The 266,287-nt window shown below is 45.6% G+C and overlaps 1 protein-coding gene and 2 pseudogenes across 1 annotated transcript; 1 reads left to right on the forward strand and 2 right to left on the reverse strand.

Moving 5' to 3' along the window:
• Positions 1-1,819: 1,819 nt before the first annotated feature.
• On the reverse strand, positions 1,820-2,694 carry LOC125124143 (39S ribosomal protein L15, mitochondrial-like; annotated as a pseudogene).
• Positions 2,695-16,649: 13,955 nt separating this feature from the next.
• OBSCN (obscurin, cytoskeletal calmodulin and titin-interacting RhoGEF) lies at positions 16,650-215,158 on the forward strand. The gene is given in 121 exon segments (XM_047776349.1): positions 16,650-16,768; positions 19,960-20,966; positions 22,081-22,350; positions 22,613-22,873; positions 23,645-23,953; positions 24,404-24,670; positions 25,279-25,563; positions 44,819-45,094; positions 49,581-49,856; positions 53,651-53,926; positions 61,594-61,869; positions 68,434-68,709; positions 73,354-73,629; positions 83,263-83,538; positions 86,912-87,187; positions 97,050-97,325; positions 101,118-101,393; positions 106,784-107,059; positions 110,890-111,165; positions 116,250-116,525; positions 120,388-120,663; positions 121,972-122,256; positions 122,408-122,674; positions 122,818-123,087; positions 124,022-124,288; positions 124,587-124,853; positions 125,059-125,171; positions 125,285-125,438; positions 125,639-125,800; positions 125,885-125,989; positions 126,765-127,031; positions 127,269-127,538; positions 127,667-127,933; positions 128,024-128,290; positions 128,397-128,663; positions 129,628-129,900; positions 130,584-130,850; positions 131,118-131,384; positions 132,842-133,114; positions 133,534-133,800; positions 134,726-134,992; positions 135,106-135,369; positions 135,691-135,954; positions 144,226-144,489; positions 145,044-145,307; positions 145,644-145,907; positions 146,462-146,725; positions 147,061-147,324; positions 147,883-148,146; positions 148,484-148,527; positions 148,529-148,748; positions 149,303-149,566; positions 149,903-150,138; positions 150,140-150,167; positions 150,722-150,985; positions 151,508-151,771; positions 152,103-152,366; positions 152,709-152,972; positions 153,650-153,913; positions 154,135-154,401; positions 154,504-154,776; positions 155,406-155,678; positions 155,990-156,186; positions 156,361-156,436; positions 162,501-162,773; positions 163,773-164,048; positions 164,366-164,653; positions 164,785-165,060; positions 165,620-165,993; positions 166,514-167,444; positions 168,119-168,397; positions 176,368-176,446; positions 176,698-176,822; positions 176,967-177,164; positions 177,549-177,581; positions 177,720-177,818; positions 177,991-178,209; positions 178,615-178,687; positions 178,990-179,057; positions 180,350-180,469; positions 180,624-180,763; positions 181,200-181,400; positions 181,529-181,611; positions 181,882-182,055; positions 182,819-182,975; positions 183,332-183,448; positions 183,533-183,697; positions 183,805-183,963; positions 184,116-184,293; positions 184,882-184,995; positions 190,356-190,523; positions 190,947-191,049; positions 191,383-191,512; positions 192,194-192,302; positions 192,991-192,993; positions 201,587-201,763; positions 202,504-202,600; positions 202,937-203,058; positions 203,593-203,705; positions 203,863-204,031; positions 204,213-204,279; positions 204,762-204,962; positions 205,626-205,686; positions 206,040-206,117; positions 206,465-206,637; positions 206,739-206,765; positions 207,519-207,671; positions 207,769-207,814; positions 207,949-208,026; positions 208,342-210,376; positions 210,956-211,036; positions 211,331-211,441; positions 211,617-211,784; positions 212,506-212,628; positions 212,806-212,976; positions 213,220-213,304; positions 213,568-213,807; positions 214,051-214,274; positions 214,414-214,489; positions 214,647-214,796; positions 214,896-215,158. Coding segments are annotated over 120 exon segments (27,306 nt in total). The 5' UTR covers positions 16,650-16,768; positions 19,960-19,984; the 3' UTR covers positions 215,074-215,158.
• On the reverse strand, positions 34,863-35,579 carry LOC125125398 (dnaJ homolog subfamily B member 6-like; annotated as a pseudogene).
• Positions 215,159-266,287: the final 51,129 nt, after the last annotated feature.

A 266,287-nucleotide genomic window follows, 5' to 3' on the forward strand; every position in this document is an offset into this window, starting at 1 on the left:
ATTAATTATTCTAATTCAGGAACATGGAATATCTTTGTTTCTTTAATTAATCCTTTTTAATTTCCTTGATTAATGTTTTATAGTTCTCAGCATATAAGTCTTTCACCTTCTTGGTCAGGTTTATTCTGAGGTATTTAATTTTTGGGGTGTGATTTTATTTTTAAAATTAAAAAAAAATTTTGGTATTTTTTGTCTCTTTAGGGCCACCCTGTGGCATATGGAGGTTCCCAGGCTAGGGGTCTAATCGGAGCTGTTGCTGCCGGCCCATGCCAGAGCCACAGCAATGCCAGATCTGAGCTGCATCTGTGACCTACACCACAGCTCACAGCAATGCCAGATCCTTAACCTATTGAGTGAGGACAGGGATTGAACCTGAAACCTCATAGTTCCTAGTTGATTCGTTTCTGCTGCACCACGACTGGAAAACCTGGGGCAAGATTTTTAAAGGTATTGTATTTTTATATTTCTTTTCTAATATTTCATTGTTAGTATACAGAAATGCCACCCAATTTCTGAATGTTAAACTTGTATCTTGCTAGTTGGCTGAATTCGTTGATCAGTTTGAGTAGTTTTTGTGTGGAGTCCTTAGGGTTTTCCCTAAGAAATGTCTATTTTTGATTGGGTTGTTTGTTTTTATGATATTGAGCTGCAGGAGGTGTTTGTATATTTTGGAGATTAATCCCTTGTCAGTCGCTTCATTTGCAAATATTTTCTCCCATTCTATGGATTGTCTTGTCACTTTGTTTATGGTTTCCTTTGCTGTGCACAAACTTATGTTTAACTAGATCCCATATGTTTATTTTTGTTTTTATTTTCATTACTATAGGAGGTAGATCTGAGGAGATTTTGCTGTGGTTTATGTAAGAGAGTGTTTTGCCTGCGTTTTCCTCTAAGAGTTTTATAGTATCTAGTCTTATATTTGGGTCTTTAATCCATTTTGAGTTTATTTTTGTGTGTGGTGTTAGAGAATGTTTTTTTTACAATGCCAGGTCTGAGGTGTGAATGCGACCTACACCACAGCTCACAGCAACACTGGATCCTTAACCCACTGAGAAATGCCAGAGATCGTACCTGCATCCTCATGGATACTAGTTAGCTTCGTCACTGCTGAGCTACAATGGGAACTCATTAGAGAGTGTTCTAATTTCTTTTGCATGTAGCTGTCCAGTTTTCCAGCACCACTTATTGAAGAGACTGTCTTTTCTCCACTGTATATTCTTACCTCCATTATGGTAGATTAGTTGATCATGGGTGTGTGGGTTTATTGCTGGGCATTCTATTCTGTTCCACTGATCTGTGTTTCTGTTTTTGTGCCAGTACCATACTGTTTTGATGACTGTAACTTTGTAGTAGAGTCTAAACTCAGGGAGTCTGATTCCTCCAGCTCCATTTTTTAGTTTCTCAGGATTGCTTTGACTTGTATTTTATTTTATGTGGAAATTCCCAGGTCAGGGGTCAAATTGGAGCTACAGCTGCTGGCTTACACCACAGCCACAGCAATATGCGATCCAAGTCACGTCTACAACTTACACCACAGCTCACGGCAATGCCGGATCCTTAACCCACTGAGTGAGGCCAGGGATGGAATCCGCATCCTCATGGATCCTAGTCTGGTTTGTTAACCACTGAGCCATGAAGGGAACGCCCTTTATATATATATATATATATTTTTTTTTTAAATTTTAGTTTAGGTTAAAAAAAGATATTACACAAAACATTTCGTCATCTCTAGAATTACAGATTAAGCAAATGAAACAGGAATTAATGTATGTTTCAGCCTCTTTCTTGTGCTCTTACAGTCTGCTCTTCTGGATGGAACTCATGAGCTGTAGTACTTGAGGAGATTCTCATCTGCATGTTTTAGGAATTTCTTATCTGCTATCTTCACCTCCCATCCAGGTGCAAGATCAAAGAAAATCTGCCTTGGGTCCTTTTAAGTACTGAGCATTTCGAAGAGTTCATCTTTAGTGATATCAGGTAAAATAGAACCATGGTTCTTGGTGAGCTCAGGAAATTTGGCAGGATCTGACAAATACCCATGATTCTTTGCATCAGTGTAATATGGTTCCATTGCCTTGGGGGAAAACATTCACTTTGGGATGGGTTGTCCACGGAGAAAGAATGGAATAGGTTTGCACAGAATTTCCAGGCTTCTCGGATCATAGAAGACCATTGTGACAATACCCCCATTCTTCCTGATCGCAGCAATGGCCAGCTCTGAAGCCAGCTGTACTTCAATATTATCTTTAGCCTCAAAGGTGTTAGTACCCTCCTCTACCAGCTGGATTCCATAATTGCTTTTAAATGACTGAATGGTCACACCTCTCCCATTGGCAAGCTGGGTCGATAGGTTGTGAAGGATCAGTTCAACAAAAGTCAATAAGCTAACTGCAAACTACTGAGACTCAAAGGCTGATACTGGTGTTGGAAGCTATCTCTTTCATTAAACCCGTATGTTGGGATTCGAAGGTAAAATGGAGTCTTGCCTCCCTCAAAGCCCAATCGGGGCTGGGTTCCTCTCTGCCGGTCTCCTTTGTGGCCTCTGCCACATTTTCTACCTCTTCTCTTGACCTCTTGGTTGTCTTTCTGGTTCTCCTGAGCCTGGGTTGGCTTCAGGTTGGCTGGGCTGACACAGGGCAGGGCCTTCAGCAGGTCCAGAGCCTGGGGCTCAGTGCCCTGCACTGGGCTGGTCATGGCCCCCAAGATGAGAAGCAACCAGTGCTGTTTCTTTAGATTCCTTGGGAGCTTTTTGTCCTCAGAATTACTTCAACTCCTAAAAACTTTCCCACAGACTCCGAAGAGCTTTAGTTCCTGTGTGATAAAACCATTGATATAAAAACAGAAAGTTTTAACTGTTTATTATTATTATTTTTTTTGGGGGGGGGGTCTTTTTTGGTCTTTTTCTAGGGCCACACCTGTGGCATATGGAGGTTCCCAGGCTAGGGGTCCAATTGGAGCTGTAGCCGCCAGCCTATGCCAGAGCCATAGCAACGTGGGATCCAAGCCATGTCTGCGACCTACACCACAGCTCACAGCAATGTAGGAGCCTTAACCCGCTGATCGAGGCCAGGGATCTAATCTGCAACCTCCTGATTCCTAGTCGGATTCGTTAACCACTGAGCCATGACAGGAACTCCTTAACAGTTTATTATTAATTCATTTAAAATAATAACACACCCATTATATGTTAATATAAGTAACATTTCGTTAATGAAAAAAATAGCATTTCTAAAGTCAACAACAAACAAAACATAGGGACAAGAGTGGCATTTGTTAGTGTGCAAATCTCTTTAACATCCAGCTTCATGTAGGATAGCTGAGTTCTCTGCCCTGGGACAATGCCATGCCTGTGAGAGAGTACGAATAAAAGAGGCAAAAGGCATCTCAACATCAGCATGGAACATGCCCATATTGCTAGGTCTGTGGGTCTCAGGGACCCAGAGAGTGGTGGGACCACACTTTGAGAACCATGGAATTGAAACATTTCTGCCTTGATCACTTTGTTATATTTGAGCTTTTATTAAGACTTCATTGAAAGAACAACTCTGAAGACAGGTTGAAAATTGCAGGATGACAGGGTAAGCATGAACTCCAGGCTTGGCACTCACTGCTGCAATGAGGCTACTAGTGTGCTCAGCCCAGATGGGCCGCCCAGGCTTGGCCTCCTGCACAGCACCCTTTGGGGACTCTTTCTCCTGTTGTTACAGACTTTCTTTGTTCTTGTGAGCCAGGCTGCAAGCCATCCTCAGCTGCTCAGAGTTGGGACACAAAACATCAATTTAGGCACCTCTGGGCCTTCTCCTCTCTTTGAGCCTACTAGCGTCTCTGGCTGACTGAGTTCTCCAGGTTTCTGCTGGCATATGTGCCTGCTGGGTCCCCTTGCTTTGTCATGCCTGGCTCCCTCTACCCGGGCTGCATAGCCTGCAAGCTCTCCTTGGTGGAGTCCAATGTTGAGGTCAACCTCATTGGCTTTGCTTTCTTCTTTTAAAATGTATATTATTATTTTTTTAACTGCAAAGGGGGGGTGTGCCTGTTTAATACAATTTAATTGGCACAGAAGCACACAGAGTGTAAAGCCTGTGTCCTCCTTTCCACTCTCCTGAAAATCACCCCAATCAGCTGTCTGTGCTCACTTCAGACAGGTCTATCCTCTTACAGACATAAACATATTTATAGGTTTGTGTGCACAGGTAGTGTTTTGTGTTGTGTGCTTTTCCAAGCTTAAATGGGATTGTGTCCTCCATGGTCTGCAACTCACATTTCTACATTGGGTCCATGATGGTTAATTTTATGTGTCAACTCGATTAGGCCAATTAATTAGGGAGTCCAAACATTTGGCCCAACATGATTCTGGGAGTGTCTGTAAGGGTGTTTCTGGATGAGGTTAACATTGATTTGGTAGACTGTATAAAGCAAATGTCCCTTTCCGGTGTGGGTTGGCCTCGTCCAATCGGTTGAAGACCTGAATCAAACAAACAGGTATAAGAAGAAGGGACTCTTCTTATCTGACCATTTGACCTGGGAAATCTACTCTCCTGGGTCTCCAGTTTGATGACTCAGATGCATATATATATGTGCGTGTTGGTTTGTCTTTCGAGAGAACCCTAATACTGGTGTCTTCCTATGTTAAAGGATAAGGACATTTTGCATTCTTTCTGTGACTGCACCTTGCCTTCATCAGGTGGGTCCTACAATTTATTGATTCTCCTCCTGGAGATTGAGTTTGTTGCTGCCATGTACCACCTTGAAATCCTTGTATCAGTATTTTACCACATATGTGTAAGAATTCCTGAAATCACACATGTGGCAGGTATCATTTCTGAAGTTTGTTTTTGGTATACTTTTTGGTGACCTTTGTGAATTTTAATGTGGTCAAAATAACTATTTTCCTTTTAGGATTCTATTGTCTTGTGTCTTTCTTTTTTCTTTCTTTCTTTCTTTTTTTTTTTTTTTTGGTCTTTTGTCTTTTTAGGGCTGCATCCACAGCATATGGAGTTTCAGGCTAGGGGTTGAATTGGAGCTGTAACTGCTGACCTGTGCCACAGCCACAGCAACTCGGGATCCAAGCCACATCTGTGACCTACACAACAGCTCATGGCAACGTCAGATCCTTAACCCACTGAGCAAGGCCAGGGATTGAACTTCCATCTTCATGGATACTAGTCGGGTTCATAAACCCCTGAGCCATGATGGGAACTCCTGTCTTGTGTCTTGTTTAAGAAACTTTTGCATATATATGTTCTCAATTTTTTTCTGAAAGATTTTATGTTGGTTTTTTTTGTTTTTTTTGGGGGGGGGGTGGCGCAGGGATCATGCCCATGGCATGTGCAAATTCCTAGGTCAGGAATCAAACCCATGCCACAGCAGTGACCTAAGCCATTGCAGTGACAATGTCAGACCCTTAACACACTGTACCACAAAGGAACTCCCTTTTAGTTAAGTTTTAAAATCATCTCAGCTTGATTATTTATTTATTTATTTATTTATTTGGTCTTTTTGCCATTTTTGGGCCACTCCCGCGGCATATGGAGGTTCCCAGGCTAGGGGTCTAATTGGAGCTGTAGCTGCCAGCCTACGCCAGAGCCACTGAAACGCGGGATCCAAGCCGCGTCTGCGACCTACACCACAGCTCACGGCAATGCCGGATTGTTAACCCACTGAACAAGGCCAGGGATTGAACCCGCAACCTCATGGTTCCTAGTCGAATTCGTTAACCACTGCGCCACGACGAGAACTCCTGATTATTTTTTAAATTGAAGAATCATATATCAGAATTAGCTATTTTTATTTTTATTTATTTACTTTCTTTTTAGGGCTGCATCTGTGGCATATGGAAGTTCCCAGGCTACAGGTCGAATTGGAGCTGCAGCTCTTGGCTTACACCACAGGCACAGCAATGCTGGATCTGAGCCATGTCTGTGACCTACACCACAGCTCATGGCAACGCCTGATCTTTAACCCACTTAGCAACGCCAGGGATCGAACCTGCATCCGCATGGAGACTAGTTGGGTCCTTAACCCACTGAGCCACAATGGGAACACCACATAATTAGCTATTTTAAATCATACCTTTTAGTGGCATTTAATACATTCATAATGTTGTACAACCATCACCTTTGTGTAGTTTCAAAACATTTCCATCACCTCAAAAGGAAACCCTGTACCCATTAAGCAATCAATTCTCATTCTCCCCCTTCCCCAGACCCTGGTAACCATTAATCCAATTTTTTTTTTTGCCTTTTCTAGGGCCGCTCCTGTGGCATATGGAGGTTCCCAGGCTAGGGGTCGAATTGGAGCTGTAGCCACCGGCCTACGCCAGAGCCATAGCAACGTGGGATCCGAGCTGCGTCTGAGACCTACACCACAGCTCATGGCAACTCTGGATCCTTCACCCACTGAGCAAGGCCATGGATCGAACCCGCAACTTCATGGTTCCTAGTCGGATTCGTTAACCACTGTGCCGTGACGGGAACTCCCATTAATCCACTTTTTGTTTTTGGATTTGTCTGCTCTGGACATTTCATGTGAAAGAATCATCTATATATTGCCTTTTGTGTCTCCCTTCTCTAACTGAACATAATATTTTCAAAATTCAACCATTTCGTAGCAGGTGTTAGTATTTTTTTTTTGTTCTTTTTGGCTGCACCCATGGCATATGGAAGTTCCCAGCCCAGGGATTGAGTTCAAGAGGTAGCAACACTGAATCCTTTAACCTACTGTGCTAGGCCGGGGATTTAACATGTGCCTATGCAGCAACCCAAGCCTCTGTAGTCAGATTCTTAACCCACTGCACCACAGTGGGAACTCCTATGTGTCAGTATTTTATTTTTCTTTTTATGACTGAATATGTCACTTATAAAGATAGCGTACATTTTGTTTATGCATTCATCAGTTAATGGACATTTGGATTTTTTTCCCCTTTTTGACTGTTGTGAATAGTGCTGCTGTGAAAGTTTTTGTGTAGCCATGTTTCAAATCTCTTGAGTATATCCTAGGTGTGGAATTGATGGGAGATATGGTAATTCCATGTTTAATCAGCTTGAATTTTTTGTATGACATTGTTTTAGTTTCCTAGGGCTGCTGTAATAAATGACCACTAATTGGTCATTTATTAGCTTTAAACAGGAGAAACATATTTTCCCACAGAAGGACAAAATCAAAGTGTCTGCAGGCCAAGCTCCCTCCAGAAGCCCTAGGGGGAGATTCTTCCTGCCTCCTCTGTTTGCCTAGAGCTCCAGGAGGTCCTAACTTGTGGCTGAATCCCTCCATTCTCTGCCTTCATCTTCACATGGGCTTCTTCCTTTGCATGTCATCTTCTCTCTGTGCACATCTGCATATGTGTCTACATTTCGCCTTATAAGGACACCAGTTATTGGATGGGGGCCTATCCTAACGACCTCATCTTAACCTGATTGCATCTGCAAAGACTCTCCCTCAAATTAAGGTCCCACGTTGGAGTTCCTGTTGTGGCTTCATGGTTAACGAACCCGACTAGTATCCCTGAGGACTTGGGTTGGATCCCTGGCCTTGCTCAGTGGGTTAAGGATCCTGCATTGCTGTGGCTGTGGTGTAGGGTGGCAGCTACAGCTCTGATTTGACTCCTAGCCTGGGAACCTCCATGTGCCACAGGTGCAGCCCTAAAAAGACAAAAATAAATAAATAAATAAATAAATAAATAAGGTCCTGTGCACAGATGCTGGGAGTGAGGACTTAAACATGTCTTTTTCTGGAGATTCCATTCATCTCATGACAGGTGCAGAGTAGTGATCTGGTTTTCATTTTTTCAGAGGAAAGCTGTTTGTCTAGAAAATTCTTCATACTCCTCTGTAGGAACATCTCAGTGTCTGAATGTGTGCAGGCCAGTTTCCAAGCCCTCTATTCTTCTCTTCTATTCCTGGGCTGCTCTTTTAATTACTGCAGCTTCTTAAGTGAGTTCAGCACATATAAGAGTCAGTGGCCAGAAAAATATAGTCTCTTTCTTGCTTGGATAGCTTTCTTTGTCCTTGTGACTTTTTACAAGTGCTAACTCTGGCTCTAGCCATTGAAGATCCAGCATTGGCCACCTAGAGGCCCTGGGGTAGCTCTGTCGTGTGTCCTATAAAGGATTTTGTCCAGAGCATCTTCAGCACAGCCCTGGGACAAGATGCCAAGGACAGAATGTTGCATGAACCAATGCCCAGGAGAAAAGGAGCTGGGGCTTGAAGCTGTTCAGAAAGGCCAAAGATGCAGGGGTTGAGCTGAAGCAACTGAGTTACTTTAGCAAAGCCATAGCCATGAGAAGGGCCAGTTTCTAACCATGGTAAAAGAGCAAGATCTCCAAGTTAAATCACCTGGTTAATTGTGGCCCTTAAATTCTACTCTAGGAATTTGTACAGCCCTAATATTAGCATTTCCAGGGAGGGAAGGCAGCTGTTGGAGGCAGGAGGTAGCTCCATGTTCCATGGTGACTCCCAGGCCCCATGGGCTCTAATTATAAACCATGAGAAGGGGAGGGAGGGCTCACGACTGTACTGACACCAGTACAAGGGCACCCAGAAGTTCATTTTCCTTGGACACGTCAAAAAGATTTGCCTCAAGCCTTTTCAAAGGTTTGGCAAATACTTTTGGGCAAAAACAAAACAAAACAAAACAAAACCAAAAAAACCACACTGCCATTTTTCATATGCATTCCCTGACATTTATTTTGGTGGATGCAGGATATATTATTAAAATTCTTGTGTTTACTTTAGTTGTTTAAATTCTTATATCATTGTTGCTTCCTGAAATATTCTATCAAATTACAGGATCATTTTAGGATTTTCACCTGAGTTAGTCATCACACTTGAATACATCTTGAACAGTTGAGAAGACCTCAAGGACTGAATAGAGAATTTCTAGAATTTAACCAATAGCTTTTCAGTCCCCACTAGCGGGTGGTTTAAAGCATTGCCCAAATTTTAAATTAGTTTTAATGATAGTTATTAATTTGAATAATAGTAATACAATTTCAAACATGTTGAATTTATTTCAGTTTTCTGGGATTTAGCATTTTTCAAGATGCTGTTTTGTTTGATATGCTGTTTTGTTTGATATGCTGGTGGCAGAAGATGGGGTGCAGCCTCCACTCAGATGGTAGGCACTACATAGAGGAAAGGTGCCCCCAGACTCTTGGCCATACTCAACAGGAGCGTAACTGCCTCAGCTTGGAGTTGGAGGGGATGAGAAATGGTGGCCTGCTGCTTTGGTAAGATGCCAAACTGCTTGACTGGGAGCTGAAGGATGAGGGAGCCCCATCCCTTGGCCATACCCATCTCAGGTGGAATTCTGTCAAGTAAAACTAGGGGGCAGTTGGCTAAATCACCTCAGATTCTTACCATTATTACCGAGTTTTAGTAGATTTTCTTGAATCAACATCTCTTCATTTGCTATGTGCACTGAGGACAATTTCTAGAGATTATAAAATGTTTGTATTATTAGTGTTCACTAGGAGTAGAGTGGGTCTGCAGAGCTCCTCATGGTGCTGTCCCAGAAGTGGACCCATTCAACTTTGTTTCTGAACTAAAGCTGATGCCCTCTCAAAACTGAAGGTGATAGAGGGGCCGTAACATTAACCCTGCTGCCTAATAATTGGATTGTGTTTGCATTGATGTGAATAGCATAAAATAAGAAATGAGAGAAGACAAGGGAGCCTTCTCTCTATGAAGCACCACAAGGTTTGGAGACTTGTTCTGGAGAAACACCAGCCTCATTCCAACATCTGTTGGACATTTGACACAGCTGTGGATGCCAGAGCACCTTCCAGCATTATTTGCAGAAATATGTGATGGTTCTTTAGTCTTGGTTACAAAATCTTTTTTTTTTTTTAATTTTATGGCCACACCCAAGACATATGGAAGTTCCCCGGACCAGGGATTGAGTCCAAGCTGCATCTACCAACAGCGCAACAGCTGTCACAATGCAGGATCCTTTAACCCACTGTGTGGAGCTGGGAATTGAACCTGCACCTTCACAGGGACCTGAGCCAATGCAGTCAGCATCTTCTTCTTTTTTTTTTTTTTTGAGTTTTATTGAAGTATAATTGATTTACAAGGTTGTGATAATTTTTGCTCTACAACAGAGTGATTCAGTTATACATATATACATAGCATTCTCAGATTCTTTTCCCACACAGATTATCACAGAATATTGAGTAAAGTTCTCTGTGCTATAGCAGGTCTCCATTAACCTATTATTACATATACCAATCCCCAAAATAGTTTATTAAGTTAATTAATTAGTTTATTTATGGCCTCACCTGAGGCATGTGTAAGTTCCTGGGCTAGGGATCGAACCCGTGGCAAAGCAATGACCCAAGCTGAGTCCTTAACCTGCTGAGCCACAGAGGAGCAGTCGGATTAACCTGCTGCTCCATGACGGGAACTCTTTGGTTACAAAATCTTTTAAAGGGCATAGAATAATTCTTCCGGAGAAACTAGAGCCCAGGGGCAGTTGGAACCTTTTTGCTCCAGGTAATTTCTGCAGGTGACTAATATTTTGCAAAGCAAAAAAAAAAAAAAAAAATTTATGTATATATAAAATTTGCTTTTTAGGTCCACACCTGCAGCATATGAAAATTCCCAGGCTAGGAGTTGAATTGGAGCTATAGCTGCTGGCCTACACCACAGCCACAGCCGTGTGGGATCCAAGTTGAGTCTGCAGCCTGCACCACAGCTCACAGCAACGCCAGATCCTTAATCCACTGAGCGAGGCCAGGGATCGAACCCGCAACCTTGGATTTGTTTTCACTGCATCACAATGGGAACTCCTTTCCAGCATTTGTTAGCAGAATTTTATTTTCTTTTTCTTTTTATGGCTGCACTTGCAGTACATGGAAGTTCCCCAGCCAGGAATTGACTTAGAGCTGCAGCTGCTGGCCTATGCCACAGTCACGGCAACACTGGATCTGAGCCTTCTGGCAATGCTGGATCCTTAACCCACTGAGTAAGGCCAGGGGTCAAGCCCACATCCTCATAGAGTTGGGTCCTCAACCTACTGAGTTACAGCAGGAACTCCTGTTTGTAGACTTTTTGATGATGGCCATTCTGATTGGTGTGAGGTGATACCTCATTGTAGTTTTGGTTTGCAGTATGCCTGATTTTAAAAGGCCATCATTGATGCCCTCAGCTAAGCCAGTATCCAGCTGGTATTACAAAGGAATGTGTGTGCATCGCCTTGGAGAGGCAGAAGAGCTTACAGTCTTCATCTGAGATGCAGACACAAAACTGAGGCACACTTCCTTAAGGAGGGTCTGTCCTGAGGCATCAGGGTCCCCAGTGCCTCTGCCCTCAGTTATCTGTACCACATCTGTTCCCTGTATTTTCTTTCATATAAAAGCTTTGCAGAATTCTGACCACAGAATAACCTCTGTGAAGGTAATGCCATTCTAACCTCAGCCAGAAGCACATAGACCCAGATGTAAGCATGTGACTGGCATGGCCCCTGTATTGCCTGACAGGCACGGAGCTCCCATTGTTACAAACACCTTTAATTCAATTCTAACAGTGACAGAACTGAGCTTGTATTTCATTTAGTAATTTTCCTCTGCACAATTTACCTTGAGAAAGTAGCATTTCCTTTAGATTTCTCATTTCTGGCATGAATTGGCCTAGTTTTGTCATGAATGGTTTTTTTTTTTTTAAAGTGCCCCCTCCCCAAATAAAAATGAGGGGCCTCCATACTTCAGTCTTGAAATGGAAACAAAAAGGATAACCCCGTTTTGAATCACCTTTAGAAGAATGAGAGTATTGGAATCAGAGATCTTTTTCTCCGTAAAAACATTTTATTGTCATTAGATGAACATTATGAAATAGCCTGATATGTATTACTGCAGAGAGGTGCAGTCAGAAAAAGACAGAGCTCTTATCTTTATAGTGCAACGTAATACACATTAATAACATTGTGAATAAGATTCTATTTTGAAAACTGAGTTAGGTTGTTTACTTCTGTAAGGGAAATGATTTTTATTTTTATTTTTTTTGTTATCTGTTGTCAATACTTTACTGTCTCTCAGTACTACTAAGTGTAGTGTCTATTGTCAGTACTTTACTGGGGTAGAATCAAATAGGTTTTATTTTGCTCCTGAAACATTGCTGGAGAACGTATCATTTGAAATGAGATATATTTATTAAATCCAATTGAAATGAGAGCAGGTGTTTCCTTTAAAACACCACAGCGTCACTTTATAGAAGCATTTATTTAGAATCTGAATTTCCCATTTCTCTGGGACAGCTGGCCTTTGTCTCTTACATGGTCTTGATGGACTTTCCACTCTGTTCCACTCTTGGTGACCTTTGTGGGGAGTTGTCAGTAAGGGTCAGGTGGTGGGACCCATAGCCCAGGGAACTCCCACAGCCATTCTATTTCCCTGAAACTAATGTTGTCTTTCACTTCTTTTTCTTGCAAAGAAATACGTGCTCAGTGTTCAAAACTTAAATAATATACAAGTATGTTAAGTTAAAATACCCCCACTTCTAATGATAACAACAGTTAGCAGTTTACCAAGAGTTTTCTGGTTTCTGATCTTGACAGGCAGTGGTGGGCTTTGTTTCTGCTCTGGGCAGGTATTTACTCCCTGGTGATTCTCCAGGCTTCTCCACTAAAAGCCAGTGTTAGCTACACAGACCATCATAGTAACCGATGTCGATGGTCCATTTTATTTTTTTCTCTACCATCAATTCTCCTAATATCTCATGAGGCTATCACTGAGACAGCCTTTTGTGGCTGTGGCTCTGGAAATAAATGCTTCATCTTCCAAATAACTCTGGTTTCCTATGTGGCATTTTCTCAAAGCCAAGTTTGGGCTTCACTATTTATTGCACGGCATATGGTACAATTTTGCAGGAAACTTCCAGTAGCATTTGTCTTGTTCCTTGGATTTTTCAGCTACCTTGTGGTGGGCCTGGCCCCTGGGGAGTTGGGGTCTTTGGACCGAAGAAAGCAGTCCCCCATCTTTAGCCTCACTGTGGTCCTGGAGGGGATACTGAGCTCATGCCTGGAGGTGACTGGCATACATCCTGGAACAAGGTCCCAAGGAGGGGACCAGGACAAGTCAGGCCTTGATGTGGGGCATACACTCAGATCCAAAATCAGACAGCCCACCACGTGGATGGGAAGACAAACAGGGTGCTGGGAAGCCCCTCACCCCTTCAGTCTCTCTCCTCTGGATTGGGTGCCCCTGAGACTCTGGCTTTCCTTTTGAAGTGCCAGCTCTCTTTGGAAGGACATCTTCTCCCAGAGGCCTGTCCAGCTCAGTATGCCCAGACTAGCTCCCCTTCCACGGTGCCTGCACCTGATGAATGAGGCTGTCACCTGCGTAGAGCCAGGCCAGGTCACTAGCCTTTCCCACTGATGGTCCACAGTCAGCCCAAGTTATCCCTTTTGTCCCTGTCTTTCTCCTGGCTCCCCACCCCTGGGCTCCCTTCTAGTCCTGCCATGGGGAGGACATTCTAGAGTTGTTTCTGGGGCCTGCACTTCTGAGGAGGGGGTCCTGAAGGCCCTGTGGGTGGTTGAAGGCTTCAGGGGACCTCTGCAGGTCTTGCCGCCTCACATGGGCTGTCCTGCCTGGCAGGGGCCTCCTTCCCTTGTCTTTCTGGCACATTCTTCTACCTTGCTTAGCTCAGGCCTCAGCTCCTCTCTGACCCATTGCTGCCCCTCCTCACCCTCCCTCAGCTTCCAGTTATAGGTTTAGCTTTTTGTGGCCAAGGGGATATGGTGGGCACCTCAGGAACCAACCAGAGGTGCAGGGGAATGGGAGCCCCCTGCTTTGGGCTGGGTTTTTTTTTTATTTGATTATTTATTAACATTATGTTTTCTAGCTCAGTGGATACAATTCTGGTTCACTTTTTAAATGGATGTGTAGCACTACTGTTCAATGACACAATAATTTCTTTATGCATTATAATATAAGCGGGTATTATATTCCAAAGTTTCTCTATTACAAGCAATAATATGATATAAAAATCCTTATCTACTTATATACATGCAGGGTTTTCACTGGTCAACTGTCTTCAAACTTTTTGCCTTTGTGTCCCCCTGAGGAATTTTTAACCCCTTACAAGTTTTTTTCAAAACGAATCTCCAGACTTTATTTGGATTTCACTAGTTTTCCCATTAATGTCCCCCTTTTGTTCCAGGATGTCATGCAGGCTGTGAAGATGCACTGAGTTGTTATATCGCCCTGGTCTTATAGGCTGTTTGTCATTTATTTTCATGAAAAACTCTTTTAAGCACTGTCAGTTGTATAAACTTAAGCAAATCATTCTAACTTCTCTGAGCCTCAGGTATCTCTGCTATAAAATGAAAAAAAAAACCCCATAATTTTGGAGAAGATCCAATAAAATGTTAATATAAAACACTAGAAAGTGTTACGTGTCTTTGTTTTTCCATATGGTAACTCACATTTGCTTCATCTGTGTCATTCACAAGTTGGTCAAGCATCAGAAGGGAATTAAAAGCCTCTTTCCAGAGTTCCTGTTGTGCTTCAGCAGTAGTAAATGCAAGTAGTATCCATGAGGACACAGGTTCGATTCCTGGCCTCGCTCAGTGGGGTAAAGGATCTGGCATTGCCCTGAGCTGTGGTGTAGTTTGCAGGTGCAACTCAGATCTGGTATTGCTGTGGCTGAGGGTATAGGCTGGTGGCTATATCTCTGATTCGACCCCTACCCTGGGAACATCCATATGCTGTGGTTGCCACCCTGAAAAGACTAAAAAATAAAAAAAAAACAACACTTCCCCCTGACCAGAATATGCGACTTCATCTTCACAACTGCACTGAAAACAGACTTTTGACATGATCATATGGGACTTGTACATGATCACATTTGAGACATCCTGGGGGGCCCAGCTGATTAAGCATCTATTCCTTTGGTCACGGCAACATTAGTCCAAGAATCACAGGCCGGGTGGAGAAGACAGGGCCTAGGACCCTTGAGGCATACAGTCCACCCCAGATTGACAAGTGGTGATTCATTGTCCAAGAGTACCTGGTGGGTGATAATGACAACTACCCTGCCAAAGATGATGAAGGGAGATAATGCAGCAAGTATGTGGATTGTTGAAAATACATTGGTCAAGCACTAGGCACCTTCCCTGCAGGGATGGAGAAGACCCAGGAAAGCTGGCATTTTTCAAGTGCCCAGTGATAACATGGGTCCATTGACTGTAGCTGGTGACCAAGGATCTGTCTGCAAGCAGAGTGGAGTTGGACTGGTCCTAAGAGCAGCTAAGGCACAGAGGAGGATCACAAGACAGTGAAGGAATAGAGAGAGGGAGGGAGGTGAGCTATGGAGGATCGCAGGCAGGGAGGAAGGACAGAGAGGGAGGATGCATTAGATGAGGTTTGGGTAGGCTCCCAAGGTAAGATTTTTGCCCTTATGAGACAAAGATAAGACATTCTCTCCACCAAAGTAGGACCATCTAACTTGGTGGAGAGAATGCACCATCTGTTTATCAGAGAAAGAGGCTCTAAGTTAACATGGAATCTGCCAACACTTTCCTGTCAAACTTGCAGCCTCCAATACTGTCAGATAAATGTCTGTGTTTAAGCTCCCCATCTGTGGTATTTGAGCTGATTGAGATTTTAGGTAACTCTGGTGACTGGTCTATACTCAAAAGAGTTTCGATTTTCCCACAGGATATAGGTCTGGGCACAAAGGGCATAGATAGGTTGAGGGCATGGCTCAGACCACAGGATGGGGTGCTGGCCAAGAACTTAGTGCCCTGGTGTGGGATCAGGCGCGACACTGATAATGGGACACAGGGCAACACCACTACCCTTTACCCCTGGTGGGTCAGCCTCTTTCCAGGAGAGGCCCCAGGACTCATACCAGATGGCCTTCTCTGGCTCCCTGATAGGTCCCTACTAAGAAAGACCCACCTTCTCCCCTGAGTGGGCCCAGAATCCTGCCCACCCTTGTCCCTGAATTGGGGCCAGGGGGCTAGTGGGCAGCCATCCTGAGGTGTGAAGCAGCACCCATATCACCTGCCCCTGTCTTGTCTGCCCATCCCTGTGGCTAGGTCCCTAGACCCTGGGAAGTACAGACCTCAGGTTGAGATACCTGGGCCCCTCACTCCCGTGTAAAGATGGACATCCAGCCAGGCCAGGTGCTGCCAGGAGCGACCAGGGATAAAGGGTGCACCCCAGTCACCTATGTGGTCAGGGTGGTGGGGGGCTGACCTTGGGCACCTGGCTAGTCTCCTGGCTGCTCACCACCATCAAGAGGCTGCAGGACTCTCAGGAGGTGACTGGTGGTCTTAGGGTGGTTATGTTCTCTTGGGGGATGGTCCTGAGTGCTCCTGTGGGTGGTACTGGATTCCCCCTTCTCCTTCCTGCCCTGCACTCCAGGATGCTGGTCTAAGCACGAGGCCCACCAGTTGGGGCTCCTGCCCCACTTGCACCATCACTGGAACACACAGGCCTCCTCCTCTCTCAGCCACCCAAGCCTCTGCCCTTTGCCTCCTTGGGGCCAGGGGTGAAAACAAATCTGGGGCAGTGACACCCGGGCTATTTTGGAGCTGGGCTGGGCGGGCTGGCGGTGGTGGGGGTGGGGTGGGGGCGGGCCCAGCCTTCTTCAGCTGATAGCATCCGCCTGTCCTTTCGTCCCTGTCCAGTCTGAGGACCGGCAGGAGTGCGGGCTGCTGGGTGGGAGCCTTGTCGGTCCTGGACCCGTGGAGGGAGGTGAGACCCAGCAGCCCCTGCCCCACCATCTGAGCCCCTCGCCTGGGTGCTGCCCAGTGCCCTCGGTAGAGACAGGTGAGGAGGCATAGAGCAGGTAGGGGTGGGGGGCTACCCAGTGCCTCTGAGGACGGCTCTGCTGAAGGTCATAGCTCTGGGGGATGGAGGGACCTGGGATAGGGTTTCAGCCAGGCTGTGCTGCTCCTGGGGTTGGGGCTATGGATTCTAGCCCCTGCCCCATTGTGACCTGAGCCAGACCCTCATGTGGGGAGAGAGCAGCTGGGGCAGGAGGTGGGGGTGGGGGGGGCGTCCTCCTTTGCCCACTGCCCTGAGGGTCTAGCTTTCCCTGCCCCCAACTCTGTTGAGATGGATGCCCGCTGACAGCTGGGGCTATTTTGGGCCTGTTGGCTCAGCGGAGGGGACAGCCAGAGGGGCAGTGACACCTGACTCCAGGAAAGAATTTCCCTTGGAGTTCGGGAAGCTGGAAGGCCCAGGGGTCTAGGGGAAGGTACAGACGGCAGGAGCTGCCCTTGGAAGTATTTTCTGAAAGGGCATGGGGGCAACAGGTTTGGGGGGGAGAGGGAGCAAGTTGGGGAGACAGGGCTTCTGGGAGGGAGCTAGCCAAGGCTCTGCTATGAGGCTGCTAGCCACTTCCCACTCTGGGCTCATCTGAAAAATGGCCCAAGCCCCACAAGGACCAATAATAATAATAATAAGTGGCCAAGTTCAATAAAAACAAGGGTAGAGGGGTTGTGGGTGTGGCTCAGGTCAGCCACAAGGCTCCCTGGCAGGCTTGCAAAGGGGCAGGGTCTTGGCTTCAGAGTGAAGATTCTGCCAGGGCCAAGCTGGAGCCACCCAGGGCTGAGAAGCTCCAGTAGGGGGTCCACAAGGTACTGCCCTCCCAGGTGGGCATCTGAAAGAGGAGGGACTTCCCTGAGAATTAGGGTTCAGGTCCTGGCTTCGTCTCTGCTCCTGAAGCTCTTGTTTCTGCCCTTGTGGCTGTAGCTCTAGCAGCTCCAGCCTCTAACATGGCAGGGGGAGGAGGAGACACTGCAGGTGACCGTGTGGCCAGAGGGGCCTTGTGGTCCCTGCCCCGACTCAACCTGAAGGAGGGCAGCTCCAGAGTCCTCGGACACACTCATGACCAGTTGGGATGACTGTCTGGCAGGACTGCCATGGGGTGTCTTGGTGAGCCCCTTTAGACCTCTATGAATCTGCTGCCTTGAGGGTGTGGCATGAAGGCCCTAGACAGGGAGCACATCCTCGGTGACTTTAGAGGATCCTGGGGTCTCTGCCCACCCTTGTACATCTGCTGAGAGCTGGCTCTCTCTAAACATGTGTAGAGATAAGACCTCCTTCCCCATCTCTGTCCTCCTGGCCCCCAGAGACTGCCAGATGTGGAATTGACCCCCTGACCTCCGCTCATATTTGCTGATAAACTCAGAGCAGCTGTCTCCAATACCTGCTCTGGGTGTGGCCAGGGGAGAATGCATTTCCTGCCTTGGGGAACCCACAGATCAACTGTATGATTCAGAAAGTTGTGCTAGGAAGAACTCAGAACTCAGAACACAGGCCCCCAGGGAACTTGTGTCAAAATAATCCTTCCACAGAGGGACGCTGAGGGCCAGGAGGGTGTCCATGCAGGCAGGTGGCTGCTGGCCCAGGTCTTTCCCAGGCCAAGAGCCCAGCCAGGCCATGGGGGAGCTGGTGGCAGGGCGGGGTGTGCTGGGAGACAGAGGTGCTGACTGCACAGTGAGTCAGCAGGCTGGTTCCAGCTTACCTTCTTGAGGGAGATTAAGAGGATTAGGTTCTGAATCATAGGACAAGGAGCTGAAGGGCCCGAGAACATTACCCTGTTCATCCCATGGTGGGCAGCCCATGTTGAAGGCCCAGATCCTGGGGTGAATAGAGTTAAGGCACTTGGGGACAGTCAGGGCCCAGTGGAGTCCATTTTTGCTGGCTGTCCTTACAGAAGCCCTTGTGTAGACAAGGCCCAGTTTCACCTCACCCACCTGTGCTGGGGGCCAGCAGGGTCCAACTTGAAGTGGGCAGAGGCCAGAGTCAGCCTGGGGCCTTTAGGATTGACGGTGTTAGCCCCATCCCTGCAAAGAGCCCAGTCAACAGAGCCAGAGCCAAAAGCTGCAGGGTGACTAGGCTGCCTGCTAGCCCCTCAGTTGGGCCTGGCCATTCCCATCCCGGAGGTCCTTGTTCTTTCTGGGGGATTCTCTGATTGTCTTCCACTGACACACCATCCATTGCACTACCCCAACCCTCCCCATTCTGATCTCTGAGGGAAGGAGGCAGGCACTCACAGAGAGGGGGTGTGGGCAGCCCTGTGTGCTGGAGGAGCCTCCACTCCACCAGCTGCAGGGTTTTCATTCTTTGTTCATTTATGAGCATACCTCCTCGGGGGTCAAGGGGAGGTGGTGGGATCCAAGGAGAGGTGAGAAGTGACCTGGTCCCAGGCAGCTGCAGGCAGGACAGGCCTGTGTACAGGGCCTTCTGCTGTGGAATACCCAGTGAGAATACCCAGCTGTGCACATGGTTAGCAGTGGAGTCCAAATACTTGAGTATGGGAAGTCACAAAGTGGGGGATGATGAGGGGCAAAGGGGGCACCTGAGCAGAGCATGGAGGAAAGCCTGCTGGGGTGGAGAACTGGTGGCCTCTGGTGTATCTTAGAGAGAGGGGGCAGGCCGGCAGTGGGCACTTATTGTGAGCCTCCATGGCCAGGCTCTGGCAGGATGCAGAGATGCCTCTCTGACTGGGGGAGACTAGGTAGATTGGAGTTTTGGAGCCCGGGAAGTAAAAGTGTGTGGGGAAGGGACAGGACACCTGATGGCAGTTGGAGTGGGTCAGGAGGGACAGGGAAGGCCTTTGTGGTGAGGTATAGTGTGGCAGATGCCCCACAGGGAGGAGGGCAAGTTTGGTGTGGTGTTTCGGGACAGGTGCTTAGCTGGACCTCAAGTTGGGGTAGCAGGCCCAGAGCTGGGCTGGGAGGGAGGAGATGCTCCTGTCAGCTAGAAAGAGCCCATTTCAGGGTGGGGGCAAACCCTAAATGCCAAGCAAGAGGCAAACCTGCACTTCAAGACCACTGTACCATCTGGTGATCCTACTTGCTGGGATGGAGTGTGTGTTCGGGGATGAGACCCAGATGAGGCATTCCCCCGGGTTAGGCTGGGTTTTCCAGGTGGCACTGGATGAGCGAGGTGGTCATGCGAGGCACCTGGATCTCACTTACACTATGCTCTTCCCCCCACCCAACCTACAGGTTCCCTCCACCTCCCCCCACAATCATGGATCACTCCTTCAGTGGTGCCCCCCGCTTCCTAACTCGGCCCAAGGCCTTCATGGTGTCGGTGGGGAAGGATGCCACGCTGAGCTGCCAGATCATAGGCAACCCCACGCCACAAGTCAGCTGGGAGAAGGACCGGCAGCCAGTGAAGGCGGGCGCTCGCTTCCGCCTGGCCCAGGACGGGGACCTGTACCGCCTCACCATCCTGGACCTGGCGCTGGGCGATAGCGGGCAGTATGTATGCCGTGCGCGCAATGCCATCGGCGAGGCCTTCGCGGCAGTGGGCCTGCAGGTGGACGCTGAGGCAGCGTGCGCCGAACAAGCACCCCACTTCCTGCTGCGGCCCACATCCATCCGCGTGCGCGAGGGCGCTGAAGCCACTTTCCACTGCCGAGTGCGCGGTTCGCCACCTATGTCGGTGAGCTGGGCCAAGGATGGGAGGCGCCTGGGCTCGCCAGACGCCCCTCGAGTGCGCGTGGAGGCGAGCGGCGAGGAGGCCGCGCTGCGCATCCAGGACGCGAGACCGCGCGACAGTGGCACCTACATAGTGCACGCAGAGAACCCGCTGGGCGCAGCTAGCGCCGCGGCGGGTCTCACAGTAGACGCGGATGCAGACGCGGCAAGCCCACCCGGGGCCTCCACAGCCATGCTCTTGGCGCACTTGCAGCGGCGGCGCGAGGCTATGCGCGCGGAGGGTGCCCCGGGCTCTCCTCCCAGCATCGGCACACGCACCTGTACGGTGACTGAGGGCAAGCACGCACGCCTCAGCTGCTTCGTGACAGGAGAGCCCAAGCCTGAGATAGCGTGGAAGAAGGATGGGCAGCTGGTGGCCGAGGGCCGGCGACATTTAGTGTACGAGGACGCGCAGGAGAACTTCGTGCTCAAGATCCTCTTCTGCAAGCAGTCAGACTGCGGCCTCTATACTTGCACTGCGTCCAACCTCGTGGGCCAGACCTACAGTTCCGTGTTGGTTGTTGTGCGAGGTGAGCTCCTGGCTGCGGGCCGCAAGGTCTCCGCGCAGTGAACACAGGCAAAGGCTCCTCCCCAAGCCTCCTATCCTTTCCTTCCAGTGCCTGCTGTGGCTCCTGCCGCCATCTGCCCTCCCAGTGTCTGTCTGGTAGAAGAATCTGCGGGTGGAGATCTTGGCGACTTTCACTGTTCTGTCCCATTGTCTTTGTAAGACTAACATGAGTATACAACAAGCTTTGTCACAAACACCCCCTCCATCTGGGAGACAGTCAGGGTGCCCAGTGGCTGAGCTTGCTCTGTCCAGGCTGAGGGTGACCGAGGATCTCCACCCCTCCTACAGGATGCTAAGGTGGTCTCCCTGGCAGAGCTGGAAGGCCGGCAGGAGCAAATCTTGTGTTGTTGGAGGCCTCAGGCTGGGGCTACAACAGGGTGCAGCCTGCAGATGGTTCTGGGTCAGTTTGCAGGCTCCCCCATGGCACCAGGGTGACGCCATCTCTCTGTAGGCAACACCACCAAAATTTGCTGGGGAGCTGTTTATTCTTGCTTCCTAAGACCAGCCTCGAAGTAGTTGGAGTCCCACCTTCCCTTTTTACCAGCTGTAGGATCTCAGCAGTGTGCTTCAACCTTCTTGTGCTTGCCTCAGTTTCCTTGTTTTTGCAGGGAAGTGTGCTCCTGGATTTGAGTGATTTCACAGGCCAATACTGGTCACCGCTGTGTGCGCCCACCCTCATCCTGCTTGCCCAGGATCAGCTTAAGGGCCTGCTCAGTGGGGCTGCTTGCTGTGGCTTCACCTAACTCATTTCTCCTTTTCTCTTCCAGACTTCTCCTTATATTTGGGGGAGGGGCTTTTTCCTTTAAGTTCTGCTCCCTCTCCCCTGTACCCCTTCCTCCCTCTGTTCCCCTCCCTGCAGCTCCTCTGCCCTCCCACCCACCCTTTTCCCTCAAAGCCCATCCAACCCCTGTCCTGGCTCCCTGCCCCCATCCCAGCCTTACACTTCCATGACCCTTCCTCCTCCTTCTCCTCGCCCTTCTCCTTGCCCCTCCCACTCTCCCCTTCCGGCCCCACCCCCCGCTCTAGATCACCCCTCCTCACTTTTCCTAACCCACTCCCCTGTGCTTTTTCCGCAGAGCCTGCGGTGCCTTTCAAGAAGCGGTTGCAGGACCTGGAAGTGCCAGAGAAAGCGTCCGCCACGTTCCAGTGTGAGGTGCTGCTGCCGGCCACCGAGTCTGCGTGGTACAAGGAGGAGACGCGGCTGTGGGCCAGCGACAAGTATCGCATCGAGGAAGCAGGCACCGAACGCCGGCTGACTGTGCTCAACGTCTCTTCCGACGACGATGCCGTGTACATCTGTGAGACAGCGGAGGGCAGTCGCACGGTGGCTGAGCTGGCGGTGCAAGGTGGGCGGGCAGGGGAGAGCCGGGTGCGGGAGGGGGTTTGAGTCCGGGCCTCCTGGGAGCTGGGGAAGCAGCTGCATAGGTACTGGGCAGATGGGGCAGGCAGTGTCTGGAGACAAGAAGAGGGTCAGGAAGGGGCGGCATAGGCGCGCAGGGCACAGGGTGAGGAAGGAGGTGGGAGGTGGGGGTGGGGCAGGTCTGCAGGGTCTGCTCTGACCAGCTCCCCCCAAACCCCTACCCTTCACTGTGGCTTTGTCCACTCTAGGCAACCTTCTCCGAAAGCTCCCAAGGAAGACAGCTGTGCGAGTGGGAGACACAGCCATGTTCTGTGTGGAGCTGGCCAGGCCAGAAGGCCCCATCCACTGGCTGCGGAACCAGAAGGAGGTGGTGGCTGGGGGCCGAGTGGCCATCACTGCTGAAGGCACATGCCACACGCTCATCATCTCCCAGTGCAGCCTGGAGGATGTGGGTGAGGTGGCCTTTGTGGCTGGGGACTGCCGGACGTCCACCCAGTTCTGTGTGTCGGGTAAGGGCCTAGGGAGTGCCTATCAGATGAGGGTGTCCCTTCCCTGGCCACAGCCCATTGGGAGGGGAGCTTTTAGCTTGCTGTAGGGAGTGCCATGAGGGGCAGGGACCACCTAGGTTGTAGCTTTGGTTCTCCGGGGCCCATGGTTTCTTTGATGCCCTCCTTCACTGTGGTCATACTAGGCATCTGAAAAATGGGAGTCTTGGTGGCCCCAACCCTGAAACCAAATTAGAAAGTGCAGGTTGTTCTAGAAGCACAGCATATAATGGGTGACGCTGTGTGAGTATGTTCTTTGGCTTTTGGTGTTGAGATCGGCCCCCATAGGGTCAGCCTTTTGCTGGGAACAGAGATGTACCCCCACACATGGGTTTCAGCACCCTTGGAAGGGTTATTGCTCCCTGGCTCAACCATTGTCCCACCCAAGACCCCAGTTGCAGGTGAGAACTGGAAAGTGTTTGTTTCCAGATCATGTGGACATTTCATGGTGGCCCTGGGCCAAGTGTGGCTCCTGAGGTCTTGGGTGGTTTTTCTGCTGCAAACAGAAAAATGAACACAGAACCAGTATTGGAGTTATGGGCCCACAGCCTTCTTTTGGGCTTGTGGTCCCTTTGGGCTGTGGCCATTACAGACCACCAGGGCATTGACCCTACCCTCTCCCCCCGGGGGGAAGGCTAGGAATTCTGTGACAGTCCTCCTCCCCTTCTGTGATCTTGGACTGAGGGTTTGGGGAGGGGGCTCCCAGTTGGTGACATGGTCCCATACTCTGCTCAGGCCCCAGAAGGCCGCCTCTGCATGCTCCTGAGGCCCCAGTGGTGAAGGCCAGGACGGAGAGCTCTGTGACCCTTGGCTGGTCCCCACCGGCCCATGGGGACCGCCCTGTGGCTATCAATGGCTACCTGGTAGAGAAGAGGCGACTGGGTGCCTACACCTGGACCCGGTGCCATGAAGACGAGTGGGTGGCCATGCCTGAGCTGACTGTGGCTGGTGTGGCTGAAGAGGGTGAATTCCAGTTCCGGGTGTCAGCTGTGAACAGCTTTGGCCAGAGCCCCTACCTCGAGTTCCCAGGGACTGTACACCTGGGTAAGTGTGGAAGGTTCTGTTCTCCACGGCACCCTGGTAACAGCCTGGTAACAGGGCCATTTGCCCCTGAATCACTCAGACCCAGAGTCTGGCCAAGCTTTGAAGAGGCCAGAGTGATTCATGGGTCCTCTTTATGGCGGGGGGCAGGACCAGGGTCTGATGCTATTGAAGACAACTCTGTGGGGAGGCTAGGGGACCCCTGGGGACTTTAGCCCCCAGGAACTTATCTGTGTTCACCATCCCCATGGCGCTGGGCTGCATAGCTGGCCCACCCCACTGGGTTTGTTGGATCTAAAGGGGATCTCATCTTATCCATCTTGGGTCTGACTTTCACACATCGTCTCCATGCACTTGTCCAATGGACTTCCTAGAGGAAGGGTCATTTGGGTTCAGACATTGGAGGAGAGGAAGGCAGGGGTCCAGCTCCTCCCTGAAGCCCCCATCCCACAGTTCCCCAGCTGGCTGTGAAGACACCTCTGAAGGCAGTGGAGGCGGTAGAAGGCGGCGAGGTGACCTTTTCTGTGGACCTCACTGTGGCCTCAGCAGGGGAGTGGTTCCTGGATGGGCAGGCCCTGAAGGCCAGCAATATGTATGTGATCCACTGTGATGGCACCCGGCACACTCTCACCATCCGCTCAGTGCCTGTCAGCCTGCACGGTGTTGAACTCAAGTTCGTGGCCAATGGCATTGAGAGCAGCATCCGCATGGAGGTCCGAGGTAGGGGACCCTGTTCTCTGAATCCAGGGCCTCTCTGAGCCTTGTTTCATCAGAGGGTGGGGGCATGATAAGGGTCTCTGGGGTCTCAGGGCTCTTGGGAGAGCTATTGTTGCTCCTAGGGCAGGCGGGCCACTGGATGAAGGTGGGGTGTGTAAAGCCATCAGGTGTGAGTGGAAGAGGGGCTAAAGATTTCCTAATAGCGCCAAGCCTCAACTCTTCCTTTGAATGCCTCCTTCCCCTTTTCCTTATTTCCTCTTTCTTTGTCCATTCCTTCTTCTTCTCCACTCCTTGTTCTTTTTTTCCCTTCCTTGCCTCTCTGACTCCCTTCCACCATATCTGGCTCTTTCCCCTCTGTCCTCTTTACCCTCTGTCTCCACCTCCCCAATCTACACCCTTTTGTCCACACCCCCTTGTCCACACCTTTTCTGTCCCTTCCCTTCTATCTATGCACCCTCTGTCCTGTCTTCCTTTTGTCCACACCTCTCTTTGTCCACTTCACCTTTCCCATTTGTTCATGCCTCCCTCTATCTACCCTCCTTTGACCACCCTCCCTCTTTCCACTTTCCCCTGCATCCATACCCCTTTGTCTACCTGACTGTGACTTGCAGCAGCCCTTGGGCTGACAACCAAGCATCCAGCTGTGGCAGTGGCAGCACGGGAGGTGTTGGCTCGGCTGCATGAGGAGGCCCAGCTCCTGGCCGAGCTCTCAGACCAGGCTGCAGCCGTGACATGGCTCAAGGATGGACATGCACTACCCCCAGGCCCCAAGTATGAGGTGCAGGCATCAGCCGGGCAGCGGGCACTGCTGGTGCGGGACGTGAAGAGAGAAGATGCAGGCCTGTACGAGTGCATCAGCCATGGAGACCGCATCGCCTACCAGTTGTTGGTGCAAGGTGACGCTGGTGTCTATGTGTATGTATGTATGTGTGTGTGTATGTGTGTATCCGTGTTCTCCCTGGGCCACCATGTCCAGGGATGCTCATTCTGTCCCCCAGCTCTGGGTGTGCTCTGGTGGGTCTGGGCAGTAGGAGCTGCTGTTCTCCATCCCCCCTGAGGAGGGTGGGGAACCAGGGGCTCCGCTGAGTCCCTGGGAAGGGTGGGGAATAAATGGTCTCTGATGACCCTATGGAAGGGGCAGGCGTGTATGTGTGGGGGCTCTGCCTACTCCATGGAGACAGTGGGGGAATGAGGTGGGGGCTCTGTCTACTCCATGGAGATAGTGGGGGAATGACCCTGTGGGGAGGTGAGGGAACTGGGCAGCTCTGCTGACGTTGTGAGGAGGGTAGAGATTCAGAGCAGGCTCAGGTGACCCCTGAGAGTAGGGTGGGGAACCAGGGGCCCTGCCAACTGTTGGGAGGGTGGAGGTCAGGGACTCTGCTCTGTAGGAGAAGAGTTTCCTATGAGTGTGTAGTTTTTGTGTAGTTGGAAGTAAGCAGCTGAGGCTGGCCCTGTCTCTAAAGGGGCCGTGATCTTGGGTAAGGGCCAGGGTCTCACATAATCCTGAAGCACTGAGCACCTTTCTCTGCTAGCTGCATGAGCATGTGCCTGGTTAGGGCTCTTTTGGCCCATTGACCTGCCCACATGCCCTTGTAGGCCTCACACCTTTTTTTGCACAAGGACATGGCTGATGGCCATGTGGATGCTGTGGCAGGAGATCCAGCTTGCTTTGAGTTTGAGACCTCAGAGGCCCACATGCATGTGCACTGGTATAAGGATTATGTGAAGCTCAGTTGCTCCTGCCAGCACTTCTCCCAGGAGAACGTGGCACACGGCACCAGCTGGTGGCTGCCTTGGTCACCATGCAGGACGCAGGCACCTACTCATGCCGAATGGGTGAGGACTCTGTGACCTTCTGGCTGCATGTCTGTGGTTAGTACACTACCTTCCAGGCTTGGCAGGTAGGGAGCTGGTCTGGCTGCATCCAGCACTTGCAAGGTCATGCTGTCTCTCCCTTCACTTTTTTTTTTTTTTTTCTGAGAATACTTGGGAGTGGGGGAAGTTGCTTTTGGATTTGGCTAAATAAACTGCTCACAAAACTAGTATATATATATGTATGGATGAAGACCACAGGTCTGGAGAAAAGAAGATAAAGAAATTTGAAGTTCTTGTCCTCTTTTTAAAGATGAGAAAAAGAGGCAGAGCAGACCAAGAAAGTGCTAGAAGTTTTCTTGGAAGGTTAGATTTAGATCTTGGTGAATCTGAGGCCTTGGCTCTTTCTAGAAGCTCCTTGGGTCTTTTGGCATATTCTCTAAGTCCAGTTCTGCCCCATCTTGGCCTTCAGGAGGGTGTCTACCATGACTCTCATATCTTCTTCCATCTGAGCATGAGCACTGGGGCCAGGACTGCCCATTCTGGAGCTGTGAGGCTGCTTCCCACCATACCCAGGAGGGGTTGGGGCATTTGACCCACTGGTGTCCATGGAGGGTTCCATGTGTAGCACCTGATCACAAAGAATCCCCAAGATGGGACTTGAGGCTGCCTGAGGTCTAGAGCATAGCTCTATCATGGCACCAGGACTCAGGGAACCTCACCTTGGCAGGCCTCTGACCACATATCCCTCCCTGTCCCCAGAGCCCTCAGAGGTGTTCGCCAGGGAGCAGCCAGCACGCAGTGAAGTGCAGGCCATAGTAGGGGCCAGTGCCACACTGAACTGTGAGGTGGCCCAGGCCCAGACAGAGGTGACATGGTACAAGGATGGGAAGAAGTTTAGTGCAAACGCAAAAGTGTTCATGGAGGCCAAAGGCTGTTCCCAGAGGCTGGTTGTGCAGCACGCGGGCAAGGCAGATGCTGGGGAGTACAGCTGCGAGGCCAGGGACCAGAGGATCTCCTTCTGCCTGAGCATCACAGGTCAGTTGATAAAGCAGACATTTGACCATTTCATAGGAACAGGCCTGTAGGAACCAATTCAGTGTAGGTGATGGCTGTGCTCAGCAGACTCGCAGTTAATACAGATAGCCCCAGAACTTAATGGTCTGACAGAATGATCCATGGGTAGGAACTCAAGCAGTGCTAATCTCTGCTCCACATGATGTTGGCTGGGATGGGAAGATCCAGCCTGGCCTCATTTGTGTGTCTGATGGCCCAGTCAGGGGGCTGGCTAAGATTGCAGACCTCTCTCTTCTGATGAGATGATGTTGGCTGGACTCATTCCTCCATCTGGGACCATGTTGTTCTCACTTCTGGGGACATGCTCTCCTTATGACATCTCTTTCTTAGGGACCCTTTCTCCTTGTAGGTAGCCTGAGCTCCTTAATTTGGTGACTGGATTCTTTTCAGGGAATAGTAGATTCCACAGAATTTGTTAAGGTTTGTTTTCATCAGTCCCAGAATGTTACTTTCCAGATGTTCTATTGCACAAATCAGGCACAAGGCCAGTCTAGTTCTAGGGGGTTAAGAAATAGATCCCACTGTTGTTGAGGGAACCCCTGGATCATTGGGGACAATTTCTAACAATACGTCATGGGAACATAGGCTCTATCTCTCTAATTCTTTGCTGTCCTGAGCATGAAAAACCTTTCTAATGCTTATTGCCTCATGGTTACAAGATGGCTTCCACAACTCCAGCCATCATGGAAAGGATATTTAAGGATTGTGTGATTGTTCTTTCTTTTTCACTGCTCTGTAGCAAAATATCACAAACTCAGAGGCTTAAACCAATGCTCCTTTATTAGTTTGTAGTTCTGTAGGTCAGAATTTAGGAAGCGGTATGGCTAGATTCTCTTCTCAGGGTCTCAAGGGATGAATCCATGTGCTGTATAGTTGAGTTATGTCAGGGGCCTCTTTCCAGCTTATCTAAATTACTAGAAGAATTTATTTCCTTGTGGTTCTGGGACTAAGGCTGTTGCCTGGCTGGCTGGCAGCCAGGGGCTACTCTCAGGTCCTTTATCACTGGCCCCTCATGTCTGTTCACTGTTATGTTTTAAATCTCTTTGGCCAGGAAAAGTCCCCTCCCTTTTGCGGTCTCACCTGCTTAGGTCAAGTCCACGCAGGATAATCTCCTTGTTAATTAACTCAGAGTCAACTGATCTGAGACTTAAATTCCTTCTGCAGAATTCCTTCACAAAAGTACCTGGATTAGTGTTCGGCAAAGTAGTCTGGGGAAGGTACATGCACACTGTGGGGCAGGGATCTTGAGGCAGTCCTCCCTAGCAGAGAGTGTCACCAGCTCTTCTATTCAGAGAACTGATGCTTTCTGAGGAGCCCACAGTAGATTTCCCCTCATGTGTCTCAGCATTGTGTGGGTCTAATGGCCATGCCTTGCTCAGGCAGCCTGGGAAAGTGAGCCTCTAACCTTCAAACCTCAGTGGTGGGACGTTGAGGGTTGTGGGGGTAGGCCTGTGGTGATATGGCTGGCCTGGCTCTGTTGAGGGACCTGTCCTATAGGACTGGCCAATACCCACACCAGTGTGGCTTTGCCCTAATTTTGGGCACCCACTTCGAGGCAGGCTGTAGAGGGATCAGAGTGTGGAGAGGGTCAGACCTCACTCCTGCCTCTTAGCCAGGTTGTTGAAGTCATGTCCCCCTGAAATTCCTGTCTGTTTGGGAACTCAGAATGTGGCCTGAACTAGAAATGGGGTCTTTGCAGATGACATCAAAGTGAGGGTCATAGGGATCATGACCCTGGAGTAGGGTGGGCCTGGAAGCTAAAGACAGGGGTCCTTTTAGAGAACAGAGAGGGATATATGAGATACAGAGACATAGGGAGATGACCAGTGACAATGGGGGCAGAGACTAGGGTGTTGTAGTTATAAGCCCAGAGCTGCCTGGAGCCACCAGGAGCTGGAAGAAGCCGGAAGGGTCTGCCCTCACAGCCCCCAGAGTGAGCTCTGTCTGCCCATACCTTGATCTCAGACTTCTGGTGGCCAGACTGGAGAGAACAGATTCCTGTTGTCTTAGGGTTCCTGTTTGTGGTCATATGTTATGGCTGCCCCAGGACCTCATACAGTCGCCCCCCGCCCACTTTCCTCATAGGAGCAGTGGGCAATAATAGAGTTGCTAGGGCTGTGTTGAGGACTCTGTCCCCCAAACCCATCCCTGCCACTCCAGGAGTGATGGGGGCTGTCTCCTCTCAAAGCACTGTATGTTTTGGCTGCTGGACTGAGATTCTGGGAGAAAGCTAGGTCAAGGGAAAAGGGAAGAGCTTGCTTGGTGGGCCAGAGGCCCAGGCAGCCTTGAATCCATTATTGGTCACTCCCATTTTGCCTCTCCCTAGTCCTTGGCAACCACACATCCACTTTCTGTCTCTGTGGACTTGACTGTTCTAAACATTTCATTTAACATTTCATTTCATCAACATCTATGTTTTCTTAGAGTTTTCTAGTTTTAGCTCTTATATTTAGATCTTTGATCCATGGACTCATGGGATATGTGACTGTTTGTATCTGCTTTTTTTCACTGAGTGTAATGTTTATGAGGTTCATCCTTGCTGAGCGTATGTGTTAGTATTTCATTCCTTTTTATAACCAAATAATATTCCATTGTATGGATAGATCACATTTTGTCTATTTATTTGTTAGTTCATGGACAAAAGTTGTTTGCACTTTTTGACTCTTGTGAATAGTACTACTATGAATATTCTTATATAAGGTTTTGTGTGAATATGTATTTTCCCTTCTCTTGGGATTGTTGGTTCATGCAATGATTCCATGTTAACTTCATGAGGAGCCGCCAAACTGTTCCAGAGTGGCTGCACCATTTTGCATTCCCAAGAACAATGTTTAAAGGTTCCATTTTCACCACATTCTTGCCAACACTTGTTACTCTCAGTTTATTTATTTATTTTGATTATAGCCATCCTGGGGGATGTTTCTTATTGTGGTTTTGATTTGCATTTTCTTGATGACTAATGATGTTGAGCATCTTTTCATGCGCATTTGGCTCTTTGTTTATATTCTTTGAAGAAGTGTCTGTTCAAACCCTTTGCCTGCTTTTTAATTGTTATTTATCTTTTTATTATTGAGTTGTAAGAGTTCTTCATATATTATGGGTGCTAGAGCCTTATCAGGTTTATGATTTGCAAATATTTTCTCCCATTTATTTTCTTAATAGTGTCTTTTGATGCACAAAAGTTTTAAAATTGTGATGAAGTCCAGTTTATCCTCTTTGTTTGCTTGTGTGTTAGGTGTCACATCTAAGAAACCATTGCCTAATCCAAGGTCAAATAGATTGACATCTATGTTTTCTTCTAAGAGTTTTCTAGTTTTAGCTCTTATATTTAGATCTTTGATCCATTTGGTGTTAATTTTGTATATGGTCCAACTTCATCCTTTTCCTATGGATATCCACTTGTCCCAGAACCATATGTTGAAAAGATTTTTTTCTTCATTGAATTTATTTTCTTGGCATCTTCATTGAAATTCAATGAACAATTAATTAAAAATTTATTTCTGTACTCTCAATTTTATTCCATTGATGTGTATGTCTACCTGTCTGTCCTTATGCCAGTACCATGCAGTCTTGATTACTGTAGATTTGTGGTAAGATTTGAAATTGGAAAGTGTGAATCTTTTAAGTTTCTTTTCAACATTGATTTAGGTATTTGAGATCCCTTACATTTCCACATGAATTTTAGGATCATCTTTTCAAATTTTGCAAAAAAGGCAGCTAGTATTTTGATTAGGATTCCATTGAATGTGTAGATGACTTTGGGGAGTATTGTCATTCTTAGCAGTATTGGTCTTCTTATCCACAAATATGAGATGACTTTCTATTTTATTTGTCTTTTAAATTTCTTTCAATATTTTATAATTTTCAGTGTACAGGACTGGTGCTCACTTTAAGTTTGTTGCTAAGTATTTTATTCTTTTTGATGCTACTATGAATAGAATTGTTTTCTTAATTTCTTTTTTTAAATTAGTTCATTCCTAGAGTACAAAATATAATTGATTTTTGTATATTGGCTTAGTATCCTGCAACTCTTCTAGATTCATTTGTTCACTCTATTAGTTCTTTTGTGGATGTCTTAGAATTTTCTAGAAACAAATGCTGTCACTGGCAGATATTTTACTTCATTTCTAATCTGGATCTTCTCATTTTGTTTTTGATTACTGATTATTCTCTTTACTTGTTATAGATCTGTTCAGCTTTTCTATTTATGCTTGTTTTGTTTGTTTATTTATTTATTAGGCCTAGCCCCTGCAGCATATGGAGGTTCCCAGACTAGGGGTTGAATCAGAGCTGCAGCTGTTGGCCTACACCAGGGCCACAGCAATAGGGGATCTGAGATGCATCTGCAAGCTGCACCTTACAGCTCATGGCAATGCCAGATCCTTAACCCAATGAGCGAGGCCGGGGATCAGACCTGCAACCTCATGGTTCCTAGTGGGATTCATTTCCGCTGTGCCACAAGGAAAACTCCTATAATTGTTCTAGTTTTGATAGTTTGTATGTTGCTAGGCATTTCTCCATTTCATCTAGGTTATCTAGTTTGTTGGGAGGCAGTTGTTAATAGTAGTCTCATAATCCTTTTAATTTTCATAAGGTCTGTATTGATATCCCCATTTAAAATTTTTTAAAATAATTTGAGTCATAGCTTTTTTCTTTGTTAGTTGGTCAGTGGTTTGTCAATTTTGTTAATCTTTTCAAAGAACCACGTTTTTGTTTCCTTGGTTCTTTCTATTGTTTTCTATTCTTTATTTCATTTCTCTCTTCTCATCCTTATTTTCTTCATTCTTCTAAATTTGGGTTTAACTAAATATTTTTTTCTTGTTTCTTAAGGTATGAAGTTAGATTATTGACTTATGATCTTCTTTTTATAGGCCTATGTAGGCCTGTAATTTATAGCTATGGATTTCTCTCTGAACACTGCTTTCACTCCACCTCATAAGTTTTGGTGTGTTGTATTTTCACTTTTCATTTATCTTAAAATATTTTCTCATTTTCTTTGTAAGTCTCCTTTTTTTTTTTTTTGGTGGGGGATGCGCTTGCAGCATACAGAAGTTCCCAGGCCAGATGCTGAACCTGCAGCACAGCAGTGGCAAAACTGGAGCAGATCCCACTGAGCGAGGCCAGGGATCAAACTCACAACCTTATGGTTCCTAGTCGGATTTGTGTCCTCTGTGCCACAATGGGAATTCCCCTGCTCTTTGTTTTTTATATGTCATATCTTTTGCCATCAGTTTCCCCATTGCTTTCACTTATGATTGATTTTTTTCTAGCATACCATTTTTGTTCCCTTCTTTTGTTTAAGTATATATACATTTATTTTTTTTCTTAGTGTTTACCCTGGAGGTAACCATTAACATCTTAACTTTGTAATAATCAAATCTGAAGTTATACCAATTAATTTCAATAAAACTCTGCTCTTTTATAGCTTATGCCCATCCCTTTATGTTGTTATTGGTACAAGCTATGTCTTTATACATTGTGTGTCCATTAAGTTTATATTTTTATGATTGTTGTTTAGGCATTTTCATTGAAAGTTATATAGAAACAAAGAGGAGTTACAAAATAAAAATCCTGTAATACTGGCTTTTATATTTACATGTGCAGCTACATTTACTGTTGTTCTTCATTTTTACATGTGGCTTCAAGTTATTGTCTTGTGTCTTTTCATTTTGTCTTGAAGAACTCCTTCAGCATTTTTGTGTGGGACAATTCCAATAGCAACAAACTCCTCAGTATTTGTTTATATGGGAATGTACTAAGTTTCCCTTAGTTTTTTTAAAAAAATTTATGGCCTCACCCATGCCATATGGAAGTTTCCTGGCCAGGGATTGAATCTGAGCTGCAGATGTGACCTCTGCTGCAGGTGCAGCAATGCAGGATCCTTTAACTTACGGCATCCAGTTGAGGATTGAACCTGTGCCTCTGCAGTGACTCAAGCTGCTGCAGTTGGAATCTTAACCCACTGTGCCACAGCGGAAATTCCAAGTTCTCCTTAATTTTTCTTGTATTTCTTTTCTTCACTTTTTTTTTTTCTTTTTTTTTGCCATTTCTTGGGCTGCTCCCGCGGCATGTGGAGGTTTCCAGGCTAGGGGTCTAATTGGAGCTATAGCTGCCGGCCTATGCCAGAGCCACAGCAACGCGGGATCCAAGCCGCGTCTGCAACCTTCACCACAGCTCACGGCAACACTGGATCGGTAACCCACTGAGCAAGGGCAGGGATCGAACCCGCAACCTCATGGTTCCTAGTCGGATTCATTAACCACTGTGCCATGATGGGAACTCCCTTTTCTTCATTTTTTTAAGCAAATGACAAAGACCAGTTTACCAGCTTTATTTTTTTAAACCTAAGCTTAACATATGTATTTAAACAATTGTGAAAACTTACGAAATTGCCAGCAGCATCCATGCACAATAGCAACAAGCTCCTCAACTAGAAAGCATCTTCAATTTATATTAAATTGGAAATGTATTACCATTTATGCATTAATGTCTTTCACTACTTAATACTGAAAAAAATTGAAATTACATGTGTGAAAGATTCATCTGGCAATGTTAACTTCACAGCAGGTTGACACTACTTGGCTCTTCTTTCTTTCTTTCTTTCTTTCTTTCTTTCTTTCTTTCTTTCTTTCTTTCTTTCTTCTTTCTTTACCTTTCCGTCCTCCTTCCTCCTTCCTCTTCCCTTCCTTCCTTCCTTCCTTCCTTCCTTCCTTCCTTCCTTCCTTCCTTCTTTCTTTCTTTCTTTCTTTCTTTTGCTTTTTAGGGCCACACCCACAGCATATCAAAGTTCCTAGGCTAGGGGTCAAATCAGAGCTGCAGCCACTGGCTTACACCACAGCCTCAGCAGCACTGGATCCAAGCTGCGTCTTAGATCTACACAGCAACGCCTGATTCTTAACCCACTGAGTGAGGCCAGGGACTGAACCTGCATCCTCATGGATTGTATTCAGATTTGTTCCTGCTGAGCCATGACAGGAACTCCCTTGGCTCATGTTTCAAATGCAGTGGAAAAGCAGGTCTGTGCTGGTGTTAGTGTAGGAAAGAGTCATGTCCACCCTGGATTATGTTTAATAAAAAACAAAGTGCCTAAAGAGATTTAAAACAATTTTAAAGACAAAAAGTGGTCCTTTTTTTGTGGTCCAACAATAAACTCAAATGTCTATGACAAATAGGTGTCCAATGAGCTGTATATAAATTCTTTAGGTGCAGTTATACTGAAAGTCCAGTTTGTCTGAAATCTTCAAACTATGTTCCTTAAATGGTGTGTGCTAGAGTTAACATTTCTGTTACACAAGTGTGCATTGAGCTACTTGTTATCCAAGTGCAGCAGCTGCTTCTTAACCATTTATTGTCAAGGACTTTAACTGGCTGTCTTCTTCAACTTCCATTCTTTTTTGACCATTCTTGACAAACCTCTTTATAGTGGTTTTTCTGCCATTAAACATTTTAGTAGAAGCTAATAGAGGTTTGTAGTTGCCCATCCCTCTGCCACCAAATCTTGTGGAAGAGAAAGAAATGAGGCGCCTGGGACCTAGTGAACCAAAGGAAGCGAATCCTGTATCAAAATGAGAAAATCTCCCTCCAAAAAGGGAAATCCACTGAAATCAGAAAAAAACCACCCTGTGCCTTGCATCTGGCTTTTGTGAGGACCTCTTCCCAAAGAAATCCTTAAATGGGTAGAAGTTGAAAGAAAATGAGTGCCTTCCACCAAAAAATTCCCTTAAGATGTCATCTGGGTTTTGGAATGTGAAGCCAAACTCAAACAGACTGTCAAAATGACTTTCACCTCCACTGTCACAGTTTAATCCTTCTTTGCCATATTTGTCATAGACGTCCCATTTTTTAGCATCTGATAATACCTCATATGCCTCAGCAACTTGCTTGAATTTTCTCTCCACTTATTCTTTCTTCTTGGGATGATTTTTATCTGGATGCCACTTCAGTGCCAGTTTCTGATATGCCTTTTAATATAGTTGGCTGAGGCATGTCTCTGCACAGCTAGAACTTCATAGTAATCTACCATGTTTTAACAGCCTGTTGGAATGAGTCTGAGGACACAGGAGCTGGTGGCAGAGGTGTGGCAGGGCAGTGGCCAGGTCTCCTCCGGTCCTGCACAGCAGTGCTTGTGGTGGCAGCGACCTCTCCTTAATTTTTGAAGAACAGTTTTGCCAGATCTAAAATTCTTGGTCGATGGTTTTTTCTTTTAGCAGTTTGAATACATCATCCCATTGCCTTATGGCCTCTGTGGTTTCTGAAGAGAAATCAGCTTATTGATGAGCTCTTGAATGTGGCCTCACTTCTCATTTGCTCCTTTCAAGATTCTCTCTCCCTCTCTCTCCACTTTTGATAATTTGACACATATTGTCACAGTGTGGATCTCTTTTAGTTTATCTTGCTTGGAGTTTGTTGAGCTTCTTGGATGTGTAGATTCATGTTTTTCATACAATTTTGGAAGTTTTTGACCATTATTTCTTCAAATAGTCTCTGTGCACCTTTTTCTCCTCTCCCATAGACTCCCATTATGTATATATTGGTACAATCCATGTGGTCCAATAGGTATTTGAGGCTATGTTCATTTTCTTCTTTCTTTTTTCTTCCTGCTTCTCAGATTGGCTAATTTTAAGAGACCCGTTTTTAAGTTTATTGATTCTTTTACCTGCTTAAATTGACTGTTGAATACCTCTAGTGAAGGCCTCATTTCAGTTATTATACTTCTTAAATCTAGAATTTTTATGTTAAAAATCTATCTTTTTAATGGGTATTCTTTATTTGATGAGACTTTGTCCTCATGTATTCCTTTGTTTCATTATAAATAGTTTCCTTTAGTTTTTTGAACATATTAAAAATAGCTAATGTAAAGACTTTTCCTGGAGTTCCTGTCATGGCTCAGTGGTTAACGAATCCAACAAGGAACCATGAGGTTTTAGGTTTGATCCCTGGCCTTGCTCAGGTTAAGGATCCGGTGTTGCCGTGAGCTGTGGTGTAGGTTGCAGACATGGCTCAGATCCCTCATTGCTGTGGCTCTGGTGTAGGCTGGCAGCTACAGCTCCGATTAGACCCCTAGCCTGGGAACCTCCATGTGCCACAGGAGCGGCCCAAGAAATGGCAAAAAGACAAAAAAAAAAAAACAAAAAAAACAGACTTTTCCTAGGAAGTTTAATAGCTGAGCTTTCTCAAATACATTTTATGTTGCTGCTTCTTCTGCTTGTGAGTGGACCATGCTTTCTTGTTTTCTTTATTTTTATGCTTCACATGGCTGTGATTATTTTCAACAAGTGCATGTTGGGAATAGCCGCTTGTACTTGGCGAGCTTCTGTTTAGGCCTGAATAATGAATAAATAAAGACAGCCTTGTGAGTAGGGTTTTCCAGGGAACCAGCAGTCAGCTTAAAAAATGACAGTTCTCTTGGATGGGATTTTGAAAGAGCTCTTATTCCATTCTTCCCCTCCCAAGTGGCTTCCAGGTTGCTGGTTTTCACTGTGGTAATAGACTGTTGGTTTTGAGGTTACCTCAGAACCAAGCAGGAGGGTATGAAAATTGGGCAAGTTAAAACACCACTGATCTTATTGTTCTTACCAAGATTTGGCTGTTTTTCTTGAATATATGCTCCCTAGATTGCTATAAGCCTTTGATTAATTTCCAGAGCTCTGAGAAAGTCGATTACAACAATTTTTGTTTTAATTGGTTTTATGGAAGAACAATTTTTAAAAAGTTTTTTTTTGCCATTTTTGCTGATATCTCTTTGAGTGATTTAAAAATATTGAACCAGCTTTGCATTTCTTGGATTAAGCCCATTTGACTGTGGTGTGTTATTCTTTTTATATGTTACTGGATTCAGTTTGACAATATTTCGCTATTTATGTATTTATGTTCATATGTGGGGAATTTTGGTTTGTATCTGTCTTATACTGTCTTTGTATGGCTTTGGTATCAGGATAATACTGGCCCCACAAAATGGGTTGAAAAAAATATTCCCTTTACCTCTGTTTATTGTAAGAGATCATGTAGAATCTATATTATTCTATTCCTTCTTTAATTTCTCTTTTAGTTATTTCACTGACTAAACCAATGAAGTCATCCTGGCCCAGAAACTCCTCTTGGAAAGTCTAAATGATAAAAACATTTTATTTATAGTTATGAAAGTATATAGGTTATTTGTTTCCTCTGGGAAATTTTTGGTAGTTTTTAGATTCTGAGGAAGAACTGGTTTGCTTCATCATATTTGTTTCATTCTTGTTCATAGAGTTTTTTGTAGTATTCCTTTATTACACCATTTAATGTCTGCAGGATATGTGGCATTATCCCTTGTTTCATTCTTGATATTGTTAATGTCTTCTCTCTTTTTCTTGCTAGAAGTTTATCAATTTAATTGATCTTTTCAAAGAACCAGATACAGGTTTCATTGATTTTATTTATTTGTAAAAAACCTAATTGATTTCTGTTCTTATCTTTAGTATTTCCTTTTTTCTCCTTGCTCTAGGCTTATTTTACTCTTCTTTTTCAAATTTCTTAAGGTGGGACTTTAAATTTCTGATTGAGATTTTTTTTCTTTTTTTTTTTTTCTTTTCTAATATAAATACTTAATACCATAAATTTAAGTGCTACTTTAACTTTTTCCTAGATATTTTGATATGTTGTATTTTCACTGTTGTTCAGTTTAAAAGTTCTACTAATTTCCCTTGAGACGTTTTCAACTTCTGTATTGTTCAGAGGTGTGTTAATTTCCAGGTATTTAGAGACCTTACCATTAGCCCTCTGTTATTGATTTCTGGTCCAATTCCATTTTGGTCAGAGAACATTTTTTGTATTTTTTTTCAAGTTTTAGAAATTTTTAGAAGTTTATTTCTAACCACAATATGGTGTATGTTGGTGAATGTTACCTGTACACTTAAAAGGAAGTGTAGTTTGCTGTTATTGGGTGGAATGTCTTAGAAATGTTAGGTCATGCTGGTTATTGGTTCAGCCCCTGATGATTTTCCTGCTACTTTTATCAATCATTGAGTAAAGAGTATTGAAGTTTCCAGCTATAATTATGGACTTCCTGGTTTTACTTTCAGTTCTGTCAGTTTCTTCTTCATGTCTTTTGAAGCTCTGTTAGTAGGTATTCATTTAGAATTATTATGTTTTCTTTGTAACTTAACCCATTTATCTTTATGTGATACCCCTCTTTATCCTTGGTAAATTTCTTTGCTCAGAAGTATACTTTATTTGATATTAATATAGGTATTCTGGGTTTATCTTGATTACTGTTTGCATTGTGTGTATTTTTCATCCTTTTACATTTACTTACATGTATGTGAAGTGAGTTTCTTGTAGGCATCATAAAGTTGTGTTATTTTTTACCCTTTCTGACAATCTCTTTTATAATCAATATGTTTAGACTGTATTCATTATTAATGCAATAGTAGGTTTGTTTTAATTCTGGTCAACCATCTTATTATTTATTTCTGTTTTTTCTTTTTTTACCTTTCCTGTCTTTTGGGTTATTTATGATGTTTTTAGTATTCTGTTTAATCTGTTGTGACTTCGTATATACTTTTGTGTAGTCACTCTACGGATTGCACTAAACATATTCAATTCCTCAACATCAACTTAGAATCCAGTATTTCATTGCTTTTGTTGGCATGTGGAACTTAGGTCCTTTTACCCTCCCACCTTCATGTTATTGGTTATGTTATGTGTTATCTCTGTGTACATTGAAAACCTCATTAGACAATATGATGATTTTTGCTTTTTTTTCTTTTTTGTCTTTTTAGGGCCACACCCATGGCATATGGAGATTCCCAGGCTAGGGGTCAAATTGGAGCTGTAGCTGCTAGTCTATGCCACAGCCACAGAAATGTAGGATCTAAGCCATGTCTTTGACCTATACCACGGCTTACTGCAATGCCAGATCCTTAACCCAATGAGTAAGGCCAGGGATTGAACCTGCATCCTCATGGATACTAGTCAGGTTCATTAACCACTGAGCCATGATGGAAACTCCTGATTCTTGTTTTTAACTAACAAACATATTTTAAAGAATTCAAAAGGAGAGGTAAAGTTTATTTTATTTACCCCCTGTATTAGTCTGCTTAGGCTGTATAACAAAATACCACAGACTGTGTGGCTGGAACAATGGAAATTTATTTTCTTGCAGTTCTGGAGACTGAAAGTCCAAAATCAAGGTGCAGGCATGGTCAGTTTCTTGTGAGGGCTCTCTTCTTGGCTTGTTGATGGCTGTATCGTCACATGGCCTTGCCTCTGTGGGCAGAATGTAACAAAGTCAAGTTAATATACGAACTGGCAAGGGGAAAAAAGGGAAATTACCAGGTGCTGGAAGTGAATATGGACTGGAAGACTAATTCAGTGAGTGATAAGTTGGTGTACAGATTCTATAGCAGGTTTTTGGTTTTAGGGATCTGGGTGGGTCTGATTTGCAAATAGGCAGTAGGAGCTTAGGTTCAAGTAGGAGCCCCAGTTTAAAAGCTGGAGGCTTTTTAAATATAATCTCCTTCTTGGTTTTTGGCCTTCTTCTATTCACTATGTTGTGTCTTTCTGTGATATTTTTCATTTCCCATTATTTATTAAAAATCTCGAAGCTTAGGATTCATGTCTTTTACCATTTCTAAAATTTCTCCACTGGATTTCTTTAATTATTTCATCCTTTTCACTATTTATAGTTTCTCCTAGAAATCCTTTTAGACCCTTGTGTGAGCTTCTGCTTCTCTTGTCTGTCATTATTTCTTACTTCTTTGTAATTCATCCTGAGTAATTTCCTCAGATCTATCTTCCAATTCAGTAATTTTCTTCAGTTATGTCTAAGTTGCTGTTTATTCTTCCACTAAATTGTTTATTACAATGTTTTGTTCCCTATTCAAGAAATTTCATTTGGCTATTTAAATCTACCTGTTCTTTTTTCTTGTTTTCATGTCTTCCATACATTTCTTTAATCATTTTAAGTAGACTAATCTTGAACACTCTTTTGGATTGTTTTTCTTTCATTTGAAGTTCCTGGATGGTCTAATCTCACTTTTGTTCACAAATTTCAACTCTCATTTGTATTGAATTGCTCCTCTGGTGCTTATATTTTTAATCATAAGAATATCTTTATCAGGGCTTCTTTAAACAATGATAATTAAGTATGGCATGGGTGGTGAGAATATCCCTACTGAGTGTTTTACATTTATTTCTTCTAGGTACTCCAGGAATATCAGTGGCCTGGAACCCCTTTTTTAGGTTGACTTAATCTGGGGGTCCCAGATATCATACATTCAAACTTAAATCCCAAGTGAGAAACAGGTTTCCATTTTTCTTTTCATATCTGAGCCAAAGCAGAGACAAATACCTTATCACCCCCATGGACTGTGAGTAGGTTACTTTTCTGGTCCATCTTTTCCTTAATGTTCTACAAGGTCCCCAGATTTGTGCAGTTGTCTCACTTCCACTTGCATCATGCAAGGAAGTGTAGGCTGAGGTGAGGGCCAGTGGCATGCTAAGCTGTGAGGTAGCCCAGGTCCAGACAGAGGTGACATGGTTCAAGAAAGGAAAGAAGCTGAGTTAAAGCTAAAAAGTGTATGTGTAGGCCACAGGCTGTGGGTGGAGGCTGGTGGTGCAGCAGGTGGGCAAAACAGATGCTGGGGACTACAGCTGTGAGGCCTGGGGCCTGAAGGTCTCCTTTTCACTTGTGTAAACTTCACAGCCACCTTGAGAAGAAGAATTCTGATTATTTCCAATTTAAGATAAGGCACAAGGAAATTCCATAACTTGCCAAGGTTCACATAGCCAGAGAATTACAGAGCCAGCACCTGGGCCCCATATTCCAGGATTAACTTTTCTTGCTTGAAGAACTCTGTCATTAATATTTATTTTAGCATATCTGCTTGTGCTCTATTTTTTTTTTTTTGCTTGTATGAAAACATATATTTTGCCTTTAATTCTGAGGGCTATTTTCTCTGGGTATTGAATTACAGTTTAGCAATTCCCCCTTCCTATATTAAGCAATTTTTTTTAAAAAGGACCATTCCATTGTCTTCTGGATTGCATGTATTTTTGGAACATTGACTGTCATATTTATTATGGTCCTTCAAGGGTAATTTTTTATTTTCCTATTGTTTTTAAGATATTATTTTCAATTTAGATTTTTAGCAATTTACATTGATGAACCTAAGTGTGATTTTCTCTATATTTATACTGGTTAGGGTTACAGAGCATTTTGAGTTCGTGGATTTTTTTTCTTCAACTATAGAGTATGGTTTCTTACATTTATCTCTCTTTCTACCTCTTAATTCTTCTGCTTTCTGTGCTTTAGTCTGGATATTTTCTCTTGGCCCATCTTCCTATTCAATAATCTTCTATTCTTCTACATCTGTGGGTTTGACAACTGATTGTGTGTTTACTTTGTTATTGTGTTTTCAGTTTTACAATTTCCATTTGTTTAATTTCTTATATATTCTATAGATTTTAGACTCTGTAGTAAAATTTTTATATTTGATCTATTTTCTTTAATATTAAAAAGTATTATTATGGTTATATCTGAATGCCATAAAACCAATCATATGATATTGCCCTTTTTTTGGATTTCTCTTTTCTTTTGTCCTTGGCATGCCAGAGAATTCTCAGGTGACTGTCAGACATTGTGTGAGAAAAGTTTGAATATGAGTGATGTTATATTACTTCAGAAAGAGTATCAGTATATCCTTTGCTGGGGAGAGAGAGAACAACTAAGAAATTTAGCCTGTTCCACAACTACACTGACTCAAGCTGCATTGCAGTTTTTTTTTTTTTTTTGTCTTTTTGCCATTTCTTGGGCCGTTCCCACAGCATATGGAGGTTCCCAGGCTAGGGGTCGAATTGGAGCTGTAGCTGCCAGCCTACGCCAGAGCCACAGCAACGCAGGATCCGAGCCGCGTCTGTGACCTACACCACAGCTCACGGCAACGCCGGATGGTTAACCCACTGAGCGAGGCCAGGGATCGAACCCGCAACCTCATGGTTCCTAGTCGGATTCGTTAATCACTGCGCCACAACGGGAATTCCTGCAGTTCAGTTTTGATCAGGGTCATCTGTCTCTGGTTTGTGCTCAATCCTGGGCATCATCCTCCAAGGATTCATCAGAGACTTGGGGTATGGATGAGAGTCTCTTTTCAGGTAGACACTCAACTCTAATCTTTGTTTCTCTGATAATGCAAGATGCTAAAAATACTGTTCTAGTTTTCAGAGGTTTCTTCTTGGCTTCTTAATCTCCTGCCCCATGCAGCTTTGGAACTCATTAAACATCTTGAAGGGAATATAGCTGAGTGTGGGGCTCAATTCTGCAAGTTCTCTTTTCCTTACAGATTTGGTTCCTCAATTTCTAAACTCATCCCTCTGTCCACATAAGGGGTCCCCAGCATGACCAATTTTCCTGTTTCATCATAGCAGCCCTATACCCAGATTTTTATTGTCATGTCATACCAAGGAGCAACAGTGTACAGTGGGGAAAAACCAAATGCCAAGTGTGGTTCCACACCTTGGAGCGATTCCCCTTTATCTTCCTCACTCACTTCACATCTATCCCTTTAGGAGAGCCCTGGCCTTAGCTCTCATCTTAGAATAATTCCCCTCAGCTTTCATCAAAACTGCCTTCCTTTTATCATTTAGCGCTTCACCTAAACGTCACCCCTTAACAAGTTTTTCTCTGACTACCAAATCTAAGATATTCATTGGTCCCTTCTCCCTAGCACATCATTCCATCTTATTACATCACAGCACTCACCATAGCATTACATCATTGTTGTCATGTTTATATGTTGTCTGTCTGTCTTTCCTCAATAGAAGGTAAGATATATGAGAACAGAGGTTTTGTTAGTCACATTTCAAGCTATGATGTAGCATGCTAAGCTATCACCATAGTGCTTTCACATAGTGGGCCCTCCACTGACATTAGCTGCATCAACATTTGAATGAATGAATGAATGACTGCATTTGCAACACGGAGCCTCTGAGATTTGAATTTAATTACATTTGTACAATTATTAAAAATTGATAGTTACAAATGTTGGTAAGGGGGCGGAGAACTGGAACTTAAGCACACTGCTGGTGGGTGTGTAATTTGGTACAAGGACAATGGTAAACTGGAAATATATGCTAAAGCCAAAAGCAGATGTTCTCTGTTTCAGCAGTTCTATGTGCCTTAAAAGATGTGTTAAAAAATGTTCATAGCAACTTTACACTTCATATATCCAACTTGGAAACAACCTAAATGAACCACAAGAAAAAAAAGGAAAAATAAATTGTGGTGCTCATACAACAGAATCCTGTATAGCAATATGAAGGAACTGACTGCTGCTACATACAGCAACATGGGTAGCTCTTACAGATGTTATGTTGAGCGAAAGAAAACAGATCCAAAGAACACATAATGTATAATAACATTTATGTGAAATCAAGGAAGAGGCAAAAGCAATTGATGGTGGAGTTCTCCTGGTTGTGCAGCAGGTTAATGTTACAGCACTGTCACTGCTGTGGCTTGGGTTGCTGATGTGGCACAGGTTTGGTCCCTAAGAACCTGACTAGTATCCATGAGAATGCGGGTTCCATCCCTGGCCTCCCTCACTGGGTTAAGGATCTGGTATTGCCACAAGCTGTGGCAAAGGTCACAGATGTGGCTCAGATCCTGCATTGCTTTGGCTGTGCTGTAGGCTGATAATTGTAGCTCTGATTAGACCCCTTGCCCTGGAACTTCCATATGCCACAGATGCATTCCTAAAAGAAAAAAAAAAAATAAAAGAAAAAAGCAAATTGATGGTGATAGAGGTCAGAATAGTGGTTATTTTGGGAGCGTGGTCAGTAATGAATGGGGAGCTGGAAATGTTCTGTATATTGATGTGTTTTGGTTACATAGGGATATGTACATAAACTTCATTGAGCTGTGTAAACGAGTTAGTGCACTTTACATGTGAATTGTAATGAGAAAAATGTAGAATAGTTTGTGGAGGACATACCATATGCCTGGCTCTGGGGATATAATAGCAAACAATCCAACCTGCCCACAAGAGGTGACTGTCACAGGGGACAAACTGTGAAGTACCTGTGACAGATGAGAGAATGGCCTTGGCCACCTTCCTTCAGCCTTAGGAATTGCTCTTGAGTCAGAACATCACCAAAAGGTAAATAACTCTACACTCTTCTGGGCACATGACATCACCGGCTCCAAGGAAAAAATTTACTGAACTCTGAAGTTTTAGTCTCATAAGCTTATTCTAGTTTTGTGTCTCACACTATATTCCTTTCTGTGCCCAGAGCCCTCTGCAGTATTTATCAAGGGGCAGCCAGCGCATAAGGAGGTGCAGGCTGTGGCAGGGGCCAGCACCACACTGAGCTGCGAGGTGACCCAGGCCCAGACGGAGGTCACATGGTACAAGAATAAGAAGAAGCTGAGTTCGAGCTCAAATGTGCGTGTGGAGGCCAAGGGCTGCACCCGGAGGCTGGTGGTGCAGCAGGCGGGCAAGGCAGATGCCGGGGAGTACAGCTGCGAGGCCGGGGGCCAGAAGGTGTCCTTCCACCTGAATGTCACAGGTCAGTTCTTAGAGGTAGTAGCTTAGCCTTGTGTGGAAGTGATGGGACTGGCTTGCACCTCCAACAGACCCAGTGCTCTTTCTGCTAGACTTCATCTCTTCTAGCTTTCCATCTTCCTACTTCCTGTTTTCATACTCATGACTGGGCCAAGGGAGGCTGGACGGGCAGAGTGTGAACAGAAGGGAGAAAGGTGGTCCTGTAAACCCTGAGTGGTGTTTCCACACAGTAATGAAGTCTTTTTTTTTTTTTTTGTCTTTTTAGAGCTGTACCTGCGGCGTATGGAGGTTCCCAGACCAGAGGTCAAATCGGAGCTGTAGTCGCTGGCCTGTGCCACAGCCACAGCAATGCCAGATCTGAGCCGCATCTGCACCCTACACTACAGCTCATGGCAATGCCAGATCCTTAACCCACTAAGCAAGGCCAGGGATCAAACCTGCGTCCTCATGGATGCTAATCAGGTTCGTTAACTGCTGGGCCATGACGGGAACTCCCTAATGCACAATCTTAAGTTCTCAACATCTGCTCAGAACTTTCTGGGTATTCCTTGGTATCTGTGACTCTGTTTCTGTCTTGCACTTGGATTCTGAGGTAGACCAGATGTCTTTCCACTATGGGTGTGTGAATTTGCTCCTACTGGTTGTCCTGGCAGTTCCCAGATGTCCTCATCTAGCAACTCATGTGGATTTACACTAGGGAGAGATGTTTGAATTTTGCTAAACTAGGATAAGGGAAAATTTCTGCCACATAGTCGTACTTGCATTTATCTCAAGACCGAACTATTGATTATTAAAGTTTTAGATATTCTGAATATTCTTTCCTCCTTGCACATGGATGTAGAAGTTATCTGTGCATCTACATATAGCAAAATCTAGATCTATTTTTCTTGCAATGTGTGTGTAAAGTAAACAGATCTTTACTTTATCGAAGACTTGTCAATATATGCCTGAGATATGCACATGTGAGGTCTGGACCTCTCTTTTTAAAGTGAATATGAATTGCCTTTTGTCTTCTGTTAGAACAGTTTATGTCAGACTTTCTCTTGAAGTCTGATTTATAGATTTAGACATCTTCATAAAAAAAGATGAGAAATAAATGTATTTCTTTTTGTTAGGAGAGTCTTGATATCAAATGTGGGTTATGGTCCCTCATTGATTTCTAGATGCCACCACGTGACAGTTTGGTATTGTATCTGTGTTCAGTGGTTTGTGGATGTACATAGATACTAAAAATATACTATATATATTTAGAAATGGTATTTTAGGAGGTTATGACAAATTTTTTCATGGCAATAAATATGAAAACTTTGACAAATTGATCACATTCTTAGAAAACAATATAAAAGGTGACACAAGAAACACTTGAAAGCTCAGATAGTCCCATAACCTTTTAAGTAATTGGAACAATAATAATAAATCTTCTGATAGAGAAAGATCTAAGCCCATAGGCTCTACTGGTAATTGTATGAGATACTTCGGAAAGAAAATCCATGTTCATGGAGATTCTTCTAGAGAATAGAAAAAAGAGATACATACTCTGATTTGTTTCATGTAGATAGTGTAACATTGACACTAATATCTGACAAGGAAAATAGTAAGAATCAAAATTTACAGGTGAATCCATTATGGATTTATTACAGGCCAGAATCTGAAACAAAATATTATCAAAATAAATTTAGCAATGTATTAAGAGGTAAATTAGTAATACATTGTGATGAAAGTCATAGTCCAAAAATGCAAGGCTGTTTAAACACTAGGAACATTAGCAAAGCAGTATAACACATGGTATAGACAGACTGAAAGAAAAAACAAAGCAATTACCTTAGTAAGTGCAGAATAAAGTTCGATAAAATTTGGGATTATAAATACAGAAAAATGTTCAATAAAGTTAACATCAATTCGTGCCATAAATTAAAAAAAAATAATAATTATTTTTTTTTAGCCTGGGAACCCTGGAAGTTCCCAGGCTAAGGGATGAATCGGAGCTATGATTGCTTAGCCTACGCCACGACCACAGCAACGCGGGATCTGATCTGTGTCCGTGACCTACACCACAGCTCGAGGCAACGCCAGATCCTTAACCCACTGAGTGAGGCCAGGGATTGAACCTGCATCCTCATGGAAACTAGTCGTATTTGTTTCTGTTGTGCCACAATGGTAATTCCCATGCCGTAATTTTTTTTTTTTTTGCTTTTGTTTTTGTCTTTTCTAGGGCCGCATCTGCAGCATATGGAGGTTCCCAGGCTAGGGGTCTAATCAGAGCTGTAACCGCCGGCCTACACCAGAGCCACAGCAACGCCAGATCCAAGCCGTGTCTGCGACCTACACCACAGCTCATGGCAACACCAGATCCTTAACCTACTGAGCGAGGCCAGGGATTGAACCCACAACCTTATGGTTCCTAGTTGGATTTGTTAACCACTGAGCCATGATGGGAACTCCGCATGCCATAAATTTTTTAAAACAAATTATTAATAAAACAGTTCTTTATTAGTTTGATAAAAGATGCTGCAGACAAACCAGCTAATTGCACACAAAAAGTGAAAGCTTTCTTGAAAGCTTTGCCTGTGAGATAGGGAACCAGACAAGAGGCCAACTGTTACTGCCTTTAGCCAACATTGTACAGCATAGTTAGGAAGAAAATAAAGATATGAAAATGTGAAAAAAGGTGGAATTCACAGATAATATGATTTATTCAAAATATAAATTATGAGACTTAATAAGACAGTTGAGAAAAATTATGATGTAAAAAGTCGATATGAAGAAAACATCTCTATGTCTACATAGTAGCAACAAACATCTGGAAAATGAAAATTTAAAAGAGGTACATTAGTGTCAAAATAGTAATTTTCTAATTCAAAGTCTAATAAACAGTGATTAGAGGCTCTTTGTGAAAAATTATTAAAAAGTTTTGAGAGACAGTCAAGAAGTTCTAAATTGTTGGGTAGGAATCCATGAAAGAATCAAAAATGTTTAATAGCAATTACAAACAAATGTTTCTTTGGTGGGGATTTTGAAACTTGACAAGCAAATTGCAAAGATCACAGTCAGTACACTCTTGAAGAAGAGCAAAGGGTGAGTTATTTGCTGTACTACATATCAATACTGTTATGAAGCTTCTGTAATGGGTACAATGGTGAGCATCTGCAAGGATAGACACACAGACCAAGGATCAGAATAGAGAGCTCTGACAGAGACTTGCACCTGAATGGATGACCAAATCCCCTCCTTTTTTTTTTTTATGACGTGAATTTCTGCAAGGAATGGGAACAACGTGGTTTTAGTAAATACTGCTTGGACCATTTACCCATGTAGAAAAAAAGATTGGACCAGTCACTCATACCACACACAGTCAACTTCTATTGGGTTAGAGACCTCAGTGGAAGGGAAGACCATAAAACTCTTAGATGATAACAGTGTTTTTAATTACCTCAGGATAAAGAATGGTATTTCTTTTTTTTTTGTCTTTTGTCTTTTTTTGTTGTTGTTGTTGCTATTTCTTGGGCCGCTCCCGCGGCATATGGAGGTTCCCAGGCTAGGGGTTGAATCGGAGCTGTAGCCACCGGCCTACGCCAGAGCCACAGCAACGCGGGATCCGAGACGCATCTGCAACCTACACCACAGCCCACGGCAACGCCGGATCGTTAACCCACTGAGCAAGGGCAGGGACTGAACCCGCAACCTCATGGTTCCTAGTCAGATTCATTAACCACTGCGCCACGACGGGAACTCCCAAGAATGGTATTTCTTAGAATACAAGTGCACTAACCATAATGAAACAAATTTGACATATTTGACTGCATTAAAACTGAAAATGTAGATTCCTCCAAAGATAGCATAAGCAAAGCATATACATGTGAAAGATATTTAGAAGACACCTAATTGTCAGTGCTCTGGCATTTAGATATATCGAAAGATCCTGAAAATGAACAAATAAATGGCAGACAATGTTATTGAAATTTGGGCAAAAATACTGAATGGTGACACTGCAGGAGAGCAAACACTGATAACCAAAACCATCAGAAAGGGTCCTTTACTTTGTGAGTCATTAGAAAAATGTAAAAGACAGCCATGGGAGGTACAACTTCACTCCTACCAGATTGTCAACAGTGAGAGTAAACCAGGGTGTGGAGCCTCAGCAACTCTCATTCACTGCAGATGAGAAGGTGTCCTGCCAAGTCGTGTGGGAAGGTTCTGGCCTCATCTAGGAAGGTTGAGGAATGCACCCATACTTGACTCCACAGTTCCTCTCCGAGAGGATTTGTGCACAGAGGAAGTTTTTTAGAGTTCCCACTTTAAATAGGCAGTGGTAGAATGCATAGATACATTGCGTAAGATACATTGCTGTAAAGGCACTGTCACTTTTCTAGGCCACACTTCTAGTACATAAGCTGGAGAGATGTTTCTTGACCTCCCATTTTTATGTCCCAAGCTTTCTTTTCCTACCTGAGATGTTGTCTTTGACCTTGAATATCTCTCCCTATCCCCAGAGCCCTCAGTGGTGTTCACCAAGGAGCAGCCAGCTCGCAGTGAAGTGCAGGCTGTGGCAGGGGCCAGTGCCATGCTGAGCTGTGAGGTGGCCCAGGCCCAGACGGAGGTGACTTGGTACAAGGATGGGAAGAAGCTGAGTTCAAGCTCAAAAGTGCGTGTAGAGGCCAAAGGCTGCAACCGGAGGCTGGTGGTGCAGCAGGCAGGCAAGGCAGATGCCGGGGAATATAGCTGTGAGGCTGGGGGCCAGAAGGTCTCCTTCCATCTGGATGTCACAGGTCAGTTCTTGGGGAGGATACTAAGTCCACACATTTGGAGCTAATAATGGGACTGGCTTCTGCCGGCAACATGTTCCTGTGCACTTGCCTTCATCTCTTCATGTTCTCAGCTCCTATGTCCCATCTTGATACCATTTTGGGACCAGGGGAGGATGAATGGGGGGTTTACATGGAAGGGAAGGGGGCCATTTCTGTCCACCTGTTTCAACAGTAAGGCTCAGTCCTAATCTCTTAGCCTCTGCCCAGAACCTCCCTGTTGCTCCATGGCGTCAGGACCCTGGCTGTACGCAATACATGGGATGTGAAGTAGCTGGGCACATGTGACTTTCTTGCCATTATATGTCCTTATATCTACCACATGCCCTCATCCAGCACCTCCTGGTGGTTCTTGGTTGGCAAGAGATGTTTAAATTTCATTGATCCTAAATTAGAGGAAATATTGGGTGTATAATTGTCCTTGTGTTTATCTCAGCTGTGAAATTTGGATGATCAAGTTTGAAGTTTCTGGGATTCCCTTCCTTCCTTTCCATGGACATAGAAGCTCTCTGATAGCTCTATATAGCGAAATATAGGACTTTCTTTCTTCCCTTGTAAGGGAAAGAGAAGGGATGGTTGTTAGCAATTCACCTGTGATATTTAGGGTGATCATTTTAAAGAAACTATGATTTGCCTTTGTCTTCAGTTTGGATGTTCTATGCCAGAATTCCCCTTGGATTTACGTTTATGAATTTAGGAATGGAAAGGAAAAAACCAGTTTTGTTCCATCAGTATGATTTGCTTTCAAGGAGTTACTGTCCCAGCAGCCTGTGACTAGCAAAGCAAAGTTTATTTCCTTGCATCTTCCTCTTGGTTAGTGAGTGTTTCTGTCTTATGGCTGGAACATAGAGAAATCTAAGAAATGAGGTTATTCTCCTTCTATGAAGAGAGTCTTAATGCCAAATGGGGTGGATTAGGTGCTAACACATAAGAGTTTGAGACTGTGCCAGTAGAGAATGATTTGTGGGTGTGTATAGATACCCCAGATCCACCATATATCTTTGTAAAATGTAGTTTTAGGAGAATACTACATAATAGTTTCAGTGAAAAAATTGAGAATTTGTGAATTTGGCAAGATCCTGGTAAACTATATGAAAACTGACACATGAAGATAGAGCATTCAAGTTTTTCTATGGGTTTTCAATCAGTAGGACCAATAATGAAAAGTCTTCTCAGCCTGGTAATTCTGTGGTACACTATAAAAAATATCCTGGAAAAGTTTTTTGTTTGTTTGTTTGCTTTTTAGGGCTGCATATTCGGCACATGGAATTTCTCAGGCTAAGGGTCAAATCGGAGCTGTAGCTGCCAGCCTATGCCACAGCTATAGCAAAGTGGGATCCAAGCCGCATCTGTGGCCTATGGCAATGGCTTAAGGAAACACCGGATCCTTAACCCATTGAGTAAGGCCAGGGATCAAACCTGCATCCTCAGGGATAATAGTCAGGTTTGTAACCTGCTGAGGTACAACAGGAACTGCATATCCTGGAAAACTATTAATCCATGCTTCTGGAGATGTCCTAGAAACAGAAAAAAGGGAAACACTCTGTAACTCTCTTCCTGCACAGCACATAGTGTGGATACCAGAATCAGACAAGAATGGCAGGAAGGTTAAAATTACAGACCAAGCCATTGTGGATATCAAGGCCAAAATTATAAATACAATGTTATTAACATGAGTTCAGCAATCTGTCAAGAGGATCAAATGCCTAGATGAAAGTTATAGTCCAGGGTTGCATGTATGTTTTAACATGGCAACATTAATCAATGGAAAACTTGACATGAAGGGGCAAAACGATGTGATTATCTGGATGAGTACAGACTAAAATGTTTGATTAAAATTAAACAGCATAAATTGAGACGCAAGTTTGATAAAATAGAGCATCGATTTCTGCCGTAAAATCCTTAACACACTGGATAAAAGTGTTCTTCCTTAACTTTATAGATTTTTTTTTTTTGCTTTGTAGGACTGCACTCACAGCCTATGGAGGTTCCCAGGCTAGGGGTCGAATTGGAGCTACAGCTGCCAGCCTGCACCACAGCCACAGCACCGCAGTATCTGAGCCACGTCTGTGACCTTCCTTAACTTTAAAAAAGGTCCTGCAGGAAAAAACCCAAAAATATCACACAAAGTTTATCATGAAAGCTTTGATATTAGGGATAATGCACATAGGCCACTCTAACCACTGTGACAAGTAAGGAGGAAAAAGTATAACAGACTATTTCATTAAAAACTAAAGGTGGAATATGCTGATGATGTGATTATCAACTCAGAAAATCCCAGAGATAAATTATTAGACTGAGGAAAATTCTTGAGAAGGATTACCAAGTTAAAAAAAAATCTGTTTGCAGAAATCATTTCTGTATCTATATCCTAGCAAGAAAGGCTTGGCCACTAAAATTATAAAAGAGTTACAATAGCATCAGAAGTATCATATTTCTTATTCCAAGTCTGGTGAAAGGCTAGGAGGCTGTGTGTGGGGGAAGTTATTAAACATTCAAGAGTTTGTAATAGATGGATAAAAATCCATGGAAAAATAAATGATGTTTATTAACAAAATCCAAATCAAAAATTTTTGCAAGATGTGGCACATTTGAAGAATAGATTCCAAAGGCAAAGTAGAGGCAATATATTTTTTATGAAGAAAGCAAAGTGGTGAGGGCCTTTGCTGTGACCAGATATCAAGAATTATGGCAAAGCTACAGTAATTAAGACAGGGAATCTCCCTGCAAGGATAGTTAGTATCAGATCAAAGGAACAGAAGACCGAGCTCATAATAGATCCTTGAATAGTGGACTCCTGCGACCCCTCCATCCCCCATGTTTTACCCTTGATGTCCACAGGAGAAGAGAAGGAAGAATGTTGTTTTCATAAATAATGCTTGGGCCAGTCAGTCATATGGAAAAATTAAATAGTTATAGTTATTCACACCAGACAAAAGTCAACTCCTGCTGGATTAGAAACCTCAGTGCTTAAATCCATAAAACCCTCAGCTGATAATGTGAATTTTCCAAAGATTTAAGGTAAGGAAATGTATCTTAAATAGAACATAAATGCCCCAACACAATTTATATACACATTTGAGTGTGTTAAAAAATAAAAACATTGATTCATCAGAAGTCTCCCTAAAAGAGCGAAATATGTGAGTCACACAGCTGAGAATATATGTAAAACCTACATAGCAGCCTTTCTCTAATATTTAAATATGTGAGAGTGCCTTAAAGTGAATCCAGAAGAGAGAGAGAATAGTGAGTGGGACTTGAATAGTGTCATCAAGAAGAACTAACAGTAGTGGTGAACACAATAATACTGGGAAAGGTGCTCAGATAATGAAACAGAAAGCCAGGGGGGAGGTAGAAGCTCACCCACCAGACTGACAGAAGTTGACAGCACAAAGAATAGGCAAGGGCACCAAGCCTCAGTGATTCCCATGGAGGCAGGTGAAAAGTTCCCTGCATCACATCATGGAAGAGATGGTGGCATCATCTAGGCAGTTGAGGAACACAGGCCTCAGGATCCTACAGATTCCATGAGCACAGAAGTCTTTCCAGTATCCTCACACCAGAACAACCCACATGGATCTGAGAGGGAGTGTAAAAATTCTGTTACTTGTTGCTGAGAAGGGCAGGGTCTTCTGCAGGCCTACAGCTGGTGCAGAGCCTGGAGAGGTTTCCAGCCCCAACCCCTTCCCCCCCCATCCAGGTCTTCTTTCCCTGATGAGAGTGTGTCTTTGACTCTGTGTATCCCTTTCTGTTCTCAGAGCCCTCAGTGGTATTTGCCAAGGAGCAGCCAGCACGCACTGAAGTGCAAGCCATGGCCGGAGCCAGTGCCACGCTGAGCTGTGAAGTGGTCCAGGCCCAGACAGAGGTGACATGGTACAAGGATGGGAAGAAGCTGAGTTCGAGCTCAAAAGTGCATGTGGAGGCCAAGGGCTGCACCCGGAGGCTGGTGGTGCAGCAGGCGGGCAAGGCAGATGCTGGGGAGTACAGCTGTGAGGCCGGGGGCAAGAAGGTCTCTTTCCACCTGGATGTCACAGGTCAGTTCTTGGGGAGGATACTAAGCTCTTCCATTTGGAGCTGATGATGGGACTGGCTTCTGCCGGCAACATGTTCCTGTTCACTTGTCTTCATCCTTCATCTCTTCATGCTCCAAATCTTCATATTCACTCTGGGGCCAGGAGAGGATGAATGGGGAAGGTGCACATGGAAGAGAGGGGTCATTTCTGTCCACCTGTTCCAACAGTAAGCCTCAGTCCCAATCTTTTAGCACTAGCCCAGAACTTTCCATTTGCTGCATGGTGTCAGGACCCTGGCTCTTCCTGATACTTGGAGTGTGAAGTAAACCTGGGCATTTGTGACTCTCCTGCCATTGTATGTCCTTACACTTACTGCATGTTCTCATCCAGCACCTCCTGCTGGTTCTTGGTCAGCAAGAGATGTTTCAGTTTCATTGACCCCAACTTAGAAGAAATATTCTAATCATACCGAAGTTCTCTCAAGAGGTAACTTTGGGAGTTCCCTTTGTGTCTTAGTGGTTAACGTACCCGACTAGCATCCATGAGGATGCAGGTTCAATCCCTGGCCTCACTCAGTGGGTTAAGGATCTGGCGTTGCCATGAGCTGTGGTGTAGGTTGCAGACATGGCTTGGATCCTGAGTTGCTGTGGCTGTGGCATAGGCCAGTGGCTACGGCTCCTATTCAACCCCTAGCCTGGGAACCTCCATGTGCTGCAGGTGAGGCCCTGAAAAGACAAAAGGACAGAGAAAAAAGTTAAGTTTGGATGGTTAGATGTGGGGTTTATGGTGTGCCCATTCTTTCTTTTCAATGGACATAGAAGCTCTCTGATATCTGTATGTAGCAAAAAATAGGCCCACATTTTGTTTTCATGTCCTTTCAAAAGGAAGAGAGTAAGGATGATTGGTAGTGATTTGCCTGAGATATTTAGGATGATCATTTTAGAGCTAATCTTATTTTGCTTTGTCTTTAGTTTGGATGTTCCATGTCAGATTTCCCCTTGGATTTTCATTTATGAATTTAGGAATGGGAGGGCAAAAGCTGACTGTGTCACATTAATATGATCTTATCAGGAGTAGTTACTCTTCTAGCAGCCTCTGACTAGCAAAGCAAGATTTATTTTTTTTTAACTTTTAAAAGAATTTTATTACATTTATAGTTGTACAATGATCATCACAACCCAATTTTACAGCATTTCCATCCCAAACACCCAGCCCACTCCCTACCCTGCAACCTGTCTCATTTGGAAACCAAAAGTTTTTCAAAGTCCGTGAGTCAGTATCTGTCTGTTCTGCAAAGAAGTTTATTTCGTCCATTTTTTTAGACTCCACATGTAAGTGATAGCATTTGATGTTGGTATCTCACTGTCTGACTTCACTTAGCATGATAATTTCTAGGCCCATCCATGTTGCTAAAAATGCCGTTATTTCTTTCCTTTTAATGGTGTATATGTACCACCTCTTCTTCATCTACTCCTCTGTTGATGGACATTTAGGTTGTTTCCATGTATTGGCTATTGTTTGTAGTACTTCAGTGAACATTGGAATACATGTATCTTTGCGAGTCTTGGTTTTCTCTGGATGGATGCCCAGGAGTGGGATTGCTGCATCAAATGGTAGTTCTATGTTTAGTTTTCTGAGGAATCTCCATACTGTTTTCCACAGTGGTTGCACCAACTTACATTCCCACCAAAAGTGTAATAGGGTTCCCTTTTCTACACACCTTCCCCAGTGCTTATTTGTAGACTTTTTTAATCTGTCTTTTTGCCATTTCTTGGGCTGCTCCCATGACATATGGAGGTTCCCAGGCTAGGGGTCCAATTGGAGCTGTAGCCACCGGCCTACACCACAGCCACAGCAACGTGAGGATCTGAGCCGCTTCTGCAGCCTACACCACAGCTCATGGCAACTCCAGATCCTTAACCCACTGAGCAAGGCCAGGGATCGAACCCGCAACCTCATGGTTCCTAGTCGGATTCGTTAACCACTGAGCCATGATGGGAACTCCTATTTGTGGACTTTTTGATGCTGGCCATTGTGGCTGGTGTAAGGTGGTACCTCATAGTGGTTTTGATTGGCATTTCTCTACTAATGAGTGATGTTGAACATCTTTTCGTGTGTTTTTTGGCCATGTGTATGTAGTCTTTGGAGAATTGTCTGTTTAGATCTTCTGCCCATTTTGTGATGGGGTCGTTTGTTTTTTTGGTATTGAGCTGTAGGAGGGTGTTCATAATTTTGGAGATGAATCCCTTGTCAGTTGATTCACTTGCAAAGATTTTCTCCCATTCTGTGGGTTGTCTTTTTGTTTTGTTTAGGGTTTCCTTGCTGTGCAGAAACTTATAAGTTTAATTAGGTCCCATTTGTTTATTTTTGTTTTTACTGTCATTACTCTAAGAGGTGGATCTGAGAAGATGTTGCTGTCATTTATGTTGGAGAGTGTTTGGCCTATGTTTTCCTCTAAGAGTTTTATGGTGTCTGGTCTTATATCTAGGTCTTTAATCCATTTGGAGTTGATTTTTGTGTATGGTGTTAGGGAGTGTTCTAATTTCCTTCTTTTCCATGTGGCTGTCCAGTTTTCCCAGCACCACTTATTGAACAGACTGTCTTTTCTCCATTTGAGATTCTTGCCTCCTTTGTCATAGATTAGTTGGCTGTAGGTACGTGGGTTTAATTCTGGGCGTTCTATCCTGTCCCACTGATCTATGTTTCTCTCTTTGTGCCAGTACCATACAGTTTTGATGATTGTTGCTTTGTAGAATAGACTGAAGTCAGGGATCCTGATTCCTCTAGCTCCATTTTTCTATCTCAGGATGTCTTTGGCTATTCTGGGTCTTTTGTGCTTCCAAACAAACTTTAAAATCTTTTGTTTGAGTTCTGTGAAAAATGTCCTTGGTAATTTGATAGGGATGGCACTGAATCTGTAGATTGCCTTGGACAGTCTAGTCATTTTGATAATATTAACTCTTGCAGTCCAAGAGCGTGGTCTTTCCATCTGTTTGATGGTCTTTCCATCTGTTCTTGTCATCTTTGATTTCTTTTATCAGTGTTTTAGAGTTTTCAAAGTACAGGTCTTTTGTCTCTTTGGATAGGTTTACTCCTAGGTATTTTATTCTTTTGGATGCAGTGGTAAATGGGATTGCTTCCCTGATTTCTCTTTCTGATCTTTCATTGTTAGTATATAGAAATGCAGTCAATTTCTGTGTGTTAATTTTGTATCCTGTGACTTCGCCAAATTCATTGATAAGCTCTAAGTTTTCTGGTAGAATCTTTAGGATTCTCTAGGTATAGTATCTTGTCATCTGCAAGTAATGATAGTTTTACTTCTTCTTTTCCCTTTTGGATTGCTTTTATTTCTCTAACTTCTCTGATTGCTGTGGCTAGGACTTCCAAAACTAACGTTGAATAGTAGTGGTGAGAGTGGACATCCTTGTCTTGTTCCTGATCTCAGCTGGAATTCTTTCAGCTTTTCACCATTGAGAATGATGTTCGCTGTGGGTTTGTCATATATGGCCTTTATTGTGTTGAGGTAGGTTCCCTCTATGCCCACTTTCTCAAGGGTTTTTTTTTTTTTTTTAATCAGAAATGGGTGTTGGATTTTGTCAAAGGCTTTTTCTGCCTCTATTGAAAGGATCATATCGCTTCTATTCTTCAGTTTGTTAATGTGGTGTATCACACTGATGGATTTGTGGACATTGAAGGACCCTTGCATCCCTGGGATAAATCCCCCTTGATCATGGTATACAGTCCTTTTAATGTATTGTTGGATGTGGTTTGCTAGTATTTTGTTGAGGATTTTTGCATCTATGTTCATCAGTGAAATTGGCCTGTCGTTTTCTTTTTTCATGGTATCTTTATCTGGTTTTGGTATCAGGGTGATGGTGGCCTCATAGAATGAGTTTGGGAGTACTCCTTCCTCTGTAATTTTTTGGAGTAGTTTCAGAAGGATAGGTGTTTGCTCTCCTCTAAAAGTTTGATAGAATTCTCCTGTGACGCCCTCTGGTCCTGGACTCTTGTTTGTTGGAAGTATTTTAATCACAGTTTCAATTTCAGTTCTTGTGATTGGTCAGTTCATCTTTTCTATTTCATCTTGGTTTAGTCTTGGAAGATTGTAGTTTTCCAAGAATTTGTCCATTCCTTCTAGGTTTTCCATTTTATTGGTGTATAGTTGCATATAGTAGTCTCTTATGATCCTTTGTATTTCTGTGATGTCCGTTGTTACTTCTCCTTTTTCATTTCTAATTTTACTGATTTGAGTCCTCTCTCTTTTTTTCTTGATAAGTCTGGCTAAGGGTTTATCAATTTTGTTCATCTTTTCAAAGAACCAGCTTTTTGTTTCATTGATCTTTTCTATGGTTTTCTTCATTTCTATTTCATTTATTTCTGCTCTGATCTTTATGATTTCTTTCCTTCTACTAACTTTATGTTTTTTCTGTTCTTCTCTCTCAAGCTGCTTTAGATGTAAAGTTAGCTTATTTATTTGAGCTTTCTTGATTCCTGAGGTGGGCTTGTACTGCTATAAACTTCCCTCTTAGAACTGCTTTTGGAGTGTTGTATCTTTGTTGTCATTTGCTTCTAGGAAATTTTTTTTTAATGTTATCTTTTTTTATTATTTTTCTATTTTTTTGTCTTTTCGCCTTTTCTTGGGCTGCTCCGGCAGCATGTGGAGGTTCCCAGGCTAGGGGTCTAATCGGAGCTGTAGCTGCCAGCCTATGCCAGAGCCACAGCAACGCGGGATCCGAGCTGCGTCTGCAACCTACACCACAACTCATGGCAACGCTGGATCGTTAACCCACTGAGCAAGGGCAGGGATCGAACCCGCAACCTCATGGTTCCTAGTCGGATTTGTTAACCACTGCACCACGATGGGAACTCCTGCTTCTAGATATTTTAAATTTCCTCTTTGAACTCTGCAGTGATACATTGGTTGTTTATTAGCATGTTGTTTAGTCTCCATGTGTTTGTGTTTTTTACAGTTTTTTTTTCTTGTTGTTGTTTTCCAGCCGTATAGCATTGTGGTTGGAAAAGATGCTTGATATGATTTCAATTTTCTTAAAGTTACTGAGGCTTGATTTGTAGCCCAGGATGTGATCTATCTTAGAGAATGTTCCATGTGCACTTGAGAGGAATGTGTATTCTGTTGCTTTTGGATGGAATGTCCTATAAATATCTATTAAGTCCATCTGGTCTAATGCATCATTTAGGGCCTGTGTTTCCTTGTTGATTTTCTGTCTGGATGATCTGTCCATTGCTGTAAGCGGTGTGTTAAAGTCCCCCACTATTATTGTGTTATCGTCAATTTCCCTGACAATAACAAAGTTGACTCTGTCACATTAATATAATTTCATCAGGAGTATTTCCTCTTCTAGCAGCCTCTGACTGGCAAAGTAGGATTTATTTCATTTTATTTTCCTAATGGTTAGTGAGTGTCTCTGTCTCATGGCTGGAACATAGAGGAATCTAAGAAATCAGGTTATTCTCCTTCTCTGAGATAGTCTTAATATTGAATGAGCTGCCTTCACCCATTGAGTCCTAGGTGTCAATGTGTAATAGTTTGGGAGTGTGCCAGTATAGAATGATTTGTGGGTGTGTATAGATTCTCCAGGTCCCACTGCTTATGTCTGTCAAGTGTGGTTTTAGGAGGATATTACAGAATTTTTTAAGATTAAAAAGAAAGGAGAAGTGGAGTTCCTGTTGTGATGCAGCAGAAACGAATCCAACTAGGAACCATGAGGTTGTGGGTTCGACCCCTGGCCTTGCTCAGTGGGTTAAGGATCTGGCATTGCCATGAGCTGTGGTATAAGTCACAGACGCAGTTCAAATCCTGTGTTGCTGTGGCTGTAGTGTAGGCTGGCATGTGTAGCTCTGATTTGACCCCTAGGCTGGGAACCTCCACATGCCGCAGGTGTGGCCCTAAAACGCCAAAAAAAAAAAAAGACAAGTTATGAAATTTGGCTAAGCCCTAGTAAACTATAGTAAGAGCTGAGACAAGAAGATAGGGAAAACTCAAATAGTTCTGAGTTTTCAATGAGTAGGATCAATAATAAACAATTTCCTCAGCCCAGTGTTCTCTGGTACACTGTAAAAGTATCTTGGAAAACTATTATTCCTTGCCTGTGCAGATGGTCCTAGAAACAGATAAAGGAGAAATACTCCATAACTCTTTTCGTGTATAGTACATAACATCAATACCAAAATTGCACAAGAAAGGCAGCGAGAATGAAATTACAGACTAATCCATTGTGGATGCCAAGGCCAAAATCATAAATATCAATGTTACCAACATGAGTTCAGCAATATGGCAAGAGGATCAAATACCTAGATGAAAGTCATAGTGTAGGATTACACCTTGGGTTTGACATTGACAATGCTAGTTAATAGAAAGCTTTACTTTAAGATATTGAATGCAAAAAGATGTGATTATCTGGATGAGTACAGACTTAAATGTCTGATTTTTTTTTTTTGTCTTTTTGCCTTTTCTAGGGCTGCTCCCGCGGCACATGGAGGTTCCCGGGCTAGAGGTTGAATTGGAGCTGAAGCCGCCAGGCTATGCCAGAGCCACAGCAACGTGGGATCTGAGCCGCACCTGCGACTTATACCACAGCCACAGCAACGCTGGATCCTTAACCCACTGAACAAGGCCAGGGATGGAACCCACAACCTCATGGTTCCTAGTCGGATTCATTAACCACTGAGCCACAACGGGAACTCCCCCATTTTTTTTTTTTAACTATTGTGTGTATAGGAATTATAGGAAGGATGTTGTTTTCATAAATAGTGCTTGGATTGCTTAAGCTGTGGAAAAAATTAAATTGTCATAGAAATTCACACCAGACAAAAGTCAATTCCTGTTGGGTTAGAAACCTCAGTGTTAAAGCTTAAACCCATAAAACCCTCAGCTGATAATCTGTATTTTCTAAAGATTTAATGGTAAGGAAAGACTTCTTAAAGAACACAATGCCCTGAACAATAGACATATTTGAATATGTTAAAATTAAAAATTTTGATTCATAATGCTCTTTAGGAGAGTGAAAAATATTAGTCACACAGGTGAGAATATACAAAAAACTGAGAATATTGGCCTTTCTCTAATATTTGAATATATAAAGAGTGCCTTAAAACAAATCAAGAGGAGAGAGAGCCTATTATTAGTGAGTGGGGAAGACTTGACTAGTGTCATCAAGAAGAACTAACAGCAATGGAGAACCCAATGACACTGGGAAAGGTGCTTAGCTTCATTATTCCTCAAACAATGAAAAAGAAAGCCAGTGGGAGGTATAAGCCCTCCCACCAGACTGACAGAAGTTGACAGTATAAAGAGCAGGCAAGGGCACTGAGCCTCCATGCTTCCCATGGAGACAGGTGAAAAGTTCCCTGCATCACCTCATGGAAAAGATGGAAGCATCATCTAGGCAGGTTGAGGAACACAGGCCTCAGTAGGCTGCAGATCCCATGAGCAGGGGAGGTCTTTCCCAAAGGCCCCAACCTGGAACAGCCCACATGTATCTGAGGGAAAATGTTTAAATTTTTTTAGTTTTTGATGAGAAAGGGAAGGGGATTTCTGAGGCCACACAGCTGGTGCAGAACCTGTAGAGGTCTCCATTCCTAACTCCTGCCTGTCCACATTCAGGCCTTCTTTCCCCTTCCTGCCTGAGATGGTGTGTTTGACCCTGTGTATCCCTCTCTGTCCCCAGAGCCCTCAGTGGTGTTTGCCAAGGAGCAGCCGGCACGCACTGAAGTGCAGGCTGTGGCGGGGGCCAGTGCCACGCTGAGCTGTGAGGTGGCCCAGGCCCAGACGGAGGTGACATGGTACAAGGATGGGAAGAAGCTGAGTTCGAGCTCAAAAGTGCGTGTGGAGGCCAAGGGCTGCACCCGGAGGCTGGTGGTGCAGCAGGCGGGCAAGGCAGATGCCGGGGAGTACAGCTGCGAGTCTGGGGGTCAGAAGGTCTCCTTCCACCTGGATGTCACAGGTCAGTTCCTTGGAGTGATCAGTTTGTCTTGCTTGGATTTGATGGCACTGATGCAGAGCCCATGTTGCCCATAGTGTTCTCTTCATCACACACATCCCCCTATCCTCCCACCTTCCTATTTTTCCTCCTATGGCTGGGCCAAGTGTGACTGTATTAGATAAGTGTGTAGGAAGGAGAGGGGCTGTCTATCCACCCTGAGTGATTTTTTTTTATACAGTGATCCTCAGTTATATGTTGCCTGCACCCCTGGTTTCTGAATTTACTTGGGTTTTGCCTCTGAAGTAGATGAGGGAAATCTCATCTGGAGATATGTAAGTTGATGTTCTGGTAACTGCCAGAGATTCACTCATGCAGAACCATATGTAGTGAGATATTTGGGTCCTATTGACCAATAGTAAGGAGAAATTTTGGCTGCTTCAGAATATTTGTAGATAGCTTTTAAGACTGAACTTCGGTCTTCTTAAAACAAATCTTTTTTCTTTTTTTAACTTTTGTTTTCAGTTAGGACATTCTTTGTGAATATTTCCCTGGAGGCTGATGTATAAATTTAGAAATGATAAGGAATAAAGGAAGTTCCCATTGTGGCACAGCAGAAACGTGTCTGACTAGTATCCATGAGGATTCGGGCTCGATCCTGGCCTTGCTTAGTGGGTTGGGGATCTGGCATTACCGTGAGCTGTGATGTAGGTTGCAGACATGGCTTGGATCCCATGTTGTTGTGGCTGGCAGCTGCAGCTCCGATTTGACCCCTAGCCTGGGAACTTCCATATGCCACAGGTGTGGCCCTAAAAAGTCAAAGCCAAAGCAAAAAAAAAAAAAAAAAAGAAAGAAAGAAAGAAATGATGAGGATAAGGAGCTTATAGTATATCAGCATGCCTTGTTTAAGCTGATTTAACATAATTGCTGTCTGACTGGTATACTAACATTTATTTCAAGCAGTTACTAATGATTAGTGTGTGTCTGTGCCTCTGAGACCAGTTCATAGAGAAGGATGAGAAATAAATGTGTTTTCTTTTGTCAAAAGAGTCTTGATGTGAGTTAGGGGTTATCTGCTGCAGTCCCCCAATTACTCCTAGGTGCTACCCCAAACAGTGTGGCATTGTATCTGTATTCAGTGTGTATAGATACCAAAAACCAGCTATGTTTATTTGTGATACATTATTTGAGGAAATCATGACAAATGATCTCATGGTAAAAAATTAAAAAGCTGGAGTTCCTGTGTTGGTGCAGCAGAAACAAATCCAACTAGGAACCATTAGGGTGCAGTTTCGATCCCTGGCCTCGCTCACTGGGTTAAGGATCTGGTGTTGCCATGAGCTGTGGTGTAGGTTGCAGATGAGGCTCAGATCTGGCATTATTGTGGCTCTGGCAAAGGCCAGCAGCAATAGCTCTGATTCAACCCCTAGCCCGGGAACCTCCATATGCCGTGGGTGCAGCCCTAAAAAGACAAAAGACAAAAAAAGAAATTAAAAAGCTGTAACAATTTCTTGAGTTCCTAGAAAACTATATCAAAACAGACACAAAGAAGAAATAGAAAACTCAAACAGTCCTATAACCATTGAGGAAATGGAAACAGTAATTTAAAAAAATATTTTCATAGAGAAAGGCATAAACCAAGTGTCTGTGGATAAATTATACCAAATATTTTGGGAAGAAAATTTTCCATGTTCATGGAGATTCTTTTACAGAATAGAAAAAGGAAATATACCCCAACTCACTTTATGGAGGTAGCATAAAATTGATAATGAAATGTTACTAAGAAAATATGCAGAATTAAAGTTATATACAATCTCATATGACTGTCAAAGCCAATAGCTTAAACAACGTATTAATCAACAGTGCAACCTATGAAGAGACCAGTACACTATGATGGAAGTCATAGACCAAGAATGTATGATTGAACATTAGACATTAGAATATCTACATAAATGGAGTTCCCATCATGGCTCAGTGGTAACAAACCCAACTAATGTCCATGAGGACGCTGGTTAGATCCCTGGCCTTGCTCAGTGGGTTGAGGACCTGGTGTTGCCATGAGCTGTGGTGTAGGTCACAGATGCAGCTTGGATCCTGTGTTGTTGTGGTTGTGGTGTATGCTGGCAGCTGCAGCTCCAGTTCGACCCCTAGCTTGGGAACTCCAAATGCTGTGGGTGCAGCCCTATAAAAAAAAGAAAGTCTACATAATGAATAATATTAACAGAAGGAAAGACAGAAATGTTTTGATTATTTCAATAAATGCAGAATTAAAATGTGTAATAAAATTTAATGTCATATAACCTGAGAAAATATTTGATGAAATTTGCCATTGTTTCATGATATGAAACCACAACAAGCTATAAGTAAAATGGTGCTTCTTTTTTTTTTTTTGGAAAAATGGTACTACAGATAACACCAGCTAATATCACACTCAAAGTGAAAGATTTAGGTTGGAAATGAAATAAGATAAGAAGGCCTTTCTATCACCACTTTTAATATTGGAAAACATAGTAAGGAGGAAAATAAGACAAAAGTATAAGATGGAAAATAACAAAAGTTCCTTTAAATAGATAGTATTTTTATCATTCCAGGAAATTCAATATATTAATGATTAGATTTATAAAAGGACTTGTAACTTAAAACATAAGACATGACACCATAAAACTCCTAGAAGAGATTGTAGGCAAAACATTCTCTGATATAAACCATACAAATGTTTTACTAGATCAGTCTCCCAAGGCAATAAAAATAAAAACAAAATAAACAAATTGGACCTAATCAAACTTACAAGCTTTCTCACAGCAAAGGAAACCATAAAAATAAGGAAAAGACAGCCTATAGAATGGAGGAAAATATTTGTAAATGATGCAACTGTCAAGGACTTAATCTCCACAATATAAACAACTCATATGACTCAACAACAACAAAAAACAACCCAATTGAAAAATGGGCAGAAGACCTAAATAGACATTTCTCCATAGAAAACATAACAGATGGCCAGTAGGCACATGAAAAGATGTTCAGCATCACTAATTATTAGAGAAATGCAAATCAGAACAATGAGGTACCACCTCACACTGGTAGAATGGCCATAATTAATAAGTCTACAAATAGCAAATGCTGGAGAGGGTGTGGAGAAAATGGAACCCTCCTAAGTGTTGGTGGGAATGTAAATTGATACAACCACTATGGAAAACAGTATGGAGGTTCCTCTGAAAACTAAAAATAGAACTACCATATGATTCAGCAATCTCACTCCTGGGTCTATATATGGACAAAACTCTAAGTCAAAAAGATACTTGTACCTGTATGTTCCTAGCAGCACTATTCACAATAGCCAAGGCATGGAAACAACCCAAATGTCCATTGACAGATGAATGGATTAAGATGTGGTACAGTATATGATGGAATACTACTCAGCCATAAAAAATAATGAAATAATGGCACTTGAAGCAACATGGGTGCAACTAGAGATTCTAATACTAAGTGAATTAAATCAGAAAGAGAAAAACAAATACCATATGATATCACATGTGGAATCTAAAATGTGGCACAACTAAACCCATGTACAAAACAGGAAGAGACTCACAGACTTGTGGTTGTCAAGGGGAAGGAGGAGGGAGGGATGGACTGGGAGTTTGGGGTTAGTAGATGTAAACTATTACATTTAGAATGGATAGACAATAAGGTCCTATTGTGTAGGTCCTACTGTATAGCACAGGGAACTGTATCCGATCTCTTGGGAGAGACCATGATGGAAAGTAATATTAAAAAAGAATGTGCGTGTGTGCATGCGTGCGCGCGCACACACGCACACACATGCACATACATGAATGAATGTGTATATATGTATATATACACATATATGAATGTGTGTATATACATATACACATACATATATATATACACATGTATTTATATATATGACTGGGTCACTTTGCTGTATAGCAGAAATTGGCACAACAATGTAAATCAATTAGACTTTAATAAAAGTATATTAAAAATTAAAAAAGGAAAGGGACTTATAAGGATTACTAAACAAAAATCAATGTACACAAAACACTATCTCTATGCTAGCAACAAACACTTGGAATATGAAGTTTTAAAAGAATCAACAATGGCTTTAAAAGCATTAATTTTTAATTAAAAGTCTAATAAATGATGTTTAAGTTTAATGATGTTAAGTGGGTAAAATTATAAGTCATCGTGAGAGATAAAAGAATATCTAAAAAAATAGAAAGCACGAAGGACTAAAAGATGTTTATTCTTTTATTTATTTTTTTTTGCTATTTCTTGGGCCACTCCCACTGCATATGGAGGTTCCCAGGCTAGGGGTCTAATCGGAGCTGTAGCCGCCAGCCTATGCCAGAGCCACAGCAATGCAGGATCCGAGCCGCATCTGCAACCTACACCACAGCTCACGGCAACGCCAGATCGTTAACCCACTGAGCAAGGGCAGGGACCGAACCCACAACCTCATGGTTCCTAGTCGGATTCATTAACCACTGCGCCACGACAGGAACTCCCAAGATGTTTATTCAGTGGGATGAAAATTGACAGGTTGGTTACAAAGGCCAAAGACTCTTAAAAAGAACAAAGATAATAAGGCCCTACTGTATAGTGCAGGAAATCATAGCATTTTCTATAACAGATTTCAACCCCCCTTTTTTTTATTACTCAATGAATTTATTACATTTGTAGTTGTACAATGATCCTCACAATCCAATTTTTTAGGATTTCCATCCCACACCCCCAGCGCATTCCCCTACCCCCTGAACTGTCTCCCTTGGAAACCATAAGTTTTTCAAAGTCTGTGAGTCAGTATCTGTTCTGCAAAGAAGTTCATTGCGTCCTTTTTTCAGATTCCACATGTCAGTGATAGCATTTGTTGTTGGTGTCTCATTGTCTGACTGACTTCACTTAGCATGATAGTTTGTAGGTCCATCCATGTTGCTAAAAATGCCGGTATTTTGTTCCTTTTAATGGCTGAGTAATATTCCTTTGTGTATATGTACCACATCTTCTTGATCCGCTCCTCTGTCAATGGACATTTAGGTTGTTTCCACGTCTTGGCTGTTGCACAGAGTGCTGCCATGAACATTGGAGTACATGTGTCTTTGCGAGTCTTGGTTTTCTCTGGATGGATGCCCAGGAGTGGGATGGCTGGATCAAATGGTAGTTCTATGTTTAGTTTTCTGAGGAATCTCCATACTGTTTTCCACAGTGGTTGCACCAATTTACAATCCCACCACCAGTGTACTAGTGTTCCTTTTTCTCCACAGCCTCTCCAGCACTTATTGTTTGTGGACTTTTTGATGCTGGCCATTGTGGCCGGTGTAAGGTGGTACCTCATAGTGGTTTTGATTGGCATTTCTCTACTAATGAGTGATGTTGAACATCTTTTCGTGTGTTTTTTGGCCATGTGTATGTAGTCTTTGGAGAATTGTCTGTTTAGATCTTCTGCCCATTTTGTGATGGGGTCGTTTGTTTTTTTGGTATTGAGCTGTAGGAGGTGTTCATAAATTTTGGAGATGAATCCCTTGTCAGTCGATTCATTTGCAAGACCTCTTATAGAACTTCAGTAATTAAGACAACACAATCTAAGTGCATAGATAGATAAATTCTGCCTAACTGGGCTAGAACCTACCTAGCCTTTTTTTTTTTTTTCACCATGTTGCCAATGTGAACTATAGAGAAAGGATAGTCTTTAGGATGCTGAAATCATTAACCAAAGAGAAAAAAAAAAGAAATAAAATTGGCTGTCTCTTTCATATCACATACAAAGATCAACTGCACATAGTTTAGAGACATTAATGTGAAATGTAAAACATGCTCTAAGCAGACAGTGCAGTGTAGTGACCTCCATGTGTGAAATATATTGTAAACAGAATAAAAATGCACTAATCACAAAGGACATTGGTTATAATGTCTGTATGAACATTAATGACTTTTTTCGGATAAGAAGACACCATAAAAGTGAAAAGGCAAGGCACATAAATGAGGAAGAATTTTGCACACAGCCGTCAGTGTTTTAACATTTATTAAAGAGTTTCTAAAAATGTTTATGAAAAAGACAATTCTGTTGAAAATAGAGTTAATGTTGAAAACGATATCACAAACACAGAATCTTAAAGACCAAAAAACATCAGATGTGCATCAGTTTGTCAGTCACTGGAAAAACAGAAAGAGCCAAAGGCGATAGAACTTTAGTTCCACCAAACTGAGAACAGTTGATAACACTGAAGTAGGTGAGAGGAACTCTCATGCACTGGGGGTATAAAACACTGGATTAATCTAGCAAAGTGGAGGTGTGCATGCATCATAACCTTTGCTTTCCATCGTGCATGGAAGACTTTCACGATATGCCCAACTTGAGCAGTCTCCATTGCCTGTGGGAGACGGTAAATTGGGTTACTTGTTGAAAAAGGCAGAGGGGCTTCTGCAGGCCCCACAGCTGGTGCAGAGCATGGAGAAGTCTCCAGTCATCTCTTCGGTCACCCCTGCCTCCCATCCAGGTTTTCTTTTCCTGGTGCTGGCTTCCTGCATGAGATGGTGTCTTTGACCTTGTGTATCCCTCTCTGTCTCCAGAGCCCTCAGTGGTGTTTGCCAAGGAGCAGCCTTCACACAGTGAAATGCAGGCTGTGGTGGGGGCCAGTGCTGCACTGAGCTGTGAGGTGGCCCAGGCCCAGACAGAGGTGACTTGGTACAAGGATGGGAAGAAGCTGACTTCAAGCTCAAAAGTGCGTGTGGAGGCCAAGGACTGCACTCGGAAGCTGGTGGTACAGAAGGCGGGCAAGGCAGATACCGGGGAGTACAGCTGCGAGGCTGGGGGCCAAAAGGTCTCCTTCTACCTGGATGTCACAGGTCAGTTCTTAGGGAGGGTACTATGCTCGCCCATTTGGAGCTGATGGTTGAACTAGCCGCTGGCCTCAACACACTCTTGTGCATTTGCTTTTAGACTTCATCTCCCTGCCTTCTAGTCTTCCATGTTCTATCTTTATACCCATGTTGGCCCTGGGCAGGATGGATAGGAAAGGTGGGCATGGAAAGGAGAGAGGTCATTTCTGTCCACCTGTTTCTAACAATAAAGCTCAGTCCCGGTGTCTTAGCACTTGCCCAGAACCTTCCTGTTGCTCCTTGGTGTTGGGCCCCTGTCTCTTGTGGTGATGCTTGGGGTGTGAAATAGACTGCAGCACATGTGACTCTCCTCTTATTGCTTGTCCTGACAGCCCTTGTTCAACACCTATTGCCAGTATTTGGTTGGTAACAGGTTTCATTGATTCCTGATTAGTGGAAATATTGTCCGCACAATATTTGAATGATCAGATGTGGGGTTTCTTGGGTGCCCTTCCTTCTTTTCCATGGATGTAGAAGCTCTTTGTTACCTGTATGTAGCAAAAAATTGGCCATATATTTTTTATGTCTTTGCAAAGGGAAGAGAGAAGGGGTGATTGTTAACAATTCACTTGTGATATTTAGGGTGATCATTTTATTATTTATTTATTTATTTATTTATTTTTGTCTTTTAGCCTTTTCTAGGGCCGCTCCCGCGGCATAAGGAGGTTCCCAGGCTAGGGGTCTAATCGGAGCTGTAGCTGCCAGCCTACACCAGAGCCACAGCAACGCAGGATCCAAGCTGCGTCTGCGACCTACACCACAGCTCATGGCAACGCCGGATCGTTAAACCACTGAGCAAGGGCAGGGACCGAACCCGCAACCTCATGGTTCCTAGTCGGATTCATTAACCACTGTACCACGACGGGAACTCCTAGGGTGATCATTTTAAAGCAAATATGATTTTGCTTTTGTTTTCAGTTTGGAGGTTCTGTGTCAGAATTCCCCTTGGATTTACATTTATGAAGTTAGGATTGGAAGGAAAAAAGTAGGTTCTGTCCCATAGGTATGATATGCTCAACAGGGGTTACTATACCAGCAGCCTCTGACTAGCAAAGAAGTATATTTATTGCATTTTCTTAATGGTTAGTGAGTGTTTTTGCCTCTTGGCTGAAATTTAGAGAAGTCTAAGAAATAGGTTACTTTCCTTTTTGAGATCTTTTTTTATTACAAAAATTCCTTTATTTTCCTTAAAAATTTTAATTGGTAAACTATTCAATTGGGCGAGCCAATTCAGTAGATATTTTATGTCTGGAAAGAGTTCAGTGAGAAAATTTTGTCTTTTTATTTTTTAAATGTGATTTTTATTTTTCCATTATAGTTGATTTACACTGTACTGTCAATTTCTACTGTACATCAAAATGACCCAGTCATACCCATATAACCCACATTATCCTCCATCATGTTCGATCACAAGTGACTAGATATAGTTCCCTGTGCTATAGAGCAGAATCTCATTGCTTATCTACTCCAGATGCAGTAGTTTGCATATCATAATCCCAAGCTCCCCGTCCATCCCGAACCCTCCCGCTTGGCAACCACAACTCTGTTCAAGTCCATGAGTTTGTTTCTTTTCCGTAAAAAAGTTCATTTGTGCCATACATTAGATTCCAGATACATGGTATCATGTAGTGTTTGTCTTTGTCTTTCTGACTTACTTCACTTAGTATAAGAGTCCCTAGTTCTATCCATGTTATTGCAAATGGTATTATTTTGTTCTTTTTTATGGCTGGGTTGTGTTCCATTATATATGTATATACCACATCTTCATAATCCATTCATCTGTTGATGGACATGTGGGTTTGTTTCCATGTCTTGGCTATTGTGAATAGTGATGAAATTATACATATAGGGGCGTGTATCTTTTTGGCTGAAAGTTTTGTCTGGCTATGTGCCCAAGAGTGGAATTGCCGGGTCATATGGTAGTTCTATACCTAATGTTCTGAGGTACCTCCATACTGCTTTCCATAGTTGTTATACCAATTTACATTCCCACTAATAGTGTAGGAGGGTACCCTTTTCTCCACACCCTCTCCAGCATTTGTTATCTGTTGACTTGTTAATGATGGCCATTCTAACTGGTGTGAGGTGGTACCTCATTGTAGTTTTGATTTGCATTTCTCTAATAATTAGTGATGTGCATTTTTTCATATGCGTGTTGGCCATCTGTATATCTTCCTAGAGAAATGTCTATTCAGGTCTTTTGCCCATTTTTCAATTGGGTTGTTGGTTTTTTTGCTGTTGAGTTGTTTAAGTTGTTTGTATATTTTGGAGATTAAGCCCTTGTCAGTTGCATCATTTGAAACTATTTTCTCCCATTCGTTAGGGTTTTTTTTTTTTTTTTTATGGTTTCCTTTGCTATGCAAAAGTTTTTCAGCTTGATTAGGTCCCATTGCTTTATTTTTGCTTTTATTTCTGTTGCCTTGGGAGACTGACCTGAAAAAACATTTGTAAGGTTGACGTCAGGGAATGTTTTGCTTATGTTCTCTTCTAGGAGTTTTATGGTGTCTTGTTTTATGTTTAGGTCTTCAAGCCATTTTGAATTTATTTTTGTGCACATTGTGTGAGGGTGTGTTCTAGTTTCATTGATTTACATGCAGCTGTACAGTTTTCCCAGCACCACATGCTGAAAAGACTGTCTTTTCCCCATTTTATATTCTTGCCTCCTTTGTCAAAGATTAATTGACCATAGGTGTCTGGATTTATTTCTGGGTTCTCTATTCTGTTCCATTGGTCTGTCTGTCTGTTTTGGTACCAGTACCACATTGTCTTGATTAGTGTAGCTTTGTAATATTGTCTGAAGTCTGGGAGAGTTATGCCTCATGGTTTATTTTTCCTCAAGATTGCTTTGGCAATTCTAGGTCTTTTATGGTTCCATATAAATTTTTGGATTGTTTGTTCTAGTTCTGTGAAAAATATTGTGGGTTATTTGATACAGATCACATTAAATCTGTGGATCGTTTTGAGTAGTTGGACCATTTTTACAATATAATTATTCCAATCCAAGAGCATGGGCTTTCTTTCCCTTTCTTTGAATCCCTACTGAGTCAGATTCTTGAGTAGGATAACCATGAAAAAAAGAAAGTAGAAAGTAGGCTGACAAGAAAAACTTGGCCAATGAAATTGTAAAAGAGTTACAGTAGCATCAGAAGTATCATGTTTCTAATTTGTTTTTTTTTTCTTAATAAAAGTTGCTAGGAGGCTGTGTGTGTAGGAAATTATTAAATCTTGAGAGTCAAGAAGTTGAAATAGATGGATAGAAATACATGAAAAAAATCTGAGATATTTATTAATAATCAAAACTGAAGAGAATTTTTTTTGAGTTGTCAGTGGAATTTAAAACCAACAAGCAGATTCCACAAGCAAGGGAGAACCAACATGCTTTTTTCTTGATGAAAAGCCAAGTGGGAGCATTTGTTATACCAGATATTAAAAATTATGTTAAATCTAGAGTAATTAAGACAAGGAAATGTCAATGTAGGGATAGTTAGTTATGAGATCAGAGGAATAGAATAAGGATCTCAGAAGCAGATACTTGCATAAAAGGACTGTTGTTCACACCCCCCCATTACCATGTGTTTCCATGGTGTCTCTGTGAGAAGTGGAGGGAGGATGTTCTTATAAAGAGTGCTTGGATCACTTAACCTTATGGAAAAAATCAAATTATCCTAGTAATTCTGACCAAATGGGAAAGTCCACTCCCAATGTCTCTGAAACCATGGTGTGAAAGCTAAAACCACAAAATCCTCAGCTAATGACATAGATCTTTTGAAGACTTAAAGTAAGGAAAGATTTTTTACATAGGACACATTCCCTAGACACAATTTATAAACATATTTGTGTAAGTTAAAAAAATAAAAATGTTGATTCATCAGATGACTCCCTGAGAGTGAAAATGTGAGTCTCACCTGTGAGAATGTACATAAAAGGTCCATAGATGTCTTTCTCTAGTGTTTGAATATATATACAGAGAACCTTAAAATGAATAGAGGGAAAAAAAGACCCAATTATTAGTAAGTCAGTAAGAGTTGACTAAGTTCACTAGGTTGAACAAACAATAATGGCCATCTCAATAATATTGGGAAAGATGCTCAGCTTCATGATTCCTCAGACAATGAAGCAGAAAGGTGAAAATTTCCCTGCATCACCTCATGGAAGAGACAGTGGCATCACCTCTGGGGGTCGAGGAACACAGGCCTCAGGATCCTGCAGATTCCATGAGCATTGCAGAAGTCCTTTCCAAAGTCCCCTCTTGGAACCTCCCACATGGATCTGAGAGAGAATGTATAAATTGTGTTACTTGTTGCCGAGAAATGCAGGGGAGCTTCTGCAGGCCCCACAGCTAGTCCAGAATCTGTAGAGTCTCCAGTACCGACCCCCACTTCCCCATCCAGGTCTTCTTTCCCTAGTGCTAACTTATTGCCTGAAATAGTATCATTTTCTTTTTTTGGCTGCACATATGGCATGTGAAAGTTTCTGGGCTAGGGATGGAATCTGAGATTCAGCTGGGATCTACATCAGAGCTGTGACAATGCTGGGTCTTTAACCCACTGTGGCACAGTGGGAACTCCTGAGATGGTGTCTTTGACCCCTTGTATCCCTCTCTATCCCCAGAGCCCTCAGTGGTGTTTGCCAAGCAGCAGCTGGCCTGCAGTGAAGTGCAAGCCATGGCAGGGGCCAGTGCCACGCTGAGCTGTGAGGTGGCCCAGGCCCAGACGGAGGTGACGTGGTACAAGGATGGGAAGAAGCTGAGTTCGAGCTCAAAAGTGCGTGTGGAGGCCAAGGGCTGCACCCGGAGGCTGGTGGTGCAGCAGGCGGGCAAGGCAGATGCCGGGGAGTACAGCTGCGAGTCTGGGGGCCAGAAGGTCTCCTTCCACCTGGATGTCACAGGTCAGTTCTTGGGGACGATACTAAGTTCTCCCATTAGGAGTTGATAATGGGGCTGGCTTCTGACCTCAACACACTCTTTTATACTTAACTTTAGACTTTTTCTCTTCATGCTCCCAATCTTCCATATCCTATCTCGATACTCATTTTGGGGCCTGGGGTGTGGGGTGGATGGGCAGTGTGTGCCTGGAAAGGTGAGGAGTCATTTCTGTCCATCTGTTTCAAACAGTAAGGCTATGTTCCTCTCTCTTAGCACCTGCCCAGAACTTTCTATATATATATATATCGACTGTACAGCATGGTGACCCAGTTACACATACATGTATACATTCTTTTTTTTCACACTATGTGTTCCATCATAAGTGACTAGACAGAGTTCCCCATTTCTTTTTTTTTAATTTATTTTTTCCCCCTATACAGCATGGGGACCAAGTTACACGTACATGTATACATATTTTTTCCTCCCATTGTGGTGTTGTGATGTACGTATCTAGATAGCTCTCAATGCTACACAGCAGGATCTCCTTGTAAATCCATTCCAAGATCAATACTTTGCATCTGTTAACCCCAAGCTCCCAATCCCTCCCACTCCCTCCCTCTCCCCCTGGAAGCCACAAGTCCATTCTCCAAGTCCATGATTTTATCTTCTGTGGAAAAGTTCATTTGTGCTGTATAAGAGATTCCAGTTATAAGTGATATCATATAGTATTTGTCTTTCTTTTTCTGACTGATTTCACTCAGTATGAGAGTCTCTAGTTCCATCCATGTTGCTGCAAATGGCATTATGCTGTTCTTTTTTTATGGCTGAGTAGTATTCCACTGTGTATACATACCACATCTTCATAATCCAATCATCTGTCAGTGGACATTTGGGTTGTTTCCATGTCTTGGCTATTGTGAATAGTGCTTCCATGAACATGCGGGTGAATGTGTCTTTTTCAAGGAAAGTTTTGCCCGGATATATGCCCAAGAGTGGGATTGCTGGGTCATATGGTAGTTCTATATATAGATTCCTAAGGTACCACCATACTGTTCTCCATAGTGGCTGTACCAGCTTACATTCCCACCAACAGTGCAGGAGGGGTCCCTTTTCTCCACACCCCCTCCAGCACTTGTTATTTGTGGACTTATTAATGATGGCCATTCTGACTGGCGTGAGGTGGTAGCTCACAGTAGTTTTGATTTGCATTTCTCTAATCATCAGGGATGTTGAGCATTTTTTCATGAGCTTGTTGGCCATCTGTATATCTTCCTTGGAGAACAGTCTATTCAGGTCTTTTGCCCATTTTCCCATTGGGTTGTTGGCTTTTTTGCTGTTGAGTTGTATAAATTGTTTGTATATTTTAGAGATTAAGCCCTTGTCTGTTGCATTGTTTGAAAATATTTTCTCCCATTCTGTAAGCCATCTTTTTGTTTTCTTTTTGGTTTCCTTTGTTGTGCAAAAGCTTTTCAGTTTGATTAGGTCCCATGGGTTTATTTTTTCTCTTATTTCTGTTGCCTTGGGAAAATGACCTAAGATATTCATGAGGATGACGTCAGAGAATGTTTTACCTATGTTCTCTTCCAGGAGTTTGATGGTGTCTTGTCTTATATTTAAGTCTTTCAGTCATTTTGAGTTTATTTTTGTGCATGGTGTGAGGGTGTGTTCTAGTTTCATTGCTTTGCATGCAGCTGTCCAGGTTTCCCAGCAATGCTTGCTGAATAGACTTTCTTTTTCCCATTTGATGTTCTTGCCTCCCGTGTCAAAGATTAATTGACCATAGGTGTCAGGGTTTATGTCCGGATTCTCTATTCTGTTCCATTGGTCTGTCTGTCTGTTTTGGTACCAGTACCACACTGTTTTGATGACTGTGGCTTTGTAGTATTTCTTGAAGTCTGGGAGACTTATGCCTCCAGCTTGGTTTTTGTTTCTCAGGATTGCTTTGGCAATTCTGGGTCTTTTGTGGTTCCATATAAATTTTTGGATTGTTTGTTCTAGTTCTGTGAAAAATGTCTTGGGTAATTTGATAGGGATTGCATTGAATCTGTAGATTGCTTTGGGTAGTATGGCCATTTTTTCAATATTAATTTTTCCAACCTAGGAACATGGGATATCTTTCCATTTCTTTACATCTTTAATTTCCTTGATTAATGGCCTTTCCTTGATTATTCCTTGATTAATAGTTCTCAGTATATAAGTACTTTACCTCCTTGGTCAGGTGTAGTCCCAGTTTTTGATTTTTCAGGATGCAATTTTAAAATGTATTGTATTTTTGTATTCCTTTTCTAATATTTCATTGTTAGTAAACAGAAATGTGACATTTATGAATGTTAATCTTATATCCTGCTACTTTGCTGAATTCGTTGATCAGTTCAGGTAGCTTTTGGGTTGAGTCCTTAGGGTTTTCTATGTATAGTATCATGTCATCTGCATACATTGACAGTTTTTACCTCTTCTCTTCCTATTTGGATGCCTTTTATTTCTTTTGTTTGTCTGATTGCTGTGGCTAGGACTTCCAAAACTATGTTGAAGAGCAGTGGTGAGAGTGGGCATCTCTGTCTTGTTCCTGATTTGAGTGAGACGGCTTTCATTTTTTCTCCATTGAGTATTATATTTGCTGTGGGTTTGTCATAAATGGCTTTGATTATGTTAAGGAATATTCCCTCTAGACCCACTTTGGTGAGAATTTTTATCATGAACGGATGTTGTCTGCATCTATTGAGATGATCATGTGGTTTTTGACTTTTCTTTTGTTAATGTTGATTGATTTGCATGTGTTGAACCATCCTTATGAACCTGGGATGAACCCCACCTGGTCGTGGTGTAGGATCTTTTTGATAAGTCATTGGATTCGGTTGGCTAAAATTTTGTTGCCAATTTTTGTGTCTATATTCATCAAAGATATTGGCCGATAGTTTTCTTTTTTGGTGGTGTCTTTGATTTTGGAATTAGGGTGATGGTGGCATCATAGAATGTCTTTGGGAGTGTTCCTTCTTCTTCAACCTTTTGAAAAAGTTTAAGGAAGATGGGCACCAGATCCTGTTTGTATGTTTGGTAGAATTCACATGTGAAGCCATCTGGTCCTGGGCTTTTGTTTGTAGAGAGTATTTTTTTATGACGTATTCAATTTCATTTCTAGTGATCGGTCTGTTCAGTTGGTCTATTTCTTCTTGATTAAGTTTTGGGAGGCTGTAAGTCTCTAGAATGTTGTCCATTTCTTCCAGATTGTCAAATTTGTTGGCATATAGTTGTTCATAGTATTTCTCTTACGGTTTTTTTTTTTTGTATTTCTTCAGTGCCTCTTGTTATTTCTCCTTTTTCATTTCTACTTGGATTCTTTCTCTCATCTTCTTAGTGAGTCTAGCCAGGGATTTGTCAATTTTGTTTAGCTTTTCAAAGAAACAGCTCTTGGTTTTATTAATTTTCTCTATTATTTTTTGAATCTCTATTTTATTGATTTCCTCTTTGATTTTTATAATTTCCTTCCTTCTGCTGACTTTAGGTCTTTTTTGTTCTTCTTTTTCTAATTCATTTATGTGTTGGGTTAAGTTGTCAATTTGAGATTTTTCTTCTTTTTTGAGGAAGGCCTGTATCCCTATGAAGTTTCCTCTGAGCACTGCTTTCATGGCATCCCATAGATTTTGAGTGGTTGTGTCTTCATTATCATTTGTCTCGAGGTATTTTTTAATTTCCTTCTTGATTTCCTCATTGACCCATTGGTTTTTTAGTAGCATATTGTTTAGTCTCCATGTAGTAGGTTTTTTTCTCATTTCTTTGCCTCTGGTTGATTTCTAGTTTCATACCATTGTGGTCAGAGAAGATACTTGAAATAATTTCTATGCTCCTAAATTTGTTAAGGTTAGCTTTGTGCCCCAGTATGTGATCAATTCTTGAGAATTTTCCATGCACACTTGAGAAGAGTATGTATTCTGATTTTTTTTGTATGTAGTGTCCTGAAGATGTCAATTAAGTCTAACTTTTATATTGTTTCCTTTAGGATCTCTGTTGCTTTATTGGTTTTCTGTCTAGAGGATCTGTCCATTGATATGAGTGGGGTGTTAAAGTCTCCTACTATGATTGTATTCCCGTCAATTTCTCCCTTTATGTCTGTTAATATTTGTTGTATGTATCTGAGTGCTTTTATATTTGGGGCATATATGTTGACAATAGTAATAACATCTTCTTGAATGGATCCTTTAATCATTAAATAGTGTCCTTCTTTGTCTTTCTTTATGGTCTTCATTTTAAAGTCTATTTTGCCTGATATGAGTATTCCAACTCCTAATTTCTTGTCATGTCCACTGGAATGAAATATTTTTTCTGACCCCCTCACTTTCAATCTATATGTGTCATTTGTCCTAAGGTGAGTTTCTTGTAGGCAGCAGATTGAAGGTTTTTGCTTTTTTACCCTAACCCTAACCCTAAACCTGATTTTATCCAATCAGCCACTCTGTCACCTGCCCAGAACTTTCATGTTGCTCCTTGGTTTGGGACCCTGGCTCTACCTGAGGCTTGGGGTATGAGATAAACCTGAGCATGTGTGATGTTCCTCCCATTATGTGCCCTCACAGCTACCACGTGCCCTCATTCAGCACCTCCTGCTGGTTCTAGGTCAGCAAGAGATATTTCAATTTCATTGAATCTGTATTAGAGGAAAAGTTGGATGCACAGTTGTTCTTGGATTTATCTCAACGTTGAACTTTGGAGGATCAAATGTGAGGTCTTTTTGTCTTTCTTCTCTAGGGCCGCACCCATGGCATATGGAGCTTCCCAGGCTAGAGGTCTAATCAGAGCTGTAGCCACTGGCCTGTAGCAGAGCCACAGCAATGCCAGATCTGAGCTGCGTCTGCAACCTACACCACAGCTCACAGCAACACTGGATCCTTAACCTACTGATTGAGGCCAGGCATTGAACCCGCATCCTCATGGTTCCTAGTTGGATTCGCTAACCACTGAGCTACAAAGGGAACTCCAAGTCTTTAAGCCATTTTGAATTTATTTTTGTGCAAGTTGTGTGAGAATGTGTTCTAGTTTCATTGATTTACATGCAATTCTTCAGTTTTCCCAGCATTACTTACTGAAAAGACTGTATTTTTCCCATTTTATATTCTTGCCTCCTTTGTCAAAGATTAATTGACCGTAGGTGTCTGGGTTTATTTCTGTGTTCTCTATTTTGTTCCGTTGGTCTATATGTCTGTTTTGGTACCAGTGCCACACTGTCTTGATTAGTGTAGCTTTCTTTGTAAGATTGTCTGAAGTCTGGGAGAGTTATGCCTCATGCTTGGTTTCTGGGAGGCCCTTACTTTTCATGGATGTAGAAGCTCTCTGATATCTGTATGTAGCAAAAAGTAGGGCCATATTTTGTTGTCGTGCCCTTATAAAGGGAGGAGAGAAAGCATGCCTTGTAGATATTCAGCTGTGATATTTAGGGTGATCATTTAAAGCAAATATGATTTTGCATTTGACTAGTTTTGAAGTTCAGTGTCAGAATTCCCCTTGGGTTTAAATTTGTGAATTTAGGAATGGAAAGGAAAATTCGATTCTGTCCCATAAGTATGAATTGCTCACTGGGGGTTACTATAGCAGCAGTCTCTTACCAGCAAAGCAGGATTTATTTATTGTATTTTAAAAATTGTTATTGAGTGTCTTTGCCTCATGGCTGGGATACAGAGAGTCTAGAAATGAGGTTATTTTTCTTTTTGTGAAGAAAGTCTTAATGCCATGTAAGAGAGGGCTGCCATCCCACATTAACTTCCAGGTGGGAACAAATAACTGGGAGTGTGCTATAGCATTATTTGTGTGTATGTATAGATACCCCAGTTGTTTACACATATTATTTTAAAATGTGGTTTTCAGAGAATATTACAGAATACTTTAAGATAATAAAACTGAGAAGTTGTTAAATTTGGCTATATCAGTTAACTGTATGAAAACTGACAGAAGAAGTAATAGAAACTAAAATAATTCTATGACTTTTCTTTTTTTTGGAATTTTTTATTAGAGTATAGTTGATTTACAGTTGTCAATTTCTGCTGTATAGCATAGTTACCCAGTCATATATATATGTATGTGTGCATATATATACATATATATATATATATATATATATACATACATACATTCTTTTTCATCTTCCATCATGTTCTGTATCACATACATGTGGAATCTAAAATATGGCACAAATGAACCTATCTACAAAACAGAAACAGACTCTCAAATAATTCTATGGCTTTTAAATCAATAGAAGCAATATGAATAGTCTTCTCAGCCATGTAGTTCCCTGGTGTACAATAAAAAATATCCTGGACAGCTATTATTCTTTGCTCATGAGTAAAGGAAGATACACTTCATAATGCTTTTCATGTACAGAATATAACATCAATACCAAAATTGCACAAAAAAGGCAAGGAGAATGAAATTATGGGCCCATCTATTATGGATTTTAAGGCCCAAATAATAAAATGTTAGCATTTATGTTAAATTCAGCAATCCATCAAGAGTATAAACAGGATTGCATGCATAGTTTAAATGGTGATATTAATCAATATAAAACTTATATTAAGAGATTGAATGCTGGCCAACAAGCACATGAAAAAATGCTCAACATCACTGATCATTAAAGAAATGCAAATCAAAACTACTGTGAGCTACCACCTCACGCCAGTCAGAATGGCCATCATTAATAAGTCCACAAATAACAAGTGCTGGAGAGGGTGTGGGGGAAAGGGAACCCTCCTGCACTGTTGGTGGGAGTGTAAATTGGTACAACCACTATGGGAAACAACATGGAGGTACCTTAGAAAACTATGCATAGAACTACCATATGACCCAGCAATCCCACTCTTGGGCATATATCCGGGCAAAACTTTCCTTGAAAAAGACACATTCACCCGCATGTTCATGGAAGCACTATTCACAATAGCCAAGACATGGAAACAACCCAAATGTCCACTGACAGATGATTGGATTATGAAGATGTGGTATGTATACACAGTGGAATACTACTCAGCCATAAAAAAAGAACAGCATAATGCCATTTGCAGCAACATGGATGGAACTAGAGACTCTCATACTGAGTGAAATCAGTCAGAAAAAGAAAGACAAATACCATATGATTTCAATTACATCTGGAATCTAATATATGGCACACATGAACCTTTCCACAGAAAAGAAAATCATGGACATGGAGAACAGACTTGTGGTTGCCAAGGGGGAAGGGGAGGGGGAGGGAATGGGATGCAAACTACTGTCTTTGGAACGGATAAGCACCGAGATCCTGCTGTATAGCTCTGGGAACTATATCTAGTCACTTATGATGGAGCATGATAATGTGAGGAAAAAGAAGGTATACATGTATATATAACTGGGTCACATTGCTGTACAGCAGAAAATTGACAGAACACTGTAAACCAAGTATAATGGAATAAATAAACATCATTATAAAATAAAAAATAGATTGAAAGAGCTAAAAAAAGAGATTGAGTGCAAAAAAGATGATTATCTAAATGAGTACACACTAAAATGGTTCAATTCAATGAACTTTGTAAATCTGGAAAAAATTTTGATAACATTGAGCATCAATTTATGCCATAAACTTCTAACAATAATATATAAAAGTGTTCTTGCTTAACTTAATAAAGGGTGTTTTAGAAAAATAACTCTCACTTAAAATGTATCTCAAAAGCTTTGACAGTAGGGGCAATACTACTACAAAGCAGAGTAAGAAGGAAAATAAAATAAGCCACAAAGAATTTTGAAAAACTAAAGATGGAATTTGCTGATGATATGAATATCCAATCAGAAAATTGCAGAGATAAATTATTAGACTGAGTAAGATTCTTGAATAGGATAACTGTGAAAAAGAATCAATACAAAAACAATAAATTCTGTATCTATAGGGTGGCAAGAAAAGCTTAGCCAATGAAATTATAAAAGTGTTATGATGGCATCAGAAGTATCATGTTTCTAATTCTGTTTCTGATGCAACTTGCTAGGAGGCTGTGTGTGTGGAAAATCATCAAGTATTCTTGACAGACAGTCAAGAGTTGGAAATTGTTGGATAGAAATCTGTGAAAAAATCAAAAATGTTTATAAGCAATCAAATTGGAAGGGAATGTTTTTTGGGGGTAACAGTGGAATTGAAAAATAGCAAACAGATTCCAAAAGCAAGATACCGCCAATATGCTTTTTTCTTGAAGAAAAGCCAAGTGTGAGCATTTGCTGTACCAGATACCAAAAATTATGACAAAGCTAGAGTAATAAGACAAGGGGATGTCAATGGACTGATGGTTAGTTATGAAACCAAAAGAACAGAAGAAGGAGCTCAGAAACAGAGAATTGTAAATAAGGACTTCTGCTGCCCCCCACTCCCTGCGTTTTCCTGTGTGGTAGAGACGTGGAGGGAGGGTGTTATTCTCATAAAGTGTGCTTGGATCACTTAACCTTATGGAAAAAATTAAATTGTCCTAATAATGCTGACCAAATTGTAGAGTAAACTTCTGGATCTTGGAAACCTCAGTGTGAAAGCTAAAAGTGTAAAATCCTCAGCTGATAAGCTTGGATTATATAAAGACTTAAAGTAAGGAAAGATTTCTTAAATAGAACACATGCTCGAGAGAAAATATAGACCTAGTTGAGTACCTTAACACTAAAAAGGTTGATTCATCAGACTTTCTGAGAGAGTGAAAATGTGAGTCACACAGGAGGGAATTTATATAAAAGATCCATAGTTTTCTTTCTTGAGTATTTGAGTATATAAAGAGTGCCTTAAAATGAGTACATCTCCTTAGAAAAGAAAATCATGGACTTGGAGAAGAGACTTGTGGCTGCCTGATGGGAGGGGGAGGGAGTGGGAGGGATCGGGAGCTTGGGCTTATCAGACACAACTTAGAATAGATTTACAAGGAGATCCTGCTGAATAGCATTGAGAACTTTGTCTAGATACTCATGTTGCAACAGAAGAAAGGGTGGGGGAAAAATGTAATTGTAATGTATACATGTAAGGATAACCTGACCCCCTTGCTGTACAGTGGGAAAATAAAAAAAATAATAATAATAAAAAAATAATAATATAAAAAAATGAGTACAGGAAAAAAGAGACCCTTTTATTATTAATTTGATAAACAAATTGATTAAGTTCACTGGGTAGAACAAACAGTAATGGCCATCCCAATAATATTGGGAAAGGTGCTGTTTCATTACTTATCAAACAATGAAAATGAGAGCCCCAGGGAGGAATAAGCCCTCCTACCAGACTGCCAGAAGTTGACAGTACTAAGAGCAAGCAGACACTGAGCCTCCATGATTCCCATAGAGGAAGGTGAAAAATTCCCTGCATCATATCATGGAAGAGATGGTAGCTTCATGTAGGCAGTGCAGGAACACAGGCCTCAGGACCCAGTAGATTCCATGAGCAAAGGAGAAATCTTTTCCATTGTCCTCACCCAGAACAGCCCACATGGAACTGAGAGAGAATGTATAAATTGTGTTACTTGTTGCTGAGAAAGGCAGGGGGCCTTCTGCAGGCTCACAGCTTGTGCAAAGCCTAAAGAGGCTTCCAGCTCAACTCCTGCCTCCACATCTAGGTCTTCTTTCCCTGGTGCTGGCTTTCTGCATGAGATGGTATCTTTGACCCTGTGTATCCCTTCTGTCTGCAGAGCCCTCAGTGGTGTTTGCCAAGGAGCAGCCAGCACGCACTGAAGTGCAAGCCATGGCCGGAGCCAGTGCCACACTGAGCTGTGAGGTGGCCCAGGCCCAGACAGGGGTGACATGGTACAAGGATGGGAAGAAGCTGAGTTCGAGCTCAAAAGTGCATGTGGAGGCCAAGGGCTGCACCCGGAGGCTGGTGGTGCAGCAGGCGGGCAAGGCAGATGCCGGGGAGTACAGCTGCGAGGCTGGGGACCAGAAGGTCTCCTTCCACCTGGACATCACAGGTCAGTTCTTGGGGAGGATACTAAGCTCTTCCATTCAGAGCTGATGATGGGACTGGCTTTTGGCATCAAGTCTCTTATGCACTTGACTTTGGACTTCATCTCTTTATGCTTCCCAGTCTTCCACGTCCCATCTCAATACTCATTTTGGGGCCAGGGAAGGATGAATGGGGAGAGTGAGAGGTGTCATTTCTGTCCACCTGTTCCAACAGTTAGGCTCAGTCCCAATATCTTAGCACCTGCCCAGATCCTTCTACTTGCTCCTTGGTGTTGGGATCCTGGCTCTACCTGATACTTGGAGTTGGAGATAGACCTGGGCATATGTGACTTTCCTTCCATTATATGTCCTGATAGCCACCAACTGCCCTCTTCCAGCACTTCCTACTGGTTCTTGGTGTTGGAATGAGGTGTTTCCTTTCACTGATCCCAAATTAGAGGAAATATTCCAGTCACACTTGGAATTCTGCAAGAGTGAATTTTGGATGATCAGATGTGAGGTTTCTTTGATCCCCTTCCTTCCTTTATATGGGCATAGAAACTCTCTGATTCCTGGGTGTAAAAATAGGCTAATATTTTGTGGACCTATCCTTGAAGGAGAGAAGGGATGATTGGTGGAGATTCTCCTGTGATGTTTAAGGAGATCATTTAAAGAAAATATCATTTTGCTTCTGTCTTTAGTTTGGATATTCATGGTCAGAATTCCCCTTAGATTTACATTTATGAATTTAAGAATGGAAAGGAAAAAGTCAGTTCTGTACCATCAGTATGAAATGCTCATCAGGGGTTACTGTACCAGCAGCCTCTGACTAGCAAAGTGTTTTTTTTTTTTGCATTTTCTTAGTGGTTAGTGTGTGCCTTTGCCTCGTTGCTGGAATATAGAGAAGTCTAAGAACTGAGGTTATTTTCCCATTGTGAAGAGGGTCTTAATGTGGAATAAGCATGGGCTGTCATCCCACCTTGACTCCTAGGTGTCAACACATAACATTTTGGGAATGTGCTAACCATTCAATATGATTATTGGGTGTGTATAGATAGCCCAGATCCAACAATATGTATTTGTAAAGCCTGAATTAACAGAATATTGCTTGATAATGTAAGGTGAAAAAAATTAAAAAGTTGTGAGATTTTACTAAGTTGTAGTAAACTATATGAAAACTGAGAAAGGGAGATAGGGAAAATTCAATATTTTTGTGAGCATTCAACCAGTAGGCCCAATAAAGAAAAATTTCCTCAGCCCAGTGGTGCTCTGGTATGCTATAAAAATATCCTGGAAAACTCTTATCTGATAATTCTGGAGATGGTCCCAGAGATAGAAGAAGGAGATACACTCCATAATTCTCTGTGGGTACAGAACATGATACCAAAATCACACAGGAGAGGAAGGAAGAATGAAATTAGAGACCAACCTCTTGTGGATGTTAAGGCCAAAAAAAAAAAAAAAGTTAGCAAAAGGAATTCAGGGATATATGAAGAGGAAAAAACATTGTGATGAAAGTTATAGTCCAGGATAACAGATGTGTTTAAAATTGAGAGTGTTAACTGACAGAAAGCTTGACATTAAGAGACAGTGTAAAAAGATGTGATTATATGGAAGAGTACAGAATCAAAGTCAGATAAAAATTGAACAGCATAATTTGAGAAATGAGTTTGATAAAATTGAGCATCTGTTCATGCCACACAATTCTTTACATACTGAGCAAAAGTGTCCTTAACTTTTATAAATGGTCCTGAGGAACAAACCATTGCACTTAAAGTATACCTTGAATGGTGTAACATCAGGGGCAATACATGTAAGCCACTCTAACCACTGAGTTAAATAAGGAGGAAAATAGTATCACCAGACAACAATGTAAAAGCTAAAGGTGGAATTTTCTGATAATGAGATTATCAACTCAGAAAATCTCAAAGATAAATTATCAGGCCAAGTGGTATTCTTGAGAAGAAATGCCATGTAAAAAAAAATTAGTCTGCAGAAAACATTTCTTTATCTATAAGCTAGCAAGAAAAGCTTGGCCCATGAATTTGTAAAATGGTAATAACAGTGCTAGAAGTACCGTGTTTCTAATTCCGACTCTGGTAAAAGGTGCTACGAAGCTGGTTGTGTGAAGAGATTATTACATTTTATGAGACAGTAAGAGTTTGAAATAGATGGATAGAAATCTGTAGAAAAATCAGAGATGTTGATGAATGATCAGAATTGAAGGGTTTTTTTTTTTTTTAGGATGTGGGGGGCAGATTGAAGAATAACAGGCAGATTACAAAGGCAAGTTAGAACCAAGATGCTTTTTCTTGAATAAAAGCAAAGTGGCGAGAGTGTTTTCTATGATTGATGTCAGGATTATCACAAACTACAATAATTAAAGCAAGGGTTCTCAAGGCAGGGATAGTTATTTATCTGCTCCAAAGAACAGAAAGAGCACAGAAACAGATCTCGCATACATGGATTCCTGCTACTTCTCCATCTCGTTTTTACTGTGGTGACTATAGGAGAAGTGGAGGAAAGCCGTTGCATTCATGAATAGTGATGGGACCACGTAAATGTGTGGAAAAAATTAAATAGTCATATTAGACAAAAGCCAACTCCTGCTGTGTTAGACTCCTCAGTGTAAAAGCTAAAATTCATAAAACCCTCATCTGATACTATGGATTATTTAAAGACTTAAGGTAAGGCTTTCCTTACCTTTGATAGAACACAAATGCCCTAACATGATTTATAGACACATTTGAGTATGTTAAAATTAAACACTGATTTCATCAGAAGACTCCCTAAGAGAGTGAAAATGTGAGTCACACAGGTGGGAATATCCTTATGACATGTAGAGTGTCCTTGCTCTAATATTTAAATGTATGAAGAATGCCTTCAATTTAATTGAGAAAAGAGAGCCTACCTTTAGTGAATGGGCAACAAACTTGGATAGTGAATCAAGAAGCACCTACAATAATGGCAAGCCCAGGAACATTGGAAAAGGCTTTATTATTCTCAGACAAGGAAACAGAAAACCAGGTGGAGGTACAAGCCTGACACATGTTGACAGTTTTAAATGCACACAAGGGCACTGAGTCTCAGTTCTTCCTGTGGAGACAGGTGAAAAGTTTCCTGCATAACCTCCTGGAAGAGACATAGGTAGGTTGAGGAACAGAGCCCTCAGGATGCCACAAACACAGAAGTCTTTTGCAGCATCTCCACCTTGAACAGCCTGCATGAATTGAGGGCGAGTGCATAAGTTGCATTGCTTGTTGCTGAGAAAGGCAGCGGGCCTGTGATGCAGAGGCTGGAGAAGTTACCAGTTCCGCACCTCCCCATTTAGGTCTTCTTTCCCTGGTGCTGGCTTTGCTGCTTGACCTGGTGTCTTTGTGTTTCCCTCTCTGTCCCCAGAGCCCTCAGTGGTGTTTGCCAAGGAGCAGCCATCAAGCAGTGCAGTGCAGGCTGTGATGGGGGCCAGTGCCACACTGAACTGTGAGGTGGCCCAGGCCCAGACGGAGGTGACGTGGTACAAGGATGGGAAGAAGCTGAGTTCGAGCTCAAAAGTGCGTGTGGAGGCCAAGGGCTGCACCCGGAGGCTGGTGGTGCAGCAGGCGGGCAAGGCAGATGCCGGGGAGTACAGCTGCGAGTCTGGGGGTCAGAAGGTCTCCTTCCACCTGGATGTCACAGGTCAGTTCCTTGGAGTGGTCAGTTTGCCTTGCTTGGATTTGATGGGACCGATGTTGAGCCAATGTTGCCTCTAGTGTTCTCCTCATTGCACAGCTCTCCCATCCTCCCATCTTCCTGTTTTTCCTCCTATGACTGAGCCAAGGTTGGCTGGATTAGATGGGCATGTAGGAAGGAGAGGGCCTTCTGTCCATCTTGAGTGATGTTTCCATGCAGTGGTCCTTGCTTATGTGTTCCCAGCACCTGCCTGGTGCTGGGAACTGAAGTAGATCTCGTGCTTAATCTGAATTAGATCAGGGAACTCTCACTTGGGCATGTGAAAACTTCCTCCTACCTGATGTTCTGTCAGCTACCAGATTTGCTCGTGCAGGGCAACATGTAGCTTCTCACTAGTGAGATATTTGGATACCAAATTTTGGCTACCCAGTCACACTAGTAGGTATCTCAGACTGAATTTTTGATTATCAAAGCTTTAGTTCTGTGAATCTTGCTTCCTTGCATCTGGATAGAGAAGCTATAGAGAGATGCTATATATAGAGAGATGCTGTATATAGCAGCATCCTGATCAATGCCTGGTTGCACTGTCTGCAAAGTATAGGGAGAGCAGGGGTTGGATGTGTGCCTGTGTCATGCACCTCTGAGGTCGGTAGTCTTCTTCTTAAATCAAATCTCGATTTCCTTTTGTCTTCAGTTAGGACATTCTTTGTCAGAATTTCTCTGGAGGCTGATAGATAAATTTAAAAATGGGGAAGAATGAGGAACTTATGGTACATCAGCATTATTAAAGTTGCAGCATAATTACTGTCTGACTGGTATTTACCACATTTATCTGAAGCATTTCCTAATGATTAGTGTGTGCTGTGTGCCTCCCAGGCTGGTGAAAAATAAATGTATATTCTTTTGCTAAGAGTGCCCCCCCTTTTTTTGGTCTTTTTAGGACCACACTCATGGCATATGGAAGTTCCCAGGCTCAGGTTTGAATCAGAGTTGTAGCTGCCGTCCTGCCCCACAGCCACAGCAACGTGGGATCTGAACCGCGTCTGTGACCTACACCACAGCTCATGTCAACGCTGGATCCTTAACCCACTGAGCAAGGCCATGGATTCAACCCGTGTCCTCATGGATACTGGTCGTGTTCATTAACCACTGAGCCATGATGGGAACTCCTGCTAAGAGTGTCTTGATGTGAGTTAGGGGTGGGCTGCTGCAGTTCCACATTTGACCCCTAGGTGCCACCACAGGAGCGTGGTGTGATATCGGGTTTGTATTCAATGGCTTGTGGGTGTGTATGGGTACCAAAATCCTGCTCTGTTTATTTGTGAAATGTTATTTGAGGCAATCATGAGAAATGATTTCATGGTAAAAATTTTAACTATTGTTGAGCACCTAGAAAACTATATAAAAACTGACAGAAGAACAGAGTTCCTGTTGTGGTGTGATAGGTAAAGAATCTGACTGCAGCAGCCCGAGTTACTGTAAGGTGTAGAATCAGTGCCCAGCCTGGTGCAGTGGGTTAAAGGATCTGGGTGTAGGTTGCAGCTGTGGCTCAGATTCAGTTTCTGGCCCAGGAATTTCCATATGCTGCGGGTGCACACGTTAAAAAAAAAAAAAGACACATGAAGAAATAGAAAACTCAAAAAGTCTTATGACCATTCAAGAAATTTAAAAAATCTTTTCGTTAAAGAAAGACCTCAATCAAGTGGCTGTACTGATAAATTATACTGAATGTTTTGGGAAGAAGAAATTTCCATGTTCATGGAGATTCTTTTACAGAATAGAAAAAGGGGAAATATACCCTCCAGCTCATTTTATGGAAATAGCGTAATACGGATACTGAAATCTTTAAAGGAAAATATGCAGAATTAAAATTATAAGCAACATCCTATGAATATCAAAGCCAACAGCTTAAAAAAGATATTAACCAACTGTGCAACCTATGAAGGGGTCAGTACACTATGACGGAAGTCATAGTCCGAGAATGTATGATAGTTTAACATTAGAATGTCAATATAATGGGTAATATTAACAGTTGAAAAACAAAACGGTTTTGATTATCTCAATAAATGCAGAAAAGTGTGATAAAATTTAACATCATATATCTTGTAATAATATTTGATAAAATTTGCCATCATTTCATGATATAAAATTTGTAACAAATGGTTCTTATTCTGGAAAATGGTAGATAACACCAGCTAGTATCACACTTAAAGTGAAGACTTGACTTGGAGATGAGACAAGAGAAGGAGGCCTTTCTGTCATCAGTCTTAATATTTAGAGCACAGTAAGGAGGAAAATAAGACAAAGGTATAAAATGAGAAAAAAAGTGTTTTTAAAATAGGTAAGACTTTCATAAATTCAGAAAATTCAACATATTAGTGATTAGACATAGGAAGAGACTTGGGAAAATTACTGCATTAAAAAAATCAATTTACAGAAAACACTTCTGTATCTCTACACTAAGAAGGAACACTTGGAATATGAAATTTTAAGAGTTACAATAGCTTTAAAATTATTATTTTCTATTTCCAAGTCTAATGAATGGTGTTTGTTTGATGATACTAAGTGTGTAAAATTATTAAACATTTTGAGAGATAAAAGAAGATCTAAAAGAAATAGAAACTGTGGAAGACTCAAAGATGTTCATTCCTGGTTAAAATCCAAACATATAATTCTTTGTATGGGATGAAAATTGACACATTGATTATAAAAGCCAAATACTCTTGAAAAAGAACAAAGTGAGAAGTTTCTATAGTGGCTCAGAGCTAACAAACCTGATTGGTATCTACGAGGACGTGGGTTCAATCCCTGGCCCTGGTCACTGGGTTAAGGATCCAGTGTTGCCGTGAGCTGTGGTGTAGGTCTTAGATTTGGCTCGGATCCTGTGTAGCTGTGGCTGTGGCAGAGGCCAGCAGCTGCAGCCAATTAGACCCCTAGCCTGGGAACTTCTATATGCCACAGGTGCTGCCCCACAAAGACAAGAAAGAAGAAAAAGAAAGAAAGAAAGAAAGATTAAAAAAAAAAGAAAACCCAAAAAGAACAAAGTAGAGAGGATTTTCTATACCAGATGTCAAGACCTCTTATGGAGCTACAGTAATTAAGATAACATGGCCTCTTTCTTTCTCATGCATAGATAGAATGAACAGATCAAAGGAGTGGAATATTGCCTTAGAAACAACTCAACGTTACTGGACTACACCTTTGCCTTTTGTTTTTTTCCATGTTGCTACTTGTGGTGGAGAATGGATGGTCTTTCCATGAAGGATGCTAAAATCATTAACCATATGGAAAAAGTAAAATGAAATTGGCCATCTCTCTCACATAGCTTAAGGACCTTACTGTGAAAGATAAAAGAAACTCAAATCAGGCAGTGCAGCTTATTACCGATCTCCACTGTTAAGTATTTGTAAAAGAAATAGAAATGCACTAACTACCAAGGACAAATTAATAAAATGTCCATATGAAGATTAGTGACTTTATTGGATGGGAAGATACTATAAAAATGTGAAAAGAAAAGGCAAGGCACATCAATGGGGAAGAATTATACAGCATATAAACTATCAACACTTTAGCACTTATTTTAATTTATCAATTAATTTTATTTTTTATTTTAATTTTTTTATTTATTATTTTCATAACAATCTTATTGGGATATAATTGACATAACAAAAATTAGCTACTTATTTGTTTATTAATTATTTTGTCTTTTGAGGGCTGTCCCTGCAGCATATGGAGGTGCCCAGGCTAGGGGTGGAATCAGAGCTGTAGCTGTTAGCCTATGACACAACCACAGTAACGCAGACTCCGAGCCACATCTGCGACCTACACCACAGCTCACAGCAATGCTGGATCCTTAACCCACCTAGGGAGGCCAGGGATCGGACCTGAGTCCTTACGGATACTAGTTGGATTCGATTCCACTGCTGAGCCATGATGGAAACTCCCCAAAGTAGCTATTTTACTGTGTGCAATTAACTAGGTTTTAGTAGATTCACAGAGTTGTGCAACCATGACTGCTATTTAAATTCAGAACACTTTTATCACTCCATAGAGCAACCAGGTACCTATTATGAGTCATGTTCCATTCGACCTTCCCCCAGCTGCTAGCAACCTAACCTACTTTCTCCTTCTATAGATTTGCCTATTCTGAGTTTCGTATAACAATTTTCTTTTTTTCCCTTTTTAAAATTACTCAATGAATTTATTACATTTGTAGTTGTACAATGATCCTCACAATCCAATTTTTTAGGATTTCCATCCCACACCCCCAGCGCATTCCCCTACCCCCTGAACTGTCTCCCTTGGAAACCATAAGTTTTTCAAAGTCTGTGAGTCAGTATCTGTTCTGCAAAGAAGTTCATTGCATCCTTTTTTCAGATTCCACATGTCAGTGATAGCATTTGTTGTTGGTGTCTCATTGTCTGACTGACTTCACTTAGCATGATAGTTTGTAGGTCCATCCATGTTGCTAAAAATGCCGGTATTTTGTTCCTTTTAATGGCTGAGTAATATTCCTTTGTGTATATGTACCACATCTTCTTGATCCGCTCCTCTGTCGATGGACATTTAGGTTGTTTCCACGTCTTGGCTGTTGCACAGAGTGCTGCCATGAACATTGGAGTACATGTGTCTTTGCGAGTCTTGGTTTTCTCTGGATGGATGCCCAGGAGTGGGATGGCTGGATCAAATGGTAGTTCTATGTTTAGTTTTCTGAGGAATCTCCATACTGTTTTCCACAGTGGTTGCACCAATTTACGATCCCACCACCAGTGTACTAGTGTTCCTTTTTCCCCACAGCCTCTCCAGCACTTATTGTTTGTGGACTTTTTGATGCTGGCCATTGTGGCCGGTGTAAGGTGGTACCTCATAGTGGTTTTGATTGGCATTTCTCTACTAATGAGTGATGTTGAACATCTTTTCGTGTGTTTTTTGGCCATCTGTATGTAGTCTTTGGAGAATTGTCTGTTTAGATCTTCTGCCCATTTTGTGATGGGGTCGTTTGTTTTTTTGGTATTGAGCTGTAGGAGGTGTTCATAAATTTTGGAGATGAATCCCTTGTCAGTTGATTCACTTGCAAAGATTTTCTCCCATTCTGTGGGTTGTCTTTTTGTTTTGTTTAGGGTTTCCTTGCTGTGCAGAAACTTATAAGTTTAATTAGGTCCCATTTGTTTATTTTTGTTTTTACTGTCATTACTCTAAGAGGTGGATCTGAGAAGATGTTGCTGTCATTTATGTTGGAGAGTGTTTGGCCTATGTTTTCCTCTAAGAGTTTTATGGTGTCTGGTCTTATATCTAGGTCTTTAATCCATTTGGAGTTGATTTTTGTGTATGGTGTTAGGGAGTGTTCTAATTTCCTTCTTTTCCATGTGGCTGTCCAGTTTTCCCAGCACCACTTATTGAACAGACTGTCTTTTCTCCATTTGAGATTCTTGCCTCCTTTGTCATAGATTAGTTGGCTGTAGGTACGTGGGTTTAATTCTGGGCGTTCTATCCTGTCCCACTGATCTATGTTTCTCTCTTTGTGCCAGTACCATACAGTTTTGATGATTGTTGCTTTGTAGAATAGACTGAAGTCAGGGATCCTGATTCCTCTAGCTCCATTTTTCTATCTCAGGATGTCTTTGGCTATTCTGGGTCTTTTGTGCTTCCAAACAAACTTTAAAATCTTTTGTTTGAGTTCTGTGAAAAATGTCCTTGGTAATTTGATAGGGATGGCACTGAATCTGTAGATTGCCTTGGACAGTCTAGTCATTTTGATAATATTAACTCTTGCAGTCCAAGAGCGTGGTCTTTCCATCTGTTTGATGGTCTTTCCATCTGTTCTTGTCATCTTTGATTTCTTTTATCAGTGTTTTAGAGTTTTCAAAGTACAGGTCTTTTGTCTCTTTGGATAGGTTTACTCCTAGGTATTTTATTCTTTTGGATGCAGTGGTAAATGGGATTGCTTCCCTGATTTCTCTTTCTGATCTTTCATTGTTAGTATATAGAAATGCAGTCAATTTCTGTGTGTTAATTTTGTATCCTGTGACTTCGCCAAATTCATTGATAAGCTCTAAGTTTTCTGGTAGAATCTTTAGGATTCTCTAGGTATAGTATCTTGTCATCTGCAAGTAATGATAGTTTTACTTCTTCTTTTCCCTTTTGGATTGCTTTTATTTCTCTAACTTCTCTGATTGCTGTGGCTAGGACTTCCAAAACTAACGTTGAATAGTAGTGGTGAGAGTGGACATCCTTGTCTTGTTCCTGATCTCAGCTGGAATTCTTTCAGCTTTTCACCATTGAGAATGATGTTTGCTGTGGGTTTGTCATATATGGCCTTTATTGTGTTGAGGTAGGTTCCCTCTATGCCCACTTTCTCAAGGGTTTTTTTTTTTTTTTTTAATCAGAAATGGGTGTTGGATTTTGTCAAAGGCTTTTTCTGCCTCTATTGAAAGGATCATATCGCTTCTATTCTTCAGTTTGTTAATGTGGTGTATCACACTGATGGATTTGTGGACATTGAAGGACCCTTGCATCCCTGGGATAAATCCCCCTTGATCATGGTATACAGTCCTTTTAATGTATTGTTGGATGTGGTTTGCTAGTATTTTGTTGAGGATTTTTGCATCTATGTTCATCAGTGAAATTGGCCTGTCGTTTTCTTTTTTCATGGTATCTTTATCTGGTTTTGGTATCAGGGTGATGGTGGCCTCATAGAATGAGTTTGGGAGTACTCCTTCCTCTGTAATTTTTTGGAGTAGTTTCAGAAGGATAGGTGTTTGCTCTCCTCTAAAAGTTTGATAGAATTCTCCTGTGACGCCCTCTGGTCCTGGACTCTTGTTTGTTGGAAGTATTTTAATCACAGTTTCAATTTCAGTTCTTGTGATTGGTCAGTTCATCTTTTCTATTTCATCTTGGTTTAGTCTTGGAAGATTGTAGTTTTCCAAGAATTTGTCCATTCCTTCTAGGTTTTCCATTTTATTGGTGTATAGTTGCATATAGTAGTCTCTTATGATCCTTTGTATTTCTGTGATGTCCGTTGTTACTTCTCCTTTTTCATTTCTAATTTTACTGATTTGAGTCCTCTCTCTTTTTTTCTTGATAAGTCTGGCTAAGGGTTTATCAATTTTGTTCATCTTTTCAAAGAACCAGCTTTTTGTTTCATTGATCTTTTCTATGGTTTTCTTCATTTCTATTTCATTTATTTCTGCTCTGATCTTTATGATTTCTTTCCTTCTACTAACTTTATGTTTTTTCTGTTCTTCTCTCTCAAGCTGCTTTAGATGTAAAGTTAGCTTATTTATTTGAGCTTTCTTGATTCCTGAGGTGGGCTTGTGCTGCTATAAACTTTCCTCTTAGGACTACTTTTGCTGCACCCCACAGGTTTTGGAATGTCATATCTCTGTTTTCATTTGCTTCTGGGTATTTTTAAATTTCCTCTTTGATTTCTTCAGTGACCCATTGGTTGTTTAGTAACATGTTGTTTAGTCTCCACGTGTTTGTGTTTTTTGCAGTTTTTTTCTTGTTGTTGATTTCTAGTTTTATAGCATTGTGGTCAGAAAAGATGCTTGATATGATTTCAATTGTCTTGAAGTTACTGAGGCTTGATTTGTTGCCCGGGATGTGATCCATCTTAGAGAATGTTCCATGTGCACTGGAGAATAATATGTATTCTATTGCTTTTGGATGGAATGTCCTATAAATATCTATTAAATCCATCTGGTCTAATGCTTCATTAAGGGCCTGGTGCCTGCCCACTGGTAGGTGGAAATGATTCCTATTCCTCTGTTTGGTGGGGCTTTGTCTCTGGGTGAGATTAGAGGTGGATGTGTGCCTGGGGGGTCTTTAGGCAGACTGTTTACTGATGGATGGGGCTGTGATCCCACCTGGATTGTTGTTTGTCCTGGGGCTTCTCAGCACTGATGGGTAGGGCCAGATTTTCCCAAAATGGCCACCTCTAGAGAAATGCATGCTGCTGAATATTCCCAAGATCTTTGCTTCCAATGTCCTTCCCCCACAGCAAGCCACATTCACCCCTGTTTTCCCAGGAGGTCTTCCAAGAACTCCAGTCAGGTCTGACCCAGATACCTATGGAGACTTTGCTTTACCCTAGGACGCAGTGCATGTGAAAGTCTGTGTGCACCTTTTAAGAATGGGGTCTCCATTTCCCCCAGTCCCATGGAGCTCCTGTACAGAAGCCCCGCTGGCCTTCAATGCCAGATGCTCCAGGGGCTCTTTCTCTCAGTGCCAGATGCTGACATTTGGGAGTTTGACGTGGGGCTCAGAACTCTCACTCCTGTAGGTGAGTCTCTGTGTATCCGTTACTTTGCAGTCTGTGGGACTTCCCACCTGGGAGGTATGGGATTGCTTATATCACATAATCTCCCCTCCGACCTGTTAATGTGGCCTCTTCTTTGTCTTCTGGAGTAGGATATCTTTTTGAAAGTTTCTGGTCCATTTGGTTGAAGATTGCTCAGTATTTGGTTGTAAATTTTGTTGTTTGTAGGAGAGAAGTTGAGCTCCAGTCCCTCTATTACTCCATCTTAATCCCATCTCTCATATAACTTTAATAGTACAATATGTGTCCTTTGTGGCTGGATTGTTTTTCTTAATGTTTTCAAGGTTTATCCATGTTGCAGCATATAATAGTATTTTATTCTTTTTTTTAAGTTAATATTCATTTTATATATATGCCACATTTTAGCTGTCCATTCACATCACTTGAGAGACATCTGAGCTGTTTCCACTGTTTGACTATTAAGAATAATGCTGCCGTGAACATTTGTGTACAAGTTTTTGTTTGGACACACATTTTCAGCCTTAAGTATATAGGCATCGAATTGCTAGATTATATAGAAACCCTAGGTTAAAATTTTGAGGAACTGCCAAAGTATTTTCCAAAGTGCCTGAGGCATTTTATTTTATTTTATTTTTCAAGCAGGAAGAATAATACTTTTATTTGTTCCACAAATTTATATTCACAATCCCATAAAAGAATAAAATTTTTTTCATAATACATTAATTTTTTTCCTGCCTTTGCCACGTAAAGTGTTATAGTTCATAGTACCTTATATTTGCATAGCACTTTAAATTTCAAATAATTTTGTATATTTTTTTTTATTAGAGTTGATTTACAATGTTGTGCCAATTTCTGCTATACAGCAAAGTGACCCAGTCATGCATACATACATACACAAACACACACATACACACACACACATATGCATTCTTTTTCTCATATTATCTTCCATCATGGTCTATCCCAAGAGATTGGATAGCACATAGTTTCTGTGCTATACAGTAGGGAATCATTGCTTATCCATTATAAATGTAATAGTTTGCATCAATTAATTGTAATTAAAGAGCTGCTAAAATGAATATGAAAAGGTCAACTAATTCTACTGAAAATGAAGCAACTTCTGAAAAGTGATGTCACAAATACAAAATGTTAAAGAACTAAAACATCCGATTGCATCAGCTTGTCAGTCACTGATAAACAAAAATGGAGCCACAGGCAGAAGAACTTCAGTCTCACCAAATTTCAAACAGTTGACAACACTGGGAGTAGGGTAAAAAAATCCAGGATTCATCAAGGAATGTTGAGTTGTCATGCATCATGACCCCTGTTTTCCACCTTGCAGAGAACCTCTTAGCCTACACCCCCAGCTGGAACCGCCCACCTGGAAGGCGAGGGTTGGGGGTGGAATTGTTGTGATTTGCTTATGAGAAAGGCAGGGGGACTTCTGCAGGCCTCACAGCTGGTGCAGAACTAGGAGAAGTCCCCAGCCGCCCCACACCCCCTGCCTTTCCTTATATGCCTTTTTTGCCTGGTACTGCCTTCCTGACTGAGATGGTGTCTTTAACCGTCTGTATCCCTCTCTGTTCCCAGAGCCCTCAGTGGTGTTTGCCAAGGAGCAGCCAGCATGCACTGAAGTGCAGGCCATGGCGGGGGCCAGTGCCACACTCAACTGTGAGGTGGCCCAGGCCCAGACAGAGGTGACATGGTACAAGGATGGGAAGAAGCTGAGTTCGAGCTCAAAAGTGCGTGTGGAGGCCAAGGGCTGTACCCGGAGGCTGGTGGTACAGAAGGCGGGCAAGGCAGATGCTGGGGAGTACAGCTGCGAGGCTGGGGATCAGAAGGTCTCCTTCCACCTGGATGTCACAGGTCAGTTCTTAGGGAGGATACTAAGATCTCCCATTCAGAGCTGATGGTGGACTGGCTTTTGGCCTCAATGGAATTTTGCATGCTTGCCTTTAGACCTTATTTCTTCATGCCTCCTAGTCTTTAAGGTCCCGCCCTGATACCCATTTGGGCCATTGGAGGATGGAGGGTGAGGATGTACATGGAAAGGAGAGGGACTATTTCTGTCCATCTGTATCTAACAGTAAGGCTCAATCACCTTCACCTTCTCTTAATATCTGCCCAGAACTTACTTTTTGCTCCTTGGTGTTGGTTACTTGGCTATACCTGATGCTTGGGGTCTGAGGTAGGCCTTGGCATGTGTGACACCATTATATGTCTTGACACCTACCACATTGCCATCATCCAGCACCTCTTGGTCAGCAAGAGATGTTTCATTTTCTTTGATCCTGAATTAGGAGAAATTTTGACCACATAATCTTACTTGTAATTCTCCCAAGAGTGATTTAGGATGTGGGTTTTCTGGGGTGCCCTTCCTTCCTTTTCTCTGATACCTGTGCAGCAAAAGATAGGCATAACCTATCTTTGTTGTCATAGCCGTGTGAAAGGAGGAGAGAAGGGATGATTGGTAAAGATTCACCGTGATATTTAGGATGATCATTTTAAAGTTGATATGAATTTGCCTTTGCCTTCAGTTTGGATGTTTGGTGTCAGAATTTGACTTGGATTTATAATTATGAATTTAGGAAAGGAAAAAGTTGATTCTGTATGATTTTCTCACCAGGGTTTACTGTACCAGCAACCTCTGACTGGCAAAGAAGTATTTATTTATTGTATTTTCTTAATGGTAGGTGAGTGTCTTTGCCTTGTGGCTGGAATATAGAGAAGTCTAAGAAGTCAGGTATTTTCCTTCTCAAAGAGAGTCTTAATGCCATGCAAGAGTGGGCTGCCATCCCACACTGACTTCTAGGTGCCAGCAAGGAACAGTTTTGGAGTGTGCTATAGCATGATTTGTGGGTATGTATAGATACCCCAGATCTCTCACTTTTTCCTTTAAAATGTGGTTTAAGAGACTGACAGAATGCTGTAAGATAATGAAACTGAGAAGTTTTGAATTTGGCCATACCAGTTAACCTATATGAAAACTGACGCAAGAATTATAGAAACTCAAATAATTCTGACTTTTAAGTCAATAGACACAATAACGAGAAGTCTCTTCAGCTCATTAGTTCTCTGGTACACAATAAAAAATATCCTGGAAAACCGATTCCTTGCTCATAGAAATGGCCCAAGAAAAGGTAAAAGGAGATACACTTCATAACTCTCCTCATGTACAGAACATAACATTGTACCAAATTGTACAAAAAAAAAAAATCAGAAAGAATGAAATTACAGAGCAATCTATTGTGGAGGTTAAGGCCCAAACCATAAAATGTTAGCCACATGTATTCAACAGTATATCAAGAGTATAGGAGTTCCGGTCCTAGCTCAATGGAAAGGAATCTGACTTTTATCCATGAGGATGCAGGTTCGATCCCCAGCCTCACTAAGTGGGTTAAGGATCTGGTGTTGACGTGAGCTGTGGTGTAGGTCATAGATGCGGCTCAAATCTGATGTTGCTGTGGCTGTGGCACAGGCCAGCAACTACAGTTCTGATTCGACCCCTATCCTGGGAACTTCCACATGCCACAGGTGTGGCCCTAAAAAGAAAAAAGAGTGTAAAAGACTGTGATGAAAGTCGTAGTCCAGGATTGCATGTGTGGTTTAAATGGCAATAGTAATCAATTAAAACTTGTATTAAAGATTGAATGCAAAAAGATGTGATTATCTCAATGAGTACAGACTAAAATAGTGGAATTGATTGAACATCATAAATATAGGAAAACACTTTATAAAATTGAGTATCAATTCATGCCATCAAATTCTTGCAATAATGTATAAAAGTGTTCTTGCTTAACTTAATAAAAGGCGTTGCAGAAAAATAAATCATACCTAAGATATACCTTGAAAGCTTTGATGGTAGGGATAAGACAGGTAGGCCACTCTAACAACCAAGTAGAGTAAGAAGGAAAATAAAGTAAGCCAGAAAGAATTTTTAAAAACTAAAGGTGGGATTTGCTGATGATGTAAAAATCCAAGAGATCAATTATTAGACTAAGTAAGAGTCTCGACTAGGATAATCATGAAAAAAAAACAATCAATATGTAGAAAATAGTTCTATCTATAGACCAGCAAGAAAAGCTTAGCCAACGAAATTATAAAAGAGTTAAATAGCATCAGAAGTATCATGTTTCTAATAATGTTTCTTATAAAATTTGCTAGGAGGCTGTGTGTGTAGGAAATTATCAGATATTCTTTTTTTAAGGAATTTTATTACATTTATAATTGTACAGCAATCACCACAACCCAATTTTAATAATGGAAATTATTAGATATTCTTGGGAGACTATAAAAAAATTGAAATAGATGGATAGAAATCCATGAAAAAAATCAGAGATATTTAATAATAATCAAAACCTAAGACAATTTTTTAAGCTGTCAGTGGGATTGAAAAATGATAGGCAGATTCCAAAAGGAAGGTAAAGCTAATATGCTTTTTTCTTGAAGAAAAGCCAAGTGTGAGCATTTGATATAAAGAATAATGACAAAGCTAGAGGAATTAAGACAAAGGGATGTCAATGCAGTGATGGGTAGTTATGACACCAAAGGAACAGAAAAAGGAGCTCAGAAACAGAGAATAAGGACTTCTGCTGCTCCCCTCCTCCCCATGTTTTTCTGTGTTGCATAGGAGAAGTGGAGGGAGGATGTTGTTCTCATAAAGAGTGCTTGGATCACTTAACTTATGGAAAAAGTTAAATTGGCCTAATAATTCTGACCAAATGGGAAGGTCTACTCCTGGTGTCTTGGACACCCCTTTGTGAATGCTAAAGCTATAGAACCCTCAATTGATAATTTGGATTATTTAAAGTCTTAAAGTTAGGAAAGATTTCTTAAATAGAACTAAATTCCCTGGACACAATTTATAGGCATATTTGTGTATGTTAAAACTAAAAACGTTGATTCCTCAGTTAACTCCCTGAGGGAGTGAAAATGTGAGTCACACATGTGGGAATGTATGTAAAATGTTCTTAGTTGTCTTCCTCTAGTATTTGAACATACTGCTATTATATATATGTAGTATTTTATGTATGCAGTATTTTATGTATTATGTTGTATATGTAGTATTTTATGTAGTATTTTAATATGTTAGTGCCTTAAAATTTTTAGAGGAAAAAAGAGACTCAATTGTTATTCAGTTGGTAAAAGATTGGATTAATGTCACCAGGTAGAAAAAAGAATGATGGCCAACTCAATAATATTGGGAAAGGTGATCCGTTTATTACTCATCAGACAATGAAAAAGAAAGCCATGGGAAGGTAGGGGCACTCCAACCAGATTGCTACAAGTTGACCATACTAAAAGCAGGCGAACTTTAGCAATTCCCATGGAGGCAGGTGAAAGTCCCTGCATAACCTCATTGAAGAGACGTGGCATCATCTAGGCAGGTTGAGGAACACAGGCCTCAGGACCCTCCAGATCCCATGAGCAGAGGAGAAGTCCTTTCCAGCGTCCTCACTTGAACAATCTGAGGGTGAGTGTATAATTTGCATTACTTGCTGGGAAAAGCAGGGAGCTTTCTGCAGGTCATAGGGTTAACGCAGAGCCTGGATAGGTTTCCAGCCCTGGCCCCTGCCTCCCCATCCAGGTCTTCTTTCCCTGGTGCTGGCTTCCTGCCTAATGATGTCTGTGACCCTCTGTATCCATCCCTGTCCACAGAGCCCTCAGTGGTGTTTGCCAAGGAGCAGAAGTCATACAGTGAAGTGCAGGCTGTCACAGGGGCCAGTGCCACACTGAGCTGTGAGGTGGCCCAGGCCCAGACAGAGGTGACATGGTACAAGGATGGGAAGAAGCTGAGTTCGAGCTCAAAAGTGCGTGTGGAGGCCAAGGGCTGCACCCGGAGGCTGGTGGTGCAGCAGGCGGGCAAGGCAGATGCCGGGGAGTACAGCTGCGAGTCTGGGGGTCAGAAGGTCTCCTTCCACCTGGATGTCACAGGTCAGTTCCTTGGAGTGGTCAGTTTGCCTTGCTTGGATTTGATGGCACTGATATAGAGCCCATGTTGTCCATAGGGCTCTCTTTATCATACGCATCCCCTATCCTCCCACCTTCCTATTTTTCTCCCTGGCTGGGCCAAGTGTGGCATATTAGATGAGTATGTAGGAAGGAGAGGGGCCATCTATCCACCTTGAATAGTGTTTCTATGCAGTGGTCTTTGCTTATGTGTTCTCAGCACCTGCCTGGCTTTCTTTGTTGTTTGAGACTCTGAGTCTACTTGGCTTTTGGATCTGAAGTAGATCAGAGAACTCTCACTTGGACATGTGTAAATTTCCTCCTATATGTTATTTTGTCAGATATCTGATTTGCTCATGAAAGACAATGTGTAACTTCTCACTAGTGCGATACTTTGATTCCATTGATCAACAGTAAGGAGAAATTTTGGCTACCCAACCATACTTGCAGATATCTCAGACTGATCATTGGATTATCAAAGCCCTAGATGTTCTGTGAATCTTCCTTCCTTGCATCTGGATAGAGAAGCTCTCTCTGCAGCTGTATGTAATAGCATCCTGATCAATGCCTTGTTGCATTGTCTGTGCAAAGTACAGAGAGAGCAAGGGTTAGTAGGTGTGTGCCTATGACATGCACCTCTGAAGTATGGAATCCTCTTCTTCAAGAAGAATATGGTCATCAGCCTGGAGCCTGATATAGAAATTTAGAGGTGGGGAGGTACAAGGAGCTTATGGTACATCAGCATGCCTTGTTAAAGTTGACTTGCTTTAACAGCAAGCAAACCATATAGTAACATTTATTTCAAGCATTTTCTAATGATTGGTGTGCCTCCTAGACTGGTTCATAGAGAAGGATGAGAAATAAATATATTTTCTCATGTTAGGAAAGTCTTGATGTGTTAGGAGTCAGTACTGCAATCCCACATTTGACTCCTATGTGTCACCACAAAACAGTGTGATATTGTATCTGTATTCAGTGGTTTGTGGGTGTGTATAGATACCAAAACCATGCTATGTTTATTTGTGAAATATTATTTGAGGAAATCATGAGAAATGATTTCATGGTAAAAAATTTTAAAGTTGTAACTACTTATTGAGCTCTTAGAAATCTATATCAAAACTGATACAATAACAGAGTTCCCACTGTAGCACAGTGGATAAAGAATCTGACTCTAGTGGGTTGGGTTGCTGAGAAGACAGTGGGTTAACGGATCTGGTGTTGAGCACCTGCGGTGTAGGTCACAGCTGTGGCTCAGATTCCATTTTTGACCCAGGAATTTCCATGTGCCAAAGGTGCATCCATTAAAAAAAAATGACACAAGAGGAAATATTTTCTGTTTCTCAAACATCCCTATAACTGTTAATGAAACGGTATCAGTAATTTAAAAAAATCTTTTCATTAGATAAAGGCCTAAATCAAGTGGCTGTACTGACAAATTATACCAAGTAATTTGGGAAGAAAACTTTCCGTGTTCATGGAGATTCTTTTACAGAATAGAAAAAGAAAATATACCCTCCAGCTCACATTGTGAAGATAGCATAATATTGGTACTGAAATCTCTATGTTTTTATTTTTATTTTTATTTTGTCTTTTTAGGGTTGCACCCATGGCATATGGAGGCTCCCAGGCTAGGGGTCCAATCGGAGCTGTAGCCACCGGCCTACACCATAGCCACAGCAACACCACATCCGAGCCACGTCTGTGACCTACATCACAGCTCATGGCAATGCCGGATCCTTAACCCACTGAGCAAGGCCAGGGATCAAACCCACAACTTCATGGTTCCTAGTCAGATTTGTTTCTGCTGTGCCATGACAGGAACTCCTGATACTGAAATCTTTAGTGGAAAATATGCAGAATTAAAATTACAGGCAATATCATATGGATACCGAAGCCAACAGCTTAAAGAAGAAATTAGTCAACTGTGCAATCTATAAATAGGACAGTACACTATAATGAAAGCCATAGTCCAAGAATGTATGATTGGTTGAACATTAAAAACATTAGAAAATAAACATGATGGTTAATATTAACAGATGGAAAGACCAAAATATTTTTGTCATCTCAATAAATGTAGAATTAAAGTGTGTGATAAAATTTAACATCATATAACTTGAGAAAATATTTGATGAAACTTGGCATTGTTTTCATGTTATTAAATTCACAACAAACTATAAATAAAAGCATCCTTCCTTTTTTTGGAAAATAGTGCTACAGATAACCCCAGTTAGTGTCACACTTAAAGTGAAAGATTTAGCTTGAGGATGAGGCAAGATAAAGAGGCCTTTCTGTCACCACTTCTAACATAGGAAAGCACAATAAAGAGGAAAATAAGAAAAAGTTGTAAAATGGAAAAAGAAAAAGAAGTTTTTTTTTAACAGATAATATTGTTGTCAATTCAGAAAAGTCAGCATATAAATGATTAGACTTAAAAAAGAATTTAAAGTTAAACAGAAGATACCATAAAACTCCTAGAAGAGTTCATAGGGAAAATATTTTCTGACATAAAAAACATATGTCTTCCAAAGCAATAGAAATAAAAACAAAAATAAACTAATGGGACCTAATTAAACTTACAAGTTTTTGGACAGAAAAGGAAAGCCTTAAAAAACTGAAAAGAGAGCCTACAGAATGGAAGAGAATATTTGCAAGTAATGCAACTGACAAGGGCTTAATCTCCAGAATATACAAATTCATACAACTAAACAACAACAAAAAAACCAAATAATACAATAGAAAAATGGGCAGAAGATGTAAATAGATTTTTTTCTCCATGGAGGACATACAGATGGCCAGTAAGCACATGAAAAAATGCTCAACATCACTGATTATTAGAGAAATGCAAATCAAAAGTACAATAAAAAGTACACCTCACACTGGTCAGAATGGCCTTCATTAATATGTCTAAAAATAACAAATGCTGTTGAAGGTATGGATAAAAGGGAACGTTACTACACTGTTGGCGGGATTGTAAATTGGTACACCAACTGTGGAAAACAGTATAGAGGTTCCTCAGAAAACTAAATATAGAACTACCATATGATCCAGGAATCTCACTCCTGGGTATCTATCCAGACAAAACTATAATTCAAAAAGATATAGGCACTCCTATGTTCATAGCACCAGTATTCACAATAGTTAAGACTTGGAAATAACCTAAATGTCATTGATAGATGAATGGATTAAGAATATGTACATATGTGGAATACTACTCAGCCACAAAAAAGAGTGAATTAATTCCATTTACAGCAACATGGATGCAACTACAGATTCCCAAACTAAGTGCAGTTAAGTTGGAAAGACAAAAACAAATATCATATGATATCACCTATATGTGGATTCTAAAATATGGTACAAATGCCCCTATCTACAAAACAGACACAGACTCACAGCCATAGAGAATAGACTTGTGGTTGCCAAGGGGGAGGGAGAGGAAGTGGGTTGGACAGGAAGATTTGGGTTGGTAGATGCAAACTATTAGATTTAGAATGGATAAGCAATGAGGTCCTACTGTACAGCACAGGAAACCACATCCAGTCTCTTGGGATAGAACATGATGAAAGATACTATGAGAAAAAGAAAGTATATATATATATATATGTATGACTGGGTCACTGTGCTGTACAGAAGAAATTGATACAACAATGTAAATCAACTATACCTTAATAAAAATAAATTTAAATTAAAAAATCAATATACAGAAAATACTTCTGTATCTCTGTGCTAGCAAGAAACACTTGGAATATGAAATTTTAAGAGCTACAGTAGCTTCAAATAATTAGTATTATTTTCTAATTCCAAGTCTAATAAATGGAGTTTAAGTTTGCTATTAGGTGTATAAAATTTTTAAACATTTTGAGAGAGAAGATCTGAAAGAATTGGAAAGCATGAAAGACTCAAAGATATTCATTCCTAGTCAAAATCCAGATGTATATGTTTTTGACTGGGATGAAAATTGCCAAGTTGAATACAAAGGCCAAAGGCTCTTAAAAAGAATGAAGTGAGAGCATTTTCTATACCAGATATCAAAACCTCTTACAGAGCTTCAGTAATTAAGGCAACATGGTCTAAGTGCATAGATAAACTCTGTATAACTGGGCTAGAACCTACCCTAGCCTTTTTTTTTAAAACTATGTTGCCAATGTGAGGTGTAGAGAAAGGATAGTCTTTGGGGTGCTAAAATCATTAACCATAGATAAAAAAATGAAATAAAATTGTCTCTCACACCACATACAAAGATCAACTGCACATAGTTTAGAGACCTTAATGTGAAATGTAAAACAAGCTCTAAGAGCAGGCAGTGCATATAATTTAGTGACCTCCATGTATGAAATATATTGTAAATGGAATAGAAATGCACTAATCACAAAGGACAGATTGATTATAATGTCCATATGAAGATTAATGACTTTATTGGATGGGAAGACACCATAAAGGTGAAAGGAAAAGGCAAGGCAAATACACAGGGAGGAATTTTACAACACACAAACAACTATCAATGGTTTAACATTTAATAAAGAGTTTCTAAAAATGAATATGAAAAAGACAGTTCTATTGAAAATGGAACTAATGTTGACAATGATATCACAAAAACAGAACATTAAAGACCAAAAATATCAGGAGTTCTCGTCATGGCGCATTGGTTAACGAATCTGACTGGGAACCATGAGGTTATGGGTTTGGTCCCTGGCCTTGCTCAGTGGGTTAAGGATCCGGCGTTGCCGTGAGCTGTGGTGTAGGTTGCAGACGCAGCTTGGATCCCATGTTGCTGTGGCTCTGGCATAGGCTGGTGGCTACAGCTCCAATTAGACCCCTAGCCTGGGAAACTCCATATGCTGTGGGAGCAACCCAAGAAATGGCAAAAAGACAAAAACAAAACAAAACAAAACAAAACATAAAACCCCCACAAAAATATCAGATGTGCATCAGTTTGTCAGTCACTGGAAAAAAAGAAAGAGCCAAAGAAGGCAGAACTTCATTCAGTTCCACCAGACTGAGAACAATTTCTAACACTGAGAGTAGGTGAGAGGAACTCTCATGCACTGAGGGTAAAAATCACTGGATTAATCTAGGAAAGTGGAGGTGTGCATGCATCATAACCTCTGCTTTCCATTGTTCATGGAAGACTTTCACAGTACCCCCAACTGGAACAGCCTCCATTGCCTGTGGGAGAAGGTAAATTGGATTACTTGTTGAAAAAGGCCAGTGGTGATGGTGGTGGTGCTCTTGCAGGCCCCACAGCTGGTGCAGAGCATGGAGAAGTCTCCAGCCACCTCCTCAATCACACTTCCTCCCCATCCAGGTCTTCTTTCCCTGGTGCTGGCTTCCTGCCTGAGATGATGTCTTTGACCCTCTGTATCCTTCCCTGTCCTCAGAGCCCTCAGTGGTGTTCGCCAAGGAGCAGCCGGCATGCAGTGAGGTGCAGGCTGTGATAGGGGCCAGTGCCACACTGAACTGTGAGGTGGCCCAGGCCCAGACAGAGGTGACATGGTACAAGGATGGGAAGAAGCTGACTTCAAGCTCAAAAGTGCGTGTGGAGGCCAAGGGCTGTACCCGGAGGCTGGTGGTGCAGCAGGCGGGCAAGGCAGATGCTGGGGAGTACAGCTGCGAGTCTGGGGGTCAGAAGGTCTCCTTCCACCTGGATGTCACAGGTCAGTTCTTGGGGAGGATTCTAAACCTACCCATTTGGAGCTTATGATGGGACTGGCTTCTGGCCTCAACACATTCTTGTGCACTTGCCTTTCGACTTCATATCTCATGCCTTCTAATCTTCCATGTCCTGTCTTGATACCCATGTTAGCCCTGGACAGGATGGATGGGGAAGGTGTGCATGGAAAGGAGAGGGGTCATTTCTATCCACCTGTTTGTAACAGTAAGGCTCAATCCTAATCTCTTAGCACTTGCCCAAAACCTTCCTGTTGCTCCTTGGTGTTGGGGCCTTGGCCCTGCCTGATGCTTCGTGTGTGAGATAGACCTTGGCATGTGTGACTTTCCTGCTTTTATATGTCCTGAAGCCTACCACATGCCCTCATCCAGCATCTCATGCTGGTTCTTGGTTTACAAGAAATGTTTCGATTACATCGTTCCCTGATTAGTGGAAATATTGTCCATACAGCCTTACTTGGATTTATCTTAAGAGTGAATTTTGAATGATCCAATGTAAGGTTTCTGGGATTTCCTTCCTTTCTTTTCATGGGCATAAAAGCTCTCTGTTACCTGTATGTAGCAAAAAATAGGCATATTTTGTTATCACCTGTAATGTTTAGGGTGATCATTTCAAAGCATTATGATTTTGCTTTGTCTCAGTTTAGATGTGCACTATCAGAATTCTCCTTGGATTTACCTTTATAAATTTAGGAATGGAAAGGAAAAAGCAATTCTGTCCCATCAGTATAATTTTCTCACCATGGGTTACTGTACCAGCAGCCTCTGACTAGCAAAGAAGTGTTTATTTATGGCATTTTCATAACGGTTAGTGTGTGTCTTTGCCTTTTAGCTGGACTATAGAAAATTCTAAGAAGTCAGGTATTTTTCTTCTTGAAGACAATCTTTTTTTTTTTTTTTTTTTTTTTTAGGGCCACACCCGTGGCATATGGAGGTTCCCAGTCTAGGGGTCTAATTGGAGCTGTTGCTGCCAGCCTACACCACAGCCTCAGCAACACCAGATTTGAGCCACATCTGCGACCTATACGACAGCTCACAGCAATGCTGGATCCTTAACCCACTGCGAGGCCAAGGACCGAACCCGCAGCCTCATGGTTCCTAATCAGATTCGTTTCCCCTGCGCCACGATGGGAATTCCTTGATGCCATATAAGGGTGGGCTTCCATCCCACGTTCTAGGTGCCAGCAAAGAACAGTTTGGGAGTGTGCTATGGCATGATTTGTGGCTGTGTGTAGCTGTCCCCCCATCTCTTCATGTATTCCTTTAAATGTGGTTTAAATGTGGTTCCTTTAAATGTGGTTCTGTAATATTCATTACAGAACACTTTAAATAATAAAATTGAAAAATTGTTCAATTTGACTCTATCAGGTAAACTATATGAAAACTGACACAAGAAATTATAGAAACTCAAATAATTCTGACTTTTAAATTATAGAAGCAATAATGAAAAGTCTTCTCAGCCCATTATTTCTGTGGTACACAATAAAAAATAGCCTGGAAAAATATGATTCCTTGCTCATGGGAATAGCCCTAGGAATGGTAAAAGGAGATACACTTCATAACTCTCTTTATGTATAAAGTATAACATAGATACCAAAATCACAGAAAACTGCAAGGAGAATGAAATTACAGACCAATCTATTATGGATTTTAAGGCCAAAATCATAAAATGAATTCATGAATTCATCAGTATATCAAGAGTAAGAGACCATGATGCAAGTCATATTCCAGGACTGCACATGTGGTTTAAATGGCAATATTAATCAGCATAAAGCTTGTATTAATAGACTGAATGCAAAAAGATGTGATTAGTTCAATGAGTACAGATTAAAATGGTTGAATTAATTGAATATCATAAATTTAGAAAAAAAGTGATAACCTTGAGCTTCAATTTATGCCATAAAATTCTTATAATAATATAAGTGTGTTTTTCCTTAATTTAATAAAAGGTGTTGGAGAAAAGCAATTGTCACTTAAGTTGTACCTTGAAAGCTTTGGCAGTAGGAATAATATATGTAGCCCACTCTAACCACCTAGTAGAGTAAGAAGGGAAGTAAAATAAACCACAAAGAATTTTGAAAAACTAAAGGTGGAATTTGCTGATGATATGACTACCCACTCAGAAAATCCCAGAGGTAAATTATTAGACTGAGTTAAGATTCTTGAGTAGGATAACCATTAGAAAAAGAATCAATATCAAAAATTCTACGTCTATAGTGTGGCAAATGTAAAAGAGTTACAATAGCATCAAAAATACCATGTTTCTAATTCTATTTCTGATAAAAGTTGCTAGGAGGCTGTGTGTGAGAAAAATTATTAAATATTCTCGACAGACAGTCAAGAGTTTGAAATAGATGGAGAGAAATCCATAAAAACACAGAGATGTAGATTAACAAAAAAAAAAAAAAAAAAATGGAGGTGGGGGGGATTTCCTGAGGACACGGATTTGATCCCTGGCCTTGCTCAGTGGATTAAGGATCCCTTGTTGCTGTGGCTGTGGTGTAGGCCAGCAGCTGTAGTTCTGAGTTGACCCCTAGCCTGGGAACCTCCATATGCTGTGAGTGCAGCCCTGAAAAGACAAACAAACAAACAAACAAAAACGGAAGGGGACTTTTGTGGCGGGAAAGGAGGGCAAGGCAGTGGAACTGAAAACTTGCAGATTCTAAAAGAGCCAATATGTTTTTTTTTTTTTTTAATTTAAAGGAAAGCCAAGTGTGAGCTTTTGCTGTACCAGTTATCAAGAATTATGACAAAGCTAGAGTAATAAGACAAGGGATGTCAATGCAGTGGAAGATAGTTATGAGACCAAAGCAATAGAATAAGGATCTCAGAAGCAGATACTTGCATAAAAGGACTGTTGTTACCCCCCACACCCACCCATGTGTTCCTGTGGTATCTAGGAGAAGTGGAGGGAGCGTGTAGGTCACATAAAGAGTGCTTGGATCGCTTAACCTTATGGAAAAAATCAAATTATCCTAGTAATTCTGATCAAATGGGAAAGTCCATTCCCAATGTCTCTGAAACCATGGTGTGAAAGCTAAAACTACAAAATCCTCAGCTAATACTTAAAGCTAGAAAAGATTTTTTACATAGGACACATGCCCTAGACACAATTTATAAACATAGTTGTGTATGTTAAAACTAAAAACATTGATTCATGACTCCCTGAGAGAGTGAAAATGTGAGTCTCACCTGTGAGAATGTACATAAAAGGTCCATAGTTGTCTTTCTCTAGTATTTGAGTATATACAGAGTGCCTTAAAATGAATAGAGGGAAAAAAAGACCCTATTATTAGTAAGTCAGTAAGAGTTGACTAAGTTCACTAGGTAGAACGAACAGTAATGGCCATCTCAATAATATTGGGAAAGATGCTCAGCTTCATGATTCCTCAGACAATGAATCAGAAGGCTACAGGGAGGTAGAGGCACTCATACCAAACTGGCAGAAGTTGACAGTACTAAGAGCAGGGAAGGCACCAAGCCTCAGCGATTCCCATGGATGTAGGTGAAAAGTTCCTTGTATCACCTCATGGAAGAGACAGTGGCATCATCTGTGGGGGTCGAGGAACACAGGCCTCAGGATCCTGCAGATTCCATGAGCATTGGCGAAGTCCTTTCCAAAGTCCCTTCTTGGAACCTCCCACATGGATCTGAGGGAGAATGTATAAATTGTTACTTGTTGCTGAGAAAGACAGAGTACTTCTGCAGGCCCCAGGGCTGTTCCAGTGTCTCTCTCTCATGCAGGTCTTCTTTCCCTGGTGCTGGCTTCCTGCCTGAGATGATGTCTTTGATTCTGTTTATCCTTCTCTGTCCCCAGAGCCCTTGGTGGCATTTGCCAAGGAGCAGCCAGCATGCACTGAAGTGCAGGCTGTGACGGGGGCCAGTGCCACGCTGACCTGTGATGTGGCCCAGGCCCAGACAGAGGTTACATGGTACAAGGATGGGAAGAAGCTGACTTCAAGCTCAAAAGTGCGTGTAGAGGCCAAGGGCTGCACCCGGAGGCTGGTGGTGCATCAGGCGGGCAAGGCAGATGCCGGGGAGTACAGCTGTGAGGCTGGGGGTCAGAAGGTCTCCTTCCACCTGGATGTCACAGGTCAGTTCTTTGTGGTACTAACTTAGTCTTTTTTTTTTTTTTGTCTTTTTAGGGCCGCACTAGCGGCACATAGGGATTCCCAGGCTAGGGGTCAAATCGGAGCTGTAGCTGCCGGCCTACGCCAGAACCACAGCAACTCGGGATCCGAGCCGTGTCTGCGACCTACAGCACAGCTCATGGCAACGCTGGATCCTTAACCCACTGAACGAGGCCAGGGATCGAACCTGCGTCCTCATGGATGCTAGTAAGATTAGTTTCCGCTGAGCCACGAGGGGAACTCCTGGTACTAACTTAGTCTTGTTTGGATTTAATGGGTGAATTCCATTATAGATGTCATAGACCCTGGTGCTTTCTCATTATACTTCATCTCTTCAGGCCTCCCATCCTCCCACCTCTTATTTTCATACCTGTGACTGGGCCAGGGGAGACAGGATGGGATCGATGTGTATGAAAGGGAGAGGATATTCTTGTACACCTTGAGTGGTGTGTCCACATATTAGTGCTTAGTTATGCATTCTGAGCACCTACCAAGAATCCTTGTCAGGTTCCTTGGCATCAAGGACCGTGGCTCTGTTGGGTGCTTGAGTTCTGAAGTAGACTAAATATCTTGCTCCTGTGTTATGTTACTGTGCTTTTTTGGATGTCCTGGTAGCTCCCAGACGCCCTCTCTCAGCACCATGTTGTGGGTCTCACTAGGTGAGAGACATTTGAATTTCTTTGAATTAGTATATTATTGGCTCTGTTGATAAGTTTTATCAGATATTCTGGAAAGTAGTCCATGTTCATGGAAATTCTTCTAGAGCATAAAAGAAGATACTCTCTCTGATTTGATTTATAGATAGCATAACATAGATAACAAAATCTGACAAGAAAAGTAGGGAGAATTAAAATTATAGGCCAATAAGAGTTCCCGTTGTGGCTCAGTGGGTTAAGGACCCGGCATAGTGTCCATGAGGATGCAGGTTCGAGCTCTGGCCTCATGGGTTAAGTATCGGGCGTTGCTGCAAGCTGTGACATAGGTGGCAGATGTGGCTCAGATCCCAATTGCTGTGGCTGTGGCGTAGACTGGCAGCTAAAGCTCTGATTTGCTGCCTAGCCTGGGAACTTCCGGCCTTAAAAAGAAAAAAAAAAAAAAATTACAGGCCAATCTCTTATAGATATCAAAGCCAGTATCTTCAACAAATATTAGCAGAGTCATCTGAGAATACAAGTCTAGATGAGAATACACTACGATGAAAATCATAGTCCAGGAATGCAATATTGGTTCAATGTTCAAAACATTAGAAAATCAGTATAATACATGACATTCACTGATTGAAAGAGAGAAATGATGTAGTAACACTTAATCATATGTCCCAATAGCTGCACAGAATCTTCTGTAGTATTGAGGACTCTGGATTCCGTCTGGTACTTGGGGTTTAAGGTAGACTGGACATCTCTTTCCTGGGACTATATGAATATCCTTCTGTTGTATATTTTGGCTATTCCCACATCCCTCACCTAATACTGTATTTGGGTTCTTTCTAATGAGATCTGTTTAAATCTCATTGAACAAAAATAAGGGGAAATTTTGGCCACCTAATCATACTTGGACTTAACCGTGAAACCAAAATTTGGTTTGTAATAGTTTTAGGTGTTCTGGGAGACTCTTTTACTTCATGTACCAAAATCTAGATCCCTGATTTGTTACAGTGTATGTAGGTAGTCAAAATCAAGAGCCAGGTATTGGTAAGTATGTACCTATGATATACACTTGAGATTTAGAATGTTCTTTTCAAACAAAATCTTTTTTCCCTTTGTCTTCAGTTAGAAACTGCCCAGGGGGAGGGGGAGGGAGTGGGAGGGTTTGGGAGCTTGGGGTTTATGGATGCAAACTATAGCTTTTGGAATGGATTAATAATGAGATCCTGCTGAGCAGCACTGAGAACTACGTCTAGATACTTACAACAGAGCGCGACAATGGGAGAAAAAATTATTTATATATGTATGTGTAACTGGGTCCCCATGCTGTACAGTGGAAAAAAAAGTGTGTTGGGGAAAATAACAATAAAAAATAAATTAATTAATTTTAAAAAATGAGGAGAAAAAAAGAACATTTTGTTTAAGTATTCTTTTTGGAGTTTGATTTGTAAACTTAGAAATGGAAATGAATAAGTAGCTTATACTATACCACCACACTTTGTTAAAGATGAGTTCCTGTAGTAGCTTTAGCCATGGTCTCATAAAACAGTATTTATTTTATAGAATTAAAAATAGTGCATTTGTGCCTCCTTGGCTGGTTCATAGAGAAGTCTGAGAACTAAATTTCTTTTCCTTTCATTAAGAGTGTGTTATTGTGAAATAACAATGGCTGCAATCCTACACTGACCTGTAGGTGCCAACACATAATAGTGTGGTATATTGTACCTGTATATACACACAGTTTGTGGATACGTGTAGATACCAAAAACCTCACTATCTTTGTCAAATGTTATTTAAGAGAATATGACAAGTTATTTTATGGTTGTCAATTTGAAGTTTTTGACAATTTTACCAGTTCCTAGAGAACTATATCAAAACTGTCCCAAGAAGATTTAGACAATTTCAACAGTCCTAAACTTTTAAAATAATTTTCTCAGAGACAAAGATCTGAGCCCAGCAGCTCTGCTGGTAAATTATATGAAATATTCTAAAAGAGATTCTTCTGGAGAATAGAAGGATCATGGAGATTCTTCTAGAAAATAGAAGGAGATACATTCTGCAAATGGTTTTCTGTAGATAGCATAATTGGACACCAAAATCGGACCAGAAAGATAATAAGAATTAAAATTACATTTCGGGAGTTTCTTTTGTGGCTCAGCGGTTAACAAACACGACTAGGATCCATGAGGATGCAGGTTCGATCCCTGGCCTTGCTCAGTTGGGTTAAGGATCCAGCATTTCTGTGAGCTGTGGCGTAGGTTGCAAACATGACTTGGATCCTGCGTGGCTGTGACGTAGGCCAGCAGCTATAGTTCTGATTTGACCCCTAGCCTGGGAACTTTCATATGCTGTGGGTGTGGCCCTAAAAAGCAAAAAAAAAAAAAAAAAAATTATAGGTCAATAGATATCAGCGCAAAAACCTTAGACAAAATATTAAAAAACTGAATTCAGCAGTATATCAAGAAGATAATACACTATCATGAAGGTTGTAGTCCCAGAATGCAAGGCTGGTTTAGTTTTAGAAACATAAGCAGATCAATATAAAGCATGAAATTAACAGATTGAATGAAAAAATGATGTGATTATTTCAATAAATGGAGAATAAAAGTTTTATAAAATGTGATGGTGTAAATCCAGAGTAAGGTTTGATAAAATTTAGCATTAATTCATGCCATAAAATTCTTAACAAACTGTAAATAAAAGTATGCTTCTTTAATTCAATAAACTGTACAATAGGAAGTACCAGGTAACTGCACACTTAATGAGAAGTTTGAAAGCTTTGCTTTTAAGAGTGAGAACAACACAAAAAGTCACTATTACCACTTCTATCCACCTATTTTCACAGCAGAGTAAGGAGGAAAATAAAAGTTGTAAAACTTGGGAAAACTTAAGTGGAAATCACGTATATGAATGTTAATTAAGAAAATCTAAAAGATTAGACTTAGTGCAAGAGTTGAGAAAGATTACCATGTAAAAAGAGTTAATATGCAGAAAGCATTTTTATCTTCTTACAGTAGCAGCATAGTTGGAAAATGAAATTCAAAAGATTTACAATAGTGTGAAAAGTGTCATGTTTCCAAGTGTAATAAAGATGTTTAAGACCTCTGTGGAGGAAAATTATTAAACATTTTTGAGAGAGAGTAAAAAAATACCTAAATAAATGGATGGAAATCTATGGAAGACTCAAATATATTCACATCCAACCAAAATCCAACAAATGTTCTTTGGAAGTTTGAAAATTGAGTAGCAGATTCTAAAGGCCAAGTAGAACCAACATATTCTTGAAGAAGAGAATTATTATATAGCTATAGTAGTAAAAATAATGGAGTCACAATACAGGGACAGTTATCAGATCAAAGGAACAGAACAATGAGGATCAGACCAATGAATAAATTAACTTCCCACTCCCCTGCCTTTTTTTTTTTTTTTAAACCATTGAGCCTGTGTAGGCAATGGAGAAAGGATGGACTTTTTAATATGGTGTTTTCAACATTTAATCATATAAAAAATTGCATAGGTAACTCGAACAACATTTAAAAAGGAGCTCCAGGTGAGTTGGAGACCACATCTATCTGTGAAGATAAAACCACAAAACCTCCGATGATCTCATAGATTATTTAATGACTTTAGGGTAAGGACAAATTTCTTAAACAGAACAATGGAACATGATCCCAGATTTGGCTTTATTAAAACTAAAACTTTGATTCACCCATAGGTGATACTACATGAGTGAAAAGGCAAGTTATACAGATGGATACAATATTTACAGATTATGTAATTGTCACATCTCTGGTACTTAAGCATATAAAGAGATCCTAAAAATGAACAAGGAGGAGACAGATAGTTCTATTGAAAACTGAGCAAAACACTTGAAGTGTGACACCACAGAAGGGCAAACAGTAATGGCCAAAAGATTGAAAAAGTTGCTCAACTTTGTGAGTCGTAAGGACCACACAAGAGATAGCTACAGGTGTACAACTTCATTCTCACCGAATTACTAGCAGTTGACAACACCGAGAGTAGGTGAGAGCATGGAGTCTCAAGATCTCTCCTGCACCGTGGGTTGAGAATCCTCTCTGCACAGTCCTGTGGAAAAACACTGCATCACCTAGGAAGGTTGAAGAACTCATGTCTTACGACCCTGAAATGCCTCTTGCAGAGTGATGTGTGCACAGAAGTCTTTTGCAGTGTCCTCACCTGTAACAACACACATGGATCTGTGATAGAACGTATAGATAAATTATGGTTACTTGCTGAGGAGGTGGCTTTTTCCAAGCCAGACAAGTAGCCAGGGTCTAGAGAAATTTCCAGTCCTCTGCTTCATCATTTAATCTTTCTTCCCCAGTGCTTCATCTTAGACTTATTTAGTATCTTTGACCCTGTGTATCCCTGCTTGTCCCCAGAGCCCATGGCGGTGTTTGCCAAGGAGCAGCCGGCATGCAGTGAAGTGCAGGCCATGGCAGGGGCCAGTGCCACTCTGAGCTGTGAGGTGGCCCAGGCCCAGACAGAGGTGACATGGTACAAGGATGGGAAGAAGCTAACTTCGAGCTCAAAAGTGCATGTGGAGGCCAAGGGCTGCACCCGGAGGCTGATGGTGCATCAGGCGGGCAAGGCAGATGCTGGGGAATATACCTGCAAAGCTGGGGGCCAGAAGGTCTCCTTCCACCTGGATGTCACAGGTCAGTTATTTGGGTGAGATGCTAAATTAGCCCTGTTTGGAGATGATGTGACTAGCTTATAGCCATGGCAGACCAAGTAGTCTTTCCATTTCATTTTATCTCTTCACATCTCCTATCTTCCCAGCTCCCACTTTAATGCCTGTGCCTAATCCAAGGTAGACTGGATGGGAAGGTTGTGTATGGAAAGAAGAGGGCACCATGAGTGGTGTTTCCATGTTGTAATGCTCCAGGTGATCTTTGTGTCCAGGACCCTGGCTCCATTTGGCTCTTGGAGCCTCAAGTAGACCAAATGTCTCTAACTTAGGGATATGAGAATAAACCTTTGGATGTTCCAGCAGCATCTAAATTCCCTCATCTAGCACCGTATGAGGATTCTCTATAATCATAGATGTTTGTATTTCTTTAAACCTGATAAACTGCAACCATATAATCATACTTGGCATTACCTCAAGTCTGAATTTTGTGAAGTTTTAGTTGTTTTGAGGTACTTTTCCTTCCTTCCACGTGGCTGTAGAAGTTACCTGTGTCCCTAAATTTCACAAAACCTAGGTTCATGTTCTGTTGTATTGTCTGTGTAAAGTAAACCAAGAGAAGAGGGTTGGTAGGTATGTGCCTTTAATGTGCACCTCTGAGATATGGGATATTCTTTTAAAAGCAAATTTTGGTTTCTTTTTGTCTTTGATTATTACAGTCTGTGTCAGAATTTCTGTTGGAGTTTAATTTATAGATTTAGAAGTAGAGAGTAATAAGAAGCTTTCCCTATACCAGCATGCTTTATTAAAGATGAGGTACTATAGTAGCAACCACTGACTGGTAAAGCAGTATTCATTTCATAGCTTTTCCTAAGGACTCCTGTGTGGTCTGTACTTCTCAGGCTGGTTCACAGAGAGTGAACTAACTTCAGTTTCCGTTTTTAAAGAGAGGTTAACCTCAAACAGAGATGGGCTGTGTCTCACATTGACTCCTAAGTGCCGCCAAACAATTTGATACTATTATCAGTATATAATGATTCATAGGTGTTTATAAATACCAAGAAACCCACTAGGAATCATTTCGATATTATTATAATATAATATGATATTATTTCACACAAGTACATTAGAAAAGTTTTGAAATATCGGCCAACTCCTAGAAAACTTACGCAAGAAGAAATAAACAACTTGAATATGAAACCATACATGGAACCATAATAAAAAATTTTCTCATAAACAAGATTAAGCTCAGTGCCTCTGCTGGTAAATTATTCTGGAAATATTATGGAAATAAATTATTCCACATTTATGGAGATTCTTTAAGAAAATAGAAAAGGGGTGTATATATATTCTTTAATTCATTTTATATAGCTAGCATAGCATTGATACCAAAATCTGACAAAAAAAGTATAAAGAACTGAAATAAGCCAATCTTTTATGGATGTCCGTATCAAAATCCTATACTAAATATTGGCAAAATGAGTGGAGCAGTATATGAATAGCATAACACAGTCAAATCTTAATCCAGGAATGCAAGGTTGGTTCAACATCAGAACATTAGAAAATCAATACAATCTATAACATTAAGGAGCTAAAAGAGAAGAAGGATGTTTTTACCTAAAAATGTTGAATGAAAGTGCTTAGTAAAATTTTTACATCATATCCAGAATCAGGGTTTTATAAAATGTAGCATATGGTTGTGTTAATAAAATTCTTAGTAAACTAGTAATAATAGGATAGTTCCTTAATTTGATTTTTTTTTTGTCTTTTTGCCATTTCTTGGGCTGCTTCCACGGTATATGGAGGTTCCCAGGCTAGGGGTCCAATCGGAGTTGTAGCCGCCGGCCTACACCAGAGCCACAGCAATGCAGGATCCGAGCTGCGTCTGCAGCCTACACCACAGCTCAAGGCAACGCCGGATCTTCAACCCACTGAGCAAGGCCAGGGATGAAACCTGCAACCTCATGGTTCTTAGTCGGATTCGTTAACCACTGAGCCATGACGGGAACTCCAGTTCCTTAATTTGATACAGGGTACTAAAAAAAACCAACAACAGCAACAATCAAAACAAGGTTTATAGGGAAAGCTGGAAAGCTTTTCCTTTTAATTGGAGCATTTTAAGTGACTCAACATCAGAACTTGTGTCCACATTATGCAGCCTGTAAGGAGGAATATAAAATAAAGTCATGATATTTAGATAAAGAAAAGTGGATCTCACAAATGATAAAATTATTAATGCATAAAGTAGGAAAGGTAAATTTTTAGAGTTAGTGAGAAAGTTGAGAAAGATCACTATATGAAAAATACACAGAAAACACTTCTGTGTTGAAGTACTAGCAACAGAGAGTCAGAAATTGATATTTTATTGCAGTTAAAGACAATACAATAGCATCAAAAGTATTATTCTCCTAATTTCATGTCTAATAAAATATGTTTAAGGTTTCTGAGGGAGGATATTATTAAATATTTGAGGGAGACAGTGGAGAAGATCTAAATGAATGGTGAGATATACATGGAAGGCACAAAGATATCCATTCTCCTAATCAAAATCCAAAGAAAAGTTCTTTGTGGGTGTGTCAAAATTGACAAGTTGATTCCAAGGGTGAAGTGGAACCAAACCACTTGTAAAGAACAAAGTAGAGCATTTGATCTGTAAGATATCAAACTTTTTTTAAAGATTTTTATTTTTTCTATTATAGTTGACCTACAATATTCTGTCAATTTCTGCTGTACAGCAAAGTGGCCTACTCATATATATATATTTTTTCTTTTTTTTCACATTATCCTCCATCATTTCCATCACAAGTGACTAGATCTGGTTTCCTGTGCTATACAGCAGATCTCATTGCTTATCCATTCCAAATGCATATCAAACTTATTATAAAGCTACATTTGTGAAGACAGCTGGGTTTCAATGCAGGGAAAAATACGCAGAACAAAGGAATAGAATAGTGAGCTTTGAAGCAGACCTACACGTAACCAGACTCCCCCATCCCTTTTCTGTTTTTTACCGTGTAGTGGTCTCTCTCACAGAACACAAAAACACCAACTCCAAGTGGGTTAATGACTCTAATGTGAAAGATAAAAGCAGGCTCTGAGCAGATAATATTGATTATTTAATGACCTCAGGGTAATAAAAGATTTCTTAAATGATATAAATGGATATAAATACATTAACTGTAAAGGACAAACTGCCATGCTTGCCTGTATTGAAATTAAGAATTTTATAGCAACACAATACACATAAAAGGTGAAAAAGCAAGTGACAAAGATAGAGAAAATATTTATACACCCATAATTGTCAAAGCTCTGATATAAATATAAAAGAGGTCCCCAAAATGAATAAGGAAAAGACAGACAATTCTACTGATAATTGGGCAAAAGCCTTGCAATAACACTACAGGAGAGCAAAGACCAAAAGCCAAAAAAAAAAAAAAAAATCAGAAATGGTGCTCTACTTTCTAAGTCATCATGACCATGCAAAAGAAAGCCTAGGAAATACAACTACACTTCCACCAGGTTGCCAACAATTGACAGTGCTGAGAGTAGTCAAGAGCATGGAACCTTAGGAACTCATTCACGGTGGGTGGGAATGTTCTCTGCACAACCATGTGGGAAAGACTGCAACTCTAGGAAGGTTGAGGTGTGCATGCCTCATGATCCCACAGTTCTTTTCCTAAAGAAACCTTTCACAAAATCCCCATTAGGAACAAAATACATGGATCAGTGGTAGAATGTATAAATAAATTGTGGGTACTTGTTGTATAACTAGAGCAAAGCCTGGAGAAGTTTCCAGTCTCCCTTCCCATCTGTCCAGGTCTTCTTTCCCTAGTGCTACCTTCCTGACTTAGATGGTGTCTTTGACCCTGTGCATTCCTCCTTGTCCCCAGAGCCTATGGTGGTGTTTGCCAAGGAGCAGTTAATGTGCAGGGAGGTACAGGCCAAGGCAGGAGCCAGCACCACACTGAGCTGCGAGGTGGCCCAGGCCCAGACGGAGGTGACATGGTACAAGGACGGGAAGAAGTTGAGTGCAAGCTCGAAGGTGCACGTGGAGGCCAAGGGCTGCACCCGGAGGCTGGTGGTGCAGCAGGTGGGCAAGGCAGATGCTGGGGAGTACAGCTGCGAAGCCGGTGGCCAGAAGGTCTCTTTCCACCTAGATGTCACAGGTGGGTGCCAGGGTTGAGTTGGGGGGGGAATGAGTGCCTGAAAAATTGGGGGAAATTAGCACATCTCCAGTAGGGTGGGGGTCATATGTCTGTGTGTTGGGCCTGTGCTGGGTTCTCCTCTGATGCAGTAAGCGGTAGGACTCTGTCCACTCAGAAGGTGCTTGAATTGTAGGATGCTTGCCACTGTCCTTGGTCCAGGACATCCTTGGCATCTGTGTCCCCAGGTTCCTAACCTCTCCACCACATCCCTACCTTTCTCAGCATGAAACCCACCACGGAAGCTTTCTCAGTCATCTGCAGGCAGCTATGGCCTATAGTCTGTAGAAATGGCCATTCTCTGTCTATGGCTGGCAAGGGGTGGGGAGGACACCATACCCATTTTAGTTCTTTCTGGGTATCTCGAGAGCCCAGCTCTGCTCTATGGAGCTTCTGGCCTTGGAATACTGTTGGGTCTGGAGTCCCTGTTTCTGTCCTTGGGGTCCTTACCATTCAGCTATCTTTAGGTCAGCCTGTTGTGTTGGCCTCTGCTTAGATGCCTGTCCCAGCCTGGTCAGTGTGTTGCCTGCTCCTGTCCCTCCCATCCCTCCTGGCTGCTGCTGACATCACTGGGTTTCAGTGTCCTGAGCTTGCTGACACTGTCCCTTGCCTCCCTGTCCCCAATCCTGCAGCTAGTATGGTCTTTCCAGGTGTCTCTTGGGTCAACTCTCTCAGGGACCCTCTTGGACCCCCTCCAAGACTTTCCTCTCCCCCTTCTCTGCCTTGGCTTTGCCCCCCATGCTTGAATGCTGGAAGTACTCAAGCTGTTTCACACCAGTCAGCTTTGAGAGTCTACCCCCCGCAAGGGTTCCTCTGCCCAGACTGTCCTCCTCCCCCTCCCTTCCTGGCCTTGTTCCCCACTGCTCTTCTGGAATGCTGACCTAGTCTCCCGGCTGCAGCAGGCTCACTGTGTCCACCGCTTTCCCTGCATTATATGCTCAGGGTGTCCATCTTCCCTTGGGGCATGGACATGGATCCCAGATTCTCAGCTCTTGGTCAGACAGAGCTTGTGGCCCCCAGGACTACGGTCCAGGTGGCTTCTCCTAGCCACCCTACACAGGCCCTGTGAGCCTGAATGGTGGCTGGCAGGTGGAGTGTGGCCCTGCTGCATTTACTCTCTGGTTTGTTCAGTGGAGAGCAGTGGTGGAGAGCTGGACAACCCTGGGCAGTTTCATTTAAGTCTTCTCCCACCCATGGCCCAGAGAGGGGACAGGGCCCAGGCCAGGGATTTGAGTTTCCCCTCTCTAATGCCTATTGATCACCATCCGCCAGAGCCTGAGCTTGAGCTCGCAGCCCTGGAAAGGCCAAGACGTAGGGAACCTCTGGTGGTCAAGGAACATGAGGACATCGTCCTGACAGCCACACTGGCCACACCCTCTGTGGCTGCGGTGACATGGCTCAAGGATGGCGTGGAGATTCGCCGCAGCAAGCGGCATGAGATGGCCAGCCTGGGGGAAACCCACACCTTGACTGTGCATGGTGCGCAGACCCTGGACAGTGCAGTCTACAGCTGCCGCGTTGGCGCCGAGGGGCAGGACTTTCCGGTGCAGGTGGAAGGTGAATGGGGTCATGGGGTGGTCCTCTGGGAATCCCTTGTTTGTGGCATCCTAGAGTGGAGCCCACATAGACTCAGGGCGCAAGACCCAGCGGTTCAAAGCTGGTGCTGCGGTCCAAGCCCTGCAGACTGACGTCCCCTCCCCTCCCTCAGAGGTGGCTGCCAAGTTCTGTCGTCCTTTGGAGTCTATGAGCGGGGAGCTAGGCGGCACGGTGACGCTGACCTGCGAGCTGAGCCCTGCTCAGGCCGAAGCGGTGTGGCGCTGCGGGAACACGCAACTCCGGGCTGGCAAACGTTTCCAGATGGCGGCTGCGGGACTTCAGCGCTCTCTCACTGTGACCGGCCTGCGAGCGGAGGATGCTGGGGAGTACGTGTGCCAGAGTCGCGACGACCGCACCAGCGCCACACTCACCGTTAGAGGTATGCCTCCGCCTGAGTGCTGGGTGAGCGGCTGGGCGGAGCATTCCTGGGAGGCTTCCTGGAAGAGGTTTTCTTCCGCGGTGTGCAAGGTCGCGGGCTATTGCCCCTCCTGCCCACCTCTCAAGTGGAGCTCCTGTCTGCAGTGCCTCGCATGGTCAAGTTCACGTCCCCGCTGAGCGCAGTGGTTGCAGAGGAGGGCTGCGAGGCTAACTTCCAGTGCGTGGTGACCCCCAGTGATGTGGCAGTCACGTGGTTCCGGGATGGCCTTCAGCTACAGCTCAGCGAGAAGTTTCTCATATCGCAGAGGGGTGCCAGCCACAGCCTGACCATCTTGAGCCTGGCCTTGGAGGACTCCGGCCAGATCACCGCGGAGGCTGAGGGTGTCAAGTCTACAGCTGCGCTCAGGGTCCGAGGTGAGGGTGTGGGGCACAGGGAGGGTGCACACTGGCTCTTTGCAGCAGGCTTCTCCTAGTGCACTGCTTCCAATGCGGCATCCTGCTGCTGCATATGTCCATCTCATCTGCTTTAGAGAACACAGGGTTTGTCAGCTGCAAAGAGAAGAGGAGGGTGGTGCAGAGGGCAGACACCTGCTTCTAAGGGAAGGTGGTAAACTCCAGCAGCATAGCTTGGTCCAGGTGTGGGTGGAGGTTCAGATGCTCCAGGGAGTCTTCCTAGGAGAAATGACCCTTGCTGAGCCCAAAGGAGAGCAAGGGGGAAGAGAGTGAAGTTGGCAGCCAGGGCAAGCAGATGCAGAAAGTGAGGATGCACTTGGCTCGCTGAGGCTAGATTGTGGGTGGGGAGGGAGAGCCAGAACTTTATCTAGGTAAGTGGGAACTGAGCCAGCGCAGGTTCTTGAGTAAGGGAGTGATGTGGGCAGAGTCACTTCTGGGGAGATCGTGGCACAGCATGAGACTGGGGGGCCCACTCGATCATTTCTCTTTCTTAACGTGGTGCATCCAGGGCCTAGTTAAAGAAAAAACTCGGGTGCAGCTGGTCTGGGGGCTCAGAGTCTGCCTGCCTCAACAGCTCCCTGTGTCCCCATGCTGTTGGTCACCTGTCACGCTTAGGAATTCCAGGCGGCCTAGCAGGACGTTGTTCAGAGAAGGGGAGCAGGGGGTGGGAGGGGCACGGGAAAAGAGAAAACCCCTGAGGCACAATTTTCTGCTATCAAATCGTACCTGTGCACGTGTGCAGCTTGGCCCTGACTATGGACAAAGCCTTGCCTTGCTTGGAGTAGGAACGTGGTGGAGGGCAGCTCTGCTGGTTAGGGGTTGGGGCAGGGTCCCTCTGCTTTGTTTTCCTAAGAGTGTCAGTGGCTGTGATGACCTCCCTCTCCTGTGACTCCAGAGGCTCCAGTGCTGTTCAAAAAGAAGCTTGAGCCACAGACCGTGGAGGAGCGGAGCTCGGTGACCATGGCAGTAGAGCTGACACGGCAGTGGCCAGAGGTCAAGTGGACACGCAATGCTGCGGCCCTGGTACCTGGCGAGAATGTGGAGATCCACGCAGAGGGCGAGAGTCACCGCTTGGTTCTCCACAATGTGGGTTTTGCTGACCGTGGTTTCTATGGCTGTGAGACACCAGATGACAAGACACAGGCCAAACTGACAGTGGAAAGTGAGCGGCTTATGCCTAGGGGTTGGGCATAGAGGAGGTGGGGAGGGGAGGAAGGGAGTGGATCTCCTCCTGGTAAAGGGGGAAAGACCCAGCTGAAAAAAGAGAAAGAGGAGGAAGGGGGGAGGGGTCGGATCACCATTTGCAGGGGCCAGGGAGGTGGAGAAGGGATTGAGGGGGAGGCCTCCTCCTGGAAGGGCAGGCCTCCCCCTCCAGGGCACCTAGAGGCTCCTTGTGGAAGTGAATGGGGTTAGCCAGGGTCTTGTTGCAATAGCTCATCCTCTCTCTCTCTGTCTCATAGTGCGCCAGGTCCGGCTTGTGCGGGGCTTGCAAGCAGTGGAGGCACAGGAGCAGGGTGTCGCCACAATGGAAGTAGAACTGTCTCATGCCGATGTGGAGGGCAGCTGGACTCGAGACGGTCTTCGACTCCAGCCAGGACCCACGTGCCAGCTGGCAGTGCATGGCCCCACCCATAGCCTCACACTGTCACAGCTGCAGCGGCAGGATGGAGGCCTTGTCACCTTCAGGGCAGAGGGCGTGCACACATCAGCGCAACTGGTGGTCACTGGTGGGTGTGCATAGGTGGGGTGGGACTCACTCCAGAGCACCTGTCCCTATCGCCAAGGTGGCCCAGGGAGGCAGGTGTGCGTAGGATGTAGAATCCAAGGGGAGGTGGGGCTCATTCCTAGAACCAGCTGAATCATCTCAATTAGCTCAGACCTTGTCTCCTTCAAGAGGCCCTGCTTCTCACCATTCCCCTCCTGTCTCCCCAGAGCTGCCTGTGAAGTTCACCCGTCCTCTGCAGGATGTGGTGGCTACAGAAAAGGACAAAGTCGTCCTGGACTGTGAGCTCTCACGCCCCAATGTGGATGTGCGCTGGTTGAAGGTGCCTCTGAACCCGGACTCCTCTGTTCCCTCTTGTCTCACACCATGGGTGGGCAGGAGTGGGACCAGTCTGCTTGGCAGTCCCAGCACTCACCTGGCTTCATTCCTCCGCAGGATGGTGTGGAGCTGCGGCTGAGCAAGACGGTGGGCATGGTGGCCCAAGGATCTTGCAGGAGTCTCATCATTTACCGGTGTGAACTTGGGGACCAGGGTGTATATATGTGTGATGCCCATGATGCTCAGACCTCAGCCTCTCTGAAGGTGCAAGGTGAGGGCTGGGTAGGTGGGTGCAAGAGTCTCTTGGCCCCCCTGAGTTCCCCAGCAAGTGCTTGGCCCTCCAGCTCTGCCCTTGCCTTCTGGCTCTGCCTACGCCACCCGTTCTGCACCCTCTCAGCGAGCTGGGGGCGGGGGGTAAATGTCAGACGGCTCTGTGTGTCAGGGTATGGCAGGGCCTGCTTGTTGCCACAGGCCGAAATATCCAGATCGTGAGGCCCCTGGAAGACGTGGAAGTGATGGAGAAGGAGGGTGCCACCTTCTCCTGTGAGGTCTCCCATGATGAGGTGCCTGCCCACTGGTTCCGGGAGGGCATTAAGCTTCGACCCACTGATAATGTGCGCATCCGCCAGGAAGGTGAGATGGGCTTTAGGAGGACTTCTCCCCCTTCCCACTCCCAGGCCACCTCTCCCTTTACTGCCAAGTGGTTTCTTTTCCCAGGAAGGACATACACTCTCATCTATCGGAGGGTCCTGGTGGGTGATGCAGGGGAAATCAAATTTGTAGCTGAAAATGCAGAATCACGAGCCCAGCTTCGAGTCAAAGGTAATGGCAGCTTGGGGCAGGGCATGGGCTGGACAATGTGTGTGTGTGAACAGGCCCATATACTGGGCCTTATAGGGCTGAAAGGCCAGCCGTCCCTGTTCTGGGGTCCCTCCAGGGAGACCCAGCAGGAGGGAAAGGGGGCATTCCCTCTTCGGCAGGAAGAAAGTGGTCTCAGAGAGGTAGGCTTGGGGTCTCCTTCGTTGTTTAAAATGGAGGTGCCAGTGAATTCTTCCTCCTGTGACTGTGGCAAGGGCTGAAGAGAAAGGGTTTGAGGCCTGGGCAGGAGGTGAGCCCACAAAGCTTTTCACCTGGTGGCCTTGATGACAGGCAAAGTGGCAGTGAGGCATGAGGGAGAAAGGGTCTGGGAACCTATGGGGCCAGGGAGGGCAGCGCATGTGGATGCATAGGGCAAGGGCAGGGTGCAAGGGACTGCAGGGTGTGCGGGGTGAGGGTGTGTGGCGAGAGGATGGGCACGGTTGGGGGACAGGGCAGGCATGTGCGTGGCAAGGGCCCACTGGATGATAGCTGGCATGTGGATGCGCCCACTTTCCTCATGGTCAGATGTGCACTTGCTGCTCAGCAAGTCCTAGAGCAACCCGAGGGCAACACCTCAACCTAGCTAACTGTTGGCTCTGGTGGACAGGCTGGCGCAGGTTGTAGAGCCTGAGCATGATAGCCTTGGCTGGCTGGTGGGAAGCTGCACAGCCAAAGCGCCCAGCCCCAGGGACTTGGGATTGTTGTGTGCCTGCCCTGACTCTGCTATGTGTGCCCACAGAGCTGCCCGTGGCCATCCTACGCCCACTGAGGGATAAGATCGCAATGGAGAAGCACCGAGGTGTGCTCGAGTGCCAGATGTCGAGGGCCAGCGCCCAGGTGCGGTGGTTCAAGGGCAGTGTGGAACTGCAGCCGGGAGCCAAATATGAGATGATCAGTGATGGCCTTTACCGCAAGCTAGTCATCAATGCTGTCCAGCCTGAGGATGAGGACACGTATACCTGTGATGCTGGCGATGTTAAGACCAGTGCCCAGTTCTTTGTGGAAGGTTCGGGCAGGGCTGAGTGGGCAGCTGTTCCTTTTTCCCCCAGGGGAGGGGCTAAAGCCTTTGGCACTTGGAGGCGGCCAGGTCTGAGAAGAACCTGATTGGGGGCGTCGGGGTGCCCTAGGGAGAATGTGAGCATGCCTGAGAGGGTTTATGCCTAGGAAGGAATGCCGAGCCTGCAGAGGGGTGGCTGGTGATCTTCCTGCGGGATCCTCCCAGTAACTGGCCCCTCACCTACAGAGCAATCCATCACTATCGTGCGGGGCCTGCAGGATGTGACGGTGATGGAGCCTGCCCCTGCCTGGTTCGAGTGTGAGCTCTCCATCCCCTCAGTGCGGCCTCCTAAGTGGCTCCTGGGGAAGACGGTTCTGCAGGCAGGGGCTGATGTGGGAATAGAGCAGGAGGGCACAGTGCACCGACTGACTCTGCGGCGGACCTTCTCCACCATGACGGGGCCAGTGCACTTCACCATTGGCAAATCACGCTCCACGGCCTCCCTGGTTGTCTCAGGTGAACGTGCGCTCCCCGACGGGTCGGCTGCCATGGAGAGGGTGCAGGGCAGGGCAGGGCGGGAGCAGGTGTTTCAGCCCTGTGGCTGGCCCACTTTATGCAGTGCCTCCTCTTTCCTCTCACTGCAGACATTCCCATGGTGCTCACGCGGCCACTGGAGCCCAAGGTGGGACGTGAGCTGCAGTCGGTAGTTCTGTCTTGTGACTTCAAGCCGCCCCCCAAGGCAGTGCAGTGGTACAAGGAGGAGACACCCTTGGCGCCATCTGGCAAGTTCAAGATGAGGCTGGAGGGTCACATGGCAGAGCTGCGAGTCCTGAGGCTCACACCCGCAGATGCTGGTGTTTACCGGTGCCAGGCTGGCAGCGCCCAGAGCAGCGCTGAGGTCACCGTGGAAGGTACTGAGCAAGGCGGCACAGGGTCACCAGAGGGTCTCTAGGGGAGTTGGCAATGATAGTCTCCTGAGCTGCCTGCTGTGCTTCTGGCAGTGCGGGAGGTGATGGTGACACAGCCACTGCAAGATTTGGAGGTCACAGAGGAGGGCTCTGCCTGCTTCTCCTGCGAGCTTTCCCACGAGGATGAGGAGGTGGAATGGTCACTCAATGGGACGCCACTGTATAACGACAGCTTCCATGAGATTACCCACGAGGGCCGCCGCCACACGCTGGTGCTGAAGCGGGTCCGGCAGGCTGATAGGGGCACTGTGTGTGCCTCCTCCCCTAAGGTTACAGCCTCAGCCCACCTGGAGGTCAAAGGTGAGGTGCCTTGTGGAGTCTGTGGGGACCTCTGAGATGTGCAACTGGCTCCCCTTGGACCAGAGCTGGCAGCTGGACCCCTTAGTCACTCACACCTTCTCTGCAGGGAAGCCGGTGGTGTTCCTGAAGGCGCTGGATGATATGTCTGTGGAGGAGCGGGGCACACTGGCCTTGCAGTGTGAGGTCTCTGACCACCAGGCCCATGTGGTGTGGCGAAAGGATGGTGTGGAGCTGGGCCCCAGTGACAAGTATGACTTCCTGCATACAGCGGGCACTCGGGGACTTGTGGTGCATGACCTGAGCCGGGACGATGCTGGCCTGTACACCTGCGACGTGGGCACTGATGAGACCCATGCCCGTGTCAGCGTGCACGGTGCGTGCTCCAGCTGGCTCCAGATATTGGGGCCAGGGCGCTGGGAGTGTGGTGCTTCCGCCTAAGGGACCTACCCACTGTCTGAGGCCAGGGGCTGCTCTGCTGAGCCTGGAGAGCTCAGGGCAGGCTCCTTCAGGAGTGGGCTTGATAGGGTCTTAGGAGGCACAGGTACAGTCAGGTAGGTCAGGATGATGGGCAACAGAGCAAGCTTGGGAGAAGGGACTGGCCCTGCTTGATAGAGTCCCAGAGTATGAGAGATTCAACAGAGGCTGGAGACATCCACTCTGCAGCTGGGGATGTGTACGTCCAGGTACAAGGTCCACAGAAGGGGCAGTCAGGAGAGCCTCCTGGAGTTGGTGAGTGGGAGAGGGCTGAGATGTCAGGAAGAGGGTGGCCCAGAAGGGTTTCCAGGCTATGACACAGCCACATTCCTTTCACACGGGCCTGGTTCCCCAACTATAGGACAGATGCCTGACATCTTGTATGCATCACTATCTCCTGTTCTCTCCCATGTGCATGGCAGGCCTGCTCCCCGGGAATCCCATCGTTGGTCTCTGATGATCTGGCCAGTTTGTGATAAGACGGGATAGGGGAGGTGGGGTGCTGAGTTTGTCTTAGAGCTGGATTGCCCCTTCATTTTGGGTACCTGTTTTTCTTCTGGAGCATGTGACCTGGCAACAACTGTGTAGTACCTCTTCTTTCCACATTGCTCTATAGCCAATATGAAGACAGCTGCCCTGGTCACAACTCATAGCTATCAGCCATCCAAACATCAGAGTGTGGACAGCTGGAGGGCAAAGGGGACATTTGCTGAAAAGGACACCAGGCCCTCTGGAAATGGGGCTGGGGAGGGTATGCTCTGTGGATGGTCTGGCCTGGGGCTGCTACAGGCTTGATGGCGCCTGTCTCAGGGCAGGCTTCCATGGGCCTGGCTGGCATGATAGCTGTCTCCCATGGCCCACAGATCTGCATGTGGGCATCACCAAAAGGCTGAAGACAGTGGAGGTGCTGGTGGGTGAGAGCTGCAGCTTCGAATGTGTCCTGTCCCACGAGAACACTGGCGATGTGGCTGTGTGGACAGTTGGTGGGAAAACGGTGGCTGGCTCTGACCGTTTCCAGGCCACTCGCCAGGGCCGCAAGTACACTCTGGTTGTCCGAGACGCTGTGCCAAGTGACGCTGGGGAGGTGGTCTTCTCTGTGCGGGACCTTACCTCCAAGGCCTCGCTCATCGTCAGAGGTGGGTGATGGCGGTAGTGGGAACTGACAGGTCAGGGGTCTGTCTCCAGGGGCTGGGTTGGGAGCTGCTGAGCCTGCACCCTCTCCAGGCAGCCTGGAGCAGGGGCCTTGGGCTTGGCAGCTGCAAGGGGGTGCTTTTGGGGAATGTCTCCCCAGCCCCTGGTTGGGGCCTGAGACATCTGTTGGGGTGCTGGGGGTTCTGGTTATTCATGGGGCTTACTCTCTAGGGTGAGGTTTTGGAGTCTCTGGGCAGGAGCAAGCCTTCTGCTTTCTGATCCATGGTTCAACTGCTGTGCTAGTTGCATGGCTCATGGCGCCAGTGAAATTGCCATTGGAATTTTGGACTTTCACTTCCAGCATAAATACTTGGTGCCGATGGTCAAAGTTCAACCCAGTCCTGGTCTCTGTCCATGCTTTGGGTTACAGGGCTCTGAAAAATTCTGAGAACGTAAGATTTTGTGGTCTAATATCTCTCCCTCCTAGGGTCCTCCCCTGACATTCCAGGCCTCTGAGGCTCCAGAGTTCAAATTCTTGGAGTTATAGGCTGTAGTCTTGTTCTCCAGAGCTAAAGTTTCTTGAGTGCCTTTCCTGGCATCTCCGCAGGCATGGCTAGGGCAGTGGCCATGGGTAGAGCTGTAGTCCTACCTCATGGACTTCCATCTCTGTGCTTTTTTTATTTTTCAGAGAGGCTGGTAGACATCGTGAAGCCACTGGAAGACCAGCAGGCCATGCTGGGTGAGGATGTGGTGCTGAGGTGTGAGCTTTCCCGGGAGGGAATCCCAGTGCACTGGCTGAAGGATGGGAAGGCCATTCGCAAGAGTAAGAAGTATGAGGTGCTCACTGAAGGCACCTGGGCCATGCTAGTTGTCCATGCAGCCTCTCTCAAAGATTGTGGCGAGTACACGTGTGAGACAGAGTCTTCCAAAAGCACAGCCAGCCTCCACTTGGAAGGTAATCCCCATGAGAGCCCCTGGGGCCCTGTGGCTTCTCTTCCTCAGTGTGGCTTGGGGCTGCCCAAGCTGTTCTGTCCCAGGCAGGAACTGAGGGGTGCCTGGTAGAGGAGGGGCTCACCCAGGTCCCTGAGGCTCTGTGGGTGGGCCAGGAAACTCCCTGTCATGGGGAGTGATTTCCTCTTTCCAGGGGCCTGCATGGGGTCTGCCCAGGGGCCTCACCCTCCCACCCATTCTCACCCTCCCACCCATTCTCACCCCATCCCAGAAAAGCCAAATCGATTCACAGAGGAGCTGGCTGACCTGCAGGTGGAGGAGAAGGGCACAGCTGTGTTTGCCTGCAAGACGGAGCGCCCTGCTGCCTCAGTGACCTGGTGCAAGGGCCTCACAGAGCTGCGAGCTTCAGGGAAGCACATTCCCAGCCAGGAGGGCCTGACCTTGAGGCTCACCATCAGTGCCCTGGAGAAGGCAGACAGTGACACCTACACCTGTAACATTGGCCAGGCCCAGTCCCAGGCCCGGCTTCTGGTACAAGGTAAGGCCTGGGCACTGTGCTGTGCCTCTCATTTGCATACCAGATGTTGCAGCTGTAGTGTGCTCAGGTGTAAGCTTATATAAATTAAAAAAAGAGAAATAAATAAATAAATAAATAAAATAAAATAGACTCAGAGGTGGGCAGAGATCAGAGCTTTGCTTGGCCCTGTACAAACCTAGCCTTGGTTTTCCCATCTCCAAGGAGGGCTTGGCCTGGGTGGTCTTGTCTCTGGCTCAGCCAGCTGGGCCTTGTGTAAATGAGTCAGCAGCCTTCATTCATTTGTGCATTCATTTGCTTGGTGAGTATTTCTGGAGCCCTTCTAGCATGTGCCCATGCATGAGCTCTGCACATACTTACACATGAATGTACCACCTCTGCCACTGTGGAAGGAGACTGGCTCAGGGAAGTCTCCAGGTTTGTACCTGGGAGGAAGGGTGAGGGTTATCATTCTCTCATTTCACAGATAAGGAAACTGGCTTTACTTGGGGTTGTTACCTGGCCCAGAGTTGTAGGGCAGGTAGGCATCATGGCAGGGTTGAACTCAGTGCTCCTGATGCCAGGGGTGGTGTCCAGGATGAAGTCAGCTGGCAGTCCTTCCTGGAGTTTGTCCACAGGAGAAAACCGAAAGAATAACAAGAAAGCCTGACTCCTGATTTTTTTCTCTTTTTCAGTAAAATACAGTGAATCCACTGAGCTCAATGAAAACATTTTTTGGTGCAGTGGAGGCACCACTATCTAGTAAAGTGGATATTAATACTTTCAGAAAATCAGTTAAAGCAAGCATCACACATTGACAAAACATGCTCTTTAAAAAATTTAAAACACATGGACTTGTGGCAGTCTAATGGTGTTGACTAGAGCTTTTTTTCTTTTTGCCTCAGTTCATGAACCAGAATTCCTTTCCTCCCTTTGCATACACTGCCCTTCTAATGTGCCATCTCTGCTTTCTAGTGTGCAGTATCTTCAAGATACCTGTAAATGCAGAAGGAATCTGGAGGCAATCCATCTCTGTATTTATGACTTCATTCTAAGCTTTCACAGCAGGAAAATTTTTTTCATCTAGTAATTCGTATTGTCAGTCCTCTGAAGCATTCAATTTAAATTTTAGCACATTTTTTTTTCGCATTCCTATTTCTTCTGTTAATACAAAATTTAATTGCATTGAGTGATTTCTGTGACATGAAGAATTGGCATAGACAGGTTAGGGATGGGGTTGCTGTTGTGGGTCACCTGTGTGTGCTCTGCAGAGGGACCCCAGAGGTGGACTGGGAACTTTATGATGGACCTAAAACAAATACCTTTGGACAGCTCAGACCCCCTTACTGTTTTCTCTTTTGTCATCCTGTGTCTGTTCAAGTCATTTGCTTGCAGACTGCTGTGGGCTGACCCCAGGTCTTGAGGAGCACACTGTTTCCATTGGGAGCTCTCCAGAGGGTCCCTGACATGTGTCTCTGCAGGCCAGAAAGTGTTCATTATGGAGGACCTGGAGGACGCGGAGGTGCAAGAGGGCTCCTCGGCTACCTTCTGCTGCCGCATCTCCCCTGCCGACTATAAGCCCGTCCACTGGTTCTTGGACAAAACCCCCCTGTATGCCAACGAACTCAATGAAATTGAGGCCCAGCCTGGTGGCTACCATGTACTGACCCTGCGGCAGCTGGCACTCAAGGATTCAGGCACTGTCCACTTTGAGGCAGGCGACCAGCGGGCCTCGGCTGCCTTGAGGGTCACAGGTAGGCTGCATGGCCAGTGCCCAGTGCCATGGTGGGGGTCAGTCCATGTGGCTAAAGGTGCACCCTTAAGACAGTGGCTTGGCTACACCCAAAGTGTGGCCCTGGGACTCACAGAGAAGGCACCATAGGTTTCCCGTGGACTGGGGCCTTGGATCCCAGGGAGTGGGAGGCCGAGTGGCACTGTTTCAGGATGTGTTGTTTCACATGGTCTGCAGAGGTAAACTTAGGGTCAGTGTACCTTGAGCTGGGCCAAGCCCCTCTGGTGGGTGGAGTCTCATAGAGCCTGTCCTCTTCCTCCAGCAGCTCAGACTGAAGGGGCAGATGGGCAGTGACCAGGAGTGCAGGCTGGTCTGTAGCGAGACCTGGGGCTCCTCCTGTAGGAGTCCTCAAGCATCTTATGCATTCCTCTCTGTCTCCAGAGAAGCCAAGTGTTTTCTCCCAGGAGCTTACAGATGTCACAGTCACAGAGGGGGAGGATCTGACCCTGGTCTGTGAGACTGCTGCCTTAGACAACCCTGTGTGCTGGACCAAGGACGGGAAGGCCCTGCGGCCATCGGCCCGGTGCCGGCAGACCTATGAGGGCCGCCGGGCCCAGTTGGTCATCACTGACACCACCCTGCAGGACAGTGGGCGCTACAAATGTGAGACTGGGGGCGCCTGGAGCAGCTCCATTGTCAGGGTCCATGGTGAGCCCCTGGGGGGGATCTGGGCAGCCTCCAACCATGCTCTGGCACCTCCAGAACTCTGTCCCACTCTTTCTGTCTCCATCTCTGCCCTCTTTATGTGTGTTATGTGTGTGTGTGTGGGGGGGGGGCTTTGTTCTGAGGCTCCCTCTGACCACCTGTGTCTTTTCAGCAGTACATCCACCTCACTCTGCTCGCTAATGCCCATTTCTGGGTCTCTGTGCTCCTCATAGCCTCCCTCACCCTCTCTTGGTCTCCTGACCTGCTGTCTCTTTTCCACTTCGTTCCCGACCTTGTCTTGTGTTCTGACATCTCTGTGTCTCCCTTCTCCTGGCTTGGCTTATCTCTGTCTGAGTCAGCTTTGCCTGGGTAACAAATACCACAGACCGAGGGGCTTAAACAACAGACATTTATCATCTCCCAGTCCTGGAGACTAGAAATCTCAGATCACCGTGCTGTAAGCCCTGGTTTCTCATGAGGCCTCTCCACTTGGTGTGCAAATGGCCATCTTCTTCCTATGTCCTCACATGATCATCACTTCATGTCTGTCTGTGTCCTGATCTCCTTTTCTTGAAAGGACACCAATACTATGGCATTAAGACCCACCTTAGTGACCTAATTTTACTTTGACCATCTCTTTAAAGACCCCCATCTCCAAATATGGCTCCATCCTGAGGTCCTGAGGAGTCATCCTCCAAGAGATGAATTTGAGGGACACAGTGTAGCCCATAACATTCCACCATTCTCTGTTTCCTGCTGTTTGGCTCTCCCTCCTGGAGAGGCAGAGGACTTGGGGTACTTGTCACTAGTCTTCTATGTAGACAGTGATGTGGGCCTGTCTGCACCCTCAGCCATCCTCAACTGTAGGAGGGCCCCTGCAGGAGGCAGTGTGGTGTGAGGGCTGAGCTGAGCCCCTGCCTTTCCACAGCTCGGCCAGTGTGGTTCCGAGAGGGGCTGAAGGACATGGAGGTACTGGAGGGTGGAGCTGCCACACTGCGCTGCATGCTGTCATCAGTGGCCATGCCTGTGGAGTGGCGTTGTGGAGATGAGGTTCTGAAGCCTGGGGGCAAGTACAGTCTGAGACAGGAAGGTACCATGCTGGAGCTGGTGGTCCGAGACCTGCGGCCTCAGGACACTGGGCAGTACTGTTGTTGCTTTGGGGACCAGATGACATCAGCCAAACTCACCGTGAAGGGTGAGTATCCTCACCCACACTGCTGAGGTGACCCCAAGTGGTCCTCTGCAGCCCCTTTCATCCTTAGTGGGAGGATGAAGATGATGTTCTGTGTCCATTGGACTTTGTTACAGCCCTGCCTGCTGAGTTCATAGGAAGACTGAGAAGCAAGGAGGCCAAAGAAGGGGTCACAGCCACGCTGCGCTGTGAGCTGAGTAAAGAGGCCCCAGTGGAGTGGAAGAAGGGGCCTGAGACCCTCAGAGCTGGTGGCAGAGTGAGTCTGAAGCAGGAAGGAGCTGTGTGTGAACTGGAGATTCAGGACCTGACCGTGGCAGATGCCGGGGAGTACTCATGCGTGTGTGGGCAGGAGAGAACCTCGGCCACACTCACCGTCATGGGTAAAGACCACATGTAGCCAAGCAGAGCTGTGTTTTGGTGTCCAGTTAATGACTTCATGGCGTCTTCCTGTACTCATCCCACCTTTCTGCCCCATCTCAGTGTCACCCTCTTGCCATAACTCCATGGAATTTCTTCCTCATTCCTGGGCTATTGTATGAACTGTGAGAAACCAGCATCTGAGCCACTTCCCACCCCTCATTGTGTCACTGTAGGTTCTGTCCTCTTGTCCTGTTGGAGTCTCTTTTCTCCTGTCCTGTCATGTCCTGTCTCCACATTTCTCCTGTGACTCTGATGTTCTGTGTCTGTGTGTCCCTCCCTAGCCCTGCCTGCTGAGTTCATAAGAAGACTGAGAAGCAAGGAGTTCATGGAAGGGACCACAGCCACGCTGCACTGTGAGCTGAGCAAGGAGGCCCCCGTGGAGTGGAGGAAGGGACCCGAGACCCTGAGAGCTGGGGACAGAGTGAGCCTGAGGCAGGATGGAGTCATGTGTGAGCTGGAGATCCGTGGCCTGATGGTGGCAGATGCTGGAGAGTACTCATGCGTATGTGGGCAGGAGAGAACATCGGCCACACTGACCGTCCAGGGTAAAGACTGTGTGCAGCCATACAGAGCGGAAGCTTCATGTCTGAGGGATTGCTCATGTCCTCTAGTCTTCCCTTTCTGTGTACAGTTCAATCTTTTGCTTCTCTGTGCATCTCCTGCAGTCCTACAGCACAGGTCTCCCAGCACCTGCTTCTGTGAGGTGCATCTCAGATGAAGAGCAGAGAATAAGGTCCTCCCTGCCCTCAGGGGCTCACATCTGGGGGAGCGGAGGAGGGCAACTGCACAATATAAACGATGGAATTATGGTCCTCTTGAGGGGCCATGCCAGGAGAGACATTGGGAAGTAGTTAAAAGCCTGGCCCTTGAGGGTAGGATGTTGGAAGGGGTGTCAAAGGAGGGAGGCTGGGACATACATGCTGGGCCATGGGAGAGATATGGCAGTAGGTCCTAGGGTCTGCGGTCCAGTATCAGGGTGTTGAGGGAGGTAGGGTCTGGGTGTGGGGATGAGGTGAAGGTGGGGTAGGAGATAAGGTGGGTGTGGAGGGTGAAGTGGGTATGAACAGTTGTTGACTGTGGAAGGAGAGAAGGGACAGGAAGAGCTGCATTTAGGAGCAGAGCCAGAGCCTGGAGGGGCACATGGGCACTCATGCTGGGGGTGGGGGTTTCATGTCTGGTGTCTCTGGCAGGTGCGCTGGCTCTTGGTAGCAACCATAGAAGGGGGTCTATAGGCATAGCAGGGTGGCCTGTGGCTAAGACACAGGATGGGAGGACACAGTCTGAGGGTAGTGGGTGCAGTTAGCTGAAGCAGAAGGGCTAGCTACAGGGTTAGGGGCTGACAAGGCTACTTCCTGTGTGGGGTGGATGATGGCCAGGTGGGTAGGTTGCCCTGAAGGGGAGGAGTGGGGGTCCTCTTTCATCAGAACAGCCTATTGTGAGCATCTTGCCTGATGTCCCCGGGGGTCCACTTCCAGCGGGTGCTTGTGTTTCCAGCATGGTGTCTGTGGCACCTGCACACTCCAGAGTAGAATGGTCTGTGTGAACATCTGATCCCTCCCAGCTCTGACCACCAATTCACAAAAGTTATGAGTCCTGAGCAGGCCATGAGAGGGGCTGCATCCATGTTCATGCTGTGCTGTGAGCTGAGCAAGGCATCCCTGTGTGGGGTGGAAGGAGCCTGAGGCCCTCAGATATGGGGACTCAGGATCAGGCCTGGCCATAGTGTGGCTTATGGCTTGGAAGTAGGTCATCTCCCTGTGCCAGGAGTCCAGGTCCTCAGAAGCCCTAGTGATGGCCTGGTCACTTCCTGCAGAGATAGAGTATGGGACAGAGGACGAGCCACCCACTCGGTCCTGACAGGGTCCTGGGAGCAACACTGATGAAGGGGCACAGGAGCATCTCAGGGCAGAAGGAAGCACAGCTCTGCAGGTATGATGGGGCCTCACATCCTAGGCCATATTGGGCCCCACTCACAAGACAAAGTGGATGGTGAAGAAGAGGATTCTGGAAGCTGGGCAGGGTTGTTCTGTGCACAAATATTCAGAGCTTTAAAGAGGAAGCCAGGCCACCATGCCACCTTGAACTGCATGAATGGAGCACAGCATCTCCAGCACAGAGACTCTGAGCACTCACACTGCTGAGACCCACCAAGAGATGGCAGGGTGTGTGTGGTTGGAGACCTGTCATGCACTTGAGAGCAACCTCAACCCTAGGAGGCACCACTAATGACCAAGGGGCAGAGGACCCGAGTTGACCAACTGTTTCTAGGAGTATGTGGGTCTCAAGGACACCTGCTTCAGGATGACAGGCCAGGAGGAGGGTGGCTTCTGCTTCTCTTCTGGCTGTGATGTTTCTTGCCCTGTCAGTCCTGTTCAGGCCCAGTCAGTCCTGGCTCTGGCTCCAGGAACAGCAGGAGGTGACAGGGAGTGCTGGTGCAGACTTGTAGGAGAGTTTAGGTAGCTTTTTTTGTGTCTCTGTCTACAACTGTATCCCATGGGATTATAAAATTGCTATGAAATAGGCAGCCTGGAGAGGGCCATGCCCATGGTGCGGTGTAAGCTGGGCAGCCTGGCATGTAGAGTTGGGGAAGGGGTCTGGGCCCTCATATCTTCCTTTTGCTCTGAGGCAGGATGGGCCATAGAAGATGCTGGGAGGACATCCCTCCTGGTTACTATCTCTTTCATGAGGATTCCAGATCCTCCATTTCTTGCTGGTCTGTACTTGGATGGGCTCAGCCTAGTCTGTTCTCTGTCTGCACAGCACTGCTGCTTACCATGTGTCCATGAATCTGTGTTATAATTCCTTATTTACTCCGAAGTGTGAGCCTTTCATTGTCAAGTGTCCACACCCTGATTCTCTCAAATTCTCCAGAGAGTTTGATGTTTTCTGTGTCACTCTGACCCTGTGCAGCTTTGCCCACCAAGTTCGTAAAGGGCCTGAGGAAGGAAGAGGCCACAGAAGGGACCACGGTCACACTGCACTGTGAGCTGAGCAGGGCGGCCCCTGTGGAGTGGAGGAAAGGGTCTGAGACCCTCAGATCTGGGAACAGAGTGGGCCTGAGGCAGGATGGAGCCCTGTGTGAGCTGGAGATCCGTGGCCTGACCATGGCAGACACCGGAGAGTACTCATGCGTGTGCGGGCACGAGAGGACCTCAGCCATGCTCATTGTCAGGGGTAAAGACCCATGAGGCCACATGGACCTGTGGCTTCATGTCTGCATGTTGTCTCTATGTCACCTCCTCCCCTGTAGGATTCCGTGGCTACCTGTGTCTTTTCACAGATAGGTTTCCCCATGTGTCTCATAGCACCTGTCCTCTCATTCAGTAGATGCCATGTTCAGTCCTGTGTCCTCTGTTCTCTCTGGGGTATTTGCCTCCATTGCTCTCATTGCATTTGTGCACTTGTTCGTATTGTGGCCTTATGCAGTTTGTGTGGTTTTTGTGGTGTTCCCATTCTGGACAGAGTCCCTCTTTCAGCCTGATGTTCTCAGCAACTTCTTAGCCCTCCTCAGCCCTGACTGCCAAGGTCACAAAGGGTCTGAGGAATGAAGAGGCCACAGGAGGGGCCATGGCCATACTGTGCTGTGAGCAGAGCAGGACAGGCCCTGTGGAGTTGAAGAAGGGGCCTGAGACCCTCTGGGATGGAAGCAGAGTGAGCCTGAGGCAGGAAGGGGCTGTGGTGGATGCCAGGGAGTACTTGTGCATGTGCGGGCAGGAGAGGACCTTGGGGCCATGCTTGCTGTTGAGGTAACAACCATGTATGGACAAGCAGAGCCATGTTTTTGTGTCCACTTATTGACTTTATGACATCTGTATGCATTCATTCCACACTGTCTCTTTGTTTCAGTGTCATCCTCTTTCCATAACTCCATGGAATCCCTTCCACCTTCCTGAGCTGTTTTATGAGCCAGAAGAAATCAATAATTAAGCAACTTCCCATTTCTTGTGACATCATCAATATTGTCCTGTTGTCCTATTGGAGTCTGTGTCTTATGTTCTGCCTCCAAAGTTCTCCAGATTATCTGATGGGCTTGTATTCTTCTGACCCTTCCCAGCCCTGCCTGCCAGATTCATACAAAGTATGAGGCCTGAGGAGTTCACAGATGGGGGCTGGGCTGAGGGAAGCCATCATCTACATTATGTCTTTGGCATGCCCAGCACATGGCCCATGGCCACTTGAGTTTTGCGTTCCCTCTGTGCTGTTCACAACCTGTTTCTTATACGTGCACATAGAAGATGATTGTGCATGTGTCTTTCTGACCTCCTAGCCCTGCCCACTAATTTCACAAAGGGCCTGAGGAATGAAGAAGCCATGGAAAGGGCCACAGCCACCTTGTGTTGTGATCTGAGAAAGGTGGCCCCTGTGATGTGGAGGAAGGGGCCTGAGATCCTCATATCTGGGGACAGAGTGAGCCTGGGACAGTATGGGGCCACATATGAGCTGGATATCCATGGTTTGGTTGTGGTGGATGCTGGACATGTGTGTCTGGCCAGGAGAGGACACTGGCCAAGCTGGCCATCAGGCCTAAAGACTGCATGTGGCCACCTGAGTGACTTCTCTCTGCCACCTGTTCTGTGCTTTCCCAATGTCAATGGTCACTGTCATCTCAGACTATAATCACATCTGTCTGGTCCATTCCACAGTCACATTGGCCAACTCTGTCTAGACTCTGTACATACAAAATGCACCTCCTGTGAGGCACCAGTAGACAGGCATCATGGTCCAGGAGAGCTTCCCTGGCATCTGGAATGGCTGGGGCTGTGGATAAGCCTGGGATCTGGACCCCAGTTGTAAAGTTGGGAGCATTCATGTTATTGACAGATGTGCATGAGATGACCGAAGTGTAGCATCAGAGGGGGTTCAGAGAGGTGGTGGCTAGACAGGCTTTCCTGTGTGTGGTGACAGCATTTTATTGACCCTGGAGATTGTGTGGAGTCTCTGAAGAGCTAGGCCTCAGAGAGCTTGGGCTGCATACCAAATACCAGACAGGTGACTTACAAACACACACTTATTGTTTCATAGTCCTGGAGTCTGGTAGTCCAAGATCAAGGTATCTGCAGGGTTGGTTTCTTTTGAAGTCTTTCCTTGGCTTGTGGACAGGCATCTTCTCCCTTTGTCCTCACCTCATAATCCTTCTGTGTATGTGTTCTAATCTCATCTTCTTAATAAGGACATTTATAAATCAGATTGGATTAAGGCCCACTTTCCAGTGACCTCATTTTACCTTAATTACCTCCATAAAGACCTTATTTCCAAATAAGTTCACATTCTGAATTCCTGGTGGGTAAAACTATAGAGTGTGAATTTGAGGAGAGACGTGATTCAATCTATAATACTCTGTCCTCCACGTCCCCCCTCCAAATGCATATTCTTTTCACATGCTGAGTACATTTACCTCGTCACCTGAACCCAAAAGTCTCACCTCACTTCACTGTCAAGCTAAGTCCAAAGTCTAATCTATATCTCAGCTATATCAGGTGTGGGTGAGACTGGAGGTATGATTCATCCTGAGGCAAAATTCCTATAAAATTTGACAAGTTATTTACTTCCAGAATACTTAAGTGGGACAGGCATGGTGGAGATATTCCCATTCCAAATGAAAGAAATAGGGAAGAAGAAGAAGGCTGCTGGCCCCATGGAAACCCAGTACCTGTAGAACAAATTCTGTAGGCTGGAGAATGACCTTCTGGCTGAGTGCTCTGTCTTCTGGCCTGACCAGAGTGGTGACCTTACCCCTTTGATTGTGGGTAGAGGTGGCCTGTCCCTCTGGGACCGTGGATACAATGGCACCCTTGATGACCTCTGAACTTCCTTTGAGGTTATTCTTCCTAACTTTGAAGGATGGCACATGTTCCCAGCTGGATAGCTCTATTGGCCCTTCCTAAAGAAATCCCAGAGTCTGAAAGCATCCATCATTTTGTCCTTTCTATGTTTGATTAAGTCATGGCTGGCAGTGTTTCTGCTGGTATAAAATTCTCAAAATGCTTATTGGTCCCCCATACAATTCACAGGGGTCCAAACCTTCAGACTAGAGGGCCTATCACACATCCTACCTGGATGATTCCAGATATATTCATGGCTTTGCTGAGATGGTTGATTGGATCCAGGACTCACTCAAAATCTCTTTACCACATGATTTTCCAGTATGCCCATGGTATTCCTTCCAGAACAGGCTTTTTCCTTGTTTGTAATTTTGATGGGCTGAAGAATTTCTTTTTTTTTTCTTTTTTTTTTATCACTGATATTTTTTTTTTCCCACTGTACAGCAAGGGGGTCAGGTTATCCTTACATGTATACATTACAATTACATTTTTTCCCCCAGCCTTTCTTCTGTTGCAACATGAGTATCTAGACAAAGTTCTCAATGCTATTCAGCAGGATCTCCTTGTAAATCTATTCTAAGTTGTGTCTGATAAGCCCAAGCTCCCAATCCCTTCCACTCCCTCTCCCTCCCATCAGGCAGCCACAAGTCTCTTCTCCAAGTCCATGATTTCCTTTTCTAAGGAGATGTTCATTTGTGCTGGATATTAGATTCCAGTTATAAGTGATATCATATGGTATTTGTCTTTGCCTTTCTGGCTCATTTCACTCAGGATGAGATTCTCTAGTTCCATCCATGTTGTTGCAAATGGCATTATGTCATTCTTTTTTATGGCTGAGTAGTATTCCATTGTGTATATATACCACCTCTTCCGAATCCAATCATCTGTCGATGGACATTTGGGAATTTCTTAATCTTGAACTTTTGGTTTCCCTTTCCTTAAATACTTCCTTGGTTGAAATAACTTTTCTCTCACATTCTACCATAAGCATCAAAGAGCGTTTAGTCTGTGCTTTCAGTCCTTGGCTTAGGAATGGCCTCAGCTAAGTATCCAAGATCACCTCTAGTTCTATCTTCCGCAAAATTCTGGGACACAATTCAGCCAAATTCTTTGCTGCTTTATAAAAGGGTTGCTTTTCTTCCAGTTTCCAACAACACATTCCTCATTTTCATCAAGGCCTCACCAGAGGCTCCTCTAGCACCCACAGTTCTACCAATAATCTCTTTAAGGCAGTCTACAGTTATCTAACATGAACTTTAGAGCTCTTCCAGTTTCCACCATCACCCAGTTCCAAAGCCAGTTTAATAACTTTATGTGTTTTTTACAGTAGCAATCCATTCCTGCTACCAAAATCTGAATGGCTTAACAACGTAATAGTGACTTTAAATGTCAGAAATTCTTTTCCTCCTGGTCCTGGAAGCTGAAAGTTTGAGATAAAGGCATGGGCAGGGCTGGTTTCTCCTGAGGCCTCTCTCCTTGGCTTGTGTATGGCCATCTTCTCCACATGTCCTCACGTGGTTATCTGTCTGTGTATGTCTGTGTATGTCTGTGTCCTCATATCCTCATTTTATATGGATACCAGTCATTTTGAGTTAGGTTCTGTTCATCCCAGTGATCTCATTTTATCTCAATCACCTCTTTAAAGATCACATCTCCAAATACATTTCTATTCTGTGGTCCTAGGGGCTAGGACTCAAGCATATGAATCTTGAGGGACATGATTCAGCCCACAACAGGATGTAACTGTGGTCATCTGTAACTTGAGAAGCTCATACTCTGCCTGGAGTTGGGGTGGAGAAGAAGACAGCAGCTTGAAGGGCCAGGGGCATGTTTAGGAGGCCACATATGGAACCTGTTGGGGTCTAAGAGGTCTGAGCCAGAATAGGGGTCAGTAGGGTCAGGGAAGGAATGTGTGAGGTGGATGAGGTGGTACCTGGGGTGGGTGGAGAGGGCATGCAGTGAGCCCAGGTGTAGGCAGTGCTGCACTGGTGCCCTATCTGGAATGAGGTGCACAAGTGAAGGATGTAATTTTGGCACTGGGTATCATGATTGGAGCCTCCTGGGGGTTTTCTCAGAAAAGATGTCTGTTGTAATGTTGCATGTGTGAGTTGTGAGCTGGATGGAGGAGCCTGGCTTGGATCTTCATTGTAGATGTGGTTAGGACTTAGATGGTATGGAAGGATATACGTAGGACAGATGCCTTCTGAGAAGACAAGAAGCCTGGATGGAGCCAATTCCCTGCCACCCTGCACCTCAGTGGCAAGAGGCAGGAAGTTCTCACTGTCACACATATATTGGTCTGCCTCTTCTATGTCCTCCACCCTTCCTGCTTCTATTCCCATCCTGAGTGTTTAGGTTATACACCTAATCCTTTAGAGGGGTTGATGGGCTCCTTGCATCTAACATTTGGCAGCCCTGCCTGCTCAATTCACCCAAGATCTGAAGACAAAGGAGGCCACAGAAGGGGCCATGGCCATGCTGCACTGGGAGCTGAGCAAGGAGGCCCCTGTGGAGTGGAACAAGGGAACTGAGACCCTCAGAGCCGGGGACAGAGGAAGCATGAGGCAGGGTGGAGCCACGTGTGAGATGGAGATCCATGGCCTGACTGTGGCAGACACTAGAGAGTACTCATGTGTCTGTGGGCAGGAGAAAACGTCAGCCACACACACCATCAGGGGGGAAGACCACATGTGGCCACGTGGACGGGAATTTGGTGGCCTCCAATCACCTCTCTGCTCTCAGTTTCCTTATCTCATGCTCTCTCACTGTCCTTGTCCTTTCCCTTCCATAATTATTTCATTGTCTTTGTTCACAGTCTGTATTGTGGCACATGTACAGATTGGAACATTTAAAGCCATGGTGCAACGTGTACAGAAAACACCCAAAAAGTGACCCATACCAGTTGGGTTTTCTGTCTTCTCTGTACTGTCCATGTACGGATGCGCTGTGTGTTCAGAGGGCGTGATGGTAATTGTGTTTTTCTGAACTTCCCAGCCCTACCCACCAAGTTCACAAAGGGTCTGAGGAAGGAAGAGGCCACAGAGGGGGCCTCAGCCACGCTGCACTGTGAGCTGAGCAAGGCGGCCCCCGTGGAGTGGAGGAAAGGTTCTGAGGCCCTGAGAGCTGGGGACAGAGTGAGCCTGAGGCAGGATGGAGCCACGTGTGAGCTGGAGATCCGTGGCCTGACCGTGGCGGACGCTGGAGAGTACTCGTGCGTGTGTGGGCAGGAGAGAACATCGGCCACACTCACCGTCAGGGGTAAAGACTGTGTGCAGACTGGCAGAGTTGTGTTTTGGAGTCCAATTATCAACTTCATGGTGTCTTCCTACACCCGTCCTACCTTCCCTGGTCATCTCAGTATCACCCTCTTGCCAGATCTCCCTGGAACTTCATCCTCCTTCCTGGGCTATTGTGTGCACCATGAGAAAGCAGCATCTCAGCCACTTCGCACCCCTCTTTGTGTCGCTGTGGGTTCTGTCCTCTTGTCCTGTTGGGGTCTATGTCTTTTCCTCTGTCTTGTCATTTCCGTCCCCGATGATCTCTGGAGATTCGGATGTTTCCTATGCCTTCTAACGCTTTCCAGCCCTGCTCCTAGATTAATACCCATACGAGGCCTGAGGAGTCTGTGGGAGGTGCCTAACCCCACTTTGTAAGACTGGGCCGAGGGAAGCCACAGTCCACAGTGTGTGCATGGCACACCCAGCATGTGGCCCATGTCCAGTTGGGTTTGGTGTCTTCTCTGTGCAGTGCGTGTGCTGTTTCTCCCGTGTTCAGAAGGTGTGATGGATTTTTATGTTTCTGACGATCTCCAGCCCTGCCCGCCAAGTTCACAAAGGGTCTGAGGAAGGAAGAGGCCGCAGAGGGGGCCTCAGCCACGCTGCACTGTGAGCTGAGCAAGGCGGCCCCCGTGGAGTGGAGGAAAGGTTCTGAGGCCCTGAGAGCTGGGGACAGAGTGAGCCTGAGGCAGGATGGAGCCACGTGTGAGCTGGAGATCCGTGGCCTGACCGTGGCGGACGCTGGAGAGTACTCGTGCGTGTGTGGGCAGGAGAGAACATCGGCCACACTCACCGTCAGGGGTAAAGACCGCATGTGGCCACGTGGACTGGCACTGGGTGGCTTCCCGTCGCCTCTCTGCCCTCAGTTCCCTTTCCTACCCTGCTCCCTCACTATCCTGTTCCATCTCGTTCCATAATTATTTCAGCGTCTCTGTCTGTTCTGAGTCTGTTCTGTGGCACAAGAACAGGTTGGACATATTAAAGTCATAGCCTACCTCGTGTGCTTGGCACACGCAGCATGTGGCCCACGTCCAGTTGGGATTGGTGTCTTCTCTGTGCTGTCTGCATCCTGTTTCTTCTCTGTGTTCAGAGAGCATGATGGTGTTTGTATGTTTGTATGTTTCTGACGATCTCCAGCCCTGCCTGCCAAGTTCACAAAGGGTCTGAGGAAGGAAGAGGCCACAGAGGGGGCCTCAGCCACGCTGCACTGTGAGCTGAGCAAGGCGGCCCCCGTGGAGTGGAGGAAAGGTTCTGAGGCCCTGAGAGCTGGGGACAGAGTGAGCCTGAGGCAGGATGGAGCCACGTGTGAGCTGGAGATCCGTGGCCTGACCGTGGCGGACGCTGGAGAGTACTCGTGCGTGTGTGGGCAGGAGAGAACATCGGCCACACTCACCGTCAGGGGTAAAGACTGTGTGCAGACTGGCAGAGTTGTGTTTTGGAGTCCAATTATCAACTTCATGGTGTCTTCCTACACCCGTCCTACCTTCCCTGGTCATCTCAGTATCACCCTCTTGCCAGATCTCCCTGGAACTTCATCCTCCTTCCTGGGCTATTGTGTGCACCATGAGAAAGCAGCATCTCAGCCACTTCGCACCCCTCTTTGTGTCGCTGTGGGTTCTGTCCTCTTGTCCTGTTGGGGTCTATGTCTTTTCCTCTGTCTTGTCATTTCCGTCCCCGATGATCTCTGGAGATTCGGATGTTTCCTATGCCTTCTAACGCTTTCCAGCCCTGCTCCTAGATTAATACCCATACGAGGCCTGAGGAGTCTGTGGGAGGTGCCTAACCCCACTTTGTAAGACTGGGCCGAGGGAAGCCACAGTCCACAGTGTGTGCATGGCACACCCAGCATGTGGCCCATGTCCAGTTGGGTTTGGTGTCTTCTCTGTGCAGTGCGTGTGCTGTTTCTCCCGTGTTCAGAAGGTGTGATGGATTTTTATGTTTCTGACGATCTCCAGCCCTGCCCGCCAAGTTCACAAAGGGTCTGAGGAAGGAAGAGGCCGCAGAGGGGGCCTCAGCCACGCTGCACTGTGAGCTGAGCAAGGCGGCCCCCGTGGAGTGGAGGAAAGGTTCTGAGGCCCTGAGAGCTGGGGACAGAGTGAGCCTGAGGCAGGATGGAGCCACGTGTGAGCTGGAGATCCGTGGCCTGACCGTGGCGGACGCTGGAGAGTACTCGTGCGTGTGTGGGCAGGAGAGAACATCGGCCACACTCACCGTCAGGGGTAAAGACCGCATGTGGCCACGTGGACTGGCACTGGGTGGCTTCCCGTCGCCTCTCTGCCCTCAGTTCCCTTTCCTACCCTGCTCCCTCACTATCCTGTTCCATCTCGTTCCATAATTATTTCAGCGTCTCTGTCTGTTCTGAGTCTGTTCTGTGGCACAAGAACAGGTGGACATATTAAAGTCATAGCCTACCTCGTGTGCTTGGCACACGCAGCATGTGGCCCACGTCCAGTTGGGATTGGTGTCTTCTCTGTGCTGTCTGCATCCTGTTTCTTCTCTGTGTTCAGAGAGCATGATGGTGTTTGTATGTTTGTATGTTTCTGACGATCTCCAGCCCTGCCTGCCAAGTTCACAAAGGGTCTGAGGAAGGAAGAGGCCACAGAGGGGGCCTCAGCCACGCTGCACTGTGAGCTGAGCAAGGCGGCCCCCGTGGAGTGGAGGAAAGGTTCTGAGGCCCTGAGAGCTGGGGACAGAGTGAGCCTGAGGCAGGATGGAGCCACGTGTGAGCTGGAGATCCGTGGCCTGACCGTGGCGGACGCTGGAGAGTACTCGTGCGTGTGTGGGCAGGAGAGAACATCGGCCACACTCACCGTCAGGGGTAAAGACTGTGTGCAGACTGGCAGAGTTGTGTTTTGGAGTCCAATTATCAACTTCATGGTGTCTTCCTACACCCGTCCTACCTTCCCTGGTCATCTCAGTATCACCCTCTTGCCAGATCTCCCTGGAACTTCATCCTCCTTCCTGGGCTATTGTGTGCACCATGAGAAAGCAGCATCTCAGCCACTTCGCACCCCTCTTTGTGTCGCTGTGGGTTCTGTCCTCTTGTCCTGTTGGGGTCTATGTCTTTTCCTCTGTCTTGTCATTTCCGTCTCCCGATGATCTCTGGAGATTCGGATGTTTCCTATGCCTTCTAACAGCTTTCCAGCCCTGCTCCTAGATTAATACCCATACGAGGCCTGAGGAGTCTGTGGGAGGTGCCTAACCCCACTTTGTAAGACTGGGCCGAGGGAAGCCACAGTCCACAGTGTGTGCATGGCACACCCAGCATGTGGCCCATGTCCAGTTGGGTTTGGTGTCTTCTCTGTGCAGTGCGTGTGCTGTTTCTCTCCCGTGTTCAGAAGGTGTGATGGATTTTTATGTTTCTGACGATCTCCAGCCCTGCCCGCCAAGTTCACAAAGGGTCTGAGGAAGGAAGAGGCCGCAGAGGGGGCCTCAGCCACGCTGCACTGTGAGCTGAGCAAGGCGGCCCCCGTGGAGTGGAGGAAAGGTTCTGAGGCCCTGAGAGCTGGGGACAGAGTGAGCCTGAGGCAGGATGGAGCCACGTGTGAGCTGGAGATCCGTGGCCTGACCGTGGCGGACGCTGGAGAGTACTCGTGCGTGTGTGGGCAGGAGAGAACATCGGCCACACTCACCGTCAGGGGTAAAGACCGCATGTGGCCACGTGGACTGGCACTGGGTGGCTTCCCGTCGCCTCTCTGCCCTCAGTTCCCTTTCCTACCCTGCTCCCTCACTATCCTGTTCCATCTCGTTCCATAATTATTTCAGCGTCTCTGTCTGTTTCTGAGTCTGTTCTGTGGCACAAGAACAGGTTGGACATATTAAAGTCATAGCCTACCTCGTGTGCTTGGCACACGCAGCATGTGGCCCACGTCCAGTTGGGATTGGTGTCTTCTCTGTGCTGTCTGCATCCTGTTTCTTCTCTGTGTTCAGAGAGCATGATGGTGTTTGTATGTTTGTATGTTTCTGACGATCTCCAGCCCTGCCCGCCAAGTTCACAAAGGGTCTGAGGAAGGAAGAGGCCAGCAGAGGGGGCCTCAGCCACGCTGCACTGTGAGCTGAGCAAGGCGGCCCCCGTGGAGTGGAGGAAAGGTTCTGAGGCCCTGAGAGCTGGGGACAGAGTGAGCCTGAGGCAGGATGGAGCCACGTGTGAGCTGGAGATCCGTGGCCTGACCGTGGCGGACGCTGGAGAGTACTCGTGCGTGTGTGGGCAGGAGAGAACATCGGCCACACTCACCGTCAGGGGTAAAGACTGTGTGCAGACTGGCAGAGTTGTGTTTTGGAGTCCAATTATCAACTTCATGGTGTCTTCCTACACCCGTCCTACCTTCCCTGGTCATCTCAGTATCACCCTCTTGCCAGATCTCCCTGGAACTTCATCCTCCTTCCTGGGCTATTGTGTGCACCATGAGAAAGCAGCATCTCAGCCACTTCGCACCCCTCTTTGTGTCGCTGTGGGTTCTGTCCTCTTGTCCTGTTGGGGTCTATGTCTTTTCCTCTGTCTTGTCATTTCCGTCCCCGATGATCTCTGGAGATTCGGATGTTTCCTATGCCTTCTAACGCTTTCCAGCCCTGCTCCTAGATTAATACCCATACGAGGCCTGAGGAGTCTGTGGGAGGTGCCTAACCCCACTTTGTAAGACTGGGCCGAGGGAAGCCACAGTCCACAGTGTGTGCATGGCACACCCAGCATGTGGCCCATGTCCAGTTGGGTTTGGTGTCTTCTCTGTGCAGTGCGTGTGCTGTTTCTCCCGTGTTCAGAAGGTGTGATGGATTTTTATGTTTCTGACGATCTCCAGCCCTGCCCGCCAAGTTCACAAAGGGTCTGAGGAAGGAAGAGGCCGCAGAGGGGGCCTCAGCCACGCTGCACTGTGAGCTGAGCAAGGCGGCCCCCGTGGAGTGGAGGAAAGGTTCTGAGGCCCTGAGAGCTGGGGACAGAGTGAGCCTGAGGCAGGATGGAGCCACGTGTGAGCTGGAGATCCGTGGCCTGACCGTGGCGGACGCTGGAGAGTACTCGTGCGTGTGTGGGCAGGAGAGAACATCGGCCACACTCACCGTCAGGGGTAAAGACCGCATGTGGCCACGTGGACTGGCACTGGGTGGCTTCCCGTCGCCTCTCTGCCCTCAGTTCCCTTTCCTGCCCTGCTCCCTCACTATCCTGTTCCATCTCGTTCCATAATTATTTCAGCGTCTCTGTCTGTTCTGAGTCTGTTCTGTGGCACAAGAACAGGTTGGACATATTAAAGTCATAGCCTACCTCGTGTGCTTGGCACACGCAGCATGTGGCCCACGTCCAGTTGGGATTGGTGTCTTCTCTGTGCTGTCTGCATCCTGTTTCTTCTCTGTGTTCAGAGAGCATGATGGTGTTTGTATGTTTGTATGTTTCTGACGATCTCCAGCCCTGCCCGCCAAGTTCACAAAGGGTCTGAGGAAGGAAGAGGCCACAGAGGGGGCCTCAGCCACGCTGCACTGTGAGCTGAGCAAGGCGGCCCCCGTGGAGTGGAGGAAAGGTTCTGAGGCCCTGAGAGCTGGGGACAGAGTGAGCCTGAGGCAGGATGGAGCCACGTGTGAGCTGGAGATCCGTGGCCTGACCGTGGCGGACGCTGGAGAGTACTCGTGCGTGTGTGGGCAGGAGGAGAACATCGGCCACACTCACCGTCAGGGGTAAAGACTGTGTGCAGACTGGCAGAGTTGTGTTTTGGAGTCCAATTATCAACTTCATGGTGTCTTCCTACACCCGTCCTACCTTCCCTGGTCATCTCAGTATCACCCTCTTGCCAGATCTCCCTGGAACTTCATCCTCCTTCCTGGGCTATTGTGTGCACCATGAGAAAGCAGCATCTCAGCCACTTCGCACCCCTCTTTGTGTCGCTGTGGGTTCTGTCCTCTTGTCCTGTTGGGGTCTATGTCTTTTCCTCTGTCTTGTCATTTCCGTCCCCGATGATCTCTGGAGATTCGGATGTTTCCTATGCCTTCTAACGCTTTCCAGCCCTGCTCCTAGATTAATACCCATACGAGGCCTGAGGAGTCTGTGGGAGGTGCCTAACCCCACTTTGTAAGACTGGGCCGAGGGAAGCCACAGTCCACAGTGTGTGCATGGCACACCCAGCATGTGGCCCATGTCCAGTTGGGTTTGGTGTCTTCTCTGTGCAGTGCGTGTGCTGTTTCTCCCGTGTTCAGAAGGTGTGATGGATTTTTATGTTTCTGACGATCTCCAGCCCTGCCCGCCAAGTTCACAAAGGGTCTGAGGAAGGAAGAGGCCGCAGAGGGGGCCTCAGCCACGCTGCACTGTGAGCTGAGCAAGGCGGCCCCCGTGGAGTGGAGGAAAGGTTCTGAGGCCCTGAGAGCTGGGGACAGAGTGAGCCTGAGGCAGGATGGAGCCACGTGTGAGCTGGAGATCCGTGGCCTGACCGTGGCGGACGCTGGAGAGTACTCGTGCGTGTGTGGGCAGGAGAGAACATCGGCCACACTCACCGTCAGGGGTAAGTGCAACATGCAGTCCAGCAGATTTGTCGTTTTCTATCTAATTATCAACTTCATGCTGTCTTCCTACACGCATCCCACCTTCCCGCCTCATCTCACTTTCATCCTCCTCTCATAATGCCACGAAATTTCTTCCTCCTTCCTGGGCTATTGTGTGAACCATGAGAAACTAGCATCTCAGTCTTCCCACTCCTCACAGTGTTACTGTACGTTCTATCCTGTTGTCCAGTTTGTGTCTATGTCTTCTCATCTGTCCTGTCGTGTCCTATCCCCAATGATCTTGAAGAATCTGATGTTCTCCATGCTTCCATCCCTCTTCAGATTCATAACAAAGAGGAGGCTGAAGAGTCCAAGGAATGGACTACAACCACACTGAGCAGATTAGGCCAAAAGGAGACACAGTCCATAGCATGTAGCCCATGTCCTTTTGGATTCTATGTCTTCTATGTGCTCTCCATGTCCTGTTTCTTCTGTGTGTTTGGAAAGCATAATGGTGTTTGTATCCTTCTGACCATCTCCAGCCCTGCCTGCCAAGTTCACAAAGGGTCTGAGGAAGGAAGAGGCCACAGAGGGGGCCTCAGCCACGCTGCACTGTGAGCTGAGCAAGGCGGCCCCCGTGGAGTGGAGGAAAGGTTCTGAGGCCCTGAGAGCTGGGGACAGAGTGAGCCTGAGGCAGGATGGAGCCACGTGTGAGCTGGAGATCCGTGGCCTGACCGTGGCGGACGCTGGAGAGTACTCGTGCGTGTGTGGGCAGGAGAGAACCTCGGCCACACTCACCGTCACGGGTAAAGGCCATGTTTAGTGAAGCAGAGCTGTGTTTTAGAGTTTAATTATTGACTTCATGGCATTTTCCTGTGCCCATCACCTTTTCCCTCCTAGTCTCAGTGTTACTCTTTTGCCATAACTCCACGGAATTTCTTTTTCCTTCCTGGGCTGTTGTGTGAACCATGAGAAACCAGCATCTGAGATAACTTCCTACCTCTCATGTCACTGCAGGTTCTATCCTCTTGTCCTCTTGTCCTGTTGGGGTCTGTGTCTTTCCTTCTGTTGCGTCATGTCCTGTCTCCACATTTCTCCTGTGACTCTGATGTTCTGTGTCTGTGTGTTTCTCCCTAGCCCTGCCTGCTGAGTTCATAAGAAGACTGAGAAGCAAGGAGTTCATGGAAGGGACCACAGCCACGCTGCACTGTGAGCTGAGCAAGGAGGCCCCCGTGGAGTGGAGGAAGGGACCCGAGACCCTGAGAACTGGGGACAGAGTGAGCCTGAGGCAGGATGGAGTCATGTGTGAGCTGGAGATCCGTGGCCTGATGGTGGCAGATGCTGGAGAGTACTCATGCGTATGTGGGCAGGAGAGAACATCGGCCACACTGACCGTCCAGGGTAAAGACTGTGTGCAGCCACATGGACCCACTGCTTGGTGTATGCATTTTGTCTCCATGTCATCTCCTTCTCCCATCAGACTCTGTCGGTCTCTGTGGTCTCTCCTATTGTCATTCCCTGAGCATCTCTTGGCGTCCATCTCCTCCTTCAGAATTTGTCACGATATTCACATCCAGTCTGTTTCTGTCCCTCTAGGCCATTTGCTTCCCTCATTTTCCATGCATTCATATTTGTTCATTTCTCAGTCCTTTGTAGTTTGTGTGGTTCTGTGGATGTCCCCATGTTGGACACAGAATTCCCCACACAGTCTTATGTTCTCTGTGTTACTCTGACCCTCCTCAGCCCTGCCCTCCAAGTTCACAAAGGGTCTGAGGATGGAAGAGGCCATGGAAGGTGCTATGGCCACACTGCACTGTGAACTGAGCAAGGCATCCCCTGTGGAATGGAGAAAGGGGCCTGAGATCCTCAGACCTGGGGACAGAGTGAGCCTGAGGCAGGATGGAGTTGTGTGCGAGCTGGAGATCTGTGACTTGACTGTGGCGGACACTGGCGAGTACTCGTGTGTGTGCGGGCAGGAGAAGACCTCGGCCATGCTGACTGTCAAGGGTAAAGATGGCCACATGGACTCACTTGGGGACCTATGCCTGTGCTCTTATCTCTTGTGCCCACACTGCTCGCCTCCTCCCTGCCCTGTGCAGTTTCTCTCTGTTACTTGTCTGCTCACCTTTCTCAGTGTTCAGTGTCCTGGTGTCTGGGTACTGATCTCCACCCAAATGACCTCACATGGCCTGCTTCCAAATAGGGATGGAATTCCCACAATATTCCTCTCCCCCTACCCATCCTAATGCACTCAACTTTCCCCCCATACTCCATAGCCTCTAGTCAGGATCTGAGGATCCTGCCCTAGGAGTGGAGGTTGCCCCTTCCCCAGCCCTGATGATCTGAAGGGGTATTGGCCCGTCTGTGGGTCTCCTGGGTAGAGGTAGCCATGAGAATAGCCTGAGTCAGATCCAGGGCTCCTCTTACAGCCCCCATTTCAATCCCCCTTCCCTTAGAGTAGACTTAGCCCCATGACCCGACTCCCACTCCCAGCCTCCAGGAGCTTGAGGCAGTGGGTCCTTTGAGCAGGTCAGGCAGCTGGGGTGAAGCCATGATCCACATCTGGCCTGGGCCCTTGGTGGGGCTGACTGGATTTTGGGTGCCAGTCTCCTTGCTGGGTTTGTGGATACAAGTCTTGGGGATGACCTTTTCTCTTCCCTTCACCCCCAACTCCTATCCTGTAGCCCCAGAGGTGTTCAGGAAGCCACTGCAGAGCCTGCAGGCTGAGGAGGGCAACTCAGCCAGCCTGAGATGTGAGCTGTCTGAGCCCAGCTCCACTGTGGTTTGGAGTAAGGGTGGCCTGGAGCTGCAGGCTGACAGACGCCGGGAGCCACAGCAGCGGGGCCACATTGCAGAGCTGGTGCTTCGAGATTTGCGCCGGGAGGATTCTGGAGAATATACTTGCACCTGCGGCTCCCAGGCCACCAGTGCAACCCTCACTGTCACAGGTGGGCCCCTAGGCCAGCCGCACATGCTGTGGGGGTTCCTCAGGGCTGCAGCTCCACCCTGGAGCTGGAACTGCTGGAACTGGCTGGTGCAAGGCAGGGCAGACCTGGCCTGAAGCTGTTCCCCTCCCACTACCCAGCCCCTGTTAGCTGCACACCTGTGGTTCCCCCGTCTCCATAACTACTGGTGCATGTGCCCTCACTTTCTCACTCTTCCATTGTAGCTGCACCCGTGAGGTTCCTTCAGGAGCTGCAGGCCCAGGAGGTAGATGAGGGTGCAACGGCACACCTGCGCTGTGAGCTGAGCCGGGCAGGTGCCAGTGTGGAGTGGCGCAAGGGCTCCCTGCAGCTCTTCCCCTGTGCCAAGTACCAGATGGTTCTGGAGGGCACAACTGCCGAGTTGCTGGTACACGGAGCTGAGCAGGAGGACGCTGGTCACTACACCTGTGACACAGGTCATATGCAGAGCACTGCCAGCCTCTCTGTCCGCGGTGAGCTTCCCACTGGCCCCTGCCCTCCCTGAGTCCCTCAGCCCACAAGGACTGGCAGGCACCTTGCTCAGCAGCCCTAAGCATCCCTCTCTGGCTCCCCAGCCCTCCAGCCTGTGTTTAAGACAGAGCTGCAGAATGCAGAGCAGGAGGCAGGTGGTGTAGCCCGGCTGTGCTGCCAGCTGAACAACTCAGAGCTTGGGGCCCCTGTGCTGTGGCTCAAAGAGGGTGTGGAACTGCAAGTGAGTTCCAAGTATGAGATGAGGCGCAAGGGGGCCACCTGCGAGCTGCTGATCCATGGGCTCGAGGCCAAGGACACGGGGGAGTATACCTGCATGGTGGGCAGCCAGAAAACCTTGGCTTCCCTCAAAGTCAAAGGTGAGCCCTCCCTGCCACACCCACTCCCCTTATGGCTACCTGGGGGCACACCTGGCCCACCCCAGCACCCCCTCTCGCCAGGTGCTGTTCCAAGGGTAGCTCTAAGACCCCTAGGGTTACAAGCTTTCTCTGCTCATTTCTGCACCACTATGGTGCCAGTGCCTCTAGAAAAGTGTTGACAGAGAGGAAACTGAAGCTGTGGCCTCTGAACACTGCCCTGCCTCCCACCCCCTGCCAACAGGTGGGACAGCCTGGCCCGGGCCACCCTCTCTGAGCTGCTGCTTGTCTGTCTCAAAGGTCTTGCCTTCCTAATGTCTCACTCCAGCCATAGGGTGGGAAGGAACGGAAAGCAGCACCCCCCTCTACACACACACAATTCCCAGCCTGCTTTCTCCAAACAGTTTCCCCTTGCCCGGTATCTGTCCCCAGTAGCTCAGTGTCATGAGAGGGAGCTGTGTTTGTGAGCAGATTGGATGATGAATGTCATGTGGAAGAGATAGAGGGTGTAACAGAAGAGCATGAGAATTCCTGGGAGGGCTTCCTGCAGGTGAGGTGGAGGTGGGAGCCATGGGTCCTTGGCCCAAATGCTCTGACCTGTCTAGTAAAGACCCCCTTTGCCCACATTCCAGAGCCTGAAGTGACCATTGTGAGGGGCCTGGTTGACATTGAGGTGCAGGCTGATGAGGAAGCAGAGTTCAGCTGTGAGGTGTCGCGGGCCGGGGCCATGGATGTGGAGTGGCGCCTCCAGGGCTTGCCACTGCAGACCAATGAGGTGACAGAGGTGGCCGTGCAGGGTGGCTGCATCCATACACTGAAGCTGAAGAGTGTGACTCCCGAGGATGCAGGCACTGTCTCCTTCCATGTGGGCCTCCACACATCCACTGCCCAGCTCACTGTCCGAGGTAGTGGAAACAGCCTTGCCACTCGCTCTGCTTGGGGCCAGAATATCCAGCCCCTCCTTGGGCTGTTGAGGAACAGTGATAGATGGCAAGGTTTCCTGCCTTTGGGGGTATGGAACTGGCAGAGAACAAGTATTTCTTGGGTGGCCCCAGATGTTGGGGTAAAGTGGTGCTTAGTACGCTTGTCTTTAGGAAATGGATCAGGGGTGCTGGGGGCAGACCTTGGGGACTGGGAGGTGCTCCTGATGGTTGGGGCAAAGGCATCCCAGACATAGGCTGATGCCTTGCCTCTATCCCACCCCCACTCCATGTAGCCCCTGAGGTGACCATCCTGGAGCCCCTGAAGGACGTGCATCTCAGCGAGGGCCAGGATGCCCACTTCCGTTGCCGGCTGTCCCGGGCCTTGGGCCAGGAGGCCCACTGGGCCCTGGGAGGAGTGCCCCTTCAGGCCAATGAGATGAACGACATCACGGTGGAGCATGGCACACTCCACTTGCTCACCCTGCACAAGGTGGGGGTTCCCTGTACCTGCCTGGGCTCCACTATGCTTATAGGGGCCCTCCTGTCCCTGAAGGGTTCAGAAAAGGGAAGGTTGTAACTCCAGCCAAATTTGGCTGAGGACTTGCAAAGCAGAGATGGTTGAAAGGGCATTGCCAGGCTGACACACGCATCCCTGCTCCTACAGGTGACCCTTGAGGATGCTGGAACCATCAGTTTCCAAGTGGGCTCATGTCGCTCAGAGGCCCAGCTGAAGGTCACAGGTGGGCAGCCCCTTCCTACACCCAGCACCCCTGCTTGTGGATGTCCATGTTTTCCTACTCAGGGAGCTGTTGGCAGGTAGTGAGGCTAGAAACCTGAGCCTTCCAGCAGTGATCTTGTCTTGGGATGGAAATTGTCTACCCTTGACCACTAAACTCACTGGAGGTGGGCCAGTGAAGATTAGCATGAGAAATTCTGGTGTGTGCGTTTGGGGGGTCCCTGTGTGGGATCAGTGCTGTTTGTAGGAGGGAGATGAGGAATCTGGCTTCTGGGGATTTGTACCCCGAGGGGGAGGCAGGGCCTTCTGGACTTCTGCCTTCCATATAGCTACTCCTATCACACAGGTTCATGTGCTCTCATCAACATTTATACACACCTGCATACTCGACAGGCTCCCAGATGTTAATATAATAACACACCTGTGACACATGAATGGTTTAGAGCATAGTGTACATGGTCCCAGACATGCAAACAGGACTTAAGGACCTTCAACTTGAATCTTCCCTTGCCCCCAGAGTTGGTCATTTCTGGGTGCCTGGCCCTGAGAGACCCTCCCCTGCTGTCCTACTCCTCATTCTCATACTGATATCCATCTACTATTCATCCATCGACCATTTAATCATCCATCTAGCTATGCACACATGCATTCATTCATCCATCATCCATCTATTGAATTATCCATTCATTCACTATCCATCCATCTGTCATCCATTCAGCCATCATTTCCCACCATCTACACATTTATCCATCCACCATCTATTCATCCACCAACCATCTACTATCCATCCATCTCACTATCATTCTACTACCATCTATCCATATGTTCATCCACTTATCCATTCACCATCCATTCACTAACCATCCACCCACCCATCAATCCATCCATCCATCCATCCATCCATCCCTCCATCTGTTCACCTACCATCCATTCACCCATCCATCCACTCACCATCTGTTTACTATCTACCTTGAGAGCAGCCAGATGCAGCTCTGCCCTCAGGGAGTCTCCAATATGCTGGGGGAATTGTACATGGTGTCCTGTCTTCCTCCAAGCCTTCATGTGGTCAGCTCTGGGGCCTGAGGGGCTAAGAAAGTCTCCATGGTGCAGTGTTTCCAAGTTGAATGATGATAGGGGGCAGTGTTGTAGGTGTCCTGAGCAGAGCCAGGCCAGGAAGGGCCTCACATGTGTGTCAGAGTTGGCATCTGTGGGGAGGCAGCACAGAGCTGGGTTGGGCTTTACAAATCCCACTAAGGGTTGTGCCTTGGCCTCTCTCAGCAGGTGTTCTCAGTTTGGGCAAGTGGCTTCAGGATGAGGTCCATGAGCATTGGGTTGTGAACATGGGTGGTAGGTGTATACAGGCAAGCTTGGGAGTCATGCTGGAGATGAGAATGGGAAGCAGGTTGAGGGTGAAGTTAGGCGTGCATTTTCGGAGAGCATGGAGGAATGGTGGGGGCCTGGGACATGGAAGGCTCTGAGGAAGAACCTGGCTGGGGTGGGTGTAGGAGCACAGAGCAGGCATCTGGGAAGCCCTCTGGACTCAGTTCCTGCTGTGTAACAGAGTTGGGGGAAGTTGCCATTCTGCATTAAGGCTCCAGTGTCTTAGGGCCAGAGGGATCTCAGGGGATGTCTGGACAAATGGCCCTTTGGAAATGGGAGAAGCATCTGCTTCCACACCCTCAGGGAAAGAGGGCTCACTGCCCAAGCAGACCCCTCCCTTTCAGAGAGGTGGACATCATGACCTCTCTTTTCTGTCCCACACCCAACCTCACAAAGATCCCAGCCATGGACCTGGTGCGTATAAGTTCTGCTTTCTGAATAGGGTGTAGATACAAGTCTCCTTTGGTGAAACCAAATATGTTCTGATGGAGCTGTGGGGTACACAGGGGCTGAGGGCTTTCCATAGACTCACTAAGGGTGGTCTCCATGTCTCATTCCATGAGCAGGGGAGGCAAGCTGGCCTGGGCGGATCTCTAGACCCCAGGCCCAGACTGCCTCAAGCATAGTGGACCCCAGGGTGTCCCCAAATTGTGGACCCCAAGATGGCCCCACAGGCCCAGGGCACCCAGCTCCCCTCCTTTCACCCCCTTGTACAGAAGCAGCGCTGTACCTGATACGTGGCTTACAGAATGTGGACGTCTTTGCGGGGGAGGTGGCCACGTTCTCCTGTGAGGTGTCCCGTGCGGGTGGGCCAGAGGCCCATTGGTGGCTGGATGGGACCCTGCTGCAGGACGGTCCCCAAAGTGCCATCTCCGTGCGTGATGGGACCTTCCATTCCCTCATGCTCTCAGGCCTGGGGGTCGCCGACTCGGGCACCGTCACCTACCGTGCAGGGCCCCTGGTCTCCAGGGCCAAGTTGTTGGTCAAAGGTACCAGCCGATGGAACTTTGCCCTGCGCTGGCGCTTTTGCCTCTGCTGCCCCTGCATGCTTCCTGCGGGCTCCCAGGGCAGGGGTTCGGGGACTGGCCTCCCAGGTGCAGACTGGGCATCTGTTGATATGTGCCATGAGTAGACACTGTGGGCAGGCTGCAGTCCTGCCTAGTGGATGAAAAAGAAGGCCAATTCAGAGAAGTGAAGCTGGAGGTTGACCCCACGCTCACCTGCTTATAGGGCCCTGGGCACTGCTGCCCATCTGGCCACCACTTTGCAGCCACACCTCCTTCAGGCTCACACCCAGAGAGCAGCCTAGAGGTGAAGGCAGCCTTCTCAGCCCTGGGTGTGGCCTGCACTGCCCTTGCTTGTAGCTGCTTTTCCTGCTGTGGGCTTGGGTGAGGTCTTGTGTCCTTCTGGGGAAGAGGTAGCCATTGTGCAAGGTAGTGGGCTACAAGGAAACCCCTTCAACTCACTCCCAGTGGGGGTATTGGGAATGCTTGGCACAGCAGCCCAATGTGGCTTCGACTGGCATGTTTACCAACGGGCCCCCTCCATGCTCTTGCAGAATAAATATGGATGTTTGCCCAGGTCTGAGAGCAAACCATTTGTTGAACAGAATTTCAGCAAGTAGAGATGGGATGGGACCCCTGAGTGGGCAGGCGACAAGGCCCCAGAGAAGGGATAAGCTGGGCTGCAGGTGTCAAGTGCCCAGTGGAGCTGTGGACCCTGAGCAGGCCCAAGGGCTTTCAGGAGTGGTTGTTTTGTCCCACTAGGCAACACATGCCCTGGGCTAGGGGAAGTGGGGAAGTGGGGGCTCAGGGAGAGCAGTGGATAGGATGCTGAGCCAACAGTCCCATCTGTTGTGGGTGGGGATGTGTGGGGGCAGTTTTGCCCCACATGGAGGGCCCTGGACCACCATGGACGGTCCCCCTTCTACCACAGACTTGCTTTTGCGTGCTTCTGAGTCCCTGGTGCTGACTGCAGAGGGTGGGTGGGCTGTGGCCACGTTGCTCCAGCTGACGTGTGCCTGGCCTGTTGGCCAACAGATCCCACAGTGGAGGTGGTCAGTGCCATGCAGGACCTGGCAGTGGAGGAGGGTGGCCCGGCCGAGTTCCTCTGCCAGTACTCGCGGCCCGTGCAGGCCACATGGAAGATGGACGAGCAGGAGGTGTGCGCTGATGGGTGCCGTGTCATCATAGAGCAGGACTGGACCGTGGCCAGGCTGTCCTTCAGGCCGGCCTTGCCCTGCGACAGTGGCATCTATTCTTGTGAGGCCGCAGGCACCCGTGTGGTGGCCCTGCTGCAAGTGCAAGGTGAGGCCGCCTGGCAGGCAGCCCTGGGCTCAGTGTGGTTGCCATACGGCTCACTAGAGCTGTGACAGTGGAATAGCAGGCAGTGCAGTGACAGTGTGCTGGAAAGATGGGATCCCAGCAGGCGGATTCTAGGCCCTGAGCCCACCCACCCAGACCCAGGCAGTTTGATAGGACCAGACAGCTGGAAAACACAAGGGCAGAGGCCACATGGAGAATCTGCATCCAAAACACCTGGTGGGGAAGGGGTGGAGGTAGAGGCGGGCTGAGAAGCAGCTTCCAGGCAGGCAAGTGGGTGGGCAGGCCTGGGGGTTGTGGGGCCTTAGGCAGGGCTGTGTCCTAGAACAGAGAAGGGCCACTGGGCTGAGCTCCCTGAATACTGGATTCAGACCCCAGCTCTGCCCCTTTCTGGGCTGGTTACTCAGGATGGTCTGAGCCCCATATCCCCATCTGCAACACAGCAAGGATATGCTATGGAAAGACAAGGAAGGGAGACAAAGGGCTGCAGGGGAGGAGGTGTCATTTGCCTGCAGCCACTTTCTAGTTGGGAAAACTGAGGTGTTCCCAGTGGTGAGTGAGCTTGCAGCTGTCAGGGGAGCGTCCAAGCTGGGAAGAATAGGGGTGGGTCTGGTTTGGGCCACTGGCTGCCTAAGGTCACTCACACCCCATTCACACACTAGTTCAACAACTAAGTTTTTAAACACTTTTTTTGGCCCCTTGGAGCATAGCAGGGAACAGATGAAACTCCCTCCATTCAGGGGTGATATTCCTATGAGAGGTGGAAAGGGGCTAAAGTGTGAGCCTGGTTCTAAAGGAGGCAGTGGGGGTTGGGGGGCTTGTGGATATCTGGGGCAGAGCCTTCAGGCCTTGGGTAGGGAGTAGAGAACAAGATGCAAAGAAGCAGAAGACAGCATAAGGGAGACCTCAGGGGTTCATCACTGCTGCTTTAAAATCTGAGCTTTTATGGAGACAAAGCAGCCTTGATCCTTGGATTGGAGCTAAGGAGGGTGAGCTCCAACGGTGACTGTAGGCCTCCCCCTGCCCCACCTGTCCCATCATGGCCAAGAGCAGCTGCAGCCCCACAGACCTGGTCACAGCCATCCAAGCACAGAGATGTGGGATATACTCTTTCGTTGCTGTTGGCTCTGTCAGTTCTGACTCGGGGAGGAAAGGAGCAGGAGTATGGGGGTGTCTGGTCTATGATGTGAGCAGACCAGGGCCAGGAGGGTGCAAGGACAGGGATGTGGGTGGGCTCCATGGATCCTCCACTCTGAGGTGCCCTCTTCCCTTAACTCCCTGGAGACCCCTGTTCAGAGGAGTGTGTGGACTCTGTGGATGAACTAAGAGGGAACGTCAGGGTTTTGTGCCAGTTCAGTTCAAAGCCCACTGGCATTGAAGCCCAAACAGCAGTTGGGCCTGTGGGTCTGGAACTTGGGCCAGGCTGCTACCTCTGTCAGTGACTACAGAGACTCCTTCCTGTCATGTGGGTCAAGGCCAGACCTCTCCAGCATCCTGGACAGCCCTGGGTCACATGGCACTCCTTTCCTACCTGTCTTTATCCCTACCTACTGCTCCCCACGTGGCTAGGCATCCTTTACCTCACTGGCTTGGCTCCCTTCTGCCCCTTACACCTCTCCTTTATTCCCATCATTGCATCCCCTGTTTCTGGTTCTCCTGCCTGGACACCACCCCTGCCCTCAGTCATCCCCATCCTCAGAGATCCACCGAATCCAGAAGCCCTCTGGCATTTGAAGCCCACTGGCATTGACTTTTGGTACAGGTGGCCTGACATGGAGATGGGCCCTCAGAAGTGGCCAGCCCATGGAGGCCAGGCAGTGAGCTGGATCTGGGGCCTGGCATGCCCAGTCCTGGTCTCATGGCTTCCATGAAAAATGTGTAGCTGCTAATTACTGACTCCTGGGATGTACAGTATGTACAAGACAATTAGGGCAGGCTGAGAATTAGGGGAGAGGTCTGTCTGGTCCAGGTGAGTGAGGGTAGCAGCCAAGCAGGTCTACTAGCTCTGGCTAGGGGAGGAAAGGAAGGGAACCCTTTTCCAGAGCCTCATACTGCAGCAAAGCTGAGGGGCATAAGCCTCCATCTGGGCTTGAGCCCCAGCAAGTTTTCAGTCTGTGAACATCTATGAGGATTCTTATCTGTGAGGTGGGAAGGACCACCCCCTTCCCAGCACAGGCCATGTGATGTGGGGATGGGCAGAGCCTTAGGAGGTCCCTGCATGGCTACTCCAGGTGGCTACCTAGCTGCCCTCCACCTAGCTGTATTCTGTTAGGCCCTTTGTCCTGAATGAGGGGCTCTTTCACATGACTGTTTGGGATGCTGGGCAGGAGGATCCCCCAGCTCCCCTGAACCACCTTCTTTCTGCAGCCAAGAACTCTGTGGTGAGGGGCCTGGAGAACGTGGAGGCACCTGAGGGTGGTGAGGCGCTGTTTGAGTGCTTGTTGTCCCGGCCAGAGGTGGCCGCCCACACCTGGCTGCTGGATGATGAACCGGTTCACACCTCTGAGAATGCCGAGGTGGTCTACTTCGAGAATGGCTTGCGACACCTGCTGCTGCTCAAGAACCTGCGGCCCCAGGATAGCTGTCGAGTGACCTTCCTGGCAGGGGACATGGTGACATCTGCGTTCCTCACAGTGAGAGGTTAGAGGTGTGGGGTGTGGGAGGGTGAGCTGGAGCCAAAGGGTGAGGGCAACTCCTCCCACTAAATACTTCAATGCAAAGTGGGGAATTCTGGGGCCACAGGGAGGGAGGTATAGTTGTCTGCACCCCTTCACACTGATACCCCACTCAGAGCATGGGAGGGTGGGGATGTGGGAGGGTTGGTCTCTGAGACCTCTCCTAAGGGGTAACCCACTCCAGGGGTGCTGGGTAGAGCTGGGACTGAAGAGGGTGTGTGAGTCTCTCAGACCCATCCCACCAAATACAGTATGCTTCCAGGGGTGGGAGTGGGGAGTGACCACTGTATGGGGACTTGGGCCTCTTCAACCTCTCCCACCAGATACTGTACTGTTTGGGTGCAGGGGAAGGGCCTGAGGCTGCAGGTGTGGGGCCTAGGTCTCCAAGAGTCCTCCTACTTGATACCCCACTGCAGGGATTAGTGGGGGAAGGGGTGTTGTGGATGCAGGGGCAGTGAGGTTCTCAGACCCCTCCCATGAGATATCACGTTTGTGTGTGTGCTGGTGGGGGTTGAGGTCATGGGGGGGGCATAGGTTACTGAGATCCCTCTCACCAGATATTTGACTGGAGGTAGTAGGAGAAGGCTGGGACAGCAGAGGGAATGGGTCTCTGAGACTCCTCCCACTGGGTACCTGGCTGCTTGGGGTTGGGGGGCAGGAGGCAGGGCCTTGTGGAAAAGGGTGGACTTCTGAGACTTCTCTACAGGAATCTGAAAGACACCCACTCTGCGTGGGGTGGTAGTGGTCTCATTGAGCTCTGAGACCACTCTCACCTGATGCCAGGCTATGGGGGGTATGGTGTGGCTGGACAGGGCATAGGTCTTCAAGACCCATCCCACCTGAGGCTAGATCCCCCCTCTGTTTTGGGCTGACAGGAGAGGGCAGTATGGGTATCTCTAAGCACCCCCAGCAGCCCCTGGGCTTCTGCACTCACACTGCCACCCCACCCGACCCTGCCCTGTAGGCTGGCGCTTGGAGGTCCTGGAGGCCCCCCAGGACGTGGCCGTGCGAGCTGGTGGGCAGGCCAGCTTCAGTTGCGTGCTCAGCGAGGCAGTTCCTGTGGGCGAGGCGACCTGGTACATCAATGGAGCTGTAGTGCAGCCAGACGACAGGGACTGGACGGTCACCGCTGACGGCAGCCAGCATGCCCTGCTGCTGCACCAGGCCCAGCCACACCATGCTGGTGAGGTCACCTTTGCTGCCCGTGATGCTGTGGCCTCCGCACGGCTCACTGTGCTGGGTGAGTGGCTTGGGCCTGCCTGCTGCAGCTTGCGTCCAAGGGTCTCTGGGAGATGAGTTGGGGGATAGGACATTCCAGCCCGGAGGCTACTGGGGGCTGATCACTGCCTACCCCCCGCATGGCGGGTAGGCTCTGGGCACAGTCTCCCTGTGACTCAAATGTGCCTTCCTCACCCCCTTATAAAGGCCAGGCTGTGGGGCACAGCTGCTCACAGGACTTTGAGGGGTGTGTCACACTGCACCCCAAGAGAAGACCCCGGGGTAGGGGGTGCTGTGAGCTGCTCCTCCAACCACACTGCCTCCTCCCCACCCCCGCAGGCCTCCCTGACCCCCCTGAGGACGCAGAGGTGGTGGGGCGCAGCAGTAGCTCCGTGACATTGTCTTGGGTGGCTCCTGCGAGCGATGGAGGAGGCGGTCTTTGTGGCTATAGGGTGGAGATGAAGTCAGCGGCCACAGGAGAGTGGCAGCTGTGCCATGAGCTGGTGCCAGGGCCTGAGTGTGTGGTGGATGGTCTGGCCCCCGGGGAGACCTACCGCTTCCGTGTGGCTGCAGTGAGCCCAGCAGGCTCTGGGGAGCCTGTGTACCTGCCCCAGACAGTGAGGCTTGGTGAGTTGATGCCTTAGTCCTAGTTTGTGAGGGTGGGGGTCCAGCCTGGAGCCCTCAAGACCTCTCTAAGCTGGGGGCCCCACCCACATCCTTGCTGATGTGTCCCTCCTTTTTCTGATCGCTGTTCCCAGCAGAGCCCCTGGAACCCATGACTGTGCCCCCTGCCCCCGAGAGCCGGCAGGTGGCAGCTGGGGAGGATTTGTGTCTGGAGTGTGAGGTGGCTGAGGCTGGTGAGGTTGTCTGGCTGAAGGGAACAGAGCGCATCCAGCCCAGCGGGCGTGTCCAGATTCTCTGCCAGGGGCAGCGGCAGATGCTGTTGATCCGGGGCTTCTCACCAGAGGACCAGGGCGAGTACCGCTGCAGCCCTGCCCGGGACTCGGCCTCTATGGCAGCAACTTCCTTCCAGGGTATGTCCCCCAGGGCCCGGCGTGCAAGGTTGGGGGAACCCTGGTGGATGGAGTGGACCAGCCCTCTTCCTCACTGGTTCTCTGGGAACCACAGAAAGTCCTCTTGAGGAGCCCCTTTCTTACACCAAGAAAGACTGAGGCTGGGGTGGGGAGATGCACAAACTTAGTGTGTCTCAGCCCCCTGTCAGAACCTGTATCACTGGCATTTGAGGCCACGTTGCTCCCTGAATGGGATCCTGGCCAATGCAACACTTGGTACCCACTGCTGTTTCCTTAAACCCTTTCTCTTTGAGACTCCTGCACTCTGAGACTCCCTGCACCTGCACTGACCCTGGCCTGGTACTCCTTGTGTTCATCCCATCCCATGCAGGAGGGAGAATGCGGCCCAGAGAGGGCCCTTCATAGCCTCTAAATCCTTGTAAAGATTTTGTATCAGAGCTCTCTGGGGGCCCAGGCAGGCATCAGAGACCTATCAAGGGGAAGCACAGTCAGCAGCCAAGACCAGCGTGGGGTTATGGTTCTGTCCCTGCCTGGCTGACTACTCTCCTGCCCTCCTCAGTGGTGCTGACCCCAGGATCTGGGGATGAGGTCCCCACACAGCCCAGCCTGCCCCCTGAGGCAGCTCAGGAAGGTGACCTGCACCTGCTGTGGGAGGCCCTAGCCCGGAAGCGCCGTATGAGCCGTGAGCCTACGCTGGACTCCATCAGCGAGCTGCCTGAGGAGGATGGACGCCCTCAGTGCCTGCAGCAGGAGGTGGAGGAGGTGGCTCCTGACCTCTCTGAGGACTATTCCACGGCTGACGAACTGGCACGCACTGGAGAGGCTGACCTCTCACACACCAGTTCTGATGATGAGTCCCGTGCAGGCACTCCTTCCTTGGTTACCTACCTCAAGAAGGCTGGGCGGCCCAGTGCCTCACCACTGACCAGCAAGGTGAGTCTTAAGCTTGACCTACAAGGAGAGGCCTGGGACTCTCAAATCTTTGGCACTCCATCATTTTATCCAAATACCATCCATCCTCTATCTGTCCTCCAATCCATCTACCATCTATTTATCCATTCATGCATTGATTCATCCATCTATCCACCCACCACCCGCCCATTCATTGGTCATCCATTTACCCATCCATCTATCCATCCATCTGGTTGTTAAAACCTTTTTCTGAAGAGCTGGAACCAGTCTCTCTGTGATTCCACACAACTCTGTCCCACTCTGGGGAAAGCAGTTTCAGGGAGGGTAGGCTTGCTTTTTAGCAGCAACAGAAGCCATCAGGCATCTGGCCTAAGGGAAGGTAGCACAGTTGACAGCAGGCAGCAGGCAAGAGGCATGCTGGAGTGAGACGTGGTACTCTGGCAAGAGACCTGGGCTCTGCTTTCCCTTGCCCCGTGTATGTCCCTGCACCATGCTTTCCCTGTCTCAGGCCTCAGGTGCCCTACCTTACCTGTGCACACAGGTTGGCGTCCCAGCAGCACCCTCTGGGAAGCCACAGAAACAGCAGGAGAAGCCAGCTGCAGTGCACCCACCACCAGGAGCCTTGAGCATTGGAGACCTGAGTGACCCATCCATGGACAAGGCAGCAGTGAAGATCCAGGCTGCCTTCAAGGGTTATAAGGTCCGGAAGGAGATGCAGCAGCAGGAGGGGCCTCTGTTCTGCCGCACATTTGGGGACACTGTAGCACAGGTGGGAGATGTCTTGCATCTGGAGTGTGTAGTATCCAGCAAGACAGATGTGCGTGCCCACTGGCTAAAAGACGGTGTGGAGCTGACTGATGGCCGGCACCATCACATTGACCAGCTTGGGGATGGCACCTGCTCTCTGCTGGTCACTAGCTTGGGCCAGGCCGATGCTGGCCGCTATACCTGTCAGGTGAGCAACAAGTTTGGCCATGTGGCCCACAGTGCCTGTGTGGTGGTCAGTGGGACAGAAAGTGAGACTGAGAGTTCTTCTGGTGGTGAACTGGATGACACTTTCCGCCGGGCAGCCCGGAGGCTGCACCGCCTCTTCCGCACCAAGGGCCCAGCAGAGGTTTCAGATGAGGAGATCTTCTTCAGTGCTGATGAGGGCAAGGAAGAGCCTGAGGAGCCTGGGGACTGGCAGACATACCATGAAGATGAGCACTTTGTCTGCATCCGCTTCGAGACACTTGTCGAGGCCCGCCGTGCAGTCACCTGCTTCCGGGAGATGTTTGGCACCATGGGCATTGGAGTGGACATCAGCCTGTCAGAGCAGGGGCCGCGTGGGGTGGAGATGCGCATTGGCAAGGTGGCCCCCACCTCCGTAGCACCTCCAGAGCCAGTGCTGACCACAGAGGCTGATGAGTCTGCAAGCTGCCTGGATCAGGAGTGGGATGAGAGGAGGATCGAAGCCAGTGGCAGTGACCAAGGTCAGCTGAAAACTCAAGGAATTTGCTGGGCTTTAGATTCTGGGTGTTTGTAGATGCAGCAGCTGAGCTGGGAAGAGCCCTGACTTTGAGGTTAGACAGAGCTCAATTTAAATCCCACCTCTACCTGTTACCAGCCTCTTTGAGTCTCAGAGTCCTACTCTGTGAAATGGTTTCAGGAATACTGACTTTCCTAGAGTTTAGGGTTTTTCCACATCATGGGGATTTGAATGGTGTTCCACTTAGTCCAGTCTGAAACCATTTCCCACTCCAGCAACTAAAATTAATTAAAAAAAAAGCCATTCAGTGTTTAGTTGCATCTATCTAGGAACAAGAAAGTGGGTATCATTAATAACCCACATCATCATTCCTCCCCTTCAATTCTGAGCTACTCAGGTACCTCCAATCCCAGACTGCCACCCTTGTTCTTCCTTTTATTTCCCCTTTCCCCTATTTCTTCCCTGCTACTTCTGTGGCCTTATGGTAGCTTGGAAACCAGGTAAGCAAAGAGGATTCAGAGCTCAGCTGGCAGAGACAGAATTCTGTTTAGCTGCCCGATCTGTGAGCACTTGCATGAATGGGTTCCATGCAGAGCATGCACATCAAACCCCTGGCATCTGGAGTGACTAGGGGGAGCCTGGAACTAACATGCTTTATGCCCTTCCTGTCCCTCCCAGCCCCGGTGTTCCTGACTGAGCTTCAGAATCAGGAGGTGCTGGATGGGTACCCTGTGAGCTTTGACTGTGTGGTGACAGGCCAGCCTGTGCCCAGTGTGCGCTGGTTCAAGGATGGGAGGGTGTTGGAGGAAGATGACCACTATATGATCAGTGAGGACCAGCAGGGCGGCCATCAGCTCATCATCACAGCTGTGGTGCCGGCAGACATGGGTGTCTACCGCTGCCTGGCTGAGAACAGCGTGGGTGTGTCCTCCACCAAAGCGGAGCTCCGTGTGGACTGTGAGTGTGTAATTGGGTTTGATAGTCCAGGGTGGGGTCCTGGTTGGGGGAGGCAGTGCTGGGTTGGAGGATGATCTGGAGAACATTGGGCTCTGGCTAGGCAGGATTTGAGACTGCAGTGTCTTGTGGCAGATGGAGAGTCCTCTGGGAGCCCCCCGGGATGAGGGTGGGGGCCTTATTTCCTTGAGAGGTGGCTGGGCTTAGGGGGAGCCTCAGAAGGTTTGGAGGTGCCCCATGGGCACAGCGGTTGGTTAACAGCCACAGTGGTTGGTTAACACAAATAGAAATATATATTTGGTCTTCATCCCTGGTTCCTGGTGGGCCCTTAGATAGCTTCAGTACAAATATATCCATCTTATTTTTGATGAAAATGCAAATACGATTAAATGGAGGAAGAGTAGAATTTCAAATTCAAGGGTGGAATTTCAAATGGTGCTAGAGTAATTTGGACATTCATAGGCAAAAATATGAACCTTGACCTTATATGAAAACTAGCTCAAAGTGAATTAGGTACTTAAATGTAAAATGTGAAGCTATAAAACTTTTAGAAAAAAATAGGAAACCTTCAGGACTAGATCTAGGAAAAGACTGCTTAGACTTGACCCATAAAAGGAAAAATTGGTAAACTGGACCTCCTCAGAGTTAAAATCTTTGCTCTGAGAAAGATGAGAAAGACCAGGGTTTTTTTTTTTTTTTAATTTTCCTTCCTTCCTTCCTTCCTTCCTTCCTTCCTTCCTTCCTTCCTTCCTTCCTTCCTTCCTTCCTTCCTTCCTTCCTTCCTTCCTTCTTTCTTTCTTTCTTTCTTTCTTTCTTTCTTTCTTTCTTTCTTTCTTCTTTTCTAGGGCCTCACCCATGGCATATGATGGTTGCCAGGCCAGGGGTCTAATTGGAGCTGTGGCCACCAGCCTACACCGGAGCCACAGCAACGCAGGATCCAAGCCGCATCTGCGATCTTCACTACAACTCACAGCAGCGCTGGGTCCTTAACCCACTGAGCAAGGCCAGGGATTGAATCCACAACCTCATGGTTCCTAGTTGGATTCGTTAGCCACTGAGCCACGATGGGAACTCCAAACACCAAGTATTGAGGATGAAATGCTGTATAGGCTGGGTGAAAATATCTGCAAAATTGCATATCTTATAAAGGACTAAAGAATATATAAAGCTCAAAATTAAACAGTATTTTTAAAAAAGTTTTCACTTAGAATATGAGCAGAAGATAAGTCCGTACATTCCATGAGAGAGGGCATACAGAAGGCAAAATAAGCACAGGGAACATGTTCAACATCATTAACAATCAGGGAAATGGAAATAAAAACCCCAGTGAGATATCACGGAATACTTACCAGGATGGCTAAAATAAAAAATGGTTGTGCAGGTAAGCATGCAGAGAAATGGGATCTCTCATCCATTTCTTTACATTGCTGGTGAGAATGTAAAGTGGTGGGGCCACTCCTAAAAAGTTTGCAGTTGCCTACAAAACAACATAGTTACCATATGATCCAACAATTGCCTTTTTTGTTATTTACCCCAGAGAAATAAAAATTCAAATTCCTAATGAAACCTATACCCAAATACTCATACCAGCTTTATTCTCAATAGTCCTAAACTGGTAATGACCCAGTTGTTAAACTGTGGTGGCTATTCTGTGGAATACTGCTCAGCAAGGAAAAAGAACACATTGACATGGGCAACAATTATGATAAAATTTCATTTTATTGCATAAAATTAGACAAGCACATACTCAGTGGAGTTCATGTGAAACTTGTGACATCTGAACAAGGCCAAGGGATCACATAATTATCATCTTTTGTAGTTATGAGAAATGTTAACATTGCTGGAAACTGGGTAAAGAGTAAATGGGATCACTGTATTGTTTCTTAGAACAGCATGAGAATCTATAATTCTCTAAAAACAAAACCATTAAAAAACACAATAGCAACAAGTCAGGTTATCTTAGGATGAGATCTTATATATCTGGTAACACTTTTATTTCTGCCTGAAGGACATCTTTTAGCATTTTTTTATAGTTTGAGTATATCTGAATAATGTCTTTATTTTGATTTTCTTTAGAATATTTTTGCTAGAACTATTTTTCCTTTCCATACTTTATAGATGTTGCTCCCTTGTCTACTAGCTTGCATTCTTTCTGAGAAATGTGGTGTCATTCTTATCTTTCTTTTCTTGTTCATAACTTGTCTTTTCTAATGAGATTGAAAAGTTTTTAGATATTTGCACAGAATAAAATTCACTGTTTTAAAATATTTAATTCAGTGGTTTTTTTATATACTTTCAAGTTTGTGACAGCATCTAATTCCAAAACATTTTCATCATCCCAGAAATAAACCCCATACCTGTTGACTGTCATTCCTCATTCCTACTTCCTCAGCAACTGGCAACAATTAATCTATTTTCTGACTCCTTGGCTTTGCTTATTCTGTACTTTTCATATAAATGGAATCATATAATATGTGGCCTTTGTGTCTAGTTTCTATTGCTGAGATTGTTTCTAAGGTCTATCCATGTAGTAAATACCAGTACTTCATTCCTTTTTATGGCTAAAAAATATTTCATTGTGTATGGACTATTTATCCATTCATTGGATAATGTTTATCCGTCCATTTATGGCTATTATGAATAGTGCTGTTATGAGTATTCATGTGAAAGTTTTTTGTGTACATGCATTTTCGCTTTTCTTGAATCTATACCTAGATGTGGAATTGCTAGGTCGTATAGTAACTCTATGTTTAATTTTTAAAGGAATGCTAAACTATTTATCACAGTGACTACATCATTTTACATTCTTGCCAGCAATGTGCAAATGTTCCAATTTCCCTGCATCTTTGCCAATGCTTATTAGTGTTCATCATTTCAATAATAGCCATATTAATGCATGTGAAGTGGTATATTAATGCATGTGAAGTGGTATATTGGTTTTGATGTGTGTTTCTCTACTGGCTAATAATGAGCATCTTTTCATGTGCTTATTGGCCATACGTTTATCTTTTTTTTAAATGATTTTTATTTTTTCCATCATAACTGGTTTACAGTGTTCTGTCAATTTTCTACTGTATAGCATGGTGACCCAATCACACATAGCATATATACATTCTTTTTCTCACATTATCATGCTCCATCATAAGTGACTAGATATACCAGTGCTATATAGCAGGGTCTCATTACTTATCCATTCCAAAGGCAATAGTTTGCATCTGTTAACCCCAAATTCCCAGTTCTATCCCATTCCCTCCCCTTCCCCTTGGCAACCACAAGTCTGTTCTCCATGTCCATGATTTTCTTTTCTGTGGAAAGGTTCATTTGTGCCATATATTAGATTCCAGATATAAGTGATATCATATGGTATTTGTCTTTCTCTTTCTGACTTACTTCACTTAGTATATCTTTTTTTGAGATATGCCTATTCAAATCATTTATCCATTTTAAAATTGGGTTATTTGCATTTTTAATTTTGAGTTCTAAGAGTTCTCTCTTTTCTTCTTCTTCTTTTTTTTTTTTTTTTGTCTTTTAGGGCCACATCCGCAGCATATGGAAATTGCCAGGCTAGGGATAGAATCAAAGCTGTAGCTGCCAGCCACAGCCACAGCTACAGTAACACCAGATAAGAGCTTTGTCTGTGACCTACCCCATAGCTCATGGCAACACCAGATCCTTAACCCACTGATCAAGGCCAGGGATTGAAACCTCGTCCTCTTGGATACTAGTCGGGTTTGTTACCACTGAGCTACGATGGGAACTCCCTAAGAGTTCTTTATATTTTCTGGGTACTAGATCCTTATCAGGTATGTGACTTTCAAATCTTTTCTCCCATTCTGTGGGTTGTCTTGTCAGTTTCTTGTTATTGTTCTTTATTTATGCATAAAATTTTTAAATTTTGATGAAATACAGTTTATCTACTTTTTCTTTGGTTTTTGTGCTTTACTTGTCATATCTAAGAAACCACAGTCTAATCCAAGGTTACAGAGATTTACACTTATGTTTTTTTATATTTAGCTCTTTGGTCTATTTTGAGTTTATTTTTGTATATGGTATGAGATAAGGGCCTCAGTTCATTCATTCTCTTCATGTGGAAATCCAATTGTTCCACCATGATTTGTTGAAAAGACTCTTTCCCCTCATAAAATTGTCTTGAAACTCTTGTCAGAAATGAATTTCAATTAAATATGTAGACCTATTTCTGACTCTTAATTCTATTCCACTGACCCAAATGTCTGTCATTATGCCATTACCACACTGTTTTGACTATTGTACTTGGTACTAAGTTTTGAAATCTCTAAATGCGAGTCTTCTAACTTAGTTCTTGTTCAAGATGTGTTGACCATCCTGAGTCTCTTGCATTTTCTCTTGAATTTTAGGATTAGCTTGTCAATTTCTGCAAAAATGATCTCTGGATACTTTTAAAGCTCTTCTTTTTATCACTGGTTTTGAGTAATTTGATTATATTCTTTGGTCACATTTCTTTATGTTCCTTGTGCTTGCAGTTGAGCTTCTTGGACTTTTGGGTTCATAGTTTTCATTAAGTTTGAAATTGGAGGGATGTTATTTCTTTAAATATTTTCTTCCCCGTTCTTTTGGGGACTTTAGTTACACATATATTGAGCTATTTGAAGTTGTATTACAGTTTACTAATATTCCTTTCCAATTTTTAAAATTTTTTTCTCTTTGCATTTCATTTTAAATGGTTTTTATTGCTATGCTTTTACACTCATTATTTTCTTCTGTAGTATCTAAGCTGCTAACAATCCCATCTATTGTAATTTTTTTTTAATCGCTATAAGTTCTACTTGAATCTTTATGTTCTGTGTCTCAACTTTTTGAACACATGGAATACAGTTCTAACATCTGTGTCAATTCTGAGTTTTGATTGATTATTCTACATGTTTCCTGATGCCTTGCACATCTGACATTCTTGGCTGGATGCCCGACTGTGAATTTCACTTTGTTGGGAGCTGGATATTTTGCATTTCTTCAGGTCTTCTTGAGTTTTGGTCTAGAGTACAGTGAATTACTTACAAGCAGCTTGATGGTTTCAGGTCCGGCTTGTGTGATTTTGTTGCTGGCCAGACAGGAAAATTCAGACAAGGCTTTATTGGGGCCCCTGCTATAGCAGGGGGAACGAAAACAAACAACAGGTTCCCTTGCTTGCTTGCTTACTTGCTGTGGAGGGTGAGCTGGTTCCTTAAATGGGGTGAGGGTAGGGGCAGGTCCAGGGTTTGGGCCAGAGAGGTAGCTTAGGTGATCTGCTACCCCTTTGGTGGTGTTGTATGCAGGGGGGATGCATAGTACCCTGCTTTTGCTCTTAGCTCTTTAGAAGTGGCAGTTGGGTTTTTAGTTTTGTGTGTGTGTGTGTGTGTCTTCTCACCTCAGCTGCACATGAACACAGTTATTTTTTGGACTGTTATAATTTCTTTGTATTTTGTTGCTTTTGATGTTTGTTCAGGTGTAAGCATTGCAGCCACTGCAGCAAGGGGTCCCAAGTCCCCATTTGTCTCAATTTGTTAGGTGGCACCAAGAGAGTGCTGAGTCCAGGGCTAATCATCTCCCTCTACTGAAGTGAGAGCATTCCTGAGTACTCTACCTGATGCCCTGTGAATGCAAAAATTTCCAGTCTGACTAGAAACCGACAGTATTCTAACCCTTATCTGTCTTCAGATGTTATTTCCTTTAGTCATTTCAGATGGTTCATTCCTTGTGTGCATGTGCCAGTTGTGCTCTTCTGAATCTTCAAGGGAGGGAGCCCTCTCTCTGCAACTTTCTCATCTCTGCTTTTGTGCTCCATGGTCACAAGCTGCTTTTGTCTCTCAGGACATCAGCTCTGTCTCCTCAACTCAAGGTCTGCCTGGTTCTGCCCCAGTCTCCCCACCACAGAAACATAAGGCAGGAAGCTGGGGCAGTTATAGGGCTCATGGTTGTTTCCTATCTCCAACAGATAACTGTCCTTCACTTGCTTAATGCCTAGTGACTTTAAAACCATTCCAGTGATTCTGTACCCAGTTCCAATGTGTGTGAGTTTTTTTCCCCACAAAAAGAAATTGTCTGTGATATCAGCTGAATGTCCTACAATTCAGCTCAATTCAGATACCATCTACCTGGAGAAGGCATCAGATCCAGTAGGTTAAGGGCTCAGTCCTTCAAGGCTGTCTTCTCCACCACCTCAGATAATTAGCTACAAGTCCAAGTTGTCACCTGTACTTCTGGCCAAAAAGCTATAAATTAGAGACAGGCTGTGGGGACCTGGGACCCTTTGCTGCAGGGGATGCAGTGCTTGCACCTGGACAAACATCTCCTCGAGCAACAAAATACAAAGAAACTATAAGGGGCTAATAATAACTGTGTACATGTGCAGCTGGGGCAAATTGTGGGCAAGAAGATACAAAAATTTAAAAACCCAGTTGCCAGTTCTAGAGTCAAAAGCAAAATCAGGGTACTATACATGCCCCTGCACCCAATACTACCAAAGGGATTGACAGCCCCTCGGTGGCTAGAACCTGGAACCTGCCCCTACTATCACCCCATGTAAAGGACCAGCTTGCCCTGCTCAGGGAGCAAACAAGCAAGGGAAACTGTTGCTTGCTTTGCGCCCCCCTGCTGCAGCAGGGGCCCCCAATGAAGCCTTGCCAGAATTTCTTACTTGGCCTCCTATTAATTTCTATTGCTTAAAGAGGCTCTGGACAGTAACACAATGACCCCTTCCTCGAGTTTGATTAATTTACTAGAGTGGTTCACAGAACTCTGGCAAACATTTTACTTACTAGATCAGTGTTTTATTATAAAAGGATTTAACAGCCACGTGGAAGATCCATATAGGCAAAAGATGTGGGAGGGGCAGGGCCAAGCATGCTACTCTCCCCACATCTCACATGTGTTCACCAGCTATGAAAGAAGCTCTCCGAGCCCCATCCTTTTGGTTTTTTCTGATTAAATCATTGACCATTGGTAATTGTACTCAGTTTCCAGGCCCTCTCCCTTCCCTGGAGGTAGAGAGGTCACAAGCTTCTAATCACAGGGTTGGTTACCCTGGCAACCAGCCCCAACCAAAAGGGCCGATGGAAAATCACATTAACATAACAAAAAAACACTCTGTGCCTCCACTCACTCAGGAAATTGCAAGGGTTTTGGAGGCCAGGGTCAGGAACCAGAGGAAGACCAAACACATCTTATTGTAAATCAGGGCATCACAATCATTGTTTTATGTATTATGTTTCTTTTTCTTTGGTCGTTTCACTTGGGAGGTCTTAGGTTGTTATAACAAAGTACCTTAGACTGGGCAGTTTAAATAATAGAAATTTACTGCTTGAAGTTATGGAGACTGGAAATCTGAAATCAGGGTGCCAATATGGTCGGGTTCTGGTGAGAGCCCTCTTCCGAGTTGCAGAGGGCTGTCTTTTCCCTGTGTTCTCACTTGGGGAAGGGGCAAGGGGTCTCTTCTTCAAGAAGAGGGCACTAATCCCATTCGTGAGGCTCCATTTAAGCCCAGTCACCTCCCAAAACTTCCCTTATTGAGGGTTAGGATTTCAAATATGAATTTTGGGGGACACAACATTCAGATCATAGCAGAGGGTAAATTCAGTCCCTTTTCTCCATTGTGGCTAGAAGTGGGAGCCCCAGCTGTTAGTTTTGAGGCCTATTTGTGTCATCCCCTGTTCCTTAGTTGGATGGAACTGAAAGATGCTATCATTCACACCGTCTGCTATTTATGAAGCCCAGTATATATAGTTTGTTGGATCTGGTAGTTAGTTACAAGCCTGGGAACATGGGCTGGTAACAGCCTGGTGACAGGGAAGGGCCACAGGGTGGCTGTGTACCCCTCCCCCCCCCATTACTTCTGACTCAGGAGTGTGAAAAGCTCCCAGGAATGGCTGAACAGTAAGAATCAGGTAGCCTCTGGGGTGGGGCTTGTGCCAAGGAAGATGGGGTACAGGCCTTGCTTCAGCTCTACCCTTCATCCTCAGTGACCAGCACTGACTATGAAACTGCTGCAGATGCTACGGAGACGTCATCCTATTTCAGCGCCCAGGGCTACCTGTCCAGGTAGAGGACCATACAGAGGCGGGCAGAGCCCAGTGGGCTGGTGGTCCCAAGTCCTTTGGGTGGGGGTGGATGGTGGCAGTTCTGGCTTAGACTGACAGAACGTGAATCCTGGAGCCTTTGACCAGGCCACAGCAGTCTGTCCAGCAAAGAGGAGACCTCAGAAGCCAGCCATGACTGACCTCATTCCCCTCTTGTCCTGGATCCCTTGCTTGTCCACCTCATTGCTGCCCCTTCTTTGTTTTCCCTGCCAGCCGGGAGCAGGAGGGCACTGAGTCTACCTCAGAGGAGGGGCAGCTGCCCCAGGTGGTGCAGGAGTTGAAAGACCTCCAGGTGGCCCCTGGCACGAGCCTGGCCAAGTTCCAGGTCAAGGTGAAAGGTGAGGGGGAGAGGGATGAAGGACAAGGAGCTGCCAGCAGAGGTGGGCGATCACCTGTGATTTTGGGGGTCTTCGAGGGCCTGTGGAGGGCAGGGTGACCACTGGGAAGTGGCCTTGTGCTAACCATTTCTGCTGTTGCCCCAGGCTACCCCACACCCCGACTGTACTGGTTCAAAGATGGGCAGCCCCTGACTGCATCTGAACATATCCGCATGGCCGACAGGAAGACACTGCACACCCTAGAGATTGTCTCAGTCACTAGCAAGGATGCTGGCCAGTACTCGGCCTACATCAGCAACACTGTGGGTGCTGCTTATTCATCTGCTCGGCTGCTGGTCCGAGGTGGGTGCTGGGGGACCCAGCAGAGCCTGGCATCCATACCTGGGTTGATTGTCCATCTGCAAGCCATGCTGTGTCAAGCCTTTGAGCTAGGGCCTGGTGGTCACTACCTATGTGCAGAAGTCACAGGTGGCCAGAAGCTCATCCCCAGAGAGCATGTACCCTTGAGGGGTGTGGGCGTCATGAACACTGACCAGCAAGTGGGCCAGGTGGCTAGTGGAGTAGACCCAAGTGTGGGGCCCCCGTAGACTGCATGGCCAGGATTAGGAAGGGCACTGTTTGTAGGAATGAGCAGGGCTCCCTTTGGGATTCCTGCTCTGCCAGTCGACCCCAACCAGGAAAGGAGGCGCCTTGGTGCTATAGATCTGACTTCTGTGCCTTTTTCAGACCCTGGCAAGCCAGAAGAGAAGCCAACATCAGGTGAGCCAGCTCCAGAGGGCAGGGGAGGGAAGGTGGGGTGGGCACTGGGGACAGATTCAGTGAGGGTGTGTGAGGGGGACAACCATGTGGAATTGGAGCCCTGCATTGTTTATCACCAGCTGCCCCATGTCTCTCCAGATATACACCAACAGCTGGTGCCACCCCGATTCCTGGAGAAGTTCACCTTCAAGAAGGTGAAGAAGGGCTCCAGTATCACCTTCTCAGTGAAGGTTGAAGGTAGGGTGTCTTGCTTCCCTGTCCCAATGAGGACACCCCCCCCAACCCCAGGGAGGTCTCCTCCCTGTCCCTACTTAGGACCCTCCTAGGGATGCTAGATGGTGACCCTTACCTCCCAGAGTCACCATCCTGGTGTTGGGAAGGATTGTCCACCATATATTCCTACTTGCAGGAAACCCACCTCCAGATGTGCATTGGCTGCGAGAAGAGGCCGAGCAGGGTGTGCTGTGGATCGACCGCCACACTCCGGGTTACACAGTGGCCAGCTCTGCCCAGCAGCACAGCCTGGTCCTGCTGGATGTGGGCCGACAGCACCAGGGCACCTATACCTGCATCGCCACCAACGCTGCTGGCCAGGCCCTCTGTTCTGCAGGCCTGCATGTCTCTGGCTGTGAGTGGGCATGGGTGACTCAGCCAGGAGTAGGAAGGGGGCAGTGTGGATAGTGTGGAGCCTCAGAGCACACAGGCCAGCTCCCACTCCCTACCCTGTGAGCCACGCTCAGCTGGCTGAGATCCTCCTAGAAGCCCTCGCCACTTTGAGTAATTTCTTTCTGGGTCCCCCTCAGCGACTCCAACGGCTGGTGGGTCAAATGTGGACCCCATTCCCATCCCTGCTACTATCGGGGTGACTGTGGGTCAATTTGGGACATAAGCACAGCTCTCATCAGGGCTCTGGATGACAGGGTCAAGGCCCCCTGGGTAGGGGCTCCAGATACCCATGGCAGGGGTCCCAACCAGAATCAGAGCTTGGCAGTGTAAAGCATCATTCTAGTGGCTCATCCTGTTCTCTTGATAGTACCTAAGGAGGTGGGGACAGCAGAGGAGCAGGCCGGGGTTAAGGAGGCCCTCATCTCCACCTTCCTGCATGGGTGAGTGAAGGGCTACTCAAGAGCGAGAGGGACCAGAAGAGAGGCTCTGGGAGTGGGGTCCTGGGAGTGAGGTCCTGGTCTTGGGGGGAGGGTAACACTGCTGCTGGGGAGGGAGCCCCATCCTGGACTGCAGGCCAGCTCTTCCTGTCTTGAGCCAAGTGGTTTGGGCCCCCTGTCCCTCTCCATGATTCAATTTTCCTATTTAAAAGGAGGACTTCCCCAGGGCCCTGACCAGCATCATGGCCCATTGCCCCAGACCCTCTTTCCTGTCAGGCTCCTCAGGATTCCTCCTCCCCCTTTAGGACCCAAGCTGTTTCCACCCAGATGTCGGAACCTGCAGGTTTCACCGAGCTTGCTGGGCAGAGGAAAGGTATGGGCTGGGTAGACACGTCTGTGCAGAGTAGGGGTTGGGAGGTGCAGAGGAGGCTGCCCAGCTGGTGGGCCCCAGGCCTGTGAGGCTCCTCTGGACTGTGTGGCCCATGGTGCTCTGGGCCAGGGCTCCTTGGCTTCTGGTGGGCTGGTTCTGAGCTTTGGTTGATCTCTGGGCCATTTCTGACTCTCCAGGATGTGGAAGCTTGTGAGGGCCTCTGGGCTAGGCCAGCCCTTAGCTCAGAGCTCATGTCCAGGGGGCTGTATGGACATTTAGAGTGCAGGCAGCTGCTGCGTTAGGGTTGGAGTAAGGCCATTCCGGGCAGGTGAGTGCTGATGTGCTGCCAGCAGGGCCCCAGCTTTGTCCGGGATTCTCCTCCTGCCCCACAGCTAGATCCCCACCTCCCAGTCTCAAAGTGTGAAGATCCCTCAACATGTCCAGCTACTTCCTGGCCACATGCACAGGGCCCCAGCACCTTGGCATATTTTAAACTATTTTAAAAATGGAAAATATTGTGACTGTCCGGAAGTAGAGAGGAGGGAACTATGCACCCTATGTGCCCATTGCCCACCTTTAGGGTCACTTCTCCACTGACCTGCTTTGTTAATTTACCCATCCCTCCTTTCCCTGTACTGCCCTCACCCTAGGCTGCCTTCATTCACCCTTAACCCCAACACCTCCCCACATCCTGCAAAGGATCTCACTTTTAAGATACACTAGAAGCCATCAAATCACAGCTGCCAGGGGTCTGGCCCCCGCAGCCCTTGGGCCACAATTTGGGGCCCTGCCCCCTGCCTTCAGTGTTCAGAACCTGCCTTTGTCTTCTACTGCCTGGCTGAACTCCTCATGACCTTCGTCTCTTCTGAGGCCTTTCCCAGGCCAGCAGCTAAATGGCCAACAGGAATGGAGGTGGCTCCATTGGGGGCCCACAGTTCCCAGCTCCAACCCCAGCCTGACCCCTGGGTCTGGCCTCTACCCAGATTTGTCCTCAGCTGCCCTCACCCACTAACCTGCAGCCATGCTGGCTGCCTGCTGTTTCCCTAGCCACCTGCTGCCCCTGTTGCCCAGACCCCACTGCCCTGAGTTCATGGTCCCCTCAGTCACACCTTGGCTCAGATGCCCTTGAGCCAGAAAGACCTCTAGCTGTGGTCAGTGTTCCCTGCTTCCGGCAGCACTGGCCCAATCCATGCCTCCCTTGGCTCCTCTGACCCCTGCCCAGAATGGGCCTGGAGGTGGGTGTTTGGGCATCTCTATGGAGTGTATGGCTGGCTGAGCTAGGTTCTGGCCCCCAGGAGAACCCTCAGCGGCAGAGGCCCGTAGCCACCTGTCATTGGCTGAAGTGGGAACAGAGGAGTTCCTGAAGAAGCTCACTTCTCAGATCACAGAGATGGTGTCAGCCAAGATCACTCAGGGTGAGGGCAGCTGGCTGTGGAACAAGGTCCAGGGGTGGCTGTGACCAAGCCCACAGGGCTGGGGACCCTCCACACCTACACACCCTGCAGACCCATGAGGAGGGGGCATGGGAGGCAGGCCCTTCTGGGGCATCATGCGTTCTGTGTCCTCTAGCCAAGCTGCAGGTTCCTGGAGCTGACAGTGATGAGGAGTCCAAGACGCCGTCTGCATCCCCCCGGCATGGCCGCTCACGCCCCTCCTCCAGCGTCCAGGAGTCGTCCTCAGAGTCAGAGGATGGAGACTCCCGGGGCGAGGTGCATGGACAGGCGATGGGTGGGGCAGGGTGGGCAAGGGGGTGTGAGGGCATGAGGGAGGGCAGGGTGAAGGGGGGCTAGTGGGAGTGGAGCAGGGGGAGCTGGGGCAGAGAAGGTATGGGGCACACACCTGAGTGGCCAACATCATCACCATGACATCGGACCACGACCGCCAGAACCCTGGAGGTTCCCCTTTGTCCCTTAGGGGTGGGCCATCTAGCACCCCTGATAGGATTTCCATCAGCAGAGGTGGGCTGGACCTCTTTAGAACTTCATGGAATATCAGGATGGCTTCTTCCTCTCTCCTTCCAGGGGCCTTGTAACCTGGGGCCTTGGGAGGCCCAGTGGCCTCTCTCTGGGTATTTAGGTGGCTCTTGCAGCCTTGAGAGGCCTGGCTGGCCCCTCTCTGGGTCTGACTCAGTGACATTTCCACCAGATCTTTGACATCTATGTGGTCACAGCTGACTACCTGCCCCTGGGGGCTGAGCAGGATGCCATCTTGCTGCGGGAAGGCCAGTATGTGGAGGTGCTGGACTCGGCCCACCCACTGCGTTGGCTCGTGCGTACCAAACCCACCAAGTCCAGCCCCTCCCGGCAAGGCTGGGTGTCCCCTGCCTACCTGGACAAGAGGCTGAAGGTACCTGGATGGCGGGGGTGGGGTGGGATGGTGGTCCTGGGGTTGTACCCCCCATGAGAGTGGGAGCCTGACCCCTGAAGGGCAGGCCAGCACTCATGCTACCAATGACCCTTTCCTGTTTCCACCAGCTGTCACCTGAGTGGGGGCCAGCTGAGGCCCCAGAGTTTCCTGGGGAGGCTCTATCAGAGGATGAGTACAAGATGAGGCTGAGGTGAGGGGCCACAGGGCAAGAGCTGTGGCGAAGTTGGGGGCCTCCTAGATGCTAAATCCACATAAGTCCCTTGGGGCTGCCCTCTAACAAGTGGCAGCTTACCTGGCAACTTCATGTGTTGGGGCCACTTTTTGTGTATGGGGGTGCCCTTCCTCCACCATCTTCCTCAGCCTGTTTTGAAAGTGTGTGGCAGGATGCATGTGACTTGGCAGTACCCCATTCAGCACCTAAGCTCCTGGGTCTCCCCTTTGTGGCTGTCTCCCCACCCAGCTCCATCATCCGGGAGCTGCTGAGCTCAGAGCAGGCCTTTGTGGGCAAACTGCAGTTCCTGCAGAGCCACCATATGCAGTACCTGGACCACTGCCCCCACGTACCGACAGCTGTGGCCAGTCAGAAGGCAGTTATCTTCCGAAATGTGCAAGACATCAGCCACTTTCACAGCAGGTGGGCATTCAGGGTGGGCCTCAAGGCTTCTCCCTGGTCATCTTCCCTGACCCTACACACATGTACACATGCACATGCTTGGACACACATTCACACGTCTAGATACATGAGCGCACATATCAATCATATATGCATGAGACATATGCATGAACACATACCGTGTGTGTGTGTAACACGGCTGTGCCTCAGGAGAGTGGGCAGGAGCTGAGAAAGGAGAGAATCTTTGATGACTTAATTTACCCATCAGTGTACCACATGCCTATACAAGGACACACATGTCCCTGGGAGCACCAGCATGTGCACCTGGCTTACCCACAGAAGTGCCTGCAGCATACCTGCTTACTGCAACCCAAGTATACAGGCATACCCCAGAAATGCACACGCACAAGTACATGTGCATGTCTGCACACACATGCATGCCCTTTCATTTGTGAGTATTCATATAAATGGCACACAACCAATACATGTACATACCTGTACACAGCATACATTTCACTTGTGGGTATGCATGTACATGGCACACACTAATACATGTACACACTTGCACACATACACATGCAGCACACATGTACATAAGTACACACCCTCAAATATCACACATGGATGGTCCCCATAGCCCAGAACACTCACTCTAGTCCATAGGAACCTGGCCTGGGGCAGGAGGCTGTTTCTTCCCAAACTGGTGGGCTTTGGGCTGTGTTTGGGTCGTGGGTGGGGGTTCTGATGTCAGCCCTCACCTGACTACTGACCCCCTCCATGACAGCTTCTTAAAAGAGCTGCATAGCTGTGACACGGATGATGATGTGGCCATGTGCTTCATCAAGAACCAGGCGGCCTTTGAGAAGTATCTGGAGTTCCTGGTGGGCCGAGTGCAGGCTGAGTCGGTGATGGTTAGCACAGCCGTGCAGGAGTTCTACAAGGTGCCCCCCTGCACGTCAGCCCTGCTTGTGCTCCCCAGTCTTGGTGCTGGATCCCAGCTCTTAGATCATCTTCCCTGAACCTACTCAGCCCTCCCTTCTGCCTTCCCAGGCCCCTAGCCACCAGCTGACAAATTCAGGTAGGGTCCCCTCCAACCCCAAGCTCTACTCACCTGTCAGTCAGTGACACTGACCATCTTTGGGGTATAGGGGGGTGAGGCTTACCTGGGGAGAAGTATCTGTGTGTGCACATGAATGTACCCCTGGGACCCCAAACCACCAGCTTTCAGGTTCTGGGGCACAGGCTTTCTGGAGGCTGCCTCGCTCCTGCCCTGAATCCAGCCCTTTGGTTCCCACAGAAGTACACTGAGGAGGTGCTATCAGCCGAAGACCCCTCACAGCCACCCCCACCACCACTGCAGCACTTCCTGGAGCAGCCAGTGGAGCGGGTCCAGCAGTACCAGGCCCTGCTCAAGGTAGGTGGGGCTGGCCTGGGATTATGGGGCTACCTCCTTGCCCAGCCACCCCAGGCCTCACCCCTGACCTGCACTGTCCCACAGGAGCTGATCCGTAATAAGGCTCGGAATGGGCAGAACTGCGCACTGCTAGAGCAGGCCTATGCGGTGGTGTCGGCCCTGCCACAGCGTGCTGAGAACCAGCTGCACGTGTCACTCATGGAGAACTACCCGGGCACCCTGGAGGCCCTGGGTGAACCCATCCGCCAGGTCTGGTGGTGAGGGTGCAGTGGAGGGCCTTGGCAGGTGGATGAGCAGTGGGGGCTTGTGGAGCACTGGGCTGGGCATGTCTGACTGCAGGCTGACTGCTCCCCCAGGGCCACTTCATTGTGTGGGAAGGGGCACCAGGTGCACGGATGCCATGGAAGGGCCACCACCGGCATGTCTTCCTGTTCCGCCACCACCTGGTGGTCTGCAAACCCAGGAGGGACTCGCGCACTGACACCTTCAGCTACGTCTTCCGGAACATGATGAAGGTTTGCAGGGTGCCAGTGGAGCCTGGGTGGGCAGAGGGGGTGGGGGTGGGGTCTTACAAAATGGAGGCTGATGACTGGCCCTACAGCCCTGTCCTGGGTGACCATGGCTTGGCCTGCATCTGGGCAGTGAGCTTGTGTTCTCCCCTACACAGCTGAGCAGCATTGACGTGAACGACCAGGTGGAAGGTGATGACCGTGCCTTCGAGGTTTGGCATGAGCGGGAGGACTCGGTACGCAAGTACCTGCTACAGGCGCGGACAGTCATCACTAAGAGCTCCTGGGTGAAGGAGATCTGCGGCATCCAGCAGCGCTTGGCCCTGCCTGTCTGGCGTGAGTGCCTAGGCTCATGGGGCAGGGCTGGAGGTGGGGGTGGGGGGTGACCTTTCAGCCTGGATATCTGGCTTGGGAGCACCCAGGTCAGCAGGTCCTGAGTCCTGGCCCCCTGACACTATCTGGGCAGGCACAAGGGAAGGGGTGTGATTCTGGGGCAGGTGGCTCTCTCTACCCTTGGTCAGGTTAGCCTCTCAGGATCCCTGAGCTAGAGTGTGGAGCTAGCCCTGACCAGAATTGAGGGGAGTGTTGGGGTTCAGTTGGGGCTCCCCAGCACAGGGCAAGTGCCCAGACTGTGTTAGGGATGTGAAGGACCCAGCAGTTTTGGTTCTGCTTCCTCACTTGGAGTGGGAGAGAGGATCCCATTTCAACATGGCTTCCTTTTCCATAGTCCCTACCACTCCTCAATATACATCCAGCTATGTCCCTCACCCTAAGTCCCATCCAGGCCTGAGTGTGGTACCATGGATAAAGGCTCACAGGGGTGATATCTGTTGCAACCACATCCTTGGTTATGGGGCTTCTGACCCTGCTGGTGGTGCACTGGAGGGCACAAATGAGTGTGGGGCCCTATGTATGTATCCCCAGGTCCCCCCGATTTTGAAGAGGAGCTGGCAGACTGCACGGCCAAATTGGGTGAGACAGTCAAGCTGGCCTGCCGTGTGACGGGCACACCCAAGCCCATTGTCAGCTGGTACAAAGGTAGGCCCCTGGGGCCAGCGGTTACTGATCCTGTAACAACCAAGAGCTGTCCAGAGGGAATCAGGCTGGGCAGGGGCCAGGGACCCAGGTTAGAGTTTTGTTGAGAGGATGGGCGCAAGAGACAGACCTCTTGTTCCAGTTGCCTGCTCCTGAATCAAAGACAGCCTGGTGAATGTGCACAGGTGGATGAGGTGGGACAGAGGCAGAGGCTGCTCAGCTGTGCATCATGTTTCCAATGCAGTGACCCTGCCCACCATGGAATCTTGCTCATTAGCCCTCTCATTTGACGTGTTTGCAGTGAGTGCCCAGGTACCATTCCAGGTACAGGAGAAACAGCAGTGAACAGGCAGGCTGACCCTGTCTATGGGAGCAGACCTTGTCCAGATGACAAGCAGACAAATGTGTAACATGAAGTCAGAGTGATGCGGCCTGCCAGAGAAATAAGGCAGAGCAAGGGGCAGAGAGTAGGCACTATGCAGACATGTTAGAGGAACTCCCCATGGGCAGTGAGGCTACAGGAGGGCAGGAGAGAGAGGAGGCACTGGGCGGGTGTAGTGGGGAATGAGGCTGGGGAATGCTGGGCCTTGAGGGCCGCTGTGTGGGTCTCAGATTTGACTGTGTGTGTGATGGGAGCTACAGAGTTTGAGGGTCCCCAGAAATACCTTCACTTTGGATACCAAGTTCAGGATCCCAAGACCATTCACACTGGGTACCAACTGCAAGGTTAGGGGGTCCCATGACCACCTTCAGGTTCAGTGATTCACTAAAAGGACCCACAGAACTCAACAGAGCCATTCTGCTCAGGTTCTGGCTTACTTAAAGGGAAGAGGCACATGGGGTGGAGTCCAGTTAGGGGTCCAGGAATAGTCCAGATGTCCCCCCAGTGGAGTTGTGTTGGCTTGGTTGTTTCTCTCAGCACTGATGTGTGCCAGCACATGGAGTGTGGCCAACCAGGGACCCTCAACTTGTTGAGTCTGTTGTCCACAGTTTCTGTTAGGGTCGTTCACATAGGCTGACTGCTTCCATGACTGACCACAATCTCTGGTTCCTCAGAGGCCAAGCTGATGCCATGTGGCCTAAAGCCCCTACCCTAAATCACAATGCAGCATCGACCATCTGGTGTGGTCCAAGTTCCCACGTAAAACAAGATATTCTAGTCCCTAGTTCAGTCCCCATAGCCAAGTCCAGTCCTGGTTTTGGAGAAGCTGTCCCAGGGAAGTCAGTCCTCCTGCCTTGCTTGTCCATGACCAGCTGGGGGCATTTGTTCACCCACAGATGGCTAAGAATGGGGCTGGAGGGTTATTTTACTGGCATATGAAAAAAAAGCCAACCCTGTCTCCCATGGTCAGAGCCTCAGAATAGAGTCAGTGGATGTGGCAGCTGGTTCCTGCAGCACTCTGGGGACTCTTCCTTCTGAAGTCTGCAGGATCCTGGGAGTCCCTTCCCAGCTGCCTCACAGAACCCATGCAGTGCCTGCCATTCCTCTTCACACACAGACCTTTCACCTGTGAGGGCAGGTTCTGAGAGACAAAGCCATTCCATGAAAATTATTCAGAAGTAAGGATGAACCCCTCAGCCTCCCCTTTTCAGCCAGGCTGCCCTCAGGAGTGTGTGCCAGATGGTCTGTGTTGGAGGGGAAGGAGACACCATGCCCAGGGCTGCACCATGCCCAGGAACTGTCAGGGTGGGATCCCAGGTTCCCAGCTGTATCCAGACCACCCACCATCCCATTCGTCTTGACAGTTACCTGATGAGCAGCCTGCACGCTTTGACCCCTCTGGGAGCAGTTGTGTCCAGTGAGTCAGGAGACAAGGGACAGCCAGATGGTCAGCTAATACTGAGCAGCTCCTGAGATGGACAATACAGGTTCTCAAACTGCAGGTGGTCCAGGTAGCATACACAGCCATATGGTGTGGCCAGAGCTTGTGGTTCACTGACCCAAAGCAGCATCAAGTTGGAAACACCATAGATGACCCTAAGAGGAATTATATCTGCCAGATGGGGGAAACACCTCATGTGATGTGTGTCCCCTCAACTCTTGACAGTACCCTCAGCTCAGCAGCTCTACACAGGCACCCTGGTGGTCCGAATGCGAGTTCCTATCAGTGGCCCCATTTTGTTTCCATAGTTCATGGCTCCAAGGAGGGGTGTCTTCAGCTTGCCTATTTAAAGCCTGTTAGGTGTCAAACCAAATAGCCATGGTGTTCAGTTCACAACATCTCAAGGTCAATGAGTGCCTAATAGCCTTTGCCAGGAAGAGTAGCATCTGGCAGAAGTCAGACTCACTAGCCAGCAGCATGTCATTCACATGGTGGAAGCTTCAGTGTGGTCATATAGAGGGCCAAGTTCTGACCCACTCCAGGGAGCAGAGAGCACCAGCAATGTGTACTTAAAGACCATGCCATGTGGATGCAGAGTGGTCTTGGTCCCTATATGCCAGCAGGAAGGAAAAGCAGGTGGCTGAAATGCCCACAGCTCCTGCCAGGAGCAGTTAGTCTGTACAGCAGATCCCCTTACATCCACTCTGTCCATGCCAGCTGGAGCCATAGGAGCAGAGATTGGACTGGGCTGGTGACTGTCTCCTTCCAGACATCGCTCCCTGGCTGTTTGAGGCTGGTGATTTTGGACTCAACCTCCCTCATTACATTGGCTTCTTTCATATCACCAGGAGGCCTGGTACTCCCTTTCTCCTCTTGGGGTCTGTCGGCCATCTTGGGAAGTGACAGGTTGCTAGGCTGGAGCTGGTTACATGCTCCATAGCCACGCATCTGTGTGTAGGCCGTTCCCACCAGGAGTGTCCCCTCCCCTTGTGTTGGGCAGGGAATTCCAAACCTAACAAACATCAGATCCTAGAGGTAGAAGCGACAGTCACAGCCCCAAGTGACATTGGCTTCTGACTTGGCCCCAAGTGACATTATCTTTCCCACTCTCTGGGAACCTTCCCAAATTCCATCAGTGCAATCCAGATGCCTGTATCCAGCAGAGCCACCGAAGTCTAAGTTCTCCCCCTGCCTGAGGTCCCTGGCATAGCAGATGGGCATGTAGGGCCCCTGGTCCCTCTGGGCACAGGAAGATCAAGGCTCACTTGTGATTATTTTTTCTGTGAAAATAGTAAGGATGGAGGAGGAGGAAGGGGCCAGGGATGGAGTAAGACACACTTCGATAGCTCAGTAACATCTATTATTTGGTGCTCACTCAAAGCCCTAAACAAGGCAACAAGGTTTTCACTACTGATCTAGTCTGTTTCAACTTTAGGGACCCTTTCATAAAGGCTATTAAAGTAGCCTCATCACATTGTTCTCAGGGGCTCTGTGCTCCTTGCCTGGCTGGGGTTTAACTTGTGTGATGGTGACCTTTTGGATGGGGTCAACTTAGCAGAGGTATCCACTGGCCCAGACCTCTTTCCAGGTCTTCCAATAAGGGCTGAGTGAGGTTTCCAAGGAGTCAGGGCTACCTCTCAGAAAGCAGTTGCTTCCCTCTGTGTCCACTTCTGCAGTGTGTCTGTCACCATCATTCTAGACACCATCCTGGTGCCACGAAGCCCACAGGTCAGCCAACGACATTTCCTATGGAGGTTTGTCTGTGTCAGGGAGTTGTCCTGAGCCAGCGTTCACGACAAACACTGGGATTCTTTACTATTATCTCTGAAGGAATGCTGCCTGTGTCTGGTGCCTGTGCCTCTCATCCCTGAGTTCTGTCCCTACTTCTGCCTCCCTTTGTACCCAATGTAGATATGTGTTCCTGTGACTTCCTGGGGCTCATCATGGGTTCTAGTGCTTGTTGGAAGTGGGGGCTGACCTCTGGCTGAGTCAGCAATTTCCCAGTGCCAAGGAAAGAGTACATCAACCAAGGCACCATCCAGATGGTCTTTGAACCTAGTTCTCGATGCTTAGATTGCAGCCACCTGCCCAATTTCTCACTCACAGGCAACAAAGCAAGTAGCTCTTTTCTGCCGAGCTGACCGTGAAGTTCAGTCAGCGTGTTCACCACTGATTCCTGCGTACCTCCCTCAGGCTCTATTAACTGGCGCACAGGCCACCTTCTTTCTCTTTTGGAATGCTGTCTCTAACAATGCCCCTTCCTTGTTGCCAAAATTGCAAATCAGAAACTGTGAAGGGGCTGAGATGTTTTCTGGCTTGCAAATCAGCAAGCCAGCCTGCCACCATATACACACAAAAGACACAAGACCCCAGTCAGAGACAGGCTATTTGTCACAGCAAAAGCAACAGCATCTTGGATGGGCTACCCATGCCTCAATCTCCACATCCAGGGGCTAGATGTCAATTGTGTGGAGTGGATTATACCACAAAAGAGAAACCCTGAGTTTTAGGAGACGCTACGCTCCTAAAACATCTGCCCATCCTTCTCTCAAGAAAGAGAAGTGACTTATGGCCCTGGAAGGCAAGCAAATGTCTCATGGAAAGAAGGAGAGGGCTTTGTCTCTGCTGCCCTGGATGGCTCCTGTGGTGTCAGTGCAGGCTGTAGGTGTCTTTGCCCAGAGAATCTGACTGAGCAGGAATGTCATAAGTCCATTGAGAATTGTTTTCTGACAGCAAGATGAAGACTGAGAATTGACTATAGCTCGACAGTGTCTCAGGTAGCCTTGTCAAGAGCTGTTTTGTGGACAAGATGAAAGCCAAGAGGTGTAGGTTTGGGAAAGGGTGGAAAAGGAATCACCTGGAGACAAAGTGAGAACAACCTTTTCCTGGAATTACTATACAGGGGCACAGAGAAATGGGGTGGCAGTGGGAAGCTTTTATTGGTTGTATTTTAAAATCATTTCATCAAAAGTCAAGATGCTGCTTATGAGTAGTTATAATTTGTCCAGAATGTATAGAGCTATTGGGAAGTGTTCATCTATGAAAGTTTACATATTTATGGAGGAAAGAATTCTTCATCTTGAAAGATGCACATTTCCCCATCCCTTATCCAGGAAGGAAATGTGTTCCAGCTGGAGATGTTAGGTCAGGTGGGCATTTGGATGAGGGTGATTGGAAGATGGCTGTGTCTGGACCTTGGAGGTCCCTGGTAATTGAGGGTCTGTTTATTGGAAGGAGATGTCTTCTATGGGGTTTGGATCTCCCAACTTGGCCCCTGCCTCCAGCTGAAAGCCTGCTTTTCAGAGGCCACACCATGGGCAATGAGGTCTGATAAAGTGGATGGGGTGGGTCAGTTCCACCTCTCTATAGGCCTCTAGGTTAGCTTTGCCATCTGGACCTCTGGCAGGGAGCCCACCCTGTTTCTTGTGCTCCAGGGGAAGCCCCCTCCCCCGCCAACCCCAGTGACCATAACCCCCAGGCAGGCGCAACCCCTTGTTTCCAATGGGGTTCCCTCTGTGATGACCCTCCCCTCCTTTCCAGATGGGAAGCCAGTGGAGGTGGACCCTCACCATATCCTCATTGAAGATCCTGATGGCTCGTGTGCCCTCATCCTGGACAACCTGACCGGTATTGACTCCGGTCAGTATATGTGCTTTGCAGCCAGTGCTGCTGGCAATGCCAGCACCCTCGGCAAGATCCTAGTGCAAGGTGAGCCCTGGGAGGGAGGCCAGGGTTTGTGTGCCTAAGCCACACCCTAAGGGTTTCAGCCCTTGGTGGGCACAGGCCTGTGGGTGGAGCTGGCAGGGGGTGGATGGGAATATCTGACTGAGGCCTGGGCCCTCACTGGTGGTAGTAGGGTCCTGCTCCATCATGTTGTCTCTCTGTCTATTTTTCTGTCTCTTTCTCTGCATCTCTCTCTCTCCATCTCTGTCTTTCTCTTTCTGTCTCTCTCTCTCTCTTTTTATCTCTCTGTATCTCTACCCCTCTGTCTCCATCTTTCTGTCTTTGTCTGTTTATTTCTGTCTCTCTCTGTCTACATTTGTGTCTCTATCTATCTCTATCTCTGTGTCTCTTTTTTTCTCTATTTCTCTTTCTCCTTCTTCCTCTCCCTGCATTCCCCCGACCCTGCAGTGCCCCCTCGGTTTGTGAAAAAGGTCCGAGCAGTGCCCTTTGTGGAGGGAGAAGATGCCCAGATCACCTGCACCATTGAAGGTGCCCCATACCCTCGGATCAGGTGGGCCAGGCAGCTTGGGGCTGGGGTAGAGGTGGGCAGATGGCCTGTCCTGGGGCTGTCCTGCCTGAAAAATGAGAGTGGGTAGCCTGTTCACTGGGTTAGGGTGGGTGGATACAGAACCTGTCTTTGCAGTGAAAAGTAGGTGTGATTGGGGCTAGCTCATACTAGACATGGCTCTGGGTGCAGGGAGGAGGACATAAGCCTGGCTGGACCTTGGATGAGTGCTATACAAGATGGTGGGCTCTGTAAGGATATCTGGGTCTGTGGGGCGAGTGAGGGGAGGATCCTGAGTATGGGGAGTCCCTGTCTGACCATCCCTGGGATTGGCTTCAGGTGGTACAAGGATGGAACCCTGTTGACCTCTGGGGGAAAATACCAGATCCTGAGTGAGCCCCGCAGTGGCCTACTGGTGCTGGAGATTCAGGCAGCTGGCAAGGAGGACCTAGGCTTCTATGAGTGTGAGGTGAGGTGGCTGGGGCAGCAGGAGGGGGTTCAGAGGATCTGTTTTGGGGATCCTGCCTAGTCACCACCATCTGTGACCCATGATGAGAGAGGTGGCACCAGGCCACTGTCATCCACTGTCTCTGATGAGAGGACAGGGACTTAGGAGCGGGTGCTGGGTGGAGCCTGATCATTCTCTGTGGCCTTGAGGGACCAGCAGTGGTCTGGGAAGCTGTGTCCTGGCTGTGACTCTTCCTGGCTGTCGGCCTCCTCTATGATGCTGCTCCTGGAGGCCTGCAGGGAGCCCATATGGTGCCTGCTCCCTATGGCAGCTCTCAGGGAAGCAAGTGGATCTGTGTCAGCTCGGGACTTGCTGTGTCCATTTTGGTCACTACTGTCCACACACAGTGATTTAAGTTTAAATCAGTTAAAGTTAACTTTAGGTAAAGATTCACTTCAAGTGCTCAGGGCTCACATGGCCACTACACTGGACAGAGGGGATAGAGAGTGTCCTCACCATCATAGGAAGCTCCAGGTCAGTGCTGGGGACACAGTGGCTGGCCTGGAACCCATTCCCCTGTGGCTAGGCTCTGTGGCTCTAGGAACAGCCGTGTTGGGCCCCCCATGCTACAGCTGGCCTAGACAGCCCAGGCCCCTTGGGGAGCTATAGCCTCTGAGGAAGCATCTGTCATCTGCCCCACAGTTGGTGAACTGGCTGGGCTCAAAGCGGGGTGGTGCAGAACTGTTCATGCAGAGCCCAGCACTGCAGGCTCGACAACAGCACCGCAAGGAGCAGCTTGCTGCTGTGGAAGGTGAGTGCCACCACTGCCAGTCTTCACCTGGACTGGACCAGGCAGGGTGAAACCATCAGCCTTTCTAATCAGGGCACACTTCCTGGAGGAGGGGAAGCAAGGGCTGGCAAGGGGCATCAGAGGGCAAGGGGCAAGCATTGATTCCAGTCCCTGACTGGAGCGGTGTGGAGATAGGAGCAGTGGAGGATGGGCTAAAAACCCAGAACCTGGGAAAGGCTGGAGGAGCAGCCCAAGGGGCTGGGGACCCCTAAGGCCTGCTCACCATCCCTGGGGGAACAAGTGCATATAAGGGCCACATCTGGGCACAGAGTGAGGGTCAGAAGGTCTCATGGGAGGGGTGGCAGGGATGGCAGGAGGGATGGCTCCATAGAAGCAGACTGCTGGATCTCAACTCTGCTTCTGTGAGAGGGAACAGGTGTCAGGGGCCTGATCCATTCACATTGCGCAGGGTAGGGCCGTGGAAAGGACTCCCTGGCCTGGCCTGGCCTGAGCCAGGCTTGGAGGGGTCTGGGCTGCAGAATGGGCCTCATTAGGGAGCAGCATGTTCCCGGGCAGAAGGTGAAGGGTGGCAAGACGCCTCACGCCTCCATTCACACTTGGCTTCAGGGTCTCAGCTGGGTGCAGCCCGGGATGGCTGGAACTGGGGGAGGAGGGCAACTCGTGTCTGTACTGGGCCTATTCAATTCAGAGAGTTTCCTTACTGGGCTGGCAGCATAGGCAGTGGCCCCAGGGAGTTTCTCCCAGTCTGAACTGCCTCACCTGGAAGTGGCTGCCAGGACAGAGGTTGAGCCTACCATCCCTGGGGGCACGCAAACAGAAGTTGCACCAACTCCTGTTGGAGCTGCAGCTCTCACAGTAGGATGGATTGGGTGGGATATGTGTCCTCCCAAGGCCTGAAAGTTGGCTTCTCTGATGCCTTGAGCCAGTGGATCCAATCCCTCTCAGGGCCCAATGTCTGGGGGCTGCCATCTGGACTGTTGAAGAGTTGGCTGCCTGGTGCCAGGAGTTTGGCCTTGGGGCCTTTGATGCCCTTCAGGGCTCTCACAGAGACCCCCTCCTTCCCTCATGGGTAGGGGTCATGGGTAGAGGGTACCGGTGTGGTTGAGCTGGTTCCCACCTGAGGCTCCCATGGCATATCCCCACCCCTGCGCCTCTACTTTTTGCCGTGGGTGTCTTACATTGGGCACAGTAGAGCTCAGCAGGCACCTCGGCCTACCCTCTCGGCCGGTCACAAGCATGTTCTACAGAGCTATTCATTTCATTGTCACGAGGGGTCTCTATCAACGTCCTGTGGCCGCAGGGTCTGGAGGAGGGAAATGGCCTGTGTTGGAAATGGCCTGTGTTGGAAATGGCCTTTGTACCTCATGAGGCGAGACCAGTTTTCACAGATCCTGGAATCAGAGCCTGCCGCCTCATGCTTCTTAACCCTATCCTGCTGCTTCATCTTTAACCCAGTGGCTCTGCAGCCAGATGGGCCCTGGCTGGCCCTGTGGGGTGGGGGCGCTGCCCCCTTGCTTGTGAAACTGCGTAGAGCCGGGAGCCTCGCTTTGCACAGCTGCATCCTTTCAATAGCTGCCAGTACTCACTGGGGCCCAGGGCCCATCAGATGGCAGTTAGGTCCGGAACTCTAAAGATGCCAGGAGTGTAGCAGCCCACAGATGCCCTGACTACCACCCCTGAAAGCAACAAAATGAGGCTTCTCTCAGGGAAGATGAGGGAAAGAAGCCCTGGTTTTCTCACTGCTCTGTATACAGGATTTGGTCAATGGGCCAAAACGGGTTGGTGCTCTCTGGGGCCAGAGTAGTCAACACACAGAACATTTTGTCTGGATCCCATTCTCTCTCCTCATGGGCTCCCCTCTCTCCAGGAGGCAGCTTGCACAAGCACATATATGTGTACACACGCACATACACATTCATGTGGGTACACAGATACACACACACACACACACGCACGCACATGCACATGCACAGTAAATGTGGCTCCCCAGTGCCATACAGACACAGCTAGTACATTTAATTTATGTGCACATAATTGCAGACAAGGTTAAAATACACATGGTCATCTAAGGCAAATTCTTTCTCTACATGGCACTTCAGCAGAGCAGAAAATCCCACACCCTCGATTTTCCCCACAGGATGGCAAGAGGGGCTGTTGAGGTGTATGGTTGCTGTGCTGGTAGCTGGTGGGCTGCCTGCTATCCAGCTGGGCAAAACTGGGAGAGATATCTCTGTGCCAAGTCTGACCTGCCCCGAAGCTACAGAGGAAAGGGTCTTGAGATGGTGGAGAGCAGATGCTGCCAGGTCCTGATGAGTCCTGTCCTATCTCTGGAACTTGGGTCCCCTAGCAGCAAAATGGGAGCCATAGGCTGTAACCAGCTGGCTCAGGGAGGAAGAAAACTAGAAAAATCTAGAGACATTTGAGTTTGTGGGGTGCTCCTTTGGGAAGACTTAGGTTTTCCTGCTCCCTCAGAGCTCAGGACCCAGCTCAGTCATCCTCAGTTTGCTCCTAGAGGGACTTCTGTGACCTCATGCCACAGAACTTGGATGTGCTGCCTTTAAGACTCCAGATTCATTTTCCCCAGAAGAGACACCCTTTGCTCTTTAGGATTTTATTTTTTGTGTGTGAAATAGGCACCAGCCATCCTGGTTCCAATTTGGCTGCCAGCTCGCCATGTAGCCACAGGCCATTCTTTTTTCCTCTGTAGGCCTCAGTTTCTATGAGAAGTGGAACTTTAGGCCTGACAAATTCACAGGGCTCCCTGGGAACATGGGCTGAAGTAAGAGCTGGGATTTCTGTGTGGGCAGTGTAGGCAGCCCTTACTCTCCCTGAAGCTCCTGAAAGATCCTCAAGAGGTACAGGGGTTCTACCTGTATGTGGGATGCGTTGTTGTCAGAAGCCCTCATCCTCTAACCACTCAACGTAGGTATTGTCACCTCCTTTTCAAAGATGAGGGACCTGGGACTCTAAACTGAGACATTCCTCTGGGGACACATGGTCAGGAGGCCTTGGATCCAGTGGCCTGAGCCGAGCAGGTTACTACACTGCCATGCCACTCAGAGAGCTCAATCCCTGAGCACTGGCTGATCTGTAACCCTCGCTATTCCAACTGTTTCCTTTGTAGTCACTGAGCAGGAGACTAAAGTCCCCAAGAAAACCATCATCATGTAAGTGCAGGCGTGTTCCTAACCTTCCTTCTGACTGCAGTGCTCCTTGCATGCTCACTAACTTCCTGGGATCTTGCCCGTGTCGCTTGGCCTCTTGCTTATCTGACTGCCCACCTGGCCTTTGCTCACCACGCGGACTGCCAACACCTTGCAGATTCTCCCAAGGGATCCACCTCCCTCTGGTGGATAAAGGGTAGCATTCTTCCCCTAGCACACTGGCTACATTCATACTTCAAAGCTGTCTCTTCCAGGGTCTGGGAACCCTGTCCATGGCCCATAGTGGCTCACCCAGAGCTTGGATCCAGAGTCACGCCAGCTAAAGGGGAGCTGGGACTGAAAGCTCTTTCCTTCAGTGTGCTAGGGGCAGAATGCTACCCTTTAGTACCCTAGGATCTAGGGCATTGTCTAACAGAACTTTCTGTGATGATAGAAGTAATCCACATTTTCAAGGCCCACTACAGCAGCCACTAGCCGCATGTGGCTATTAAGCATCTGAAATGTGTCTAGTGTGACTGCGAAACTGAACTTTAAAATTTATTTAATTTTCATGAATTTAGTGTAACCACAGTGAACAGCATAGTTCTAGGGCCTTTAGAGCTCCAAGCCCAGCCCTCACACTAGGAAGGTGGGAAAACTGAGGTTCAGAGAAGAGAGGAGGCTTTCTCAGGGTGGCTAATTATTGGAAGCCAGCCAAGATTTCATTTCCATGGTGCCATCCCCACCATCCCATTCTTCATCCTTCAGTGCCTTCAAGGCTGAGGAAAAGCCATGCATGTTCTCCATAATTAAATAATAAAAGAGATCCAGAGCTAAATGAACCCACAGAAGGCAGGATTGGTTTTGATCTGGATGATCTGGAAGGACTTCCAGTAGGAGATGTGTACAGGTGGATGGGTGGAAGAGGTTGCAAAAGCCAGGAGACAAGAAAGACCATGATTTCCTAAAGCCAGATGACTGGAAAGCTCCAGGAAGAGCAACCTCTTCATTAGGAGGCTTAAGCCCACCTTAGGGGCCTGTAGTTGGTGATGTTGCTAGAGAATCCCAGATTCAGACATTTATTAAGATCCCAGGTTAACCTTTCTGTGACTATCTCCCTTCTCCCCTAGAGCAGATCGCAAGTCCCATCCCTGCAGGTGTGCTTTACACAGATCAACTCTACATTTCATCTGTGAGGGGAGAATTGTTATCTGTGTGTTATGGATGACAAAATGGAGAGCAAAGATGGGGCCAGGCAGCCCCCCTAGGGAGGCATTGGAGAGGACTCAAAGGGGTGTAGGAGGCTGGACTAGGTCACTCACAGGGCATCCTGAAGTCCAGTCTCTTCCAGGTTTAGGGAGGTAGCAACCCTCACCCTGCAAGGAAGAATGTATCCCCTCATCTTGAGGAAAGGAGAGAGGCAATTGCCAGAGCACATCACACAGTGAGGGGCTCAGGAGAGCCAAGAGGTACCAGAAGGAAATGGCTGGGAGAGAAACTCTGCCATCTGGCAGCCTCGAGTGCTGTACCAGTACCCCAGTGCAGGATGCTAACATGCCCTTATGGGAGCAGCAGTGTGCCTATCATGGGGGTGCATATAGGAGGAGGGATCTACCTACTGCTGGACTCACACTGTTTTGTCTCAGCAAATTAGGCAGCGTGAGGCTGACATATGAGGCCTTACTCAGGTTCCCTGACAGTCAAGCAGTCTCCAACCCAGGGACAAGCCTAGTGCCATTGAGCCTTGTGTGAAGCAGGAAGACAGGCCTGTGGGCCTTAGTAGGCCCTGTCTCCGAGCTTCAGCATCTCCATCAGTTAAGGGGGCAGGGCATTTCCCCTTTACCATGTGAGGGCAGGATCTGTAATTGCTATGTACCCTAAGGTGTGGCCACAAGTCTCTGGGCCCATGCCTGGGAGTAACTGCTCCTGGATGGAGCCATGAATTAGACAAAAGCAGGGCTCAATGAGAGAGACAAGTGCTAGTCATTGCAAGAAGCTTGTGACAGCACTGAGTTGTGACTATAAGTATGCCAGGCCCCCTGCCCGAGACCAAGAGGAAATGGGCTGACTGATGGGCTCTGACTGTTGGCTCTGGGCAAGTTTTGAGCCCTTTTCAGCCTTGTCTGCACCTTTAGAAGGGTGTCAGACCCACTCGTCCAGGACTGCTGCCAGGTCTCTGGCCAGTGCCCCATGAACGCTCACATGCAAATGGCCTTGACTTCTGTCTCCTCTTTCCTTTCCATCCCCCTCCTGTTTTGGGAAATGGGGCCCAGAAAGGAGAAGGGCTTGTCCGAGGTCACACAGTCCTTGACAGCTGAGCCATGCCCAGAGCCAGCTGTCCTTGCCAGGCCTCAAATCCTTAGACCAAGAATCCAGGAGCACAAACCACAGTTATGACATTCCTCCTGCACCTGCCCCTGTGGCATCAGCTGTCCAGCCTGTCCCCAACTGAGGATCACTGAGATGGCTGCCCTCTGAGATCTCCATGGGGGCAATTACCCACCACCCTTCTGCCATGATACAAAGCACAAAGCACTGGTAGGATTGACAAGGAGGCCGTGTGGCTCTGTCCCTGCACCCCTCTCCATTAGCTCTGTAAGGAGGGCTGGTGTCTCCAAAATGAGAGAGCCATAAAACAGGAAAGGGAGACTGGCGCATGATATTATAGACCAGTCGGGGTTTGGAGGTACCTGTGTGGCCCTCTCCTCATGACTCAACTCTCATTTTGAGGTCTGTACACTAGAATCTGAGGTTGGCCAGGTGAGATTTTGTGCTTTGCTTCTTTGGTTCTCTGAATGGGGATCTCAAGTGCATGTGTAGGATTTTGTTTATGCAATGTCACCACTTGCTTGCTGCTACACTAACCTGATCTCTCACACTGGCTCCCGAATGTGCTGATGGAAGGGCTGTGGGTGAGGCTCTGGGGCCCTGTGCCCATCTCCTCTCGGCCTCTCCCCACAGAGAGGAGACCATTACCACTGTGGTGAAGAGCCCCCGTGGCCGACGTCAGTCCCCCAGCAAGTCTCCCTCCCGCTCCTGTCACCCTGCCAGCCTGCCCAGGCCAGGCCTGTTGTCCCCCGAGCTACTGCACTCACCAGGGGCCAGCCAACCATGCAGGCCTGAGGCAGAGCCAGGCTGGAAGCCCACTGTGCCCACGCTGTACGTGACGGAGCCTGAGGCCCACGTGTCGGCCCTGCCTGAGGGCGCTGGGTCCCAGCCCAAATGGGTGGAAGTCGAGGAGACCATTGAAGTCCGGGTGAAGAAGACAGGCTCAAGGGACACATCTCTGGGCAGAGAGATGCCTGGCAGCTCAGAGGGACTTCTCTTCACACTGCCTGGCAGCATGTCTGGAGAAGACCCCAATACGAACAACTCCAACAACAAGCTGTTGGCCCAGGAGCCCCCAGCCATAATCAGTGTTGGCGAGCCAGTAGTTTTTCATGTGGATACGGGGCCAGGGACCCAAGAGCTGTCCCCTCTGTGGGCTGCTGAAGAGGAGGGCCCCCTGGAGGAGAAGGAAGAAAGAGGTACCTGCCAGGTGGAAGAGCTCCTGGGGGCCGATGGCCTTCAGGGCCGTGACCCTAAGATCCTCACACACAATGGCCGTGTACTCACACTGGCTGACCTGGAGGATTATGTGCCTCAAGAAGGGGAGACCTTTGGCTGCAGTGGCCCCACTCCCAGTGCTTCTGATGACCCACCCTGTGAAATCTCAGTGCTTCAGAGAGAGATTAGTGAGCCCACCGTGGGGCAGCCCATTCTGCTCAATGTGGGGCTCCCACCAGGTTCCCGGGGCTCGCCTGGCTTTTTCAGCTGCAGGTCCAGGCCTCCGGAGGCCTCTTCCTTGGGGCCACAGGACCTTGGCACTGCAGGTATCTCCTTCCGCTTGCGGGAGGCCCGGGCTGGAGGTGCCACGTCCTGGAAACCATCCTTCTGCACTCAGGTCCAGCACTCTGTGGATAGTGGCCAGAGCAGCTTCAAAACGGAGGTTTCCACCCAGACGGTCAGCTTTGGGACAGTGGGGGAGACTGTCACACTGCACATTTGCCCGGATGGAGACAAAGCCCCGAGCCCCTCCCAGGACTGAAACCTAAGACCATCAGGGGCTGGGCGGCTGGGGTTGAGAAGAGAGACTCTTGGGTCTGGGACACCCCTGACTTAACTGCCATGGTTGCACAGGGGCAGAAGAAAGAGGGAAGTGGCTTTGAGGCCTAGGACCTCTACCTGGCACCTACAGCAACTCACTTCACAGCTGCCCTCGCTTTTTAACTCAGAAGAGTCCCAAAGTTGGCATCCCTTGGACACATGTGCTCTGCCCCTCCCCTGGCTCTCCAACAACTCAGGGCTTGAGCCCAACCTCCCCTCCCTCCCTGGGCCCTTCCTACCTCCCAGGACTTGCTCTTTAGCAGAAGACATTGCATATACCTATGATCTTGGAGTGCACTGAAGCTTCTCTGAGAGCACAGGCCAGAGCGACTTGCAGACTGCAGCTCTGGATTCAGGGCTGCAGACACAGGGAAGCATGGGGCATCTGCCCTGCTATGTTCATGAGGTGGTGGCTGTCCCATGGGCTCTGTTACCCCAGCTTAGGCCCCAATCCCAGTGGCCAGGACTGACATAGCCCTGCACCTCACCCAGGCTAGGGGTCCCGGTCTCCGACTTAGTGGGGAAGCTTCCCCCAAGCCACATCTTACCCATAAATATTTTTCTTGGCCTCCAGGAGGCTCATGTGGGGCCCAGCTCTGTGGACCTCCTGGGCCTTTTCTGCAGGATGGACCAGGGTCTGTTTGTGGGAAGCAGCCCCTATCAATCGACCCTGATGATAATAATAAACTAGTTCTTTACATTGCCTCTGATCTGCTCTTTTGTCCTTTTCTGTCTGGTGGATCCTGATATTTGGGAGGGAGGGACCCTCCAGGCCTGGCCCTGAAGGCCAAACGGTGAACAGCTCAGGCCACTTCCACTGGAAGCCCTGGGAGGACACCTAGTATTGACTTGTGGGTCTTGGCCAGTCCTGGAGATCCTGGATGAAGGCGTGATGTATCACCAGTCCAGTTTGTTTGCACATGGGCTATGGGGCTAGTGCACACAGGTGTTACAAGTGCACACAGTGTGGCCGGGACAACCCGCTGTGGTTGCTCCCAGTCTCCTGGGGACTGGGCACGTCTTCCTGCCTCCTGTGCAGCTGGGTCCTTTGTCAGAACTGATGTGGGGCTATGGTATGTCCAGGGTCCTAGTGACCTCCTTGGAGTGGCCCAAAAGCCATAGAGGGCAAACAGATGGCAGTCTGACCAGTTGCCTCTCCAGCCTTGAGAGGTATAGAAAATCAATAGCAGGAAGGCTCTAGGGATAGGGAAGGGCTCCATAAAGGGGGGCCTCCTGAAAATATATTGGTGGGCATCTCCGAATGGCCACATAGAGGCTGGCTGCCAGGTGAAGGAGAGAGCTGCATTGGGGGGTGAGTGCAGGAAGCCAAGACACAGAATGATCTGAAGATTCCCTTGGGGGTTTACATGTGGGCTTGGAGCAGGGACCAGGTAAGAATTCATGGCTTGGGTCAGACCAGGCTGCAGGGGAAAAGGAGCAAGGTGCTGGCTGGGGGACAGGGGCTGCTCTGGGAGAGTAAGAAGGGGGCCCCCTATGAGGATCTGCTGGCCCCTGATTTGGCATCAGGCTGTCCACAGCTTCCCTAGACCATGGGCCTGGGTTCACCTGGGCTTGTGTGGCACAGCACCCTGGGATCAAGAGTGGGCTTCAGGGCAAGGCCAGCTCCAGGATGAAGGGATGGGGCTAGCTGAGACTGAGGGGAAGCCTAGAGTGGAGGGCGGGTGTCCAGGCCCAGCTACCCCTGGAAGAACTGACATTCTTGAGAGGGCATCTGGTTGCCACCCTTGGAAAGATCCAGTCCTGAGTTGCTGCCTACACTGCTGTCTCCCCTGGCATGGTCTCTAGACCCCTTTTTCTCTCAGGGACTTCCACCTTCAGCACTTCCTGACCCCACTGGGTGACTGGAGCAGGAAGAGGGAAAGGGTGGCCTGGAATTGTTTTTACCTAGATGTCTCCCACCACCTGGGCTCAGGCCAACCCTCACTGCTTTGTGTTAACTTGCCTTTCCCACAGATGCTGCCATTCCATCTCCAGCTGCCCTGGGGCAAGTGGATCAAGCATTCACATCCACCCAGAGGACACTGTTGTACCCTGAAGCTCTGGGACCCTCTATAGGTGACCATACTAACCTGGGCCCCGGACCTGGGGGGCCACCTGGACTCCAGGAGGCTGGCCTGAAACCCCCGGGTGTGGAGGCTGCAGATGCATCTGGTGAGGCCCGGCAGCAGACTGAAGAAGGCAAAGTACTGCTTATTTCTGGGACCACCCGCCCGCTCTGTTCTGTCATCATCTTTGGTCACCTAGAGTTCCCATCCCATGGGGGTGAATTGAAAGAGCCCTGAGAACTCCCAGAATTCTGATGGCTCCACATGTTGGGGGCCCTGGATAAGGCCCACCCCTCACTCAGCTTGTGAAACTAGGTAGAGGAATGGGTTCTGAGAGGTCTTTCCTACCCTGAGCCAGAGGCCTCTTGTGGTCAGCCCTCAGCAGATAGCTTGGGTACTCTCTGCTCCTGGGAAGGCAATGAAGATGAGGAAGAGTAGGAAAAGGGACAGAGGGAGGGGGAGGAGGAGGAGACTGGGGAGAAGATAAGTATGAGGATGGAAATGAGAAGAGGAGAAGGGGGAGAGAAGGAAAGAGGGTGAGAAGGGGAGGCGGGGGAGGAGAAGGGATGAGAAGAGGAGGGGAGTAGCAAGGAGGTGAGCAGAGCTCCAGGCACACAAGACCCCTGGGGATGCTGCTGTGGGCCCCTCCTCCCACCCAGGGGCTGAGGTGCATATGCATGGCTGGAGCCCTGGGTTTAGGGGCACAGGCTCTGTGCCCTTGGGGCCCTTGTTTTGCCTAAGTTCCCACCTTCTGGGCCCTGGAGGTGGCTGTGGAGGCATGTCATGGGGAACTGTTACCAGTCCTATCCAAGCCTCATTCTCACTGGGCCCTTTGCCTCCCAACAGGCGAGCCCCAGAAGGTGCCCCAAGCTCTCTCCCATAAGGGCCTGGAGCAGGACACACAGACACATGCTGAGGCCCAGGAACGCATTGTGCCCATCCGGTAAACTCCCCGGCTTGCTGGGGGGTGAGAGGACATCCTGGGGACGGGGTGGGCCACAGGAACGAGGTAGGGGAGGGATCATAGCACCCCTGCACGCTCCTAAGAACAAGGGCAGGGCAGGGAGGAGAGGCCACTCTTGGAACAAGGGAAGTGGGGGAGCTCCCTCCTCACCTGGGGCTGGGGCTCCTATCTGTATACCCCCTCCTAAACAGTCTGCTGTAGCCCCTTGGGTGGGGGTGGGGCAAGACGCCCATCTTATGAGGCTCTGCCTCTCATGGCCCCAAAGTGGAAGGGCGGGGACAACAGCTGACAGCTAACTCAGTTTCATGGGCCCAGGATGGAGGGTGCTGCCTGGCCCGAGGCAGGTGCAACAGAGCTCTGGGACATCCACAGCCATGTGTTCACAGAGACCACTCACAGTACATATGTGTACCAGGCCAGCGACATGGGTGCCACAAGTAAGTGGGGGCCCAGCAGGTTCCATATGGCTGCCATGCCAGGGGGTAGAGGGATATTTGCATGGAGGGGCCTACAAAGCCACCTGGCATGTCCCAGCCTTGCTGTTGCCAGGGCTCCTGCTGCCCCTCTTCCTGTGTCCCCTCAGAAGGCATCACTGGGAGTGGAAAGGCAGGCATCAGTGACCTTGATTTCAGGGCCTATTTTCCTCCACTCAGAATTAGCATGTTTTTTGTGGCCTGCCCTCAGAGAGCTGAGATTGAACAGGAGAGATGCACTTGCTGACTGTCAGGGGTTTAGAGGGAGTCAGGAAGGAGTTGCCTTCATTTGGGAAGCAGGTAGCCTTTTTCACTCTTGGGCAAACTTCAGGGCCTTCCTGCCCACTTAGGGCAACAGGACATACCTTGGGTCATTGCCAGCCCACCTGGGTCTGGGTCTCTGTGATTACAGCTTGAAGATCAAAGATTTCAATGCAGGATAGGTTGTGGTAGGACACAGCTTAGACCCCTCCCACAGGCTCTCTCCTCCACCCCCAGGGCCCCCATCCATGCAGGTCACCATTGAGGATGTGCAGGCCCAGAGGGGTGGCATGGCACAGTTCCAAGCAGTCATTGAGGGCAACCCGCAACCCACAGTGACTTGGTACAAGGTAGGGAGAGGCCTGAGTGGGGACCTGCCTGCTGGAGGGGGGCGGTGTGTGAAACCTCCACTGGGCCGGGCACAGTATTCAGTAAAGATCAGGCTGGGTGGTGGTGCTGGGGTTCTCCAGGGTGGGCTGATGGCCTCCCTGCCCTCTGTGTTTCCAGGATGGCACCCAGCTGGTGGACGGACCCCAGCTCAGCCAGCAGCAGGAAGGGACCACATACTCCCTGGTGCTAAGGGATGTGGCTCAGCGTGATGCTGGTGTCTACACATGCCTGGCCAAAAATGCTGGTGGTCAGGTGCTATGCAAGGCAGAGCTGCTGGTTCATGGGGGTGAGTGGAGGACCCGCTCCCAAGTCCTATTTTTTGCTCCACACAGGTGTATGGGGATGCCATGAGCTCCCATAGGTTTGGGCGCAGGAAACTACTCCAGTGGACACTATAAAGTTGGGGGACAGAAGGATAGGGTGGTCATCTTTGCTGATACTCACAGCTTCCCCTTCCCTGGCTACAGGGGACAGTGAGCAAAGCTCTAGGAGGAAACTACACTCCTTCTATGAAGTCAAGGAAGAAATTGGAAGGTATTTCCTCCCTCACCAATCCCAGCCCCAGGAGCTCCCACCACCCCCTGGAGCCCTGCACCTTGAGCCCCCCACCTGTCAGCCTTTTGGAGTTCCTACCCCTTAGTCCTAGACCAGGAGCTCCCAGCCCTCCCATGTCCTGCACACCTTCAATCCCCACATCAGCACTGGCTGAAGCCCCAGCCTCCCCAACTTTCATCTCTAGAACCTCACACCACATGGAGTGCCTGCCGCCTCCAGCCCTCACTCTCTGGAGCCCCTGCCTCCAGTGAACCCCACCTCTCTCCAGAACCCACTGCCTTCTGGGAGCTCTGTCCCCTCCAGCACTGGCTCTCCCCAGCCCCTGCTCTCCTGGAATTCTCCCTCTCAGCAACCCTGCCCCTTCCCAACCCTATCCCCCAGGGACCTCTGCCCCCCCCCCCAGGCCTCCTCCCCTTCCTGGAGTCCCAACACACATGTTTAGTGGGCTCCCCTCCTCCCAGGGGTGTGTTCGGCTTCGTGAAGAGGGTGCAGCACAAGGGCAACCAGATGTCCTGCGCAGCCAAGTTCATTCCCCTGAGGAGCAAGACACGCACCCAGGCTTATCGGGAGCGAGACATCCTGGCAGAGCTAAGCCACCCACTGGTCACCACGCTGCTGGATCAGTTTGAGACCCGCAAGACCCTGATACTAGTCATGGAGCTATATCCCATCTTACCCCATGGGTGCAAGGCAGTGGGGAGAGGGGATGGTGTGCCCTAGGATGGGGGTCTGTAGAGCTGCCTGGGGCTTGTGTTTCTGGTGATCCCAGGCCTGACTGCTACATGAGGGTAGCGAGCCTGGTTTCCAATGCTTCATGACCAACCTCCTTTGCACCCCCACCACACAATGTGCAGACCTCATAGCTCTCAGGCCTGTGGGCCAGGAATCTGGGCAGCACTGTGTCCAGAAGGTGCAAGACTGCCTCCATGGGCTCCTCCCACTCTCCATGTGGCCTTTCCAGCAGGAAGGTTAGACTTGACCTGGCTTCTGCAGGCTCCAAGTGCTGGGGCTCCTTCGGATGCCTACTGAGCCCCCAGGGAGGGGCACACACCCTACCCAATGGGTTTGCCCCACTTGGCCTAGTTGAGGGTCTCTGAATGTCACCTGTCCTAGCCACACTCCTACCTCCCCAGTCAACGTCCCCTGGTCGGGTGCAGAGGGCAGAGGATGCCTCCAGTCCCTTTCTGCTGCTGCTGCCCACCGGCCTAGGCCCCTCTATGTGTCTTGTCCCTTCCATCCTCAACTGCAAGCACCAGCCTCCCCAGCATGGCCCCCTACCTCCGCAAGTGTTCCAGACCCTAGAGCTTTCCTTGACAGAGTCTCAGGTGCTCGTCAGAGGAGCTGCTGGACCGCCTGTTCAAGAAGAGTGTAGTGACAGAGGCCGAGGTGACTGTGCTGCTTGGGCTCTCCACCCAGCTGCAGGGCTGCATGCATGCCCAGCCAGGCCTCCTGCTCCTCTTGCCCAGACCAGCTCCTTAGCATAGCACTCCCTTGCTCAGAGACCATGCTACAATGGACTAGTCCTTGCTTGCTCCTTCACACACCCAAACTCACCCTACTTCGGGCCCAGAGAAATCTCCTAGCCACAGGGGTCTGTGAGGCTTTGCATGTAACCTGCCCTGAGGGACCACTGTCTCAGGCTCAGAATTAGAGGGAAGTTCTGTAGGTGGGAGCAGGGCAGGGAAGTAAGTGGAGGGGGAGAAGTAAGTCTCTCCCTTGAGCACCAGCCTTTGCTGCAGGTCAAGGTCTACATCCAGCAGCTGGTGGAGGGGCTGCACTACCTGCACAGCCATGGCGTCCTCCACCTGGACATAAAGGTATGTGGCTCCCTGGTGCCCTCAGAGCCCAGTGAGGGGCAGGTGGGAGCCTGGGGCCTGGATGCTGAAAGGGTGAAGGCCAAACACTTACAACTTCCCTGTTAGGACTTCCTTACCTCTGGGGATAGGGAGCTCACTACAGCTTCTTCAAGTGCGGAACAGCTCTGATGGAGCAGAAGTTGTCCCCAAATGGCACTGAAACCTGTCTCTGAGGCTGCCCACTCTCCCATGCTGGCCTCACCATCCCTGTGGGGCAACCCCTCAAAGACCCCTGAGTGTCCTTCCCAAGCCTGGTAGCCCTGGGAGTCACTTCTTTAGCCTCACCCACTCCTGACTCTGTCTGACAGCCCCCCAACATCCTGATGGTGCATCCTGCTCGGGAAGACATTAAAATCTGCGATTTTGGCTTTGCCCAAAAAATCACCCCAGCAGAGCCACAGTACAGCCAGTATGGCTCCCCTGAGTTTGTGGCCCCTGAGATCATCAAGCAGACCCCAGTGAGCGAGGCCTCTGACATCTGGTGAGTGGGTCTGCCTACCCACCCACTCTCTGCCTTGTCCTCCTCCCCCTCTCCCTTGGGCCAGGCCTGGGGTGACTCACGGCTGTGGTTTGTTCCTACAGGGCCATGGGGGTCATCTCTTACCTCAGGTGAGCAGACCTCTGCTTCTGTCAGCCGTCCTCCAAAGCCAACCCAGACCCCTCCTCAGCAGGGCCCCAGGAAGCTGTTGAACTGCTGGCTGCTCCTCAAATCAGAGATCCGAGACCCAAGGGGCAGCTATCTTGGGAACATGCAGTCACCTAACTCTGATAAGGGGTTTCTGCCACGTGCTTTTCACAGACACCCTGTCACAGGAGAGCTCTGCTGGGTCACGGGGCAGAGCACTCAGCTATTTCCCTAAAGGGTCTAGGTGATTTATCCAAAGGCCCCTCATAACAGTTATTGCTACCCTGAGGACACTGGTAGTATAGATAGAACATGGATCTCCTCTATAGTGGAGCCCTGACCCCTACATCAGGCTAAGGCCAGGTGCTCACTTGAGAATGACCCTTGATCCTTGACCCAGGCTGAACCTGGATCCCCACCCCAGGCTGACCCTTGATCCCTATCCCAGGCCAAGTTCAAATACTCACCCCAGCCTGAGACCAGATACCCACTCTAGGCTTAGCCTGGATGCCAGCTACAAGCTGAGTGAGCCTGGATCTCTAGGCAAATCTGAGACATATGCGAGGATTCTTAGGGCTGGATAAGAGTGGTGTTAAGAGGCATCTCTAGGGTTGGGTGCCCTCACCATCCCCGTGAGATACCGGCACTCCTTGTCCTGGCAGCCTACCTCCCGTAGACCCAGAATAGACCCAGAAATTCAGGCCATGACTGAAGGCTAGTCATGTCTCTGCTTTCAGCCTGACCTGCTCATCCCCATTTGCTGGTGAGAGTGACCGAGCAACCCTCCTGAATGTCCTGGAAGGGCGAGTGTCCTGGAGCAGCCCCATGGCTGCCCACCTCAGTGAGGATGCCCAGGACTTTATCAAGGCTACTCTGCAGAGGGCTGTGGAGTAAGTACACATGCCTGTCCCCCTGCCCAAGGTCCTCATGCTTGCACCATGGTCCAACTGACCGCCTGGTCTGACTCTGGCCTTCTTCTCCCCCAAGGGCCCGGCCCAGTGCTGCTAAGTGCCTTGCCCACCCTTGGTTCCAGGTGAGCTGTCTGAACCCCGGGCTGGCTTGGCTCACAGGAAGGGAAACTGAGGCCAAGGGGAGTGGGGGCCTGCCTGGGCCAGAGTGTGCCAGGTTCTCCTTGCAATGTGGCTTTCTCATCTGGGCTCCCCCTAGAAGTCTGTGCCTGCAGAGGAGGCCCACTTCATCAACACCAAGCAGCTGAAGTTCCTCCTGGCCCGCAGCCGCTGGCAGGTGAGCTGTGCTGCCTAGCAGAAAGGGTGAAGGGGTAGGGGGCCAGAGAAAGGAATGAGGCCCAGAGGGCTGGCTGCATGCTCCTTCTGGGTCTGGAAGAGCAGGGAAGTAAGACCAGGCATCCTTCAGTTTGGGTTTTTGCTCCTTGAGCGACTGTGGTGTATCCCTGCTAAAGTGGGGACAAATGACAGAGCATTAAAAGACCAGGGGACCAGGTCTTTTAATGCCTCCATTTACTGAATACCTCCTGGGCCCTCCAAGAACTGGGAAGGCATCAGCAACTGGCTGACCACACCCTGTCCTCTGTGCCTCCAGCGTTCCCTGATGAGCTACAAGTCCATCCTGGTGATGCGCTCCATCCCAGAACTGCTCCAGGGCCCACCTGACAGCCCATCCCTCGGGGTGGCCCGGCACCTGCATGGCGACGTCAGCGCCTCCTCCAGCAGCTCTTCCTCCTCCGACAACGAGCTGGCACTGTTCGCCCGGGCAAAGTCACTGCCACCCTCCCCAGTGACCCACTCACCGCTGCTGCATCCCCGGGGCTTCTTGCGGCCTTCAGCCAGCCTGCCTGAGGAGGCTGAGGCCTGCCCACCCACTGCAGCTGCACCTCTGCCTGCATTGCCCCAGGGTGCACAGCCACCAGCTGCCCCAGGCTGTGTGCCCCGGCAGAGTGTTATCCGTAGCCTGTTCTACCAGCAGGTGGGCGAAGGCCCAGAGCTTGGGGGCCCGGTGTCAGTAAGCAGGCGGCACCCTGCTCGGCGGCGGCATCTGCTTAAGGGTGGCTACTTCTCGAGTGCCCTGCCTGGCCTTCGAGAGCCCCTGTTGGAGCACCGTGCACTGGAGGAGGAGGCTGCCAGGGAGGAGCAGGCTGACTTGATGACCAGAGCACCCTCCTTTGAGACCACCCTGCAGATGCCCGGCACAGGCACCCATGGGGCCTCTGGCCACAGCCGCTCCCTGGATCTTGACTGGCCAAACACTTCCAGCTCCTCTGCCCAGGCCTGCAGCAAGGGGCAGTGTCCAGCTCTGACCCCCTTGAGCCTTCAGGGGGCCCAAAGAGAGAGAATGCCTGGTGGGGATGCACATGCCAGGGAGATGGAGCATCCGGAGGGGTCCTTGCAGGGCCTGAGACTGTTCCCATTGACTGGTGGTGATGGGTGCTCCACTCAGCAAAAGGGGTCATTCCAGGACAGCTATGGAGGGCAGGGCGTCCCTGTCTTTCAACCCCAGTGGAGTTCTACCCCCCAGGAAGGCTGTGGCCCCCCTGCGGCTGTTGCCCCACAACCTCCTGGCTCCTTTCCTCCAGGGCACTGCACAGAGGCCCAGTTGACACTCCCGAGCCCTTTCTTTTCAGGAGAGCCGCAGGCCCCACTCTCCACAGCCCAAGCAAGCTCCCAGGCAGACTCTAAGAGTGGGCTGAAGGACATCCCTCTCCCTGGGAGGCCTGATGCCCCCAGCACCCCAGGGCCAGCCCCCCAAATGGGCAGGGAGCCCAGCCCCTCCCTGGATGCTGAAGGCCTGACCCAGGAGACGGAAGACCTGTCTCAGTCTTCACCTGGTCCACAGCGGCCTCAGGAACAGGCGACCACACGGAAGTTCTCCTTGGGATACCGTGGGGGCTATGCAGGGGTGGCGGGCTACGGCACCTTTGCCTTTGGTGGGGATGCTGGCGGCATGCTGGGGCAGGGACCTCTGTGGGCCAAGATGGCCTGGGCCACCTCTCAGTCCTCAGAGGAGCAGGAGGACCAAGGGGCCCAGAGCCCACCACCCCAGGCCAGCACAGTGCCCCTACCTGAGGGTGGCAGGGCCCCTCTGAGGGGCTCCCAGGAATTGAGCTCATGGGAGGACTTAAGTGGAGGCTCCCAGGTGTCGCTTGTACAGATCCGGGACCTGTCCATGGACCCGGAAGCAGCTGACACTGTATCCCTGGATATCTCAGAGGTGGATCCTGCCTACCTCAACCTGTCTGACCTGTATGACATCAAATATCTCCCATTTGAATTCATGATCTTCAGGAAGGTCCCCAAGCCTGTGGAGCCAGAGTTGCCACCCTCCCCTGCATCTGAGGCTGAGGAGGATCTGGCTAAGCTCCCAGAGGCCGCGTGGCCCTGGCCAGGCATGCAGGTTCCGCCAGCCAGCCTAGAGATCACAGAGGAGCCAGAGGACATGGAGGCCCTGCTCGGGGAGGCTGCTGGTGGCAGGAAGCGCAAGTGGTCACCCCCTTCCAGCAGCCTTTTCCACTTCCCAGGGAGGCACTCGCTGCTGGAGGAGCCGGTAGAGCTGGGTCTGCGCCAGAGGGTGAGGGCCTCGGTGGCCCACATCTCCCGCCTCCTGAGGGGCAGGACTGAAGGTTATTAATCCTGCCCTGCCCTGGGTCTGGGCATATCCATGTTCACCCCTCTGCTCCTTGGGGCTTCTTGCTCCATACCCCAAAGGACAGCTCAGGAGACTGCCTGGATGATAAGGAATCCCCACGTCCTTCCTCCTCTGTCTTGGTGCTTCCCAAACCTCCCAGGACACAGTGGCTTGTTTTTGAGGTCACCTTTGTGGCTTTGATCCCTCCCCATGTGCATCTGAGGCCCAGTGTAGGTCATACCCCTCTGTAGAAAGAATAGGAACTGGGCCGTCCCTCTCACCCCCGAGCCAAGAGCCCTCAACCAGGCCTCCCCAGGCACCTGTGACCCCTGATCTGTTTGCCTTACCTGCTCGTGGCACCCCTGCCCAGAAAAGGCCAATACTGATGGAGTAGGGAAGGGTGTCCTCTGTAGCAGATTTGGTTTGTTTCTAATAAGACTTCCTGGGATCTGGGCTTTTCTGGCATGTGGGAGTCTGGCAGTTAGTGGCAAGTGGCCCCAGAGCCTTTATTCCATGCTCCCAGAGGAGTCAGGCCCCTCAGGTGTGACCTCCCATGGCCACTTCCTTTCTGCAGGTCCAGAGAAGGAGAGCCCCCCAAGGAAGAAGGCAGGCCTAACTTCTTTCCGGCTATCAGGCCTGAAAAGCAAGGACCGAGGTGGGTGCACTGCCCAGGGGCTGGGCCCCCACTGAAGCCCAAGGGACCTGACTGTGAGGAAAGGGAACCCTGGCCAAGACCAGAGCAGGTGGTGGTGGGGATCATACCCAGAGGGACCTGAATACACACAGGGGGACTCTAGCACCCCAGCAGTCAGGGCCAGCAATCCTGGAAGCCTTCCTGAAGCTGGTGTTAGAGATGAGCTGAGTGGGAGTGGGTCTCATCTCCCATATCCTCACTGTGGGGTCAGTCTTGGGGTCACCTCTGAAGCCTCACCTCACCTTTCTTTCTCAGCTCCATCATTCCTAAGGGAGCTCTCAGATGAGATGGTGGTCCTGGGCCAATCTGTGACTCTGGCCTGCCAGGTATCAGCCCAGCCAGCTGCGCAGGCCACCTGGAGTAAAGGTGAAGAGCCGTCCTGAAGCTGAGGGGGGAGCGGGGGCAGGGGGTGCTCCTTGAGGGCACTGCTCTTATTGTACAGAGGGAAACTGAGGCCCAGAGAGCGTGTGGGCCCTGGGTGCGACCAAGAGGCAGGTAAGTGTTGGGAGCTCATCTTGAGGCCCACTTGGTTCTGCTGCAGATGGGACTCCTCTTGAGAGCAGCAGTCGCCTGCTCATCTCTTCCACGCTCAAGAACTTCCAGCTTCTGACTCTCCTGGTGGTGACTGCAGAGGACCTGGGCGTGTACACCTGCAGTGTGAGCAACGCACTGGGGACAGCGGCCACCACAGCCATCCTCCAGAAGGCAGGTGGGTAAGCCATCGTGCAGGGCCCAGGGACTGTGATGCTCACCACGCAGGCGTTGCCAGCCTGGAGGGGCCACAGAAGGCATGAGCCGGCTCTGCAGACTAGGACCCCCAGGAGGGGACACAGGAGGCAGGTGACGCAGCTGGCCAGGCCCTCTCCCTGACCCCTCTTCGAGGCCTCCTCTCCTTGCATTTCCTATGGTACCTCTCTCCTGTCTCTCTAGTAAATGCAGGAGGCTGCCCCCCATTTCATATCTCTATTCCTATCAAACCATGATCTCAAAACACAGTGCTGGGGTGTGTTTCTAGGGAAGCCAAGACAGGAGCTGCAGGTCTGCCTCTTGAACCTCTGGCCTAATCCCCACCAACCCTCATGTACCCTGCACCACAGCCCAATAAAGCTGAGGCCTCTCTGACTACAGCCTGGGTGGGTGGGGGGCTGTGAGCAAGGGCCATTCCATGGGGTTCTTGGGTAGGCACCAGTGTGAGGGGAGCCTGCCAGGGTTGGGCAGGGCAGACACCTCCCGAGGCCTCTGGAAGTAAAAGCACTGGGCCCTTCCTACAAGTTGGCATTGGAAGGGCTCCCCGAAAGAACTGGACCAGGTGAGGTGGGGCTTAGGGGCCTGGCAGCAGGGTGCAGATGGGTGAGGCGGGGCTGGCTGGGGCTCAGTTCATCCGAGAGCCTCTAGGAGCCTGCCTCAGATTGCTGACCCTGGGCCTGCAGAGCGTCCCTCCTTCTCCCCACGCCCGGACATTGGTGAAGTCTATGCTGATGGGGTGCTGCTGGTCTGGAAGCCTGTGGAGTCATGTGGCCCTGTGACCTATATTGTGCAGTGCAGCCTGGAAGGTATGGGACCACTCCTAAACGCTCACCTCTGGGGCTGCTCCAGGGTCACTGTTGTGTGGGGGTAGCTGGGGAAGTGCCTGGCTGCTTTGTGCCCCTGAGTGACCTCTCTCAGGGAGGGGCCTCTCCACTCGGACATGGAGTGTTAGGCTGCCTCTCACCCGCTCCTGTGTGGTCTAGGCGGCAGCTGGAGCACATTGGCCTTGGACATCTTTGACTGCTGCTACCTCACTGGCAAGCTTTCTCGGGGTGGGGTATACACCTTCCGGACGGCCTGTGTCAGCAAGGCGGGCATAGGCCCCTACAGCAGCCCCTCGGAGCAGATCCTCTTGGGAGGACCCAGGCACCTGGGTGAGCCAACATGTAGCACGGCCACTTCAACGAGTCACACACGCGGGATGGTTTGTTCTGCCTGCTAGGCCCCCCACCCACAGATGGCCTGAGGAATGAGGGGTCAGAATGTCTGGGGATGGGGGGGTGGTTCAAAGAAGGGCACCCTGTTAGGTAGCCTGGGAAGAGGTGATGGAGAAAGGGTGGAGGGAGATAGGGCTGTAGGGGTGCCCTCCCTCAGTCATTTGTTTCCCCTTCCCACAGCCTCTGAAGAGGAGAGTGGTGCCTCAGGACCGGCCCAGCCCCTCCCCAGCATGCAGACCTTTGCCTTCCAGACACAAATCAGAAGGTGCGGGGACTCTGGGGATGGCAGGTGGCAGTGTCATGACATTCTTCACTCCACTAGCTCTTTATGCTCTCACCTGACCCCCAGCCTCTCTCCCCACCAATCAGTTCCACCCACACTTGCCTCAGGGCATCTGCCACCCCCTCCTGGACCTCTCTGCTGGGAGACCTCCCTTGCTTCTTTGAGGTTGGGAAGGAGATTGGGGGTCAGCCTGGGCCACCATGCAGAAGGGCTCCTTACCAGCCTGGCCAGTCCTTCCTCCCTAGGGGCCGCTTCAGTGTGGTGAGGCAGTGCCAGGAGAAGGCCAGTGGGCGCGTGCTGGCTGCCAAGATCGTGCCCTACCACACTGAGAACAGGACTGCCGTGCTTCAAGAATATGAGGCCCTCAAGGGCTTGCGCCACCCTCACCTGGCACAGTTGCAGGCTGCCTACCTCAGCCCCCGGCACCTGGTCCTCATCTTGGAGTTGTGCTCTGGGCCTGAGCTGCTCCCCTGCCTGGCCGAGAGGTGAGAGGGGACCTTACCTGGATTTAGGGCTCAGGGCCTGGTGGGCAGCAGTGTGGCTGGCCTCCTGCCTACCTCCTGACCCCACCTACACTGGCCAGCCAACCAAGGTGGCTCAGTAGAGCTGGGGCTTCCTTCTAAGCCTGCAGGGAAGGCTGGTGCTCCCTCTACCCCACTGCCCCTCTGCTGTGAACAGAGCCTGGGTGCCCCTCCTCATGTACCCCCTAAGCTATTCTCTGCCCCCAGGGCCTCCTACTCAGAGACAGAGGTGAAGGACTATCTATGGCAGATGCTGAGTGCCACTCAGTACCTGCACGCCCAGCGTATCCTGCATCTAGACCTCAGGTCCGAGAACATGATTGTCACTGAGTACAACCTGCTCAAGGTCATCGACTTGGGAAATGCCCGGAGTTTCACCCAGGAGAGTGTCCTGCCCTCAGAGCAGTTCAAGGACTATGTGGAGACTATGGGTGTGTAGGAAACAGAATTGGGCCTGATCTGGGGTGTGGGTGTGCTGGGAGCAAGACTCTGCCTCAGTCCTGTCTCTCTGTCTGCACCACTAAAAACATCCAGCACCTCACCAATGCCCCTCACCTGTGTCATTCCCAGCTCCAGAGCTCCTAGAGGGCCAGGGTGCTGTCCCACAGACTGATATCTGGGCCATAGGTGTCACTGCCTTCATCATGTGAGTCTCCACGTGCCCTGTGGGGTGGGAGGCCTGGGTGAAAGGGCAAGCATGGGATCCACTGAGGGTGACCCCAAAGACTCTCACGTCTGCTTCTTCCATTGAGGGTGACCCCCATCTATTGAGGGTCTCAGTCACACGACCCCCACCCACACAGGCTGAGTGCTGAGTACCCAGTGAGCAGCGAGGGGACGAGAGACTTGCAGAAAGGCCTGCGCAAGGGGCTCATCCAGCTGAGCCGCTGCTACGCGGGGCTCTCCGGGGGTGCCGTGGCCTTCCTCCGCAGCACCCTGTGTGCACACCCCTGGTAGGCAGCCTCACCAACTCTGCCTGGCTCATTCCCCTATGCCCTGACCTGGCTCCCCTGGCTCCAGGAGCGTAGCTAACACCACCCTCCCACACTCAGGGGCCGACCATGTGCGTCCAACTGTCTGCAGTGCCCGTGGCTGACAGAGGAGGGCCTAGCCAGCTCCCACCCAACGACTGTGACCTTTCCCACAGCACGTCTGCGCGCCTTTGTGCAAGAGCGTGAGAAGAGGCGGGCACTGCTGTACAAAAAGCACAACCTGACCCAAGTGCGCTGAACTCCTGGCACTCCTGGGACATATCTCTTAGTCTTCCAGACCTTGCTGCATATGCACAAACATGTCAATAAAAAGCAGAACCGAATGAGGCAGCCTCTGTTTCGTTCTTTTGTTTTGGGGAGGGGGTGAGGGCCCTGCCACCTTCCTGGTGTTTAGAGGAGAGCAGAACTGCCCCTCTCTGACTAGGGCTGCGTGCCTGCTAAAAGTGTCATTAGGACTAGAACCCTCTAAACTAGCTGACTGTGGTGGCAACCCCTTATTCCGGGGGTATATGAGTTTCTTCTGTGCCAGTGCTGCTTCAGACATGGACACACACCCAGGTGGTTTGCAAGGAAAACCTGATTGTGGGCACGGAGCTGGTTTCCCTATCAAAGACTCTGACTCATTCCACCACAGCACCATTCCTGGGGGGTCCTCAGACTGGAGCCGGTGGGCAGCAGATACTGCCCTCTTGGTTCTCAGCGAGTTTTATGGTCCTGGTGATCTAGACATGCTGGCAAATCCAGCCTTCCTCGATTTCCCAACTCCAGACCATGTGTCTGCACACTAGACAGACATCTACCTCTTAGATCTTACTTGAACCCAATACACATCATCTCCAAACATGTCTAAGAACTGACTGCCTCCTCCCCTACAGACAGGAATACTAACTTTCCCTCCCTCCTGCTGTGCAAGCTCAGATAACCCTTGGCCATTCAACCAATCGCTAAGCCTGGCCATCTGGGTCCTGGGCACTGCACTCTTACATTGCCCCCTCAGCTGCTCTCCCCACCTCCTCATTGGCTGACCCGGCAAGGCAGGAAGGGAGGTGGGAAGGGGGCTAAGGTAGGCACAGGCTCTGTGCTCTCTTGGGCTGGTAGGGATCTGCAGTGGGTAGAGGCTTCTCCCTTAGCTCTTCCCATCCCAATCCCCCGAGTCTGCCTCAAACTGGCACCTCACTGGCCCCATACCACTCTTCTACAGGCAAAGTAGTTTCACTGCCCTAAAAATCCTCCACGCTACCTATTTATCTATCCCTCTCTGGCAACCACTGAAAGGGTATTTTTACTGCTTCCATAGTTTTGCCTTCTTCAGAGTGTCATAGTGTTGGAACAATACATTTTATAGACTTTTCAGATTGGCTTCTTTCACTTAGTAATCATTTAAATTTCCTCCAAGTCTTGATAATTTTTTCTTCAATTTTATTTTTATAGTAATAACAAATTTTACAAGTTTGTTATTACTACAAAACTTATTGCAAGTATTTTTAAATGTACAGTTTGGTAGTTATATACTCATAATATTTGCAGCCATCACCACTATTCATCCCCCGAACTCTTTTCATTTGTAAAATTGAAACTTTATACCCATTAAACACTAACTCCCGAGTTTCCCCTCCACCCGGGAACTGATACCCACCATTCTATTTTCTGTCCCAATGAATTTGACTACTCTAGGTACCTCATGTAAGTGGAATAGTTATTTTGTGACTGGCTATTCACTTAGCATAATATCCTCAAGATCCATCCATATTATAGCATATTGCAGAGTTTCCTTCTTTTTGATGACTGAATATTATTCCAATGTATGTATTTTTTATAATGATTTTTATTTTTTCCATTATAGCTGATTTACAGTGTTCTGTCAATTTTCTACTGCACAGCAAAGTGACCCAGTCACACATACATGTATATGTTCTTTTTTCTCACATTATCATGCTCCATCACAAGGGACAAGACATAGTTCCCAGTGTTACACAGCGGGATCCCATTGCTTATCCATTGCAAAGGTAGTATTTTGCATCCACTAACCCCAAGTTCCCACTTTCTCCCCCTCCCTCTTGTCAGCCACAAGTCTGTTCTCCAAGTCCATGATTTTCTTTTCTGTGGAAAGTTTCAACTGTGCCATATATTAGATTCCAGATATAAGTGAAATCATATGGTATTTGTCTTTCTCTTTCTGACTTACTTCACTTAGTATGAGTCTCTAGTTCTATCCGTGTTGCTGCAAATGGCATTATTTCGTTCTTTTTATGGCTAGTAGTATTCCATTGTGTACATATATACCACATCTTCTTAATCCAATCATCTGTCAATGGATATTTAGGTTGTTTCCATGTCTTGGCTATTGTGAATAGTGCTGCAATGAACATGTGGGTGCATGTGTCTTTTTCAAGAAAAGTTTTGTCTGGATATATGCCCAGGAGTGGGATTGTTGGGTCATATGGTAGTTCTATATTTAGTTTTCTAAGATACCTCCATACTGTTTTCCATAGTAGTTGCACCAATATACATTTCCACCAACAGTGCAGGAGGGTTCCCTTTTCTCCACACCCTCTACAGCATTTTGTAATTGTGGACTTGTTAATGATGGCCATTCTGACTGCTGTGAGGTGGTACCTCAGTGTAGTTTTGATTTGCATGTTTCTAATAATCAGTGATGTTGAGTATTTTTTCATGTGCTTGTTGGCCATCTGCATATCTTCCTTGGAGAATAGTCTATTCAGGTCTTTTGCCCATTTTTCCATTGGGTTGTTGGCTTTTTTGATGTTGAATTGTATAAGTTGTTTGATATTTTAGAGATTAAGCCCTTGTCAGTTGGGTCATTTGAAACTATTTTCTCCTTCTGTAAGTTGCATTTTTGTTTTTTTATGGTTTCCTTTGCCATGCAAAATCTTGCCATTGTGATTAGGTCCCATTGGTTTCTTTTTGCTTTTCTTTCTGTTGCTTTGGGAGACTGACCTGAGAAAATATTTGTAAGGTTGATATCGGAGAAAGTTTTGCCTGTGTTCTCATCTAGGAAGTTGATGGTGTGTTGTCTTACATTTAAGTCTTTAAGCCATTTTGAATTTATTTGGTGCATGGTGTGAGGGTGTGTTCCAGTTTCATTGATTTACATGTGGCTGCCCAGTTTTCCCAGCACAACTTGCTGAAAAGACTGTCTTTTTCCCATTTTATATTCTTGCCTCCTTTGTCAAATATTAATTGACTATAGGTGTCTGGGTTTATTTCTGGGCTCTCTATTATGTTCCATTGTTTTGTCTGTCTGTTTTGGTACCAGTACCACACTGTCATGATGACTGTGGCTTTGTAATATTGCCTGAAGTCTGGGACATGCATGCTTCCTGCTTGGTTTTTGTTCCTCAGGATTGCTTTGGCAATTCTAGGTCTTTTATGGTTCCATATAAATTTTTGGATTGTTTGTTCTAGTTCTGGGAAAAATGTCCTGGGTAATTTGATAGGGATTGCACTGAATCTGTAGATTGTTTTGGGTAGGATGGCCATTTTTACAATATTAATTTTTCCAACCCAGGAGCATGGAATATCTTTCCATTTCTTTACATCCTCTTTAATTTCCTTGATTAATGTTTTATAGTTCTCAGCATGTCTTTCACCTCCTTCGTCAGGTTCATTCCCAGGTTTTTGATTTTTGGGGGGTACAATTTTAAAAGGTATTGTATTTTCATATTCCTTTTCTAATATTTCATTGTTAGTGTACAGAAATGTGAGAGATTTCTGAATGCTAATCTTATATCCTGCTGCTTTGCTGAATTTGTTGATCAGTTTGAGTAGTTTTTGGGTTGAGTCCTTAGGGTTTACTATATATAGTACCATGTCATCTGCATACAGTGACAATTTTATCTCTTCTCTTCCAATTTGGATACCTTTTATTTCTTTTGTTTGTCTGATTGCTGTGGCTAGAACTTCAGGTACTATGTTAAATAACAGTGGTGAGAGTGGGCATTCTTGTCTTGGTCCAGATTTTAGTGGGAAGGCTTTCAGTTTTTCTCCAATGAGTATTATGTTTGATGTGGGTTTGTCATAAGTGGTTTTTATTAAGTTAAGGAATGTTCCCTCTAGACCCACTTTGGTAAGAGTTTTGATCATGAATGGATGTCGGACTTTGTCGAATGCTTTTTCTGCATGTATTGAGATGATCATGTGATTTTTGACTTTTGTTAATGTGGTGTATGACATTGATCGATTTGCATACATTGAACCACGCTTGTGAACCTGGGATGAATCCCACCTGGTCATGGTGTATGATCTTTTTTATATGTTGTTGGATTCAGATGGCTAAAATTTTGTTGAGAACTTTTTGCGTCTATACTCATCAAAGATATTGGCCTATAGTTTTCTTTTTTCATGGTATCTTTGTCTGGTTTTGGAATTAGGGTAATGGTGGCATCATAGAACGTCTTTGGGAGTGTTCCTTCTTCTTCAACCTTTTGAAAAAGTTTAAGGAAGATGGGCACCAGATCCTCTTTGTATGTTTGGTAGAATTCACCTGTGAAGCCATCTTGTCCTAGACTTTTATTCATAGGGAGTTTTTATGATGTATTCAATTTCATTTCTAGTGATCGGTCTGTTCAGTTAATCTATTTCTTTTTGATTCAGTTTTGGCAGGGTGTTTCTAAAAATTCTCCATTTCTTCTAGGTTGTCAAATTTGTTGGCATACAATTGTTCATAGTATTCTTTTATTTATTTTTTCTATTTCCATAGTATCAGTTGTGACTTCTCCTTTTTCATTTCTTATTTTGTTTATTTAGCTTTTTCTCTCCTCTTCTTGGTGAATCTGGCCAAAAGTTTGTCTATTTTGTTTACCTTTTCAAAGAACCAGCTCTTGGTTTTATTGATTTCTTCTACTGTTTTTTTAATCTCCATTTTATTGATTTCCTCTTTGGTCTTCATGATTTCCTTCCTTCTCCTGACTTTAGGTTTTGTTTAGGTGGTGGGTTAAGTTGTCGATTTGAGATTTTTCTTCTTTTTTGAGGAAGGCCTGTATTGCTATGAACTTCCCTCTGAGCACTGCTTTTGCGGCATGCCATAGATTTTGAGTGCTTGTGTCTGCATTATCATTTGTCTCAAGATATTTTTTAATTTCCTTCTTGATTTCCTCATTGACCTATTGGTTTTTTAGTAGCATGTTGTTTAGTCTCCATGTGGTAGGTTTTTTTCTCATTTCTTTTCCTGTGGTTGATTTCTAGTTTCATTCCTTTGTGGTCAGAGAAGACAGTTGAAATAATTTCTATACTCCTAAATTTGTTAAGGTTAGCTTTGTGCCCCAGTGTGTGATCAATTCTTGAGAATGTTCCATGTGCACTTGAGAAGAATGTGTATTCTGATTTTTTTGGATGTAATGTCCTGAAAATGTTGATTATGTCTTAGTAACCTATTGTTTCCTTTAGGATCTCTGTTGTGTTATCAATTTTCTGTCTAGAGGATCTGTCCACTGATGTGAGTGGGGTGTTAAAGTCTCCTACTATGATTGTATTCCCATCAATTTCTCCTTTTATGTCTGTTAGTATTTGTTGTAGGTATCTGTGTGCTTCTATATTAGGGGCATATATATTGATGATTGTAATATCCTCTTCTTGAATGGATCCTTTAACCATTAAATAGTGTCCTTCTTTGTCTTTCTTTATGGCCTGCATTTTAAAGTCTATTTTGTCTGATATGAGTATTGCAACTCCTGCTTTCCTGTCCTGTCCATTGGCATGAAATATCTTTCTATCCTCTTACTTTCAATCTATATGTGTCCTTTTTTTTTTTTTTTATCCCATCTGCCACTCTGTGTCTTTTGATTGGAGCATTCATTCCATTGACATTTAAGGTGATTATTGATAGATATGTATTTATTGCCATTTTAAACCTTGTTTTCCAGTTGATTCTATGTTTCTCTTACCTTCTTTTTTTGGTTGAATGATTTCCATTTATTTTATGCTTGAGTGATTTTCGTTGCAGTTTTTGTGAATGTAATGTTCGGTTTTGATTTGTGGATGCCCTGTTTAAGTAGGTGAACTCCTTCCTATATCTGCTTACTTTAGCCTTATAATCATATAGACTCAAAGACATCATTAAAATAAAAAAAGAATCTATTTTTTCTTACTTACCTTGCCCACATTGTATGATTTTTTTGTCTTTTTTTAAATTAATGTATTCATGTTTAGATCTGTATGCTGGCTTATTTAAGTGACTTCTTTCCAATTGCAGTGTCCTCCATCCTAGTTCTTCCTCTTTTTTTATTTTTAATTTAGAGAAGCCCTTTCAGTATTTCTTCACCCCCCAGCAGTTCTTTTTAAAAAATTTAAAAAAAAATTTTATTGCTCAATGAATTTATTACATTTATAGTTGTACAATGATCATCACAATCCAATTTTATAGGATTTCCATCCCACACCCCAGTGCATTCCCCCACCCCCTGAACTGTCTCCTTTGGAAACCATAAGTTCTTCAAAGTCTGTGAGTCATTATCTGTTTTGCAAAGAAGTTCATTGTGTCCTTTTTTCAGACTCCACATGTCAGTGAAAGCATTTGATGTTGGTGTCTCATTGTCTGACTGATTTCACTCAGCATGATAGTTTCTAGGTCCGTCCATGATGCTAAAAACGCAGGCATTTCGTTCTTTTAATGGATGAGTAATATTCCATTGTGTATATGTACCACATCTTGATCCACTCCTCTGTTGCTGGACATTTAGGTTGTTTCCATGTCTTGGCTGTTGAAAACAGTGTTGCAATGAACATTGGAGTACATATGTCTTTGCGAGTCATGGTTTTCCTTGGGTAGATGCCCAGGAGTGGGATTGCTGGATCAACCGGTAGTTCTATGTTTAGTTTTCTGAGGACTCTCTATACTGCTTTCCACAGTGGTCGCACCAATTTACAATCCCACCAACAGTGTAATAGGGTTCCTTTTTCTCTACACCCTCTCTAGCAGAATGGGTTTTGTATTGCTCTACTCTTTCTGCTTTTGTTTGTTGGAGAAATTCTTTTTTTTTAATAATTTTTTTTATTTTCCCACTGTACAGCAAGGGGGTCAGGTTATCCTTACATGTATACATTACAATTACATTTTTTCCCCCAGCCTTTCTTCTGTTGCAACATGAGTATCTAGACAAAGTTCTCAATGCTATTCAGCAGGATCTCGTTGTAAATCTATTCTAAGTTGTGTCTGATAAGCCCAAGCTCCCGATCCCTCCCACTCCCTCCCCCTCCCATCAGGCAGCCACAAGTCTTTTCTCCAAGTCCATGATTTTCTTTTCTGAGGAGATGTTCATTTGTGCTGGATATTAGATTCCAGTTATAAGTGATATCACATGGTATTTGTCTTTGTCTTTCTGGCTCATTTCACTCAGGATGAGATTCTCTAGTTCCATCCATGTTGCTGCAAATGGCATGATGTCATTCTTTTTTATGGCTGAGTAGTATTCCATTGTGTATATATACCACCTCTTCCGAATCCAATCCTCTGTCGATGGACATTTGGGTTGTTTCCATGTCCTGGCTATTGTGAATAGTGCTGGAATGAACATGCGGGTGCACGTGTCTCTTTTAAGTAGAGTTTTGTCCGGATAGATGCCCAAGAGTGGGATTGTGGGGTCATATGGAAGTTCTATGGATAGATTTCTAAGGTATCTCCAAACTGTTCTCCATAGTGGCTGTACCAGTTTACATTCCTACCAACAGTGCAGGATGGTTCCCTTTGTTGGAGAAATTCTTTATTTCCCCTTTTATTTTAAATTATATTCTCGCTGGATAGAGTATTTTTTTCCATTTCAGTGCTTTAGATATATTTCCTTTAAATATATTATTGCCTTTAGCTCAGGTTGGGTCTCTGCAAATGAATTTTCTAATTTTTCCTGGCTCCTCCTTATATTTTCTAGTTCCTTTCTGAGGGAATCTGCATTAATGTTTATATCCTCTCTTAATTCCTTCAGTATTTTCACTATCTCCCTTTTGAACTCAAAGTCTGTCAGACTGCAGAGGTCTTTTTAATTCGTGACTGCTTTAGGTGAATTCTTCTGTTGCTTTAACTGTTATTGGCCTCTGAGTTTCTTCATTGCCCCGTGTTTTTCTTTTTCTATGAATTTGGGGGAGCCAAACTGTAGTTTGGCACAGACCAGGGTGGATCTGGTGATGAGGCACTTCACTAGTAGGCATGGGCTTGCCGGGCGCCGGCAAGCTCTCTCACAGCTCCCTCTCAGGAATGCTAGTCCCGTCCTGATTCCTTTTCCATCTCTCTCTTTTTTTCTTTTGTTCTACCCCATTATTTCAAGAGTTTCTTGCCCTTTTTGGAGGCTTACGTTCTTCTGCCAGCATTCAAGAGATGTTCTGCATGAGCCACTTTACACATAGATATGTTTTTTGATGTGTCTGTGGGAGAAGGTGAGTGAGACGTTTTACTCCTCAGCCATCTTGATCCGCATCCCCTTTGTATGTATATGTACCATATTTCACTTATCCATTCATCCATCAATATGCACTGGGGCTGAGTTCATGTTTTAGCTAGTGTGAATGTTGCTGTTATGAACACTGGCATATGGCATACGAATATTTCTTCCAGATCCTGCTTTCAATCTTTTTAAGTATATAGCCAGAAGTGGAATTTCTGGATCATATGGTAATTATATTTTTAATATTTTGAGGAAACCCCCTATGGTTTCCTATATTGGCTGTACCATTTTACCTTCCCTCCAACAGTGCACAAGATTTTCAGCTTCTTTACATCCTCATTAACATCTGTTCTTATTCGTGGCTTTTTTGATAGCAGTCATTTTAAAAAACTTTTATTTTACTTAAGTGTAGTTTGTTTACAATGCTTCTTCAACTTCTGCTGTATAGCAAATTGACCCAGTCATACATATATGTACATTCTTTTTTTTTCATACTATCTTCCATCATGTTTCAATCCAAGAGATTAGATGGTTTCCTGTTCTGCACAGTAGGACCCCATTGCTTATCCAGCCATTTTAATGGGTATGAGGTGATATATCTTTGACTTGCATTTTTCTAGTGATCAATGATATCAAGCACCATTTTATGAGCTTATGAGCCATTTGTATTTCTTCTTTGGGGAAATGTTTATTCAAACCCTTTGCCTATATTTGAATCATGTAGTTTGTTGTTCAGTTTTAGGAATTCTTTATAAATTTTGAATAGTAATCCTTTAGATATATAATTTGCAAATATGTTCTTTCATTCTGTGGGTTGCCAGTTTACTTTGTTGATATTGTCATTTGGTAAGCAAATTTTTAAGGATTTTTATCAAGTCCAACTTATCTATATTTTCTTTTGTTGCTTATGCCTCTTGTATCACATTCAGTAAATCATTACCAAGTCCAATGACATGAAGATTTTACCCTGTGTTTTCTCCTAAGAGTTTTATAGTTTTAGGTCTCAGACTTATATCTTAGTTAATTTCTGTATATGTTTTTAGGTAAGGGTCCAGCTTAATTCTTTTGCGTGTAGATATCCCATTTTCTCAGCATCACTTGTTGAAAAGGCTATTCTTACCCCACCCTTGTCAGAGGTCATTTGACTATACATGAGCGAATTTCTGGGCTCTCTATTCCATTCCATTGTCATATTTGTATGTCTTTATGCCAGTACCATGCTATTTTGATTATTGCAGATTTGTAGAATATACATTGCCAGTAAATTTTGAAATCAGGAAGTGTGAGGCCTCCCATTTTGTTCTTTTTCAAGATTTCTTTACTTATTGGGATCTCTTAAGATTCCATTGAATTTTAGGATAGGCTTTTCTATTTCTGCAAAAAAAGTCATTGGGGAGTTTCCATTGTGGCACAGTGGTCAAGAACCTGACTGCAATGGCTCTGGGTGCTGTGGAGGTGCAGGTTTAATCCTCAGTCTGGCACAGTGGGTTAAAAGATTGCTGCAGTTGTGACCTGGGTCACAGCTGAAGCTCAGATTCAATCCCTGGCCCAGGAATTTCCATATGCTGCAGGTAAGACCATAAAAAAGTTGTCATTGGGATACTGATAGGGACTGAACTGAATCTGTAGATTGCTTTGGGTAGTATCAATATTTTAACAGTATTAGGTCTTTTAACTGATGAACATGGGATATATTTCCATTTATTCATGTCTTCTTTAATTTATTTCATCACTGTTTTTTAGTTTTCACTGTACAGACTTTTACCTCCTTGGTTATGTTTATTCCTAAGTGTTTTATTCTTTTTGAGGCTATTATAAATTGAACTGTTTCCATAATTTCCTTTTCAGATTGGTCATTGTTACTGTATAGAAATGCAATTGATTTTTGTGTGTTAACTTTTTGTCCTACTACTTTGCTGAATTCATGTATTTGTTATTTATTTATTTATTTTTTGGTCTTTTTGTCTTTTTCCAGGGCCACACCCACGGCATATGGAGGTTCCCAGGCCAGGGGTCTAATCGAAGCTGTAGCCACTGGCCTATGCAAGAGCCACAGCAATGTGGGATCCAAGCCGCGTCTGCAACCTACACCACATCTCACGGCAACACCAGATCCTTAACCCACTGAGTGAGGCCAGGGATCGAACCCACAACCTCATGGTTCCTAGTCGGGTTTGTTAACCACTGAGCCATGACAGGAACTCCTCATGTATTTATTCTAATAGATTTTCATGTGTGGAGTTTTTAGGGTTCTTTACATATAAGATCTTATCAGTAGGCCTCTTTACTTATGAGATCTTAATTATTTGTGGACAGAGATAATTTTATTTCTTCCTTTCCAAGTTGGATTACTTTCATTTCTTTTCCTTGCCTAACTGCTCTGGGTAGAGCTTCCAGTACCATGTTGAATAGAAGTGGAGAAAGCGAGACTCCTTGTCTTTTTCCTGATATTAGAGGGAAAGTGTTCAGTTTTTCCCCATTGAGTATGATGTTCACTATGGGTTTTTCCTAGTTCAATTTATTAGGCTGAGGTAGTTTTTCAACTACCAACTGAAAGCTTTTCCTCTAACCAAAAGTGCAATGATACAGCTTTTAATATTAGTCCACATATTTATCTTTACCAGAGAATTCACTTTTGTGTGGCTTCAAGTTACTGACTAGTGTCCTTTAATTTTAACTTGAAGAACTTCATTTAGCATTCTTGTAGCATAGCTTTAATAAACTCCATCAGCCTTTGTTTATCTGAAAATACAAAATTTCTCCATTTTTAACTGACAGTTTTTTGGGAGAGTATTCTTGGATACAGTTTTTTCCTTCAGTAGTTTGAACATATCATACCATCGCTTCTCGGCCTTTTGGCTAAGATCAAGTGAATATATCATACCACTGTTTCTGGACTGCAAAGTTTCTGCTGAGAAATTTGCCCCTATTCTTATAAAGCCTCCCTTGTACACGATGTGTTGCTTTTCTCTTATGGCTATCAAGACTCTCTTTTTCTTTGACATTTTTAAGTTTGAATATAATGTGTCTTGGTGGGAGTCTCTCTGGCTTCAACCTGAGCTTGGATTTTTTGAGCTTCTGGAACTTGCATGTTTATTTCTTCCCTCAAACTTTTGATATTGTTGTTGTTATTTCTTTAAATAACATTTCTATCCCTTTCTCTTTCTTTTCTCTTTTGGAACTCTAATAATGTAAATGTTGGCCCACCTGATGGTATCCTTTAAGTCCCTTAGGCTTTGTTCATTTTCTTTATTCTCCCCCCACACCTTGTTTCTTCTGATTGTATCATTTTAAATGATTTGTCTTCAGCTTCATTGATTCTCTTTTCTGCCTGTTCAAGTATGCAATTTAACCCCTCCAGTAAATTTTTTCAATTCATTTATTGTACCATTAACATCCAGTTTTTTTGTTTGTTTGTTTTTTGTTTGCTTGTTTGTTTAGTTTTAGGATTGCACCTGCGGCATATGGAAGTTCCCAGGCTAGGGGTTGAATCAGAGCTGCAGGTGCCAGCCTATGCCACAGCCATAGCAATGCCAGATCCAAGCCATATCTGCAGCCTACACCACAGTTCACAGCAATGCTGGATCCTTAATCCACTGAGCAGGGCCAGGGATTGAACTTGCATCCTCCATGGATGCTGGTCATGTTTGTAACCCACTGAGCCACAATAGGAACTCCCTACACCCAGAATTTTTGTTAGGTTCTTTTTGTAATTTCTATCTCTTCATTGGTATTCTCATTTTGTTCATGCATCATTTTCCTGACTTTGTTTAGTTATCTATCTGTGCTCTCTTTTAACTCATTGAAGTATCTTTAAGACAGTCAGTTTACATTCTTTATCTAATAAATCAGAGGTATATGTTTCTTTAAGGTCAGTTTCTGGAGATTAATTTTTGTTTTCTTGAATGGGCCATATTTCCCTTTTATATGTATGCTTTGTGATCTACTGTTGAGAATTGGGCATGAAAAAACAGCTGCTTCTCTGAGCCTTTGTGGGTAAGCTTCATAAAAGGGTCAACCTTTACCTACTAGCCTAGCATAGAGACCAAGTGCCTTTAAATCTTTTCTAAGGTTGCTATCTGTTTTTATTCCAGTTTCTGGTAAATACATTTGCTTTTAAATGCCTTTAATTATCTAATTATTTACCTAATCTCCCCTGATTTTTCTCAGAATTTATATTGTGTTCCTCTACCTGTACTCTCTTGCCCTAATGCATCCATGCAACAATAGCCCTTTTGCAGCTCTAATGCACCATGGTGCCAATTACTTCTTTCAGCAGCCTCCAAACAGGTAACCACTTTTCCATCAGTACTTCAAGATAGTCTAGACAGAAACCACTATCTTGGGCAGCTCCCAGACAAGTCAAAATGTTGCAAGCCATTTCAGTGCTTTTTTTTTTTTCATCCTCAGGAGCTGGCAATTGAGCAGTTTCCACTTGATTGTACTGTACTGTGCCAGGAAGGTGAAGGGGCAAGGGTGAGAAAATGCCATAAAATTTCTTTTTGTGGATTTCTTGGGATTTTCTACATAGAAAATCATGACATTTGTAAAGAGGGCCTGTTTTATTTTTTCTTATCTATACAATTTTTATTTCCTTTCTTGACTTATTGTACTGGCTAGACATTCAATATTATGTTTAAATAAAAGTGATAAACATATGGAGTTCCTGCCATGGTGCAGTGAGTTAAGAATCCATTTGCAGTGGCTCAGGTGGCTGAAGAGGCACAGGTTTGATCCCTGGCCTGGAGCGGTGGGTTAAAGGATATGGCATTGCCACAGCTACAGTGTAGGTAACAGCTTCAGCTTAGATTCAGTCCCTGGCCTGGGGACTTCCATAGTCCATGGGTGTGGCCATTTTTTAAAAAGTGATAAAAAGAGAAAACTGCTTTGCAATCTTAGGGGGAAATTATTCAATCTTTCACCATTAAGTATGATGTTAATTGTAGGTTTTTTGCAGACGCTCTATATCATGTTGAATGAGTTTCCCTTTGTTGCTATTTTTCTTAGAGTTTTTATCACAAATGGGTGTTGAATTTGTCAAATGCTCTTTCTGCATCAAATTATATGATCTTGTCACTTTTATTCCTGTTAACATCGTGAATTATATTAACTGGTTTTTGAATATTGAGCCAGCATTGCATCTCTGGACTAAATCACACTTGATCATGCTACGTAATTCTTTTTGTATGTTACTGAATTCCATTTACTAATATTTATTAAGGATTTGTGTCTATATTCATGAAAGATCTTTGTTATACTTTTCTCATATTATCTTTGGTGTTGGTATCAAGACAATATTAGCTTCATAAAATGAATAGGGAATTATTCCTTCCTATTCTGTTTTTTGGAAGAGATTGTATAGAATTAGTGGCAATTCCTTAAAATATCTGGTAGCATTCCTCAGTAAAAGCATCTGGGCCTGGGGGTATTTCTTTTGGTGGAGTTTTAAAATGCAAATATAATTTCTGTAATTTTCATAATTTCATAATGGACAGGTAATTTATGTTTCTGTAAAGAAGTAGGACATTTCATGCAACCACTGTGGAAAACAGTTTGGAGAATCCTCAGAAAACTGAAAATCAAATTACAATTTTATCCAGCAATCCACTCCTGGACAACTATCCAGAGAAAACCATGACTCAAAAAGACACATGTACTCCAATGTTCATGACAGCACTATGTGCAATAGCCAAGACATGAAAACAACCTAAATTTCCAGCAATAGAGGAGTGGATAAAGGAGAAGTGGTACATATACACAATGAAATATTACTCAGCCAGTAAGAGGAAAGAAATAAGAGCATTTGCAGCAACATGGATGGACCTAGAAATTATTAGGCTAAGTGAGGTCTATGAGAGAGTGAGACATCAACATCATATGCTATCACTGACATGTGGAATCTGAAAAAAGGACACAGTGAACTTCTTTGCAGAAGAGATACTGATTCACAGATTTTGAAAAACTTGTTTTCCAAAGGAGACAGGTTGGGTGTGGGGGGTGGGGGTTGGGGGTTTGGGATGGAAATGCTATAAAATTGGGATGTGATGATGTTTGTACAACTATAAATGCAATAAAATTCATTGAATTAAAAAAAAAGAGATGATTGAAACATAAAAAAAGTAGGACATTTCATCTAAGTTGCAAATTTGTGTGTAGTGATATTCCTAGTATTCTATTATGGTTTTCTTTTTATATTACTCAATGAATTTATTACATTTATAGTTGTACAATGATCATCACAATCCAATTTTATAGGATTTCTATCCCACACCCCCAGCGCATTCCCCTAACCCCAAACTGTCTCCTTTGGAAACCATAAGTTCTTCAAAGTCTGTGAGTCAGCATCTGTTCTGCAAAGAAGTTCATTGTGTCCTTTTTTCAGACTCCACATGTCAGTGAAAGCATTTGATGTTGGTGTCTCATTGTCTGACTGACTTCACTTAGCATGATAGTTTGTAGGTCCGTCCATGATGCTAAAAATGCCGGTATTTTGTTCCTTTTAATGGCTGAGTAATATTCCTTTGTGTATATGTACCACATCTTCTTGATCCACTCCTCTGTCGATGGACATTTAGGTTGTTTTCATGTCTTGGCTATTGCACATAGTGCTGCCATGAACATTGGAGTACATGTGTCTTTGCGAGTCATGGTTTCCCTGGATGGATGCCCAGGAGTGGGATTGCTGGATCAAATGGTAGTTCTATGTTTAGTTTTCTCCATACTGCTTTCCACAGTGGTCGCACCAATTTACAATCCCACCAACAGTGTAATAGGGTTCCTTTTTCTCCACAGCCTCTCTAGCACCTAAAGGTGCATGAATCTTTTTTCAGTGAATGTTTTGTCTCAATGTTTGCCTAGGAGTAGGATTCCTGGATCATATGGTAGTTCTATATATAATTTTCTGATTTACCTCCATACTGCTTTCCATAGTGGTTGTACCAATTTACATTCCCATTAACAGTGTAGGTGGGTGTTTTCTCCACACTTTCTCCAGTGTTTGTTATTTGTAGACTTACTAATGATAGCCATTCTGACCCATGTGAAGTTTAGTAGTTTTGATTTGCATTTCAATTTAGTTTTGATTTGCATTTCTCTAATAATTAGTGATTTTGAGCACTTTTCCATGTGCTCGTTGGCCATCCGTATGTCTTCTTTGGAGAAATGTTTATTTAGCTCTTCTGCCCATTTTTCAATTGGGTTGTTGGTTTTTTGTTACTGTTGAGTTGCTTATATATTTTGGAGATTAAGTCCTTGCTGTTTGCGTTGTTCGAAACTATTTTCTCCCTTTCCATATGTGGCTTTTTTTTTTTTTTTAAGTTTGCTGTGCAAAAGCTTGTAAGTTTGATTAGGTCCCATTGCTTTATTTTTATTTTTATTTCTGTTGCTTTGGGAGACTGACCTAAGAAAACATTTGTAAGGTTGATGTCAGAAAATGTTTTTGCCTATGTTCTCTTCTAGGAGTTTTATGGTGCCTTGTTTTATGTTTAAGTCTTTAATCATTTTGAGTTTATTCTTGTGCATGGTGTGATGGTGTGTTCTAGTTTCATTGATTTACATGCAGCTGTCCAGTTAATGAAATTCTCCCCAAAGGTACCACCCAAGAAACTAGATTTTATTGACTTTAAACAAATAGAGTGCCAGTTATTTTTCCAGTAAAAATGGGTTTACTTGGGATCAGTAAAGAATGGCAATTTGAGGCCTGCAACCATGGAAAGCCTCGTGCAAATCTTCCACAAGGAGAGGAAAACTCTTATATAGAGGGAAAGAAGGAAGTTGAGGGGGTTAGAGCAAACAAAGGGCCCATCTGTGGACCTGAGAGTTTGAAATGTAGTGGCTTTTCATTGGCTAAGCTCTTGTCAAGCAAGAAGAGGAAGTCTTTCTTCTTTCCATTGCATTCTGCTATCAGTGTAGGGCAGGAGAGCTCCCCCTTCTGATCTCCTGACTATTTTAATTGAAGTTTCTGTTTATCATTTTTTTTTAAACATTTACCTCTTTTGATCAAGATCTTTAAGCATTACCAATCAAGAATCAGGTTTTCAGGTCTTAGTGGCTTTTTGTCCCTTGATTCTGGAAGGGAACATTCTTGGGTATAATGTCCTATGTTGGAGGGAAAGTGCACAGATTGAAAACCTATTAAGGTCACAGTTGAGTAACAAGGAGGAGTAAGAGGGAGAAATCTCAGACACTTCTTATCCATAAAGTACAGCTGTTATCAAGATCACAGACACTGGAGATGATCTGAAGTGTTACGCCATCATCAAAGGTTTGACAGACAAACTTCCAACAGGCTGGGTTCAGAAATCTAGGAAAAATTGTCTCATCAGAATTTGTCTGCTTCAGTTCCAGGAATTCTTTTTTTTTTTTTACATTAAAAAAGTTTTTTTTATTATAGTTAATTAACAATGTTCTGCCAATTTCTGCTGTACAGCAAAGTGACCCAGTTATACATATATATGCATAAACGTTTTATGCCTATTTTTTGTCAGTCCCCCAGCAACCCACAGGTAAGAGAGGAGTAGAGGTAATCTTTTCCAAAGGGAGTTTAGCACAAGAGAGACAGTAGCCTGTCTGCCAGGGAAGGCTTCAGTCTCCTCTGAAGACATATAGACCATAACTAAAACATATTTAACAACATTAGATGAAGTTAAATGAAATTTATGATCTATTAGGCAGCTTAAAATGTCCAGGAGCGATTTGTAAAAGCCTCTCTAGATTGTATATCCAACAAATGGGCAAGTGAAGTAGGCACTTTTGTAGCCTTGTTAATATTTCCCTCCTAATATTGATTCATGAATGCTATCATTTTGTCAGTAGACCAGTGGTTTAATGAATGTACAGTGGTTAGGAGTGAGAATTTTTTAGAGTTTCCAGTAGGACTGGGTTGATATTTGGTCTACAACAGGGCTTTCTCTTTTTATCAAGTCAACATTTCAAAGCCCACACTTGTTTTTCCTTTTCTGAGGTCAATTTTTGGGCTACTCTACCCAGTTTTTCTAAGTTATCATTTTGGGGGATATCCCTTTGGACCATGACAGAGGTTTGACTGCTGTTGGTACTTTGAAGGCAGCAATCCTTGAAAAAATATCAGCAAGGTGGTTTCCTTTAACTTCCAGAGAGTCAAGTTTAGAATGTTCTAGGAGAGGGGATTAAGATGGCAGAGTAGAGGGACTGGAGCTCACCTTCTATCATAAAAGCAACAAAATTACAACCAACTGCTGTACGACCTTCAACCAAATAGACTGCAAACTATCAAAAAAGATATCCTACTCCAGAGGACAAAGAGGAGGCCACATCAAGATGGTAGGAGGGGTGACTATGCAATGTAAGCAACCCCATACCCACCAGGTGGGCAGCCCACAGACTGGAAAGTAATTGTATTATGAGAATCACCTACAGGAGTGAGAGTTCTGAGCCCCACATCAGGTCCCCATGTCTGGGGATCTGGCATTGGAAGCAGCCCCAAGGACATTTGGCATTGAAGGACAGTGGGGCTTGGGCACAGGAGCTCCATAGGACTGGGGGAACAGAGACCCCATTCTTGAAAGGCACACACAAGCTTTCATGTGTACTGGGTCCCAGGTAAATCAGAGACTCCATAAGAATCTGGGTCAGACCTGTCTGCAATCTTGGAGAATCTCAGGGAAACAGGGTGTGACTGTGTCTCATTGTGGGGGAAGGACACTGGAGGCAAAGGTGTTAGGAATAATCTTCAGCATGTGTTTCTCTGGAGGTAGCCATTTTGAAAAAATCTAGCCCACCCACCAGTTCTGAGAAATTCCAGGCTAAACAGTAATCCAGGTGGGATTGCAGCCCCACCCATCAGCAAACAGGTTGCCTAAAGACCCCCCAGGCACACAGCTGCCTCAAATCTCACCCAGACAAAGCCCCACCCACAAGAGGAATAAGAATCAACTCCACCTACCAGTGGGCAGGCACCAGTCCCTACCATCAGGAAGCCTACAGCAAGCCCCCATACCAACTTCAGCCACAAGGGGGGCAGAAATCAGAAGCAAGAGAGGATTCAACTCTATCATCTGCAAAAAGGAGATAACACCAAAAATCTATAAAAAATGAAAAGGCAGAGAATTATGACTTAGATAAGGAAACAAGAAAAATCCCCAGAAAAACAGCTAAGTGATCTGTAGATTATCAGCCTCCATGAAAAAGACTTCAGACTGATGACAGTGAAAATAATTCAAGACATTGGAAATAAACTCAATGCAAAGATTGATAAATACAAGAAACACTGAGCAAAGAAATACAAGAGTTAAAGATTAAGCAAGCAGAGCTGCAAAATACAATAACAGAAATAAAAAATTCATTAGAAACAACCAACAGCAGAATACAGGAAGCAGAAGAACAAAAAGCAAGGTGGAGGACATCACCTTAGAAACAACCAACAGCAGAATACAGGAAGCAGAAGAACAAAAAGCAAGGTGGAGGACATCACTGATGTGGAACAGAAAAGAGAAAAAAGATTGAAAAGAAATGGAGACAGTCTAAGGGAACTCTGGGACAATGTTAAACACACCAACATCCATATTATAGGGGTACCAGAAGGAGAAGAGAGAGAGAAAGGGCCAGAAAAAAATATATGAAGAGATAATAGCCAAAAACTTTCCTAACATAGAAAGGAATATTTCACTCAAATCCAGGAAGCTCAAGTATCATATAGGATGTTCTAGAATCTTAATAATAGTTAAAATGGTGATAAAATTATTGCATCCAGTAATTCCTGAATGTAGAGGTTATTTTATTTTCTCTAGAAGTTAGGAAGCCACGTTACTTCCACAACGTTCCAAAATCATGAGCTACTCTGAAACATGTATTACTATTACTATTACTATTGGCCGTTCTGACTGGATGCAAGCACATGTGAGAATCTATAGTTCAGCTTGTTGAGCTTATGTAAACATAGGTAAAGATTTTTCTTCAACAATATTGAAAGGAATTTTAATAGCGCACCTAACACAATATTTGCTATAGTCTCCTTTTAAATAATTACCATCAGAACCATGAGAAGTCAGTATCACTCAGAAGCATTTCCTGTACATCATCAGAAGGAATCAGGAGGTGATCTGTCAGCATTAAGCCTTTGTGAGGCATTGACTAGCATCATCAACTGGAGTAATAAAGAATGCACTGCATGAATAGATTACAGTAAGGAATTTGCTTCTAGTGGGAATGGATGTCAGCAGTGTTGTGAGGGTTAGAAACAAAAGGGTTTCAAGAGATAACATTGTTGCTTATTGCTTGAAGATCCTGAATTAACCTCCTCCTCTGCCCATGGGTTTTCTCGCAGTAAAATAGAACTATTACAGGGACTTGCACAACGGATAATAAGGCCACAAGACTTGTAATCTTCTACAATGGGCTTTATACCTTGAAGGGCTTCTTTACTTATAAAGTTTTGATTAATTCTGGGGAGAGGTTTTGAGGGGTCTATGTGAATCTTAATGGAAGGTGTGCTATGAATTTTGCCAATATCATTTGGAGACATAAGGAGAGTGATAGTCCATTCAACAGGGAAAAATGATGTTTCCAGAATCAGTTGTAATACAATCAGAGATGGAGCAAATAAAAGATGTCAAAGGGTAGTTTAGTTCACTTGGTCAGCTGCTTTGATGACTACTGTAAAATTCTAGAATTAGGAGTTCCTGTCGTGGCTCAGTGGTTAACGAATCTGACTAGAAACCATGAGGTTGTGGGTTTGATCCCTGGCCTCGCTCAGGGGGTTAAGGATCCGGCATTGCCGTGAGCTGTGGTGTAGGTCGCAGACGTGGCTCAGATCCCGTGTTGCTGTGGCTCTGGCATAGGCCGGCGGCTACAGCTCCGATTCAACCCCTAGCCTGGGAACCTCCACATGCCGCCGTAATGGCCCCAGAAAAAGCAAAAAGCAAAAAAAAAAAAAAAAAAAAAAATTCTAGAATTATTAGCCCCTTCTGGGAAAAAGAAATTCTGGCATATTTCTCTAAGACATTCCAGCCTAATAATTGGATAGAGGCAGAGGAACTAAGGGAAAAGGGTGTGTATCTCTCAAAGGGCATAAACAAATGGGGATAGGTTCACAGAACCTTTTGAGATTCATTAGCGATTCTCACTATTTGAACAAATTAGGGCTTTAAGGCAGAAGCTACTATATAGTATTGGGTTGGTAATTATTTTAATGCTTTTTTGCTGTATTCATTGAGATTTATTTATTTATTTGTTTTACTCAATGTGAAATGGTTGTGAAAAAGGTAAAATCATGGAGTTTTTTTTTAACCAGCTATAAAATCTATAGAGACAGAAAGTAGTTTAATGTTTGCCTGGAGTTGGGTTGGGAACATGGGATTGGCTGGAGGTGGGTAGGAGTTTCTTTATGGGGTGGTGGAAATATTCTAAAACTGCATTGTGATGTCATTTGGGACTGGGGAGAGATTCAGCCCCAATCTGGACAAATGTTTCTCTAAACCAATTAAGAGGGAAGATTGGGAAGAGCCCCTGTATTTTCTCAGAGCCCCAGGATTGAGAATTAGGAGGACATTGAAAAGACTGGTCAGAGGCCTGAAGGTACCTAAAACACTAAATTTTGTAACAATATCTTTTCCAGTGTCTGAATCTTTGGAATAATAGTAATAATAGTAAGAGAGTTTGGGTTTCATTTAGAGGCCTTCATTTGCTAGAATTGAAGATTAATCATTTTAGTGGTCTTAATTTTAGGTAACTCATCTAGAATTTGAGAGAGCTTGTTAACTGGATTAAATATGGAATGGACATAGTTTTCCACTCCATTCTTGTCCATTTTACTAGAGGAGAAATGTTTATGTTCAGCCTATTAATAAATAATTAAAACCTACCCAGGTAGAATCAACATCTGAAGGAAAACCAGAATTTTCTTTAAAAATAATTTGAAGTTGATTGTAATAATCATGTATAGATTTATCAGATTTTTGTATGAAAGCCTGAATTTTGTTTCAATCAACAGATTTTGGAAAAGCACTGGGAATTGCCCAATAAAGCCACCTAGCAATTGCTCAAGCCTGATTATTTAAGTTAGGGATCTGGTTTCCCTGTTGTAATCTAGAGCCCTTTTAGGATTTTCCCAATTAGTGGTTTTCAATTGATACTTTGCCTGGCCTTCACCAGCAAGCATAGGAATTAGTTGATATAAGTCAGAGAAATCAGGTTGATATGTTTTAATATTAATATTAAATTCCTCAGCAAATCTTCAAAGATCTTTGTTTACTTTAGGAAAATCTTTGACTATGGTTCATGGTCTAGCTTTAGTCTGGGGAATATAAGAAATTAAAAATGTAGAATCTGGATCCCGACAAAGCTTAATTTTAAAGGAACCATTCTACTAGATTAAAGAAAAGTGGGTGGGGAAACTTCAAGGAAAAAGGGAAATTCTGTGAGACAATTAGTATGAGGGAACTGAGGGTATAGAAGAGGTACAGGTGGTATAGAAGGGAAGGAGGAAGACGGAGCCAGAGGCAGGGCCTGATCATGAGGAGCCGAGGGAAGAAGAACAATGTGGCACCAGAGATAGAGCCTAAGACAAAGAAGCTGGGGGAAGAGGAACATGAAGCTTTGGAAGCCATCTTGTTTTTCTTTAATTTTTTGTTTACCTAGTTAATCTTAAAATCTTATTTTGCAGAGAATCAGTTTTAGGCTCCTGGTAATGTTTGGAATCCTCAAAGCACCAATTGAAATAAGCATTCTATTCAGTTTAGGAAACTTTAGAGCTGTGGTTATCCAATTCAATTTTTTAAAAAGGAGTTTGAGGATTTAAAAAGGAAGTTTGAGGAACATAATGGCCATCAGTGTTCTAAACTGCCTCTGGTTAAGTTGGTCCATTAGCTAGAAATGTGCCTGGGGCAGGACTGTGGTTTTTGAGCATAAAACCAGACCTCCCCTGTAGTAAGGACACCAACAAAATATTTATTATTTACTTATTTGTTTGTTTTTTAAAACAAAACTTAAGGCTTTTATTTTTTAAATGATTCTCTTTTTTAAACATATACACAATTCATTCTTTTTCAGATTCTTTTCCCTTATAGACTATCATAGGACATTGGGTAGAACTCCCTGTGCTATAAGCAGGTCCCCATTGACCAGTCATTCTATATACTTTGGTGTGCATATGCCAATCCCAAACCCCCTGTCCATTCCTCCTCCAACCTATCCACTTTGGTAACTGTAAGTTTGTTTTTGAAGTCTGTAAGTCTGTTTCTGTTCTGCAAATATGTTCATTTGTATCCCTTTTTTAGATTCTACATGTAAGTGATATCATATGACGTTTGCCTTTCATTGTCTAACTTAGTATGATAATCTCGAGGTCTCTTCATGTTGTTACAAGTGGCATGGTTTTGTTCTTTTTTATGGCTGAGTAGTATTCCAGTGTATATATGTACCACATCTTTGTACATTCATCTCTATTGACACTTAGGTTACTTCCGTGTCTTGGCTACTGTAAATAGTGCTGCAATGAACATTAGGGTACATGTATCTTTTCAAATTATGTTTTTTTCTTAGATATATACCCAGGCAGCCAGGGCTACATCTGTGCTCTGGACTTAGATATATTGAGAGGATCAATGGTGAAAAGCACGTGGGTTTTTTTTTTTCCATTATAGCTGGTTTACAGTGTTCTGTCAATTTTCTACTGCACAGCAAGGTGACCCAGTTACACATACACATATATATATTCCTTTTTCTCACATTATCATGCTCCATCATAAGTGACTAGATATAGTTACCAGTGCTGTACAGCAGGATCCCATTGCTTATCCATTCCAAAGGCAATAGTTTGCATCTATTAACCCCAAATTCCCAATCCATCCCACTCCCTTACCCTTGGCAACCACAAGTCTGTTCTACAAGTCCATGATTTTCTGTGGAAAGGTTCAGTTGTGCCATATACTGGATTCCAGATATAAGTAATATCTTATGGTATTTGTTTTCTTTATGACTTCTTCTTTATGACTTACTTCACTTGGTATGAGAGTCTCTAGTTCCATCCATGTTGCTGCAAATGGCATTATTTTGTTCTTTTTTATGGCTGAGTAGTATTCCATTGTGTATATATACATCTTCTTAATGCATTCATCTGTCAATGGACATTTAGGTTTTTTCCATGTCTTGATTATTGTGAATAGTGCTGCAATGAACATGAAGGTGCATGTGTTTACTTCAAGGAAAGTTTTGTCTGGATATATGCCCAAGAGTGGGATTTCTGGATCATATTGTAGTTCTATGTATAGTTTTCTGAAAAACAGATGTTTTTGACATACACAAGCATGACTGACATTGACCTGTAGCATCTCTCTTCTAAATATGGTCAGGGCCCCCTATCAGCCCCAGGAATGCTAAGTTCTTATTCTTGTGGTGAGTGCCTACATGTGTCTCTGTTCTTGTGGTCTTTAATGTGTCAGTAAAACATCCACTTCTGATTTATATTTTGCCTCTCTCTATGTGAATTCCATGTTGTTGTGAAGTCTTCTATTTTCCTCCTCATGGATAAAGAGAAGCAAGCAGCTTTCTTTTTTCTTAGAACATTTCAATTGGTTTTAGACCAATGATTTCTCTAGGCCATGAACACTGGGTATTATGCCATACTTGTAAACTCACATGAGGAGATTTCCTTAGAAATAAATATTTATGGATTTACAGTGCTGTATAGGCCCTGAACATGGTGCTATCTGATACCCTTCATTTTGTATTCTTTGAATTTTTCCAGTTGGCCAGTTTTGGGGGATGATATAATCAATTGCTACGATTTGGATTTTATCAAGCACACTCAACAAGAATGTCTGCAGCCCAGTGCAAGTGCAGAAACAATTGTCTGCTCTCTGGGGTGGCTTTTACAAAGATGTCCATGAGTCTAATGAAATACTGGAGATATTTTGAAGGTGTGATGTTGTGGTCTATAATAAGAAATATATTTTTTATCTTTGTCCCATTTCTTCACAGAGCCCCTAAAACCTTTGGCATTTCCTAAGTGATAAGAGTGATAAATATGTCTTCATAGTCATAACAATACCAGAATTTATGTTAATGAATGACTTACGGATAGCCGAAGGATGGGGACTGCTTGCCAGAAGAACTAATCATTTGATTAGAAGGTTGGAACTTTGAGTCTTACCCCCTGATCTCTAGGGAGAGAAAAAGGGTTAGGGGCTGAATCAACAACCAATAGCCAATGATTTAGTCAGCTGAGCCTATCTGATGAAACCTCCATAAAACCCCAAAGGACAGGGTTCAGAGAGCTTCCACATAGAGATGCTGAGACTGTGGTGTGCTCAGAGAGAGCATGAAAGCCTCAAGACTCTTCCCCCATACCTTGCTCTATGCACCTCTCCTATCAGGCTGTGCCTGAGTTTCATCCTTTTGCAATAAACTAGTAATCTAGTGATTAAAATGTTTCTCTGAGTTCTGTGAGCCACTCCAGCAAATTAATCAAACCCAAGTTGGGGGTCATTGGAACCTCTGATCCATAGCTGGTTGGTCAGAAACACAGGTGACAACCTGGACTTGCAATTGGCCTCTGAAGTGGAGCAGAAGGCAGTCTTGTGGGATGGAGCCCTTAACCTATGGGATCTGACACTATCTCAAGGTAGATGGTGTCAGAATTGAGTTAACTGCATAGTGGTGTGGAATAAATTACGTCAGAATCTGTGTCAGAGTCTGAGAAGATACCTGAAAGGTGAAGCATCTGTCAGAAATTCAGAAATAGCTGAAATAAAACCGACAAATAACTGAAGTAGTAATTAGTAAAAGTTTATGTGCAGATTGCAAACTGGGAGCACTCAAACCAAATCATGGAATGAAGCACAGGAGTATATTTTTACAAAACAGTTGATACAGTGAGAAAGCAATAATTGGTTATAATATACTTGAATTTTCTTAAATGATAGGGGATTGGTTAGTGGTTACTTCATATCAACCTTGGGAAACAGCCTAAATTTTTCTTATTATTTCCAAAGGCATAAGCAAGAAATGACCCAGGTCAAGTCAGTCTTGAAAAGCAAGCTAAAGCTGATCACTCTTTCTTTTTTCTCAGATAGACACATTATGTTCTCCTTAAGATGAGCACATTTTCTACTTATATTACCATCAAAAAATGCCCCCTTTCTCAAGCTGGCATTGGACTCTGCCAGAACCTTCCACATTGGAATGCTTCTTCTGGATTGCAGGCCTAACTTCACCAACCTGACTGTAACCTGGCCCTCATCCACATAGTGATGCTCCTCACTGTGGCACTCGCAATGTTGATGGACATATTTGGGATATAAAATTTCAAAAATGACTTCACATGCAAGGCCTATTTCTATCTGAAATGGTTGATGAAGGGCCACTTCATCTATACTGCCTGCCTCCTGGCCATCACCTGGTTGGCCAGGTTCAAATTCCTCTCCATACATTATATTTTCCATTTCTTCCTCTTCTTTGTTGTTCCTAAATGTGCCCTTCTGTAGCAACCTGGTCATTTACACTGTGCTTTCACCCCACCTGTCTTCACTGAGCCATTTATCAGTGAATATTGCTCATTTTCCCCCATGAGCTACATCATCAAATATGTTCAGGGATGTCTCCTTTGTGGGAATCACTCTGCTCTCAAGGGCATATATGGTGATTCTCTTATGCAGGCATCAGAGACAATCCTAGCATCTTCATGGCACCAGCTTCTACGAATCTCCCCAGAGAAAAGGGCCACACAGACCACCCTGCTGCTTAGTTTCCTTGTGGTCACGCACTGGATGGAATACCTCATCTCATCCTTCTCAACCATATTATGGATAAACAACTCAGTCATCCTGGGTGACCAAACACTTGTGGTCAGTAGCTAAGACACTGTCAGTCCTATGGTGCTTATCAGAGCTGATAAAAAGATAACCAAGGTTTTACAAAGTATATTGGGGAAGAACTATCCATTTCAAAAAAATTAATGTGGTATTTATTTTAAATAAAATCTCCCAGTTCAGATAAATTATTCATGTAGCATGACAGTGCCATCTGCCTTAAGTCAGTGGGTTTGTGGATCATTTTTCCCATTGTTTGCATTGTATCAATATTTTTTGTGCTTGACAATTTCCTACTATTCCTGTTGGCTACTCAGTCCTTTAGGAATTACTACAGTTCTCTTAGAACTATGATTCTTTTCTTTTCATTCTTTTAACAATATGGCCTCCAGAATTCCTAATGTTTGTAAAAGTTCTCAGCTTTTTTATTTTGTCCTTATTCATTAACAACATTTCACTAGGTTTACATGTATAGCTAGTTTGGCATCTTTTTCTGTTTTATGAGTCTGAGATATATTTTCACCTTCATAAAATTGATAATTCATTATTTTATTAATGATTGCTTTTTTTTAAAAAAATCTCTTTTCTGTTCTTGGAAATCCAATAAATCTTTTTTTTTTCTCCCTGTAGTCATCACCTGTATATAATTATACTTGTATTTCCTATTCTTTTGTTTCTTTGCTGCAGTTTCTATACACAGTGTATTAAAAACTCCTACTATGATTGCTAATGCATCAATTTTGCTTTGATCTCCATAATTTCCTGCTTCCTCTATATTAAGTTATTAGGTATCATGTTTAGATGAGTAATTTGCTTGCAGTAATACCTAAACCATATGAGATGCTGTAAAGGTGTTAATCACTATCTTTAATGTTATTTGTTATCATTCATCATCATTTTGATCCATGGGTGGCCAGACCATGTTACACTGATTCTTACTGAAAATTTACTGAGGACAGGAGTCCAGACCTAGCCCATTCTCACCACTTATCAAATGCTAAAGACACTGAGATCCCTCAGGTTCAGATCTGATATATTTCAACAGCAACTCCTATAGCTGATCACTGTCATTCCTATGGTCTCTGCTGTGGTTCAGATACGTCATTTCCTTCTGCTCTAGTAGTCAAGTGAAACAACCACCAGTATGAAGAATATCACTAAGGACCAAATGCAAAGCTAGAAACCTCCCTCTGTGGATGCAGGAGGAGAAGAGAAACACTTAAGGCTTTGACATAAAGACATTGCAGGGCAAGTATGCTCGGCAATGGAGGCCCACCTATGGCTCTATCATTCATCACCTCAAGCTTCAGAAAGATCTCTGAAGAGATAGTTCCATTTAGGATTCAACAAAGTAACTAACCAAGCCCTAACTTTCAAGCATAAAGACATCCAGAACAGGAAAATGCATGTTTACAAGATTATTGTTATATATGTGGTGAGCAATGCCAGTGGCAATCAGGAAATTTGGGGAGCTAATGCTGGAGGCTTAGCTTCCTGTAGTCTCGAAGGACTTCTGGTGGGAGTTATCTTTCATATCAACTGGACATCCTGCAACCTAATTAAAATCTGACCCTCACTATGCATAGTTAGTGCAGACCCCACAGGTTAAAGGGCTCAATCCCACTAGATGACCCCCACTTCAGGCACCAATCACAAATCTTGTGAGTCACCTGCACTTCCAACCAACTGGCTATAAACTTGTGGGCTCCCATGACACCATCAAGTTCAAGAATTTGTTAAAATGACTCCCAGAATTCAGGAGAGTGCTATATTTATGATACATATCATAAAGGATATAACTCAACAGTCAAATTAAATAGATGCCTAGGACATGATAGGGGACAGGTTGTGGGAAGATGGAGAACTTCGATGCCCTCATGTGGAGTCAGGCACATCCCTCTCCTAGCATCCCAGTATATCAGTGTGTCACCAACCAGGAGGCTCCCTCAAGCCATGGGATCCAGTATTTTTTATTAGAATTTGTTTCATTACATAGGTATAATTGATTAAATCTCTGGACTCATGATTAAACTGTCTCCACTCCCTTCTCCTCCCTATGTACCTATGTAATGTTCCCATGACCCCATCCTCAGGTTTAATAAATTGTTATAATCACTAACAGAACTCCAAAAACACTTTGCTTATGTTTACTGGTTTATCACAAAAGATATAACTCAAAAACAGCCAGGTGGAAGAGATGCATGGGGCAAGGTATGGGTGGGAGGGATGGAGAGTTTATGCTCTCTCTGGGCACACCACCTTTCTAGTAAAGACATTGAAATTCTTAGCAAAGGAATAGAGATATAGTAATTATCAAATGCAAATTTTAGAACTGAATAGTACAATAACCCAAATAAAAAGCTTAGAGTATAGACTCAGTGGCAGAATGATGGTGGGGACAGAAAAAAAATCTGTGAACCTGAAGATATAACACTAGAAAATTTTAAATCTGTAAAAAGTATATGGAAAAATGATATGAATAAAACATGAACAGAGCCTCAGGGACCTATATGACTATTACAAAAATCTAGCATTACTGTCATCAGAGTCTTAGAAGGAAAAGAGGAAAACAGTAGGCTGAAAAGTTCTTAAAGAAATAATGACTGAAAACTTTGCAATTTTGCAAGAAACATAAACCTGAAAAATTAAGATTCTAAGCAAATTCCAAACAGGACAAACCTAAGGAAATAACACCAAGACATATAATCAAACTTTTGAAAATTAAGAAAAACACTTGAGATCAAGCAGAAAAAAAATGATACCTGATCTATACATAAAAGACAATTCAAAGGACAGCGAATTTCTCATCAGAAACCATGGAAACCAGGAAGTTCCTTCATAGCATAGCAGGTTAAGGATCTGGCAATGTGGCAGCTGTGATGCAGGCTTTAACTGAGGTGCAGGTTTTGGTCAATGGCCCAGGAACTTCCACATGCTATGGATGTGGCCACAAAAAAAAAAAAAAAAAAGAAAAGAAAAGAAAAGAAAAAGAAACCATGGAATCCAGAAGAAATTGAAACATATTTTCACATGTTAAAAGTAAAGACCTGTTATACAAGAATCCTATACTCAGAGGAAATATTCTTTAGAAATTATGGGGAAAATTATTCTCAGATAAAACTGAAACAACTGGGTCACTAGCAGATCTACTTTAAAAGAAAGGCTGAGGAGTTCCTGCAGTTGCTCAGTGGGTTAAGTACTCAACCAGTATCCAGGAGGATGTGAGTTCGATCCTGGCCTCACTCTGTGGGTTAAGGATCTGGCATTGCCACAAGCTGCAGTGTGGGTCACAGATGGGGCTCAAATCCTGCTGTGGCTGTAGCATAGGCCAGCAGCTGCAGCTCTGTTTCAACCCATAGCCTTGGAACTTCCATGTGGCAGAGGTGCAGACATGAAAATAAATTAAAAAAAAAAAAAGAATAGCTAAGGAAATTCTTTACACAGAAAAAAAGGTATGAGGAAGACACTTGGACGATAAGGAAAGAAGAAAGAAAATGGACCAAAAATATGGATAAATACAATAAAATTTCCTACTCTTTTTGAATTTTCTAAATTATCTTTGATGATTGATGTAAAAGTTATAACACTGTCTGATATAGTTCTAAATGTATGTAGATAAAATATTTGAAGGAATTAGGTTATAAACAGAGGAGGTAGAAGGGGCTAATGGGAGATAAAGTTTCTATGCTTCACTTGAACTGGTAAAATGACAATACAAACACAATGTAATATCTGTATGTAATGTATAGCCTAGAGGAACCACTAAAAAGCTATACAAAGAGGTACACTTAAAAATGCTAAATAAATCAAAACTAAATTCTAAAATTGCTTTAGTAGCTACAGGATGCAGTAAAGAGAAACAAAGAACAGAAAGAAGAGAAAGACTCAAATCAATAATTTGAGCTCCCACCTTAAGAATCTAAAAAAAAGAAGAGAAAATAAGCCCAAAGGCAGGAAGGAAAAGAAATATAAGATAAAAGCAGAAACCAATGAAAATGCAGACAGTCAAACAATATTGAAATCTGTGAAAAAATACACAAAAGATCAGTAAGCTGCAAACCACTAGCAAGGGTAACCAAAATAAAAAGAAAAAAAATTACCAACATCAGATATAAGGCGAAAGATATCTCTACAGATTTTGCAGGCTTCAAAACAAAATAGAGGAGATGGGATTAAGATGGCAGAATAGAAGGACTGGAGCTCAATTTCTCTCCTAAAAACAACAAAATTTACAACCAAATACTGAGCAATCTTCAACCAAATGGACCAGAAACTTTCAAAAAGATATCCTACTCCAGAAGACAAAGAGAAGTCCACATTAAGAGGTCGGAGGGGTGATTATGTGATATAAGCAAACCCCACATCTCCCGGGTAGGAAGCCCCACAGACTGGAAAGTAGCCATACCACAGAGACTCACCTACAGGAGTGAGAGTTCTGAGCCCCACGTCAAACTCCCACACGTGGAGATCTGGCACTGGGAGAAAGAGCTCCCGGAGCATCTGGCATTGAAGGCCAGTGGGGCTTGTGTGCAGGAGCTCCATGGGACTGGGGGAAACAGAGACCACACTCTTGGAAGGTGCACAAAAACTTTCACGTGCACTGGGTCCTAGGGCAAAGCAAAGTCTCCATAGGAATCTGGGTCAGACCTGACTGGAGTTCCTGGAGGACCTCCTGGGAAAACAGGGGGTGAATGTGGCTTATTGTGGGGGAAGGGCATTGGGAATGTGCAGTACCATGTGTTTCTCTGGATGTGGCCGTTTTGGGAAAATCTGGCCTCGCCCATCAGTGCTGAGAAGCCCCAGGCCAAAGAACAATCCAGGTGGGGTTGCAGTCCCACCCATCAGGAAACAGGCTGCCTAAGACCCCGAAGGCACACAGTAAACTCCAATTTCACCCAGAGAAAAAGCCCCACCCACCAGAGGGATAGGAATCAGCTCCACCTACCAGTGGGCAAGCATCAGTCCCTCTCTTTAGGAAGCCCAGAGCAAGCCCCCATACCAACTTCAGCCACAAGGGGGGCAGACACCAGAAGAAAGAGAGGCTACAACTCTATTATCTGTCAAAAGTTCACCACACCAAAAACCTATAAAAATGAAAAGACAGAGAACTATAACTCTGATGAGGGAGAAAGAAAAAACTCAGACAAGGGAGATTCTCAGCCTCCAGGAAAAAGACTTTAGACTGTTGATGCTGAAGATGATGCAAGACATTGGAAATAAGCTGGAGGTAAAGATGGATAATTTGCAGGAAACACTGAGCAAAGAGGTACAAGATATAAAATTTAAGCAAGAAGAAATGCAAAATACAATAACAAATAAAAAATTCACTAGAAGCAGCCAACAGCAGAATACAGAAGGCAGAAGAACAAATAAGTGAGGTGGAGGACAGATTAATGGAAATCATGGATGTGGAACAGAAAAGAGAAAAAAGATTGAAAACAAATGAAGAGAGTCTCAGAAACCTCTGGGACAATATTAAACACACAAACATCCGTATTATAGGAAAAGAAAGAAAGAAGGGGACAGAAAAAATATTCTAAGAGATAATAGCTGAAAACCCTAAACTTCAACATAGTTTTGGAAGTCCTTGCCACAGCAATCAGAGAAGTAAAAGAAATAAAAGGAATCCAAATGGGAAGGGAAGAAGTAAAATTATCTCTATTTGCAGATGACAGGATATTATATATAGAGAATCCTAAAGAGGCTACCAGAAAACTGTTAGAGCTCATCCATGAATTTGGCAAAGCCGCAGGATACAAAATTAATATATAGAAATCAATGGCATTTCTATATACTAACAATGAAAGATCAGAAAGAGAAATTAGAGAAGCAATCCTGATTACCATCTCACCCAAAAGAATAAAATACCTAGGAGTAAACCTACCCAAAGAGACAAAAGACCTGTACTCTGAAAACTACAAGCCACTGGTGGAAGAAATCAAAGATGACACAAATAGATGGAAAGACATAGCATGCTCCTGGATTGGAAGAGTCAATGTTATCATAATAACTATACTACCTAAGGCAATCTACAGATTGAGTGCCATCCCTATCAAATTACCAAGGACATTTTTCACAGAACTCAAACAAATAGTTTAAAGTTTGTTTGGAAGCACGAAAGACCCAGAATAGCCAAAGACATCCTGAAAAAGAAAAATGGAGCTGGAGGAATCAGGCTCCCTAACTTCAGACTATACTACAAAGCCACAGTCATCAAAACCATATGGTACTGGCACAAAGACAGAAGCATAGATCAGTGGAACAGGATAGAAAGCCCAGAATTAAACCCACGCACCTACAGCCAACTCATCTATGACAAAGGAGGCAAGAATGTACAATGGAGAAAAGACAGTCCCTTCAATAAGTAAGTGGTGCTGGGAAACCTGGACAGCCACATGGAAAAGAATGAAATTAGAACACTCCCTAACACCTAAAACTTCATACAAAAATAAACTCAGGATGGATTAAAGACCTAGATATAAGACAAGACACTATAAAACTCTTAGAGGAAAACATAGGCCAAACACTCTCTGACACCAACATCTTCTCAGATCCACCTCTTAGAGTAATGATGGTGGAAACGAAAATAAACAAATGGGACCTAATTAAACTTATAAGTTTCTGCACAGCAAAGGAAACCCTAAACAAAACAGAAAGACAATCCACAGAATGGGAGAAAATCTTTGCAAATGAATCAACTGACAAGGGATTCATCTCAAGAAATTTATGAGCACCTCCTACAACTAAATACCAAAAAAACAAACGACCCCATCACAAAATGGGCAGAAGATCTAAACAGACAATTCTCCAAAGACGACATACAGATGGCCAAAAAACACATGAAAAGATGTTCAACATCACTCATTATTAGAGAAATGCCACTCAAAACCACTATGAGGTACCACCTTACACCGGCCACAATGGCCAGCATCAAAAAGTCCACAAACAATAAGTGCTGGAGAGGGTGTGGAGAAAAGGGAACCCTGTTACACTGTTATTGGGAATGAAAATTGGTGCAACCACTGTGGAAAGCAGTATGGAGATTCCTCAGAAAGCTAAACATAGAACTACCATTTGATCCAGCCATCCCACTCCTCGGCATCCATCCAGAGAAAACCACGACTTGCAAAGACAAATGTACTCCAATGTTCATGGCAGCACTCTGTGCAACAGCCAAGACGTGGAAACAACCTAAATGTCCATCGACAGAGGAGTGGATCAAGAAGATGTGGTACATATACACAATGGAATGTCACTCAGCCATTAAAAGGAACGAAATACCGGCATTTTTAGCAACATGGATGGACCTACAAACTATCATGCTAAGTGAAGTCAGTCAGACAATGAGACACCAACATCAAATGCTTTCACTGACATGTGGAATCTGAAAAAAGGACAGACTAAACTTCTTTGCAGAACAGATGCTGACTCACAGACCTTGAAAAACTTATGGTCTCCAGAGGAGACAGTTTGCGGGGTGGAGGGATGTGCTTGGGCTGTGGGATAGAAATTTTGTGAAATCAGATTTTGATGATCATTATACAACTACAGATGTGATAAATTCATTTGAGTAATAAAAAAAAGAACACAAGAAAATTGCCAGTCACTATCCCTCTGAATATAGATATAAAATTTCTAAAAAGAAAAAAAAAGAATAAACTAGCAAACCAAACTCAATAGCACCTAAAAAGGACCATACACCATTAGCAAATGGGATTCAGCCCTGTGATGAAAAGATGGTTTATATACATTTTGCAAATCATTAGCCATGATAAACCACTTTATATAATGAAGAATAAAAATTATAAGATCATCTCAATGGATGCAGGAAAAGTATTTGACAAAAATTCAGCATGCCTTCATGATAAAAAGTATCAGCAGATTAAGTATGGAATGGCTATACTTCAACATAATAAAAGCCATATGACAATCCCACAGCTAACATCATAATCAATAGCGAAAAGCTGAAACCTTTTCTTCTAAAATCAGTAACAAGACAAGAATACCCATTCTAACCACTTCTATTCACTATAATATTGGAAGTCCTAGCCAAATCAGTTAGGTAAGAACAAGAAATAAAGGACATCTAAATTGGAAAGGAGGATGAAAAATTTTCTAATTGAAGATGACATATTATATACACACACCCCTAAAAACTTCACCAAGCTGAGGTTGTGGGATGGAAATCCTATAAAATTGGATTGTGGTGATCATTGTACAACTATAAATGTAATAAATTTGAGTAATTTAAAAAAATAAAATAAAAAATAAAAACTTCACCAAAACTATTAAAACTAATGTTTTTAGTAATGACACAAGATAAAAAATCAGCATAGAAAAATTAGTTGCATTTCTAAACACTAATAACAAACCATCTAAATAAGATATTAAGAAACCAATTCTATTTATGATATCATAAAAAGTACTTAGAAATAAGTTTAACCAAAGGAGTGAGAGATTTGTACACTGAAAACTATAAAACATTGATGAGAGAAATTGAAGTCACAAATAAATGGAAAGATATTTCATGTTCTTGGATTAGAACTAATCTTGCTAAAATGTCCAAATTCTGCAAAGTTATCTACAGTTTCAATGCAATCCCTATAAAAGTGCACTGGCATTTTTTGCAGAAGTAGAACAAATGACCATAAAATTTGTATAGAACTACAAAAGGAACAAAATAACCGAAGCAATTTTGAACATAAAGAACAAGGCTGAATGCATCATAGTACCTGATCTCAAAATAGACTACAAATTTATAGTAACCAAAATAGTATGATCATAAATAAAGCAAGACATACAGACCAATGGAACAAAGTAGAGAGCCCAGAAATAAATCCATGCGTTTATAATTATTTGATCTTTTGCCGGAGTCCAGCTCCAGCCAGTCCAGGGTTTCCCAAAGGATGGACGGTGTCAGCGAAAGAATGGACACAGACCTGATGCTTCTGCAGGACTGCTAATTTATTGTTTGAAACGACCAAGCTTATATACAATTTTTATTTTCCTTTTAACATACGTCATACATCTGGTGATATTCTTTGAACTTTCCATTCCGTTAAACATTTCTCTATGACCTATTATACTTAGGAATACAATCAATGTTCTTTTTTTGTACTTTTAATTGACTTTTTAGAATTAGATGTATTCATGTTAATCTAATTTTATAGGTCACAAAGTCATAAACCTATTAACTGTATGATTAAAAATATTTTCTAAAGCTGAAGAAAATATTTTTCTAATTATTTTTCATCAGTAAAGGTTAGCTATATTTATCAAAGGTTATTTGATACTTACAGAACTAGAAACCATAGCATTGACACTCCTTAGAGTTGGGCCAATAGGGCTGACATATCAGCTCACAATTGGTTGGCCTTCTGCAGCAGTCCCATATTTCCCTAACTTGTTTTCAGTTGTTAGGTACAAACCAGACCAACTTTCCTCCTGTCAATGCCCAGTAACAATTTGTAATTATCAACCATTCCTTGGCAAGGAAAATGAGGTTCTCTTTGTAAATTGAATGACTTATGCCTTGGCCTTTATCAAACTTCCATGAGTCATACAAATTGTACACCAGGTCTGTAAGCATTCTATTGGGGACTTTTTTAGAAAAACAGGGTGTGTGGGGGGGGGACTCAGAAATAGATGATGATCATAGAACAAGGGGACAGTAGGAATTTGTAGGTAAGTACTAAGCCCTGACATTTACCCTCCTTGGGGTCTTTTTTTGGGAAACTTTTATTTGGCAGCAATTCCCAGCTCCCACAGTTTTTATTAACAGCATAAACAGGCAGAGAAGAATAATCAGGACCGTCACTTTCCCAGACATGCTGTGCAGTCTGGGGTCCTTAGTCTCCTGGACTTTGTCAGCAGGCAGACCTTCATGAACGGCCCCCGACAATCTTTGACAAAGGTACCAAAACAACAAATGAGGAAAGGAGAGCCTCTTCAGTAAATAATGTTGAGAAAACTGGTTATCTTCATACAGAAGAATGGAATTTTTTTTACTCCATTTATAAAAAAATCTCACTTATCTCACACCATATATAAAAATCCATATATTATGGACACTCATTGCCCTCCATACATAAACATAAACTAAAAATGATTAAATAGTTAAATTTCAGACCTCAAACTGTAAAACTACTAGAAGAAAACATAGGGAAAAATCTTATAACATTGGTCTTGGCAATAATTTTTCAGATGTGACCCTAAAAGCACAAGTAACAAATGTGAAATAAACAAATGGGTTTGCATTAAGCTAACCATTTGTTTTCTTTCTTCACAGCAAAGAAAACTATCAACAGAGTGAAGAGAAAACCTACAAAATGGTAGGAAATATTTACAAACCATACCTCTGATTAGAAGGCTCATATCCAAAATATATAAGGAACTCATGTAACTCAATAGTAAGAAAAAACTGATTAAAAAAATGGGTAGAGGACCTGAATAAACATTTTTCAAAAGAAGACATACAAATGGCCAACAGGTATATAAAAAAATGCTCAGCATCACTTTTTATAAGGGAAATTCATATTAAAAAATAATGAAATCACTTCATGCCTGTTAAAAGGGTTATCAAAAAGACAAAAAAAAAAACAAGTGTTCGCAGGAATGTGGAAAAAAGAAACCCTTGTGCACTGTTGGTAGAATTTTAAATTGGTACAGCCATTATGGAAACAGTATGGAGGTGCCTCAAAAAATTAAAAATAGAACTACTATATGATCCAGCCATCCCACTCCTGGTTCTGTATCCCAAGGAAATGATAACAATCTCAAAGAGATATATCATGTTCAGCGAAACATTATTCGCAATAGCCAAAATAGGGAATCAACTCAAGAGTTTGTGGACAGGTGAATGGATAAAGAAAATATGGTCTATACATACATGGATATATTCAGCCTTGGAAAAAAGAACATGGATGAACTTAGAGGACATTATGCTAAATGAAATAAGCCAAGCACAGAAAGACAAATACTGCATGGTATTTCTTATAAGTGGAATGTAAAAAGTTGAACTCAGAGATGTAGAATGATAGTTACAAAGAGCTCAGGGGTAGGGTGTGGAAAATAGGAAGGTGTTGGTCAAAATGTGCAAAGTTGCAGTTATATAGGCAGGATGAATAAGTACAGCATAATGATTATATTCAGTAATATTATACTGAATACTGTAAATATGCACTCTATCACAAAAAAAAATGATAACCATGTGAGGACTGATATGTTAATTAGCATGACTGTGGTAACAATTTCACTATGTATATATATATCCAATGTGTTGTACACCTTAAATACACATAATTTTTTAAAAAACGGTTTAAAAAGAATTAGTAAAAATGGCATTTTAATAAAGTAACTAAAGAGTTATCATACCAAAAAAATTTGCTCTCAGGAAACAGAGGCTGGTAGACATAATCTTCCACTCAACTTTGCCCCACTCCAGCATTATGTTACCGCCCAGAACGGAGCTTGTACTCTTCTTCAGCACCTTGATTTTTGTGGCTTCTTCCTAGGGGACACCTTTAGATTGTCAGTCTCTGGTGGCCAGTGGGGATTATGCTTGAGTATCCTGCAGGATGGTCACCAAAGGAGAAAATTCTTTGCGTGTGTGTGTGTGTGTGTGTGTGCTTGTGTCTTTTTGCCTTTTTCTAGGGCCGCTCCCACAGCATATGAAAATTCCCAGGCTAGGGGTCTAATCAGAGCTGTAGACGCCGGCTTATGCTAGAGCCACAGCAATGCGGGATCCGAGCCACACCTGCAACCTATACCACAGCTCAGGGCAATCCCGGATCCTTAACCCACTGAGCAATGCCAGGGATGGAACCCGCAACCTCATGGTTCCTAGTCAGATTTGTTAACCGCTGAGCCATGACGGGAACTCCAAAGGAGGAAAATTCTTAGTTGGCTACCACTCAAGGGCAAAACAAGAGGCAACAGACTCAGGTGTCAAGTCTTTCTGTGAAAGGGACCTACCAACTTTATAGGTTCATAGCTTCATAGCTGCAGCTGAGGAGCAGGCTTCTAAACACACATGTAATTGGCCTACTGTAACTCTTCCCAGAGGTGTTTTTTGTTTTTTGTTTTTAAATTTCTGCAACACTCATAATGCATATATTTGTCTGCTATTTTGGAGTCTATATCAGTTTAAGCTTTTTTCACTTTTTTTTCTTTTTGCTCCTCTGGCAAGATGATTTCCATTGACCTCTCTTCTAGTTCCCTGATCCTTTGATATGCTTGATGTAGTCTACTCTTGAACCCCTCTACCACTCTATTTCCATTTTTCAGTTCAGTTATTGTATTTTTCAGCTTCATGGTTTCTATTTGGTATCTTTATAGTGTATATTTGCTATTTCTTTATTGAAATTCCCATGTTGTTCATGGTCTGTTTTCCTGATACCACTGAAAATCTTTATGGCACTTAATTCGTTTTCTCTGTCATGTATATCATGTCTGTTTGCCTTATTAGGTTTGGTTCCTGGAGATTATCTTATCCCTTTATTTGGAATATATTTTCTTTCCTCTTCATTTTCAAAACAGCCATCTCTCCCAGTCTTTAAAAATGCCCTCATACAAGAGAAATCCCTCATCAATCATTCTTACCAGAAACTTTGGAAAAGTCAAATAACTCAATGAAAAAATGGGAAGAAGATCTAAATAGATATGTCTTCAAAGAAGACATGCAGATAGCCAACAGGCACATGCAAAAATGATCAAGATCAGTAATTATTAGAGAAATGCAAATTAAAACTACAGTGAGGTACTACCTCACACCAGTCAGAATGGTTATCATCAATAAATCTACAAATAAAAAATGCTGGAGAGGTGTTGAGAAAAGGGAACCCTCCTTCACTTCTGCTAGGAATGTAAATCGGTGCAACCATTATGGAAAACAGTGTGGAGGTTTCCCAAAAAACTAAATATAAAACTACCACATAATCTAGCACTTCCAGTCCTGGGCATATATCCAGACAAAACCTTTATTCAAAAAGATACATGCAGCCCTATGTCCACTGCAGCACTATTCACAATAGCCAAGACATGGAAACAACAACCTAAATGTCCACTGACAGATGAATGGATTAAGAAGATGTGGTTAAATATACAATGGAATACCACTCGGCCACAAAAAACAAAATAATGCCATTTGCAGCAACATGGATGAAACTAGAGATTCTCATACTAAGTGAAGTAAGTCAGAAAGAGAAAGACAAATACCATATGATATCACTTATACATGGAAACTAAAATATGGCACAAATGAACCTATCTACAAAACAGAAACAGACACATGGACATAGAGAACAGAGTTGTGGTTGCCAAGGGGGAGGGGAGAGGAAGTGGGATGGATGGGGCGTTTGGGGTTGGTAGATGCAAACAATTATATTTAGAATGGATGGGCAATGAGGTCCTGCCGTATAGCATAGGGAACTATGTCCAATCACTTGTGATAGAACAAAATGGATGATCATATGAGAAAAAGAATGTATATATATGCATGACTGGGTCATTATACTGTATAACAGAAATTAACACAATACTGTAAATCAACCATACTCTAATAAAAAGAAATGTTTTGTTGAAGTATAGTTGATTGATAATGTGATAATTTCTTCTGTTCAATGAAGTTATTCAATTATATGTATTGATTTGTGTATTGATAAATTGGTGTGTTTGTGGGGTAAAGATGTCTAGTGATTCACATTCTGGTATCTTGCTCATGTGAAATTCCTTAAATTTTTTTTTCTCTCTTTTTAGGGCCACGCCAATGGCACACTGAAGTTCCCAGGCTAGGGGTTGAATCAGAGCTATAGCTGCCAGACTACACCACAGCCACAACAACACAGAATCCTAGCTGCATCTGTCACCTACACCACATTTGCCGGATCTTTAACCCACTGAGCGAAGCCAGGGATTGAATCACATCCTCATGGATACTAGTTGGGTTCATTACTGCTGAGCCACAACAAGAACTCCAAATTTCTTAAATTCTTTATTTAAAGATATCATGGAAAATTTTAAATCCTAACAATGATAAATAAAATTATAAAATTATACCCTGTCATAAGAATCCACTATGAGGGAGTTCCCGTCATGGCGCACTGGTTAACGAATCCGACTAGGAACCATGAGGTTGCGGGTTCGATCCCTGGCCTTGCTCAGTGGGTTAAGGATCTGGTATTGCCGTGAGCTGTGGTGTAGGTCGCAGATGCGGCTCGGATCCCACATTGCTGTGGCTCTGGAATAGGCCAGTGGCTACAGCTCCGATTAGACCCCTAGCCTGGGAACCTCCATGTGCCATGGGAAGCGGCCCTAGAAAAGGCAAAAAGACAAAAAAAAAAAAAGAATCCATTATGAGGCTTCAGTAATTTTCATTATTTTGCCTTTCATTTTCAGCTATCAACTCTGGTTATCCTGGCAGCATATTAAAATAAATATAAGATATAAAATGCTTTTGTTTGTAAGAATGTTAGTACTTATATCTTATGGATAAGGAAAAGAAGTAAAATATAATTATCACACCTAATAAAATATAAATATTTTTAAACATCATGTAAAACCCAGTTATGTAATGTTTTATGCTTGAAACTCTAGGGTTTTACAACCAGCAAATACTTTGTATAAAATAATATTTTGGTTCTAATGTTTACCTAGAGATTCAACAGCAACAATAAATGAATATATTTAATGACGTATAAATAGCCATAGACAATATTTGGAAAATGTGAAATAAATTAATAGATATTCCCAAATTATTTATTGTGGAAACAAACACAAGAGAGGAAGAAAAGTTATATTCAATTTTAAAGGTAACCAATAAAAGGTCCAGATGAAAATATTATTCAGTTTTCAGAGAAAAATAGAGCTTTCAGCATCTAATCAAAGTTTTGCCTCCATGAATATGAAGTAGCAAAGGTATAAAGAGGGAGAGAGAGAGAAAGTCGCATATGTAGTGAGTTCTGTAGGTAGAGAAAACTTCAGAATAGAAAAAAAAAATCTCAGGAAGTAGAAAATTGTACTCCATGATATTATGGTTAAAATACGTTTTTCCTTAACAAAAAATCCCTGGAGTTCCCATTGTGGCACAGCAGAAACAAATTCAACTGGAAACTATGAGGTTGTGTGTTTGATCCCTGGCCTCACTCAGTGGGTTAAGGATCTGGCATTGCTGTGAGCTGTGGTGTAGGTGGCAAAAGTGGCTCGGATCCTGCATTGCTGTGGCTGTGGCATAGGCTGGCAGCTGTAGCTCTGATCCAACCCCTAGCTGTGAGTGTGGCCCTAAAAAGCAAAAACATACAAACGAAACAAAAATCCCTAGATTAGGAATTCCTGTCGTGGCGCGGTGGTTAACGAATCCAACTAGAAACCATGAGGTTGCGGGTTCGATCCCTGCCCTTGCTCAGTGGGTTAAGGATCCGGCGTTGTCGTGAGCTGTGGTGTAGGTTGCAGACGCGGCTCGGATCCCGCGTTGCTGTGGCTCTGGCGTAGGCTGGCAGCTACAGCTCCGATTAGACCTCTAGCCTGGGAACCTCCATATGCCTCGGGAGTGGCCCAAGAAATAGCAAAAAAAAAAAAAAAAAATCCCTAGATTAATGAGAAGAAGACACAACCTAATGGAGGAAAGGAAGGAAATAGCAATTTATAGAAACAAGATGACTTAAAACAGCAACAAAATATGTGTTAAATATTTAAAGCTTAGACCCTCTCATGGAAAGAGGTGCTCAGACTATAACAGTAGGGGGTTTATGATGTCACATCAAACCACAAGAGGAGTGGGATTAAATCCATGCAAATTAGCCATGAAATGAGCTATGTAACTACAGCTCTCTCACATGAAAATGAAAGCCGTGATCTTTGCTTCTCTGACTCATGCTGCGGGAACACAGAATCTCTTAGTTAAGACATTAAGGACGAATTACAATTTTTTTCCCTAATATTTGGCTGACACCAGTGAGTAAGAATAAAATAAATTTGGGAAATGGAAAGTGACATTTTATAAAAATATAATAGATTAGAAAGTATCATGGTACATGTCTAGGAATATTGGCATGCTTGTTTCATGAAAGTTAGGTGAATTTATAGTGAATTACAATGCCAAACACATTTCTTACAGTATGTTATGGCCAAGAGATATTGACAAAGTACTAATTTTTTACACCGCATATTTTGAAGATGGCAAATATCTTCACTATTGGACATGGAACATGTGTGAAAAGTAACCAATAAAAAAGTCCATAAAAACCACCAATTTGGTGTTTCTAGGAATCAGGATGAGAGACCAGCCCTGACTGAAGGGGCTACATAGGATCCTGAGCACAGAGCAAGTCACCAGCAGGGGCAGTTTCCAGTTGTGTCCTCCTAGCACCTCCTCCCACGCCCAATTATTTCTATCAACCCAGAATATCATCTGGTCCAGGAACACACCCCCTCACACACTAGGACCCAGAGCAGTTAGAGCATCTGAGCCATGAAAGGAACAGCAAGAAGAATTTCAAAGGCAGTTCAGGTTGGGATTCTCTGAAAAAGATTAGTTTTATAAAATTTCACACCTTGTGGACCTTGGGTGTGCTGGCAAAGTAATTAAACAAGGAGGCCATGAGACTGAAGTGTTCTAATGCCTTGGTACCTATGTGAGCAAACCAAAACCAGAGTCATGCACTTGAATCTGAGAAAAAGAAATTTAGGAACAACTAATTACAATCAACCAGCTAGACTTTCCTAAATGAGGCAACAGCTTAAGCTACTGCCAATCAAATCATTCCCTTGCTTTGTGTTGAGGGTTTATTTAAGCTGTCCTCAGCATCTATCTGTGTAGACAGGATCCTGAGGGGCATCTAAATGACACCAGCTCCTCTTACAAGTACACAATCTAAAGAAAGCCCAGAGAGTCACAAGTAGGATTAAGGTCCTCATGTGATTCCCTCAATGGCCTTTCTAACAAACATTCTCCCCCACCACCAAGGGCCTTCCCCTAGTGGGCCCTTTAGATAAGATTCCCCAAGATGTTTATCAGAACCCCACACTTCTTGGTTAGCATTGACCACTCTGGCCTTAGCCCTAGAACTTCAAAGCAGTCCACCTGGGGACCCTAATAAAGGCATGTACCCCAGGTCCTGCCATGCTCTCTCTGCCTGCACCCTGCCTTAAACCCCCTGCATGGACAATCAAGGTGAGCCATGTAGTACCACCAGGACCTGTGAGAAATAAACTTCACTGTTTCAGTTCCCTGGTGGTCTTTTGTTGAACATTGGCTGGTCATCCGATACTCCAGGGGCTCTACTTAACAAATGTCAATTTAACAAAGACACAATATTTTGCTTCTAAATCTCTATAAAAATCCCCTCTTGAGGGAGTGGGGTGGACTGGGAGTTTGGGGTTAGTGGATGCAAACTATTGTATTTGGAGTGGATAAACAATGCGGCCTTGCTGTATAGCACAGGGAACTATATCCAATCACTTGTGATGGAACATGATGGAAGATAATACGAGAAAAAGAATGCATATATATGTATAACTGGGTCAATTTGCTGTATAGCAGAAATTGACAAAACATTGTAAATCAACTATAATAAAAAATAAAAAATCTCTCTCCCCTACCTTCAGTTGGTACAATGCTCTAACCACTTGTAGCTAACACAGACCAACTGGAATTGATGTATGGTCAAATAAATGCTTGAAAAATTAAATATGCCTGTTTGTCTTTTAACAGACTTCATACTTGCACTACAATTTATTAATTAGTCCCTTCACTGTCTTCAAAGTTTTTCCTTTTTTTTTTTTTTCTCACATAAGGAATCTTCCCATGGACACATAGAATCCCTCTAATTGGGAACCTCGCACCTGTTGTCTGCCTTCCTGAGGTCAACCACCTGCCTAGCAGTCTTCCAGACCTCTGGTATCAGATGTGGTGATTTAACACACAGAAAAGGAAACAGAGCTGCTGAAATGGAAGTCACCTGAGAGCTTGTACCTAAGGTCCACACGCCTTCTTCAGTTTCTCTTTCTCCCCAACCCCGATTTACAAAATTTTCTTGCTTCTACTCATCCCCATTATTCTCTTAATTTGCTTTGAGACATGAGGATCTCGTCCACTGGTAGCTCTAGATACACATTATTAATTCTCCATAAAACACCCAACCAATCAACAATCAATCACTTTTCTCAATCTCCAGATCTGAAACAGAGAGTGAAGGTCCCCTTTGTTCAGTTTGGGGAAGCACATGCCCTTTGGACCAATTGCAGTGGCCAGGAGAAGGGGGGATCCTTATTGGTTGAGCCTGTGGAATTTTTGGGTGGGTTGCTCTGATTAGTCCATTCAAGCATCCCTGTGATTTGTCCAAACTTCAGACAAGTCATGAAGCACTTGTCTGCTAGAAACAGTGTACTAATGAAAGAAAGGTAGCAAGGGGATAGAGGAGGAAGGGAAAGGGAAGGAAAGTAAGGGAGGGAGAAAAAGGAAATTAATGAAATACAACAATGACCAAAAAAACCCCACAAAACACATCTCATAAAGTTAAAACTTTCAGTATTTTGCCATTTTCTCTATGTCTGTATGTTTATGTATTGGCTTCAATAATAATTTTTAAAAAGAAAAAAAGGAAACCCATAAAAATGAACTCTATACAGATGCACTTTCTGTAAGGGTGGTCTTTTTAAAGCTCTTGGTAGAGCCTCCTCAACCTTTATGATGGGTTGATGCCCAGTAGAGGGGTTATCCAATCAGAGTGGATCCTTCTTTCTTGTCCAATCAGAGGGAGGCTACCAGGAGTCCTCATTTGAATACAGCCACTATAAATAAGCTACTCCTGTCTGCTCCCCCCATTCCATTTTCCAGGGCTATGCTTATCTGAGCTTTTATTTTGGGGTTCTGTTACTTCCCGAAGGTGGTCACCATGTATTTCCAACACTGAGGAGAGGAACTTTAGAAGCACAGTGGTAGCAGCAGGGCTGTCCTGCAGGTCCATGAGGTGTAGAAGCAAGTCAACCACATTGAGAACTTTCTTGAGTCCACGTGTTTCCCCAGTCACTAGCTGGTCTGGTACCTTGGGAATTCCCTCTTCAGTGCCTGAGAGCCCATTGCATGGGGGACACAGCCCTGGACTTTGTCCTTTGGAATGCAAGAGGCAGGAAGAATACATTGTGACTGTGTGTGTGTGTTTTCCTGGAATGGCTGCTGGCTGTGGGGTCCTTCTTACAGGTGCTGCCTCGCTGTGGGTGTCCCACTTGCAGGTTCTGCCTGGTGTCAGCAATTTCTGATGGGGAGAGAGCTCCCAATCCAGTCTGAAGGAAAGAGGCTTATTGGTTTCTCACTGTTCTAGGGGCTCTAGATCCATTTCTCTCATATCCTTCTGGGCCTGGGACTCACCCTGTTGTGTCAGAGTGTCTGTTGTAGGCTCTAGAATGAGCCTACCTGGCTGCCTTGTGTTCCTAGGTTAGGGAAAACAGCTTATAGGTCTCTTTCTTCAGTTGGGTAGGAGAACTAAGACAGCCTGCCTCTGTGTTGTTCCTCCTCATTGCCTTCCAGAGTTTTGCTTTGGGTGATTCTTGTGTTATTTCTAGGATTTGTAGTTGTGCTCAGTAGAGAGCAGCAGGAAAAATGTGTCTACTTCCAGACTTGTCCAAACTGGAAGTTCCCACTCACTGTGTTTTTGGTTGCCTCAGGATTCTTCTCATATCCTGAACTAATTTATCTAAGTTAGATTTGAAGTTTCCTCCAACAAGGTAGTAATAAAATTTACTTCCAGAATGGGAGAAAATAGTTTCAAATGATGCAACCGACAAGGGCTTAATCTCTAGAATATATAAACAACTTATACAACCCAACAGCAAAAAAGCCAATCAATCAATGGAAAAATTGGCAAAAGACCTGAATAGACATTTCTCCAAAGAAGATATACAGATGGCCAACAAACACATGAAAAAATGCTCAACATCGCTGATTATAAGAGAAATGCAAATCAAAAGTACCATGAGATACCACCTCACACCAGTCAGAATGGCCACCATTAATAAATCCACAAATAACAAGTGCTGCAGGGGGTGTGGAGAAAAGGGAACCCTCCTGCACTGTTGGTAGGAATGTAAACTGGTACAGCCACTATGGAGAACGTTTTGGAGATACCTTAGAAATCTATACATAGAACTTCCATGTGACCCTGCAATCCCACTCTTGGGCATCTATCTGGACAAAACTCTACTTAAAAGAGACACATGCACCCGCATGTTCATTGCAGCACTATTCACAATAGCCAGGACATGGAAACAACCCAAATATCCATCAACAGATGATTGGATTCGGAAGAAGTGGTATATATACACAATGGAATACTACTCAGCCATAAAAAAGAATGACATAATGCCATTTGCAGCAACATGGATGGAACTAGAGAATCTCATCCTGAGTGAAATGAGCCAGAAAGACAAAGACAAATACCATATGATATCACTTATAACTGGAATCTAATATCCAGCACAAATGAACATCTCCTCAGAAAAGAAAATCATGGACTTGGAGAAAAGACTTGTGGCTGCTTGATGGGAGGGGGAGGGAGTGGGAGGGAGGGAGTGGGAGGGATTGGGAGCTTGGGCTTATCAGACACAACTTGGAATAGATTTACAAGGAGATCCTGCTGAATAGCACTGAGAACTTTGTCTAGATACTCATGTTGCAACAGAAGAAAGGGTGGGGGAAAAATGTAATTGTAATGTATACATGTAAGGATAACTTGATCCCCTTGCTGTACAGTGGGAAAAAAAATTTACTTCCTATAATTTTTGGTTACATGATCCAAACAAACTCACAGTCCTTGATCATCACTGCTGCATGACCACCAAGCAACAGATTCACACAAGCTAAGGATCCTAGAAATAAGAAGCCAAGTTGCGGAGTTCCCATTGTGGCTCAGCGGAAAAAAATCTGACTAGTAGTCATGAGGACACAGGTTAGATCCCTGGCCTTGTTCGGTGGGTTAAGGATTCAGTGATGCCATGAGCTGTGGTGTAGTTTGCAGATGTGATTCGGATATGATGTTTTTGTGGCTGTAGCGTAGGCTGGCGCCTGCAACACCACTTTGACCCCTAGTCTGGGAACTTCCATATGCCTTGGGTGCAGCACTAAAAAGACCAAAAAATAAAATAAAATAAAATAAAATAAAATAAAATAAAGAAAAAGCCAAGTTGCTGCCTTCCATCCAAATAAAGTAACATTAACACATCACTGATAACCCCATCACATTTTATCCGAAATAAAAATTAGAGCTCCTCAGATAGATCTCCATTCTCTTTGCTGCTACTTATGTATTATATAAAAATTTTCATTCCCAATTCCTATCTTCTGATTCTCTTTCAGCCATTCAGATTTCACCTGTATTCTAGGATGGAGCCTGGCTTCCTTTAACAGCAACTGTGTTCTTTCCACGTATTATTAGACCTGATGGATTTTTTTCCCCACAGCATCCAACACTGAATTCCCTTATTCCTATGCGTAATGTGATATGTATTATTTTCACATGCTTCAAGGGAATTACAAAATATTTAAATGTCACAACACTTAGTTAACTTCCTAAAATTTTAGAAAGGATTAAAATTTAGTCTTGCATTATTTTTTACAGAAACAATCTTAGATTTTAGATTATTGGAAAGGTATGAATAAGGTAGAGAGACAGAAGGAGAAATAGGAAAAAAAATAAAATTAAAACAAAAATTTTTTAAATGTTGCCCTCAGTTTCTCCATACTGCTGGTCAGTCTGTGCCTGGATCTTGATTTCCACATCAGTATAAAAGTCAGGAGGTAACCATTATCTGCTGCCTGTTATATAGTAGATTGTATTTTCTAAACTCTAGTGACAAAAATCAGGTCATTGTTTTTCTGAAGACCACCAAAAGGCACAGGAGAGACATTTCAAAGGGAGACAAGGAAAATTGAGGGATGATGTAGATATTTATTATGCAAAAAGCCATTTTAAAACCCCAGAACAAAACATATCAAGCAGTTTATTTAAAAAATAACAGTTTTATAGGGACCTTAAATTTTCATATTATAGTGGAGGACAAAACCTGAATCATATGTTGATCATATGATTTCCCAGGCATATTGATCATATTGATCATGTTGATCATATGATTTGAATCATATGATTTCCCAGGCATAACTTCATGTACAGTAAGTATGGTGTGGACAAGAAAAGACAAAAACCAAAACCAGCATTCTAGGAATGATCAGTGAATGCCCAGTTAGGAAAGACCACGAAGGCTAAAGTCAGATTTTATGGTTCCATACCATGAGGGAGGGCAACGTATATTCCCACTGAAGGATTCTGAGAACAGTCCTGAGAGCCAAGGATGTTCTGCATTAATGCTGTGCCTGGGGCAATGTTAAGAGAAGCAAGAATTAACCAAAATTTAGGTTATGAGGCAAAGGTGGTTTATCAATTGGATATGCCAGGAAATGCACAGTATAGCAAAAGGGATCTGAGACATCACTGATATGAAATAGAAGTTATTAAAAGGTAAAGTGGTGGGTCTTTTGCATTTCACAGCTGCTTCATAACTTTAGGCGAAATAGTGTTTCTCATTATCCTTGCAACTGGATTTATCAGTGTTTATCCTCTCCATCTGCTATCAGCAGTTTCTGTTTGTTTTTATTTTACAGTCCTTGTTGATTTCTACACTCCTAGACCTGACACCAATGCAGCCTTAGGAGGAAGGTCAAGGGTTGGCTGATCAGGGAGGAAAGATGTGCTGTTATTGCTGGTTCAAGGAAAGTAAAGAAGGCACTGTGCTGGGGCAAGGCAGGATGTTGGAACTGAGATTATTGGATAAAGCCAGAAACTGCAAGGGGCCATGCAACCATTAAAATTATAGATTGACAGAAAAAAAAATGCCAATTCACTTAGGATACAGAATGATGGCTTAATTTATGATTTCACTTATATCTGGAATCTAATATATGGCACAATTGAAACTTCCCACAGAAAAGAAAATCATGGACATGGAGAACAGACTTGTGGCTGCCAAGAGGGAGGGGGAGGGAGTGGGAGAGGACTGGGAATTTGGGGTTAATAGATGCAAACTATTGCCTTTGGGATGGGTAAGCAATGAGATTCTGCCCTATAGCACTGGGAACTATGTCTGGTCACTTGTGACGGTGCATGATAATGTGAGAAAAAAGAATGTATATATGTATGTGTGACTGGGTCACCTTACTGTGCAGTAGAAAATTGACAGAACACTATAAATGGAAAAAATAAAAATCATTATTAAAAAAAAGAAAGAAAGATGGCTTAATTTGCCCTGATTTCTGTGCAGGGTCTCTCCAAAGATAAAAGAACATTACACTGCGCATATTTTGTTTTATGGCTAAAATTACCCTCATTCAGTTTCTCTAAAATGTCACAGGAGAGAGCTGCTATTCTCGTGCTGGTTCAGGAGTAGAAGTTGTTTGTGTCTTAGGAGTCCTAGAAGAAGAGGAGATGGTGTTTTTTAATAATATCTGAAAACTTCCCAAGCATGGTGCTTGTTGTTTCTTTACTTTTTTACTTTTTTTTCTACTTTTTCTTTTTTTTACCTGCTGTTTCTTTACTTTTCATCTCTTTCTTAGAGGATTTGAAGCAGACTTTCTAGTCAACTTTTGAGAAATAGCAGAATCCAGAAGGAAGAGAAATTAAGCCTGATTTAGGAAAAAAGGAAATTGCAAGTGTGACATGAGTGCCTATTTCTATAACCTGCATTTAGAAGAGGACTCCTAGAATCCTAATTTTGGCTGAATAAGAAAGGACTCTCCTCTGTATGCCAACCCTTAAGAAATAATCTTCCTACCTGGCATCAATCAATCAAAAAACAAAGATTGTCCTGGCTCTACCTTGAGTACTTTGAAAAGACTACCTCTTATACCACATTCATTTCTATAGATTTCAATTTCAGCTATTCAGTTTTTGTTGTTGTGGTTTACCATGTCTTAGAACAAGGCGTAGAAATAGACACAGGCAGAAAAGCAGTTGAGCAAGCTTTGAAAACAATATAAATCTTTTGAAGGGTTATCAACTCTGAGATTACTGTTGCAAATTATTCTACATATTTCAGTGAAGTCTTTTCTCTTTCTCCTATTTAATTTTTCCTTTCTTCTGGCCTTCCTCTCTCATTCTTTCCTTTTAAATCACTGGTCCTACCCAGCAAGTGCTTCATGACAACATGACGCTTTGCTATGAACTTCCCTCTGGCACTGCTTTGGTGGCATCCCATAGATTTTGAGAGGTTGTGTCTTCCTTATCATTTGTCTCGAGGTATTTTTAATTTCCTTCTTGATTTCCTCTTTGACCCATTAAAAATTTACTTTTTAATTCCTTTTGATTTCCTGGTTTTTTAGTAGCATGTTGTTTAGTCATGCTAAGCAACATGTTTTTAAGAGTATAGAAATTATTTCAAGTAACTTCTCTGACCACAATGTTATGAAACTAGAAATCAACCACAGGGAAGAAGTGACAAAAAAACCAACTAAATGGAGACTAAACAAATGCTACTAAAAAACCAGGAAATCAAGAAGGAAATTAAAAAATACCTCGAGACAAATGATAATGAAGACACAACCCCTCAAAACCTATGGGATGCCGCAAAAGCAGTGCTCAGAGGGAAGTTCATAGCAATACAGGCCTTCCTCAAAAAAGAAGAAAAATCTCAAGTCAACAACTTTACCCACCACCTAAATGAATTAGAAAAAGAACAACACAACAACAACAAAACCCTAAAGTCAGCAGAAGGAAGGAAATAACAAAAATCAAAGAGGAAATCAATAAACTAGAGATTCAAAAAAAACATGAGAAAATTAGTAAAACCAAGAGATGTTTCTTTGAAAAGGTAAACAAAATTGACAAACCTCTGGCTTGACGCACAAAGAAGAGGAGAGAAAAAAAACCAAATAAACAAAATCAGAAATGAAAAAGGAGAAATCACAATGGATACTGCAGAAATACAAAAAACCTTGAGAATACTACAACAACCATATGCCAACAAATCTGACAATCTGGAAGAAATGGACAACTTTCTAGAATCACAGCATGCCAAAACTGAATCAAGAAGAAATAGACCGACTGAACAGACCAATCACTAGAATGAAATGAGCACGTCATAAAAAACTCCCTGCAAATAAAAGTCCAGGACCAGATGGCTTCACAGGAGAATTCGACCAAACATACAAAGAGGAACTCATACCATCCTCCTTAAACTTTTTCAAAAGGTTGAAGAGGAACACTCCCAAGACATCTATGATGCACCATTACCCTAT

Source organism: Phacochoerus africanus, chromosome 4 (genome assembly GCF_016906955.1).
Source record: "Phacochoerus africanus isolate WHEZ1 chromosome 4, ROS_Pafr_v1, whole genome shotgun sequence".
Taxonomy (NCBI): Eukaryota; Metazoa; Chordata; class Mammalia; order Artiodactyla; family Suidae; genus Phacochoerus; species Phacochoerus africanus.